General features: G+C 48.9%; 7 protein-coding genes, 2 long non-coding RNA genes and 1 other non-coding gene across 14 annotated transcripts; 8 read left to right on the forward strand and 2 right to left on the reverse strand.

Annotated features, from left to right (window-relative positions):
• Positions 1-1,200: 1,200 nt before the first annotated feature.
• Positions 1,201-30,508, forward strand: MAPRE1 (microtubule associated protein RP/EB family member 1). Of its 5 annotated transcripts, none has more exons than XM_069546909.1 (8): positions 1,266-1,367; positions 1,790-1,872; positions 5,684-5,807; positions 17,064-17,209; positions 18,890-19,097; positions 21,635-21,756; positions 26,579-26,731; positions 28,793-30,508. In XM_069546909.1, the coding sequence occupies exons 3-8, from the start codon at positions 5,687-5,689 to the stop codon at positions 28,847-28,849; spliced, it is 807 nt and encodes a 268-aa protein (XP_069403010.1). In that variant the 5' UTR covers positions 1,266-1,367; positions 1,790-1,872; positions 5,684-5,686; the 3' UTR covers positions 28,850-30,508. The 5 variants fall into 5 exon arrangements, with proteins under 5 accessions (XP_069403007.1, XP_069403008.1, XP_069403010.1 ...); XM_069546908.1 differs by having other exon boundaries at positions 1,286-1,401; XM_069546910.1 differs by lacking the exon at positions 1,266-1,367 and adding an exon at positions 1,616-1,699.
• A 10,540-nt stretch (positions 30,509-41,048) lies between these two features.
• On the forward strand, positions 41,049-88,070 carry EFCAB8 (EF-hand calcium binding domain 8). Its single transcript, XM_069546358.1, has 26 exons — positions 41,049-41,117; positions 43,886-44,054; positions 49,150-49,268; positions 50,806-50,909; positions 51,381-51,516; positions 54,683-54,788; positions 55,021-55,105; positions 55,654-55,778; positions 57,688-57,761; positions 59,867-59,997; positions 64,509-64,576; positions 64,891-65,042; positions 66,942-67,079; positions 68,430-68,543; positions 69,669-69,896; positions 71,382-71,452; positions 72,466-72,670; positions 73,497-73,709; positions 74,671-74,805; positions 76,813-77,034; positions 77,634-77,771; positions 80,187-80,355; positions 83,967-84,099; positions 85,809-86,018; positions 86,103-86,196; positions 87,416-88,070. The coding sequence occupies exons 1-26, from the start codon at positions 41,049-41,051 to the stop codon at positions 87,710-87,712; spliced, it is 3,705 nt and encodes a 1,234-aa protein (XP_069402459.1). The 3' UTR covers positions 87,713-88,070.
• An 8,316-nt stretch (positions 88,071-96,386) lies between these two features.
• On the reverse strand, positions 96,387-120,459 carry SUN5 (Sad1 and UNC84 domain containing 5). The gene is made up of 13 exons (XM_069546360.1): positions 120,413-120,459; positions 118,875-118,933; positions 118,614-118,682; positions 117,585-117,651; positions 115,409-115,470; positions 110,526-110,575; positions 109,240-109,274; positions 108,324-108,432; positions 100,106-100,184; positions 99,064-99,179; positions 98,392-98,559; positions 97,607-97,693; positions 96,387-96,542 (listed from the first exon to the last, which is right to left on the reverse strand). Exons 1-13 carry the CDS (start codon positions 120,457-120,459, stop codon positions 96,387-96,389), a joined length of 1,104 nt encoding a protein of 367 aa, XP_069402461.1.
• A 4,994-nt stretch (positions 120,460-125,453) lies between these two features.
• Positions 125,454-144,369, forward strand: BPIFB2 (BPI fold containing family B member 2). The gene is made up of 16 exons (XM_069548908.1): positions 125,454-125,551; positions 126,331-126,477; positions 129,540-129,633; positions 131,836-131,940; positions 133,060-133,206; positions 134,627-134,687; positions 136,375-136,435; positions 138,991-139,082; positions 139,354-139,539; positions 139,795-139,848; positions 140,381-140,551; positions 141,052-141,119; positions 141,289-141,334; positions 141,637-141,700; positions 142,074-142,150; positions 144,076-144,369. Exons 2-16 carry the CDS (start codon positions 126,366-126,368, stop codon positions 144,115-144,117), a joined length of 1,380 nt encoding a protein of 459 aa, XP_069405009.1. The 5' UTR covers positions 125,454-125,551; positions 126,331-126,365; the 3' UTR covers positions 144,118-144,369.
• Positions 144,370-151,599: 7,230 nt separating this feature from the next.
• BPIFB6 (BPI fold containing family B member 6) lies at positions 151,600-166,590 on the forward strand. Its single transcript, XM_069548909.1, has 15 exons — positions 151,600-151,937; positions 154,246-154,345; positions 155,431-155,535; positions 156,005-156,154; positions 156,303-156,366; positions 156,775-156,835; positions 157,637-157,728; positions 158,643-158,819; positions 159,937-159,990; positions 160,348-160,521; positions 161,270-161,337; positions 164,219-164,264; positions 164,852-164,915; positions 165,311-165,387; positions 166,384-166,590. Exons 1-15 carry the CDS (start codon positions 151,838-151,840, stop codon positions 166,414-166,416), a joined length of 1,365 nt encoding a protein of 454 aa, XP_069405010.1. The 5' UTR covers positions 151,600-151,837; the 3' UTR covers positions 166,417-166,590.
• A 9,086-nt stretch (positions 166,591-175,676) lies between these two features.
• On the forward strand, positions 175,677-190,770 carry BPIFB3 (BPI fold containing family B member 3). Its single transcript, XM_069548910.1, has 15 exons — positions 175,677-175,788; positions 176,508-176,664; positions 177,107-177,211; positions 177,648-177,788; positions 179,221-179,284; positions 181,306-181,366; positions 182,008-182,099; positions 182,235-182,414; positions 183,779-183,832; positions 185,642-185,812; positions 186,664-186,731; positions 188,135-188,177; positions 188,953-189,016; positions 189,621-189,697; positions 190,502-190,770. Exons 1-15 carry the CDS (start codon positions 175,677-175,679, stop codon positions 190,529-190,531), a joined length of 1,419 nt encoding a protein of 472 aa, XP_069405011.1. The 3' UTR covers positions 190,532-190,770.
• A 5,061-nt stretch (positions 190,771-195,831) lies between these two features.
• On the reverse strand, positions 195,832-195,904 carry TRNAG-CCC (transfer RNA glycine (anticodon CCC)). Its single transcript has one exon. It is a non-coding gene; the product is annotated as a tRNA-Gly (tRNA).
• A 3,096-nt stretch (positions 195,905-199,000) lies between these two features.
• Positions 199,001-224,849, forward strand: BPIFB4 (BPI fold containing family B member 4). Its single transcript, XM_069548911.1, has 16 exons — positions 199,001-199,106; positions 200,115-200,177; positions 200,610-201,129; positions 202,081-202,185; positions 202,933-203,076; positions 204,244-204,307; positions 204,772-204,832; positions 205,841-205,932; positions 207,802-208,005; positions 209,303-209,356; positions 211,943-212,113; positions 214,262-214,329; positions 216,328-216,370; positions 218,586-218,649; positions 221,103-221,179; positions 224,826-224,849. Exons 1-16 carry the CDS (start codon positions 199,001-199,003, stop codon positions 224,847-224,849), a joined length of 1,860 nt encoding a protein of 619 aa, XP_069405012.1.
• Positions 224,850-242,274: 17,425 nt separating this feature from the next.
• Positions 242,275-248,175, forward strand: LOC138417907 (uncharacterized). Its single transcript, XR_011248334.1, has 2 exons — positions 242,275-242,306; positions 247,464-248,175. It is a non-coding gene; the product is annotated as an uncharacterized lncRNA (long non-coding RNA).
• A 7,732-nt stretch (positions 248,176-255,907) lies between these two features.
• Positions 255,908-260,645, forward strand: LOC138417908 (uncharacterized). Its single transcript, XR_011248335.1, has 2 exons — positions 255,908-255,999; positions 259,393-260,645. It is a non-coding gene; the product is annotated as an uncharacterized lncRNA (long non-coding RNA).
• Positions 260,646-282,458: the final 21,813 nt, after the last annotated feature.

Below are 282,458 nucleotides of genomic sequence, written 5' to 3' on the forward strand. Positions count from 1 at the left end.
GTGAGACCCAGCCCAGAAGAGGCCTCTAGGCCCCTACTTGCAATGCAGGTGCTATCTCTCCTGCCACAGCCCCTTCCTGTCTAACTAAGCCTGGTTTGTAATTAAACATGATTATTGTGCTTAGTGGTGTCTGATTCTTTGCGACCCTTTGGACCGTAGCCTGCCAGGCTCCTCTGTCCATGGCATTTTCCAGGCAAGAATACAGGGGTAGATTGCCATTTCCTCCTCCAGGGGATCTTCCCAACCTAGGGATCCAACCAGTGTCTCTTATGTCTCCTACATTGCAGGCTGGTTCTTTACCGCTGAGCCAGTAGGGAAGCCCTTGTAATTAAACAGTGATGTATAATCAGTTATGTGCTTTGCCTTCCCTGACAGATTGGAAACTTTAAGAGCTCAGAGGCTATGTCTGTTTTTTGGTCACTGCCAAATCCCTCAGTTCAGTTCAGTTCAGTCTCTCAGTCGTGTCCGACTCTTTGCGACCCCATGAATCGCAGCACGCCAGGCCTCCCTGTCCATCACCATCTCTCGGAGTTCACTCAGACTCATGTCCATGAGTCAGTGATGCCATCCAGCCATCTCATCCTCGGTCAATCAGGGAAAAAAAAATATTTGCTGAACACATAAATCAGTGATATTTTGACAAGAAAACCAGCTCAAAACTTGGATCAATCTTTGTGATACAGGGCAACTGATCTCTCTGACCCTCAGTTTTCTCTTCTGTAAAGTGGGTCTAACTCATTCTTTGAACAAGTCTCTAAGATTCTAAATATCAGGCTCTTGGACACCGTGGGAACAGGATTGATAGGATTCTTGTTTCCGTGGAATTTATGGAAAAGCAGACAATAAAGGCATAAACAATTAAACAAGATGACTATCCTGAGAAAAAAACGGATGATGAGATTACAGGGTCATTCTAGAAAGAAAAGTCGCAGAATATGTCTCTAATGTGACTTTTAAGTCCTTCCTCAAAGCGCCTATCGATTTATTTTTTTATCTAATAATCCATTTTTTGTAGAAATTCATTGTAAAACCAATTTTTTGGCTACTGGGGTGGAGAATTTGTAACTACATCCCGCCTTCTAGGCGGGGTCATATCTGCCTGAGGTGGGATCTCATTGGTTGCGGCAGACCTCGCGCAGTTGCATTGCCCCGGCAGCCCGCGCCCCGCCCCTAGGGTACTCCAGCCGTCCATCAAGCTTCGGGCTCCGCCCCCAGCGCGCGGCTTCGTCCTTCTCTATAAAAGGAGCCGGCGGGCGATGACGAGCCTTTACGTCGGCGCGTAAAGGGGGGTTGCGTGTGAGGTCATCGCGCGGGCGGGCGGGCGGGGTCAGGCGGTTTGAACGAGACGAAGACGGAACCGGAGCCGGGTACGGGCAGCGGACGCGGTCGGACCGAGAGCCGGTGAGCCGGCTAGCGGGCACGGGGCGGTGGCTGGGGGGCGGCTGGGCGGGCCTCGAGCCGAGCCGAGCTCCAGCTGGCCTCGCGGGCAGTGCTCGGGCCGCTCCCCACGGCGGTGCGGCTCGGGCCGGGTGGGGGAAGGGCGGGGCCGTGACCCGGCGCGCGCGGGCTGGGGGGCGCGCGCTCTTCGCTCCGCCGGGGACGGGGGCGGGGCGTCGGGCCGGAAGTGGGGGCTGCCCCTTGGCGGCGTGGGGGCTTATGGGCCGCGGCCTAGGCGTGGAACCAGGACAGGAGGCAGGAGGTTCCGGGGTGGTTGGGCCGGGTAGGGGGCGTGTGTGGGGTTGGAGTGGGCCTGCTGGAAGTTCTGAGGATCATCCCCCCTCCACTGTAGGAGACGGCGCCGCCTGATGATTCAAGAGTCCAGGTTTTGGAGTGCAACCTGTATTGAATTCCCTGCTGTGCGACCTTGGGCAGGTGCTTTAACCTCTCTGGGCCTCAGTTTCCTCTTCTGTAAAACGCGGGAGAAAGATAATACTACACGTAGAAAGGTCTTGTCCCCGAGTATGGGGAAAAGCAAGCCAACTCCCTGGACTTCTTCCTCTTCTTCAGTTGAGCGTCCACTGAGCGCTAGGCACTATACACCCTGGAGCAGGACGGCAAAGGCCTGCTTTCTAGTAGTCTACATTGTGGTGGGGAGACCGAAAATGAAAAAATACATGGAAATGAGGAAATTAATACCTGGAAAAGAATTTCATATGATCACTGGCGAGACAGTGTAATAGGGTTATATGAACAGTGCTTTTTCAGTCCCTGGCTTCACAGCTGACCTGGGGTGCTGCAGGGCAGAGCTGGGCCTCTACTCCATTTTGGGATTGAAACTCCTGAAGTCCATTGAAGGAAGATGCACCAGGCCTACCATCCGCCTCTCTGATGGGGTATCTGTAAGAGTAGTGATAATAGCAGCTCTTTGCTAATTGGGTACTTGCTGTGTGCCAGGTGTTGTGTGGTTTTATGTCATATTGCACTTGTCTCTTAACAGATTTTATCTTCATTTTACAAATTAGGGGACTGAGACTGAGAGGTTATTTGCTTTATGGTGTCCAGCAAGTGGCTGAACGCAAGTCTGTGACTCTTTGAGTCCAGGCCCTTAATCTCTGTATTATGCTGCTTCCCTGAAGTCCAGATCTAGACAGTGTGTTTCCAGTGTGCCCTTTATGATGGTGTATATATGTATACAGTTTCTGTGGTTAAGAAATGTATAGTGATTTCTGACACATAGGGAAGCTTAGGACATGCTGTGTTTTTCACTTAGAGTCAGTTAATCCTCACTGCCTCCTCTGGATGAGCAGATGAGCTGTTTGTGATCCGGAAAGGTGAGGTATTTACCTAGGGCCACATTGCCTTTTTTTGGGGGGGTTCCCCCTCGCCCATTCCATAGTATGGTGCCTTGAAAGTGATAAGTGCTCATCAGCCAGCCTTAAATTGGAGTGGGTTTGGGAGCCTTTAGGAGAGGCTATATATGGAGAGGTAAGGGGAGGCTTTTTCAAGGAAGTTTAAATGTGGATCAAGGAGGGGTGAGGTTTGTGTGGTGATCATGGGGTCTTTCTTCCATTGAGGTCAAGCAGAGGAATCCTTATGGAGGAAGAGAGTGAGCTGTCGCTAGCTGTAGCTGAGGCTCTGAGGGCTGGTCTCTTTTGACTGCTTGGAAGAGCAAATTAAATAGTTGAGTCAGTGGATGTTTATTGCACATCCACAGGGTGCCTAGCCCCATGTATTTAGGGGCTGCAGAGTTTGCGGAGCACATGGAGCCAGGTATTAATGTGCTGCTAATGAAAGAGTTTTAAATTTATGATGAGGAAAGGCCATTAAGGTTTTCTGAGCTGAGGTGTGGTCAGGAGACACACGTGGCTTTACCAGCTGCTTACATTTTACGGCAGCATGATACACACAGTACCTGATGGATGGATGTATGAATGTTGCCAAAATAGATTACGGGTGCGCACCTGGGGACTGGGGTGGTTTTTGTTTGCATGTGTTTCTCTTTGATACCACACAGTCTGCATTTCATTTCTTCCTTTAGGGATTTTAAACACAGGAGTCACTTGGTCTGATTTTTTATTCAGAAAATTCTCCTTGGCTGTTGTATAAAAACAGTTTGAGACAGAGACTAGTTTGATGTCTGTTGCAGTGGATGGAGGTGAGAGATGGTAGTGACAGGTCTCAGGTGCTGTTTTTGGCACTGGAGATAGGATAAATGAGACAAGGTCTCTCTCTTGGACTTGTTTGTTTAATGCCAAACCATTTTTTGTGCCTTAGCTCATTTAAACCTCACCTCGAATAGGGGGCATTCACTCATAAGATAAATGAGGTGTATTGAAGTTAAGCAACTTGTCCAAGTTCATACAACTGAGTGAGAGCCTCATGTTCAAACCCAGGCTTCAGATACTCAGTTCTTTGCATAGAGCAAATTTCCTACTGGTTCAGATCCCATCTGGGAATGATTCAGAAATGAAGAGATAATGACAGTTGTAGAGGTTTGAATGAAGTGCTGTGGGAACATAGGGATTAATTTCCCAGTGGAGTCAGGAACTAAATTGTGTTGACTTCTTGTATAATATGGTTTTGTCATCTGAGTTTAGGTAAGAGAGTTGATAATTTGCTTTCTGAGACACATTTTTCTCTGCTTGACACTGTCCTGCCAGCATGAAAACAAGTAGCCTTTCCTGAGCCCACTGTGTAATGTGCTGTGCCAAGTCCTCGGGGGATGGGAATGTGGGGTGTGAGGGCACAAGCCTGAGACGTCAGATAAAGAGGAGGTTGTGTGGTAGATCTCCATCATTTCCGGCCCTCACATTCTGTAACTGTTTGACTTGTGAGGTGTGCTGGAGATGCAAGGGAAGACTAGCTAGTCCCTTGGTGGAGGAATGAAGTGCTCAGAGTCCCATGGTGGTTCCACATTGTTCTGAGTTTTTCTTCCCGCATTGATCATATTGATGTCACATGAAATGAGGAAAATTACAAGTGGTGGTCATGGTGAAATTTACTATTTTCTAGCAGGCGTCCCCAACCTCCAGGATTTAATGCCTGATGATCTGAGGTGGAGCTGATATAATAATACTAGAAATAAAGTGCGCAATAATGTAATGCACTTTGAATCATTCGAAAACCATCCTGCCTGCCCTCTCCCCCCTTTCCCCAGTTCTGTCTGTCCGTGGAAAGACTGTCTTCACAAAACCAGTCCCTGGTGTCAAAAAGGTTAGGGACTGCTGTTGTGTAGTCATGAGTCTTCATGGTAATTGCCCAGGAATCTCATTTAGGTCTGGATCCACCTGCCCTTATCTCATAGTGAATCTTTTCTTCCCATTATCTGTTCACCAGCAGTTGGTGACCTTTTTCAAACTTAAGTAAGAATGTGATTCTCCCTCATTTAAATCCCGGGAAGGGATTCTTGAACGATTGAGGGATAACATCTGAACTCCTCATCATGCCTCCAGAGTCCTAACAGGATCTGGGTGCTTCACTTTTCCCACTTCTGTTCCTCCTCACCCTCCTGCTCACGGGGCTGTAGCCACTCTGCTTAAGCTTCTCACTTAGCTTAGCCAAGTGTCTGCTAAGCTCCTGGTGCTTAGTAGGCCTGCAGATGGCCTCCTGTCCTCAGTAGGTTCAGCAGAGAATTTTACTAAGGACTCATCTCTGTGAGGTCATTTGCCACCACCTCTGTAGTACTTAGGTTATAGAAAAGGTTACTTTTTTGATTGTAAAAGTGGATATAGTCTTTAAGAAAATTTGGAGAACTTTGTAGTGGAAACTATAAAGAGAAATTAATAAAAAGCCCACCATCTGAAGAAAACTGGTATAAACATTTTGATACATTAATGGATAAATGAATTGACGTTTTCGCGAGTCTGAGTGAGCTCCGGGGGTTGGTGATGGACAGGGAGGCCTGGCGTGCTGTGATTCATGAGGTCGCAAAGAGTCGGACACGACTGAGCGACTGAGCTGAACTGAACTGAACTGAGGCACATTTTTATACCAATCCACATTAAAATGGGGCCTGAATTTTAGGCTGGCTGGTGTTGAGCCATTCATTTCAGGTTATGTTTACTCCTGGAAATCTAGGCTCATGGCTGGAATCCTAGGTCTTTGATTTGGCATCTTGGGGAAGAATGGGGGTGAGGCTTCCAAGTTGAGTGTCCCCATACCTCTGCTCTGGTGACTCCAGGAAATGCTTGCGCTTTCTTACTGCCCAATAATGCGATCCCTTCTCTTTTCTCACATGCTGTAGAAGATGGCAGTGAACGTGTATTCAACGTCAGTCACCAGTGATAACCTCAGTCGACATGACATGCTGGCCTGGATCAATGAGTCTCTGCAGTTGAACCTGACAAAGATCGAACAGTTGTGCTCAGGTAAGAGAAGTTCAGTAGACCCCTTTCCCCAGGAAAGCCTGCGGGTCCTTCAGGGATGCACAGGTTGGCCATGTCTGATTGCAAAAGCCACAGGTTCGAGTTCTGTATTAGGGCTCTTCTGTTTGTTTCAGCCTTGCCTTGGTTCCACTTGTGAGTGGGACTGTGCTTGAAAGGAGCCTGCTCTCTTTTGGCCTGTATGTCCACTGTCTCCTGCTGTAGCAGCTCCATTCTGAGGCCTGCAGCTTACTTAGCCTCAGCTGCTCCATTGGCAGTCTTTGCATCCAGATTTGAAGTGACTTATTTGAGGACAATAATTGTAATTGTTCTAGTTCTGTATTAGTTTATCAGTGGCGTTTCTTACTCCCACAAAACTCAAGACCAAAGTCAGGCCGGTTTGCCATTTCAGCCACAACTTTATTGAACTACTTGTTTATTAAGAATATGACAGACAAATGCTGATTTAAAAAAAGAACATACATTATGTGTTAGGGTTATCAAAATTGGATTTACCCCAGATAGGAGGTGGGGTCAAGATTATGACAGTAGAAGGATGAGCTGTATATCCTGTTGCTACTTGAATTCTTCTCTTGATCTTGGGGTAGAGAATTAGAACCTTCAGCTTCTCCAAGTAATCATAACAACAGTTATTTAATTGAACACTTGTGTGCCAGGGTTATGTAAGTGCTTTCAAATATCTTTTTATCACTGTAACTCTGTGAGGTGGCCTCTTGATGAAAGTGAAAGAGGAGAGTGAAAAAGTTGGCTTAAAGCTCAACATTCAGAAAACGAAGATCATGGCATCCGGTCCCATCACTTCATGGGAAATAGATGGGGAAACAGTGACAGACTTTATTTTTTGGGGCTCCAAAATCACTGCAGATGGTGATTGCAGCCATGAAATTAAAAGACGCTTACTCCTTGGAAGGAAAGTTATAACCAACCTAGACAGCATATTAAAAAGCAGAGACATTACTTTGCCAACAAAGGTCCGTCTGGTCAAGGCTGTGGTTTTTCCAGCAGTCATGTATGGATGTGAGAGTTGATCTGTAAAGAAAGCTGAGCACTGAAGAATTGATGCTTTTGAACTGTGGTGTTGAAGAAGACTCTTGAGAGTCCCTTGGACTGCAAGGAGATCCAACCAGTCCATTCTAAAGGAAATCGGTCGTGAATATTCATTGGAAGGAGTGATTTTGAAGCTGAAACTCCAATACTTTGGCCACCTGATGCGAAGAGCTGACTCATTTGAAAAGACGCTGATGCTAGGAAAGATTGAAGGCAGAAGGAGAAGGGGGCGACAAGAGGATGAGATGGTTGGATGGCATCACCGCCTCAATGGATGTGAGTTTGAGTAAACTCCGGAAGTTGGTGATAGACAGGGAGGCCTGGTGTGCTGAAGTCCATGGGTTGCAGAGTTGGACACAACTGAGCAACTGAACTGAACTATGAGGTGGGGATGTTTATTAACCTTTTTTTTTTTTACAGATGAGAAAATGGGCTTAGAGAAATTGTATAATAAGTATAGGGTTAAACAACCAAGAATAGAATTGAGGCTTGAACCATATTTGAAATCAGGAGCCCGTGTCCTTCAGCCTCTGTACCATACTTGTTCTTCAGACTTTTCTTTTACCAACTAGTGCCATTCAGATCTCCTTAAAATTATTGCTTTCATTTATATGAAAATTTTCTAAGTGAATTCAGCTTCCGTACTTCCTCATTTTGTTGCTGAGTCTGTCTTAGTTTCACTTGCTGGTCTTGTTCCTTCCCCTGTGAGATTTAATCCAGTTTTATAGATGGTCAGAGAGGCTCGTTGTGAAGTTGTACAGTGAGACGGGGGTGCCCGAGAGTCACGCCTACTAAACGTCAGTTGCACTGTTAGTCGTAGGTGCTGTTAGATCTGTGCTGCTTTTCTGCTGGTTTCATTTCACCACCACATCCCCTTTTGTTGGAGGCTTTTAAAGCACTTGTTTGCCCCGTGATTAATGACTAATGGGGATGAGGTCATCTTAATTTTGATTGGAGCCAGCTTTTTCACCAGCAATTTCTCCCTGAAATTTGTCTCTTTCCATAAATACACTTCAAGATGTATTTCACTTAATTAAAAGATGCGATCTCTTTTCATGTGTAGGTAAGCTGTGCTTGTGCTGATCTGGCTCCAGGTTTCTCTCCTTCAGTCAGAGAGCTGTCGTCAGTAGTCAGGACTGGGCACGAAGAGACCGCAGTCTGCTCTGAGCTGTGTGACTTTGGATGGGACCCTGATGTTCTGGTTCTTCATCTGTAAACTGGGATAAGTGAAGCGAAGCAAAGTCGCTCAGTCGTGTCCGACTCTTTGCGACCCCGTGGACTGTAGCCTACCAGGCTCCTCAATCCACGGAATTCTCCAGGCAGGAATACTGGAGTGGGTTGCCATTTCCTTCTCCAGAGGATCTTCCCAACCCAGGGATTGAACCTGGGTCTCCTGCATTGCAGGCAGATGCTTTACTGTCTGAGCCGCCAGGGAAGCCCTTAGGATCTGGTTCACCTGTTGGGCTGTTGTGAGGCTCACCTGTAAAAATAGCTCTCAGATACTGATTCTGTGTCAGCCCCTGGATGTGAGTTTAGGTCTCTCAAGGGATAGGACACATTGTTGTTTTACAGAGGAGCCTGCATGGGGCACACCTTATGCATTATGGAGCCTGATTTGCGTCCACATCTTTCTGGCCGCGTAGCCTGTACTCTTTCTGCTGTGTACATGCTGTATCTTTTTATCTTATTTCTTTGACTGCACTGGGTCTTCATTGCTGCCGGTGGGCTTTCTCTAGTTGCAGTGAGTGGGGGCTACTCTGGTTGGGGTGCACAGGCTTCTCATTGCCATGGCTTCTCTTGTTGCAGATCATGGTCTCTCTTGTTGCAGATCATGGCCTCAGTAGTTGTGGCACATGGGCTTTGTTGCCCTTGGCGTGTGGGATCTTCCCGGAGCAGGGATTGAACCCGTGTCTCCTGTGTTGGCAGGTAGATTCTTAACCACCGGACCACCAGGGAAGTTCATCCACGCTCTTGTCTTTTGAAAAGAAGCATTTGGAAGAGAGTTGAACAAATTAAAATATATTATCAATTATAGCGATATTGTTTCATTAAGAATCTGTGAAGAGTTTGAATTTTGCCTGCTGCCTATCATTTTTCTCATTATGAAGTGCTTTTTCCCAGTGGAACATTCAGAATACTTTCTGTGATTTGTAAACAAACTTCTGTTCACAGCTTGTTCCCCCCTTGAAAGTGGTGTGGGGCTTTTCTGAGTTTGTAGAGGTTGCATTGTGTTTCATGTTGGTGTTTAGGAAATGGGGTCTCAGCTTCTAAACAGGATGAACTGTAGACACTTTGTCCCTGAATAAGGTTTGCTTCCAGGGGATTGGAATCAGAGAGAAAAGCGAGGCTCCTAAGATCCTTGTGTTTACTGAGGCCTGAGGAGAATCCCAGGGCCCTTTATCACTGGTGCCTGGTCCCTCTTGATCTTACCTTCCTTAAGCAGAGAGGCATGCACACCAGAATTCTCTGACCATGCACAAGCTTTGAGAGGTAGGAATAGGTTTTCCGCTCGAGAGGGCAAAGCCCTCAGGTTCTACACTGTTCATGTGCTGGCTGCCTGTGAAGTGGCTGAGTTTTATCAGCATTGTGTGCTCCCTGCGTCCAATGGTGAAAGGAACCTCTGCTTGGCTCTTGTAGTGAGATAAGGTGTGGAGGACTTCAGTGATAGGGTTGGCTGGTTGTTTCAAGGTCCATTATGTTCTGTCATAATCTCTCTGTTTTGGAGAATTAGTCATCAAGTATTTTGGAAAGATAGTTATCAAGAAAAAAGACCCTGGTCACAGAGAGTGATTGCAGTGAGGGATCGCTTGTGTCAAAAGGGGGATGCAGGAAAGGAAAGAAAAAAAAAGATTTCTCTGGTAGACGAGTGGTTAGGATTTGGGGCTTTCACTGCTGTGGCCTGGGTTTAGTCCCTGGTTGGGGAACTAAGATCTCACAAGCCTGGTGGCAAGGCCAAAAAAAAGCTAGAGTGGGGAGAGGAGGTGAAGAATGCTGATTGCTTTCCATTCCGTTCCTCTCCCCCTTCGGTTCCAGTCCCTGATCAGGTCCCTCTGCACTTTTCCAAGGGCCCAGCGTGGTGCTCTGAGTGTGAATGTCCTCAGAGCTCCCTTCCTTGCCTTCTCCTGTCCAGGCCAGCCAGCTTCACAGTTCCTGTGCTCCGCCGAATGGGAGAGGTGTTCAGATGCTCCCAGGCAGATGCTCGACTTCCTGTTTTCTTAGCTTATTGTGGGGCCCTGGTGGCCCTTTAGTTTATATAAAACAGCTTGTCAGTCTTATTCTGGAGCCATTCTGAGAGGGAGACCATGCCCCTGACCAGGCCTCTCCCACTTTGTTTTCTCCTCAAGTTGACTCCCTTTTCCAATTTGGGCCTTAATTGCACCATTCTTCAGTGTCTCAGGCCTGAGAAGCATCTTTTGAGGCTAACTCACAGAGTCCTCTGGGTCTTCTGCAGGGTCTTTTGGCTGTAGCCTTTTCTCAGTTTGCAGGCTGCTGCCACAGTGGCCTCCACACTGGGCCCTACACGCCTCTCTGCTTGTCCCATGGTTGTCTACGGCCTTTTGAAGAGACCATTTTTATTGAGTCACTCCTCTGCCCATGGAAGTGTCTCTTTAAATTTTTTTTGCTTAATTAATTCTTCAAATACCTCTTTGTGTTAATTGAAGCAGAAGACAAACTTATTTTCTTCTGAGTATAACTAATTAGGTCTTCTTTATAGAAATGTATTAAAAAAGAAAGCTAGCTTAAAGCACAACATTAAAATTTGCATCCTGTCCCATTACTTCATGGCAACTAGAAGGGGAGAAATTGGAAGCAGTGACAGATTTTATTTTCTTGGGCTCCAAAATCACTGAGGACAGTGACTGCAGCCACGAGAATAAAAGATGTTAGCTACTTGGAAGGAAAGCTACAGCAAACCTATATAGCATATTAAAGAGCAGAGATATCACTTTGCTGATAAAGGTTCATAGAGTCAAAGCTTTGGTTTTCCCAGTAGTTATGTACGGATGTGAGTGTTGGGCTGAAAGAACACTGAATGCCGAAGAATTGATGTTTTGGGAAATGTGCTGAAGAAGACTCTTAAGAATCTGTTGAAGTGCAAAGAGATCAAACCAGTCAATCCTAAAGGAAATCAACCTTGGATACTCTTTGGTAGGAGTGATGCTGAGGCTAAAGCTCCAATACTTTGGCCACGTGATATGAAGAGCTGACTAATTGGACAAGACCCTGATGCTGGGAAAGATTGAAGGCAAAAAAGAAGCAGCGGGTGGCAGAGGATGAGATGTTTAGATAGTGTCACTGACTCAAAGGACATGAATTTGAGCAAACTCTGGGTGACCGTGAAGGGCAGGGAAGCCTGGTGTGCTGCAGTCCATGGGGTTGCATAGAGTCAGACACGACTTAGCACTGAACAGCAACATAGAAACATTAAGAATAAAACTGTAATCTGTTGTACTGTGACAAGTGACAATCACTGTTATCTTTTAATTGTATTTTTCCCTTTAATTAAGGTTTTATTTATTGAGCTCTTACCATAGGTCAGGCACTTTCCAAAGTACTTCACCTGTATAACCTGGAAGGTAAGGTCTATCATCCCCATGTTAGAGAAACTGAGAGAAGTTAACTGACTTGTCCAAGGTTACTCATTTTAGTTGTATTTTCAGTATTTTCAATAATTTTAAAACATAATTGACATACGTTTTGAATAACTAAGTCTCAAAATGGTTTAGAATTCAAAAGAAACAAAAAGATAAACAGTGAAAAGCCTTCCTGTGAAAAGTAAGAGCAGAAGTAACCAGTGTTGTCGGCTGGGTGGCCTCCAGAGAGAGAGTAGGAGCAGAAACATCCATCTGTCCGTAGTCTGTGTGTATGTTCTTCTCTTCCCCTATTTTACACAAGCGGTGGCGTGTTTGAGCGCGTTGGACATTCTGGGGAGCGTTCCATTACCCGTGCAGCGGGTGTCACTTTCCTTTCTTATGGCTCTCTAGCACCGTAATTTTTTTGAATCAGTCCCCTATTAATGGACATTTCATTTATTTCCAGTCTGTTGCTGTTACAGACTGTTGTTCGGTTCAGTCGCTCAGTTGTGTCCAACTCTTTGCGACCCCATGAGTTGCAGCACGCCAGGCCTCCCTGTCCATCACCAACTCCCAGCGTTCACTCAAACTCGCATCCATCGAGTCGGTGGTGCCATCCAGACATCTCATCCTCTGTCGTCCCCTTCTCCTCCTGCCCCCAATCCCTCCCAGCATCAGAGTCTTTTCCAATAAGTCAGCTCTTCACATGAGGTGACCAAAGTACTGGAGTTTCAGCTTTGGCATCATTCGTTCCAAAGAACACCCAGGACTGATCTCCTTTAGGATGGACTGGTTGGATCTCCTTGCAGTCCAAGGGACTCTCAAGAGTCTTCTCCAACACCGCAGTTCAAAAGCATCAATTCTTCAGCGGTCAGCTTTCTTCACAGTCCAACTCTCACATCCCTACATGACTACTGGAAAAACCATAGCCTTGACTAGGTGGACCTTTGTTGGCAAAGTAATGTCTCTGCTTTTTAGAGACAACCTAGATATGCTGTGTAGGTTGGTCATAACTTTTCTTCCAAGGAGTAAGCATCTTTTAATTTCATGGCTGCAGTCACCATCTGCAGTGATTTTGGAGTCAGCCACTGTTTCCACTGTTTCCCCATCTATTTCCCATGAAGTGATGGGACTGGATGCCATGATCTTCATTTTCAGAATGTTGAGCTTTAAGCCAACTTTTTCACTCTCCTCTTTCACTTTCATCAAGAGGCTTTTTAGTTCCTCTTCACTTTCTGCTATAAGGGTGGTGTCATCTGCATATCTGAGGTTATTGATATTTCTCCTGGCAATCTTGATTCCAGCTTGTGCTTCATCCAGCCCAGCGTTTCTCATGATGTACTCTGCATATACATTAAATAAGCAGGGTGACAATATACAGCCTTGACGTACTCCTTTTCCTATTTGGAACCAATCTGTTGTTCCATGTCCAGTTCTAACTGTTGCTTCCTGACCTGCATACAGATTTCTCAAGAGGCAGGTCAGGTGGTCTGGTATTCCCATCTCTCAGAATTTTCCACAGTTTATTGTGATCCACACAGTCAAAGGCTTTGGCATAGTCAATAAAGCAGAAATAGGTGTTTTTCTGGAACTCTCTTGCTTTTTTGATGATCCAGCGGATGTTGGCAATTTGATCTCTTGTTCCTCTGCCTTTTCTAAAACCAGCTTGAACGCAGAGTGTTGTAGCAAACAATGTTGTACAGTTTTCTTTCTTTTAAAATTAAAATAGGGTAGTTTTTCTCATGTTAAGATGTCTTCAGACTGACTTTTAATGTCTGCATTAATGATGCCTCACAGCCTTCTATTTCCAAATTGTTTCGGTTATTTATTTATTTTTGATGCCTGGACAGGGACTATTTCCAAATTGTATTCATCCTTTAAAATGACTTAAGCCTCACCTACTCTCAAAGCCTGAACACTTTTGCATTTAATGGAGTGTGTTTCCTATGTGTAAAACTTTGAGAGTTCTTAATGGGGAGTTTTCTGATAGGAGGGCATCTGTCGTACGTAGAATTCATTTTTTTTTTTTAATCTGTTTTTCCCCTCATTCTTAGTTTTGGTGATGCTCTTGGTCATACTCTCAGACCTAAACTCATTTTTAAAAAAAATTAATTTATTTTAATTGGAGGATAATTACAGTATTATGATGGTTTTTGCCATACATCAACATGAATCATTTTTTAAAAAATTAATAAATTTTGACTGTGCTGGGTCTTCACTGCTGCTCGTCAGCTTTGTCTGGTGGAAGCGAGAGGGGGACTCTCTCTAGTTGCCATGCACAGGCTTGTCATTGCGGTGGCTTCTCTTGTTGCAGAGCATGGGCTCTAGGGCGCACAGGCTTCAGTAGTTGTGGCACCTCTCTGCATGTGGAATCTTCCTGGACCAGGGATCAAACCCTGGTCCCCTACATTGGCAGATGGACTTGCCAACCACTGGACCACCAGGGAAGTCCTGGCCTGTGTAGGTTGTTGACTTCAGCTTCCATCTAATTCTCCAAGGGGCCTTGGCCTGAAATGCTTGAGAGCCTGTGCACTTGAGAGAGTGCAGGCTTGGGCGCAGGGGCTGCATGGTGCCCTGTGGGTTCTCTGCTTGTAGCACAGATCTCCATGGGACGGGGCTGTGGTAGCCAGCGGAGACCTGGTGGTTGATGTCAGGACACACCTGGTCCCACCTGTGGCTGTCTGCATCTTCCAGCCACAGGTTGGTTACGTGAACCTGCTCTCTTGCCCCAAAGCCCTGGGACAGCGGTCATCTAAGAGAGGTCCTCTTGTGCAACTTGTGTTGCCAGACTTTGTTCCTAAGGCCGAGACTGGAAGGAAAGCCCCTTTGAACCTCTTCTGTACCCAGTTGAGACATCTACAGGCCAGGAGTTTGGAGCCCTTTTGTAAAAAACCACCTGACAGACTTCTTCCTTTTCAGCATTTATCTTCTTTATTTGTGTGCTTATTATAAAAGTAATTATCATTGTATATAATAGTATTTTTAAAAATAACATATTCTGTACCACCTCCAGAGATGGCCACTGTTCAGTCATACTTGATCTCCAAAACAGTAACCTTGTGTGGTTTAATACATTGTGCTTTCTCCCAGCTTTTTTCTGTACATGTTTTTACATATATGAAGACATGTTATAGATACTTTTTGCATCTTACATTTTCTTAACCATTAAATCTTGAGCTCTTCCCCCAGCCCCCACCAAAACTGCGCTTTGATTGCTTGCGTAATATTCTCTTAGTCAGTGTTGTGTGGATTTATGGAGCTGATTGCTCCTGCTGTTGGACACACAGGTTGCTTCCATTTTTTCCTCTCCTGAATGAAGTTATACAGTTTTCATGTGTAAATCTTTGCTAGATGCATTTTTAATGTGTGTTACTTATTAAGTTCACTTTTTCCCCTGTTTCTTGGCTATACCGAGTCCTAGCTACTGGACTGCCAGGGAATTCCCCTTGCTGTATTAAAAGAAAAAAAAAGAAATTATTCCCTGAGATGCCTTAGGTTGGATCCCCGTGTGTTTATTAGGTGTTTACATTTTTGTATGTGTGAATTGTCCAATTGATTTGTCTATTTTTTTGGAGTCCTCGTGTTTTTCTTCATATATTATTTCTCTTTCAGCCAACTAGAGTGTAGCAGCATGGTAGATACCTCTTTCTTTCCCTGAGCCAGGAAATGCTTTAGTCTGGGGTAGGGTATTCTAAGAAAGTGTATAATGACATAGGAAGGAGCAGTGGACAGGGAGTCAGAATGCCTGGGGTCTGGCTCTGAGCTTGGTCTCTGGCCTCTGTGGTCTTGAGCCACAGTTTTTGGTCCTCAGTTTTAAATTTATAACGGCTCTAAGGATTCTTCTAGCTCTAAAATAAAAACTGAAAGTTCTTCAGGCAGGTCTTTTTTTAGAGGAGCAGATGACTGATGCTTTTAAGGGGTTTTGAATGGAAAGTCTCATGAATGGCTTGAGAAAACTGTGTATTTAGTAAATGTACTTTATTTTCCTGGTTCAGAAAAAATATCTTTCCTATGTGAAGCAGCGCTGTAGGTATAGATGCTTCATAGATTATCTCCTGTGTATATGTGTGCTTTAAGTTGATGTGTATGTATCAGGATCTAAACTAGATCTATATATTGCAGTTGGTAAATTATTGCAGTCGACAGAAAGTTGACTTTTAAATCTCCCTTAAAATACAGCAATCATCACTCTTTGTGCTATTAACTTGTTAAAGAGACTGGGTTGTTGTCTTAGGAAATTTAGGAAGCTATTACTGCCTCTGTTTTAAAGAGCATAAATATTGCTAATTCACTGCCTGGTACATAGAATTCCCATAGTATATTTTTGTTGGATGAGTAAATAAATCAAGCCACCTCACGAATCAGGCTTTCACTTTCTAGTGCTCCTTTCTACTAAGAATGTCACTCTGATCACTGAAGTGCTTCTGCTCTCTTTGCTGCTGCTACTGCTGCTGCTCAGTCACTTCAGTCGTGTCCGACTCTGTGCGTCCCCCATAGATGAAAGCCCACCAGGCTCCCCCGTCCCTGGGATTCTCTAGGCAAGAGCGCTGGAGTGGGTTGCCATTTTCTTCTTCAGTGCATGAAAGTGACAAGTCAAAGTGAAGTCGCTCAGTCGTGTCCGACTCTTAGCGACCCCATGGACAGCAGCGTACCAGGCTCCTCTGTCCATGGGATTTTCCAGGCAAGAGTACTGGAGTGGGGTGCCAGTGCCTTCTCCAGCTCTCTTTGCATCTTTCCAAAAATAATGATAATGGCACTCTTTATGCCAGATCTGCCAGGAAGCCAGTTTGGCCTGATGTAAAATAAGTTGAATATGCTTATAAGGCTGCCTCATTCTGCAGAATACCTATTGCATAGTCGCTGGATTTCTAGTCTCCTTTTCCTGAAAAGACAGTAAGTGTACATGAAGCCTGCCCTATATTAGGAGAGTGCATTTTAGTAGGCATTAGAGAAATTGCATTCCTAAATTTTAAGTGCTAAGAAAACACTTTTGGGGGCAGTGATAGATAAAAATGAACAAGTGGAGGAAGGAATGAAATTGGGGAGCAAATGGGATGAAATATATGCAGTAATTTCTTATAGTGGCCTTAAAATGGAAAAAATTTAAATGGAAAAACTCAAAGATTCCTTCTATTCAACTTTGTTTATAAACTGATAGGTTAATTAAGTTTATTTAGAGATGTAAAAAGCCCAGGGAGGCAGACATCTTAGAAAAAACATGTTTTTAACCTAAGTCAGAGGATGTGTCTTTGATCAGAGGATGATCTTTGCCATATTGGGGAGCTCCTCCTCCTGCTGGCATTCATTTTTCTTTCAGTTGTCATTTTATTGTCATTCCTGTTTCTTACAAAGAATAGTCTTAAAATTTCATAGGACCTTTCCTGTGCTCTTCATCACGGGATTTAGGTTGCAAGTATGTTGTGGAACTTAAGTAGAACCACAGTTCTGTTCCTGATTTCAAAGTCAAGTGGAAATGACGCTTTGGGATTTTGTAGGTACACTTTCACAGCTTTTCAAATTGTACGTGGGTTAAGCAAGTTGCTAACTTTTTACCCTGCTCTTTTATAGCTAGTGCATTTAATGTTCCGGTGTGTATTTTCTTCTTCTTTTACTCATTCAGGGGCTGCCTATTGTCAGTTTATGGACATGTTGTTCCCTGGCTCCATTGCCTTGAAGAAAGTGAAATTCCAAGCTAAGCTAGAACATGAATACATCCAGAACTTCAAAATACTACAAGCAGGTTTTAAGAGAATGGGTGTTGACAAAGTAAGTAAGCTTTATTCTTTCATTTAGGGTATTTCTTAACTCGTCATAATTACCAAGGCTGCCCGTAATTACCAAGGCTGGCCCATGACTTTGGATGTTTTGTTTCTCTTTTCCCAGTTTGTATAGTTATCTTTTCTCGAGTTAACGGTTTATCGGGAGCAATGTGTCCCTCTGTTGTCCTATCCCTCGTTCCCATGTGATCATCTTTCTTCATCGTGAAGTTGGAAAATCAGTCTGTAAATCTGTACCCATTTTTTTAAACTGTTTAATATATTAATCTGAGATCTAATTCTTTAAATCTCTGAATTTGCTTCTGTAAAGGATAGCATATGGCAGAATAAGTAGTTCTAATAGAGAAGATTCTAGATCTGCTTGACTTTTTCAGTGAAGTATAAAACCAGAGTATAAACTACAATATTTTTATAGCTAGTAGGTGCTGGAAAGTTCCCTCTTGGCCTCAAGGTTACATGAAGCTATAAGAAACAGTCCACCAGGCTTCTTTGGAAAAAATATCTCTGTTTTAGCAGATAATACGTTATTGCACAATTAAGCAGTTTTCCCCCCCATCAAAAGGGCTTATCCTTTAAACCATTCTGGCGGGCGGGGGGGGACATTTTTCAGTAAAGCTTGTAATCACCCCCTAGTTATCTTGCTTCTGTATCTGATTTTTTATTTACTTTGAAATCAGTCTTAATTTCATTTTGTCTCTGCAATATATAAACTGTGCGTTTGTATTGTAAGGATATCATTTAGTTGTCAGGCATGGTTTAAACTAGGTTTATCTTATTATACACAGTAGTTTTTCTTTTTATGTAATTAATTTTTTTGAATAAGGCAGATTCCTAGAGTATATAAAAGTAGAATAGTGCAGGGATCCCCCTTGTACCTCAGTGATTATCAACTCAGGGATGGTCTTATTTCATATATATCTCTACTCTACCCCCTGTAGTCCTGGATTATTTGAAGTCAGTTCCAGATTTAACTTTATTTGTTGATGTTTCATACCAAGAAATTTTTAAAAGTTTGCTTGCTCAGAGGGGTGGATAGTTCAGATTGTAACTGGAATCCTTGAGGAGTTAAAAGATAGTTAAGCTCTGACCATTTAAAGTAATAGCTGATAGCATAGTTTTCTTACACAATAAAAATCTTAGCGGGTCCTGTAAAGTATGTTTTAATAGAATTGTAATTACTTGAAAAACATGCCATTTTGTAGAAGTCTATCCCAGGATTGATTCTGTACCTTGACCTATTTTTAAGATAATTTTTGTTTTTAACACAGTTCATTGTGAATGCTTGTTGTTTTGTGCTCTGGACTTGGTACCTTGTGTCAGGCTCTGTGGCCATGCAAGTTCCGTGGGAGGTTTACTTTTTACAGTGAAGTGACATATCTTAAAATGTGTTTGGAGGTGTGTGTGTGACTTCTATATGAAACTTGTTTCTTTTGCATATCTGATTTCTTTCGATGGACTTGAACTGTGGGGATTGGCTGCTGTTTTCTCTGTGGAAGGTAAATTGAATGAAACGTGCTCTACAACCTTCCAGGGACTTACTGAACATTTAGTTCTTGCCTCTTTGTCTCCTTTTAGCAGAGCTTTATACTGATTTTGATGAATGTGAACACCTTTGATGCTTTCCAGAAACCTCTTGCTTTGAACTAAAGAATCGTATATTTTTCTGCAGATAATTCCTGTGGACAAATTAGTAAAAGGAAAGTTTCAGGACAATTTTGAATTCGTTCAGTGGTTCAAGAAGTTTTTTGATGCAAACTATGATGGAAAAGAGTATGACCCTGTAGCTGCCAGACAAGGTCAAGAAACTGCAGTGGCCCCCTCCCTTGTTGCTCCCGCTCTGAACAAACCGAAGAAACCTCTCAGCTCTAGCAGTGCAGGTAAAAAACAAACCAACTCCCTCTCCCCCACAACACACACACACAAATAATGCCATTTCCAAATAATGGTAGTCTAGGTATTCATTCATTCATTCAGCAGTCACCCAGCAGTGTTTGGGTAGGCTTAAGGATCTGAAGTAGCATAATCCTGGCCTCATGGCAGGAGTGACCTCAGGGCCCTGCGTTTGTTCTTAGGTCTCTGGAGCCTCTATGAGTGCTTCACCTCTGCCCTGTTTCCTCCTCTGTGAGAGGGGAATTGCAGTACTGGCCCCAGAGGGCTGTTCCTGAAGCCTGAAAGAGTTACTGTTTGCAGTTTTGCCAACACTGGTTGGTTGTATGGAATAGAAATCCTTCAGGTTAGCTCACGTAAAGGAGAGTTAGTTGGAACACAAGTACAGTTCATCTTAGAGCCCTGGAACTGGAATTTGCAACCGGAGCTGGACTCTCAGAAACTGAAAGAGCTTTCCAGGTCCCTTGGGGGCTGTTCTTGGTTCTGCATTATCCTTCTGTCTGCAGACCAGCTACCTGTGCTTATTCACGGCTTCCCTGGCCTCCCTAGAACCTCAGCTGCTAAGTTCTGTGATGCCAGCAGAATCTAGGAGGCAGGGGGAGGCTGTTTATAAGAGACTATATCTTGAAGTCCTGGCCTAGTGGGTTTTCCCAAATGTGTTTGTAGTGATACACTCACAGAACATGTGTACCTTGTGGAGCGGTGGGTGTTCTACAGATGCTAACTCCTCCTTCCCAGAAGGTGGCAAGAACATTAATTAAGGTTGTATAGTACCTTGAGAGAGGGGCTGATCTATCTGGTAGGTAGAGAGGGATGTTGAGTGCTTTGTAATTTTTATAGCTTTTTTGAGCTCTTGATTGACTTAGCATACAGTTCATGCATTTAAGGTATTCAAGTGTACAGTTGAATGGTTTTTAGTACATACATAGGTAATGTTATCCTGTTACCATAGTCAGTTTTAGAACATTATCATTACCCCCCAAAAGAAACCTCATGTGCTCCTGGTAGCAGTCACTTCCCATTTCTCCCCAAAACTCCTCCCTCCTTGATATTCCTGGGCAACTGCTGATCCTCTGTGGATTTACCTATTCTGAATATTTCTGAATGAAATTACAGAATATGTGGCCTTTTATGTCTGACTTCTTTCATTTAGCATAATGTTTTCAAGGTTCATCCATGTTGTATCATGTATCAGGACTCCTTTTTATGGTTAAATAATATTCAGTTATGTGGCTGTAGCACATTTTATTTATTCGTCAGTTGATGGTGATTTGAGTTCTTTCCATTTTAAAGCTATTATGAACAGGGCTGCTATGACCATTCATAGCAAGTTTCTGTGTGGGCATATGTTTTCATTTCTCTTGGGTGTGTATCCAAGAGTACATACTCTTGGAGCAGAATTTTTGGGTCATGTGATAACTCTGTGTTTAACTTTTGACGGAACTACCTGACTGTTTTCCAAAGTGGCTGAACCATTTATTTTCCCAAGCAGAGTATATGAGGGTCCAGATTTCTTCAGATATTGACTACTTTGATTCTTCAGCTTCTTAGAATGGGGAATTGCATAGATAACCCTGTGCATTTCATATTTCAGGTGCTGCTAACAGGCATATGGAGGCTTGGATTAAGTATTTAGTCTTCAGTTTAAATGTATGCTAGAGATCCTCCAGCGGAAATGCCTGTTACTCTGGGTGGCCTTAAGGTCATATGGTTGTTGAATAGTTTGGAGTGTTAGGAAGATGAGGTATTTCTAAGCCTGGCATAATATATAAACTTGGCAAAATACTTGCCGAATGAAAACTAAAGTCATGAATGATAAATTTGCCTTGAGGTAGCCCATTCCTGATTATTCTTTATCATTTTAACTTATCAATAGATTGGCCCCTCTGCTGTTTTTCCCCTTGTCTTTCCTTTGGTCATTCTTACTGAGAGAAGTCTGCCCATCCTAGTCAGCGTGCTGCTCTTCTCTCCTGACCCTCTGAACACCTTCTTAAAAGCAAACAGGAAGGGGTTTTGAAGCCGTTAGTGGTCAGAGCAGTCTCTACCCGCTCGCTTATCTTCCTAATCCAAGGAGTGTGAGTTGGGAGACACCTTGCTTTCCAGATGGGGTGTCATGGGTGCCCCAGAGCTGGGGCTGTGAGCTCTTTCCCTTTGCTCCATGAAGCTGCCTGTCTGTGCATTTAGTTGGAGCTGGGTTCAGGTAGTTCATCTGTTTGTACCAGGTTGACTTTGCCTCTTTCAGATGATAGTCCCGTCCACCCCAGCGGAAAAAAGACCACACCAAAAGACTTATTGCCAGCCCGAAAGATCATGGCTAAAATTGGTACTTCTGTGCTGCCAGAATGCAGAACCACTTTGGGTGATCATGGGGTGTAATCTTGCATGCTGGGCTCTCTGCGGTGGGTCTCTTCACTGCATAGCTGTGGAGAGCAGTTGGTCACAACCTTCTCTTGTTGTCTGGTGGGTTCTTTTTGTCTTGAAATTTCTTCTCTTAAAAAAAAAAAAGCCAACTTTGTTCCTCTCTCAGCTCCACAGAGGCCCATTGCAACACACAGAACTACTGCAACCCCTAAGGCTGGCCCGGGTGTGGTGCGGAAGAATCCTGGTGTAGGGAATGGAGATGACGAGGCAGCTGAATTGATGCAGCAGGTAGGCATCTCCTGTGTCCACAACAGGAGCCCTTTGGGGGAAGGGGCGCTTGCTGCCCTGACTGGGTCGCTTTGTCTGTGTTCTTGTGGGAAGACCTGCCTTGTCTGCGTATCACAGCGGTCCTCGTATCACAGCAGTCCTCGTGACGTGTCAGGGCTTTGGGACCTGTGTGGGGACTGTGAGCGTGGACATGAAGATGGAAGAGGCAGGTGGGCAGCTGTTTCTAAGCTCGATTGTTTCTATTAGAAACCAGTATCTGTTTGGAAATGCACACATAAGGTAGAACCCTGTTGAAAGTCCCTGAAACACTGTCAGGGTTCCTGGGATTCAGAGATTGTCTCTTGAATTTTGGCTCTAACAGGAGATAATGGAGAGCTCCTTTCTAAATAATAATTTTAAAAAAGTATTCTGCAGTGTCCCAGCTGACATCCTGGGTCACTGGAGAATCAGGTGGAGAGTGCCGCTGATGTGCAAAGCCTATGGCTTTTCTCTTCTTAATAGGTAGATGATTTGAAACGTCTTCTTTTGAACCAGTTAAGTATCTGAAGATATTGGTAGAGGTCTCTATAGATCAGAACAAATTTTAGATTTTTAGCCATTTTCTCACTAATTCTTATAGTTGTTTTGTTTGCTTTTGGATGTTCCTCGTAATTAATTCCAGATTTAAAAATCAAGGATGCTCTGTAATTCCTGTGAATTTAGGAATGAACCTTTTCATTTTCCTGAAAGCCAAGTCCTAAAGCTTGGGGAAAATAGCCTCACTTTAATCCAGAACGTTTTGTGACCCAGACCATACTCTGAGGAAATCAGGACATAAAAGCCTGCCCCCAAGATCACATTTATTGTTTTTTTTTCATTCTTGATTTGTGTGTGCCCCATGGTGTAGGCACCTCGGGAGGGTGGAGGTGACTGGGTCAGCATCCCCATTGTTGTGGTGGCCGCAAGCACCCTGTGGGCACTGTGGCTGTGAGTGTAGAAGTCCTGGAGGATGAGGAGGTGTCCCTGGAACTCCTGGTTTCCAGGCACAGGTGTACTCAGAAAGTGGTCTCAGAAATAGAGTAAAGAGGTGTCAGTACTGAGACTTGGCGGCCAGCGTAGGGTGGGCCTCACGGTCTCCAGAAGATGCAATGGATTCCGTGGGACTGCTGCCCAGCTGGTGTTCTGGATGAGGGAGCACCAGATTTGGGGGGTGGTGTAGATTTGCGGCAGGTCCTGGCTTTGCCACTTCTAACTTGGGGCGGGTCAGTTAACCTCTGAACTCACTGCCTCATATGCAGCGGGGCCAATACTTTACTTTCGGTGGTTGGATGGATTTCACAAGCTGATGTTTTGCCAAGTGTCTGGAAGGATTTGGGATAAATGGGGTGCGTGGGGGTGGATGAAAGACAGTTGTGATTATTATGGTTTTTGTCTGTGGTCTTGATAGAGTGAAAAAGGTTTTGAAATATGTTTTCAAAGTTCACAGGAGTCAGATTCTTTTTGGTGAAATACAAAACTGTTAACAGCAAAAACAAAACCAGAATTTTTAGAGTGCAGGTGCCAGTGCTGTGCTAAGCATTCTGCTTTCACTTTTGCAGCAGCTCTGAGGGGTTCCAGAGAAGGACAGCAGTGCAGCTCACACCCAGCCTGTCCAGCCCTGCCTCAGAAATAACGTGTGTGGCCAGCACAGGGCTTTGATTTTTATCATTACTATTTTCAACGTGAAGGATGTTCGGTTCTTTGCAGGTTGTCAAAGTCCTGTGCACACCTGTTACTCCCATGGCTCATGTACGTGATCTCTCTGACCCTGAGAGTATTTAAAGCGGTGCACTTGGTGAAGGGATGGAGGTCTGGGGACATGACCATATCGGTCATGAAAAGTGGAGCCTCATGGGCTTGGTGGGCAGTGTGTTCTACACAAATTACCTTTTGGTGTTCATAGCCTTGGGAGAGCTTCAGGGATTCCATATTTGTTTTCTTAAACGTAATCATTTTTATTTTTGACCGCACTGGATCTTCACTGTTGTGCGTGGGTTTTCCTTAGTTGCGGAGAGCTGGGGCTGTTCTCTAGTTGAGGTGCACAGGCTTCTTGTTGCAGGTGGCTTCTCTTTTTGTGGAGTGCAGACTCTAGGACATAGGCTTTAGTGGTTGTGGCACATGGGCGTAGTTGCTCCAAGCTGTGTGGGATCTTCCCGGACCAGGGATTGAACTGGTGTCCCCTGCACTGCAAGGGGACTGTTAGTGGACCCCTAACCACTGGACCAGCAGGGAAGCCCGATTCCACCTTCTTACGTCATTCGGGAGAAGTGTACTATTATTTGATTCTAGTCCAAAGCAACACTATTCATAGAAATAGACTGTAAACCGGAAATGTGAGACATACCTATATAGAGCTGAAAGTTTTCTGGTAGTCACACTGAAAAAAGTAATAAGAAACAGGTTAATTCTAATAACACATTACTCAACATACTTAAAGTATTAGCATTCTGACATAATCATTACAAATAATTATCAGTGAGCTGTTTTACATTTGAACACTGTACCGGGTCTTTGAAACACAGTGTGTATTTGATAGTTATAGCCTGTCTCAATTGCACTGGCTACATTTCAAGTGCGCAGAACACCGCCTGTGGCTCATAGCTACCATATTGGCCAGTGGCAGGTCTAAAACGTTCTCCTTGGGCTTCTTAGTTTCCAGCTATTTCTTAGCTGTAAGAGAATTGTATGCTTGTTGAGCTTGTGAATTCATGGTTATTGAGGGATGTCAGGGAGGGCTGCTGCCTTGGCCTTGTGGCTGGGGCCTGTCGGGCTGGCTTCTGGTGCCCTGGATGATTTATAGGTGGGAGAAGGTTTCAGGGGGCTTATGAGGGAGGCACTGGTGTAACGTGTGTGTACAAGCAGGCTCCAGGCTGCCGTGCCGTGGTAAGTGCTTCCCTGTCCTCCTCATGTGATTACGGGCCTCTTCTCTTGCTCGTGGACCTTGGGCCGGAGATCCAAGCAGCTTTCACTGCTGCGGATAGTCCCCTCTGATCCTTTAGTCCCCTTCTCCCTCTCTGCTTTGGGAGTAACTGATGGTTTAAGGAAAGGCTGCAAACAGCGTTTAAAGCAGGGGTGGGGAGAGTGGAGGCAGATGGATTACTTCGTTTTGCAGGTGACCAGGTGGTGTTAGTACTTTACTGAAACTTTCAGTCACTTTTGTTTATTTTTAAATTATTTGTTTGTTTCTGGCTTTGCTGGGTCTGTGCTGCTTCGTGGCCTTCTCGCTGGTTTCAGGGAGTGAGGGCTGCTCTTGTTGGGCATGTGGGCTTCTCAGTGCAGCGGCTTCTCCTGCTGCAGAGCACAGGCTTAGTTGCTCTGCGGGATGTAGGCTCTTCCTGGATCAGGGATCGAACCTGTGTCTCTTGCATTGGCAGGTGATTCTTTACTGCTGAGCCAGCAGGGAGGCCCCTCAGTTATTTTTAAAAGTCATTCCAGTGGTTGCTAAAGGAATAGTGAGTGTCTAGAACCTTGTTTCTAGAGCCTTGATTCTGGATCAGTCTGTTGAGGGCTTTGATGGCAAACATTGAAATTAAGTCTTTAACAAAATGGTCCTGGTGGTTCCAGTCACCTGCTCCTCATCTCTGATGCCTCTCAACTGTAGGTTGTGAGGGGGCAGGACTTGATCCCTCTGGTTGAGCCTGGCTCCTTCATCAGGCTGTGGGAAAGCTGGATGAGCTGTTTTAGTAACTAGACGTTCAGAAGGTGGACTAGATTCCTGTAGTGCTTCTGGCTCTCAGAATTCCACTACCCACGTTGTTCTCAGCAGCTGCACCTTTGATTCCCTGGCTGGGCTTTCCATGGGCCCCTAGCCTGTAAGGCCTGTGAACATACTATATTGTACCATTTGCCATGTAATTTGCATTCAGTGAGAGTCACAGTTGATATTCTGGAATGAAGACTCACTGGACTGTGAGAGTTGTTATGGTATTGTTATTGTTATTATGTTATGATAACATAATAAAAGTTACGACTTTTATTACTCTTGGCTGAACAGAATCCTGACCCATTCACTGAGATTTTTTTTGTGGAAATTAGAGTCCCTCAGTGGGACTCCTGGAAGATCCTGTGGCCTGAGTGGTGAGCTGGCGCTGTGCTCAGGGATCTAGGGGTGGAATATGGTGGGGTGTGCCCCGTTCCTCTGCTTTTGTCTCTCCCTTCTGAGACTGTCTTGGGGGAGAGAGTGACGCAGGGACCCTCTCATCAGAGGATGCTTTTCTTTTGAGTCGTGGATCACACCCTGGCCCAACATATTTGGGGGAGAAATAACCGTTGAGTCTCTGTGCCCAGGCCCGCCTCAGTGCTAGCCATCTTTGGCCAGCATAGTTGTCTCTAACTAGGCTTGCCCTCCTGCTCATCATTTCTGCCCTGCTCCCTTGGACCAGACCCTGGCTTACCGTTGACTTTAGCTTGCAGAAGGACCTGGACTTCACTGACCAGGGTCCTGGTATGGACTGAGTGTATAATTGGCAGCCACTCTGCTGGGCCGGGTTGTGGATTCTGTTTCTGTATTTGTCTCAGCAGCCATGCCTTTTTCTCTTTGATCTTGTCTTAGTCTCTGAGAAGTACCTGCACGTTTCCTCATGTAGCCTGTCCTTTTGCGGGAATCGTTATAGTCAGAGTGCCATGAATAAGCCCATGCTATTGATCTGGGGCTGAAGAAAATTGACATCAAATTAAAATGGGAGTTTTGTCCTTGTTAGAGAATTTGATGAGAGACCAATCTCCTTTCGGGTTGGAGGTTTAATCTGATATGTTGTTGGTGTATGAATTCTAGATGTCTCACCCTTTCTAATATTTTGTGCAGGTCAATGTATTGAAGCTTACTGTGGAAGACTTGGAGAAGGAGAGAGACTTCTATTTTGGAAAGCTGAGGAACATCGAGTTGATTTGCCAGGAGAACGAGGGGGAGAACAACCCTGTGCTGCAGAGGATCGTGGACATTCTCTACGCCACAGACGTACGTGCTGACTTGGGGATGTTTTCTTGCCATTTTGCCACCTAAGAGAAAGTACATTGTATCGGGTGGTTCTTGGCAAGCTCAGTACTGATGCTTGGTGTGTTTCAGTGTAGCATTCATTTAAAGACTTCATCGTTGACCCTCAGAGTCAGCCAGAGGGGGCCACTTCAGCCTCTGCCTTGAGGTCTGAAGCCTTTGAGGCTGGCACGGGACAGTGAGGTGGCTGGCTGCCCTGCTTCTGTAGCTTCTGGCCACTGGTAGGTCACGAGTGCTACCAGGTGCTCTTAATCCTGCCATCCCCACTCTACCGCGCTCAGCTTGGACCCCTCGGTCTGAGTGCTGCTGCTTTTTCATATGGCCCCAGGTGTGCCCTGGAGAGTCAGGCGCATGGCCCTGTTTGATGTCTGCTGCCCACAGCTATGAGAGGTGCCTTTTTCCTCCTACACTGGAGTGTGCCCGGTTCCCATTTCTCCACACTGTCTTGTGGTCACGTCTCTTGGGAGTCTTGTGTATTCTGCAGCCAAATAGGGAAAACTCATTTTCCCTGGATTTAGGATTTGACATTTTGCTCTGTCCACTGTTTCATGGCTATAATTACTAATAATTCTTCTGCCAGGCCCAGCAGTGTCTTGAGGATCAAGCTATAGTATGTGTCTTGTCTTAAGTGTTTCGCAGTGTGTGCTGCTATTGCTGCAAAGTTGCTTCAGTCGTGTCTGACTCTGCGACCCCATAGACGGCAGCCCACTAGGCTCCTCTGTCCCTGGGATTCTCCAGGCAAGAACACTGGAGTGGGTTTCCATTTCCTTCTCCAGTGCATGAAAGTGAAAAGTGAAAGTGAAGTCGCTCAGTTGTGTCTGACTCTTAGTGACCCCATGGACTGCAGCCTACCAGGCTCCTCCGTCCATGGGATTTTCCAGGCAAGAGTACCGGAGTGGGGTGCCATTGCCTTTTCCTCACAGTGTGTAGCCATATACAAATATAAGGCAACGTTGATGTTATTAGCATTGTCCTCTAAAGTGAATTTGGGGGTGTTAAAACTGATGACTGAAAAGTTGATAATTTGTTCAATAAATCTGTGTTTCAGGCTTGCTGTATGCCAGATAATGCAAACAAAGTTAATGAAAAAAAAAAAAACCAAACCAAAGTTAATGAAGATACAGGTGTCTTTGGGTTTAGTCCGAGTATTGTTTTAGTGGAGTCATATGTTAAGTAAATTTAGCCATAGAGGTTTAGTTTAAAAAAAAAGATGGTGGGTGAAGGGGGAGTCTTAAGTTTTTATGGTAGTGTAGCCATTAGCTCATGCCAGATGCCTGGGGTGAGTGTGAGGTGGGAGCCACACATCTGAGGTCTCCCATGCTGCTCGTGTTTGGTCAGCCTTGGTAGCTGTGGGTAAGCAGACCACCCACAGCACCTGCAGCGGTATGCGGGTTCCTTCTTGTTGCTCAGTCACTCAGTCATGTCCGACTCTTTGCGATGCTATGGACTGCAGCACACCGGGCTTCCTTCCTTTTCATCATCTCCTGGAGCTTGCTCAGATTCATGTCCATTGAGTTAGTGATGCCATCCAACCATCTCATCCTCTGTCGTCCCCTTCTCCTGAAGGGGATGCAGGTTCCTAAGTGCAGTCAAAAGAAGGCGTGAAGGAAAAGCTGGCCGTATGGACACGTTACTGGAGGAGATGATCTGGTACTATTGTGGTGACTTCAGGGATTTTTGAGGGTTTGTTTTCTTAACCAGCTTCTTTGAGGTTCAGTTGGTTTAATGACAGCTTGATGTTTGACATCATTGCCATCACCAGCACAGTGGACACATCCATCACCCTGAACAGTGTGAGGGTGAGTTGGTGCCCAGTTTTGTCCTGTGCGATGTGGCTCCACTGCCCAACTAATAGGAAAGCAGTCACTGGGTCTTGTGCCCTTCAGTGCCCCAAGTGTGTGGTAGAGACAGGAGGAACCATTGACTTTGAGAGGCTTTAAATATAAGGAAAGGGAACCCACAGTAGAAACTGATCTTTCATTCAGTGTTGACTAATGGCTTTCCCCTCCCATCTTCCCATTTCAGGAAGGCTTCGTGATACCTGATGAAGGGGGCCCACAGGAGGAACAGGAAGAGTATTAATAGCCTGGACCAGCCGAGCAACATCTGAATTCTTCACTCCAAATCATGTGCTTAACTGTAAAATACTCCCTTTTATTATTCTTAGAGGACTCACTGGTTTCTTTTCATAAGCAAAAGTACCTCTTCTAAAAGTGCACTTTGCAGAAGTTTCACTCCTTTTCCAATAAGTTTGAGTTAGGAGCGTTTACCTTGTAGCAGAGCAGTATTAACATCTAGTTGGTTCACCCAGGGAACAAAGAGGCTGACCATGGGGCTCACTTTGTGGATGCTGGTAGCACTGATAGCTGGAGAAGGTGGAGACCTCAGTAGAGAAATGTAAAGACTGATTTGAATTTTAAGTTAATGTGAAATCTTGGCAGAGAACGTTTTAATAAATAAATGCCTTAAGAGTATTTAAAAGATGCTTCCATATTTCAAAATATAAGATGTGTGTTTGACATTGTGTCTGGGAAGGAAGGGCTGGAACCTGGAGCCTTTGGGACCTGCTGTTCCCAGCCTTCGCAGGACTGCTTGATCCTCATAAGCCCAGATGTTGGCCCAAAAGCAAAATTTGAAAAGTTATTTTGTAAGCCATTTTGATGTCCTTGACCAGTAGCATGCCTGCTAAGAAGCAAGAGGCATTGTTGCCTGGATGAATAGAGGGTGTGTTTCAGGCCTGAGACGTCTGAGTCAAAGAGCTTGATTTTCATTGAGCATTTCTCTGGTGATTTTTCCAGTTATCCCTGATAATTCTGTGTACTGTGCGTGTTTGTTTTTTTTTTTTTTTTTTGAAATGAGGTGTGTCCAGTTTTTAAACCTAACAACTACTTTTGGGGACTTGCCCACATCTCTGGGATTTGAATGGGGGCTGTGTCCCGTTTTACTGTCTTTTAAGTTTACATTTGACATGTTCCTCTTCTCTGCTCCCCTTGCCCACTGGGGACTCCTCTTTGGCTCCTTAAAATTTGCTGCTTAGAGTGGAAGTTCAGCAGGCAAGTGATCATACTGCAAGTTCTTTCTGGACCTCTGGCAAAGGGAGTGATCCGTGAAGGCCACCACTCCCTTGGGATCTGCAAGGCTGGGCGTTTTCGGTACCGCTGTCCACAGCCCTCCACTGTTATCGGAATGCTTTGCCAGTGCACTAATCTCTTTGGAGATGAAAATGTTAGCGTGTGACTAAATGTTAATTTTCTTTTGCAGAAAATAGAGTACCATGTCTGAATTAATTATTAATATTTAAAATATTTCATTCCTTAACCCCCTCATTTGCTTTGCTCACAGCCGACTCAGTTCCTTTGTTTGGCAGAATTCTGCGACGTGTGTGTCCCCCACTGCTGAGACTGTTCAGCCCCTGATGTATGTGTATTGATTTGTTTCTGGTGGTAGCTTGTCCTGAAATGTGTGTAGCAAGCAGGTATTTGATGATAAAATTGTTGTGTAGTGCATGCTCTGTGTGGAATTCAGAGGAAAACCCAGATTCAGTGATTAACAATGCCAAAAAATGCAAGTAACTAGCCATTGTTCAAATAACAGTGGTGCTATTTCTCTTTTGTGGCCTTTTAGACTTTTGTTGCCCTAAAATTCCATTTTGTTGGGAACCCATTTTCCACCTGGTCTTTCTTGACAGGGTTTTTTTTTTTCTATTTTTAAACAGTTTCTAAATAAAATTCTGTATTTCAAGAGTGTCATGTCTTCTGAAATTTGTCTTGCCCTGGGTATATTCTTTTAGGTTCAAATGATATGGTAGCCATGCTTCTTCCTTAAATTAGGGCTGATCTTTTGGAATCCTTCACTGTTTTTTTCAGATGTGGTTATTTTAAGGCTGTTTCTCTTTTCTCCATTCAAACAGTAGACTTCTAAGCCTCCTGCTGTTTTCACACTTTCGTGTTGCTGTGAGAGGGCTTTCAGAAGTGCAGAGCTTGGCCTCAATGCCATGAAGCTTCCTCAGGCTGTTTCCTTCAGAGAAAATCTACAGGACAGAGCTTGGTGGATACCATGGGGCAGTACTGTTTTATTTTTTCCCCTGAAAGTGTGTTTCAAAGTCAGTAAACACAGCCAATCTATAACAATCCGAAATCATCTGTAAAAATTCTATACTCTAAGAAATGAGTTCAGAAGGTGATGTGCTGCTATTTTCAGTATGAAATAAAGTTAAATGGGCAGAAGGTAGTTTTCAGTATGATCTTTAGGGTACTGACCACAGTTAGGGATGATTTGTAAACCAAACTTCATGACTTTCGCTAGGATTACTTCCATACTTCCTCTAGAAGTTAGCAGTATGATGCCTTCACTGAAATGTTACACCTTCAGAAGGAATTGGATACCATGTGTGTTGATAATCTATAAGAAGATACATCCAGGAGTGCATGGAGTTTGTGAATAAAATGTTGAGTATTGTCAGCTGAGAAGTTACCTTGGAAAGAGTGAAGCTGATACTGTATGTACTTCTGACCTAGTAAGTCCAGTGGCCTGGCTATTTAGGCTGAGGCACGTAGTATTTAAGTGGGTCTCATTTAGGTTAGGTCATGGGTGCTGTGATCTTGAATAAGCTGCTTGGTTTGCTTGGCAAGGCCTGTGTTGCATGCAGGATAGGTAAACAGATGGCTGGATTTGGATTTAGGATTCACTCATGCTGGTGGTCCTCAGATGATGGGTTTCAGAATCACCTGTGGAACTTGATTGACATAAAGTTTCTGAAGTCCAATTGGCAGAAATTCTGAGTTAGGTGATTAGAAATCTGCATTTTACTATGTGCTTCAGATGACCTGGTTTAATGTAGTCTTCAGAGCTAATTTTGGTCATAGCATTTATCTCTGCCAGCTCAAATGTAACTGGCAGGGGGGTATCAGGTTAGAGTCCTTGTAGATTGCTCCTAGCTTTGTGACTTTTAGTTATTAATAATTGATTGCTTGTTCTGACTTGCAAAACAAGGAGGACAGTGGTGACTGCAGTGCCTCCCTCACCTGGTGCTTGTTGACATCAGAATAAGCTGAGAACCAGAAAAGGTAACCACAGTGTTAGAAAGCACTGCTTGGTTCTTCAGACCCAGTTTGAAGTGTATGAATCAGAAAAGCTTAGGCCAGGGGTTTTGAATCCTGAGAATTCAGGCAGGCAATTCCTCAGATAGGCTTTGAGTATTTTGTAAAATTGTAAGTAACAAGTTCTAATTTTTTTTTTTCCCAGCTTGGACGATTGAGGAGTGCAGCTCCTTTCTTTTGAGACTATCATTTTCATCCCTTTTTTTCCCCCAAGTGAAATCATGATCTAAACACACCTTTTACCTTTTTCTTTTGAATGAAGATTTGGTGATTCAGTAATTCAGATTCATTGATTTAAAGATAAGTATTTTCTTCAGGATATAATAAGGTGTTGGAAAGGAAGCAGTTTCCTTTTGGTATAACCAACATAAGTCTAGGGAAATTTTTCTTTAAGGATTGTTTATGAGATTTGGTATGAAGAACTCTTCTTCTGATGGTTACCATTGTTCAGCAGAGTCTACAAACAAAACCTCAGCGTTAGGCCTGATCAGCTTGATCAGATTAGCTTGCTAGTATGTGGGTGACCCAGATCTGACTGCTGTCAGCAGAGTGGAAGTGATTGCTTTGAGCCAAGCTGAACCTGAGCCTGTCTGTGGTCAGTGTTCCTGAATCACCAGTCATTTTGCTGGTCTGGCACTGTTGCCATTGATTTAAAATCAGGCTTGTACTGTAGTTTTGAATTCATACGTTCCAGGTACAAAGTTTTAAAACCTGATGAGTTCGTGTTTATTTCTGACACTTGCTACTTTTTTCTCAGTTTTCACGTGTGAGGCTTGAGTATGCAGAGTCCTTTTCTGAAGAAAAGCCTGAAGAAGAATTCTATGCTTTTACACTGAACTTGACCATTACCACACATGCCTTCAGCCAGATTGTTAAGCAGCTATAACTTGTGAAGGTCTGTTTCCTTTTTAGCTTAATCTGAGTTGGAAAGCAGTGTTACCTTAGCCTAGCGCACAGCTTTCTGTTGAGGTTGTGGTCAGGTTGCTTCACTAATTTCATTATCTAGATAAGCAGGTCTAACCTTAGAGTTGGAATTCTGGGCCCCTTATTCCAGGACTCTGTATATATACATATAGAAATTTAAAAAATTAAAATAACCTATATTTCTTTCGAATTGGAGGCTCCGAGGTTCTGAAATGTAAAATGAACGTAGCCTTCACGAACATGTTTCTGGGGGTAGGATGAGAAAAAACAGAGGCAGGTCTTTATCCTGTGATCATAGGAAGAGCAAAGCAAGTTAGCCATCAAAGCCTAGCACTTCATAAATGGTGCTGAGAGACTTAGAATTACAGAGTGATCTGTTAGCAGTTTGAAATTCTGTAAGATGTCTTAACTTAAAAATTCAAAAAAAATTTTTCCCTTCTTCCTGGATGACAATATTTTTCACAGTCTGTAGGAATTGGTGAGGATAGGCTGGATGCAGGTATGAAGAAGAGGAGAAAGAACAATTTACTGTATTTGCTGATGTCTTTAATTTTCACTTCTCATGGGAGAATGAGATTTGGGAAGCCAGTAGTGAGGGTCAGTCCACCAGGGTAGGTCTTAACAAAGCTGTCTTTATGGCTGTTACTAGTTTCCAGCAGGGACAAAGATGGGTTTCTAAGACAACCTTCATGGATGATCCACAAACTGCAGTGTAGACTTTTATAAAATTAAGCCAGGCTCAAGCATGCAAGTGGGTGGACTGAATATATAAAGGGAATATGTGACTGGAGCCCTTTTCTGACCATTATCAAGAGGAACGAAGAAGTGCTGTGATCAGGAGGCCAAGGGCCAGGAGTTGAGACCAGTGTCCTCCTCCAGGCCCTGCATCCCTGGTCTGCAGAGCTTTTCTTTGCCTCAGTTAGGAGATGAGTGAGGATGGTTTCCCTGGGATCCCTTCTGAGCCAGGAAAAATTACTTAGATCTGTAAAAGCCAGCAGGATACCGGAGCCAGAAAGAGTGGGAGAGTGCCCAGTTCCAGCAACTGTTGCCTCTGGAGGCCAGGTTTCATCAGTTAAAACAATTTTGGTTCAAAAAAAAGCACAGTGTTTTTCAGCATCAATGACATTTTGTGTGTGAAAATTTGAAAAAACTCGCACTGACAGTGAAATGGTTTGTAAAGTGTACATCCTTTTGTGTTTCAATAAAAGTTTTTGACCCTGAAAGAAGAGATGTTGACAGGTGAAATAAAAAGTGGCTCAACACGTGAGTTTGGCTCTCTCCTGCCCCTACCCTCCCCCCATAGGCTGGAAGCTGCAGGGAGAGCTTTGCTAATGTAGCCGTTCCTGGCCTGCCATTTAGTGCAGGAATCGAAATGTATTGCTCCCACCAGATCCGTCATGGTTTGTCCTTGTCTAATCTTGAGTGACCTTCAGATTTCTTTCCTCTCTTGCTTGCTTCACAGTTACTTTGTCACATTCTTATTTTATATTTCTCCTGATCAGGCTCATTTATATATTTTGGAGTAGTTCTAATGATTTTAAGATCCAGTGTACCTCAAGGTCATCTGGGTTTTTTGCATTCTAAAGGTTTCTCACTAGATATTGCCTTTTTTTTTTTTTTGTATTTTATGTGTTTTTCTACAAAATAATGTGAGTTAAATATGTGTAATTATATATGACTGCTGTTTTTACTTTGAAATTTAAACGCTACCGAGAAGAATGGAATAAACTTTTTTTTACAGGTAGCTGTAGGCGAATCCCGGCTTGCCCCTGTGTGTGCCCCTCCCTCCCTACTAATTTTAAAAGCGGAGAGAAGAAACAATTATGTTGAATGAAATAAAGTTATTTTAAAAAAAATTCCCCGAGCATCTGTAGCTCTCTTGACTTAATTTCTGTTTTCCATTCTTTTTTTGGAGGAAGTGGGTAAGTAGGTACTAAACCACCCCAAGAAGCTACTGTTTTCTTGAATCATGCGTGGTATTTTGAAATCTTTGGTATCTGAACTGGGAATTCTCTCTGGCGGTGGGTTGTGGTGGGAAGAGCATTGTTTTAAGTGCCATGTGAGCTGAGGAGTTGGTCTCAACTGAAGGTGTAATCTTAACATTCATTAATCCTCTGGGTCCCCTGCAGTTCCCAGTGGTCACTGGCTTCTGTCTTGTTTATTTGATTTTGGAAAGGAAAAAGCCTCTCCTTAGCATCAAGTTGCACCTTAAAATTTTTGATATATTTTATAAAGCTGAGGATACAAGTTTTCACTTTTGTTAGCTTTATTAAGGAATTTTTTTAGAAAGTATGTTAGGATACAACTATTTAAAGTTAAAAAATTCTGGGGGCCACACTGTGAATCATGAGGGATCGTAGTTCCCTGACCGGGGGTTGAACCTGAGCTCTCTGCATTGGAAATGTGGAGTCTCAACCACTGGACCCCCAGGCAGGTCCCAGAATACAATTTTTGACATTTTAAAAACCCGCAGTGGTAAAGCTGAAGAGAGCAGAGTTGGTACCGCTTCTGAGCAGAGTGGGGCCGCCTTCCCTGGATGAGTCAGCCATGTCCTTGAGTACCCTTGAAGCCTTCCGGCAGCACCCATCCCATCTCCACTGTTAGGGAGCAGAGTAGGGTCTCCTTGGCATTGGCGAGTGATGCCTCAACTTGTAGGCGTTGAGTAGGACTTTGAGCTTTCTCCAGGATTGTGTTGTACTGAGGTTTTGTCTAGATTTTTTTCTTTCCTTCAACACCTTCCCTTCTGCTTCTGTTTTTAAATGAGTTACTGGTTATCATGATTTTTTTATTCTTAGGCAGGGGTTTTCTGAAGTTTTTCTTACCTAAAAAGTGGAATGCATCTTAACTAATTTCCCTGTTCTGATGTTTCTTGTTTGGGAAGGAAAATGATATTTATTGTGAATGAATCTAGCATGTTTTAGACCCATGTAAAAAATGTGGATAAACATGGACACCTGTAAGTAGAAATGATAACATTGGATTGGAAAATGAAAGCTTAAAGTCAAAAAAACAGTGGGGAACAGTCAAATGTAGCACCATCAGCTTTGTTTCTGTTTTTTCTTCTTTTTTAAAATTTAAATAAACCCTTCTAGTTTATTAATACCCAGTTTAATAAAACTGCTTTAAAAGACCTGCATCTTTTATGACATTTCATTGAACCACTCCACTCATGTTTTACAGTATGATGAAATCTTTTGTCTTCACTGTTGATGAAACGGGAGCAGGAATTTCTGTCTGTGGGTGGTCTCTATGTGATGAAGATCTGGGGAGGGGCGTCTTGGCTTGGTGGTCAGTTAACATTTTGGTAACATCTGGGTAATCATGAAATGTGACTCAGCGTGTAATCCATATCCCTGGTTGAATTCTCCCACAAGAGATTTACCTTTGACCAACTGATGCTGCTGAATTGGGCCAGGGGCAAGACTGAACAGTGCTGCCTCGAGTCCAGGCCTGCCTTGAAGTCTGGGTTTATAAGACCCTCGTGCCACACACAATTCTCTTGTCACCTCCTGTTTTGGAGCTCGGGATTTCCCTGGTGGTCCAGTGGTTAAGAATCCTCCATGCAATGCAGGGCACACAGGTTCAGTCCCTAGTTGGGGAACTAAGATCCCACCTACCACGGAACAACTCGGCCTACGTGCTGCAGCTCCTCGACCCCTTGAGCGACAATAACGAGCCCTCGAGCCACGATTGGAGAGTTGGTATGCTGCAACAAAAGGTCCCACCAGTGGCAGTGAAGATCCTGCATGCTGCAACTAAGACCCAATGCAGCCAAATCAAGATTTGGAGCTTGTGCAGCTCATGTTAAGAAGGCTGCTGTGCCTTCCACTGTCCCCCCAACTGGGGGGCCAGTTGGCCTTCTGGATTTATCATCAGACTTGCTGGCATTTTCCATGGTTTCCATGGCAGGTGGGTTCTCGGTGCTGCCCTTGTCCTGTGGATCGTCCTCCACTCACATGTGTCCTGGCTCCAAGTACTGGCGCTGCTCCTGTCGACTTGTCTGCTCTCAGTCCAACTTCATCACAAGAGTGTCTCAGATTGGGTGAAAAATGGCCGCGTGGTAACGGTTTGTGGGATGGATTCTGATGTTCCATTTTGTGTTCTGCGTGTGGAATTCTGTCTCATTTTCCTGGTTCTAAGTGTGGCCAACTGGCCCTGCAGTCTGTGGAGGCCCTCGGAGCTCCATAGCGACCACAGAGGAGCCGCTCCGGACCTGGGGCTGGCTGCCAAGATGTCTCAGCCGAGGAGGAAGTTGAACACCAATAAGCCTCCGTTAAATACAGCGAGCAGTCTTAACTGGGGAGAGCAGATCGGGTCAGGGTGAGTGAGAGTCTGGGGTTAGTCTCTCACACGCCCCCGGGGCCCTGAGAGCCAGTGGTCAGGCGTTCAGTTGTGCCCAGCTCTGTCACCCCGTCGGCTGCAGCACACCAGGCTTTCCTGTCCTTCACCATCTCCCAGAGCTTGCCCAAACTCCTGTCCATCCAGTTGGTGATGCCATCCAACCATCTCGTCCTCTGTTGTCCCCTTCTCCCGCCCTCAATCTTTGCCAGCATCAGGGTCTTTTCTGATGAGTCAGTTCTTTGCATACCTGAGACTCAAGGCCAAACAGGAGAGCTGAGCCTCTCTCAGCTCGATTTCCAGGGCAGCTTTACTGCACTTGGAGTCACCTGCTGCTACAGATTCTTAAAAACAGCAAACCAGTTATTCTCCCATTGCCTGCCTGCTCCCCTAGTGGCTGTTCTAAGCTCTCACTCTTGTTTCCAGGTTTGTACCAAACCCCCCACCCCAACCCCAGCTGCCTTCCCCTCAGAGCAGGCTTCCTCTCATCTGCTCTCATCCTACATGGATATTTAACTCTCCAGCTAAATCTTTCCCTGCCAGTACTTCTCTGCTTCTTGTGCTTTGCTCTTGGGTATCATTAATTGTCCTCCACCAGTATTTTTTCCCTTTTGTGGCCTCAGTCCTTGAACACAAACAGCTCCACTCTTCTGGTTAAACTCACGTTTCTCTCATAAAACTTATAGTTTTGAAATAATAAAATTTTAAGTAGTTTTAAGAATAGTATAAAGAACTCCCCTTTGCCCAGATCTTCTAATAAGCAGGAAACAACATCAATATCACCTAAAAATGTAAAGGCATGTTTAAATTTCACTGATGGTCCTAATGCCCTTGAGACCTTTTGCTTCCCGAGTCTAGGATCCAGTTCAGATCACACATTGCCTTTAGTCGTTACCTCTCTTCAGTCACCTTCAATGTGCTTTAATCTTTGTCCTTCATGACACTAAGATTTTTAAGAGTGAAGCCTACTTATTTAGTAGAATGTCCTTCAGTTTGGGACTGTCAGGTTATGGGTTTGTAGGGGATACCGCAAAAGCAGTGGTCCAGAGTCCAGCACACCATGAGGCATGGCCTTTGGCTCCCTCATGAGTGATGTTGACTTTAGTTAACTTGTTAACCCAGACTTTAAAGCAAAAGAAAATACAGTCATTTTCTGTATACCTACCCATGCTTGCCTTCTTAATATAAACAGGATGATATATGTGCCTTCTGTTAGTGCAGACTTTTTGTATTCCTTTATTCCTGGCCCACCTTTTTCGCCACACTGGACCCCTACTCTCCATAATCCATATCAACACCCTAGTGTCTATGTTGATAGTTCTGTGTGTACACAGTACAGGAGCCCCTTAGACCAGGCCAGAAAGGCCCCTGCCCTGAGCCAGGCAACCTACTCTGTCCCCTATCTGACCATGTCCCTTTCTACTAGATGAGGGAGGTAGAGGATGGCTGGTCAGCCCTGCTGGTGCACTGCCCCTCTTCCTCCACTGCTCTCAATACTGGAATTACCTGCCCAAATCCATTTGAGCCTGATTCCAGAGTCTGGGGGCCTATTCCTTAGTGCATCATTAAAACCTTTCTTAAAAATTCTTTTTATATTTTGGCTGTTCCTTGCAGCATATGAGATCTTAGTTGTCCAACCAGGGATGGAACCTGTGCCCCCTGCAGTTGGATGTGCGGAGGCCTAACCGTTGGACCGCCAGGGAAGTCGCTCAGTGCACGGCTTGAGGGCAGCCCTGCCTAGGCTTGCGGTGGTCATGGAGCCGTGGAGGCACGGGATGTATGGGTGTACTGGTGACGGTGGCCGTCCACATGCCACCGTTTACAAGCTCCCCCCCGCCAACCCCCAAGCAGGAATGAGAGGGCAGCAGGACAGAGGGCTTGGAGGCCTTCCAGGTTGTTATGAAAAGTATTTGTAAAGGCACATGAAGAGAATGTATTTTATTTGACAGTATATTAATCTATGAACATTTTAAGTAACGACTTGCTGTGTGGACCAGTGTTTGTTCTTTTGCCCTTGGCCCCGTAACTATTAAGGGTAGACCTGTTTACAGATGTGGGTACATGTACACGTACATTCTATGTATCAGCACGCACCCATTCATCATCCTTTTGTAAATATTGGCCTCATTCTGTGCACTCTTTTCTTTTGAGTATCTCCTGGAAATTGCCCCTGGTCGTCTGCTGAAGGTCTGATTCATCTTTTTGGCTCCTTGGGTGGCGTCCCGAGTGCAGGTGCTCTGACTTATTCAGCCATTCAGGCGTCCGCCGTGCTTCTCGATGCTGGGAAAGACGCTGCCGCCAGCGCTCCTGTCCAGTGAGCTTTCACAGATGACTAAACTGTACCCACCATTCACTCTTTAAATAAATCTTCAAGATTACCATGAATCTTTTCTGAATTAAAAAATAAAGAGAAACGCATGGTTTTATACTATAGACATTCTCTCTGATCTCATGTGCCAGAAATAGCTGCCATTACCTTTGGAGTATATTTTTCCAGGCTCTCTCTCTAGGCATGTGCCAACACCTCCATGGAATATTCTTACCGGAAATGGACCCGTGAGTACAGCTCTGCAGCTTTCTCACCGGTGACCTTGCATCGCCATCTTCCACGTCCTTCCTTATCACCATGGCTCACTGTGGAGCGTTTCAGACTTCCAGTTGACCCACCCTGCCTTTTGTGTGTTTTTCCTGCTCTCTCTATCCCCTCAGTGTAGCCATTTTTCAGTCCCCATATTTCTAGGAACTTGTCTTTTATCTCTGATTGTATAGCCCAGCATCATGTGCATTAAACCACTTTCCCCCATTGTTTCCTTTCCTGGAAATGTTTCTGGCATTTCCCTCAGTTACTTGGTTCCTGGCCTCCAAGTCTCCTTTCCTTTGGCTCTTCTCTCCCCTTCGGTCCTTATATCTGGGCTGTCACCGAGACACGGTTTAGGTTGGGACACCGCTGGACAGTCCTCTGGTCTTTCTCCTCCTCACTCCCCACATCTTAGGCTGGTGAGTTTTCATAACTGCCCTGCGTGCTGTTCAGACTTCCTGGCGAAGGTATTTAAGACCCTGCTTCCATTTTTCTTCTCCTTCCTCTTGCACCGTTCCTCCCCTCCCACCCAGGAGCACCTTGTCAAGCCAAACTGGCTCATTTGCTCTGTCCCCCGAGCCTGTCTGGGACTCATCTCTTCCCTGCCATTCCCCTACCGTCCTGGAGCGCCCCCTTGATTCCTGCTGGTGGCACTTGCTCATGGGGTGGATGGATGCTCCTAATAACCCTAACACACCACTGTCTTCCACCCTCTGTGGAGGTCCGTTGACCTAGGGCAGTGTGCCCTTTGTATTCTCAGAGCAGAGCTCCATGGAACAGACCTTTCCCACGCACTTGCACCTGCCCCCATGCTGCATGAGGGGAGTCCTGTCAGCTCCCTAAAGAAGTCCTGTCTCCAAGGACATCGAGGGCTGGGGGTGGGTGCCCGTTGTGAAGAGTCAGGGGCTCTTCTTGCCCTACCTTTGATGAATGGAAACCTTTGACCCTCTGGAAACATGCTTTCCCCCGACCTTATTTCCCTAATCTGTGGATTACAGTTGGACCCCCGCATGACCTAAGCCTTTTCTACTTCTGTAAAATGGGTGACTGCCTTTAGGAAGCTGCTGGCATGAAGCCAGGAGTATAGTAACCTGAGGACTCTCAGGTCATCAGGAAGACAGCTCCCCATCAGCGGAAAGAAGGCTTGCAGCTATAAGCTCTGGAAAAGCTCTGTGTTGGAGGAGCCCCAGTGGGATGTGGGGTGCTTGTCATATGCGAGTTGGGGGTCCACAGGCCTGGGGCAGCCACCTTCTCCCTTGACCTTGACTTCTTTTCCATCCTCCTGTGATTCAGCTAGGTCAGCCTCCACATGGTCCTTACAAAGATCAGAGTTAAAGCCACTATGATTCCCTATTCTAGATCAAGACCTGTGTCTTCTGAGGACTTAAGAGACAAGCCTCTGCCTCGAAAGGTAAGAAAATCATCAGAGTTGATAATGGAAGGGGTATTCCAGAGCTGCCAGACAGCATCCACGTCTGTTGATTATCAGGTTATCAGCCTCCGCACTGGGAGTTGCAAGCTTAGATATTTACAAAATGTTGACAACTTAAGTCCAAGTTGCAGTAGGCTTGTTTTGCCTTTTGAAGCACTTCATGGGCTGAATGCAATAAACCTAAGTTCACCGATTTATAGTATCTACTTGAAAGTGAAAGTCACTTAGTCGTGCCTGACTCTTTGCAACCCCACAGACTGTAGAGTCCATGGGATTCTCCAGGCCAGAACACTGGAGTGGGTAGCCTATTCCTTCTCCAGGGGGTCTTCCCGACCCAGGAATCGAACCGGTGTCTTCTGCATTGCAGGCGGATTCTTTACCAACTGAGCTATCAGGGAAGTCTTGGACTCTACTTAATTTTGTCCAGCCACGTTGTGATAACGGTAGGATGGGCTGTACAGAGTATTATCAAGTCAGATGAGTAGTCAGTGTCCATTGTGTGCTTGGGGCTGGGAAACAGGGAGACAACTAGTGTAGATTAAATGAAGATAAATTTAAAATGCCCCGGCCTTCGAAGAGTGCACTTTGGTACTTCCTGGGGGTGTAGTGGTTAAGAATCCGCCTTTCAATGCAGGGGATGTGGGTTGGTTGGATCCCTGGTCGGGGAACTAAGATCCCATGTGTCATGGGGTAACCAAACCTACGTGTCATGACTCCTGAGCCCATGCACCCTAGAGCTGGTGCTCCGCAGCTAGAGAGGCCCCTGTGCACCAAAACAAAGAGGCCGTGTGCAGCAGGGAAGACCCAGTGCAGCCAAAAATAAATGAATAAAGAACCCACTGTGAGATGGAGAGAAATAACAGTTCTCATGGATTGTGTAATACCATGTGGTGGGGCTTCACGTGTGTTCAGGTGTCATTTTGTCTCACTACAACCCTGCAAGGTGGGTATTAGGGAGAGAGATTCTGCAGACAAGGCAACTTGTGGCTCAGAGAAGTGAGGTAACAAGCCCACACTAAATGAGCCTGGGAGCAGGGAGCCAGGAGGAATCCCAGTCCAGAGATCTGGGGCTCTCCCGTCATGTTTCCCACCATGCCTTGCTGCTACATGTATGGACAGGCACGCACAGGAGTCATGTATGCATGGCAGATAGGAACAAAGAATTTGGGAGCACAGCGGTGGCGGTGATAACTCCACCTGAAAGTCACTGAGGAGCTCCTCGGAGGAGGTGCATTTGAGCCAGACTTTGAAGAATGGGTGGGACTTCACCTCTCGAGGTGACGGTCTGTGTCACAGAGAGGGAAGGACGAGAGCAGATGTGGAATGTTGGCTGTGATTGTGGGGCGGTGGAGAGCAGTTGGTGTGCCTGGACCGCGGTGTGTGCAATGAAACTAGAAACCGGTCAGAGCTGCGTGGCAAAGGGTTTTGAGTGCCACGCTCAGGAGTTGATGGGGATGACAGGAGTAATCTGGAAAGCGTCAGCTGGGGTCAAGTCATGATCAGACTTGCCTTCCAGAAAGAAGATTGGCTCCAGTGTTGGGCGGTGGATTGGAAGGGAAGAACAAACTCTGGTCCCAGTTCGGGAAGGGCACTGCACTTGTCCCAGCAGAAGGCTAGGGCTTAAGGTGGGGCAGGAGTAGGGGAGAGGAGGGTTTAGATCTAGGAACTGGATTACAGTAAGAAGCAATATGAAGGTCAGTAAGAATGAAAGGAGGCAGAGGGAGGAGCCAAAGTTGGTGCTGGGATGTCTAATCTGGGGGCTGCATGGCTGGTGAGAGAATTGACCAGCTCATCTGCTGGGCTCCATGAAGGCAGGTCTCCACTCTGTTCACTGGTGTCTTCACAGTGTCTGGGACTCAACAAATGTGCACAGACCCTGAGTGAATGAGGGCAAGTTCACAGTTGGATTTGTAGGTGGATGAGCTCTGTGGTTGGTATACTTGGCATAGGGAGGGTGAGCAATCCAACCTCCGCTTGTCTTTTGACTTTCTGGACCGATGTCTCCTTGACTACCCAGCACCCAAGGCAGTGTATATCAGTGGGCAACACACAACAGTTATCACATAGTCCACACCTGGAGTCTTCTGGGAGAGGCAGCCTTTGATGACCTGAGCCTCCAGTAACCAGAAACACTGTGCTAAGTGTCAAAATGAGTCTCGTGTAGGGGCTGCAGAGCGGAAGAATCGTGGAGGGCTGGGGAAGGTTAGGTAGGGGATGTGGGAAGGTGAGCAGGAGGAGGAATAAGCTGAGAGTCCCTGATGGCGGGGACTGCGTGAGCTGGTGGGCTCTGTGCGCAGGTGATCTGATCTGACCTGGGGTGTCTGGTCTGGTCAAGACAAGATCATGGTAGCTGGGGAAGATGGAGCCGGACTCCTTGGGGGTCTTGAATTCCAACCACTGAAGATGTGGAACTCTATAGTTACCAAACTGAAGCACCTTATAAATTAGAGTCCTGCGATGTGTGAGGTGGGATCTTGGCTGTGGCCACTAACCTCTAAGCCTCAATCACAGCACATCTGTAAAAGAGGAGCCACAGTTAACTCCCCAGAGTCAGGGGATGCAGTCAGACCTTCCTTGGACTTCTTAGGGCTAAAAGTGGCTCAGACCTACTTGTTTGCATCAGTAGGTAACACACCATAACACTATGTACCCCACAGCTGTTCTCTTTCAATAGATGTGCTTAAAACTGTTCAGCTCCGGAAGTCACCCCTCTCAGGGCCTGGTTCTTGCCATCATCTGTGTTCCAGGTGTCCTTTGCAGGTGGACCCGGGAAGAACAAAGAGGTTCTCAGCTCCCCAACGCCATCCATCTCTGTTAGCCAGACGTCTGACTTCCAATATGAATCTCAGCTGTTCACTGAGGCAAACCTAGCTGAGATGGAGAAGACATTTCAGAGCGAGGTCAACTCGACTGGAGGTGAGGCTGAGTCATGGGCGCCGCCTCTGGCCTCTGCACAGGGTGGGACCCAGGACCCGGCCTGGGTGGATGGTGCGGGCTGCATAAGCATTTTTGCATCCCGTATGTCCTTTAAAACTTTTCATCATATGCTCTGTAAGTATTGTAAGCCCACTAGAGGCTATTTGGGACCGAGGGAAAAAATACCCCTAATCCAGACACTTAGACAACCACTGTCAGCATTTCAGCGTGTTTGCAACTGAACAATTTCATATGCATGGCTTGCTGTCTATTGCTGTGTAACGGTATTTCTACAAAATTCACGGCTTAAATCAACACACGTTCACTATCTCACCATTTCAGTGGGTCAGGAGTCTGGGCAGAGTTTAGCTAGCTCCTCTGCTCAGGGTCTCACCAGGCTGTGACCAAGTAGTCAGCTGGGGCTGCAGTATCAACTAGGCTTGACTAGAAGGATTCACTTCTTTTTTTTTAAAAAAAATGTATTTATTTATTAGGCTGTACTGGGTCTTAGTTGCAGCATTTGGGATCTTTAGCTGTGGCATGTGAACGCTCAATTGCAGCACGTGAGAGCTTTAGTTGGGACATGTGCGATCCAGTTCTCTGACCAGGGATCGAACCCAGGCCCCCTGCCTTGGGAGGTGTGGAGTCTTAGCCACTGAACCACCAGGGTAGTCCTTGTGAGAGATCCACTCCTAAGTTGATGCAGAATTCAGTTTCTTGAAGCTACAGGACTAAGGGCTCTCAGTTTGTCCTGGCCATTGGAGGGCGACTGTCTTCAGCTCTTAGAGCTGCCTGGTTGGTGGCCCTCTGGGACTCACCAGCAAGGCTGGCTTCAACACTCAAGCCAGGCAGGGAGGTAGGAAAGCCAGGCAGGGAGGTGGGAAAGCCAGCCTGAGGCGTGCTGCCATCACATAGTCCTGCGCATACAGTCCCGCACATCCTGTCTCCTTTGCCGTCTTCTGTGGGTCAGAAGCAGGCCGTAGGTTCCACCACACTCAGCGGGGCACGCACGCTGGGAGGTCTGCCGTCACCTTCCGTCTCTTCGCCCCAGATGACTGCATGTGTTTTCACATGTCTGTAACCATACTTTAATTTCACACCCTCCTTTTTCTCTTACTGTTAATTTCTTAAGGTTTTTTTTTTTTTTTTTCATATGTTATGTGATCTGCTGAACCATCATTAGCAGTGAATGCAAGGGCTCCACCGGTCGACTAAGCCATTTCCCTAAATGAAACATTTAGTTTTTTAAAAACATTTGTGTGTTTGTTGTGGCTCTTGGTGTCTCTGTTGCATCATACGGGATCTTTCCTGGCGGTGCACGGACCCTCTAGTGCTGTGCAGATCCTGGAGCACACAGTCTCAGTAGTCTCAGTGCATGAGCTTACGACATGCGGGATATTAGTTCCCTGACCAGGGACTGAACCCATGTCCCCTGCATTGCAAGAAGGATTCTTCACTACTGGACCACCAGGGAAGTCTCCAACTTTTAGCTTTTTACCAAGTTTAAATAACATTGTGAAGAACATCTTTGTACATAAGTTTTTTTTTCTCTTCAGAGCTTAAATTTTCCCCTTGGGAAAATACACATAAAGTTTACTTATTATTGCTACTGGAGTTCTTTAAGGCATCTTTATTTCTATCCAGTAGACTCGGAGCACCAATGCTGGGGCCATGGCTCCCTGCCCCATCAGTTTGAGTTTGACAGTCACACTGTGATGTGGGCAGGAAGGGTAACAAATGGCCTGTTTATAAAGAGCAGAGTGAAGCTGGGGAGGGACCGCTGGAGTCTGACCTGAAGCTGAGATGCTTCCTCATCTGAGCTCTTTGGGTGCTGGTGTTTGGCGGCCAGGAGGCACCACGCATGTCTTGGAGGACCCAACATTCACAGTTTTGGCCACAGTTTTTATTGTATTTTGTTTTGAACAGGTAATATATTCACACAGATCAAAATTTTAAAAGTGCCATCACCTCTCCCTCTTTTTGAAGTAGACCACTATTTTTTTTTTAAACAATAACAGTAAAAATAACAGTATTTTTACAATGCTGATCCTAGGGAATGTATTAAGGGTAGTCAGGCTTCCCTGGTGGCTCAGATGGTAAAGAATCTGCCTGCAATGCAGGAGACTAGTGCTCGATCCCTGGGTCAGGAAGATCCCTTGGAGAAGGAAATGGCAACCCACTCCAGTATTCTTGTCTGGACAGAAGAGCTCGGCAGGCTACATACAATCCATAGGGTCGCAAAGAGTTGGACACGATTGAGTGACTCTCACTCCCTCCCTCCTTCCCTCCCCAGGGACATGATATTTTCACTTTTGTGCTTCAAGAGCTATTTTTAAAAATTATTTACTTGGCTGTGTCAGGCCTTAGTTGCGTCAAGCGGGATCTTTCCTGGCGGCACACAGACTCTTTCAGGTCGTGTCACGTGGGCTTCAGGGCATGCGGCCCTCAGCAGTCATAGCACGTGGGCCTTCTTGCTCCTCGGCCGGTGGAATCTTAGTTCCCCAACCAAGGATTGAACCCATGTCCCCTGTGTTGCAAGGTGGATTCTTGACCACTGGACCACAAGAGCTCTTAATGAACCATTTGTTCACTATACGTGTGAGACTGGGTGAGTGTTTCTTTTTAGCAGCAATGTGCAGGGGCCTGACTGGTCCCCACAGTGTACCCATCCTTTCCAGGACACCTTTGTGTCTAGTCTCTTCTTATACTCAACAGTTTTTTTCAGTTCAGTTCAGTCGCTCAGTCTTGTCCCACTCTTTGCAACCCCATGACCGCCAGGCCTCCCTGTCCATCACCAACTCCCAGAGTCCACCCAAACCCATGTCCATTGAGTCGGTGATGCCATCCAACCATCTTATCCTCTGTCGTCCCCTTCTCCTCGTGTCCTCAATCTTTCCCAGCATCAGGGTCTTTTCAAATGAGTCAGCTCTTTGCATCAGGTGGCCAAAGTATTGGAGTTTCAGCTTCAACATCAGTCCTTCCAGTGAACACCCAGGACTGATCTCCTTTAGGATGGACTGGTTGGATCTCCTTGCAGTCCAAGGGACTCTCAAGAGTCTTCTCCAACACCACAGTTCAAAAGCATCAGTTCTTCAGTGCTCAGCTTTCTTTATAGTCCAACTCTCACATCCATACATGACCAATGGAAAAACCATAGCCTTGACCAGACAGACCTTGGTTGGCAAAGTAATGTCTCTGCTTTTTAATATGCTGTCTAGGTTGGTTATAACCTTCCTTCCAAGGAGTAAGTGTCTTTTAATTTCATGGCTGCAATCACCATCTGCAGTGATTTTGGAGCCCAGAAAAATAAAGTCAGCCACTGTTTCCCCATCTATTTGCCATGAAGTGATGGGACTGGATGCCATGATCTTAGTTTTCTGAATGTTAGCTGTTTTTAAGAAGAATATGAAAATAATACGGTAGTGAACAATATATATAGGTTCTTAAACAGCAATGAAAGGACTCTCCCTGTAGTGCTGTCAAGAGGCGTTTGTTCATTAATTCTGCACAAAGTCACTTAGACTGCCAGCTCTTCCCCGAGGGGACGGCTCCAAGCTCATGGGCTGCCGTCCGTCTGATACACAGAGGGACCGTTACGTGTCACTCAAACTTGTAAGGCTCTTGGCTATCACTTCAGATGAGCAGGCTGGGTCTTTCTTTAAGCAGGGCCCCTTTCGTTCAGCCTTTCATTTGTTCCTCAGTCTAGCCGTAAGCGATGACGGTTGTCACTGTAGCACAGAGCTGATTGTTTCATGAGGAGCACGGAGCACGGTGAGAGCGTGACCCCAGATTGCTGGGAGTGGCTCGGTGCCACCACTCACCAGCTATGTGACCTTGGGCTCATAGCCCACCTCTTTATGTCACAGTTTTCTCATGCCCCACCCCCCCGCCCCCCCACCACCATCAGCCAGTCAGTGTGAATAAACTCAGATGATACTGGTACCCAGTCATCATCATCACATCCCCCAGTGCTGAAGGACACACTCAGGGAACAAACATCTGCTTCACGTAAGGACTTGGTCATGGAGGGGACAGGCTTAGCCCTGTACTCCCTGAGCTCACAGCCAGGGTGGTAATGAGGAAGGTCAGGGGGGCAGCAGAACAAGGCAGGGTGCTGTGCCGCCTCCTTAGAGAGTCTCTGGGAAAAGGCTTCCCTGTGGAGGAACCAGGCAGTGCAAAGGCCTTGAGGTGACAGGTGTGGGGACATGGTGGCTGCAGCAGAGAATGAAGGGGACAGTGGTGGGAGGTGAGGTCCTAGAGAAGAGCCTTCAGGCCAAGGTGAGAGTTCCACATATTTGCAGCAGGTTTTAGAAGCACTTAGAAAAGTGTTTCTATTTATTTTTTTGGCTGCAGTGGGTCTTAGTTGTGGCACTGGGTATCTTTACTTGCGGCAAGTGGGATCTAGTTCCCTGACCAGGGATCAAACCGAGGCCCCCTGCAGTGGGGGCATGGACCACCAGAGAAGTCCCCATAAAAGTGCACTTTTTAAAGACTGTGATTATTTTTTAAACACCTAGACAGGAGTAATTGACCCCTCTGTAGACAGATTTCCTTGTAGCCACAAAACCCAGCAGGGGAAAAATTTTTGGTTCTTGTCCTTCTGTTCCTTGTTCCTCTCCCCTTTTCGTCTTTCTCTCCAGCCCAAGTTTGCATTTTAATTGCCTCTAAAAGACGCACATCTCTTCTCCCTCTATAGCTTTGGATTTATTTATGTCTCTTTGTTGCCATTGTTGAAGTTTTTCTCCTTTCCTATTTATTTATTTGTGAGTTTTCATCAGTTTTCTTTGTCTCAATGCCTGGTCGGTCTTATTTGCTGAGAAATGGGATCTGATCTCGAATCTGATCTTTTTTAGTACCCGTTCCCCCTCATTGCTCTGGGGCCACCACAATGCTGTCATGCAGCAGGTGTGGAGCCAGGATTTGTGGGTGATCGAATGTTGAACAGATAAGATGGAAAAGATAACCCAGCAGCGTGACCCTCTGTATGCCCAACCCCGCCTCCCCTAACACCCAGACTTCCAGGAACACTGTGGCTGGTGATGGGCCAGGGCACTTGCGATGAAGAGGATGGTGTTCTCCCTTCTCTCTCTTGAAGCCCTGGACATGAAAACTTTCATTAAGGCTGTGAGGAAGATTCTGAGCAATACGTCAGAAGAGATGCTGGAGGCGCTGTTTTTGAAGGTGGACTTGAACTGTAATGGCTTCATCACCTGGGTGAGGAAGGCGCCCCTGCTGCCTCAGAGAGGGAGGGAGGCTGGGGGGAGGCTGGGAGGCATGGGCCATGGCTGGTCAGAGGGGCACAAGGAGGGCTGAGGATCCAGGGGGCAGATTCTGGGGGACTCTCTGGGTAGAAGGAACACTTGGCGTCTTCAAGGGGGCCCTCTTGAGACTCCTGAGAGCTGGACTTGCTGCAGCTTGTTCCCTCTGGGGGACAGAATAGTGTGTGACAAAGGCTGGTGACCCCTGCATGAGGCCAGCTGTGCCCCTGGCGGTGAGCAGCAGAGGCCTCCAGCTGCCATGTAACAGTCCTGCACACCGGCCTACCATTTGGCTAAGGGGGTTCCAGCCAATGCCACAATATCCTGGCCCTTGATGCTCACTCAGTGTCTGTTAAATCACAAAGTGTCAGAGTTTTAGAGCATATTAATAATAACACTACCCCCTGCCCACATTTTAAATGTTCTGCAATGAGCATATACAACATTTAAGAATACTACAAAACATAGTAAAGTACAGAAATCAGTCTGATGTGTTGATGTAGCAATGCTGACAATGACAACTAGCATTTAGAGCAGGTATTGACCTAGGCACTCTAAATATCATCACACTCAAACCTCGCAGGAACCCTATGGGGTAGGTGCTGGTAATGTACCTCTATTTGACAGACTGGGAAACTGAGGCAAGAGAAGAATAAACTGGCCCGAACTTACGGAGTTACTTTAGCTGAGTCAGTCTTCAGACCTAGGGATTTTCCTTCAACAGTCCACGTGTAGTCAGCTCTTCACACCTCCCCCCAGGCATAGATGTACTTTCTGTTTTTATACGTAGTTTTTGCTTTCATTTCTTTTTTAAAATTTACTTTTAATTGGAAGGTAATTAATTGCTTTACAACATCGTGTTGGTTTCTGCCACACAACAATGTGAATCAGTCGTAAGTATACATGTGTCCCTTTCTTCTTGAACCTCCACTGCCCATTTCTCTTAATATTCTATAATAAACATGTTTCTAGAACTCTGTCATCTACACCGTGATCTTTCTTCATAGCTGCCTGAATCTTGCTATGGCTTCACCTCGTGGTCCGCTCTGGCCTTGGCCGTATTTTCATGAGGCTGGTCAATAGAGCCTAGAGGTGCCCCTGTGGCTTATGGGTGCTTCTCTGCTATTGACTTGATATATGAGCTGGGGCAACTCATCTATACTTATGTGGGCCTCAGTCTTATTATCTGTACAGTGGGGGAATAAAGGGACTCTGAGGAGATGCCAGCTGTGGAGCGAGGTGAGGATCATGTAGAATTACAGGCATGAGGTAAGGTGGGAGGTACTGTTGTGCCATTTTCACTTACGTGTGCAAATAGCCCTCTGCACGATGCAGATCCAAGAACAGCACCGGTGCTTGGCGGCCTCCCTCTGCCAGAGCCTCCGGGGGCTCCCAGAGACCCTTGGAAGGGGCTGGGGGAGAAGGGGAAGGCACTGGAAGCCGGTGCTTGGTTTGGCCAACACCCATCCCTCTGGCGCTTCTTCCCGAGGCAGCAGGAGTACGTGGACTATGTGATGCGCGAGTTCCAGGGGAAGGAGAAAATGATGAGGGGCCAGTACCACCTATGCTTCCACCTTCCCATGAGGATCATCCGACTGTAAGGAGCCTCTCCCTGGGCTGAAGGGTGTGTCTGGACAAGGCTGGGGCCGGCCTGCACCTGCGCCCCTTCCTGAGTCCCCTCTCCATCTCTAAGCATTAGAGTTGTGGCTGGATACACTTTTATTTTGCAGTTTTCATCACAAGCCCACTCTACTTGCCTTCTGTGGGCCGTTTTTCCTTTAAAAGAACGTCTATTCCTGATCTTGTCTGGCCATCTCCCACCATGAGGAAGCTGACTGGCTATTTCATGGGTTAAACTTATGATTCTGGGATCCCCGTGTCACCCCAGCATCATTTGTGGGTCTCTTCTCTTTCTGGCCACCAGTGTTAGTGGTGACAGTCCCCCAGGGGAGAGGCAGGGCCCGCGTCTCAAGGAGCGAGTTTCTCGGGGTGCAGATGTGGGAAGCTTGTCTATCCTCTGGGCATTTTTCCACTTTGGCCTGGGCCCCCCTCTCATCACCTTCCACAGGAATCATGGGTGTGAGATCGTGAAAGTGGAGTTCTTAGTCCAGCGGCTCAAGAAGATTGGCCATTTCCTGACTGTCACCAAGGACGGCATCCTGCAGTTCTGGTCAGAGTCCTTCATGCTGACCAGCTCCTTCAGGGTGAGCGGGGCCCACACGGGTGGTCAAGGAGCCTCTGCCTTCAAGCCCAGCAGGCTTCTCCTCTGGGCTTCTGGGCTAGGCATCCGTGCTTGCTCTTGGGGGCAGGTCTGGCTTCCCGGTGGGGCCATGAGCCTCACACTTCTCTTCTGAGACTAGGATTCCACCTAGATGTCCACTGCACTTGTATGCTCAACAGACACCCTAAACCCACTTGGTCCAGACTGACTGTCGTTGTAGCCTGCCTTGTCCACCAGACTTCCTTGTCCTGTACCCCCCAAGGCAGTGAATGGCATCACCATCCACCAAGGTGCTTGTGATCAACCTCCTGTCCCTGTCCCACCTGCTCCACCATCAAGTCCTGCTGGTTCAAATCTTCTGCTTGGACCAGGGAGGAAGTCACAGTGACTATGAACATGGGCCTCGGAGCCCAACTGCCAGGCATAGATGCTGCCTGACTGCAGCGTCTCTCAGCTGTGTGACCACGGAAGCGACTATAGCGCTCTCCGTGTAGCAGTTTCCCCATCTGTCAAGTGGGCTTAGTAACAGTACCCCCTACACACAGGGCTGCCAGGAGAATTTCATGACCTAATCCATGCCTGGTGCTCGGAGCAGGGCAAGGCACGCAGTAAGCACCTGACCAACATAAGCCGACACTGTCATCATCACTGTCGTCTGAGCCGTCGGCTCCTGGCCCAGTGCGGTGAATGATAAAATGCTCAGGAATAGCCGCTGTGGACTTGGCATTGCCAGGCCAGCAGATGAGGAAGCCTACTCTTCAGAGGAGGCTGAGTGAGCACGCTCTGTGCCTGCAGAGCGTTTCCTGGTTGCGTCGGGGGTCACGTCATCCTGTGGGCTTGGAGCATTCTGGGTCACCCCCCACCCCCGGTGGCTGATGGAGGGAACTGAGGTCTGGAGTTCCAGGAACTCACTCAGGTGCTCCTGGAAATTCATCCCTGTGTTCCCGAGGCTGGGGTTTCTGGCACATTCCACCCTCTTTTTGTCTTGTGTGCTTATTGGGGGAACACATTACAGCCTGAGATTCTGCTTGTGACTCCTATGTGGTCACCTCGGTGCTCCCGAGGGCCATAGCCTGGGATGGCCAAAGAGGACAGAGGGAGGCTCCTGTAGAGGGCCGCAGACGTGGGCCTCCTTCCCTGAGGGGCTGCTTGGGCAAGTGGATGTTGGCAAGAGGGAGCTACCAAGCACCAGCCTCGCACACTCACTGTAGGTCCACGGTTGTCCAAACTGAAAGCCCCAGAGTCTGGGCTTCACTTACCAGCTGTGCAAGCTTGGGCAAGTCTCTGAGACTTCCCAGGGGTCCATTTCTAGTCTGAACACCAGCATGTGTGTGTGTATGGGGGGGTGGGTGGTAGAGAGAGATGGGCGTTACCATCACCTCCATTGTGTGTGGGTGCGACCCTAGCCTGGTGCCAGAGAGGGGCTTCTGGGGCCCTGGTCCATTGTCCTGACCCCTCCCCGCCCCCCCCCCCGCCCCGCCATCAGTGCAGGCTCTTGCTCTTGGTGCTCTGGGTTCTGATGGGACAGTTCAGAGCCTGCGTGGCATTATTCAGGGAGTAAATGGTAAGTTCCTCCTCTTCCCTGGACAGTGCAGCTCGTTTCCGCTGACCCATCTTTGCACGGGGTGTCCCCCGCCGGGAATGCCAGCTCAGGTTGTCTGTGTAAGCGTTGTGCGAGGCTGGCACCAGGGCGGGAGGCACCCCTGCCTGGCCCAGCTCCCCCTGATGCCAGGCAGCACTCAGATGCTTCATCTGTCGTGGTTCCTTTCATTCCTCGCAACCTGGCAGGACAGTTTCTCGTTAATAAGCCAGATGACACTGGCAGATGGTAAACAAGACTCAGGCAAAACAAACAGAATGAATACCGATGTCAGGCGTCAATTATATCAGAGAAGAAAGATTCAGGCACAGAGGGGCGGGTGTGGAAGAGTCTGTCTCTCTCCAACTTGAATTCTGTTCTTACTGGAGGCAACTGCTGCGACCGGTTTGGGGGTGCTCCTCCGTGCCTGTACACACATCCCACCTTTCTTTTTAAATACACAAATGGTAGCACATTAGAATGCTGCTTTTCACCTCACGTTTTCACGTAATAATAGATCTTGGTAACTATTCTGCCTTGTATGTACACAGCTCCCTCGCTCCTAATGTCTGCGCAGTGGTTGGTGTGTGGGTTTATGCAGGGCACCCTTTCCAGGCAACGTCTGGCCTGCTGCTGTCACAGCTGGGCAGCAGTGCCCGCTCCTGCTTATGCTTCTTTGAATACCTGCAAACACATCAGTAGATGTCTCTTGGAAATGGATCCCAGGATCGCAAACTGCACATTTAAAACTCGGATGAGCTTGTCAAACTGCTCTAAAAGCGGCTGTGAGGCTAAGTGAGGCTAAGCGGCTGTAAGCCCAATTTGGTTTTTTGTTGTTCAGTTGCTCAGTCATGTCCGACTCTTTGTGACCCTATGGACTGCAGCACGCCAGGCTTCTCTGTCCTTCACTATCTCCCTAAGTTTGCACAGACTCATGTTCACCGAGTCGGTGGTGCCATCCAACCATCTCGTCCTCTGTCATTCCCTTCTCCTCCTGCCTTCAGTCTCTCCCAGCATCAGGGTCTTTTCCAACAAGTTGGCTCTTTACATCAGGTGGCCAGAGTATTGGAGCTTTAGCTTCAGCATCAGTCCTACCAATAAATATTCAGGGTTAATTTCTTTTAGGATTGACTGATTTGATCTCCTTGCTGTCCAAAGTACTCTCAGGAGTCTTCTCCAACACCACAGTTCAAAAGCATCAGTTCTTCAGCACTCAACCTTCTTTATGGTCCAACTCTCACATCCATACATGACTACTGGAAAAACCATAGCTTTGACTAGACGGGCCTTTGTTGGCTCAGTGATGTCTCTGCTCTTTAATACACTGCCTAGGTTCGTCATAGCTTTTCTTCCAAGGAGCAAGCATTTTACAGACATGGACATTGGTTTTTAAATTGGAAGCTCATCCAAGGCCCACCACTGTAGTTGGTGGTAAGGCTGGGCTCCTCACCGGGTCTGTGCCTGGCTTTGGGGCCTCGGGGGCCAGGAGAGGGTTTGTGGGGACCCTGTGCTCCTGTGCTCTCCTGAGCGAGCCGCCCCAGACCAGGTCTCCTCTGTCCCCTTCTGGCAGCTTTACCGGATCCATCCGTCCCACAGCCAGCAGATGTGGGTCATTGACATGGTGTGTCTGCACAACATGAACCTCATTGCCATTGCGTCCACGGACCAGAAGATAGGTGAGTCCCCGCTGCTCCCCGGGCCGCGCCCGGCCGCCGGGAGCCGTGCACCTGCGCTGAGAGAGATCTGTCGCTCAGTCAACCATGAGCTGGGCTGGAGTCCCCTGGGAGGACTGCTGGGTGGTGACTAGTGAGGCTGCTCACCGTCCCCAGAGATGACCACCCCCCAACCTCCGGCCTAGGGCACGGGTTCGGGTTCCCATATGGGCCTCCTCCTCTGTCTCTTCCCCAGAGTTCTTTGATATCAGTAGCCACAAATGTGCCCGGGTCTTCACCTTCACTGATCTGGACAGCTGTGTCCTGACCATGAACTACTGGTGAGTCTCCTAGGAGAGTGCTGCCGGGTCTTGGCAGCAGCTGCATCACTCAGTGGGGCTGGGGTCTCCAGAAAACCTCTCTGGAAGCAGCTCTGGGGTGACCACACCCCCTGCGCCTGGGTCCTCTTTCCTCCAAGCCGCTCCTGTTTCAGGCCCCTCTTTGAGGCCACTCAGACTCGGCTCCTCTTCCTTGCCCTCTCATCCCGGGTCAGCTGTCAAACTGGCCTGTCCAGCTGTGGCCTGAGGGCTCTGAGCACGTCATGGTCCATCGGTAGGATGACCTGGCAAAGAGCAGCCGAAGGACCACAGAGCCATTTATTTATTTATTTATTTAAATGTGCTGATTTCTCTTAAACCTGGTTCCCTGATGGTCTGGATCCGGGTGGCTGGGCCCATGTTTGGCGGCTGTTGGGGTCCAGGCTGGAAAGCTTTGTGGGCTCTGCCCTCACTCCTGAGGTGGAGGAGGGCCTTGGGAGCCAGGGAGGGGTGGGCGGCGCTGCCGGACGTGCCCAGCCGCTCCGTGGTCTCCTCTGTCTCCCCGTTTCCAGGTCGGACTACCACAGGGCTGTGTTCTGTTACGGGGACACCAAAGGCAATGTCATCATCTTCACCTCTGACGATGTGACCACCGGGCTTTTCAACCCCCGAGTCCTCCCCAGGACCTCCAAATGGGGTAGGGAGACGTGGGGAGTCGGAGGAGACAGTCCTGTCCTGGGAGCTCCTGGGGAGGTGGTACACCAGTGTGCTCAGCTCAGAACCACTATAGGGGGTAGGGGATTGGTGACCGTGGGGAGGGACAGGGCTGAGGAGACCGGCAGTCTCTCTGAAGGTGGGAAATTGTGCCTGTGAGGGCTGGTTCGGGGGCTGAAGCAGGGAGTCTTCAGAACCCTCCTCATCCTAGGGAGGAAAAAACCTATGGCAGCTGAGTGGCCCCTCTGGGCTTTGGGACAAGGGCATGCTTCCTCCATCGTGTGAGCAGAGTTCTGCTCTCCATGGCTGGGAGCTGCCTGTAGGTGGGGAGTGGGGTGGAGCTGAGAGGCTGCCCTGAAGGTGGGCTCTGCGGAGCCTGGAGGAAAGCCCAGCTCCACAGCATGAATCAGCAGGTGACCTTCGCCGAGCCCTTGGGAGCTGAGCATGTCACCTCCTGCAGTTCACCTGCTCCAGGAGGGGCTGATGTTGTCACAGTCTGTTAAGGGAGGAGCAGGGGAGGGTAAAGGGGATGAAGGCTTGCACAGTCCCCACAGGGATGACTGAGATCCCAGGCAGGCAGTCTGCCCCAGAGCTGGCACCTGAACCTCTTGCTGGGCTGTATCTCAAGCTGACTAAATGCTGGAGGGTGCTGTTTGGGGCTGCTCTGCCAAGCGGCAAGGGATCCCATGGCCTTGGAGCCTGGGGCTGTCTGGGGCTTGTCTAAACTGGACCCTGCCCAGGATCGAGGCTTCGACCCACAGTGTCAGTCCTGCAGGCCGCTCCACATCCATCTGGAGGAGGCGGAGGCCACTAGGGGCCCCAGCCCCCAGGAACACTGACTCCCCTCCATCCAGGATTCCAGAGTTGCTTGGGCTTCCAGTCAGAGTTTCTGAACAGCACTCTCTCCAGGGGCTCCCAGGCCTTGGTGACACCCCCTGCCTAGCTTGTTGGGCAGCGTCCACCACCAGCCAGGCAGAAGACGGGTCCTGCCCTGGACGCAGAAGGGGTCTGGCACCCCATGTGCCTGCCTCATCAGCCTCTAGCCCTGGTGCCCAACCTGCCCTGAGGCAGCCCACCCTGGTCACTATGCCACCCTGCAGATTAGCTCAGGAGGTTGTGGTGGTCTTTGAGCTGAGTGGTGGACAGGAAATTGGAAGGGAGGCAGATGAGGCTGAAGTGTTGGATGGGAATCCTTCCACACCACATGCTGACTGAAGGCTGGGGACAAACAAGAAGGGGCATCCAGCAGTGTGTCGACTTGGGAGGGGCTGGACAGACCAGATCTGTGTGACCTGGACTCCGTTGCTGAATCCTGTGCTTCGGTTCCCTTATTCAAATGGGGATGAGCACATTCAGTTCACGGATTTGCTAGAAGGTGGAAGGAGAGAAAGTGGAGGGCAGGGCTGTGCTTACCATGCATGCTCCAGACACGCTTGCTTTACGACACATGCATGCAACTTCTGGGAGCTCGTATTTGCCAGATAAGATGGGGCATGTAGTTTGAAGCAGAATGACAAACTCCCAAATGACTGTTTTCAGAATGAATAAGAGCCCAGGATCTCAGCTCATTCTCCGCTCCTGCAGAGTCCGAGCTCTCTAATGGAGAGGGGAGAGTTGAGTCTCTAAATTCTGGCTCCAGCTCTGCCAGGAGCTGATAGGGGGACTCTGGGCTTCAGTGTTTATTGGCTTGGGTCTGTTTTCTGGGTGCTGAGTTCAGTGTCTGCACTGAACTTGCCAGGACACAGGGAGGTTTGAGCGAGCATTTGTATGGGAAAGCCTTTTGAGGTGCATAGGAGTTGCAAACCAGCTCAAGGGGTCTTGCTTTTGAGGTCTTGTTTGTCCTGCAAATGGGAAGACCTGGTGACCTGGGCCTTGATTTTCTCCCCTATCAGATAACTGGACCAATGTTTCTACCCAGAGGCTTCTAAGTGAGAAGTCCCCTATGTATAGAAGTTACAGGCTGAAGGTAAGGGGGCTCTTTCCTTGGCTGTTTCCGTGGTAACTAGCTGTACACATGTACCACTCAGAAATAAATACAGCAGGTGGCTCTGCCCTTGGGTCTGTGGCGTTGGGCACTGGAAGGGGGCGGAGGCACCTGCTGGATCTCCTCGGCTCTTTCTGCAGAATCCCCAGGCCAGGCTGGTCTCTCTCACCACCTTCCTTGCTCAGACACGCCCCCTCCTGGGTGGCTTCTCACCATTGCCCAATTCCTTTTTCTACATGGTGCTTTCTGCATTCAGCAACTTCAAGAATCATGAGCTAGAAATACCGTCAGGTCGCTCCTTTGCTCAAAATCCCAGTAGCTGTCCTGTTTGAACAAAGTCTCAAGTGCACCCCACGACCATCAGGACGGGAAGGGCTCTGGCCCCTGGCTTGTTTCTGGTCCTGCTTTCTGCCTTGCTTCTCCTCGCTCTGCCACAGAAATGCCAGCGAACTGCTGCTCTCTGAGTGTGAAGCCCTTGGCACTGCAGGGCCTTGACACGTGCCATTCCTTTAGGCTGCTGTGCTCTCACCCTACTTGCCGTACGCACCCCTCGACTTCCTCTGGGTCCCAACCAGCCAGCCTAGCACAGCCTTGCTTGCCATCCACCTCTGCCTTCATCCCTTCACTGCAGCGCTTATAGCAGAGGTCCCCACCCTGGCATGAGGGGATGATTCGAGGAAGACAGTTTTTCCATTGACTGGGGTAGGGGATGGTTTCAGGGTGATTCAAGCGCATTACATTCATTGTGCACCTTGTTTCTATTGTTATTACATCAGCTCCACCTCAGCTCATCAGGCATTAGATCCTGGAGGTTGGGTACCCCCTGGCATATAGGATTGCGGTGCCTGTCACAATGATTGTTTTTCTCCCATACCTCTGAGCTGTTCTCTGACATGAGCTGGCTTTTCTATAATTCAGCTCAATCCTAACACTGTCTACCCAAAGATAGCATCAGACCCTGCGGGTTAAGGGTCCCACGAGACTGCCCTCCACTTCCAATGCCAAGTGCAAGTTCAGGTTGTCACCCGTGCTTCTGACCCACTGGCATAAATGAGGTTTCCATGATCCCCCCTCCTTGGGTTTGATTAATTTGCCAGAGTAGCTCACAGAACTTGGAGAAACGTTTTACTTCACTAGATTACCTTTTTCTTTTTTTTTAATAAAAAGATGTAATTTAGGAACAGCCAGGTGGCAGAGATGCAGAAGGCACGGCAGAAGGGGGCGTGGAGCTGCCATCCCTGTCTGGGTCCCCACTCTCCCTGCACATGTTCTCCAGCCCAGAAGTTTTCTGAATCCCGTCCTTTTGGGTTTCTACAATAGCTTCATTACATAGGCGTGGCTGATCGCTTCGTCAGCCTTTGGTAATCAAACCATTCTCCAGCCCTCACCGTGACAGGCACTTGGTGAAACAGCGCACATGAAACCCAGCTCAGTGCCTGATGACCCCTCCAGTCACCTTGTCCATTCTTGTCCTGGAGAGGAAAGTCTCCCGACTGGAAGGCCAAGCATGGGGCCAGACCTCAGAGTGCATCCAGCCAGGCCATGCCCTAGGCCTGTGGGTTGCAGCCTTTTTTCCACCCAAGTTGCACCAGATAACATACTCGTGTTCTGCATACCTCGTCCTGACAAACACGAGGAGGGTGGGGGGGAGCCGGGAAGCGCTGGCTCCCTGTCAACTAGGAATGAGGGTGGATGGCAGGGACTGTGGACTAGGCAGACCTGGATCCATCCTGCCTCCCACCTTGGGATGGGGCCACAGAGAATGGTGTTAGTATGCACTGGACCTAGCCTGTCCTCTGATCTATAAACAAGAGTTCACGTGACAGGAGATTTCAGTGCTTCTCACCTGTTCCATTGACAACTGGTGGCCATACTGTCCTGGTCACATTACCTGGGCTAGGACTGTGCTCCACATTAGCTGGAGCACTTTGCCAGGGCCTTCATCACTAGCACTAGATGTGGGATCTCCTGGCCCTGCCAGCCTCTGGTACCTGCCGCTTTCTGGGAGCTGGGCCTGGACAAGGCGGGGCTGGGCCTGGACGACTGTGCTTGGGTTGGGTCTTCCACCACCATCGCTCTCTTTCCAGGCTCTCCACCTCAACTGGTGCCAACAGGTCAAGTTCATCCCCCAGCTGAACCTGGTGGCCTCCTGTTCAGCCATTGACAAGTCCTCTCTGGTGCTGACAGTGTTGCCATCCAAAGTCCCAGACAGCCTCAAGTAAGGGGCACCCATCTGCAGGTGGAGGTGGTGGGTCTGGGAGAGGGTGGATGGTGACACAGACTCTGGGATGCCAGCTTCGCTTCAGCCACATGTGGCCGTCCCTGCTGAGAGGTGGCCTGCCTCCAGGACAGTGGCATCTCCTGTGGGCAGTACCGAGGCCTGTGGATCAGGCTGGGTACAAAGAATCACTGTGTATCCTGAGAGCCGACAGTGGGCTGTGGTGGTTGGAATATGGGCTCTGGAGTCTGGTTTTCATTTTTTAAAATTGAGATTGTCAGTTTTGAAAATTGACATAAAATATTATATTAAGTTTCAGGTGTTCGATAGAATGACTTGATACTCATATATAATTTGTGAGGGCTCCCCTGGGGATTCAGTCAGCAAAGAATCCACCTGCAATGTGGGAGACCTGGGTTCGACTCCTGGGTTGGGAAGATCCCCTGGAGGAGGGCATGGCAACCCACTCCAGTATTCTTGCCTGGAGAATCCCACGGACAGAGGAGCCTGGCGGGCTGCAGTCCATGGGGTCCCAAAGAGTCACACGTGACTGAGCGACTAAGACACATGTGTTGTGAAAGGATCACAGTAAGTCTAGTTAACATCTATCACTGCACACAGTTACACGTTTCTTTTTCCCTTTCCTGTGATGAGAACTTTTACGGAGTCTGGTTTTAATCATTCTGGCATTGCCACCAGCAGCAAAAATATAAGGTCTCTTTTATCCACCAGTCTATACACAAAGTTCAGCACAAAGGCTGGCGCATAGTATGAGACAGTCGGAAAAATGTTTTCTGAGTGAAGGGATGAACGTGAGTTGCTTTACTTCTGTGAACCTCAGTTTCCTCCTGTTCTCAAAGGGACGATAACAGCCCTTCACTTACCTCAAGGCTTACGTGAGTGAGTGCCCTGCATGGCCTGTAGTTGGCCACACTAATTCTTTGGAGATGGTTCTAATATATTTCCTTCTTGTTTGATTCCTTTACCCCAGAGGGAGTATTTTCTTCTGTTGTCTTTTTTAATTTTTTGAAAATCAACTGTTAGGAATTCCCTGGTGGTTCAGTGGTTAGGGTTCCACGATTTCACTACTGAGGGCCCAGGTTTCATCCATGATTGGACAGCTAAGATCCTACAAGCTGCATGTGCAGCCAAGAAAATAAAATCAACTGTTAGTCATACAGGTATATGTATATATGTTAAGAAGATTCAAACATAAATGAATCTGGAAACTTGTGGGGCCCCCTCCCCCTCCCCGTTCCCTCATCCAATCCTCAAGTCCTGGAACTAACTGTAGGCTGGAGGAGGGGAGCATATGCCTGAGGCAGTGGGGAGGCTTCCGTCTTGCTTTTTGTGCTTTGAGTGGAGTGGTGTGGTGGCATTTTGCTTGGAGCTGGCTTGTCGGTTTGGTTCCTCTGATTTGGTGGGAGTATTACCTCATGTTGGTGACATGTCTCTCATTCAGCTTGTTTTATTGGCTCTCAGTGGGAGGAGGCTGTCACGGGGATTACTGCGTTGTGGCCACGAGGGCCTCGGTGGCTGGCCCTGCTGCATTCCCTCTCCAGCCACACTGGCGCCCTCGTTGTTCAAGCATGTTCCTGACCCCGGCCTTTGCATTGTTCCTCTCTGCCTGTTTTTTTTTTTTTTTTGAAACATTTTTCCTTTTATGAAAGATTTTATAGAAATAGAGAAATAGTATAATGCTTTCTAAGTTTGATCCCTAGGTTGAGAAGATTCTCCTTAAGAAGGGAATGGCTACCCACTCCAGTATTCTTGCCTGGGAAATCTCATAGACAGAGGAGCCTGGTGGGCTACAGTCGATGGGGTTGCAAAGAGTTGGACACAACTGAGCAACTAACACTTTAATATTCCTAGTGCTATCTAAGTTAATCTTTACCCAAGTGTCTCAAAAACATCTTGTTGTTACTATTTGGAATTAGATATGGGCAGGGTCCTAGGACGGTTCTGAGCAGAGGAATGGTGTGGTCTGACACGCGGAGCATCTTTCTGGCCGCTCTGTTGCAGAGTGGTGGTCGTGGAGGTATTAGTCGCTAAGTCGTGTCCAACTCTTATGAACCCGTAGACTGCAGCCTGCCAGGCTCCTCTGTTCATGGGATTCTCTAGGCAAGAATGCTGGAGTGGGTTGCTGTTTCCTTCTCCAGGGGATCTTCCTGACCCAGGAATTGAACCCGAGTCTCCTTCATTGCAGGCAGATTCTTTACCGACTGAGCTAAGAGGGAAGCCGTGTATGCGCAGGAGGGGAAATAAGGACACCAGTAAGGACGCCATTGTATTAACTCAGGGCGCACACGATAGTGGCCTGGAGTCCGCCAGGAGTGGACATCAGGATTTATTTTAGGGGTGGGTTGCAGAATATATAGCTATACACCTGTGCACATACCCCGTTTCTTCATGTATGAGTGCAGTATATGCCCTGGCCAGCAGGGGGCACCACTGACTGCTCTTGTTCAGTCTCTCAGTTATGTCTAAGGCTGCGAGCCCCCACCAGGGAAGCACGCCAGGCTTCCCTGCCCATCACCCACTCCCGGAACTTGCTCAGACTCATGTCCATTGAGTCCGTGATGCCTTCCAGCCATCTCATCCTCTGTCATCCTCTTCTCCTCCTGCCTTTGATCTTTCCCAGCATCAGGGTCTTTTCCAGTGAGTTAGGTGATGTCCTCTTGGGGCACGGCCTCTGCAGGTGGGGCCGGCACTGTCAACCCAAATTCTGCCTCTGGAGTGGCCTTGTGGCCTTCTTCCCTGAGTCGCACCCTGACCTTCCAATCTCTTCTCCACACAGAAGTCTCCTGCCGACCTGGTCTCCTTCAGCGGTCTGTTTATTTCCCTGCAGGACTTGCCATGATGAGTACATGCCCATTTCCTTGTCTCTCTATTATTTGCTTGCTGAGGTGGTTTTCCTCTAGATGGGAAACTCCAGTGAAGGCAGGAGCATCCTGCCTGCTCATCCTGGAAGGGCACAGGAACTGGGAAACCTTCGTTGAATAGATGGGTGAATCAGCCTGAAATAGTTTCTGGTGACATTTTGTGACAGTTCTTCCAGGATATTTCTTTGCACACATTCAGCGTGGAGGGAGACATATCTGGTTTGACAACATAGATATTTCATATGCTTTTCTTGAACTTTTGAGTTTTAGAGGAAGCCTTCTGGCTGTGGGGTGGGGAGCACAGAGAAGTGGGAAAAAGGCAGGAGGTTAAGAGCCCCCCACCCCAGGAGGCTGATACAGAAGTGAAGGGGGCCTAGGCCCTGGTGGGATGTGGGCAAAGGGAATTTGGGGCTCGGCTGAATAGTGGGAATTCAGGAGAGAGAGCCTCCACGGTGATAACCAGGCTTAGCCCCCCGGGTAGCGGCAGAGGAGCAGTTCAGGGCCGAGTCTGGTTGAGAACATGCTGGAGTTGAGTTTATTTACTCATGGCTGTGCTGGGTCTTCGTTGCGACGTGCGGGCTTTCTCTAGTTGCTGTGAGTGGGGGCTACTCTTCGCTGCAGTGCGGGAGCACCTCGTTGCAGGGGCCTCTCTTACTGCAGAGTACAAGCTGTAGGTACCCGGGCTTCAGCAGTTGCAGCACATGGGTCAGTAGTTGTGGCTTAGTCGCTCCACAGCACGTGGAATCTTCCTGGACTGGGGATCGACCCGTATCCCCTGGGTTGTCAGGATGATTCTTACCCACTGAGGCACCAGTGAAGGCCTGGAGTTGAGTTTTGAAGGGAGAGTTTGAGTAGAAAGAGTTGGTGGGGCAGGATGTGTGGACATGAGGGAACAGCACGCACGAAGGCATAGAGCTTCTAGGGCTCTGGGGCCTGTGAGGCCACTGGGCTTGACTTTCTCCCTGACCTTCCTGGAACCCCTCCCTGGGCCGACATGCCCTCCTGAGCACCCCTCTGAACCCCCCTACCCTCCAGTCCTACCGCACCTCTTCCTTTCCTGGGGCTCTCGTTCTGAGCCTCCTGCCTCTTCCTGTCACGCTCATGCTGGGTTTTAATTCTGAAACCCCGTCCCCTCCAGCCCCTGCCCTTGGCCAAGCTCCCTCATCGTGGCTGCTGACAGTCTTCAGGGTTGTGTGAGGGTCCCGGTGACTCACAAGACAGCACCCTGCACAGGGACCGGCAGGCAGCAGGAACTTTATTTTCTACCCGCAGCCTTTGGGGGCCCTTCCCTCCCCTGCCCTTTGCTTTGCATCCTGGGTGGGAGGACCCTCATCCCAGGAGAGTGAAGGTGCCGATGGAGTTCAGTCTCCTGCTCTGGGGGCTGCTCTCACCTTCACAGGCAGGTGAGGGTGGGCGTCTCTTCTAGGCGCTGCTGGTGCCCGATGAGCTGGGGGCTGCAGGGCTAGCCCAGGGCAGGGTCCCAGGGACTGCTCCTCTCCTTGGATGGAGAGGTAATGACTCGTCCCTGTACCCCCCACCCCCCGCGGCCCTGCCTCCAGCTCCTCCCATCCCAGGCTCAGAAGCTCTCCCGAGGCCACTGGTCCCAGCCTGCCTCCTTTGCCATTGTAGGGTGTCAGTGCTGAATTTGAGAAAAGGGATTCTTTGCTTCGATTACTGTCCAGACAAGAACGTCCTGGGTAAGTGACGTTTGTATCACGTGGAAGGTGCTGGTCTGGCAGAACTAGGGTGAGGGCTGCTGAGGGTGTGGGACCTATCAGAGTTGAGTGAGAGGCCTCGTGGCATCTGGCCTCTGGCCACTCCGGTGCCCACTCATGGGCACCTGGGGTGGAGTGGTGACACGGGCTTGCTTGGCTTCGTGGTGGAGGGGATGGGGTAGGGAGGGCAGGGATGGGTCGTAACAGCAGCTGTCGTCTGGCTGGAGTCCGAGGCCTGTCCAGGACAAGGTCCCAGCACAAGCCCCTAGTGGCTGATACCCGGTTTTCAACTCCAGTGACTGGTGGCTATGACCCCCTCATCCGCCTGTGGAACCCCTTCTTCTCAAGAAAGCCCGTGTGGCTGATGAAGGGGCATCAGACTTCAGTGACACACGTCGTTGTGAACAGCAAGGGCAGCAGCATCCTCTTCAGCGTCTCCAAGGACAAGGTGTCAGCCTGGGGGAGCCCAGCTCTGACGCCCCCTGACCCATAAGTTCCCATTTCCCAAAGATGCTGGCCCATAGATAATGAGCTAGCTCAGCCAGCCGGGGGCTGCCAGTTGGCAGGAGCCTGAGGCTCAAGGAGTGGTGGGACCTCCCTGCCCATGGTCCCACCCATGCCCAAAGGCCTAGAGAGGGGCACCCCAGGTGGCACCATGGGTCTCTGACCACCTCACCCCCCACCACAGTAGAAGCCTGAGCCCAGCTCTGAGCAGCCCACTAGAGCTGCTTTCCATGTAGCCCAGCCTGGCTACTTAGTTTGTGGTCCTGGGCAGGGCCCTTCGCTTAACTAGGTCTCAGTCTCCTCATCCAGAGAATGGCTGTTGAGTGATTTAGAGGAGGGCAGGTGGTAAAGGAGCAGCGGCCCGACTGACACATAGTAGGTGTACAACACAGGTGAGCCTTTCCCCTCCCCCAGACCCAGACTTGCTGCTCTCAGCTCTCCCAGTGACCTCTCTTGGCTTCCCTGGCAGTCAGGGCTGGAACGGACCTTCCTCAAATGCCCGAGCTCCTCTGCTCAGGCCCATTACTCTGCCCCTCTGAGCTATGGGTTCAGGATCTCTCCCCACCTATGGGGGATTGCACATCAACAGTCCCAGGGGTCTTCCTGCAGGGGAAAAGGTTGTGTCTTCTGGGACTCGGTAGGTCAGAAGTGGGCAGGGCCCTTGGGTCACCAGGACATGCTCCCCGGCACACCCCACACTTGTTATTGTCTGGAATGCTTTTGGCAGCGCCGGGAGCTGGGCATTGTCCCCTCTGATGAAGACTCTGAGACTGGAGGGGTGGGGAGACAGAAACAGATGCTCACGGTCAGCGATGAGCAGAGCCAGGATGTGGATGGGGTCTGTGGATTCAAGCCCCTGCCCTGTCCAGTTTGGTGCCGATGCCCCTGGGTGAGGAGGGTCCCGCAGGGACTTCCACGGGCCCCTCTGGGGACACTTCCTCAACCTGGGAGGAACCTGGGGGACAGGCTGGCCTTTTGGGCAACTAAGTTGGCAGTTCTGTCTGTGCCCCGCCTGGCTTTACTGGAGGGAGGCTGGGGCGGGAGCTGAGTGTCTGGGGAGGCACGGCCTGCCTGGTGAGGTCTCCATCCTCGGCTAATGAGCAGCAGGTCCTCAGGCAGGGTAGATGCCTTGGGAAGAGGAGATTGGGAGTAGTGTGTATGGCTCGGTTGCCTCATATGACCATAGGTAAGGACTGATGCTGAGGCTGAAACTCCAATACTTTGGCCACCTGATGCAAAGAACTGACTCATTTGAAGAGACCCTGATGCTGGGAATGATTGAAGGCAGGAGCAGAAGGGGACGACAGAGGATGAGATGGTTGGATGGCATCATTGACTCAAGGGACATGAGTTTGAATAAACTTCGGGAGTTGGTGGTAGACAGGGAAGCCTGGCGTGCTGCAGTCCATGGGGTTGCAAAGAGTCAGACACGACTGAACAACTGAATTGAGCGACTGAACTGAACCTGAACTGAATGATGTCTCTGGGCTTCCCAGGTGGAGCTAGTGGTAAAGAACCTGCCTGCCAATGCAGGAGACGTAAGGGATGGGGGTTCGATCCCTACATAGGGAAGAGCCCATAGAGGAAGGCATGGCAATCCACGCCAGTATTCTTACCTGGGACATCCAATGGACAGGGGCACCTGGCAGGCTACAGTCCACGGGGTCGCAAAGAGTCAGTCGTGACTGAGCAGCTAAGCCCACATGCGCGGTGTCTCCGTCATAGGCTTTGGTCTGTGGCAGTGACTTAGCGCAGTGGCTGTGCTCCCAGGAGCGCCCGCAGGCCTCGGGCCAGCTGCACCCCTGAGAGCCCACTCTTGACCTCTCCGCTGATTCCCCCCCAGAATATTCGCGTGTGGGACATGCAAGACTACCAGTGTCTTCAGTCCTTTTGCGGGAAGCATTTTGCCCTGGGACACTGCCCCATCACCAGCATCTACTTCCACAAAGAGGACAACTCGCTCATCTGCAGCACCTATTCGGTGAGTGCTCTGCAGGAGGGAGGCGGGCCACGGCTGCACGAGGAAGGGAGGGGCCGTGGTCTGCTGACCTGAGGGGCGCCGAGGGGCGGCCACACCCTGTCCTGACTGAGACTGCTGTATGCCGTGAGGACAAAGCTGCTGGGCTCTGCGGCCTGGCCCTCAAAGCGCTGTTGCCTGCGATTTCCTGGAGGACTGTTTCTAGGCCCCCAGTGGTCTCCCTCTATGTTGCTCTTGCTGCTCTCTTGACCTTTGCCCCCTCCAGTCCCTCCTTCTGGAAGCCCACCTTGACCCCCAGGCTAGGTTGGAAGCCTTTGCTCCAAGCTCCCTTGCCTGCCCTGGATCACAGCCCTTACGACTGTGTCCTGTTACGGTAACGTGACTGTCTTTCCTGCCAAATCATGAGCCCCAAGAGGGCAGGGCCCACACCCACACCCGAGCAGTCCCTCTGAAGGAGAGAACCTGGGGGAACCTGCCATGAAGCCTGCCTGTGAGCCGTGACTTAGCTGGTGCCCATGGGAGGTCTGCCCTGAACCCCTCAGGATGGGACAGCCTGGGAGAAGCACAAGGGGCTGACTGTCCAGGGTGCCAGTGGTTGAGGGTGGCACTGCGACAAGATGGAGGTTAGGGGGCTCCAGGGATGCTTGGCAGCCAGTAGAAGAGGTTCGATCCAGAAAGGGAGACGAGGGTGTCATCTGTGGTTGAGAGGAAGTGGTGGCTCTACATGGCTCTTCTTCCCTCTGTTGGCCAGGTCACACCCTCAGTGTCCTTGTGCCCTTGGCTGACTCTCCCAGATGGCAGGTGTCCTGAGAAGGGAGTTGGTGGGTTCCTTCCCCTCTGCTGAGTGTCAGGACAGCTGTCAGCACTTGTTGAATTCAACAGACCTTTGAAATCCATTTCAAAGCAGAGAGTATATTAATTAGGCACTGGCCCACCCCTCAAGGAACTCATGGGGGAGTAGCATAACAGATAATTTTAGTAGGAAATGCTGTACGTTGTGATGTAGATACGTGCTGGGTGCCTCACGGAGCACAGAGAAAGGATCCTGAGCCTGGCTGGAGGCTAAGGCAGTCAGGGACGGCTTCCTGGATGAGGGGACACCAGATCGAGGCCTTATGCTTTTCAGAAGTTATAAAAGGGACTTGGACTTGTGTTTTGGGGTTGTAGGAGCTCTAGGGGTTGGAAGCTCTGATCTCAGGAAGTAGGGGCATGGAGTTGGGGTGAGGTGTCAGCAAGCCTGCACATGGTTGAGGATGTCTTGGTGTCTTGGTTTACTGGAAGTTTCTCCCTGGGGCCAGTCACTGACAGTGTGCCCTTCTGACTGCCCAACTCTCTGCCGCTCCTCCCCTACAGATTGGAATCCTGAAAGGGTACCTGGAGACACAGGGGCCTGGGAGAGCAGAGGAGAAGACCACGACTCACAGCACGCCCCTGTGCGCCGTCCTCTACAGCAAGGTTTTCAAGCAGGTCAGTGGGCAGCAGCTTATCTCTAGGGCTGGCAGCAGGCACAGGGGGCGGGATGGGGCAGGACTCTCAGAGCTTGGGTGGTGGTACGGGGCAGCGGGAGGTCGGCGAGCAGCTGTCTTGCACAGGAGTTGCCCTGGGGGAGACCGGAGCTCCACCAAGTGGCCACTGAGTCACCAAACTCCTCTGAGCCTGTGTGCCCCTGGCTACCACCCCAGGTCAGTTCTGGGCAGCCTTCTTTCCACTGTGTGTGACGGGGTGTGGGCTGCTCTTTGAAGATCCTGGGGTGGGTGTTGCTCCTGGAGGTCATTTCCAGGGAAACTGTGGTTCAACTTTGTAATGGAATGGGAGGGAGGCCCAGGCTGTGGTCCTGAGCAGAGATCTCTGCATTGGGCAGAGCAACTAGGCAGGCAGATTCTGAAGTGTGGGGACAGCAGGGGCTCCTGGGCCCTCTGCCCCCTCCCACTGGTGCCCATTTCCTGGCTGGGGCTCTGGGTAGGGCGGCTCTGTCTGCTGCAATGTGGCCTTAGCAGTGGGAGGTCAGCACTTACCTCTTTGGGTTTCCCTCTCGTTCTGGCTCTTGGCACCACCACTCCTCATACCTTAGGGCTCCTCAGCGCCCTTAACCAGTTAAAAAAAAATCTCCCTTATCCAGCTTTTCTGGATGTTCTCAATGGGAAGGTTAGTCTGAAGGAACATCCTCTGTTGCTGTTTCATCGTCACAGTCGTGATGTTGCTTCAGGTGGGGTGACCTATCTTTACCCAACATTTCCCTGCTTAGAGGGCTGTTGTTTTTTTTTTCCTATCCTCCATGTTAATGCTTTTTCAGTAAGTGTCTTTTCTGGATTCGATATGATTTTCTCTGGAAAGATTCTGATAAATTCCATTTCAGAGTTAAAGGGGATTTTACCAAAGTGGTTCCTTCTAAAACAACTGTGCCAGTTTGCAGAGGGCAGAGGAAGGCCTGTTTTCGAGAGTGGGTTGTCCTGCAGCAGGAGGGCCCAGAGCGCCTGTCTTCTCGGTACTCTGAGTGGTGGCTGGGCTACCAGCAGTCATGCCAGCTGGCTGCTGCCCTTGGGAGTGGGGCCTTCCCCTCCCCAGGAGCCCTGGCTGTGTGCTCCCCCACAGGTGGTGAGCGGCTGTCTGAGCGGCATGGTGAGTGTGTGGGAGGCCGTGACGGGCAGGAAGCTGATGGAGTTCTCAGTGACGGGTGACCAGCAAGTGGAGCTGACTGCCATGTCCCTGGATGAGTCAGAGGGGTGTCTGCTCACGGGCCTGCGTGATGGCACCATAAAGATGTGGAACTACAGCGTTGGCGAATGCCTGCTGACCTTCCCCAGCGCGGACAAGTTAGAGGTCAGTCTGGCCCATAGGGGTCCCTGGGGGCCCCTCACAGCTCCTGTGACCCCCAGCACGTGCTATTTCTCATATCTCCCTGAAAGGCTGTGCACACAGACTCCCTGGCTTTGTGCCTCCCTGAGCCTTTGTGCATAAAATGAAGATAGTTGAGACTTCCCTGAAGGGCCAGTGGTTAAGACTTCACCTTCCATTGCAGGGGGTGGGGGTTTGATCCTTGGTTGGGGAGGCAAGATCCCACATGCCTTGAGGCCAAAAAAACCCAACACACAAAGCAGAAGCAATGTGGTAACAAATTCAATAAAGACAAAAAATGGTCCACATTAAACCAATCTTAAAATAAATCAAATCAATAGATAATAGGGCCTGTCCTCCACAGATGTTCTTCAGACGTCAGCTACTCTTGCTCTTTTAGTGTGTTAGTACTTCTCTTCTTATATCTTGGGAGGATTTTCCCAGGTGGCTCCGGTGGTAAGACATTCACCTGCCAATGCAGGAGACTCAGTGGCACCCCACTCCAGTACTCTTGCCTGGAAAATCCCATGGACTGCAGCCTACCAGGACGGAGGAGCCTGGTAGGCTGCAGTCCATGGGGTCGCGGAGAGTCGGACACGACTGAGCGACTTCACTTTCACTTTTCACTTTCATGCATTGGAGAAGGAAATGGCAACCCACTCCAGTATTCTTGCCTGGAGAATCCCAGGGATGGGGGAGCCTGGCGGGCTGCCGTCTGTGGGGTTGCACAGAGTCGGACACAACTGAAGCGACTTAGCAGTAGCGGTAGCAGCAGGAGGTCCTGAGTCAGTGGGTTCGATCCCTGGGTCAGGAAGATCCCCTGAAATAGAAAATGGCCAACTGCTCCAGTATTTTATTGCTTGGGGAATTTCATGGGCAGAGGAGCCTGGTGAGCTGCAGTCCATGGCGTCGCAGAGACATGACTGAGCAGCTGAGCACACAGGCAGCCTACGTCTTAGGGCTTCAGGTGGCATTGTTGGTAGTGGGGTCATGTGATTCAGAGCCACCCATACCCCTGTTTGGGAAATGCCCGCCAGGGTTATGAGGAAGATCTGTGGGCAAAGTGCAAAGCCAGCAGTTCCTCTTTGGGACTTGAGCCTATTACAAACTTGTGACACAGTTCTTTAAGAAACTCAGAAGGAGCACTTGGCCAAGAAGCCAGGGATTAGGGACTGGTCCAGATCCTATGACTCAGTTGTGTGACCTTAGCGAGGCTTGACCTTGGCTTTCCTCTTGTCCCCTATAAGATGGACATGGACACTTACCCAATCTGCCACCTCCAAGTCCATCACATGGATAATGGGCTGTGAGAGCACTCTGAAAAAAAATATGGTGGTTTCACCACTAGGGAAAGTCTCATCATCATGCAGAGTTTGGATTTCCTGCTTGGTATGGTTAGGAAGACATTTGGGGCCTGGGGCCATTTTCTCTGAGGTACCTTAGAGTTCGGTTTCCTTTCCTCTTCAATAGATTAGTGGGATTGTCCACATGAACAAAGTGTTCTACACGACTGGATGGAGTAAGAGAATCACTTATTACACGTGAGTAACCAGGGCGCAGGGCTTCCCTGATTTGGCTGACAGTAAAGAATCTGCCTGCAACGTAGGAGACCCGAGTTCGATCCCTTGGATGGGAAGATCCTCTGGAGAAGGAAATGGCAACCCACTCCAGTATTCTCGCCTGGAGAATTCCGTGGACAGAGGAGCCTGGCGGGCTACAGTCCACAGGGTTGCTAAGAGTCGGACATGCCTGAGTGAGGAAATCACCGCCACCAGCCAGGGCGCACATGGGAGGTGTGGGCAGCTGGCCCCTCTCTCTAAAGATGGGCTCCTCCATCCCTAACTTTGCTGGCGGCTGGAACACCAAGCAGGAAGTTAGTGCAGCGTGAGGTTTACTGCTTCGTCCCCTCATCTGTCCACTTATTCATCACTCCATGAGGCCAATAGACTTTGTACTAGGTGCTGGGAATGGATATAAGCAAGAACATGAAGTCTCCATCCTCCTGAGACTCAGACACTAATCAAATAACTTAATTTGTAATGATAGTCTGTTCAGTGCTATGAAAAAAATATACAGGTTTCTATGGGGAGGGGATGGAATCTGATCTGGAGTCAGGGGCCATCAGAAAAGAGTCATCTGAGGCATCATGGGTGGAGTGGGCAGGAGAGGTCTTAGTGAAGCAGTGAGGGGCTGGGGACAGGAGCGATATTATAGGCAGAGGAATGGCAAGTGTAGGGTTCCGTCCTCTTCAGAGAGCCTGTCTAGCGTCATGGTTTTCCCTTCTTTCAGCCTGAGGTCTTACTCAGGTGTCTGAATGGGGCAAATCTGTAAGACTAGCGTATGTGAAGCCCCTAGGACCAGGCCTTTACAGCAGGCACATAGCAGACGCTCAGTTAATGCAGTCAGCAGGGCAGAACTCCAGCTCTGCTCTACGCCTCCTCTGGAGGGGTCCTCCTCTGGGTCAGTGCTTGGAATCCTAGAGGCTTGGATGCTCTTCTCCCAGGATACCAATAAGGCTGAGTGCTCCCCCCCCTGCCTCCGGGCACGTGTGCAGGTTCCACAAGATCAAGCCAGTGCTCTTATGCCACCACTGGCAGACCTTCCACACGGAGGATGTCCTGAGCATGGCCAAGTACCAGAACCAGTTCATCGCCACCTCCTCCTACAACGGGGACATCCTGTTCTGGAACATCAGCACCTTCAGGCCCATCCTCAGTTTCAACGCCTCTCAGAGCCCCTTGCCCTTGCTACCCAAGAGGGTATGGTCAGCAGAAACATGCTGTCCTCTTCGCGCTCTCTCAGCTGTGGGCCAGAACCATGTAGGGCTGGGGGTGGGTCAGGGAGGTGGAAGGGAGTGATGGCGACTTGTTCTGAAGGAGTCTGGGAGCTAGGGAGGTAGGTGGTAGTTCTTATAATTATTCTCATTTGACAGATAAGGAAACAGTCACAGAGAGGTTAAGTATCTCTCCTGAGGTCACACAGCCATCAAGTAATAAATCCAAATCCAGGCTGTCTGACTCTGGAGCCTTGTGGCTCTAGTCCTATTCTCCCGAGGAGATTACTGTCTCCTTGAAGGTGGCTCACATTGACCCATTGCTACTACAGATTACTGCTCTGGGCTCACTGGGCTCTTGATAGGACTTGGAAAGCCCCCACAGTCTCCGAATGACTGTATCTTTGCAGATTAAAGCTGGAAGGGGCCTTCGGGGTCACCCTGTCCAGTAGTTTTCCAAACTTGTGGAGAGAGGCTTGGAGGCTATTACAGCAGCTTGTCCAGAACGCTTCAGCTTTTTGTCTATTTTACACTTTGGAGTTTCCCTTCAGACTAAAAACTACCTCACAAATGCTTGGGAAGCACTGTCCACTTACAGATGGGGAGACTGGGTCCTTCCTGGGCACTGTCCCCTGCCCGTGGGTGCCCCAGGGACAGGCTTCTAAGCTCTGGTTCGATGCCATTAAGGGTATAGGGTTTCTGGGAAGCAAGCTCAATGTACCCGGAGGGCCCGTGGTGTTGGCGTTGGGCGGGGTGGCCTCCCTTCCGTCTGGGATGCGACAGTTTCTCACGGGGCTCCCTCCCATGCACAGGTGAAGGATGTGGACGACTGTGTGTTCGACAGCCACAGGCCCAGCAAGCCCTGTGTTGAGCAGGAGAAGTGGGCTTGCAAACTGCACCCACAGCCCCCCGGCCTCAGCGCGAGGGCCACGGTCGATGCCAACCTGCGGCGGAACCTGATGTCGGCGCCTCCAGTGATGAGACAGCACAGAGACAAGGAGCCGGCGAAGCCGGTGCCCCTGAAGGTGGCCACCCTGTGTCCCCACCACCCGAGAAGGCGCCTTGGTCAGGCCTGGGTGGGGTCCCTTCCGATTAGGCCCATGGCTACCTTGGGCCTGGGCCCAGTCTCTTCCAGGAGCACGGCCCGTACAGACCTAGTGTCTGCAGGCTTGAGGGTCAAGGGTACAGCTGAAGTTCAAGCCTTTCTCTGTCCTTGGGCTCCCATCACCCAGGCAGAGATGAGCCACCATGCCTCCTGCCCCAGAGAACGAGCTGTGGGGGTCTGAAGCCCAGAGGCAGCCACCACTTCCCTCCTCCTCTGAGTCCAGGCCTCTGCCCTAGGTTAACCTCCCCAGGCTTGTCTGACAGCCCTGTTCTGGAGTGGGGGAGTTGGAAGGAAGAGCAGGGGGTAGCTACCCTCTCCTGCTGACCCAACGTGCATTGGCTTCTGACCCTTAGCCACGAAAATTGTGATCTCAGTGAGGGTCTTGAGGGACCAGTCAGATTGTCTCAGCACCTGCAGTCTGATTCCCATTCCGGGGAGCTGGGCTTGAATGAGAAACCCTATCTTCCCTAGACACAGAGGGCTTGTGAGGCGCAGGGCAGTCTGCACCTCGACCCACACGACCTGCTGGATACATGCCTGTCACTCTGAGGCTCTCGGACCATCCTTGAAGAGTCAGGGTTGCATAACTACATACACACCCCTTGATCCTCACCTCTAGCCAGAGTGTCTTTCCCAGGATGAAGGAGGGGGCTTCCTCAAAAGCCAGCTGTGCTCTCTGCCCTGAACCAGAAGCTGCGGGTAACTTAAACCAGAGATTCTCCAGCGTCGGAGTATCTTTATGCCCAGGATCCTTTGGACACCCAGCTGTATCTTTTGGGGGAGATGTCCACTCTTTCAGCATTTGCCTCTGTCTCTGCTCCCCAGAGGTTGTCTCAAGCTGAACTGGGAGGCCCCCCCCCCCTTTTTTTTTCTTTTTCCAGAAACCTCTCAGTGCTAGCAGCCTCAGTCAGTCAAGATTATCCCTTGGCAGACACTCAACTTTCAAAGAGGCTGAAAGGAAAAGAGCAGACTTCCAGAAGACGCTGTTGCTGCAGTCCAACGCATCGGTGGAGAAGGTTGGCCATGCTCGGGCAGGGGCTGGGTTGTGAGCCAGGGGCTGGACAGTTGGGATGCAGACTGGAGATGTGGCACCTGGGGGTCTGGGGGCCCAGCCTCGCTCTCCCAGGACCTGGAGAAGCCTGTTGGACATGATGGCAGTGCTCAGGATCTTGGCTACAGGGCTGCCATTTGGGGGGTGTCCCCAGTGTGGGGGGCTGTCTAGGGAGGGGAGCAGTGTTCCTTCCTGGTTGGGGGGACGGACTGGGAGGTAGGAGATGTGGCATTTTCAGAACCCACTGGAGAAATGCCCTCCGGCATTTTGCGTGGCGCGTGAGTGGGGACTGGGTCATCTCTGTTCTTCCTCCTCCCGTGCCCTCCCCCTTTCTGAGCTTGGAGACATCCCCCTTTGCTGTCGCCCCTGGGTAAGGTGACCTCTAAGGCCCCTTCCAGGTTTAATCTGAAATAATAGGGTAATTCTATATGGGTCTCCTAGGTTCCTACCATGAGCCCAATGAGAATATAATGAACAGCTGTAGGTTGCAGCAGGGCTGCCCCCTGGCCCAGTTTCTGGGACTCAAGAACAGGGGAGCAGTGTCCTGTGGGACTGGGTCCTGTGGAACGGAGCAGAGCTACCACTGGCTGGACCTTCTCTCCTTCAGGTTCTGAATGTGCTTTCCTCTGTTTTAAAAAAAAGGCTTAAAAAAAACCCTCCAAAACTTAAAAAGGTAGAATTGGTTAAAAAAATATATATATATGTGTAAAGCAAAAAATACAAGGTCCGTGTTTCTCACTGTGTACTCCATCTCATCCCCCAACAGCAGTAGTCACAATCACTACGAACAGGTTGGTTTAGCTTTGTCTTTTTTTTTTAGGGGAGTGATGTTAAATTATATAGCTATGTGCATTTGCTTTTAAAATTTAACTATACTATATTATGGATATGTTTTCTCATTAGTGATTTGGATTCAGCTTATTCCTTTGTTAGGTTAAAAAATTGTTTTTTTAAATTTACGTTTCTTGAATAGTACATGAGTCTGCCTCTGTCCTCACACTAAGCCAGTTCTAGACATCAGCCTTATCTTCATTTCTGCCAGTCTGGTAGGTGGAAAATATTGTCTTTTGATATTTCTTTGGTTTTTTGTGATGTTGAGCTTTTCGTATCTTTGTTAGACATTTGCATTTCTTCAGTGGAATAAATGTATATTCATATCCTTTTCCATTCTTTTTTGTGTTAATTTCTTGGAGCTGTCTATATGTTCTGGAAATGAATCCTTTACCTGTTGTGTCTTGGAAATATTTTCACCTCATCAGCCTTCATGGTGTCACATCGAGGTTTTAACCTTTTTTAAAATTAGTTAGTTTTATTTTTGGTTGCTCTGGGTCTTCATTGCTGTGCCCGGGCCTTTCTCTAGATGCAATAAGCAGAGGCTACTCCTTGTTGAGGTGCACAGGCTTCTCATTGCGTTGACTTCTCTTGTTGCAAAGCATGGGCTCTAGGGCATGCAGCTTCAGTAGTTCCGACTCATGGGGACTAGAGCACAGGCTGAGTGGTTGTGGCGCATGGGCTGAGTTGCTCTGTGGCGTGTAGAATCTTCCCAGACTACAGATCGAACCCTGACATTTCACTGTACAAATATATCAAGGGGAATGAGTTTGTTTTCTACATCATTCTGAGTTGAGTACAGGTCTTTAGAAAAATCTTGTTTGAGCCTTAGGACAAGGCTTGTATGTCTTCATTCGGTAACTGTTCATTGATCTATTATGATGTGTCAGGCAGTGTCATTTGGGATAAAGTAGTGAACAAAAAAGATGCAAATCCCAGTCCTTGGGGAGCTCATAGTCTGGCCAAACGTTCCTGGTCACCAACTGGGTAGGTAAGGTGGTATTCCATCACCGTTCTCACTGGCCGTCTAGGAAACTGGGGGGCCAGGTGGGTGTGGCTCCTTGCCCAGGCGTCTCAGCACTGTGCCACAGGGGAGCTCCAGCTCCCAGCACTCCTGAGCGGGTTCGCCTCTCTTGCACAGATAATCTTCTTACAGACCAGGCCTCGCCTGCCACACTCGGCTGCCCTGCTGAGCAGCTGCATGGACGGCTACATCTACGCCTGGTCCATCCACGGGAACGGAGGCCTGCTGGGCAAGTTCCCTGTGGACTCTGTAGACAAGGGGGACGTGGTTGTGGGTGCCATGGCCACGGATCAGAAGGACTGGATTCTTGTCACAGGGGATTGCAAAGGAAGAATCAAGGTAAGTAGGAACTGGCACTGGGATCGGGGGCAGTTACATTTCTTTAATAGTGCATGTGTCTGCCTCTGTCATAAGCCTCTCTCAGAGCTGGCGTGAGCCAAGCTCTGGCCTCCTCTTTGCCATCGGTGGTCCTCGCCCAGTCCCTATGCCCTCTGGGCACTTGTTTCACTTGCAACACAGTGGGTGGTGGGGTGGGTTACCTCAGAGTCCTCTCCTGCCCTCGTGGGCCCGGGGAAGTGAGGGAGGGCTTGGTCAGGAGGTCCCCCATCCAGAAGCCTTCCTGTGGGTCCGGTGCTTTAGAATTCTCTTCCTGCTACTCCCTCACCCCCAGCTGTGCATCTGACCTGTGATCAGCTGTCTCAGGAGCTGATTCTGTGCTTTGTGGTGATGTGAGGTGTGAATGCCCCATCCTTGGGTCTGTCACACTCTCCCTGTATGCTAGCTAAAGGTCTGGCCTAGAAGATGCCATGGTCCCCTCGGGGGTGTGAGTAAGAACCAGCCCCCTGAGGTGAAGAGAAATGGTCTGGGAGGGACCCTCAGTGTGAATCGGTATTGGGGGTCAAGGAGTGCTGGGCTACTAATCCATGCTTTATGCCTAGATCTGGGACATCAAGAATTACTGTACACATTCTGACAAGCAGACAAACCAACCTAGTGAGATCAACAGGTTTCGGTTCTTAATTTCTGAACAGATTCAGGTCAGCCTCCCAAACTACAGTCCCCCGGAGGAGAAAAAGGTAGGATGATTACTGGACAATTGTTGAGAAAAGTGCCTCTGAGCCCCACCAATGAGTTGGGACCATGGTTCTCACACTGAGGTTCGGAATCTTTCATGTTTTCTATCCAGGGCTGTCTGATTGATGTGGAAAAGGTTTTCTACTCACCAGAAGTCACTATTAACCAGTGAAACATGAATATGCACACACCAAATACACTCATGTGCCTACACGCGTATACATGTACACACATATGCACACCTTCCATGGGCTTTGATCTTTGCAATGAAGACCTGAGGTCATAAACTCCTTTAAAAAATAGTGAAAATATATATGTATTTTCTTGAGTAGGTAATGCATTTGTGTGTGTGCTAAGTCGCTTCAGTCATGCCCCAAGTCTTTGTGACGCTATGGATGTAGCCTGCTAGGCTTCTCTGTCCATGGGATTCTTTGGGCAAGAATACTGGAGTGGGTTGCCATGCCCTCCTGCAGGAGATCTTCTCAACCCAGGGATCGAACCCGCGTGTCTTATGTCTCCTGGCAGGTTCTTTACCAATAAGGCCACATTGGGAAGCCCAGATAATGCATCTATACAGTTCAGAAATCACTGGGTATTTCCCCGATGACTAGTGAATTTGAGCACCTTTTCCTTAGTTGTCAGGAAAATGCAAATTAAAACCAAAAGGGGATAGCACTGCTTCTCTACCAGAATGACTAAAACTGAAAGGACAGACAATGCCAAATATTGGCAAGAATATAGGTCAACTGGTGATAAACCATCTAAAATTGCTTATGTTGATGGTTGCAACTCTGAATATATGAAAAGCCGCTGAAGCCAGCACTTTAAGTAGGTACATTGTATGTGAATTGTATCTCAATAAAACTGTGTTTAAAAGCTATGCAAATGATAGAGCAAATATTCTTTTCTTCTTCTTCTTCTTCCTTTTTTTTTTTTTTTTTTTACAAATCTTTGTTTGTAGTTGTTTATCTACACGTCTGGTAATTTATCCCATGTAAAAGAACCTAAATCTAAGGCCTCTAATGTGTACTGCCATACTGCATTCCAGAAAGTTTATATAGGTTTTCACTTTATTAGTTTGTTTTGCTTTATCCTTGACAGCATAAAGATTTTATCATTAACAGTATTTATCTGAGTGAGCGCCCCCTGATAGATATACAAGGCATTCAATAAATAAATATTTAAAGTGAAAAAAAAAACGTTTAGCTGATTTTTAGATATAAATAGTTTCTTTTGATTTTATGAAAATATCTGCTTATATTGACATCTGTCCTTATTTTATTGGCTATATATATTTTGTGAATTACCTCTTCATGTCCTTGGTCCATTTTTCTTTTGTGGTGACCATCTTTTATAAATGATGTACAGTCATCTTAAAATATATTAAAAGGTATTAACTCATTGCCTGTCATATGTATTACAAACATCTCCTCCCCCCAGTTTGTCATTTGCCTTTTAATTTATGATGAGTTTTAAATTACAACATGTTTTTTGGTGGTCAATTTTTCTTCCCATTGTGATATTTCCTGTTGCTTATCACTTCCTTATCAGAGATAATAGTCATTCTTTCTCTTCAATATATTATGGTTTCATTAAAAAGGATTCTTCAACCCTTCTAGTGTTTACTTATAAGATGTAAGACAATGATTTAAGTTTCACTGCTTAGTTTATCAGGAATTCCAACACTGTTGATTGAATCCTGTTCTCTATCACCACCAATTTCCTACCATTCTTGTCATTTATCAACGTTTTAAATATATATTTGGGTTGGCTTCTGAGATATTGTCTTCCATTGTCTAGTTTTTATTACTGTGATGTAACATACTCGAGTATGATAAAACATGTCCTCCTTCATTAATTTTGTTTTATTTGAAAATGGTCTTGGATATTTACACTCATTTTCCAATTAAGTAGGATTTTATTCTTTCATAGTGCAATGTGACATATCACTCCATTTCTCACCCTATTCCATGCCTGATGCCCAACTAAATATCTTGAAAAAAAAGACCTGGGTTCTTGTCTAGCCCCATCACTTTCTAGCTGTGTGGTTCTGGACTGGTTACTGAATGTTTCTGACTCTCACTTCTCTCCTCTCTGCAGTGGTGAGACTCATACACATCCCATAAGGTTATTCTGATGTGCAAATGAAATAAACTGTATACAGGAAGCTGGCAAGCAATACAACAATATGCAATTTTTTAAAAAAATGATTTTACTGAAGGGACCAGTGAGGGCCAGAGAAGTGCTTGGATTTACCTAAGGTCACCAGGAAGTTCATGTAGGGGTATATCTAGAGCTAGAACCCTGGCCCCTGTCCCAGCTCCTTCCAGAAGCCTATGCTACCTCCAGCCCTGGGTGCCCTCTGACAAGCCAATGTCTTGGGAGTTTAATTAATTCTCTTGCACTGTCCCTTGTAGGTTGAGGCCGGCCAGACCATTTCCCTGATTCCACCCCAGCTTCTGACTACCTGGAAGGCCCATTTGGATAGTGTGGCAGACATCCTATATGCGGACAGCCTCCAGCTGGTTATCAGTGCTGGCCAGGACCGGGACGTCAAGGCTTGGAAACTCTCTGGTGACGCCATTGGTACGGACGGTCCTGCTGAAGCTCAGTCATGCCCCATGGCCTTTCCTGACCCTGACCCTGTTAGAACACAAGCTGGCATAAACCTCATATCCCATGAGGTGGGAGTTTTTAGACCACAGCAACTGTCTTTCCTCAGATAGTATCACAAGGTGTGAGTCTGTCCAATTGTCCATTCAGCAGTCTGTCCATCCGCTCATTCACTCACCTGCTCAACACTATTTGCCTTTGCATATCAGATCATATATCTGATAAGGTACAGCCCATTCTCTTTTTAAAAATGAACTTAATTCTTGAAGTATAACATATGTAATGAAAAGCACACAAACCAAAAGTATCCTCAGCTTAGTGAATTTTCAGGAAGTAAACATATAGCCATATAACCACCATCGTATCAAGAAACAGAACATCACCAGCACTCAGGGCTTCCCTCACCTCCTGACCCACTGTCTTTGCCTACGCCTTTCCAAAAGTAACCACTGTTCTGATTCCTAAATCCAAAGCTTATGTTAGTCTGGCTTTGAACTTTGTCTAAATGGAATCATTTGGTAGTTTCTCCTTTGTGTCTGGCTTCTTTCTGTCAAACACCATATGTTTGTGCCATTCAGCCATTCATTGACTGTAGCAGCTCATTCAGTCTTACTGCTGAGTGGTATTCTGTTGTTGATACCATACTGTATCTATCCGTGCTATTGTTGGTGGGCATTAGGGCTATTTTAGGCTATTAAAGACAAACACTGCTATGAACACCCTCATATAGGTTTTTTTTTGAACAAGTGTATGAATTTCTGTTAGATATGTATTTATAATGGAATTGCTGAACCACAGAGTATTCACACTCAGTAGATACTGCTAAACTATCTTTCAAAGTGCTTTCCAGTTTTCACTCTTTCACCAGCTGCATACAGCGACTCTTACTGTGTCCTTTGTAACCACTTGATATAATCATTGCATTAAATTTTAGCCATTTTGGTGAATATGTAGTGGCATTTTATTGTGGTTTTAATTTGAATCCTTGATGAGTAGAGAGGTTGAATATCTATTTATTTCTTGATCATACATTTATTGATCAGTTATATATTTTATAGTTGTCCCATGACTCTCATTCTCGCTTCCGTTCTTTACATTTAATTTTTTTTCCTATCTCTGCATTCCATTTTGGATATTTTCTACTGACCTGCCTTCCAGTTCATTAATCTTATGCAGCCTGCTATTAAATCCGTCCAGATACTGTATTTTTTAGTTCTAGAACACTCATTTGATTTTTTTCTACAAATTTTGATTAATGGTTGAAATTCTGCTTCTTTTCCTCCATTCTGTTCATATTTTCCATTATTTTATTTAACACTTTTACAACAGTTGTTTTGAAGTACTTACCTATAAACTCCAATGCCTGAATTATCTGTGAGTCTGATTCTAATGCCTATTTCTTCTTTTGATTATTGGTTATATTTTCTTGCCTTTTCACATGTCATGTATAGAAAAACTCCAATGAAACCAAACCAAACAAAAACCCAACCCAAATCTAGCTGAACTTTCCTGAGCTTTGTAGAAAAGAAACTGTAAAGACTGAAGCTGATATGATTTTCCTCCAGTGCGTTGCTCTTTCCTCTGCACAGCGCTTCTCGTCTCAATGCAGTTAGGAAGCGAGCTGGGTTGGGGCTGGGTTGCAGCTCCAGGAGCCCTAGTTTCCTTCTGTGTTCAGTTGATTCCAGGGTAATGCCTGTTGTGTTGTTGACTTCTTCTTCCAGTGAGAGTCTTGACTCCTAGTGAGCTCGTTCTCTTTCTAGCCCAACCTCCAGAAATTAAACAATTGCAGGCCCCAATCTTCTTTCCACGTGGCAACCGCTCATTTGTCCTTCACTTCAGTTTGGTTCAGTTCGGTCGCTTAGTCGTGTCTGACTCTTTGCGACCCCATGTGTATCTCTAAGTCTGTTTTTGTTTGTTTCATTTGTCTGTTTTGTTTTCTAGATTATATAAATGAGATCATGAGGCATTTGTCTTTCTTTAACTTGTTTGACTTAACACAGTACTTTCTAGAGCCACCCATGTTGTCACAAATGGCAAGAGTTCTCTTTTTTTTATGACTGAGTCATTTTCTCTAAGCTCTCCTGTAGGGAAAACAGCCATGCCCTTGGGACTCCACTAGACTTAATCTGTCATGCCAGCCAGATTGGCTCTTGGAAACTCTGCTGGTTTCCCTATCTTTGGGGATCTTTCTTCTGCTAAACGGAGCCTGATTCTCACTTACCATGTGCCCATACTCAGAAAAATGCTCCCAGAGAAGAAAGCAGTTCCCAATTTTAGTTCTTCTGGGAAGGACTCTTTCCTTTCTGTGATTTTGGTTTGTCTAGTCTTCTTTGCTTCTATCGCTCTCCAGTGACTTTTTTAAAATACAGTTTTTAAAAGTTACTTTCCATTTACAGTTATTACAAAATATTGGCTGAATTCCCTGTGTTGGGCAGCATACATCCTTGAGCCTGTCTTACACCCTATAGTTTGTACCTCCCCACTGGTAATCACTAGTTTGTTCTCTGCATCTGTGAGTCTGCTTATTTTTATTATATTCATCAATTTGTTATATTTTTTAGATTCCACTTATAAGTGATATAATTTGACTGACTTATTTCACTTAGCATATAGCCTTCAAGGTTCATTCTTGTTGCCACAAATGGTGAAATTTTGTTTTTTTTCTTTATGACTGAGTAGCCTTCCATTATATGTATTGATATACATACCACATCTTAGGTTGCTTCCGTATCTTGGCAATTATAAATAAAGCTGCTATGAGCATTGGGCTGTGTGTATCTTTTTGATTTTTTTTTTTTTTTTGCATATCTATCCAGGAGTGGAGTTGTTAGATTGTATGGTAGTCCTACTTTTAGTTATGGAGAACCCCTTATGCTGCTTTTCACAGTAGCTGCATTCGTTCACATTCCCACAAATAGTGTACCTGGGTTCCTTTTGCTCCAGATCCTCACCAACATTCATTATCTGTGTTCATTTTGATGATGGCTGTTCTGATTGGTGTGAGATGATATCTTATTCTTCTCCAGTGATTTGTAAAAATATGACTTTGTAACACATCTGCTTTGTTTTTCTTAATTAAAAAGAATTCTGCAGCGTAAAAATGGCCTACAACTCACCATGCCCTGCCCAGAAGTAGGACTCATATTTCTCTATTCTTACTACCTACTTCTACCCCCGCTCTGATCCTCCACAGACCCATTCCTAACCTCACATCTGATAGGTGACTGATAGATGCCTGCAGTCTTGTACCATTGCCATTTTATGTGTGAGCCACTTAAGCCACTTAAAGCCTGTCTGAGGGCTATTCAGTCATTGCCATAGCACCTTCTCCATCTTAGCCTATATGTGCGGCAGGATGCTTTAAGCCTGAACTCCAAGTACATCCTAGGGTTAGGGTCTGACTCCTCCAGATATTTGCCAAGTAGCTAGCATAATGCCTGGGATATGTTGGGCATAGTCAGGTGTAGGCCAGGAATAAGGGATTGCTGGCTGCCGCTTGAGGGTGGATGGTGAGGGACAGAGTATTTAGAGGAGGGAGTGGCTGGCCAGTCCTTGCTACTGAACTGGCCCTGGTTAAATCACAGGGACGTTTGGCCTGAGTGTTTGGAAAAGGCTGCTGGATACCCCAATGATGACTGAGGGTGCACTAAATAAAAGATTAAAGAAGGAGGGTGACTTCTTCGACTCCAGTGAGAAGACCTTCCATCTAGAGCTGCAGTGAGTCATCACAATGGTCATTGGTAAACTGGTTAACTCTGGTCTGGATCCCAGGAGGCCTCCCTTGTAGGGTAGTGCTGGGCATATTCAGGTAGGGCCTTCAGAATGTCACAGGCCTGGGAATTGCAGGTAACTCGACCCCACAGGTGGTGGCTGTGGCCTCAGAGCCTGAGGCTCTGTTCTAGCCCAGATCTGCTGTATGATCAAGCAGTGAAAACCAGAAAACATAAAGCCCCAAGTCCTTGGATGGGGACCTTGCTCCAGAATCAGGCTCTGGAGGCCCCTGGTGGCTATGGCCTCAGAGCCTGAGGCTCCGTTCTAGCCCAGATCAGCTGTAAGACTGAGCAGTGAAAACCAGAAAACATAAAACCCCAAGTCCTTAGATGGGGACCCCGCTCCAGAATCAGGCTCTGGAGGCCCCTGCTGGGAGAGCCCAGGGTTCTGGTCTTGACATGTGTGTTATTTTTCTGAGTCGGGGGAGGCAGGTTGCTTGCTACCTGTTCTTTCCTCTACAGGTTCCTCCTCCACCTGTGCTCTATCCCTATTCCTGACCAAGTCTCAGATAAATTTTTTGTTGTTTGGTTGCTAGGTTATGTCCAACTCTTTGCGACCCCATGGACTGCAGCACACCAGGCTTCCCAGTCCTTCACTATCTTCCAGAGTTTGCTCAAACTCATGTCCATTGAGTCAGTGATGCCATCCAACCATCTCATCCTCTGTTGTCCCCTCTCCTCCTGCCTTCCATCTTTCCCAGCATCAGAGTCTTTTCCAGTGAGTCAGCTCTTTGCATCAAGTGGCCAAAATATTGGAGCTTGAGCTTCAGTAGTAGTCCTTCAGTGAATATTCAGGACAGATTTCCTTTAGGGTTGACTGGTTTGATCTCCTTGTGTCCAAGGGACTCTCAAGAGTCTTCTCCAGCACCATAGTTCAAAAGCATCAATTCTTTGGCACTCAGTCTTCTGAGAGATGGTCCAACTCTCACATCTGTGCATGACTACTGGAAAAACCATAGCTTTGGGTCATTCAAAAAGTAGTTATTGAGGTCCTGCTGACTGCCAGGTTGTGCTAGGTTCTGGACATCCAAAACTATCCAGACATAGGTCCTGCCTCAGAGAATGCCCAGTCCACTGAGGGAGATGAATTTGTAACCCATGGCTACAGTTCTATGTGGTAAACAATAGGACTATTAAGACAGGCTTGGCTCAGAGGATAATCACCTGACTGGGTGGAGCAAGTAAGGAAGGCTTCATGGAACAGAGATTTTGGAGTTGGGTTTTGACATGTGAGTAGGAGTTTGCCAGGCCCCATAGAGTCCTTGTGGTTCCTATGTCCCTATCAAGGCTTGGGCTTTTACAGTCCTGTCAGGGTATATCAATAAGACAGAGGCAAGGTTCCCCTTGCAGGGAGAGGACGTTTAGGTTTTCTGCAAGGGCAGGCCCAGGGGAAGTCTGGATGGGGTGTCAGGCCTCCACAGAAGAGGATGTTGGGTGGTGGGAGGTATCACAGGACTTGTTGGAGGCCAGGATAAGCAGGGCTTTGTTAGTGTTAACTGAACACTTGCCCACTGATGGGCCCTGGGCTGTACAACCTCAGGGGAGGGATGAGAAGGTTGGAGAGGATCCAGCCCAGAAAGGAGGAACCTGCCTGGGGAGGGATGTCCCACCACGTGGTACAGAGGGCATCTTGTGAAGGAAAGCCCCTCACATCAGGGAGGAGCGAGATCTTGCTGAGGCCCTGATGTACCAGCGGCGGGAACAGGTAGTCCTCTTGGATCTGCTGAATGGGAAGGCAGACACGGAGGCTAAAGCCTGGGCCAGGCTGCAAAAGATAACCCCGACGTCCCCATGGACTGGAAAGCGCTTCCCGGAAGACATTGAGGATACCTGGTGCAAGTGGGAATCCAAGGGCAAACAGGTGAGGCTGGGTGGGGCACTGAGTGGGTAGGGGAGCCCTCAACCCTCAGCCCCGAGCCTTCGCCCTTGCCTGGGACCCCTGCAGGAGAGCAAAGTCCTGGGTGCAGCGTACAAGCCCAAGGAGCGGTCGCGGAGTCCTGCACTCCTGTTCACCAATGTGCAGTATGGCTGGATGAAGCACCAGGTGAGTCAGGGTGGGGTTAGCTCCCTGAGATGCTGGGCCTAGAGGCTGGGGGTCCCACCTCTATCATCCCACATGGCCCTCCAGTGGGAGTGAGGGGCTCACCTTTCCTTAACAGGATTCTGGGCCATAGGCAGCTCTGGGATGAAGCTGGTCTGGCTGGTTTGTTTGCCAAGGCCCTGCTTGAGGCCATGGACACAGTTTTTATCCTTGAGGACAAACCTCATCGAGCCTATGGGAGGAGGTTGTTTGTAGACCTGAAACCTGTTGATCGCCTTCAAAGCATTTCCCAGAGTCTGCTTGTTTGTTGGGCTTCCCTCGTAGCTTAGTAGCTTAATCGATAAAGATTCTGCCTGCAGTGCAGGAGACCCCCAGTTCGGTCCCTGGGTTGGGAAGATCCCCTGGAGAAGGAAATGGCAACCCCCTCCAGCATTCTCGCCTGGAAAATCCCATGGACAGAGGAGCCTGGTGGGCTGCCGTCCATGAGGTTGCAATGGGTGTCATTCTGGAGCAGACACAGGGCCTCACGGTACTAGGCACACAGTCAGCAAGAGACAGGGAGTGGAACGGGCCTGTCCTTGGGGAGAGAAAGGGGCCAGGGGTTTGGGAAAGACCAGCCTGGAGTCCCATCCTGCCTCTTGCTTGGGCAGATCCCAGCCTCTCTCAACCTCTCTCTCCTTCTCAGGGGAGCTCCCATCCTCTGGGGTGTGGCAACCCCTGGCCCCAGGCAGGGGAAGGGTCAGTGCCAAAAAGAAACTTGGCTTCCTTGCCCTTTCCTGGAGATGGGCCTCCCAGCACAGCGTGGCGAGTGCTGCTGGGAGAGGTGGGGGCATGTCTGGAGAGTTCCTTGCTTTCGAGCCCCACTCAGGGTTCAGCTTGAGGCCTCACTGTAAGACAGGGATGGTCCAGCACTGACCTCACAGGACTGTTGGCAGCACCAAGAGGAGGGCCGGGGGCTGGGCCTGGTGCCCAGAGGGCTCACTGCTCGGCCGAGTGTGGTCATCACTAGAGTTGCCATTCAGTTGCTAAGTCATGTCCTTTATTTTGTGTGGCCCCACGGACTGCAGTATTCTAGGCCTCCCTGTCCCTCCCAGGTCATCAGTGACAGGCGTGCAACTCTGGGGACGGCTTCTCTCTCACAGGAAGCCCTGAGTCTGTCCTCCCTGGGAACCTGCTCTTGGTCCCTGCTGTTCCCCATGCTCCCCTGCTCTGTTCCCTGCAGATCTCACCTCAGATCTACCAGAGCCTGCACTTCAATGAGCTGGCATCCACCCAGAACCCTGCCTTCAAGACGCAAAAAGTCCTGGACCAGCAGAGCTGGCTCACCCTCTTGGTGACCCAGCGCATCCGGAAGGACCTGGGTCCCTACAGGGAGACCGTGCCTGAGCATCCGGCCAGCTTGCCCACCACCACGGCCTCCTCGCCCTCCTCACCCTCGCTGTCAGCCTCGGGCTCTGGGCTCCTGGCATCTGGCCTGGCCCCATCCTCATGGTCCCAGCCCTTCCGATCCTTTTTGTAGCCCCCATCCGCTCCTGCATCCTGTCCTCCCCCGTGGACCTGTCCCAGGTATCCGGGCACGTCCTGCAGAGGCCGGTGACTTCCCTGCCCCACGGCCCCTCCCTCAGGCTGCTCTCCAGGCCTCTGAAGGCCCACCTTCTGTCCTCCCACATCAGGCACTGAGGTGGCCCATCCTCTCTCTCCAGTCCGCCAGCAGGGCCACCAGGCTCATGAGGTCCTGTCTGTCCCTGGCTTACCCTCTGCCAGGCCCAGAGGGTACAGACCTCGCCTTGGCTCTCCCCACTCTGCCATCTGGTGAAGCCAACCTTCTTCACCAGAGTCCTGGAGAGGAAAATAAATGTTCTCAGATGTTGAAGCTCCACCGGCCTTGGGATTGGGCTGTGTGTCCCTCGCCCCTTAGGCTCTGGGCTGTGTCTCTGATTCAGGTCATGCTCCCCTAGGCAAGGGGACGTGGGGAGGAGAGTCCCTCCTCTCAGGACACCTGGTGTGGCTGTCTGGCAAGCGACAGGCCAAAGCCTGGGGCAGGGGCTTCACAAGCCCTGGGGGTGCAGTGGTGGGTGGTGTGAGTGAGCGGGGAGGGGGAGGCAGCGAAGGAGAGGAGGTCAGCCAGGCAGGTGGGACCTTGAAGACCAGGAATCGTACCTGGAGTGACTCTGAGTGAGACAGGAGCTACTGCAGGAGCTGCAGCCAGAGCGCCCTGTGGTGGGATTGAAGCGGAGCTGGAGCTGAGGGGAGGCTGCTCTGAGCAGTGACGGTGAAGCTGATCAGAGGGCGAGGGGGACGGTCAAGGGGTGAAGGTGGGGGGTGCCGATGTGCAGAGCAGACTGTGGGGGAGAGACTGTCTCGCCCAACTCAACTGGTTTTTGTCCTGAGGCCCTGTACACGGCAAGTCCTACTGAACTCCCAGGGAGGTAGTCATCTTCTCCCCATTTTACAGAAGGGAAAAGAGGCTCAAAGAGGGGAAGTAACTTGCCCAGGGTCATCCAGCATGGAAGCCAGAGTGGGATCCGTACCCAGGCCAGGCTGACGCTTGAGCCCGGCTTCCCTCTCCTGGGTGCCTTTGTGTTCTCGCCCCACACAGGCTGGGTGACCATCTGCCAGGACTAAATCTCTCCCAGTCCCGTCTGGAAAGCTAGGCAGACCCTCCTGGTGATTTAAAAGATTAAAATAAAAGACAGTGTTCTCAGTGGGTGATACTCTAGGGCTGAAGACCTCTCAGAGTGGAGGAGGAAGGAGACACCTCTAAACCCTGGTGAGAGAATCCAAAGAATCCAGGTCTCTCAATCCTGTCTCCCAACTCCATCCCACCTGGCTTGCATACCTCCTGGGACGGGGGCTCAGTCCTTGCAGAGTCGGGACTGTTAGAACATCCTTTCTTGGGTGGCATCCACGTTTACTTCCTGCTCTGGCCCAGTTCTGTCCAGGAAGGTGATGAGGGGGGAGGCAGTGGGGATGCCAGATCGTGTTCCCCCAGCTTCTCACAGGGGCCACAGGAGAGACCTAGTGTGCACTAAGGACCCCTATCACCAGCCTGTCCTTTCCTGGACACCCCGTCAGCAGTGACTGCAGAGCTAGATAGCCAGGCTGGACTTCCTGCCCTGCAACTCTTCAGCTGCATGACCACATGCAGGCCACATCCCTCTGGTTTCCCAAAGTTGTACCTCTTTCGAGGGGCTGCTGGGAGAAGAGGACAGGGGGTGGTGCAGCGAGTTCCCATCTGCAGGTCCAGCAGGGCAAGCCCTCCATGAAGGGTGCTTATTAGGGTCATTTTTATTTCTCCCCTCCCTTGCAAAGCCCAGGTCTCAGGTATCCTAGGATGTGGCCTGATGTATCTGTGCTCTTTTGAAAGGTCACCTGAGACCTTCCTTCCTGTCACAGAGGGACTTTCCGGAGGGGATGTCCTCACTTGGCCACGTGGTGGGTTGGTAGCATTGATGGCAGACAAACTGGCAGGTGAAGAAGGGAGAGGTCGCCGGGAGGTCTGCTGTTCTGAGCACTGGGGGGTGAACGAGGCCTCCCTCTCCTCCTCTTTCTGACTCCAGACCCACTGCCGAAGCTGAGGGACTCAAAGGACTTGGGGCTGAGTGTTGGGGACAGACCCCTCCTGAAGCCAAGCCCCAGGGAACTGCCCCAGGGCCAGTGTCTGAGAACCAAACAGAGCAGGAGGCTCTTTACCAGAGAGAGAGGCGAGACCAGGTGGTGTCCACACACCCAGGATGGAGGGGGTTCTAGGACCCTGGAGTCTGGGCCAGCCTTCCAGGCTACCTAGAGCTTCCCATAAGCCTGTAGGCCCCACAATGGGGAAGAGGGGTAGATAGGGGCACTCCAGTTTATGCTCCCTGACCTTGACCATGATACATGGTGACCAGCGTCTCAATCCTTCCTCTGTAGGGATGAGTCAACCCCAGAGCCCTGGGAGGGTGAAAGTGGCCTGAGAAACCACTGTGACCACTGAAGGGCTTACCACTGGCTGAGCTGTGTGCTTCCTCAGAGCTGGCTCTGGTTTGGAGAAGTAAAGGCCGTAATATTTCCCCCACTTTGTGTGAAGGGCACATAGCCATCATCATAATCGACAAGGGCCTTCCATGCCAGGATCTGGGGGTCTCAGTTCACTCTGGCCTCTGGGAGGAGGTGAGGACTAGTATCTCCTGGGCGCATATGCTGAAATTGAGGCCAAGAGTGAGACTTTGTCCAGGTCACAGGGTGAGGGAGCTCAGGGCAGGGACAGGGCCTAGGATTTTGCCTCATCACTGGTTCAGGGAGCTCTGAGTCTTGCAGGAGGGAGGCCCTGCCCATCAGCCCCAGCCCTACCTGGCCTGACATTCAGGGATTAGTAGGATTAATGAAAATCCTGGGGCTTGAGCTAGGCTTACCGGAGGCGCCACTCCAGGGACCGTGGGGGGTGATTTGGTGCTCTGCACCTCCGGTTCTGTCTTGGTCACTGCAGAGAGTTAACTCCCACCCTGGCTGGCCGCCTGCTCCTCTGCTCCCGTCTAGCGGGTGGGCCGGGTGGTGGGAGGGCGGCCAGCCTTGTGCACTGTGGGCCTGGAATGGGTGTGGGGAATGGGGGTGGGTCACGCGGCCCCTTTGTTCTCCTGCAGGATGCTGCCCCAGAGCCAAGCCCCTTCTGACCAGAGCAGGCCTATGTTGTGGCTCTGGGTCTCTCTAGGGGTCCATCATGACAAATAGATGGGGAAAAAATGGAAACAGTGACAGACTTTATTTTCTTGGGCTCCAAAATCACTGTGGATGGTGACTGCAGCCATGAAATTAAAAGATGCTTGCTCCTTGGAAGAAAAGCTATGACAAACTTAGCATATTAAAAAGCAGAGACATCACTTTGCTGACAAAGCTCTGTCTAGTCAAAGCTATGGTTTTTCCAGTAGTCACGTATGGATGTGAGAGTTGGACCATAAGGAAGGCTGAGTGTGGAAGAAGTGATGCTTTCAAATTGCGGTGTTGGAGAAGACTTTTGAGAGCCCCTTGGACTGCAAGGAGATCCAACCAGTCAATCCTAAAGGAAATCAACCCTGAATATTCATTGGCAGGACTGACACTGAATCTGAAGCTCCAATTTGGCCACCTAATGTGAAGAGCTGACTCATTGGAAAAGCCCCTGATGTTGGGAAAGATTGAGGGCAGGAGAAGGGGACAACAGAGGATGAGATGGTTGGATGGCGTCATCGATTCAATGGACATGAGTTTGAGCAAACTCTGGGAGATTGTGAGGGACAGAGGAGCCTGGCATGCTGCAGCCCAAGTGGTTGCAAAGTGTCAGATACGACTTGGTGACTGAGCAACAAGGGGCCCATCTCCTTGTCTGTGCAGTGGGGTTGTTCAAAGGCACTGGGGACTGCAATGCCCAACCCAGGGTCTAGTGATTTTGAAGGGCGGGTGCTGTGGGACATGGAAAGGACACTTCTGGGACAGGTGAAGGGAGGACAGTGGTAAGTAAGGAGGGCCTGAATATAGCAAAGGGCTGAGCTGCCTGCAGTGGGGGAGTCCTGGTGAAGAGCAGCCCCACCCCCACCCTGTGAATGAGCGCCCCCTGGCTGTGCCCTTCCCTGCAGTCTGTGCGCCGACTCAGCAGCCTGGGTTGGGTGGGATGGGCAGGCTGCTTTCTGGGGCACAGAGGGGACAGACCCAGGAATCCTGCCCTCCCTTCCGCTTCCATAATCAGTCCACCTGAACCGACTGGAATTTGAAATGATGTGAGAGGGCTTGGGTGGGTGAGCAAGCACTTTGGGCCTGGAAGGTCTGGGTTGGTGTTGCAGCTCCGCCACAGCCCCTTCCGTAACCTTAGGAAACGACTCCATCTCTCGGTGCCTCAGTCGCCTTGTCTGTAGGGAGACTTCGTCCCTGTGGTGAGGAGGAGGTAGGGAGACGAGTGTGAGCACACCTGTGCATTATGGAATGTTTGTGGATGATACGCTTGTCCATCTGGAGAACTCAAGAGGGACAGGACCATGGAGGAGTGAGGTTGCGTGATTTTCTTCCACAGCAGCTCTGACCATAGAGAATGTCCCTGAGGGTAAAGATCCCATTTACAATCAGCCTAAAACTGATTAAAATATCTGGAACTAAAATCTGACCAGAAAGACAGAGAATTCATATGATGAAAGCAATGGCATTTCACTAAAGGTGTTGAAGTAGGATCCCATGTTCCGGAAGGAGAAGAGCTGACATGCTGCCAAGACACTTAGTTTTCATCCAGGAATTCATAAAACCAGTGCAAATTTAGCTGTTAAAAAAAATGTAACTTGACAACCTGATTCTAAAGTTTGCCTTGACAGACTTCTCTGGTGGTCCAGTGGTTAGGACCATTTTCCAATGGAGGGGATGTGGGTTAGATCCCTGGTCAGAGAACTAATATGTCACATGCTGAGAGGCAACTAAGCCTGCATCCCATAACTACTGAGTCCATGTGCCTCAACTAGAGAGAAGTCTGCAGGCTGCAAATAAGACCAATTGCTGCCAAAAAAAAAAGAAAAAAAGGTTTGTCTTGAAAGAGAAGTGTATGAAAAGCAGAAATAAAGAGGATGGTACTCAATATAGCTCCTGGAGGAGGAAATGGCAACCCACTCCAATATTCTTGCCAGGATAATCCCATGGACAGAGGAGCCTGGAGGGCTATAGTCCATGGGGTTGCAGAGTCAGACAGAACTGAGTCACTGAGCATGCGCGCACACAGTCTGTATAGCACATACCAACACACATTCCAAAGCTGGAGTAACTTGAAGAGTGCGGTTTCATACAGGACAATGAAGTGATGAAGCCCAGAGGCTCTGCACTGACTCTTTCCAAGCTGCAGATGGAAGATGGATCATTGAATAAAGTATTGTGGTTTCTAGGAAGCAATTTAGTTTTAAAATTAAACTAGATCCCTACCTCACAGCAGGCACAAAAATAAATTTCAGATGCATTATAAAGCTTTTACACATTTAAATCTTTTGTGTGTGCACCAAAGAGCTCATATCTATATCTACAGTGTGTAGGTATGTATATACATCATATATAAATTATAAAATTACTAGAAGGAAGTATAGGAATATATTGTCATAATCTTGGAACTAGGCAGGACCTTCCTTACAACACATACAACTTAGAAGCTACAAAGGAAAAGACTAATTTGACTTTGCACATAAAATTTTCGAAAAAAAATAAAATACTTTGAATAATGTTAAAAGACAAATTTTTGGAAGAAAAGTTGTAGGATGACTGGAAGAGTGAGATTGGGAGAGGCATTTAGGGGAGAAAGTGGGGTGTCTCTGGGTTCACTTTTCATCAAACCTCAGTGTGGTGCTTTAATAACATTCTTACTAATAAGAATAATTTTCATAAAAACTGTGGGATAATACCAGGTTGGATATGTGTGGCTCCCAGGTCCACTGAGTGCTGGGAGGGACAGAGTGTGTCAAGAGGATGCTGTGACCCCTTGAAGCCCCCTCTGACCATGGAGACCATCAAAGGACAGGCCCTGGGGCTGTGCGCTGGAGGATCCCCAGGGGCTGGTGAGTCCCGAGGGGCTAGTGAGGAGCCTGGTTGGTGGCCAGAGGGGCGTCTTCTGCAGCAGGACAGAGGCTTGTCCAGGGTGATCTCCCGGGAGACAAGTATGTTTCCGATTTACGTACCTTTCTAACGCCCAGTTGAGCCCTTGCCAGCCTCTCCACTTGCCTGCCTCTGGCTTTATGAAGTCCCTCCCTTGAAGACTTCCTGTGCCCTTTCCAACTGGACCAGGCTGCCCCCATCTAGGACAGCATCACCTTGCCCCCAAGGACTGGGCCTCCTATCACCTGCCTGGGGCCAGAGGTTGACAGTGGTTGTTTACCCATCATTCACCCAGCACCTACTGTGTGCTATACTCTGTGTTGAGAGCTCCGTGGGAGGACCATGGTGTTTTTCCATGGATACTCACAGTAGATACTGGCTTTAGCACTTCTGTCAGCTCTTAAGTAAATACCAGAACAGGTGGGACCCAGCTATGGCAAAGATTACACACAGAAACTATGAGTGACTGGTTTAGGGAACAGAAACAAAAAAAATTTACATCTGCCTTTCTAATAGTATACTGAGATGACATGCTATCAGAATTTATAGAATTTTCTTACAATGTTTTCAAAGTATCCCAGAGTCTCTCCTTAATGGGATTTAAGATATTTTATAACTTTTTTCAATGTTCAAAATCATAGTAATATATATAATATATATATTATATTGTATAATATATAATATATAATATATTATATATTGTATATATATATTATATGTATATATATTATATGTATATTATATATTATATATATTACACATATATATGTATATATATGTATATTATATATTGTATGTATATATTACATATACATATGTAATACATATACATATAATATATAACAATATATACATTATATATATATAATGTAAAGTTTATCATCTTAACCTTTTCAAAGTATATAGTTCACTGGTATTAAATATATTTATACTATTGTTGCAACCATCACCAACATCCATCTTCATAGCTCTTTCCATGTAAAACTGAAGCTGTGTACCTGTTTAACACTCCCTCCCCATTATTCTCCCATACCTCAACTGCTGGCAACCCGTCTACTTTCTGCCTCCATGAATTTGACAGAATAAGTATCTCATATAAGTAGAATCATAGCATATTTGTCTTTTTGTGACTGGCTTATTTCATTTAGCATCATGTCCTGCAGGTTCATCCATGTTGTGGCATGTTGCAGAACTCTTTTCCTTTTAAAGACTGAATGGTATTCCATTGTATGTATAGAACACATCTGGTTTATTATTCATCTGTTGATGAAAACTTGTGTTGCTTCCTGCTGTTACGAATAATGCTGCTATGAATATGGGTGTACAAATACCTCTTTGAGACGCTGCTTTTAATTCTTTTTGGTAAATATCTGGAGTGGGATTGTTCAGTCAAATGGTGTTTCTATTTTAAATCTTTTTTTTCTGTAAAATGCCTTACTGTTTTCCACAGTGGCTCTACATAAATTCCTACTAGTAGTACAGGCAAGTTCCAATTTCTCTATATCCTCATCCGCACTTTTATTTTTTATAATAGCCTAATGGGTGTGAAGTAGTATATCTCATTATAGATTTTTTAAAAGTCTTTTAAAAAAAGTGTTTATTTTGGCTGCATTGGGTCTTAGCTATGGCACACGGGATCCTCCCTTGTGGCGCTCAGGCTTCTCTCTAGTTGTGGCACGCAGGTTCCAGAGTGCGTGGGCTCTGTATGTTGAGGAATGTGGGCTTAGTTGCCCTACGGTATGTGGGACCTTAGTTCCCTGACCAAGGGTTGAACCCATGTCCCCTGCATTGACAGGTGGATCGTTAACCACTGGACCACAGAGGAAATCCCTCATTATAGTTTTGATTTGCATTTCCCTAATGATGAGTGATGTTGAATGAGTTGTATATCTTATTGACCATTCATATATCTTTTTCAGAGAAATATCTGTTCAAACGCTTTCACCATTTTTGAATTGAGTTTTTTTTGTGTGTGTGTGGTTGAATTTTAGGAGTTCTCCATATATTCTGAATATTAATCTCTTATCAGGTATATGATTTGCAAATACTTTCTCCCATCCTGTGGGTTGCCTTTTTTACTTTGTTGATATTGTCTTTCAATGCACATGATAGACTAGAAATGTTCACATCTGGAAAAACAGAGGTCCAGAGAGGATGTGTGTTTTGTCTTACGTCACACTGAATCATCTGTGTGATGCTGAAACACTCTGTGATGGTCACAGGAAGGATTTATCATCTCCCACCTCATCTGATACAACAGCCATAATCCTGTCTCTATTGTACAGATGGGGAAACTGAAAGGTCTGGGTCTTGCCCAGGGTCATACTCGGGTCAGTGGCAGAGCTTGACTTGAAACCAGAAGATGAGTCACATATGGGTGTCAGACAGCTTGGGGTTGAATCCTGGTGCTGCCATTTGCTAACTGTGACTTCTGGCAAGTCAGTTTTTTTGCCTGGAGACTTCATTGTCCCCATCTGTGAAATGGGCCTCATGAGGCTGTTGTGAGGGTGCCTGGGTACCCAGGATGGGACTGATAATTGCTACACTGAATTTCAGACATCAAGTCCTAGGCCACTCTCACTTCTGGGGGCCAAAAGACACTTGGAATTGGGCGTGAAGAATAAACTTTAATCTCTCTTGGGGTGGGGGCTCTGGTTAGGCTGCTCTCTGGGTAGAGTCACAGAGCCATGCACACGTACTCGGTACAGGCAGGTGAAGCGCGGGTTCCCCCAGTTGCTGGATATCTTCACCTTGACGGCCCCAAACGTCCTGGGAGGCTGGTTCTGAAGGAGAGCCACAGATAGGGGCCATCTCACTTATAGCCCCTGATCTGGCCTGTCCAGAGGAATGTTTGGGAGTGGAAGGAAACCCTCCAATTCCTTAGGTGGGGAAACTGAGGCTCAGAGAGGGGAATATCCCAAAACCACATGGCAAGTCACTCAGGGGCTGGGATGCAAGGGGCTGAGGCTGGAAGATAGCTCGACAGTGATGGGGAATGCATCCCAGCCTTGGGGCCCTGGCACATGGGTTCTCTGGCACCCTGGGCAAACCACACCCTCTCTGGGCTTCAGTTACCGGTCTATAAGAGAAAGAGGGGTAATGTCTGTTTCCCAGGGTTGCTGTGAGCACTGAAGTGAGATCTTGGGGCCAGATGGCTTACCAGCCCTGGGCATACAGTAGGTGCTATGTAAATGCGGCCCCCTCCCCTTCCTCCCCATAGCCCAGCGGGGATGGAGCCCAGTGGCCTGTGAGATCTCACTGGATGGTCTCAACCTCCCAGGAAATTACACCAGGGGACACCGAGGCCCAGAGAGGAAGAGAATGGTCTGTGATCACATAGAACTCGTGGTTGGGTCAGGATGTGGGCCAGGGTCGGTCTGATTTCCAAGCCTGGGCATTTTCTTGAGTCTCAGGGCCATTCCAGCAGCCAGCTTCTGGCCATGCTTCTGTCTCCAACTCCCTCCCCTCCAGGCCCCAGCTTCCCCACCTGTAGCTGGACCAGGTGTTGATCACGGGGTCTCCCAGTATGGAGACATTAAGTTCAAAGCCAGTGACCCTGGCCTGACGGGCCCTCCAGCTCAACATCTGCTGTCCCTGGAGGAACCACAGTGGGCGGGCTTCTCGGTGGGTCAGGGAAATGGAGGTAGATGAGTCTCCTCAGGGTTCCACCCTAGGCCCTAGGCAGTGGCTCCATCACTCTGGGCCTCGGTTTCCTCATCTGTCAAGTCAGTTAGTGACAACTGTGCACCACCTCGGGCTGCTGGGGCATGAAGTGGGGTCCCCTGCAAAGCCCTGCACACAGTCTGTGTTCAGTAGGTGCCCAGCATGGGCAGGGATTCTCAGGTACCTGGAGCTGGAACGTCTGAATGATATTTTCTGGCTGAAACTGAAACGCCCCCAGGAACACCTCCTCCTTGGGAGAACCTTCCATGCCCTGGAGAATCAGAACCAAGAATAAAGCATCAGGTACAGGCAGGGACTCCAGAAGGTGCTGCCTTCGCCAGTCGAGACTTGCACACCTCCCAGCATGGGGAGCTGTCTGCCTCTTTGGACACTGTTCCATCGCAGTACATGTAAAGGAGAGGAGAGAATTGGACTGGAAGCCAGAAGGTTAAGGGTCCACGTCTAACACTGCCGTTGTCTCTAGGGTTTGATGTATCCCTGCCCTTTCTCTGAAACTGTTTCGTTTTCAGTAAAATGGGGGTCAATTATCTTTGAAGACTCAATTGGCTCTGAAAAACTTGGGTTGTAATAGAGTACTGCTGCTGCTGCTGCTGCTAAGTTGCTTCAGTCGTGTCCAACTCTGTGCGACCCCATAGACAGCAGCCCACCAGGCTCCCCCATCCCTGGGATTCTCTAGGCAAGAATACTGGAGTGGGTTGCCATTTCCTTCTCCAATGCATGAAAGTGAAAAGTGAAAGTGAAGTCGCTCAGTCACGACCCCATGGACTGCAGCCCAATTTACCCCTAATCCCAGAAGGCTGTGATCTGACCCTGACCCTGACTATCCCCAGCCTTAACATCCAGTCCCTCTAGGCTTCTTAGATTGTATGGTTTATCATAGTGCCGCGAAAGCTGCCATCACGAGCTGTCCCCTCAGCTAAGCATTGCTGCCAGCTGGGGCATGCTCACGTAGATGACGAAGTCCTTGGGGGCGGTGTCCAGGCTGCCCGACAGTGAGATGGTCTTCGGGATGTGCTGCAGGGTCAGGTTGGACAGGTAGACCTTCTGGGCCAGTCGGATGGTCACCTGGCCGCGGTCACCTGAGAAGGCCCAGCAGTTGCCAGGTGTCACGTTGGGCTGGAAGCAGCAGATGCAGTGAAGGTGGATGGTTAAAGAGCAGATTCCTTATCCCAGCCTGGCTTCCCTAGACCTTCTCGGCCTTCCTGGACAAGCCCAGTCCTTCCTGTCTACAAAGCTCGGCTCGAATACCACTAACTCCAGGAAGCCTCCCTGACAGCAGGCAGCAAGGATGACCCCTCCCCTCAGCCCAGCGCAGTGAGGGTTCCCTGACCTGCAAGACTTGAGGGTTGGGGGAGGGGCCTCTTCCAGTGCCAAAGCAGGCTGTCCCTGCCCCTGGGCCTGTCCCAACTCCTGCCCAGCACCCCAACTTCTCCCCAGACTACCATCCCCCACCCCATCAGTTGTGCCTTTTTCTGCCTCGGCTCTTCCCTCTCTCTTGTTCCGACTCTGCCCCAGGCCCCCGCCCTCTGCACTCTCACCCCAACCTCTGCCTCCAGCTCCTGCCCCCAGGCCCCTGGCCACACCCCTGCCACTCTCCCCCTGTCCTGCCATTCCTCCTGCCTCGAGGATCACGTCCGGGGGCTGTGCATAGTTCCACAGCCGGATCCAGTTCCAGTAGGAGCAGGCCTTGTCGTGGTTGTATGTGGCTGACGTCTGCTCAAAGTCGATGGAGGCCCCTGTGTGGGAGGCGATGGCAGCGGAGGGGTCCGTGGGGGGCAATAGGGGGAGGGGGGAGGGTCTCAGCTGAGCAGCCCTGGCATCTGCCTGGTGGAGGGAGTCTCACTAGGTGCCAGGGGAACACCAGAAGAGTCACTGGTCCTCTCTGGACCTCAGCGTTGTCCTCTGGGATATGGGAGTAACAAAAGTAATAATAATAGTAGTAATGAGAGCATCCATTTCATGGGGTTGTTGTGAGGTTGAAAGGAGTTAATACGGTAAACTTTTTCCAGCAGTGCCTGGTGCAATGCAGGTGCTCGCTCACTTATATCAGCTTAGTTATTATAACCCAGTTAGTATCACTGTGGCCCTTTTTATAGCCATTTTTCAGAGGAAGAGACTCCAGGTCTGAGACCTTAGACCAAAGCCCTCTGACACTGCATCTCCTTGGGCCTAGGGGTGCCGGCGGGGAGCTGGTGCTGTCTACACCAGGCAGCCCGCCCTGCCCGCCCACCTCGCCCCCTCCCATGCAGCCCCTCACAGGGCACCTTTCATATCAGTTCCTGTGGTTTGATATGAAAAACACTTTACTCTTCTTACCAGACCTCAACCCAGCGCACTCCTCCCTACCCCTCTATTGCAGGCACTGCTTAATTTTTCAAAGGTGTGATTCCTAACTGTAATTACGCCTGTGGCCAGTCTCCCCTGCACAGACAGGGACAACTCTGTGGACCCCTACATTTGGAGGGGGATGGGTGGATGATGGCCTCCCCTTCTCACCTCAGTCTCTGTGGGAGAAAATGGAAAACTGTGCAAGAACACCAGCCAGGCGGCTGAGGATAGCAGGATATGCCCCCGGTCAGAGATGAAATCCACTCTCTGAAGAGTTTCTCAGGAAACATGGGCTGGGCTGGTTGGTGAGGCAAGGTGGTGGGGAGTCACTCACCTATCGACTTCAGGGCAAAGTCTGGCTTCTCAATGTAATCTCCTTGGATCATCTTTATTATTTTCTGGGTCATTTTTTGCTGCGAAGGCAGAAAACCCAAGCTGTGCACTGGTGTGTTCTTACAGATCACGGTCCACAGCTGTGTTCACACCAGGTGACAAGTGGCCTCAGGACACTTTTTGTCCCTGCCTGCTGGCCCCTGCCTAGTCCACACACGAGGCTGTCACATGCTGTGCTGTGAGGAGGTCCAGAGCGGCCCCTGTCCCATCCATGGGGTTTCCTCGGTGCTTTCACACCCTCTGGGATGCACTGTCATACATGCAGGACCAGGAGTCCCAGTCAAGTCCAGGGCAGGGGGCCTGGAGTCAGACAGACCTTTCCTGCTAACGGTCCCTAGGCTAGTTACTGCCCCCGTGCACCCCCCTGCCCCGAGTCTTGATTTTCTTGTCTATGAAGTGAACGTGTTAGTCGCTCAGTCCTGTCTGACTCTGTGCTGCCATATAGCCCAGCCAGGCCCCTCTGTCCTTGGGATTTCCCAGGCAAGAATAGTGGAGTGAGTTGCCATTCCCTCTTCCAGGGGATCTTCCTGACCCAGGGATTGAACCCCAGTCTCCTGCACTGTAGGCAGATTCTTTACTGTGTGAACCACCAGAACAATAATCACATCCACCTCCTACTCTTGTGAGGATTAGAGCTAAGACTCATAAAGCTGCGACTATATGTCAGGACTGTCTTCAGTATGTTCATATTTATCCCCTCTCAGCAACCCTAGGAGGTATGTAATATTATTGCCTCCATTTTAAAGAGGAGAATATTGAGGCACAAAAAGGTAACTTGTCCAAGGTCACATAGCTAGTGAGAGGCAAACCCGGAAACTCTGGTTCCAGAGTTCAGGTTCTTAAACTCTACATTGCCAGATAAAGATCGCAAAGCATTGAGCACAGTTGGTGCTCAATAAATCACTGGCCATTATTTGATTAGACTTTTCACAAGAGTGTTGCTCAGTCAATAAGTTGTATCTGACTCTTTGTTAACTACATGAACCGCTGCATGCCAGGCTCCTCTGTCCTTCGCTATCTCCTGGGGTTTGCTCAGATTCTTGTCCATTGAGTTGGTGATGCTACCTAACCATCTCCTCCTCTGCTACCCCCATTCTCCTTTTGCCTTCAATCTTTCCCAGCATCAGGGTCTTTTCCATGAGTTGGCTCTTTGCATCAGGTGGCCAAAAATATTGGAGTTTCAGCTTTAGCATCAATCCTTCCAATGAATATTCAGGTTTGATTTCCTTTAGGATTGACTGGTTGGATCTCTTTGCAGTCTAAGGGACTCTCAAGAGTTCTCCAATATCACAATTTGAAAGCATCAGTTCTTCAGAGCTTATCTTTCTTTATGGTCCAACTCTCATATCCGTACATGACTGCTGGAAAAACCATAGCTTTGACTAGATGGACCTCTGTCAGCAAAGTGATGACTCTGCTTTTTAATATGTTGTCTTGGTTTGTCATGGCCTTTCCTGGTGGCTCAGACGGTAAAGGATCTGCCTGCAATGCGGGAGATGGGTTTGATCCCTGGGTTGGAAACATTCCCTGGAGAAGGGCTTGGCAACCCACTCCAGTATTCTTGCCTGGAAAATCCCCATGGACAGAGGAACCTGGTGGGCTATTGTCCATGGGGTCACAAAGAACAGGACACGACTGAGCAACTAATACTTACGCTTTCGTTTTCAGGCTTGTCATGGCTTTCCTGCCAAGGAGCAAGTTGCAGTCACTGCTTGCAGTGATTCGGGAGCCCAAGAAAACAAAAGCTGTCCCTGCTTCCACTTTTTCCCCTTCTATTTTCCATAAGGTTATAGGACCAGATGCTGTGATCTTAGTTTTTTGAATGCTGAGTTTCAAGCCAGTTTTTTCACTCTTCTCTTTCACTGTCTTCAAATTCTCTTTAGTTTGTCTTCACTTTCTGCCATTACAGTGGTATCATCTGCATTTCTGAGGCTGCTGATATTTCTGCCGGCAATCTTGATCCAGCCTGGGATTCATCTAGCCTGGCATTGCACATGATATACTCTGCATATAAGTTAAATAAGCAGGGTGACAATATACAGCCTTGTTATACTCCTTTCCCAATTTTTAACCAGTCAGTTGTTTCATGTCCAGTTCTAACTGTTGCTTCTTGATCTCTGTAGAGGTTTCTCGGGAAACAAGTAAGGTGGTCTTGTATTCTCATCTCTTTAGTAATTTTCCACAGTTTGTGATCCACATAGTCAAAGGCTTTAGCATAGTCAATTAAGCAGAAATAGATATTTTTCTGGAATTCCCTTGTTTTCTCTATGACCTAATGAACGTTGGTAATTTGATCTCGGTTCCTGTGCCTTCACGGAGTTCAGTTCAGTTCAGTCACTCAGTCGTGTCCAAATCTTTGTGACCCCATGGATTGCAGCACGCCAGCCTTCCTTGTACATCACCAACTCCCGGACCTTACTCAAACTCATGTCCATCGAGTCAGTCAGTGATGCCATCCAACCATCTGATCCTCTGCCGTCCCCTTCTCCTCCCGCCTTCAATCTTTCCCAGCATCAGGGTCTTTGCCAACGAGTCAGTTCTTTGCATCAGGTGGCCAAAGTATTGGAGTTTCAGCTTCAGCATCAGTCCTCCCAATGAATATTCAGGACTAATTTCCTTTAGGATTGACTGGTTGGTTTTCCTTGTAGTCCAGGGGACTCTCAAGAGTCTTCTCCAGCATCACAATTTGAAAATATTGATTCTTTGGTGCTAAGCCTTCCTTATGGTCCAACTCTCACATTTATACATGAATACTGGAAAAACCATAGCTTTGACTAGATGGACCTTTGTTGGCAAAGTAATGTCTCTGCTTTTTAATATGCTGTCTAGGTTGGTCATAACATTTCTTCCAAGGAGCAAACGTCTTTTAATTTCATGACTGTAGTCACCATTTCCAGTGATTTTGGAGCCCAAGAAAATAGTTTCAGAGAGTAGCAGATTGTATTTTCTTAAATGACTGCAGACAGGTCTCCCATTCCTTGCTCTTCCTGCAGTGTGACTTTGACACCCTTCTCATGGACACTTGGGACTTCAGTTCCCTCCCTATCCATCTGGGTGAGCCTGTGATTGATGGGAGTGATGCTGTATGACCCGTGGGCTCAGTCCTAAAAGGTGAGCCATCTGCTTTTGGGGGGATGTTCACTTTCTGAAGCTAGCTGCCGTGTTGTAAGGAAGGCCATGCCATACAAAGGGACCATCTATGGGCACTTTAGTCAACAGCCCTCAGTTCCCAGCTGACAGCCAGCATCAACCTCCACACACGTGAATAAAGATTCCACTAGATGATTCCAGATCCAGATAGGCTGGGTCACCTCCAGCCTTCATGTCTTCCCAGCTGAGGCCCTTGACATCGTGAAGCAGTGAGAAACCATCTCCACTGCATCCTGTCTGAATTCTTGATTCACAGAATCTCTGGACATAATAAAATGGTTGTTCTGCACTACTAAGTTTCAGGATGGTAGCTGGGTAACTAGCATAGTAGATAGAGTGCTACAGGGCAGTAACTATACTCTATTTGTTGATGTGGAAACTGAGACTCAGAGAGGTAAGAACTGAGCTCCTAAAGCTAAGAAAAGACATTGCTCATAAAAAGATAAAGATATTGTATTCACAATATAAGAACAGAATTATTGGAAAAGGAGTACCTAGAGAACAAAGAAAATTGTTAAGAATTCAGAGTGTGTTAGCAGAAATGAAAAATTCAGTATAAGTTTTGGTAGATAAAAGGTGAGAGTGTTTTTTCAACTGTAGAACAAAGAGATAAAGAGAAAAGTGGGAAGAAAAGAAAAAAAGAAAAATGCAGATGATTAGGAGTTTGACATCCACATAATAGGAGTTTCAAAAATGAGAATAGAGCAACCAGGGCCAGGGATAAATAATCAATTTAATCACAATTAAAGAACATTACTTTCTCTCTCTCTTTTTTAACAATTGAAGTATAGTTGATTTATATTGTTAGTTTCTGATATACAACAAAATGACTCAGGATACAAACGTATATATGTATATTGCAAATTATTTTCCATTATAGGTTATTGTAAGATATTGAATATAGTTCCCTATGCTATACAGTAGGATCTTATTGTTTATCTATTTATATATAATGTCTTCTGTGTGCTCAGTTGTGTCTGACTCTTTGCGACCCCTGGACTGTAGCCCGCCAGGCTCCTCTGTCCATGAGATTTTCCAGGACACTGGAAGATTTTCAAGAACACTGGAGTGGGTTGCCATTTCCTCCTCCAGGGCATCTTCCCAAGGCAGGGGTCGAACGCACATCCCTTGAGTCTCCTGCATGGGCAGTCACACTCTCAACCACTGCGCTACCTGGGAAGTTCCCTATCTGCATATAGTGGTGAGCAATGTTAGTCCCAAACTCCTGATCTGTCCCTCTCTCCTTTTCCTCTTTGGTGCCCGTAAGTTTATTCTCTATGCCTGTGAGTCTGTTTCTGTTTTGCAAATGTTGATAAGTCCGTTTGTATCATATTTTAAATTCTACGTAGAAGCGGTATCATATGACATTTGTCTTTCTTAACGAACATTTCTTGAATGTGTTCTTAAAGAACACGTTCCCACATTGAAAGGGTTTCCACACTGAAAGCCAAGTGTGGCTGCCTCGTAGGTACATTATTATGACATTTTAGATGTAAGGTAAGATGGTGTAGGGCTTCTAGGTTAGATGTAGTAAGTTACAGAGAACCAATGGTCCCACTAAAAACTAGAAAAAGCCAGATGATTTGCTAAACCATGTTTTAATACCATCATTGAGCTATGAAAGAAACAGAACCAGACGGACAAAAATTCTAGACGGGGGACAGCCACTCTGAAATATGCTGACATTCTTAATCTCTGGGGCATTTGATGATCCTGTGCATGGGTTGAGGATCTGGGGGCAGGGGCTGCTCCTGACAAAAGAGAAAGCAGCAGAGTTGTTAGCATTTACATAGAGCAGGTAGGACAGAATCGGACACTTAAGGAGCCTTGACCACGGCTTACTTCCCTCATTAGATGTTAACTGAAAGCCAAGACTATGTAAGAAACTAAAGGGCTGCTCTGAAAACTTCTGAAAAGCAGAATAAAATTTCCCAGTCTCAGAGCGCTTAATAAACAAAGTCCCTCTGAGGAAGGAGACGCCAAAACAAAGCAAGCAAGAGATTAAAGACTTAGCACAGTGATTCTCCTTATTATATGTCAGAATCACTGAAGGACTTGTTGAAACACAGAAAAGTTGGTTCCCATCCTTAGAGTATGTGATTCAGTCGGTCTGGGTGGGGCCCATTAATTTGAATTTCTAACATTTTTCCAGGTAATGCTGATGGTGCTGAAATGGGGGCCACACTTTGAGAACTGCTGTACTAGAGGAAATGCTGAGTCAGTACTGAGTAGCTACATCTGCTCTTCACTTGAGGGCACTAAACCAATTACAATTACAATGAGAATCCAAGCTTGCCCTGGCAGAGAAGGCTGCCAATGGGGTCAGAGATTTTGTATCCAAAATTGGAAATTCAAAGTCCAGAAATAAATCCAGATGCCCACAGTCAATTAATCTTTGACAAAGGAAGCGGGGATATACAATAGAGAAAAGAGGTCTCTTCAGCAAGTGATTTTGGAAAAGCTGGAAGCCTCATTAAATCAGTGAAATTAGAACACACTTTCACACCACACAAAAATAAAGTCAAGATGGTTTAGATTTAAATATAAGACATGACACCATAAAACTCTTAGGGGAGAACATAGGCAAAACATTCTTTAACATAAATCATACCAATCATTTTCTTAGATCAGTCTCCCAAGGCAATAGAAATAAAAGCGAAAAAAAAAAAACCCCACAAAATCCAAAAGAAAATCCCCTCAAAGCAAACAGAACCTAATCAAATTTATGAGCTTCTGTACATCAAAAGAAACCACATACAAAATGAAAAAACAACCTACAGGTTGGGAGAAAATATTTGTAAATAATATGACCAACAAGGGCTTACTTTCCAAAATATACAAACAGCACATACAACTCAACAACAAAAAACAACCCAATTGGAAAATGAGTAGAAGGCTTAAAGAGACATTTCTCCAAAGAAGACAGACCCACAGATGACCAACAGACACATGAAATTATGCTCAGCATCACTAATTATTAGAGAAATGCAAATCAAAACTACAATGAGGTACCACCTGACACCAGTCAGAATGACCATCATTAAAAAGTCTATAAACAAATGCTGGAGAAGGTGTAAAGAAAAGGGGATCTTCTTACACATTCGTGGGAATGTAAACTGGTGCAACCTTTACGGAAAAAAAGTTCCTCAAAAAACTAAAAATAGAGTTGCCATAGGATCCTACAATCCCAATCCTGGGCATATATCCGGCAAAACTATAATTCAAAAAGAAACATGCACTCCAACATTCATTGAAACACTATTTATAATAGCCAAGACATGGAATCAACCTAAATGTCCATTGGCAGATAAATGGATAAATAAATGTGGTAAGTATATACAATGGAATACTACTCAGCCATAAAAAGGATGAAACTATGCCATTTGCAGCAACATGGACGGACCTAGAGATTATCATACTAAGTGAAGTCAGAAAGACAAATACTATATAATATCATTTATATGTTGAATCTAAAGTTTGACACAAATGAAGTTATCTACAAAACAGAAGCAGACTCACAGACATAAAGAACAGACTTGTGGTTGCTAAGCAGGTGGGGGAGTTGGGGAGGGAGTTTGGGATTAGTGAATGCAAACCATTATATATAAAATGGATAAACAATAAGTTCCTACTGTATAGCTCAGGAAACTATATTCAATATTTTCTGACAAACATATCGGGAAAGTTTGAAAAAAGTGTATATACGTGTAACTGAATCACTTTCCTGTAGAGTAGAAATTAACACAACATTGTACATCAACTATACCTCAATAAAAAATTGAAAACTCAAGAGGCCTCAAACATATGTTCAGTCTTTCCCATCAAGACATTTATCGATTTTTGAAACTGCATGGGCAGGAGGCTAGAGGGCTAAGCCAAAAACCTTTGAATAAATCCTATAAAAATTACAACCTAGGTCTGAACCAGTTCAATGCATGTTTGCATAGAAGTGATCAGTATACTTCACCTTCCTTACAAAGAAAAGGGAGAACTCTACCTAGTTGAAATTGTAATTATCTGGAACATCTAGTTTTTTTGTAAAAAAATTGCCCAGAAAACACTAAAAAATTACCAGATATGAAAAGACAAAACCATAAGATTGATACACCAAGAAAAAATAGGCAATAGGAGATTATAGATGATCCAGGTATTAGATTTAGAAGACAAGGATTTAAAAATAACTGTGACCAATATGTTAAATAAAATAAAGGAAAAGATGGACAATATAGATGAAATGTTGGAGAATTCCACCATAGAATTAAAATCTATGAAAAATAATCAAATGTATATTCTAGAACTAGACAATGCAATATATGAAATTAAGAACTTAATGGAAATGTTTAGCAGTAGATTGGATAGAGCAGACTACAGGATTATTAGTGAACCTGAAGAAATATGAAGAGAAAGCATCAAAAGAATGAAAAAACAAGCAAATAAGGAAAAAATACAAGAATAATATGGAAAACACTCTAGAGATTAGGGTAGTTATAATTGGTGTCTCAGGAGAGGTGATAGATAATGGGTTAAAAACAATGTTTTAAGGAATAATAGCTAATAATTTTCTGAAACTACTGAAAAAGATCAACTCATAGAGTCAGTAAGTTCAAGAATCCCCAAGCAGGTTAAATATAGAACACTGGAGATAAAAAGAATATCCTACAAACTTAGGGATGGGAACAGACCACACTCAAAGGACAAATAATAACAGTGATATTAGACTTCTCTAAAGCAACAGTATAAACTAGAACACAATAGTGGAATTCTTTCAAAATCCTCAGGGGAAATTTTTCCTATCTATAATTCTATACCCAACCGAACTATCGACAAGTGCAAGGGTAGAATAAAGATGTTTTCAAACATACAAGTTCTAAAAAAAAATTAATATATACCTCTTATTTTACTCTTTCCCAGGAAGTTATTTGGGCATATGTTCCACTAAAACTTGGGATATGAGGAGCTGGACATCAAACAGAGAAGTCAGTTTTGGGGCAGAATGGCTAGCCACTCACCTCATCAGACATGGCTTCCATCTCTTGGAGCTTGGTGATGAGCTGGTTCAAGTGACCTCGGAGGTCCTGGATTTCCCCAGTATGATGCCGCACCTTCTCTTGGTACATCCTTATGGGGAAGGAATGAGAACAGAGAGCGACTGATTTGTGACGCTCCTACTATTACCCTCAGCTTCTACCTCTGCCAGTCAGCACAAAAAGGACTAGCTTCACATCTCCCCACTCTCATGGGCCCATCCCTGGACCTACCCCCCCAAATTCTTATCTCTAAGAATTTAGAGCAATGAGCATTACTCATGCCCTTACTTCTGCTTGGACTTTCTGACTATCCTTAAACCCAACTCATTCCTTCTGAATATTTGAGTATTTTTTTTTTCATTTAACGATGCTGCCATGGGTGTATCTTGGTTAAAATTTCATCTCAGCTACCATTTGCTGGGGCTTTCCCAAGTGGCTCAGTGGTAAAGAATCCAGTTGCCAAGCAGGAGACACGAGTTCTTTCCTTGGATTGGGAAGATCCCCTGGAGAAGGAAATGGCAACTCACTCCAGTGTTCTTGCCTGGGAAATCCAATGGACAGAGGAGCCTGGCAGGTTATAGTCCATGAGGTTGCAAAGAGCCAGACTGGATTTATGACTAAACAATAATAACAACCAAAACCATCTGCTGAACACTAACTATGGGTCAGGAACTATTCACAACATCTTCTTTAATATCCATAATTACCAACTTGGGTGTTATGTTTTATTTCATAAAGGAGAAGTGAAGTGTCTTGCATAAGTTTAGCCAGGTAGGAGGTATGGGAGCTGGGATTTAAGCCCAAGTTGTTCTGGCAGACCCCATATTCTTAGCCAGTAGATCTTGGCTATAGCTTTGGTTTTTAGGTAACAATAGGACTATTAACAGATTCTTCTTACCTCAGGCTCTGCAGTGGACTATCTATGCTGTCTTCCTGGTGGGATATTGAGGAAAGCAAGGGATTTCCTTCAGATGGCCTAATCTGGGCCCAGTAGAATTTCATCAATCCATCCTCCCACAATCATACATCCATCCATTCATCCACTTTCCTGTTTTTTCCACCTGCCATCCATTCAAAATCCAATTTATCCTCCTTTTTGTTCATTCATCTGCATACACTTCCATCAAACGTCCCACCCATCTACCATCCTATTCATCCCACTTTCCCATCCATCTGCTCCTTCATTTATCCAGTCTTTCTTATCCATCCACCTTACCTTATCCATTGACCCTTTCATCAGTCTATGCATGCATGCATCCATCTACCCTCCTATCTATCCACTGTCCCACTCAGCTATCCATTCATCTATCTATCCATCCATCTAGTTACTCACCCTTATCCCATCTTCCCTCCCATCCATCCAGTCTCTTATCTGTACCTTCTTCCATTCATTTATCCATCTATCCCACTATCCATTTCCCGCATCCTTACATCCATCCCTTCCATCCCGCCTCCAGTCACAACCCCATCTGGCCATCTAAATGTCCAGAATTGATCACGTTTGCCTTGTACCAGGCGTTGAGGTGGACATTGCTGGAGCGAATCAGATCTGACTCTGTCTTCAAGGACTCTCAATACAGTTGGGGAAGCAGTTATGATTACAGAAGATTGTGGAAGAAGAGAGGGGAACGTGACCACCTCTGCTTAGGTATTTCTGGAGGAGAGGGAAGCATATGATGGAGTTCATAAGGGGAGAAGAAGAGAGGGAAGGACAGGTTCATCAGATGGCTTCTCTCTAGGCCTTCTGAGACTCTGCTGTCCTCAGACAGGGAGCTCTGGCCACTGATTTCTCTTCCTTCTTCTCCAGGAACCACAAAGTAAAGGTCTCATCTCATTTGAACAAAAGAACAAACTGCCTTGAATATAGAGAGAAATGTGGTCTTTGGCCACACCATCCCATTTCAGGTGGGGGCCTTGATAACGGAAAGATGGGTCACCTCTGGGAATCAGTGACAGGAGAGGATCCTGAGGAGGAACTATGCATCTGGTCCTTGAAAATCACATTTTGACAGGATAGATGGTTCCAGGTGGGGAACAAGACAAAGGCAGAGATTTGTATCTGGAATGAGTCAGCAACTGAGTAGGGTCCAGAGGTGGTAAGAGGGAGAGGAACTTATGAAGGTGACATTGACTGGTTGGGGTGACGCCAGTCAGGGGTGGGGCCTGAAGAGAGAATGCACTCACCTGCCAGATGTCCATTTTGGACGGTAAGTGCACAGAAAACATCCAAAATCCTGTAGGGGTTGGGGAATGAGAATGAGCATTTAAGATGAAAGCTTAAGAGCTTACATCTTAGGCTTTGGAGTTAAGACTTCTAGATTCAAATCCAAGCCTTGCCACTTCCTAGCATTGTGCAGTTTTGGGAGAAGTTACTTAATCCCTCTATACATCAGTTTACTCCTCTGTAAAATGGGAATAACAGTAAAATCCACTCCATGATCCAATGATATCATATATGCAAATCCGCTCACATAAACCAAGTAATCTGTTTCCTCTTCCTCTCCAGTCTTAATCCTACTGGGGATAATTGGCAAAAAGAAGGAAAGGGGGTGGTCTCCTTTGCATTTTATGATTTCTATGCTGTCTGAAATCTCATTATTCAAGTCATTATTAAATACCTTTAAAATCTATTTGTTGTTTTAAAATAGAATAGAACGGAACTTCAAAGAAAAGAATGGAACTGCCTCAATCTGATAGAAGTTGTTTATGAGCCACAGCTAACATCATGCTTAATGGTGAAATACTGGAGGTTTTCTTCCTAAGGTCAGGAGTAAGACAAGGTGTCTGTTCTTAAAATTTCTTTTTTTTTTTTTTGATCCTGTGAAGCTTGCAGGATCTTAGTTCCCTGACCAGGGATTGAACCCAGGCCTTGGCAGCAAAAGCACCGAGTCCTAACCACTGGACCACCAAATAATTCCCTGCTCTTGCTATTTCTATTTAACATTATTCTGGGGATTTGAGCCAGGTCAATTAGTTAAGAAAAAGAAATAAAAGGCAGAGGACATGATGTTGCATATAGAAATCTTAAAGTATCCAAGACTGGGTGTCTTGCCCAGTGTTAGCAGTAACACATGAGTTCAGCAAGGTTGCAGGATACAAGATCAGTACACAAAAATCAGTTGTGCAACTGATCTTTGACAACAAGTGCTTGAACTGTGGAGTCCACTTATATGCAGATATTTTTCAGTAGATAAACAGTTGGCTCTCCATGTTGGAGGGTTTCACATTCACAGATTCAACCAACTGCTCATTGAAATCTCTACCCTCAGTTGGTCAAATCTGCAGATGCAAAACCTGCATGTAAGAGAGTTGATTGTGTTCATTGTACTACATGATTTTATATAAGGGATTTGAACATCTTCAGACCTTGGTATATATAAGGGCTCCTGGAGCCAGTCCCTCGAGGATATGGTATTTCTAAACACCACTGCTGCTAAGTCGCTTCAGTCGTGTTCGACTCTGTGCAACCCCATAGACAGCAGCCCACCAGGCTCCTCCGTCCCTGGGATTCTCCAGGCAAGAACACTGGAGTGGGTTGCCATTTCCTTCTTCAATGCATAAAAGTGAAAAGTGAAGGTGAAGTTGCTCAGTCGTGTCTGACTCTTTGCGACCCCATGGACTGGAGCCTACCAGGCTCCTCCATCCATGGGATTTTCCAGGCAAGAGTACTGGAGTGGGATGCCATCACCTTCTCCGATTTCTAAACACTGGCAATGAATAATATGAATAAACTGTAATTAAGAATATCCCATTTATAACAGAATCTCAAAGAATAAAATAGTTAGGAATAAGTTTAACAAAAGAGTTGCCAAACTTATAAAGAGGTATGGAGAAGGCAATGGCAACCCATTCCAGTACTCTTGCCTGGAAAATCCCGTGGACAGAGAAGCCTGGTAGGCTACAGTCCATGCGGTCACAAAGAGTTGGACACGCCTGAGCAACTTTGTTAGAGGTACAGAGTTACCCATCAGTAATGGAAAGACAACCCAGTGCTCAGGGACTGGGAGCTTAACACTGGCCAGGTGACAGCACTCCCCAGATGCATATGCGGATCAATGCAGTCTACATCGAAATCCCAACACTTGCTTCAGAAGAAATGAAAAAGTTGACCCTAAAATCCATATTGTAATGTAAGGGATCCATAATAGCCAAAACAATCTTAAAAAAAAAAAAAAACCAACAAAGTCGGAGGACTTGCACTTCTAGATTCCAAAACGTACTATAAAGCAACCAATCCAGGGATAGTAGCAAACATAAAGACATATAGGTCAATGGAGTAGAACTGAAAGTACAGAAATACATCCGCATATTTATGGTCAGTTGATTTTCATTAAAGGTGCCAGACAATGCAATGGAGGAAAGAATAGTCTTTTCAGTAAATGGTGCTGGAACAACTATATACCTACATTCAAAAAATAAAGTTGGTCCCTTACCTCACACTATATACAAAAATTAACCAAAAAAACGAACCATAGACCTAAATGTAAGGGCTGATATTATAAAATTTTAGAATAAAATGTGGGAGTAAATCCTCATCACTTTGGGTGAGGCAATAGTTTCTTAGCTATGACACCAAAAGCACATATCACAAAAGAAACGAGATAAATCAGACTTAATCAAAACACACAATTGGCCTTAATCAAAGACTCCATCAAGAAGGATAACCCACAGAATAAGAGAAAACATTTGCAAATCATGTATCTGATAAGGGACTTTTGTATTCTAACTATATAAGGGATTTTTAGAACTCAGTAATAAAAAGTCCATTCTGAAGGAGATCAGTCCTGGGATTTCTTTGCAAGGAATGATGCTAAAGCTGAAACACCAGTACTTTGGCCACCTCATGCGAAGAGTTGACTCATTGGAAAAGACTCTGATGCTGGGAGCAATTGGGGGCAAGAGGAGAAGGGGACGACAGAGGATGAGATGGCTGGATGGCATCATTGACTCGATGGATGTGAGTCTGAGTGAACTCCAGGATTTGGTGATGGACTGGGAGGCCTGGCTTGCTGCGACTCATGGGGTAGCAAAGAATCGGACACGACTGAGCGACTGAACTGAACTGAACTGAACTGAATAAAAAGTCAAATAATCCAATTTAAAAATGGGCAAAAATCTGAATAGACCTTTCTCCAAAGATGGTATCCAAATGGCCAATAAGCACAAAAAAAGATACTTAATATCATTAGTCATTCAGTTCAGTTCAGTTCAGTCGCTCAGTCGTGTCCGACTCTTTGCAACCCCATGAATAGTCATTAGGGAAATGAAATAAAAATTGCCATGAGATGTCACTTTGCATGCCCTGCTGCTGCTGCTAAGTCACTTCAGTCGTGTCCAACTCTGTGTGACCCCATAGACGACAGCTCACCAGGCTCCTCCGTCCCTAGGATTCTCCAGGCAAGAATACTGGAGTGGGTTGCCATTTCCTTCTCCAATGCAGGAAAGTGAAAAGTGAAAGTGAAGTTGCTCAGTCGTGTCTGACTCTTCGCGACCCCATGGACTGCAGCCCACCAGGCTCCTCCGTCCATGGGATTTTCCAGGCAAGAGTCCTGGAGTGGGGTGCCATTGCCTTCTCCTTGCACGCCCTAGGATGCCTAATAGAAAAGACAGACAGCAATGATTGGAAACCCCATGCGTTGCCAGTGGGAATGTAAAATGGTGCAGCCATTTGGAAGATAAGTTTGGCAATTCCTCAGATAGTTATTCATAGAGTAATCAAATGACCCATCAATTCTATGCCTAGGTACAATATATACCCAATAAAACTGAAAACACATGTCCACACAAAAATACTACAGGAATGCTCACAGCAGCATTTTCAGTAATAGCCCCAAAGTAGAAATAACCCTGATGCTGCTACTGCTGCTAAGTCGCTTCAGTCATGTCCGAGACCGTGCGACCCCATAGATGGCAGCCCACGAGGCTCCCTCGTCCCTGGGATTCTCCAGGCAAGAATACTGGAGTGGCTTGCCATTTCCTTCTCCAATGCAGGAAAGTGAAAAGTGAAAGTGAATTTTCTCAGTCATGTCCGACTCTTCACGACCCCATGGACTGCAGCCTACCAGGCTCCTCTGTCCATGGGATTTTCCAGGCAAGGGTACTGGAGTGGGTTGCCACTGCCTTCTCCTAGAAATAATCCTAATATCCATCAGCTGATGGAGGATAAACAAAATATGGCTTATCTACACAATGGATTTTCAGCCAAAAAAGGTAATGAAATGCTTGTGTACACTACAATATGGATGAACTTTGAAAACACTGTGAGTGAAAGGAAACAAAAGGCAACATATTGCATGATTCTGTTTATATGAAATGTCCACATCAGGCAAACTCATAAAGTCAGAAAATAGATTAATTGTTGCCTAGGTATAAGGGAACGGGATATGGAGAATGACTACCAGGGACTGGGAAGTTTCTTTCTCTGGCAGTGAAAATACTGGAATTTGATAGCAGTGATGGATGTACTACTTCATGAATGCATTAAAAATTGCTGAATTATACACTTAAAATGGCATGATTTATGGTGTGTGAAGTACACCTTAATAAAGCTATTATTTTAAAAAGTCTTATCTGTTGGATTATGTTGTCCAGGAATTTCTAATTTCCTAGGAAATTCTCTTCCTTCCCTCTCCCTCAACCCCCACCTGTTGGTGTATTTAAGTAGAAGGAGGAGATTTCTTTGCTTGAGAAAGCAAAGCTGTAATGTGAGAGGTGGTGGTGTTGGCTGGAAGGAAGCCACAAAAACTGAGAGAGAAAGAGAGAGGGAGAAGGAGGGAGGGAGGGAGAGGGAAAAGAAGAAGAGGAAGAATAAGAATATTATATAATACAGTTTGGGGAGAACCTTACAGTTTTCAAAGTTTTTCTTAGCTTTCAAACATTTTCCCTGGACATCATTTTATCCTCACAGCAACACTCATTAGACAGATGAGGATACTGGTGTTCCCAGAGGGACAGTGTCGGGCACAGTGTCACATAGTTGGGGCCACAGCTCTTTCCCTCCCCAGGATGGGCATGAGCCCAGGGTTAGGTACCTCCACCTGGAATGGGACAGGGCCCTGGACACGTACCAAAAGCACAGAGGATCAGAACTCCTGCTTTTTCTATCAGCTTGTGGATGAACAGCTTGTATCTGTAAGGCAGAGAAGTGATGGTCAAGCTGAGGTAGGGCTTTGCACAGGCTGGACAGTCTCAGCCTGGCCCTTGCCCTGAAAGTACCCAGACAAGCACATTTCTTATCTGGGCCATGACGCTCTCTCCAAGATGCTGGCCATGTCCTGCGGCTCCACAGCATCTCCGAGGAAAGAAAGTCCTTAGCCCAGTATCTCTGGCCATCAGAGATCAACTCATAGTGTTCACCCACATCCTCCTCACTCTCTTCCTCCATTTACATACTGTTTGCCCTTTTCCAGCTTCTCCCCCAGTAAATGCATCCTTCAGGGCTTAGTTTAAGGGTGCCCTCTGCCTACAAACTCCAGACTCATCACCCCCAGCTTTGTTGCTGTTGTTACAGTCGCTAAGTTGTGTCTAACTCTTTGCGACCCCATGAACTGCAGCATGCCAGGCTTCTCTGTCCTTCACTACCTCCCTGAGTTTGCTCAACTCATGTTCATTGAGTCAGGGATGCCGTCCAACTATCTCATCCTCTGTCACTCCCTTCTCTTTTTGCCTTCAATCTTTCCCAGCATCAGGGTCTTTTCCAATGAGTCAGCACTTTGCATCAGGTGGCCAAAGTATTGGAGTTTCAGCTTCAGCATCAGTCCTTCCAATGACTGAAAGCATCAATTCTTTGATGTGCAGCCTTTTTCACGGTCCAACTCTCACATCCATTCGTGACTTTGACTGGATGGACCTTTGTTGGCAAAGTGACATCTCTGCTTTTTAATATACTGTCTAGGTTTGCCATAGCTATTCTTCCAAGGAGCAAGGGTCTTGTAACTTCGTGGCTGCAGTCACCATTGGCACTGATTTTGGAGACCAAGAAAATGAATTCTCTCACTGTTTCCACTGTTTCCCCATCTATTTGCCATGAAGTGATAGGACCAGATGCCATGATCTTTGGTTTTTGAATGTTGAGTTTGAAAGCCAGCTTTTTCACTCCCATTTTTCACCTTCATTAAGAGGCTCTTTAGTTCCTCTTCACTTTCTGCCATTAAAGTGGTATCATCTGCACATCTGAGATTGTTGATATTTCTCCTAGCAATCTTGATCTCAGCTTGTGATTCATCCAGCCCGGCATTTCACATGGTGTACACTGCATAGAAGTTAAATAAGCAGGGTGACAATATACAGCCTTGATGTATTCCTTTCCCAATTTTGAACCTGTCTGTTGTTCCATGTCCAGTTCTAACTGTTGCTTTTTGTCCTGCATACAGGTTTCTCAGGAGGCAGGGAATGTGGTCTGGTATTCCCATCTCATTAAGAATATTCCACAGTTTGGTGTCTGTCTTCTCCACACATGGGAGCTCATGTGTGGTGGAGCCAAGACTGGGCCCAGAGAAGGCATTATAAAGATGTTTCAGTCTTCCCTGGTGGTCCAGTGGCTAAGAATCCACCTCCCAATGCGAGGGACACCGGTTTGACCCCTGGTCCAGGAAAATTCCACACGCCACGGGGCAACTAAGCCCTTGCACCACAACTACTGAAAGCTGTGAGCCCTAAAACCCAAGCTCTGCAACAAAAGAAGCCAGTGCAACGAGAAGCTCATGAATCCCAACTAGAGAGTAGCCCGCCCTCGCCACAGTTACAGGAAGCCCGCACCCAGAGCAAAGACACAGAGCAGCCCGAAATAAATAAGAAATGCTTAGAATGTAAACTTTAAATGCATGAATGGGGTGGAAGCTCTGCAGGAATTCAGAGGCATTTTGCATGGGCAGGAAATGAAAAGGGAAAGAATGGAGCAGACATTTCAGGCAGGAAGAACAGCCTGTGCAAACCTATGCAGGTGGGAAGAGGTATAGTGGGTCCAGGGAGTGAGAATCCTAGCCATGCTGGCCCAGTGGCTCTATTGCAGAAAGCAGAAAAAGGGGAGCTGGGAAAGGAAGGGTGAGGCAAGATTTCAGGGGGCTACAGCCTGGGGGTGCTGGAGTGATAGGGAGCCACAGTGGATTCTGGGGTGGGGCGTCTGATAGAAACCAGATATGACATAGCTTATCTGAGGAGAGGTCCAAGCCAGTGATGGAGCTGCCGTGATCACCAGCACAGAGTTCCAGTCCCCATAACCCTCCCGCTCATGCCCCAGCTCACCTGCAAGTGTTGAACAGAACCTGGTGAGCCCGAGTCCTCAGGAAGCAGGCCAGGCAGGTGATCCAGGCTGTAGAGGAGACAGCAGAGCAGTGAGCACCTACATCCTCCTTCTTATCCTATGACAACTCACAGGGCGAGACCCTGTTGCTGGGAGACCCTCTCAATTTGCTAGTTGAGCTACTTATAGGTAAGCATCAGCTTGGACTGGGTACTAGAACTACAAACCCACCAGTGACTGGCAGGTACTAAATACTTAAAAGTGACTCAGGAGCAAGAAAAGTTTGAGATGTCCCTGCCAAAGTCTATTCCCAGACACTGAAAGCTTCTCAGTAGAAGAGCGCTTGTCTGGTTCATTCCTGAGTGCCCACTATGGCGGTACATGAAGCTAGGCAAAAAGTATGGGCTCAGAATGGGTGCGTAGATGGGAGGAGGCATGGATACATGGAAGAATGGTTAAGAGAATGGCTTGGAAAAGAGGTGATTAGCAAGATGGATGAGAGGATGGGAGAATGAGAGGTGGAATGGAAGGGTGGATGGGTTGATGACTGGATGGATGTGAATGGTAACAAAAGTGTGAGTGTATTGGTGGATGACTCAGTGAAGGGCTTGGATGGATGGATGAACTAATGGGGCGTATGGATATTCCAACAGATGGATAACAGACAGATGGTTGGATAAATGACTGAGTGGATGAATAGCGGAGGTGTGGCCGGAGGAACACAGAAGACTGATCTTTAGGGTGTGGTCAGAACCATGTCCTCAAAGTGAGGGTGGGTTGCATGGAACCATTCGCATGAGTTCAGGGGCCAGGCTAGTGGCAGAATGGGGGAGGGCTGGCAGTTAGCTGCCCCTCTGAACAGCAGATCTCCCTCCCAGTCCCTCTTTTCAACCGTCATTCCTCGCTGGAATAACACCCCTGACGCCTCTGAAGGGAAGACCTCCAGAGCTCCACCTGCAGCCCAGCTTGAGGCTGGGCCCTCTTCCCAGGCCCATGCTGATGGCCAAGGCAGCTCTTCAGTGTATACGTACATATGCATTCCAGCATGCACTGGGTCAGGCCCGGGGCATTGATGCGGACAGGCAACAGGAAGGCGTCACCTGCAGAGAGCACAGGGCTGTCATGTCGCTGCCAGCCTCTGGGACAAGGTGCCTGCAGACACCGCAGGAGCATCCCTACCCCCTGCCCTGCCCCTTGCTGGGGGACCCTGGGTTGCCCACTTGACATCTCTGAGCTTCAGCCCCTCACTGCCCACAAAGACCCCAGGGCTCCCCTCTGCCCTCCCTTCTCACTTGCGTTTGCCAAAGGCGCCTCTGTCATCCTGCAGATGTTCCGGCCTCGTTGGATGATCCTGGCAATGACAAGATTCACAATTGTATTTTACAATTCACAGGGAGCATGGTGTCCCCATGTTCTAGATGGAGAAACTGAATTGCTGCAAAGTTTGCTCAAGACCACAAGGCTGAGGATCAGGGATAGACCGAGGTGTGGCTGACCCTCAGTGCAGGCTCTTCAGAGGAAAGGACACAGTTTGCTGTGGCAGTCACGGGTGGTTGTCAGCCAAAAGCCACTCCTTCCTCTTACTGGCAGAAGACTGATTTTGGTTCCTTGTCTCCTTCTCCCCTGAATGATTTAGGTGGATCTAATTGGTTTCTGATTGTTGCTGTCTCAGTCCCCTTGCTGTTGGCTCAAGGATGGGAAAGTCTGCAGGGGTGAGCTGTAGGGTAGATAAAGGGGCCTGGGACTTGGGGAGAAGGTTTTCTCATCGCTAAACTGAGACCCACAAGAGGCAACACCCTCCTCTCTGTTCGGATATGGCCATGTTTCTGTGCAACCCCCGGGATGGTGGTAGCCACCTTGTGACCACGAGAGGAGGCCGAAAGGGAGAGCAAAAAAGATGGCAGGAACCGGAGGCGCGGCTGGCACTGCAGAACCTCAGAGTTAACATTCTCTGGAGCCATCCATACCTTGGGATCTTTTGGCATGTGAGATAAATTTTCTTTAATTAAAAAATTTTTTTAAATTGAAGTATAGTTGTATAATATTTTATGTTACAGGTATATGATATAGTGATTAATAACTTTAAATGTATATTCCATTTATAGTTATTATAAAATATTAGCTATATTCCCTGCCATGTACGTTTTTCTTTAATTCTAAGGTAACAGTCTCTAATAGCTCACTTGGTAAAGAATCCGCCTGCAATGCAGGAGACACTGGTTTGATCCCTGGGTCGGGAAGATCCGCTAGAGAAGGGATAGGCTCCCCACTTCAATATTCTTGGGCTTCCCTTGTGGCTCAGCTGGTAAAGAATCCACCTGCAATGTGGGAGACCTGGGCTCGACCCCTGGGTTGGGAAGATCACCTGGAGAAGGGGAAGGCTGCCCACTCCAGTATTCTGGCCTGGAGAATCCCATGGGGTTGCAGAGAGTCAGACACGACTGAGCGACTTTCACATCATGTCCACATCAATGGTCTCTAAACTTTTATACTCCCAACATTTTATACATATGTATTATATATATATTTCTCCAAGTGGGCTGATGTATTATTTACCCTTTCAAATGTATAGGCTTTATTTACACCTTCCTGAGGAATATAAATTAAAAAGAGGGTGAGCTAAAGAAAATACATACGGAAGTTCTAATAGCCTTCTCCTTACCCCAGTATGATTGTTCTGCATACCCTGCTCTAGGGATAGACAGCTGTTCTGGGGCCCAGAGGTAGGCACTGTTTTGAGCTGGAACTTCTACCACCTGCAAGCAGAGGCCTCCTACAGATAAAGATTGCAGACAGGCGTGCGTTCTTGTTTACTATCTGTCTCTCTCACAGGAGCTCTACGGGGGCAGGGAGCACGGCCATCTGGGGCAACACCATCGTCCCAGCACTCTGCCCAGTGCCTGGCACACAGCAGGTGCTCAGTGAACACGTGCTGAATGGACGACTGCTCCTCCACTCCCTGGCCCAAAGCCACTGTCCAGCCTCTCTGACTTCAGGTGCTGCGTCTGTAGGCGCAGCTGCTAATGCCGGCTGGCTTCCAAGAAAGGGCCGAGGGGCAGTGTTTTATAAGGGCTGTGCAGAGGGGGAGGCTGCTCTTCTCACCTCCTGGGCCTGGCCTCCCTGGGGACGTGGGCCACATTTTCGGGTTGGTCACACGAGTCCCCGGGGTTCCTTGAGGACCGGGGCATCGATGTCCTTCTCTGGGATGGGGGATTGGCGGTGGGGATCTCTGGGAGTCGGTGAGGAGGAAGTGGCTGCTGCTGCTGCTCCCACCTAGTGTGCCCTGAAGGGTGCCGTGTGGAACCTCTCCTGGGTCAGGTGGAACTGCTGGCACTGTGACCTCACAGAGCAGGTGTGGGTGGTCTTTCCAGTCTCGTTTGGCTCTGGAACTTCCCCCTCAGGGGAACCCATTCTGTCCAACTTTCCCCTTTTAAGATGGCCTTGAAGGGCCATGCCAGGCACTCAGGGGCTGGACAGGGGCAAGACGTGGGGCTCCAAGATCCAGGCCATGCTTTTTCTTGCTCTCAGACCCTTTCTGCCCCAGGCTTCCTTACCTTCTTAGGCTGTACACAGATTTATTCTGTAATGCCAAGCTTCTCACTGGTGGATGTTTGACATAATACAAAACAATGTTTGGGTGTTGTTGTCTTAGTAAAGTTCTACATTTTCCTGGTGAAAAATAAAAGCATGCAGAGTGGGAATGTCTGGTTATGGTTTTTCTACTTGGATTGTGGAACTAAAATGAATTCAGTTTTGCCCCCTGGTGGCAGTTGGCTTCCCTGGTGGGCTAGACGGTAAAGCGTCTGCCTGCAATGCAGGAGACCTGGGTTCGATCCCTGGGTTGGGAAGATCCCCTGGAGAAGGGAATGGCAACCCACTCCATTACTCTTGCCTGTAAAATCCCATGGACAGAGGAGCCTGGTAGGTTATAGTCTATAGGGTCGCAAAGAGCTGGACACGACTGAGACTTCACATGGACATGGCAGTTACTCAAATTGCAGGCTCAGTACTTGTGGTAAACAGAGCAACTGTCCTCTAAAGAGGCTCATGCGCTAAAGCCTGAACATGTTAGGTAATGTAACAGTTCAGTTCTGTCGCTCAGCTGCGTCCAGCGCTTTGTGATCCCTATGGACTGTAGCACGCCAGGCTTCCCTGTCCATCACCAACTACCGGAGCCTGCTCAAACTCATTTCCATCGAGTCGGTGATGCCATCCAACCATCTCATCCTCTGTCGTCGCTTTCTCCTCCTGCCTTCAATCTTTCCCAGTATCAGGCTGTTTTCCAATGAGTCAGTTCTTCACATCAGATAGCGTAACAAAGGGGGGACTAACACTTGCAAATGAGATTGAGGTTGCTAATCAGCTAACCTCGGAGAAGGCGATGGCACCCCACTCCAGTACTCTTGCCTGGAAAATCTCATGGACGGAGGAGCCTGGAAGGCTGCAGTCCATGGGGTCGCTGAGGGTTGGACAGAACTGAGCGACTTCACTTTCACTTTTCACTTTCATGCATTGGAGAAGGAAATGGCAACCCACTCCAGTGTTCTTGCCTGGAGAATCCCAGGGGCGGGGGAGCCTGGTGGGCTGCCGTCTATGGGGTCATACAGAGTCGGACATGACTGAAGTGACTTAACAATCAGCTAACCTTGAAATCAGAGGATATGCTAGATTATCCAGGTGGGCCCAGGCGGGGCCTTAATGATAGAGGTCCTTCAAAGTGTAAGAAGGAGGCAGACGAGGAGAGAGATGGGAACATAATGATCCTAACTTACTGGTTCTGAAGATGGAAGAAGGGACCATGAGGCCAAGGAACGAAGGCCAGGAAGTGGATTCTCTTCTATAGTTTCTAGAAGGGAACAAAGTCCTGCCAGTACCTTGATTTTAGCCCGGGGAGACCCATCTTGGACTTCCGAGATCCAAAATGGTTAAGATAATAAATTAGTGTTTGCCAGTCACTAAGCTGGTGGTGATTTATAGCAGTGGTAGGGAGCTATGACAGTGCCCAGAGGAAGATTCAGTGAAGGAGGGGCTCTGGAATGCTGCCACAGTCATTACTACAGGGGCCATTCAATGGTACATTCTTTACCCACTGAACAAGCTTTTATGAAATACCCGGGATTTATTAAGCACAGCTGTGAGCAGAACCAGCTTTTATCCCTGGGGTGGAGGGTGATGTGGCTGCAGACCAGCCTCCATGGAGCGGGTGCTCACAGAATGGCGCTGCAGGGAGGAGGGGCTGGTGAGAACCCCTCTCCTTTGTGTCTACTGGCCGGCACCCAATGCCCCCTGGTGCTTGAAATGTGGAGGAAGAGGAAGTGCTCATGCGGAGAGCAAACACTGAGAGTGGCTTTGGTCAATATTTGCGCCACTGTCCGCTGAATCTGATCTTTGCCTCAGCTCCTGTGAGGACCAGCAGGGCTGGTCTTATGCATTAGTGGGTAAGTGGGGGCCAGGAGAAGGATGTTAAGGAGCATGCCGCCAGCTCCTCTCATTCCTTTGTGCCTCAAGAATGAGGCGGGGGAGCATGGGCTCAAAGGCAGGACTGGTCCAGGGGAACTCTGGCCTCTCAGGGAAAGGCCTGATGGTTTCTACACTTCCTGTCTGCTCTGTGAGCCCTAGGGGAGGACCCAGCACAGGGGCTGGTGTGGAGTCAATGGGAGCCATGGAGAATTCTGGAGTTGGGGAAAGCCCTGGGCTCTTTGTGCCGATACCCCAGGAGAGCCATGCAGAGGAACGGAGGGGACTTCCCTGTAACTCTGCTATCACCTCCTGTGCACACATGCATGGACACACACAAACACATATGCACACCCCTAATGTCAGGAAACAGACTGCTAGACCCAGCTGCACGGACATGTCCAGCCTCACAGACACACTCAGTATACTGAGTCCACTTAAACATATTGGACACAGAACTCCCCACACCTGCACTCAGGTAGGTTCATATAAACAGGCAAGTGACACCACAAACCAAGATGGCAACACACACACAATCACACACTTCATGTGCACACCCACACACAATCACGCACTTTCCTCTGACATCAGTAATTATGACCTAGTGCACTTTCACTTTTCACTTTCATGCATTGGAGAAGGAAATGGCAACCCACTCCAGTGCTCTTGCCTGGAGAATCCTAGGGACGGGGGAGCCTGGTGGGCTGCCGTCTCTGGGGTGGCACAGAGTCAGACATGACTGAAGCGACTTAGCAGCAGCAGCAGCAGCAGCAGTGTGTATGCATGACTACACGCATAAACACATACACATATAAGCACACATATACCCCTGAGACACGCTCGTATAGACAACCCCCTTCAGGAGCACTCAGTTCTTCGGGGCCCGTACAGCCAAGGTGGAGGCTGTAGTTTGTAACGTGGACACTGCTGACAGGCTCAGTCCTCCATGAGTGGGATGCGCCTTTGGAGAGAAGCTTAGTGTTACGCAGCGGGACTGGGTCCTCCACACCCTCTCCTCTGTTGCCCTTTGAGTTTTGGCTCCATGTATGATGAGGGGGAAGTGTGTGACCAGAAATGGGGCTCAGCTGATGATGGGGATGGGACTCAGGTCTCCTCCTGCTGCTGCTAGAAGAGCCGTGTTTCCCCGTGGAGGTACAGGCGGGAGGTCAGCCATCCCCCTGACCTATTTCTTTGCTTCTGTTTGTGTCTTTTTATTGAAATGTAGTTGGCTTACAATGCTGTGACAGTTTTTGCCACCCAGCAGTTACTCAGTTATACACGTATGTGTGTGTGCTCCTGTGTGTGTGTATTAGTTGCTCAATTGTGTCTAACTCTTTGTGATCCCATGGTCTGTAGCCTGCCAGGCTCCTCTGTCCAGGGGGTTTCCCAGGCAAGAATACTGGAGTGGGTTTTCATTTCCTCCTCCAGGGGATCGTCTTGACCCAGGGATCAAACCTGGGTCTCCTGCACTGCAGGCAGATTCTTCACCGTCTGAGCCGTCGGGAAGCCTCAATATAAACATATAAACATTATTTTTTTATTGGAGTATCATTGCCTTGTGATGTGATGTTAGTTTCCACTGTACAATGAAGTGAATCAGCTCTGTGTATGCATGTATCCTTTCCCTCTTGGATCTGCCTCCCACACCACCACCTCAGCCCCCCCCCCCCACCCCCAGATCATCACAGAGCTTTACAGCAGCTTCCCACTCAATCTGTCATACAGAGTGAAATAAGTCAGAAAAAGAAAAACAAATATCATATATTAACGCATATATGTGGAATCTAGAAAAATGGTACAGATGAATCCGTTTCCAAGGCAGGAATAGAGACACAGATGTATAGAACGAACAAGTGGACGTAACAGGGAGGGGAGGATGGGAGACTGGGGTTGACATATATATGTATATATACATTCTTTGTAAATATTCTTTCCCATTATGGTTTATCACAGGATGGGGAAGGTGGTTCCCAGTGCTGTTCATTAGCACCTTGTTGTTTGTCCATTCTAAACAGAACAGTTTGCATCTACCAAGCCCAAACTCCCAGTCCCTCCCTCCCTCCCTACTGCCTTGGCAACCACAAGTGTGTTCCCTCTGTGAGTCTGTATCTGTTTCATAGATAAGTTTATTTATTTTAGATTCCACCTATAAGTGATTATCTCCTTGATTCTGGGCACCTCCTTCGTCCTGGGGCTGCCTCCTGGGGCAGCCATCCTTCTCCAAGTCTGCTGGTCTTTGAGGTTCCAGAGCTGCCCAGCCCCAGGGTCTTAGAGCGGCTGGCAGCAAGCTTGCTACGTGGCAATGCCACTGCACACATAGGGTGAGATGCTTTGGCAAAGGTCATGTTTGCAGGGAAAACACTTGCAACCACAAGCAAACCTGCCCCTCCCTGGATCCCTCCCTGGTGGACCCTGTGCACCGGGGAGCCTCATAAGGCAGTTCCACACCTGCTTGGGACTGCGGAGGGCTTGGCTGGGGCTGAGAGTCTACCTGCCCTGGGAACCGCCTGAGGTAGGAAGAGAGATGGGGCTGGAGCCCTTCCAGGGAGGAGCCTCGATTTTTCCATCTGTTCAATGGGGATGCTACTTCCAAAAGCCTTCTGCAGAAGGGCCCATCCCTTATCTTGCTGTGGGACCCTGGACAAGTGCCGCCTCGTTGGGCCTTAGTTATCTATCTGAGCAGCAGCCCCCAACCCTGGTCCCGCCTGACTCCTTCTCCCTAAGTCCGCTGAGCTGGGCTGAGTGGGGAGGGGCTGGGGACCATGTGAGAGGCCTACACTTAGGACATTTCCTCACCTAGCACAGGATAAGATGAGGGTGGGAAGCACCCCGGATCCTTCCCTGGAGGGTTCGGACAGCTGGGCACAATACCAGGCTGGATTCCTGGCATCAGGCGACACAGCGCTGGCCTTGGGGCACTGGGTCTAGGCTCCCTCCTTGGGATGGGACACTGCCCTCAGTCTCCCCATCTGGGAGTCCCCCCATCCTCCCCTGGCATGACTTGGGTCCTGCACCTGCTCCTAATTTGCTGCGTGGTCCTAGGCAAGGCCATGTCTTCTCTGGGCCTTGGGACCATGTCCAGACCAGATGCCAGCGTGGTTGCTGAAGAAGCAGGCTGGGATGGGGATTCTTCCCAGAGCAGAGATGCAAAAACTGATGTGTAGGGGTGAGGGGTCTGGGCAGGGCTGGGATCGCCGCTCATGGTTTGCGACCTCTGGGTTGGGATGGGGTTTAAGCCACCCCGGGTGGGGCCATTCTGGACTAGTTCACTGATGCTTGTCCCCACTCCAGCCCACAGATCCTGGGGGGAAGGGGCCAGGGCCACCATGCCTGGGGCGTGTGGGCTGGGCCTGCTGCTGGCGCTGCTGCTGCCGCCCGTGGTCAGCGCCTCCAGGCCGGGTACTGTGTTCAGACTCAACAAGGAAGTGCTGAGCTACGGTAAGAGATGTGCCATCAGGCTGTCGGCCATGTATGTGTGTGAGAGGGTGAGCTCGGGTGTCCATGCCTGTAGGTGTGTGTACAATCCTAAATGTACATGTGTATCTATGAACTCAAACCCCATGGGGACCTGGATTTCTCTTCTGCCATTGTGTCCCTGGCCCCCAGAAAGCGCTGCTCAACAAATGTTTATTCAGTGGGTGCATGAGTGGAGGCACAGGCCGTGCCCGTGTGCACGTGGCTGCCATGCCCAAGCGACGTGAGGATGGGTCAGTGTGAGTGGCTCCTTTTGCTTATACGCGTCTGGTATGAGTTTGAAAATCCATGGAGATATGATGTGCCCACCTGCGTGCTTGAGGGTTGGGAGGGCGCCTAACCACTGGCACGTGCGCAAGGCCACGGCACACGCCTCGGGGTGTGTCATGCTGTGGCCCTGCATCCTGGGATGTGTGTGTGTGGGGGCTGTGTGCACGCGTGTGCTGGGGCAGGCACACCTAGCACTGCACTCGGGAGCGTCCAGGAGCTGGGCCCTCCCTGCTGGGCTCCCAGGGAGAAGCAGCAGCCCCCTCTGGGCCCTTCTTGGCAAGGCGTCCAGCCCGCGTCTCTATTCCCTCCTTCCAAGTCTCGTCTGACCCCGGAGAGGATCAGACATCCAGATGTCCAAAATGAGGACATCCAGGCCCGGGTGAGACAAAAACTGCCCTGTAACTGCCCCTGGGAAGGCTTTGGGATCCCACCAAGGTTGGTGAGAGGTCAGAGGTGAGAGATCAGAAGCTCTTTATGCCAGGGCCAGACCACACTCAGATAACAACATGAGGAACTCAGGTCAGACAGAGGAGGGGACTTTCAAGGGTTCTGGAACACAAATGGTGTGGAGGCAGGCGGCTCAGGGAAGCAGCAAGGTCCCCCCTGGGGCGCACGCCGTTTTCCGGAAGGTTGTATCCGGACAGACGGGCGGACAGTGAAAGCAGGCAGTGATCCGTGTCAGAGTGGCACGAGGGTGACTACCGGCCCGCTGCCCTCCCCGCGCTGTGCGAGCCGCCTTTGTCCCCAGACAGCGCTCCCAGCTGCAGCTGCATGCTTGTTTCAGTGGAAACACACTGCCAAGAGTGCACTGCTACACACCTCCTCCGTGGCAAGGCTGGAGGCTTTTTTATAACACTGCATCCTCCTCCTCATCCCCTCCTGCAAGCCCCAGGGTTCAAGCCCATGTCAGGGGAGCACTGTGGAGGGAGTCCAGAAGCCCGGGTGTGAGTCCAGTTCAGCCACAGTTTAATTAGCACCTCCGTCAGCCCAGCAGCCCAGGTGTGGGAGAAAGTCCAGGGCCTTGAGGGCTGGGTGTCTTGGCCCAGATCCAGCCTCTTCTTGCCTGGGTCCTCAACCTATTGGTAAACTGGGTATAATATTGCACTGACATAGAATTTTGAGGAAAGCTAAAGCACTCAGAACAATGCCTGGCACAAAGGGAGCATGATAGGAGTGCAAGCCATTATAACTACAAACAGCCACGCGAGCTAATATTTATTGTGACCTGAGTGGGTCTTTCCAAGGACCCCATGTGACAGGCACCATTTTTTTTTTTTTGAGTGCGTGATTTGAACAAGCAAAGTTTAATCTATATTGAGAGAGAACTGGAGTAACAGGGAGTTGGCTGGTAAGAGGTAAGAAGAATTCTAAAGAACACAAGTTGTTGTTCAGTCACTCAGTCATGTCAGACTCTTGGCAACCCCATGGACTGCAGCACGCCAGACTTCCCTGACCTTCACCATCTCCCAGAACTTGCTCAAACTCATGTCCCTTAAGTCAGTGAACAAAAATGCAGGAGTGGTAGATATAAGGGAAAACCAGTACCCCTAAGGCTGCGATGAAGGTCCAAGAAGGACCATCCCATCACGAGGGCAGAGATTCAGAGATCTTAATGGAGATGGCAGGGTATTGGCTCCCTGTTGTTGCAAGGGTCACAGGGATGTTTCATTGGAGACACACTCTTTAGAAAAGACCCTGATGCTGGGAAAGATTGAAGGCAAAAAGAGAAGGGGGCAGCAGAAGATGAAACGGTTGGATGGCCTCACCAACGCAATGGACATGAATCTGAGCAAACTCCGGGAGATAGTGAAGGACAGGGAAGCCTGGCTTGCTGCAGTCCATGGAGTCGCAAAGAGTCAGACACGACTGAGTGATTGAACCACAACAGCAGTCCTTCAGGGACTTGGAAGTAGCATTTCATAGTGTGATGTCAAACCCTGGAACTTGCTAGGTGCCAAGGAAAACTGCTGGCTGCCAATGGAGTTAAGAAACTGTCCTCTGCAGGCGTCTAGTGCACTTTCCCGTGTGTCTTGGGCCAATATAGCTCTTGATGGTGCCCGAGATAAAAGCTGAGCAGCTGGCTCCCTAGATACTCAGTGTTATGGGCTCCCAGTAGGTACCTGGTAGGGTTAAAGAAAATATGGGGAGTGGTGACCTAGGCTGGCAACAGGTCCATGATGTCTGTGGCTCCGGCATACACCACAGTTGCCCAAGTCAAGCTCTGGGGAAAGTGCAGGGGGCAGGGAGGTGCGAGATCCTGAGAAAGCTGACAGCTACCGTTCTAAGCATCTTATTGATTTGCAGGGAAACTGAGGCACAGGGCAGCCGCACAGGTAGTGAGTAGCAGAGGTGGATCTGCACCTAGATTTTGAGAGGCTCCTGAGCCCTCAGCCTGTAGGAGAGACTGCTTTCACCCTCTCCCCACAGGGCTGGGAACTGCTCCTTCTGCTTGGGGCCTTGTAGAAGCTCCCAAGGAGGTGGAGACTGATCAAGGCCTTGCAAAAGGGCAAAGGGTGTTACTGTTTTTGAGGAGAGAGTAGCTACGTGGGATTTGGAAGGGCAAAGAGGAAAGACATGTCTGGAAGGGCCTGGTGGGGTAGTGCCCCCCAGGTGGCCTTCTGTGCGCCTGTGGACAAGCCCGCCCCTTCCAACCTCTGAGTTCTCCTCACCCACAGTGTGGGGCAGATGGTGGGTGGTGCGGTCTCTCTTGGCGGCTCCTGAGGATGGCCTGACCTCACTCTGCTCTGGCCCCTCAGCGGTTGAAGCCGGGAAAGCCCCGCTCCAGAGGGCCCTGCAGGTCACAGTTCCGCTTTTCCTGGACAGGAGTGGAGGGGTCTTCCAGCCCACCAGGTGAGTAGCTCACCTCCAGGTGAGTGCTTCCCCCCCACCAGCTAGACGAGTGTTTCCCTCACCAGATTAGATACTCCTACCTGCCGGGTGAGTGGGCACAAGAGGCTGCAGGAGCTGGGACCAGCCAAGGGGGTCTGATGCCTCCCAATTAGTAGATTTCTATGCACAGAGTCTAAAACTCTGGCTCCTAGGTCCCCAGGGCTGACAGGACCTTGGCTACTTCTTCCAAAAGCCTAACATTGAATCTAGACACAAATGTGAGTCTAATATATCCCTCTCCATAAAGCAGAGACTCAAAGGCAGAGGCAGGTGGGAGCACCTCAGACTCAGACACTTTTAGGAACTGGGCTAATTGTCCCCATCCAGTGGGAAACAGACTCACTACAGCCAAGACTCTGGATTTCCAAGAAAATCCATATGTATATGCATGTATATATACTATACATGTATAGGAACTCATATATGTATGTATATACATATATTCTTATAAAAAGCCATGTACATTTTTTGACTGTTGCTAGCAGCAGTTTAATTTCTTCATCACCATCATCATCATCATCAACAACAAACAGGTACTTTCTTCCTTCTGTGTACGTTGCATTGTAAAAATGGGTGCTACGCTGTCTATGGTACAAAGTTTATAAATGTGGTATGTTGATACAAAGTTGAAGCCATTAAAAAGAGCTTAATAACACCTTCTTGGAGATAATTAAACCTGATCTGGAGTGTTGAGAGAATTGATGAAGAGATTTATTTATTTAGTTTTGCTTTTTTTCTTCTGATTTTATTTTTACACTTGTTATTATTTTTAATTAATTTTTAAAAATTGGAGTATTGTGGCGTCACAATGTTGTGCCAGTTTCTGCTGAACAACAAAGTGGATGAGCTCTGTGTATACATATGTCCCCTCCCTCTTGAACCTCCCTCTCCATCCCCCCATCCTCCCCAATGAAGAGATTTAGAAACAACACACAAACTCAAATATTTAGTAAAGGATTTGCTTGGGAAGGAATGAAAGCTAAGCGTCTCATGTCATGGGCTGCTGAAGGGCTCTCTCAGGCGCTCCTAGTGGACTTTCCTCCTGCTCTGATCTTTAAATGGTGCCAAGTGTGGCAGGCTCCACCACTCTGCATTGTCACAGGAGAGCCCAGAACCATATCTGTGTATATAAAAATCTACCAAGTTTTGAATGACGGCAACTCGTTTCAAAAACGTTTAAAACTTGTAAACGCTGTGCGGATGAAAATGCAGCTGGTGTGGAAGCCCCCAGTTTGAGACCCTGGGGTAGGGTTGGGCTGATGATGTCGGGCCCAGGAGCATCAGTGTCCCAAGGTCAAGGATCCCTAAATGATTTGCAGTCTGGCCACACAGAGGCTCAATCATACGATTGTTGGAAAATAGCGCCCGAAGTCCTTGTTTGTAGATGTGGGATCACATCCAGAATGGTTGTCAAGTGAAAAGAAGCAGGCTCTAGGTCAGTTTGTGTCCCAAGGAGAGCCATGGAAAGATGTCACCCAAGTGCTAACAGAGAGTACTTTGATGTGACTTTTAACATTTGCCTGGAGACGTCCATGGACAGAGGAGCCTGGTGGGCTACAGTCCATGGGTTGCAAAGAGTCAGACATGACTGAGAGACTAACACGTTCACTTTAACATTTACACCACTCTGTAGTGCCCCATCTCCCACAACTAACTACTGTGCCGGAGAGAGAGAGAAAAAAGACTTTTATTCAGGAAAAAAAGAAATCATAGGTTAGCTGGAGAGTGCTGAGCAATTGGAACAAGCAGCTTTGAAAGGAGTTGAGTTTTCCATTGCTAAAGTGCTACAAGCCAAGGCTGCTGACTAGAGGGGGATTTCTGCCTTCTGTGGATCCCAAAGTTTTTTCTTTCCCTACCTTCCCAGCTTTCCAGATCTCCATCAGAAACTAAAATCCCTCCAAGACCTGGGTAATCATCATCTCACTTAATTCATGCCTAATGCTGGGATGCCCTTTGCATCTTTTCCCTACTGGCAGGTTGGTTACCCTTTGCTTGCATGCCCCCTATGATGGTGAACTCACTACCTCTTCCTCACCCCATAGTTTTAGTTGTCAGAGGTCCTTTATAAATACCAACAGTGTGTACAGGCTCCGAGCACACGCCCCAGAGTTGATGCCATGGTTTGATGGGGACTGCCCTGTCGCTTTGACTCCCACCCTGCAGGATTCAGATTCTGAACGTCGATGTGTCCCACCTCCACCTGACATTTGTTGCCGATTTCGGAATACGCTTGTTGGCAGCCACCAATTTTACTTTCAAGATCTTCCGGTGAGTCAGTCTCCTTGTTGGGAGTGGGAGGATTTTCAAGGACTCTCTGAAGGTAAAACGGAGGAAAGGGATTTAGCAAATCCCAAGATCCCAACTCAGACCTTCTAACTCTGTTCAGCACTCTCTCTCTCCAGTGCCTTCTCACTCCCCCACTCTCCATGGGGGAGTGAGACAGTGAGAGCATTTCTGAGAATCCAGACCCTGCTCAACAGTTATGCAAATGGAGAGAGTCATTGCACTTCTCTGACCCTGTTTCGTCCTTTGCGAAAAACCAAAGCAAAAGAAAACAAACCTTTGCAACATGCCTATGGAGGTTGAGGGCTTCCCAGGTGGCGCTAGTGGCAAAGAACCCTCGTGCCAGTGCAGGTGATGTAAGAGACACAGGTTCGATCCCTGGGTTGGGAAGATCCCCTGGAGGAGGAAATGGCAACCCACTCCAGTATCCCTGCCTGGAGAATCCCATGGACAGAGGAGCCTGGTGTGTTAGGGTCACAAAGAGTCAGACATGACAGAAGCGACTTAGCAAGCAATGGAGGTTTGAGTGGATGGATTCACTGCTATGATTAAAATTATATTACCCCTTTCATGTGCAAGGCACCTGGTGCTCAATAAAATACTAGATTTGTTTCTGTGCATCAGTCACTATATATGCATTTAATTTTCAAACCAGGGGCTGAGTGTTCTTATTTTAACTCCTCTGTCCTGATACTACCATTTATGAGTGCTAGTGGGCCAGCCTTCAAGTAGGATGTTTTCACATGATTGTTTTCTAGAAAATTCAGCATAGCAGCCTTGTGAGATAGGAACCACCAATCTGATGTCCATTTCTACAGAAGAAGAATCTAAGGCTCAGTATGGGGAGTGACTGGCCCAGGGTCTCACACAAGAGGGTCCGGGGAGCCAGAGCTCACAGTCATCTGATTCAGTGTCTGTGACCCTGAGTGGAGTTTGGGGGTGTGTCCAGCCTGCCCCGGGGGGACCATCTCATGCTGAGTAGGGTCCCTGCCTGTGTTAAGGGGTCAGCAGGTGGAGACCCCTGGCTGGGGGAGGGGGTCTTGCATCTGTCACTGTGGGCTTGCTAGGCAGTGCCACTTGGACTCAGGACTGGTGTCCCCACAGTGACCCGGAGCCCCTGCACCTGCTGCTCCCCATAGCACTGCTGGCTGACACCTCCGTGGAACAGGGCTCCATCGGGACCCCCCTGGTCAGCATCTCCAGCTGCTTTTCCATCTTCGACAAAGCCATCGTGTTTGATGGCCGCAACAGGTGGGTACTGGAGGCTGGGCCGCTGGAACCCAGACATCGCGGCTATGGTGCTGTTTCTTGAACTTCCTACTTCATCCAATCCCGATGATGGATCTGAGAGCTGGCCCTGCCCCTGCCCCGCCCCATCGCCACCAGCATCATACCTATTTTATGGCTGACAACACTGAAGTTCAGAGAAGGGAAGGGACATGCCCAAGGTCACACAGCGAGTGTGTGGCCAGAGCCCGTGGTTCCACCGCTGCTCTGCACCATGTGACAGCACACACTGGCCATTAACGTCCTGTTTGGAGAGGGACTCGGCTGGCAGCCTCAGTCGGGAACCTCGGAGGGCTGCTCCGCCCTGCGGAGATGAGGAGTCTGAGGCCCAGGGAGGGGCTGGGACCCGCCAAGCTCTCCCCGTGAGTCAGGTGGCTGCTCCTGTTTTGGCATCTAAGGCTGACAGCCACTCCACCTCCAGAGCACCACTGTGTGCTGGGCACGTTCTGGGCCCTTCCTGTGAGTCATCTCACAGTAGTCCTACCAGGTCGGTGGAGGCATTTCCCTCATTTTACAAGAGAGCAAGTGGAGGCACAGAGTGGTTAAGTGACTTGCCTAGGGCCACACAGCTAGCACACGGGTTCAAACTCGGCAGCCTGATCGACTCCACTGCTACGAATTCCTCTGCTCACCTAGAGGTGGTTGAATATTTTAGCATCTTAAAAGGGAGCAACATTTACCCAAAGACTGGACTTTTTCCTAAGACAAGGTTTGGGTATAAATCTATTCCCATTTGGGCCCCCTGCTCAGCCTGTGTAACTCATGATCCCCCACGGTCCCTCACAGTCCTTGTGGGCAGGGGCTGCTCATGGTTTATTGATGGAAAAACAGGAGCCCAGAGTTTGATGCCGCTGAGAACATTGGCGCCTTCCTCCTGCCTCCCCAAGAGGCCACTCAGCAAGTCTGGGCCATGCCTCATGTCAGCGTGTTAGGGAACCAAGGAACCGTGACTTCTCGTGGATCCCCATTCTGAAACACTGACTCAGCCCCACGGCTCAGGGAGGAAGGCACTGCAGTACGTTTGCCACAGGGAAATGGGGCCCATGCAGGGAGCAGGCCTGGGCCCCGCCAGCCACGGCCCCGCCTCACTGGGCTCAGTGGCCCTGAAGCCAGCTGGATGTGGTCAAGTCCAGCCTTCACAACACCCTCTGTCTCCCCACTCCACTTGGCTTCATTCTTGGCCACTTCCAAATCTTGAGACCAATGGCCCCTTCTTGGTGGCTTGGTGTCTTCCACTGTGGAGTCAGTTGTGCTGGTTCCACGCCTGGCATGTGGCAGGGTGTGGCCTGGGCACAGGCTTTTCTTTGGCACCCTGGCTTTGGGGAGAAACAGGCCCCTATGGTGCTGACCTGGGCTCAGGGGCCCTTTCTGGTCTCCTCCTCAGCACAGCCCCCGCGATGCTGGCCCCGCTGCAGAGTCACATCAAAGCTGTGCTGAAGAGCAAGGTAAAGCACCTGCCAGAGCCTGCAGGATGGGGGGCGGCAGCGAGTGAAGAGGGGGGTCGCAGGCAGGGATTGTTAGTGCTCCTCCTGAGGGTCCTCCACTTTCCCCAGAAGGGCAGGGAGGAGGCGGGGCTGACGGTCTAATGCAATGACCTGGCGGTTGTGGGGCTGCAGGGGAGGGAGGCTCCTCCACTCAGACCACCCTGGTGCCCTGTGCAGTGGAGTGCTTTCTGGGCCACGTAGCTTCTGAAAAGAGAACACAATGGGAGTGGATGAGGGCCTGGGCACCAGGGGTGGATGTGATCCTGGTCCCCTCCTTCCCAGCGGGGACCCTGGACAAGTCACCTGGCCCCCCTCTGCCCCTCCTTCCACATCTGTAAGGAGAGAGAACCACTGTCCCTAGCCAGCCCCTGGTGGGCAGGCTGTGGGGCTGAGTGCATCACAACATGTGCAGTTTACAGCGGTTTGGGGAGAGTGAGTGTTGCTGTGAAGGCCACCATGTTAGCTCCTGTCATTTTCTGCGGGGGGCCGACTTGGTGAGCAAAGGTGTCTCAGGGGCCAGGGCCCTACTCTCCCTCCCTGCCCCTTCCCACCCACCCTACCTCCAGTAGTGGCAGTAATGGAGACCAAGGCAACCCACTGTGTGCCATTTCACACGCTCAAGAGGTAGGCCTCAGGATCCCCATGCTACAGATGAGAACACTGAGGCTGGAAGGCAGAAGCCAGTATAGTCCTCTCCTCTGCTCCAGTAATCAAGCATGGATGTGAGGGCTGGGCCATATAAAAGGCTGAGCACTGAAAAATTAATGCTTTTCAACTGTGGTGTTGGAGAAGACTCTTGAGAGTCCCTTGGACTACAAGGACATCAAACCAGTCAATCCTGAAGGAAATCAGTCCTGAATATTCTTTGGAAGGATTGATGCTGAAGCTGAAGCTTCAATACTTTGGCCACCTGGTGCGAAGAACTGACTCATTGGAAAAGACCCTGATGCTGGAAAAGATTGAGAGCAGGAGGAGAAGGGAATGACAGAGGATGAAATGGTTGGATGGTATCACCGACTTGATGGATATGAGTTTGAGCAAGCTCCAGGAGTTGTTGATGGACAAGGAAGCCTGGCGTGTTGCAGTCCATAGGGTTGCAAAAGTCGGACACAACTGAGCGACTGAACTGAACTGAGCTGACCTGCCTCTTGGCCTCGCCTCACCAAGTCCTCCCTGGATCAGCTATGACCACCCCCGGCCTTGCAGTCTCTTCTCTGCCCCACCTTCTGTCACACTGACCCCAGCTTAATCCACTTCTGGTGGCCTGCTGGGCTGGGAGGACTCCAGTCTCCCTGGCCTGGCTTGCTGACTGCAGCCTGCATCCTCTGCAGGGAGCATCGTCCATCAGCTGGGCCTCTGGGCCGGTATGCAGCAGGCTGCCTGCCTCAGTTTCCTGGGCCTGGCTGTGGCCACTCCCACTGGGCCCCACTGCCCTGTTCTTTCCTTAGTGCTCACAGGCCCCAGTGTCCCCTCTGAGTCCCCAGGGCCCAGAGGAGGTGCTGGAAGAGGCCCACTGGCTGGTGGTGGAAGGAAGGGCTCCCAGGCCTTGGTGTCCAAGTTGGGAGAGTCTTCCTCCCAGGGCCTCTAGACCCTCCCAGCCTCACCCCCTCCAGCCCTGAGAGCTGCTGGAGCCTCTGTCTTTCTGCAGCTGTGCCTGAGAATCTCCAACCTGGTGCAAGGCCTCAATGTCCACCTGGGCACTTTAATTGGTAAGACCTGGGAGCCTGGGGAGGGGGCTGGGGCCTCTGAAATCCTCTGGGATCCCCATGACCCTTCAAAGACCCCTTCTTTGCATCAGAGTTGACCTCTGGGAGATCAGTCATAGGATGTCTGAACAATTATTGGTGGAATTTGGAAGTCTCCAAATTGTAGAACCAAGTCTTTGAATGTTTTGTGTGTGTGTGTGTGTATGCGTGTGTATGTGCACGCACACATGGGCACGTGTCCTAAGTCACTTCCATGGTGTTCGACTCTTTACAACCCATGGACTGTAGCCCACCAGGCTCCTCTGTCCATGGAATTATCCAGGCAAGAATACTTGTGTGAGTTGCCATTTCATTCTCCAGAAACAAGCCCCTGACAGGTCTTCAATTTACAATATGGAACTAAAAGCAACAGAAGTAGGTCAGCTTCATCTTTTTAGTGGTATTTATCAGTATTTATCAGTATTGAGGAACTATTGGTAATTACTCACCCATTCCCAGACTGATCAAAGAATGCATCCTCTGGTGACTCAGGAGGAAATCTGTGCTCAGCGAGCCCCAGGTAAATTCAGGGCATCCTCTCTCTTTTCACAAGCCCATTTTTAAAGCTGCTTCTGTTTGAAGTGTACCTTCTCGTACCTGAGGACTTTCTTTGCCTGGGACTCTGGAGTTTCTCCTGTGTTGCCATCACTGACTTTGCGAAATCCAGAGCTGTCTGTCATTGGCAGCTGCCCTAGGACATTGGTTGGTTTGCCTTTGAGTTGGGGGTTGTATCTAACCCCTTACCGAGCCTGGGACAGGCGTGCAGGGCGACGTACTGGCGTTAAGCCAGGAAGGATGCCGGGCAGCGTCTACGTTTACCTGCAGTGACTTCTTCAGTGAGTGTTTTTATATCAGGGTAGCTCTTTGGCTTTCTTGGGCAAATTTTACCAATCTTACAAGGTTGCGTTGTTATCGCCAACTTGTAGATGGAAAATCAGAAGCTCTGAGTTTAAAGTCTCAGCATGGTACCAGCACCCTGCGTGAATCAGCTCACCTAGAGTTTCTCCTCCTCACACGTCCACCTATCATCCTGTCCACACTTCACAGCCCAGCTAGAAGTCTGGGGAACATTTCTTGAGCTCCCCCACCCTCCTTACGACCAACCCCAATATTACCTTAACAGGAGGTACTGAGAAGCTAAGGAAAATGGATGGAATCAAAGGATATGAGTATGAATTCTGGCTCATTTGCTGTGTGACCTTAGGGAAGTCACTCCATCTCTCTGGGCTTAATAATTCCATCTAAAAATAAGGATCAAAATTTCTACTTTTCCAATGTGTTGCTATTGTACAAGACAGCCCGGGTTAGGTGCCTGGTATGCAATAAACTCAATAAGCCTTAGTCTCTTCCCTCTCCCTTCAGAGGGACTGTCTTCATCAAGATGCCTTGGACCCGGGTTCATACCAAAGATCAGCTCTTGCCCTTGTCTTTGCTTCCATCTTGCCTTGGTCAGGGGATGTTTGTGCCTGGAATGACCCTTCTCCTTTCTGATTTAGGGCCTTTAGTCTTCTGCTGATTGGGAAAGTAGGAACCCAAACTGTTAGAATGGTGTCTAAGAATCAGCAGGTTGTGAGCAGCTGACTCTTGGGTGTGCATTTTGCAACTTAAATTTGCTTACTCATGGGGCCTTTTCACGCCTCTTGGTCTGGGTCTGGCTAAATGAGGTATGCGGGCATGTGTATGCTCAGTCACTTCAGTCATGTCTGACTCTTCGTGACCCCATGGACCATAGCCTGCCAGGTTCCTCTGTCCACGGGATTCTTCAGGTGAGAGTACTGGAGAGCTCCTCTCTCCATTCATCTCCCCTTCTCCCTCTTCTCCCCGACCTTGCCCGTAAGTCTGTTCTCTATGTCTGTGTCTCCTCAGCTGCTCTGCAAACAGGTTGATCAGTAACATCCTTCTAGATCCCACACACGTGTGTTAGTATACGATATTCACTTTTCTTTCTGACTTGCTTCACTCTGTATAATAGGCTCTAGGTTCATCCACCTCATTAGAACTGACTCAAATGCATTCCTTTTTATGGCTGAGTAGTGTTCCATTGTATGTATGTACCGCAACTTCTTAATCCATTCATCTGTTGATGGATATACACTAACATATGTAAACAGCCAATGAGAATTTGCTGTATGACTCAGAGAACCCAAGCTGGGGCTCTGTACTAACCTAGAGGAGTGGGAATGGGTGGGACTTGAGAGGAAGATTCAAGAGGGAGGGAGCCTACGTATACCTATGGTTAATTCATGTTGATGTATGATAGAAATCAAACCAATATTGCAAAGCAATCATCATCCAATTAAAAATAAATAAAAATTAAAAAAGAGCATACTAAAGTGGGTAGCCATTCCCTTCTCCAGGGCATCTTCCCAATCCAGGGATCAAAGCTATATCTCTTACGTCTCCTGTGTTTGCAGGCGGGTTCTTTACCAATAGTGCCACCTGGGATGCCCGGCTAAATGAGGCATTGGTGGATAATGCTGAATATGCCATCTTTTGTTCTGCACCCTGGTTTCCTTCAGGCCTCAGCCCTGTGGGTCCAGAGTCCCAGGTCCGCTACACCATGATTGACACACCTACCATCACCAATGACTACATTTCCTTGGATATCAACGTAAGTGGCTCCTGCTCCACTCAGAGCTGGGGCCTTGTTACCTCCAGAGTCCTTGGTGTTTTGCAAGATTCCTAAAGCGGCAGGAGAGATGAGGGGAGAGGAGCTGGGATGGCATTCCAGGAGGGAGCGTGGCACGTAGGTGAAGGGCTGAGGCTGACAGCATGCATGGCATCTCGGGGGTGGGTGGCATCTCACAGCCCAGGGTCTGCCATGGAGCCGCTTGCCTACTGAGGCCCCGCCTCTGTTCTCCTCCTCACCCCCAACTCAACAGGCTGTTCTCTTCCTGCTGGGCAGACCCATCGTCCTGCCTGTGGATTCCACCCCCTTCGTGCTGCCACAGCACATGGGCACCAAGGGTGCCATGGCCACCGTGGGCCTCTCCCAGGACCTGTTTGACTCTGTCATCATGCTGATGCAGAAGGCTGGTGCGCTCAACCTGGACATCACAGCGCAGCTGGTGAGAGCTGGTCCTGCCACCCTAGGCACGCGGGGCAGGAGTGCCCTGTCACCCAGCCTGGGGAGACCCTGCTGAGGCCAAATCCTGGGTGGGTGGGGCAGTTGAAGCTTTGGGGCCACAGGGTGGCTATTGGAAGGGTTAGACAGAGGGGTAGGGTGGGGATTAGACAGAGGGGTTGGGGTGGGGAGACAAGAGGTGGTCTGGCTTGGGGAGTGACTGTTCTAAAACCTGTCCTGTGTTGGGAGTTGATTTCAGAATTCGAGTAACAACCCGTTGAACACCTCTGTGCTGGGCCAGCTCATCCCCGAGGTGGGTGATGTTTCTGGTCATTCCAGGGGCTGAGATCTGGCACTGGGGTAGGAGGCTCTCTGGGCTCTGGGGTCTCTGCTGGCTCAGCATCTGCCCTTCCATCTGCACGTCCTCTGTCTCGGGGTGGCCCCTCCTCCGGCCAGGCATCGCACCATTTCCTCCTTTCCGTGCAGCGGGCAAGAAGTGCCTACACTATCTCCTCTGCTTCCTTCCCCTGACCCATCCAAGTCCAAGCTCAAGGGTTGCCCCCCACGGGAGGACGAGACCCCTTGTCTGGTCCCGGAGCCTCCTGTGCTCCCACATCCCTGAGCTACCCTCCCTCCTGGCACAGATCACAGGCTGTGACTGTCTTCATGTGGCCACCCATCAACTGGGTGTCCCCAAGGGTGGGAGTCAGGGGTGGACCCACCTCTGTGGTCTGGGCACTTATGGCACAGCCGTGGCTTGATCAGCATCTAAGGAATGATGAGTGAAGAGTCCACCCAGTCTTTGCCCCCATGTGCCCTCCTCCCTTTGGCCCTCTGCTCTCCAGGTGGCCCGTCAGTTCCCCGAGCCCATGCCCCTGGTGCTCAAGGTGAGGCTGGGTGCTACGCCCACAGTCACGTTCCACACCAACAACGCCACGCTGCGCCTGCAGCCCTTCGTGGAAGTCCTGGCCCCGTCCTCCAACTCGGCTTTCCAGTACCTCTTCTCCCTCAATGTGGTGAGTGAGGCGGGCTGGATGGGGCTGGCCGGGAGGTGGGCGACTCTCAGGGAGGCCTCACTTCCTCCCAGGTGCTTCTCACTTTTCATCCACACTGGTCTCCTTGCTGTTCCGTCAATGTGCCAAGACTTTCCTGCCTCAGGACCTTTGCACATGCTGTGCACGCCCTGTGCCCTGTGCCTAGGACACACTTCCCCTTACTCTTGGCAAGTCTAGCTTCTCCTCATCATTCAGGTCTCAGCTTAAATGCTGCAGTCTTCCTCCAGGCAGGCTTCTAGATGGTCCCCACCCCTCCACATACCACTGTTCCTTTTGACACCCAGCACTCTCTGAAAGGGTCTTATCTGATTTCTTTGGCTGTTGTTCACCTCCCCAGTGGCCTGTGTTCCACAAGCACCTGAATGGATGGGGTGTGGGTGGGAGACTGGGATATCTGGTGGCCAGCTGAGAGCTCCCACATGGTTCTGTGCCCTTTGACCCTGCTCTCCCCATGTGCCCAGGTAGTGAACCTGAGCCTCCAGCTTTCCGTGTCCAAGGTGAGGCTTCGGGGGACCACATCTGTGCTGGGGTAAGTGAGGCCTCCTGGACCCAGCAGCCTCAGTATGCTCCTCTGTGCAATGGGCCTGCAATTGCCTGTCACAGTGCCAGTCAGAGGAGCTTAGGATGCAGCTGGTGTGGTAAGCAGGTGAGAAGCACTAAGCCCCATTCCCACCCCTCCCCTCTGGCTTCCCTTTCAGGAATGTCCAGCTCACCGTGGCCTCCTCCAATCTGGGCTTCATTGATGTGAGTATGGGACTGGGGTCTCCAGAGACCCCCTCACTGGGTGGGGCAGGCCCTGAGCCCAGGGAAGGGGAACGTGTGCCCGTGTCTCTCAGCTGACTCTCAGGCCAGCAGTTCCTGGGGGCTGGATGCTGACACGACCCTGGGAGCAGCTGGGCTCTGCTTGAAGCCCAGACAGGGGTGACTTGCCCTCGTCCCTCCTGCTGCACCTCTGTCGGTTGATCTGTCTCTGTGTTCACGTGTCTCTCCTGGCCCCTTGCCGGAATGGGCCCGTGGTCCCCATCTCCCTGGCTCCATGGCTGCAGACTGACCAAGTCCAGACACTCATGGGTGAAGTGTTTGAGAAGCCCTTGCTGGACCACCTCAATGGTGAGCTCTGCCCTCTGCCCTCTTCCCTGTATGGCCCCTCTGGCCCCTTCCACCCGCATGCCTGCTCCAGGCTCTATCTTGGCCCCTTCCTACATCCCAGGCTCAGAGGCTAACAGGGTGGCTTTAAGAGTCCTGCTGCCTGTGCGTACATCTTAGCTCAGCTGTTTAGCAGCTGTGTGATCTTAGCTAAGTTCTGTTTCCTCCCCTAACCTCAGTTTTCCCTTCTATAAAGTGGGTATGGTAATAGCAGTTCCCACTTCCTGAGTATCTGTGGACCTCGGTGTCATGATGCATGTGAAGACCTCAGCGCAGGGCCAGCTTCAGGTGGCACTTCGTTACCGGCTGACCTTGATTTCTCTTTTCTTTCCTGCAGCTCTCTTGGGCATGGGGATTGCCCTCCCCCACGTGGTCAATCTCCAGTATGTCACTCCTGAGGTTTTTATCCAGGAGGTGAGACCCTTTCAGTGTGACCAGAGGGGCCTCCTTCATCTTTGGAGGGAGGCTGGACTTGGGGAGGTTGGGGGTCACTTCTCTCCCTCCCTTCCTACTAGAGCACACAGTGGGGTTCAGGGTCAGCCAGGCCTAGGAATGCCCCCCTGCCCAGACCATGCATGAATCAGCTGCGATGAGATGGAAAATTCTAAATGTAAGGTGACATTGGAGCAAAGGTTTCACTCACCCTCATCAAATATCACACCAGGTCACACTCAGTGGATTCAGACCAACTGTGATGTGACTCTGTGCCCTGGGATAGGCACAACCCCTCTGGAGTCTGGGGGAGGATGAGAGAGGGAGTCTTTCCAGGGTTGTACACAAACCTCCACAGGCCAGATGGTAGGAGGGGATCCTGACACTTCTAAAATGATCTAATGTTGGGATCAGATATTGGGGGCCCAGGATGACATCCTACCACTTCTTTCTGTTTCACCTGAGCTACAAAAGGACAATATTCTTCCTAATTCATTCAATAAGATGTGCATGGGACAGAAAACTTAACCAAGGTCCTTCAAGCCCAACATCTGTGTCATTCACACTCCCTAAGAGGGACTGGCTAAGGGCTTTCAGGGAGGATGGCCTCCTTGCTTGAGAACTATGGTCCCAAGGCAATTGGCAGTTAATAACTTGCCCCCCCAAAAGTAACCATCTGCACACGTGGGAGCAGGGCTTTTAGTGGGAATTTCCCCAAGACTTCCTTTGTCGGGCAAGGTCAGTGGCTGACTCACCTTGGCACCCCCTAATCCAGCCACTTGGGACTGAAGTCAAAGGTCCCTAGACCAGCACTGCTCAATAGAACTTCCTGCAAGGACAGAGGTCTGCACTGTCCAAGGCAGTGGCCCCTGTCAGCCACTGGGCACAGGTGACTTTTGGGCCCTCAACATATGACCAGTGTAGCTGAAAAGATGAATTCTAAATCTTACTTTATTCTACTTAATGTAAATGTACAGTAGTCTCACCTATCTAGGGGGAGACACATTCCAAGATGCCCATTGGATGCCTGAAACTGCGGATAGATAGTACTAATGGGTGGGAATCACATGCAGTGTAGATCCACCGGACAAAGGGATGACTCACATCCAGGACGGGATGAGTAGGATGGCATGGGATTTCATTATGTGACTCAGAATGGCATGCAATCTAAAGCTTATAAATTATTTATTTCTAGAATATTCCATTTGATATGTTTGGACCATAGTTATACTTAGGTAAATGAAACCATGGATAAGAGGGGGTAACTGTAATTAGCCAGGTGTTAATGGTTACCCTATTGGACCATGTACAAGTTACACAAAGACAAGGACTGGTTCTGGTTATTTTTCTGCTGGGTTCCCAACACCTGGCATAGGGCTTGGATCGTAGTAGAGGCTCAATGAAGACTGAAGAAAGAAAGAGAAAGAGGAAGGAAGTAAAAAGAAGGGAGGGAGGGAGGAAGGAAGGAAGGAATGAAGGAAAAAATCAGCAGGCCCGCAGAAGTTTCTGCAGTGCAGTGTAGACAGTAGGGGACATTTTGGGGGGGAGGTATGCCTGGTTTTGCTAGAGAGGCTTGTACTTGGAGAAGATATTCAGTGGTCTGAACTCTAGGTCATAAAACAGAGGTGGTCCTGACCATGTATGAAGCCCGAATCAAGCTCAGCTCCACACTGAGCGCTCTGCCTGTGTGATCTGGCTGCATCCATCTATCAGTAGCAGCCTTGCAAAGTGGATGCTTTGCCGTCCATGAGAATCAGCAGTACACTGAGGCTGGAGAGGCAATGGCTGCGCTCAGGACACACAGCAAGAGCGGCAGAGCCTGAGCTAGGGCCAGGCTGCTGGGCGACGGGGGTCCTACGGACCCCGTGCGGCTTCTCACCTGGCCCATGGTTGTCTCTGTCTTTCAGGGCTACGTCGTGGTATCCAGTGGACTCTTGTACCAGCGCTGACATGGGACCACTGGGAGAGCTGCTCTGGGGACCCTTTGGCCTCAAGCCACTTGGGAAACTGAGTGAAAGCCACACTTTCATCACCACACTTAGTCATTACCAGGAAGTTGGTTGGCCCAGCTGGTCTGCTTCATCCCATGCTGGCCCCTTCCCTCCCAACCCCCTTCCTTCCTTCATCCCCTCCTTATGGGGAGCAGATATCTCCTCCAGGCTGTACAGATCTTGCATTAAACACCTTTTCTTGAGCTGCAACTTCCAGCCAGGCTCGGCAAACTCTTTGCATACTGGAGGCCAGTTTCCTATATGCCAGGCCTGGTCCTGTCTGTCCCTGGAGCCCCCAGAGCTGGCCTGGGAAAGAAAGAGGATGTGGCCATGCCCCTGCTGACCAAATCTGTTGACAGCATCACCTCCTAGCCCGGGGGAGCAACGTGGATGAGCTGAAGTTACGAACGCCACAATGGCACTTCAGGCGTGTGCCCTCACCTGGTGGCATTTCTCCTCTCAGAGTCACATCCCATCCTTCTCCTAGAACCTCAGGAGCCCTGAGAGTTCTGCGAGCAGAGCATGCAGTCCCATCTCACAAAGGCAGAGATTAAGGCCCAGCAAGGATGGGAGTGTGCCCAGAGTCTCCGAGCTGGGGGATGGCAGATGGCAACCCCAGGACTGCCACCTTCCTAGGATTCAGACCTAAGATGCTCAGTCCTCTCTTCCATCACCAGCATTCCCACCTGGGGCTGGACCTTAGGTCATGAGCCTCAGGTGACAGACACTCACTGTCTTCTCTAGCAGCTTTTCCATCTCGGTTTATGCGGCTCACAGGCGAGTTTTTGTTTAAAGGAGACAGGATCTGCTTCCTGGGCCTGTGTCAGACACTGTCCATGTCTTATTCCTTTTCGCTGTGAAACCTCTTCAAAGCCACCAGGTCACAGGTGACAAGATGACCTAGGGGAAGCTGAGGGGTGCAAATGCTGGCAGAATGAAGCCATGTGATTTTTCTCTTTCTGATAAGGTAATCTTTTAGCCAGAGATCATATTCCTTTCTTCCCAGATACACTGGATTCGGGTTACGTTTATGTTTCTCTGGGGAGTAAAGGTGTCCAAATTTCCACCATCAGTAAGCAAAGCTCTCGGGACAGCGGAACACTAACCTTCCCCCTGTAATGGTTATAAGTTCAACCCTAAAGGCTCCGAGTGACAGGCTGAGGGGCCTGGAACAAGCCCGGAGTGTTAGTGGGACGAGGTGGGGGTGGTCCTGAAAGCTGGAAAGGGCCAGGCTATAAAGTCCCACCTCATGATTTCGCCCAGGACAGCATGGCTTTTATTTCATTTGGTTGTTTGGTGAATTAATTCATGAATCCTACTTTAGCAGGTCTTTACACAGGCTCAGCCCAAGGCTAGGTGGTATGGAATATGGGAGAGACAAAAATTTTGAGACACAGACTCAGCCCATAAATTTAATACCTAGAAAAAGATCAATATGTGAGATCTATTCATTAAGCCATCAGTCCAGTGGTCCAGCTGTTATTCCTTTCTTCCTCCTGTTCTTCCTTCCTTCCACCGATCCATCTGTCCCTCCATCCATCCATCCTGTCATCCACACATCTACGCATTTATCCAGTGATGTGGTCTAGATCTTATTTGTACCCATGATGCTCCTGGTTCAATAATATACATTCTTTTAAGATGAGGGGGATGAAACAGCTGAGTCAAGCTCTCTGCCCAGAAGGAAGCTGGGGTCTGTCTGAAGAGAACCGGCCTAGTCCCTGAGGGACCCCATTCAGCCTTTCAGTAAGGAGCCCGCTGGGCCCTGGCTACTGGGGGACACAGATGAGCATGGCAACCTGGGTCCAATCAGAAGGTAGAAACCACATAATATCTAAAACAGGGCACTCTCACTCTGAAGGATAATTAACTATGGTAAAAGAGTAACTGCAAGCTGAAGGAAACGCTATACAGTTCGCTAGGGCTGAGGGAGAGTACCTGGAAGGAAAGACTTGGAAGGGCTCAGACCTTGATGGGGAGGGTGCTGTTCAGCTTACTGGGTAGCAGGGGGGTTCACTACCAGGTCGGAGCTGGCCTGGGGTTGCTGGGCAAACAATGGCAACCAAGACCTAGAGGAATTCCCTGGTGGATCTGTGATTAGGACTCCATGCTCTCACCACCAAGGACCTGGGTTCAATCCCTTGTCGGGGAACTTAAGATCCCACAAGCTGTGGCGTGGTCACAAGGAAGACCTCCAGAGCCCCCGCTACCGGGCAAGCCGCACGGGGGAGGGGAGGGTGTGAGAGGAGCGGGGGCGGTTGTGAGTTGCAGAAGTGGCAGCCACGCACAGAGCAGCTGCCCGAGGGGCTGCGGGCACTGTCACGGGCCAGCGGCCTTCAGAGCGAGTGGACAGCGGGAGGGTGCGGGTCTGGGGAGGGCCCTGGCTTATTTGGAAAGGGCTGCAGAAAGGCTGCCCCCAGGCTGAGCCAGAGGGGTCGAGTCTGGGCGGGTGGCTGAGACGAGCTCTGCTGGATGGTCTCCTCCCCACACGGCTCACCTCGACCCCACCGGAAATCACAGGAAGCCCCTTCCTCTCTCATGCCTCCCCGCCATGCGCCCTCTGGTTAGCTTCATGCTAAAGGAGATGTGCTGAAAAGAATTCAGAATTGAGTCCTGTATACAGACCTGTACTGAAGGGTGCATTCTCTGGTCTGGCTCCTTCACGAACCTTCTCGAGGCCCACCTTTCAGCTTGACCTTGCACCTTGCACACTTTCCCTCTAGGCCTCGGGCTCTATGCCCTGCCTGGGCCACCTTAACCTGAACTGGTTTACCCTGCCCATCAGCTCACAGGTGGTCTCCCTGGCCATGCGCAAATCCCTCTGCCCTGGTGATGCTGCCCTCCAGTTTCTGACGACCGTGGCTAGTGTCTGCGGCTTCTCTCCCCACCACCCCTCTCTGACCCTTCCAGAGCCCTGCATACGGCAAGTGTGTGATAAGCATGTGGTGAGCTGCTTGTACTGTGTATATGCCGGAGCTCTGGCCCAGGCTTACCCAGCCCTGAGCTTGGGAAGCCGCATGGAGTCCAGTCCCTGTAGGCTGGGTGGCTGAACTGGGTGTCACCCTTGCTGATCTTCAGGACTGGTCTGATCTTCAGTATCTGAGGGGTGTGTGTGGTGGGAGGCGGCCAAGGAAGTTTCCCTGGAGGAAGAAGCCGTAGCTGGTCCTGGAAGCATGGCAGGATTTGGAGCTTTGGTAGGGACCGGGCAGGACGATGCTGGGGCATGGGGCAGGGAAGGGAGGTCGGCAGGTAGGCAGTGCCCCCTTGGGTATGCCTTAGCATGTCTGGCCTGGCTCTGGAGCTCCTGGCTCTGCCATCACTTGCTGTAACTTGGGCAAGTGGCTTGATCTCTCTGAGCCTCTGTTTCTCTGTCTGTAAAATGGGAAAAATTGCCAGAGTGCCCACCTCATAGGGTAGTCCTCAGGATTAAGTGGACTGGTGCATATCAAACACTCAGCACACTGTCTGGCACAGGTCAGGTGCACAGTAAAGGAGCCCTCTTGTTACTATTACTATCACCATCATAAGAGCCGAGTCGGAGGTGCTTCCAGAGGCTCTAGCCACAGGTTGGCTGAACCAGGCTTCCCAGGGGACACTGAAGCCATGTGATGACCCAGGGCCCCTGAAAAGATTCAGTGTGTCCCTAAAGGAATTTGTTTTTAGGGAGCTTGCCTCCTCTCTGGCCACTTTGACCTTAGAGAAAGAGGGGATGGCATGACTGTCCTTTTCCCTCTGAGCAATGCTATCATTATTTGCGCCCTTACATTATAAAGAGGATAAAAAATGTGGCCTAGGGAGGCTGAGGGTGCTACCCAAGGACACACAACTTGTGAGTGCAGAGGCTGGGACTGAGGCCCAGATCCCCAAACCCATGCAAAGGGGTTTCTTCAGCTTCCCCCAACCCAACCATCCCATGTCTTTCCTGCCTCCGCCTTCCTCCCAATACCCAGGACTGCCCTGGGGGAGGCAGGGAGGGCTGGGTGATCGGAGGCACACCCGTGGATTTCCATGCAAGGAGGAGGCGGAGCCTGCTGGTGCCTCTGTCTGTAGGGGGTGGATCTGCAGGGATAAAGTGATACTATCTGTAGTTTGGCTCCTCCAGTGCAGGGCCCACATCAGGATGGAGACTGGCTATGCTGATCTGGGTCCTTCTCTCCCTCACTCCAGTCTGGCTTGGCCCAGCGGACTTCAGGCAGGGCTTCACCCCTCTCTGGCCTCAGGAGTCCCCTGTGCACAATGGGCACAGAAGCGTCCTTGATCTTCCACACCTGTGAGCTCCCTTTAGGTGGAGGACGAAAACCCCATTTCTCCAGCAGCCCCCTGGGACTCATCACCTTCAAGGCACCCCCAGCCATGCCCCTCAAGGGTCTCGCCAGGAGCAGAGCAGAGGCTGGGCACCCTGAGGCCCCAGGTCTAACTCCAGCTCTGTGGCCAGCTGATCTTGTGGCCCTGGGGTCAACCTGCCTTCATTGCCCTCCAGATCTGGAGAAAGCCCTCATGCCAGCATTTACCACCTCCTGGCATCTCCTCCAGGAGGGTCTCCCTTGAGGATGCACCACTGGGCCATAGCTCTTTGCCCTCTGTGAATGTCAGGGGGCCCAGTCGTGATGGTCTAGCCCACATGTCCCAGGCCCTTGCACCCGCCGACTCCTTGCCTGAAACACCTTCCCCTGCCTTGCAGCGCTGGCTGTGCTTGCCCCTCAGGCATCAGCTCCAACACCCTCTGCTCCAGGGCTCTTCTGTTCTGGAATAACCCCCTCTTCTCTCCCTGTCCCATCTCCCAGTTCACTGGCTTCCACCACCCTCGGCTCCCCAGGACTGACCCGGCTCTGTGCTTTCCACTTGCAGATGGCCTGTCCCCCCAGGCTCCAGGAGCGCCCTTAGGATAGGAAACGCAGCTCCTTTGCTTGGTGTGGCATCTCTCGCCCCCGCACAGGCCTGGCACACAGTGGGTCCTAGGTAAACATGAAAGGAATGAGTGCCAACAGTGTGCCCAGCCCTGTGGGAGGCACTGAGTCTCGGGGAGGGGAAGTGTGAGCCCCGGTGGCTGCTCTGGTGACCGCATCTCCACCCCAGTGCCCGCCCTGAGGCAGCCATCCGTGTCCTCTGTGCTATTTATGTTGGAACAGGCTGAATCGTCACGTGAGCTTTGGGGCTCCTGTTCTCTGGGCCTCTAGATAATTATCTGGGCCTTATTAAACCCTTAATTATCCAAGCAGCTAATCAGGCTCCCAAATATAAGGGCTTCCTCATCCCAGGGTGGGGAGGCAGGGGCCAGTCATCAGCAGGACATCCCCAGGCTCGGCAAGGTAAGGACAGGCTCCACCTGTGGGCCTCTCCCCAGACAGTGTCTTTTTCAGCCCTGTCATTTTACAGTTGAAAACATTGAGGCTCAGAGAGGGTGAGAGACTTGCCTGAGGTCACACAGTAACTGGGTGGCAGGACCAGGGCTTGGATCTATGTCCTGACTCCCACCCAGTGCTCTGAACCTGACAGGAAGCCACCAGACATTCACAAACCTCAGATGCTGTAGGATCTGGGCAAGATCAAGGAGACAGCAGATCTGGGGTGCCTCCTTGGGTTTCATCTGAGGCCAATGGGAGACAAGGGAGGCTCTGCTTTGCAGGAGCTCAGAGCTGAGCAGAGGCAGCAGCGGGTGGGGGGACAGTGATGGTAGGAGCATTTGGCAAGTAGAAAGCGAAGGACTCCAGATGGAGGAAATAGTGTGAGTAGAAGATGGGGCTGGGCAGCAGGAAACACTCATCTTGGGGGGATGGATCAGATACATGCTCAGGTTCCGACTACGGTCTTCAAGCTGGAGAGAGTTGGAGGTTGAGGGGAGGCTTCATGGTGGAGGAGGCAGGGGCTGAAATTAGGACTTGAGGGATAAGCAAGGAGGAGGCAGGTGTTTGAGGGAGGGACGGCTTAGGCAAAAGCACAAACACAACCAGAAACAAAACCCTGGCACTGACCCTTTGTCCCGGAAACACCCGTATGACTGTGTTCCTCAGTGAGTGACGTTGCTCAGTTGTGTCCAACTCTAGCCCACCAGGCTCCTCTGTCGTGGAATTCTCCAGGCAAGAATACTGGCGGGGGTGTTCCTCAAGCCACTTATTATTCCAAGAGGGCAAAAATCCCTGCTCTGAGTGGCCTTGACACCTGACATCAGTTCTGGTCTGGGAATGGGGGGACTGGGGTGGCGCTCAGTCTTGGGGCTCGGTCTCCCCACCTTAGGGGTAGGGCAGGGCTAGAGAAGACATTTACCCAGCCCCTTCAAGCTCTGCTGCCGCGTGCTGAACTCCATAGTCACCCACAGGATGACCTTCAGGGATCTGGCACTAGGTTTGTTCACAGGGATAGAAGAAACACTGTGATTGATTATTTTCAAGCTCAGATAGATATCTAAAAATTGAATGGGATGAGAGACAAATAGAACACAGTTTCACTTAGCAAATATTGATTGTAGCCTCGATGGTCTCCTTGTTTTTTTTTTTTTTTTTTTTTTATATACTGGCTGCTTTTCATCCTTTAGGCCTCAGCCTAAACATCTCCTCCTTAGAGAGTCCTTCCCTGATGCCCACCCCCACTCCCTAATCCCTCATACACATTGTATCCCATTCGATTTCATCTCTCTAAGATTCAGGACAAGCAGGACTGTCTCTGCTGTGTGTACCTTGTAGCCCGGCCTGCTTGACACATAGTGGGGACTCAGTAAATGTGAGTTGAATGAACAAATACACACAGGCAGGCATGGGCTCGACTAGAAAGAGGGCCCCCAGTAGGTGCCCGTTTCTGTTTATGGGTCAGTGGCTGAGCCGGCTGTCAGCAAGCTGGAGTCCATCGGGAACTCTTCCTCTTCAGTGACACAGGCCTGCCTCAGTGGCCGCCCCACCTTGATTCTTTTCAGCCACAGCTCAAACCTGAAATAAACACTCTGCCTCTGGTTGGAAGAATTTCAGGTCTTGGTAAGTAGTCCAAAGGAAGAAAGGTTGTCTGGGAGCCCAGGGATGGGAAGGGGGTTTCCTGGGAGTTTTGAAGGATCTGAGGTCAGAGGTCACCATTTGATTCTATACTCACTGACTGGGAGACCTTGGCGCTGGTTCAAACTATGCCTTGATTTCCCTATTGGTGAGGCATTGTCTTCAGGGGCCTTAAGGGGCTGTGAACTGAGATTCCTGGAAGGAAGGCTGAGCCGGGGGAGGTGGGGGATGCCCTGGGCTGTTGTGGGAGGGCTGGGGGAGCGGAGATTCCCCCATTCCCACACTGCACTGCATGGGGAATTCTTGGATCAGGACCAGGAGGGAATTCCCTCTGTGGCCCGGGCACTGCTCTTTGAGCCACAACTTGAACACATGAAAAATTGCAGCTAAACCTCCCACCAACCCTATCAGGCAGGCTGATCAGAATGCATCAGGCCCACAGATGAGGAAGCTGAGGCTTAGAGAGGGAAGTGACCTGCTCGTGGTGACTCCAAAAGACCTGGTGTTTCATCCGGACACCCTTGGGCCCTTTGGGAGGAGGCAGGCATGAGGTTCTCTGAACTGGCTGGAGTCCAAAGTCTCCTAGACTTCTGAGATCATCCAGGGGGCACCGTCTGCTCTGGAGCACGAGAGGTTCCCGGGAGAACGAGGGCCTGCTGAGCTTCACCCAATTCAGGCCCTATGGCACAGGCGGAGCCATGCTGTGGATCCTGCGTCTGGTGCTCTGCAGCCTGCTGACTCCCACGCGAGCGGACCCTGGGGCACTGCTGCGGCTGGGCATGGACGTTCTGAATCGCGGTGAGCTGGCTCAGGGTGTTGGCAGGGAGTGTGGGAGAGGTGTGTGACTGGGGTTAGGTAGTGACTGCCCGTATTTACATAGACTTGAGGGCTCTGTGATCCTCAGAGTAAACTTATAAGCAATGTGTTATTCTTCCATTTTACAGTGAGGAGAGGAAACTGAGACCCAGAGAAAATAGGGTGACCTTCCCAAGGTCCCCCAACAAGCTGAAGGCAGAGCTGGAAATTCTCCCTCCTGTAGCCTCTCCTTGGCCCTGATGGCAGGGGTTGGTGTCCACAAGTGGGTCATCGGGGTGACAGACATGAGCCAAATCCCAGCTCTGTGACCTCAAACAAGCCAATTACCCTCTCTGTGTTGCCAGTGTGCTCATCAGTGGATGTAAAATGTAAAGAAATGTGAAATAGTGGGACTTCCCTGGTGGTCCAGAGGCTGCTCCAAACTCCAGTGCTGGCAGCCTGGGTTCAATGCCTGGTCTGGGAACTAGATCCCACAGGCTACAACTAAGAGTTTGCCTGCTGTCACTAAATGTCCTGCACACTGTGACTAAGTCAGTGCAGCCAAGTAAATAAAAATATATATTAAAAAATGTAAAATGGTAAACTCCTTTTGGGGCAGGATCAAATGAAATTGTGATACAAACTCTCCATGGCTCAGATGGTAAAGAATCTGCCTACAGTCCATGGGGTCGCAGAGAGTTGGATACGACTGAGAAACTAACACACTTCAGATGAAATTGAGATGGAAAGGCTCTGAGGGTTCTTTACTAAGAGGTATTTTCCACCCCCAGCTCTGTGACCCTCAGGGAAGTCACATCCAGGCGCAAAGAGCTAAGGATTTTGTCAGCTCAGGATTTGTCCTCTCTCTGGGAACTAGGCTGTGACTATTACAGGGTGTTTCTGGCACAGTATCATTTGGGGTGGGGGCCCCCAGGCCTGGGGAATCAGAATGTCTTGGCTTCAGGCACAGGATCTCTACTTTAACAAGCTCCCGGTTGAATTCCCTAACCACCCCGGTTTGAGAGTGTCTGGGCTACAGCGTAAAGCCCAAAAAGCCCTCTAACTTGAGGTTCAAGGCCTCCAGGATGTGCCCTGGAAACTGCTCCAGAGTCCAGTCCTGTCCTCTCCACTCCAGCCACCCTGTGTTCCTCTCTCCTCTCTCGCCACGCCACCTCCTTCCCCTCTTCCCGCCTCTGCCCTTGGTGCGTCCTTTGCCCTGAGCCACCTCCTTTACCCCTTTGCTTCCTGGTGAAAACCCTATTCTTCCTTTAAGGACCAACTGACAGGTCACCTCCTCCTGGAAACCTGCCCCAGCTCTTCCTTTCCTGGACCAATCCTGTCATGTGGTTCCTCTAGCTGCTTGAACTTCTTATGGCTCTTATCACTTTTATTTACAATATATTTCTTTCTTGCTTTTTTTAAAAAAAATTTTGACTGCACTCCACGGCACGTGGGACTTCAGTTCCCTGACCAAGGATTGAATCTGCACTCTCTGCAATGAGACGTGGAGTCTTAACCACAGCACTGTCTTAACCACAGTACCGGCAGTCCTGGCTCTCATCACTTTTTCTTCTTTTAATGATGAATTTTTATGTGGTACTCAAAAATACAGCTATTTTACAATGTCTAATTCCAAAATACGCATTTTATTGAACACGAGCACATTTCTGTTGGGTATGTAATTAGTAGCAGAATTTCACGGTTATAGAATATATTCTATTCAGCTTTCATAGATTCTGCCAAAATATTTTCCAGTAGAATTCACTGTATTGTTTATTGTATTTTTAATTGGAGTATACAATGTTATGCTAGTTTCTACTGCACAACAACGTGAGTCAGCTCTGAGTATACCTATATGCCCCCCTACCCTTGCACCTCTCTCGCACGCTCTCTCCCCACGCCACCCCTCTAAGTCATCTCAGAGCCCGGAGCTGAGCTCCCTGTGTTATGCAGCAGCTTCCCCCTGAAAAAAGTGAAAGTTAGTCCTACAGACATGTCCAGCTCTTTGCGACCCCATGGACTGTGGCCTGCCAGGCTCCTCTGTCCACGGGATCCTCCTGGGGAGAGTTCCCACTAGCTATCTCTTTAACCACAGTAGCATCTGTATGTCAATGCTGCACTCTCAATTCGTCCACCCTCTCCCTCCTCTCGTCACTCCCTACTGTTTTTGTTGGTGACTCTGTCTCCCCCGTGAGGCTGGAAGAGGGCAGGGTCTGCACACAACTTGTTTCTGGGATGCCTGAGAGACTGGCCAGGGAAGGAAGCAGTGAGGAGCCCAGGCGAGGGTCTATCTGACTCTTCTCCTTTCCAGAGGTCCAGAATGCCATGGATGAGAGTCATATCCTGGAGAAGATGGCAGCTGAGGCGGGCCAAAAACGCCCAGGAATGAAGCCTATCAAGGGCATCACTGAGTGAGCAGAGGAGGAGCTTCATGAGCTGGGGGAAGGGGGTGGTGGTTAGGGCAGAGGGTGGTGGGTAACGCTATGCCCAGGACCTGAGTGAAAGAGCTGATACAGGACATGGGGCCTCTTTCTGGCTTTGCTGCTGGCTTGCTGTGTGACCTTGGGCAGGTCACTGCTCTTGCCTGGACCTCAGTCCCCTCAGTCACCCACTGGGGACAATTCTAGTCCTGTTGTGAGCAGGGCCATTGGGAGGAGGACGTGAAGTTGGAAAGTCAGACTCCAACCCCCTGCACGAAGCAGGAGCTTGCTGAATGAACGTGAAATTGAATGAAAAATCCTCCAGTGGCTGAATGGAAACAATCATCTAAGGACAGGGGCAAACTAGTTTCCTTGCTTGCATCATACGGGATTGATTAGTAGGGGCTGTCTGGAATGATGTACTGGGGAGGCTTCTGAGACACTTTCTGGACTTAGCAGGAAATAGCAGTGTGATCGGTTACAGTGTCTGCCAAGAGCTCTAGGTGGGCAGGTGAAGTAAATGTGCCCCAACTTTGTTATCCCGGATCTTGACTGGTGGTTCTCAGCCAGGAGTGATTTTGCCTCCAGGCGACATCTGGCAATGTCTGGAGACATTTTTGATTGTCCCAACTTGTAGAGTGGGGGAGGGGGAGTGCATCCAGTCCCTGTGGTGAGCGGAAGCCACGGTTTCTATGAAACATCCTACAATGCACAGGACAGCCCACAACACAGGGTGGTCTTGCCCCAAATGTCAATAGCATCATTGATGAGAAACTCGGATCTAAGCAAACCTCTTCTTTTTGTCAGTGGGGAAACCGAGGTCTACATCAGGGAAGGGAGCAGCCCAGGGTCACAAATTAAGCCACATGTCATCTAACCCACAAGGAGAGCTTTCTGTGTACAGACTGGTTCATGTTCAGCCTTTCGTTTGCGCTTCACGACAGCCCCAGAGATAGGTTTATCCCTATGACATGGGATGGGGGATTTACCCAAGGCCTCCCAGCAAAGCGGTGGAGGAGTGCGTTGAGGGGTCTCACATGTCCAGTTCTCACTGCTCAAATGTCTGCCCCTCCCAGTCTGAAAGTGAAGGATGTGCTGCTGCCTGTCATCACAATGAACTTCATGCCTGGGGTGGGCGTCTTCCAGTGTGTGTCCACGGGCATGACCATCACTGGCAAGAGGTGAGTATGGCAGGGAGGACAGAAGGAAAGGACAATGGCCTCTTTGTCTCACTCTTATATGCCCGTTGATTGAGTACCTACTGTGTACCATGCTGTGGTCTGAGATAATGCAAAGTTGGTTCCTACCTTTGATGGAAACCAGACCTAAGCACAGATAATCACAGACTGATAGATTGGCCTGGGACAGAAGAAATATTGACAGGGTGTAGGGGCTGGGGATTAGAAAAGGCTTTGGGGAGATGATGACAGCTGAGCAAAGCAGGGTTTTGAAGGATGTGTAGGAGTTCACCAAAGCAAGAGAGGAGAGGAAAGGCTGGTTGTGTGAACTTGGGCAGGTCCCATCCCTCTTTCTGTCCCATGGCATGGTCTCCCACCCTTTACCCCTCTCAGAGAGGCTGAGATTGTGGCCACAGTGGCAGTGGTGCCCTGATGTCTGCCTGCCTCACCCCCCCCCCCCCACCACCTCCAGCTTCATGGGTGGAAACATGGAGATCATCGTGGTCCTGAACATCACAGCCACCAACCGGCTTCTGCAGGATGAGGAGACGGGCCTCCCCATGTTCAAGAGTGAGGGCTGTGAGGTCATCCTGGTCAGTGTGAAGACAAACCTGCCTAGCAAGTGAGGTTCTCTGTGGTTGGGGAGGAAGGCTTGCCAGCCCGACCCAGCATCCCACTTCCTGAGCCACTGAACTCCTTAGCCATGTCCCTGCATGTCCTGTGCCTAACTTCCTGCCATCTATGCCTCTGTCCCCATTCTCTGTGTCCAGCATGCTGCCCAAGGTGGTCAACAAGTTCCTGGACAGCACCCTACATAAAGTTCTTCCTGGTCTGGTGAGTGCCCAGAGTGAGCCTCTGCCCCTCATCCCTGGCACTGCTTAGACCAGGGCTGGCAAGTGCGTTTCATCTAGGCTGCTGGTCTCGATCGACTGTTGGTGGCTGAGGAGGCTCCTGAGGCTGTGGCTGGCACAGTGGGAGGAAGTACCATCATCAGCTAGTGATGTCTGCCATAAGCAGAGGAGGAGGAAACGGCAGCTGGTACCGCATGGCTTGCCAACCCTGCTGAGTGCACCAGTCCCTGGGACTCTGCCATTGACTTTCTGTATGACTTGAGGCTTTGGTTCCCCCTCCAGTCCCTATCCCACCAGGGCTCTTGAGACTCCCCATGGAGAAACATTCAGCTGTGAGAATGGGGCCCTCCACTCAGGGCCCCCTCTAGCCCAGCGCTTTCTCTTCTTCCAGATGTGTCCTGCCATTGATGCAGTCCTGGTGTATGTGAACAAGAAGTGGGCCAGCCTGAACGGTATGTAGCCCTAGCCATGCCTTGCTCCCACATGGGGTCAGCAGGATGGCTAGAAGTTTTGGATGTCCCACTCCCCATTCAAGTGCCTGCTCCTGGCCCGGCCTTGGGACTAGAGGAGGTCTGAGGTCATGGAGTCCACTCCTCCCCGCAATGTCCAGAGGGGGAACCTTAGGCCCTGAGGGGCTGTCCTTACCTCTCAGCCCTCCACCCAGCGTTCTATCTATCACCCTCCCAGACTCCAAGGACAGCAGCCTTTGTTTACAACAGCTCATCCACAAACCTTGTACCACGAACAGTAATTCCAGTAGTAACCCCACCCTTTTCTTTGTCGAGGGAAAACAGCCACCTCTATCACTGTGGGGTCCACAGGGCTCCCCAAGACCAGGAGGAGAAACCCCAGTGGCTGAGACTGAGGAAAACTGGTTCATGTGCCCAGCAGAGTGGCCTGGGACATTATTTCACACCTCCAGTTCTCAGTCTGTGCATCTGTAAACTGGAACCAATAATCCTGACGCCACCAATCTGCTGTGAGAACTGAGCTGGACAACCCTTGGTAAACGCTCAGGCTCTGTATTTGCAGGGTGATGTGAGGTGGCATGATTTTCTAGATCAGGCACCATTGCCTCCATTCTACAGATGAAACTAGTGAGGCCCAGAGATGTTAAGCAGTTTGCCTTGTGTCACAGAGAGGGCCAGGGTCCTGGCATCCAGGCCAGGTTCAGGTGGCAGCTGGCTGGAACTGGCTTCTCCAGACTGTCCCTGGGCTGGTGTCTCTCTGAGTGAACCTTCATCTTTGTGCAGCCCCCATGCCTGTGGGCCAGATGGGCACTGTCCAATATGTCCTGACATCCGTACCGACCACTACACCCAGCTACATTCAAGTGGACTTCAGTGTAAGCACCAAAAGGCATCAGCCGGCAGGGGTCTCACTGGCTTGAGTGGTGGGGGCTGCTTCTGCCAGGGCCGGTGGCTGGGCTGGGGTTGCAGAGGGTGGGAAGGGCCTCTTTCTCTTTCTGCTCTCAATACGAACCCCAAATCCTGAGCTAATTTCTGGGATGGCCAAGTCCACACCCACACCCCTGAGGCTGCCTGCTTCTCCCAGTGAGTGGCTTGCCCACTGTCGTTGTATAGAAGAGAGCACCCAGCTTAGCAGGGAGGCAGGATTTGGTTAGGGCCTCACCCAGGACTCCAGAACCCTGGTGACCAGGTGACTGCATCTCCCAGGAATGGAAAGAAGAATCCCAAGTGGTCATCTGCCTGTGAAGTCTTCCTCCAGTAGGGGTCTTACAGGCTGCACACTGTCTTCCATTTACCTCTTTCTCTTGAGGTTAAAATAGTAAACGAGGGCTCTAATCATATAGAATCAGATTAACTGAGGTTACTTACACAATCCTATGTGGAGCTGCCAGTGGTTTAGTGATTGACTCCATTATCCTTGGCCTCAGTCTACCCATCTGTACGCTGGGAGAGTTGAGCCACTCCACACTGCTCTGGCTCAACCATTTTATGACTTGCTTGCTGACTTGGGCACCACAGACTTTCCTGGTGGCTCAGATGGTAAAGAGTCTGTCTGCAGTGCAGGAGACCTGGGTTCGATCCCTGGGTCAGGAAGATCCCCTGGAGAAGGAAACCCACTCCAGTATTCTTGCCTGGAAACTCCCATGCATAGAGGAGCTCGGTGGGCTACAGTCCATGGGGTCACAAAGAGTCAAATACTAACACTAGGCTGGTTTGAGCACCATTCGTTTGGAGGACTGAGGCTTGCCCATGATCAAGGCTGAGTGTCTCTCCCCTGGCTGTCCCGCAGCCTGTGGTGCAGCAGCAAAAGGGCAACACCGTCCAGCTTGCGGATGATGCTGGAGGGGCTGAGTTCCCTGAGGACTATGCTGAAGGCTCCTCACAGCTGCTGCTCTCGGCCGCCTTCCTCACGGCAGAGCTTGCTCTTCTGCAGAAGTCCTTTGATGTAAAAGTCAAGGATACGATGGTGAGCTGCCCAGTGACCCCACCCCCCATATCTGCATCTGCCCCCTGTAATGACAGTCCCTGCCCAGGCTGAGAATTATCCTGGGGTTGTGAGTAATGCTAGGACCGGGAGGGGCCAGGACAGATTTCTATCATCATTTCACCCCATCATCCACCATCTCTCTGTCCATGTAGCCACTGTGTATTCATCTGTCCATTTGACTGTCCATACACCAGGCATTTATCCACCAACCTACAGCTCCTCTGCATTGTCCATCCATCCACCTTCTTTTTTTCCAGTCTGCCTTGTTACTATGTAGTCATGTCCTAGACTCTATCCTTTTAGCTAGAATCCACCCAACCCTCCATACCATCCATACCTAGAACAGGGGCTGATACTATTGAATGAATGAATCTATGTATCTGCCATATACCACCTAAACACCCAGATACCCACCCATCTACTCATCCATTCTCCATTATCCATCCCCCTACTCATTTACTGATCCAGCCAGCCAGCCGTCAATCCATCCATCCATTCATTCATCCCCACTGATCCCCATCCTCGCATCCATGCACCCACCATCCATTTGTGGATCTTTCTATTCATCCCTCCACCCATCAATCCATTCAACATCCATTCTCCCATCCATTTATCAGATTATTCCACCATTTTCCCACCCACTCATCCTCCCTTCTCCATTATTCCTTTCATGCCTCCATTCAGCCATCCACCTGCTATCTATTATTCATTCTCCTACACAAACACCCATCCATCAATCCACCCATCCATTCACCCACTTATCTGTTTATACTTTTTCTCCATCCACCTATCCATCTGTGAATCCCTTCACCCACGTCCTCTTATCCATTGCATTTACCCATTCTCCCATCTCTCTGTCTACTTTTTCATCAAACAAAATTTTCTTAGTGCATGATCTTGTACTCAGAGGTATGGGCATTGGAATGTGTGAGCCACAGTCTGGGCTATCCAGGAGCTCATTATCTACTTAATCAAAGAGTGATAACTATTTTGATGAAGGACCTCAGAGGGCATGTCTTTTTAAGTCAGAGGAGAGGTTTGTTAGGATGACTCAGGGAAGCCTTCAGCAATCCTAACTTTGACTATTATTTTGTAGATCGGTGAGCTGCCCCCCCAAACCACTGTGACACTGGCTGGCTTCATCCCTAAAGTAAGTGCCCCAGCTCTCCATAATCACCATAATCACCTGCCCTGTTCTCCATCCAGGCAAATGGATTTTCAATACCGTGTCTCCCTTGTCCAGTGTGGAATCATCCCAATTTCTCCGTAAAGTAGTCTTTGGGTGCCCCCACAGGAACGCCCAGGTTTTGTGTGTTGTACTTTCTATGTCCAATATAGAAATAGCCGGATTTTCTGTTTTGTTTCCTTTATTTCCTGATCGACATATCCCAGCCTTTGCATATAGTACTTCCAAGGTAGAAATCACCTATTTCATGTCAGACTCCTGGTTTCAACGGAAACCACCAATCTGAGGATTGGCCCTGAGGGAGTTTCCTGGTTTCCGTAGGTGGCTGAAGCCTACCCAAAGCCGAAACCCCTGGTGACCCAGATCAGGATAAACAAGCCCCCCAAGGTCACCATGAAGACCGGCAAGAGCCTGCTGCACCTCCACGGCACCCTGGAGATGTTTGCTGCTCGGCGGCGGGGCAAGCCGCCTGTATCCCTCTTTGTCCTGGAAACTGTGAGTGGATTTTTTTCCCAGCTAAGCCCAACTTATGGACATTTGAAGCTGGAGGGTAGGCTTTTAGCTCATAGTCAAGTAATGGATTGAAGGGTTCTTAGTTAATCTTGATTATTTGGTCATAACCTTCTGGGCACTGTCACCTACTGTCTGATTTTGGGCTCTGCAATTGAACCTCCAAGTGACTAGAAAGATCATTTCTTTCTCTTCCCTCCTTCCCTCCCTCTCTTTCCTGTTCATCTTCCCACCCTCTGACATTCATTAGCATCTATAATGGCAGTGAAAATCTCACTCAGGGAACTATAGGAACCTAGAGAGATTGCAAATCTATTTTGAGGAAATCACAGAGGACTTCCTAGAGGAGGTGATGCCTGAGCTGTTTTGAAAGTTGAGCAGGATCTGGCCAGGGAAAGGGTTGAGGCTGGGGAGGTTGGTGATGGAGGGTACTCCAGACAGAGTAACAGGATGTGGCCTGGAGCAATAACATGGTATGTTCAGGGACCCACAAACATGCCAGGATTTCTGATAATGCTGTCGAGGGCTGGGTATAGGGAGGATGAGGATCCTGGGCTAGGGGAATAGGGAGACTGCTGGGTTCAGTTCCTGAAGGTGAGGTGGGCAGAAAGGAAGACTCTTGCTCTGTCTTGGCAGTGGTGGCAGTTCTAGGAAGGTCGTAGAGCCCCTGGTTTTACCAACCCTGATGGGGGACCCACTGCCTTCTTCCTGCTTTCCCCCCACTCTGTGTCAGCACTTCAACCTGAAAATCCAGTACTCAGTTCATGAGGACCGGCTGCAGATGACCACCTCTCTGGACAGGTAGGAGTCTGCTGCCCAGGTTGGCATCCCTGTACCCCGGCCTAGGCACCACCAAGACCACTTGGTTTCCTGCTCCAGGGCCTTCCTCTGACCCAGCCAGCACAGCCCGCACTGCCAGGCCTCTCTGGTCTCTATGCCTGCTCTAGAACCCTCATTGGCTCCCCATTGTATGCACGATCTTTTGTCGAATCTTAGCCTGGCACTCAAGGCCCTTCTCAAATTCTCCCACCACTGCTCCCACTAATCCACTAGACTCTTGCACAGTGAGTCTGATCGTGTGATCATGTTCCCTTTTTCACAAACAGGCTTTTACCCATGCCATCCAAATGCCACCTGCTAGTCAGTGCCCACCTCAAATATTACCTTCTCTAGGAACACTTTCTTTATACTGATAACAGTCAACAATTATAGAGCTCTATCTATGTGTTAAGCCTAGTTTTGTATTCAGTTGCTGAATCCTTTCTGTATTTGTCATAATTTCTTGTCTGATGTGTTGGGTGCCAAGGTTCTATTGGTTGTAAGAGACAATTCTGACTTTAACTAGCTTAAACCCAAAAGGGACTCTTGAGTCATATAATTAAAATCTCTAGCAGTAGTTCTCCCCTTTCAGGCATGGCTGGATCTAGGTGCACAAAAATCCTCAGAGTTTATCCCTCTCTTCCCTCGGTTTTCGCTGTCTACTTTGTTGGACATTCTCAGGCAGCTGCTCCCCAGTTGGTGGCAAAGTGACCCCAATAAGAAGAGAGACCTTTTATTTAACCGTTCTAACAAAATCTCAAAGGCTGTTTTCATTGGTCTAGTGTGGATCACATGACCAACTCTAAGCTAATCACTATGACTCTTTATTGCAAAATTCAGACTGAAATTGAAGAAAGTAGGGAAAACCACTAGACCATTCAGGTATGACCTGAATCAAATCTATTATGATTATACAGTGGAAGTGACAAATAGATTCAAGGGACTAGATCTGATAGACAAAGTGCCTGAAAAACTATGGATGGAGGTTCATGACATTGTACAGGAGACAGTGATCAAGACTATCCCCAAGAAAAGGGAATGCAAAAAGGCAAAATGGTTGTCTGAGGAGGCCTTACAAATAGCTGAGAAAAGAAGAGAAATGAAAGGCAAAGGAGAAAAGGAAAGATATACCCACCTGAATGCAGAGTTCCAAAGAATAGCAAGGAGAGTTAAGAAAGCCTTCCTCAGTGATCAATGAAAAGAAATAGAGGAAAACAATAGAATGGGAAAGACTAGAGATGTCTTCAAGAAAATTAGAGATACCAAGGGAACATTTCATGCAAAGATGGGCACAATAAAGGAACAGAAATGGTATGGACCTAACAGAAACAGAAGATATTAAGAAGAGGTGGCAAGAATACACAGAAGAACTGTACAAAAAACATCTTTATGACCCAGATAACCATGATGGTGTGATCACTCACCTAGAGCCAGACATCATGGAATGTGAAGTCAAGTGGGCCTCAGGAAGCATCACTATGAACAAAGCTAGTGGAGGTGATGGAATTCCAGTTGAGCTATTTCAAATCCTAAAAGATGATGCTGTGAAAGTGCTGCACTTAATATGCCAGCAAATTTGGCAAACTCAGGAGTGGCCACAGGACTGGAAAAGGTCAGTTTTCATTCCAATCCCAAAGAAAGACAATGCCAAAGAATGTTCAAACTACCGCACCATTGCACTCATCTCACATGCTAGCAAAATAATGGTCAAAATTCTCCAAGCCAGGCTTCAACAGTACATGAACTGTGAACTTCCAGATGTTCAAACTGGATTTAGAAAAGGCACAGGAACCAGAGATCAAATTGCCAACATCCACTGGATCATTGAAAAGGCAAGAGAGTTCCAGAAAAACATCTACTTCTGCTTTATTGACTAAGCCTTTGACTGTGTAATCACAACAAACTATGGAAAATTCTGAAAGAGATAGGAATACCAGACCACCTGACCTGCCTCCTGAGAAATCTGCATGCAGGCCAAGAAGCAACAGTTAGAACTGGACATGGAACAACAAACTGCTTCCAAAGTGGGGGAGGAGTACATCAAGGCTGTATATTGTCACCCTGCTTATTTAACTTATATGCAGAATACATCATGTGAAATGCTAGGCTGGATGAAGCACAGGCTGGAATCAAGATTTCCAGGAGAAACATCAATAACCTCCTGGCAGATGACACCATCCTTATGGCAGAAAGTGAAGAACTAAAGAGCCTCTTGATGAAAGTGAAAGAGAGCAGAGGGAAAAAGTTGGCTTAAAACTCAACATTCAGAAAACTAAGCTCATTACTGAACTGAACTGAACTGATGACTCTAGAGATCGAATGCTCTGATTGGCCAGGTCTGGGTGATGTGCTCATCCCACTGTAATGCCTTGGATAGAGAGGATCAGGAAACGGAGAGTCTGTTATTGGAATAAAGAATAGATGTTGTGAAGATAGAACCAGTAGATGACCATCATATGGCCTGTTCTGGTGCCAAGGTGCATTAGTGCCACCAGAGGCTGTGCAGAGGGGGGGTCCTGTGAAGGACCCCAGCTCTGTGTGCTGCAGAAGTCTGGAACTGGCTAACTGAGCTGCAAACCTCTGCATATCTGGCCTTGGGCAGGTGCAATAGACAGAGCTTGGGTCCCAAAGAGAGGAGTCAGGACCAATGAGAGACGTCAGTGGTTTGAGCTGTGGGAAACAACATGGGCTGTAAGGAAGAGCGTAAGTGCCCCATCACAGGTAGCATGTAAACAGACTTAGGAGCACCTAGTGTGAAGGCTAAGGGGACTTCCCCATCAGAGAGGAGCTGGGGGTATTTGAGATGCCTTTTCTCCAGTGCTCTGACTGCCCTTCCTCCTCCCTGGTTCCCTCTCTTCTGCAGATTACTGAGCATGTCCCGGAGGTCCTCATCGATTGGCCCCTTCAAGGTAAGTATCCCAAGTACTTCTGCCTGGTCTGGCTTAAAAGCAAAAAAACTGCACCTATTCACCTTGGGATTTCAGGGTAGAGCTCTGAAATGGAGGCAGAGTGAATAGAGTAGGTCGTTGTGGGGTTTGGGGCTCCTGACTGTGTGACCTTGGGAAAATTGCTTTGCTTCTCTGAGTCTCTGTTCTCTTTTCTGGATAGAATCTGGACATCTCCCTAGATTGATTTTAAAAGCATTGTTGTGCATAGCTGCACCCTGAGCTTGTTTGCCCAGCCCAGGTGCTATTTTTATTATTTTCTGTAGCCTCAGGGCCCAACCCAGAACCTGATGTATTTAGGAGTAGTGTGTGCTCAGTTGCTCAGTCGTTATCTGACTCTTTGTGACCCCGTGGACTGAACAGGAGCTAAGCAGAAATGAAGGTCATCCGTCTACAAAGTAACAGTCAGATGCAGTTTTAATGTGATTTGATGTCTCTAATATTCATTTCTGTGGTCCTTGGACTCAGCTGGACTAACAGCTGAAAAAAAATCTGTTGAATTAATGGAATGATGGGATGTGGGTACTTTCTCTTTCTCTCTTTCTTGCCAGGAGAAGAAATTGATTGGCTTCATCACTGATTTTCTCCAAGAAGCCTACATCCCAGTCATCAATGGTGAGGGTTTTGCTGGTGCCAAGAAGCACTCTTTGCAGGAAGGGATGTCACAAGGGTGGTCTCAAAGGCCCTCCACTGGCCCCAAATGAGGAAACCTAAAAGGGAATGGATAGTCAATAGTGAGTCTTCGAGGCTAATGTCATGTTAATGTCACTTGCTTGGGGTCAAGGGCCCCTTCAACAACTTGGACTCTGACCTTTGACCCCATACCAGAAGTCAGATCTTGACCCCGCCCTGGGATGCAAGTCAGTGGTGATCCCGCTGAAGGTGTCTACGCCTGTGCAGCTGGCAGACATTATGAATCAATCACTGCACTATTTCCCACTATGTTGCTCCAGGCAGCCACTTAGTTGCAGAGCAGGTTAGGCTGAAATAACTCTTTCTATACTTCTCAGATGTACTCCAAGTCGGGTTCCCACTTCCTGACCTTCTGGACATGAACTACAACCTGGCAGAGCTGGACATAACTGAGGTGAGGAAAGGAGGTGGGAAAGGCCAGTTCAGCCAATATTTTTGGCCAATGAGCAAGAGCCTGCCATTCTCAACTTGGAGGGCTTTGGACTAAGGAGGGCAGCGGCTATCAGTACAGTCTTGCCAATCCCCTGAGCAAGACCCTGCCCCTCAGAATCTGGAGGCTGCCCTTAGCCAGGGATCCCCCGAAGGAAACATGAATTCTGCTACTGTCCTCCTCTGCTGCCTTGGACGAATTGCTTTCTCTTTCTCAGTGCTTCTATTTTTCTGTCGTCTCAAATAGAGAGAATAATATACTCTGGAGAGCTGTTGTGATGATTTATGGAGATAATTCACTTAAAGGCATACAGTAAGTGCTCCATAAATGTTAGCTTTGCCTTGCACACCAAGCACTGCACTTGGAGCATTGAGTGGACATTTTTCTCGTTTGATCTCTCTGCTCTGGGAGCTAGGGGTGCTTCTCCTCACTTGATTGTTGAGAAACTCAAGGTTCAGCGAGGTGCAGGGTCATAAGGCCAGTCTTCCTTTTTTAAACATTTCCTTCTTTATTTTTGGCTGTGCTGGGTTTTCACTGCTGCACAGGCTTTTCCCTAATTGCGGCGTGCAGAGGCGGCGTGCAGAGGCTACCCTCTCGTTGCAGTGCACAGGCTTCTCACTGAAGTGTCTTCTCTGGCTGCAGAGCACAGGCTCTGGAGTGGACAAGCTTCACCAGCTACGGCCCCCGGGCTCTGGAGCATAGGCTCAGGAGTTGTGGCACGCGGGCTTAGCTGCCCCGTGGCATGTGGGATCTTCCTGGACCAGAGACTGAACCTGTGTTTCCTGTATTGACAGGCAGATTATTTTTTTTTAAAGCACTGAGCCACCAGGGAAGCCCCATCCTTCTTCTTAAACACTGAGCTGATTTCATTCCTGACCATACCCCTGTCCACCCCAGTCTGTGTCTGGGTGGCCCCTCATTGTTCCCCACACCTGCTCCTGGCCCTTTTTCTCCTGCCAGAATGCCCTGGTGCTGAACCTGAAGCTAGACTGACTGGGACAGGATTTGCCTGCCAGCTGCCTGCACACCGTCAACTAGTTACCCACAGCAGAGGAGCCTGATTGGAACTGGGTGGGCATGCCCTCCTACCACTGGGGCTGATGAGGAGTGAGCAGGGCAGGACGGGGCTGGGGACTTAGCAATAAACAGGAGACAGGCCCTAACAAACATTTGATGTTTTGATCTCTTTATTTGTAGAAAATTGATGTGTGTTTTTACTTCCTCTTCAATGGGTTTTGGGATCTAAGAGCAGCTTGGGTCTGAGGGGCAGGCTTGAGCATATATTGAGTACCTGCTGAATGCCATGCTCAGAGCTTTACTTGTACATCTTATTTAATCTATGCAGTAACCCTATAAGTGGAGAGTGACCATCCCCACTGTGTGTGTGTGTGTATGTGTGTGTGTGTGTATGTGTGTGTGTATGTGTGTGTGTGTGTGTGCTCTGTCACTCAGTCATGTCTGGCTCTTTGTGATCCCATGGACTATAGCCCACCAAGCTCCTCTATTCATGGGATTTCCCAGACAAGAACACTGGAGTGGGTCACCATTCCCTTCTCCAGGGGATCTTCCCGACCAGGGATTGAATTGCAGGCAAATTCTTTACCATCTGGGCCACCTACTGACGCTGTTCTTCAAACTGACCCTTCTTTAAAGTGAATGTATTTTTATATATAACAAAGTTAAAAACACAATCTAAAATAAATGTATTCTAAGTGGATTCTCAAAATCAGTATCATCATCTGCTGCTGCTGCTGCTGCTGCTGCTAAGTCGCTTCAGTCATGTCCGACTCTGTGTGACCCCATAGACGGCAGCCTACCAGGCTTCCCCGTCCCTGGGATTCTCCAGGCAAGAACACTAGAGTGGGTTGCCATTTCCTTCTCCAAGGCATGAAAGTGAAAAGTGAAAGTGAAGTCGCTCAGTTGGGTCCGACTCTTCACGGCCCCATGGACTGCAGCCCACCAGTCTCCTCTGTCCATGGGGTTTTCCAGGCAAGAGTACTGGAGTGGGGTACCACCACCTTCTCCGGTATCATTTGCTAGAATGTTGGAAAAAAAAAAAAAACCCAAACCTGTAACTTTGAAAAAAAAAAGGTACTTCAGAGCCCCTCTGACTGGCTGTTGCTCCAGCCCTGGGAAGTATTGAGATGGTGGTCCCACGTATGTGTCCATGGTCCATGTGTTGCTGTTTGCGTCTGTCGGAGGGTCTCTGACTCCATGGGTGGGTCTGGGTACCAGCCTGGCCCAGAGCCATGTCACAGAGGAAGGAGGGCCCCTCCCTTGCCTTGGCCTGGGTGCCTGGGCTGTCCTCTTTTCCCTCAGAGTCGACCTTAATCTCATCACCCATCATCTCCCGGCTCTGGGACAATGGTGGCCTTGAGACTGGCTGGCACATACAGACGCCTGGGTAATCTGCGGGCGGCTGATGCCTGATCCTAGGCGTGCCTGGGCTCCTCCACTCCCCTAATCCTGTCCTTAGATGTTCACACAGTACACTCAATGCTCCCCTCCCCAGCCCAGTGCACAGATGGAGAAACCAAGGCAGAAAGGCTGAGTCAGGAGGACCAGGTTCTTGCCTTGGCACAACCAGGGGCACACTATGTCGCCTTGGACAAACCATAGCTCCTCTCCGGACCTCAGTTTTCCCATCTGGGAAATAGGAAAGGGGTTGAGTACTTTGACCTCTAATCTCATTGCAACATTCTTTGAATGATCAGTTACCCTGGATTTACTATGGGCAGAAAATGAGGGCTGGGCTGGCAAGGGGAGCCCTGTGCTGTGACCCCAGCTTCTAGAGAGGCAATGATGGGGGTTTTCTGCCCATGGGCACTGCTCAACTTCCAAGACTCCCAACCTTGGATGAGGAAGTGGAGGCTCAGAGAGATGAAGCCAGTGCCCAAGGACACACTTGCAAGTGGGGATGGGCTTGAACCCTGTCTGCCTGAGTCCAAGCCTCGTTGCTTCTTCACACCACATTCAGCAGCAAGATGTATCACCATTCTTTAAAGAACTGGGGCCCAGAGAGGGTGTGTGGTCAGCTCAAGGTCACAGAGCAAGGAGGGAGGAGAACCAGGTCTTTGATCCTGGACTCATGACTATTGACCCCCAAAGCCTACCACGCAGCCCCCTGGGGGAACTGAAGACCACCCACCAGTGCCCCAGATTTTTGTCCACACCAGTCACCACCCAGCCTGCCTTCTCCCTTCCCAGCCCACTCTCAGCTGCAGTAACTTCAAGAAGTCCTCCCAGGGATCTTGCCATCATCTGAATTTCTCAGGCACCTTTGGCAGCCTTTCCTTAATGCTCTAAGGCCTATTTCCTGGATACCTGTACCCACAGCCAGACCAGTCAGGTGAGAGTGGACAATTTTAATTAACATCAGCCTTTTTGCAGGTTGGGGAAACTATGGCTCTGAGATGGTAATGATCAGAGTTAGGAATTGGACCCAGGAATTCTGGCTACAGGGGCTTCCCTCTAGGTCCTAATGCCTAGGGGTACTCTTTGCCATTCAGTCCCTCCCCTTCTCTAATGCATTCCATGGCTCCACATCACCCATGGTTCTCAAAAGGGCTACACATCAGATTGAAGTTAAACATGCCAGTTCCTGAGCCTTCCACCCAAGACCTATTGAGTCAGGGCTGCAGGGTAGGGCCTGGAGATATGCATTTTCATTAATCTTTACCATCGACAGGCCCAATCCCTGACTGGGTCTTGGTGCTTGAGGTGGCTTGCAGGAGCCTAGGGAGCTGGACGGGGGTGGGGGGAGGTTGTAGGGGTTTCCACTGGAGTGGGATCTGGAAGGAATTGGGGAAGATAAGGTTAAGAGGATGAGTGTCACTAACACAACATTGTAAATCTACTGTGTTAAAATTAAAGGGGAGGGGGATGGTGAGTGTCAGAGTCAGACAGGTCAGCTGGACTCTTGTGTGACCTTGGGCCAGTGGCTTCTCCTTGGAGAGAGAGCCTTGGCTCTTTGAGGGTAAGACAGGAGCTATATGATATGCTGACCTTCCTGATCATCATGATGACTGGAATGATTTGTACACATCAGTGCCTTGCAGACAATAACTGCTCTATGAAAGCTAGGCGCTAGCTTTCCCTCCTCCTCCCTCTAAGAGTCTTAAGAATACTGGCAGTACCCAGTGTGCAAGAACATGCGCAGGAGCACTGGGAGAGCCCTGTGAGAAACCTAAGAAAATTCACTGTGGACACGTGCCTCTTCATTTTGTTGCTGCTTAGTCACCGAGTCGGGTCCGACTCTTTAGCGACCCCATGGACTGGAGCCCCACAGGCTCCACTGTCCATGGGATTTCCCAGGCAAGAACGCTGAAGTGGGTTGCCACTTCCTTCCCCAGGGAATCTTGCCAATCCAGGATCAAATCTGCATCTCCTGCATTGGCAGATGGATTCTTTACCATTGAGCCACCAGGGAAGCCCCACAGGCACTACTAGGACCCAGCAATCCCTCTCCTAGTTGGCCATGCAGGAAACATGAACAACGAATGCACGTCCACAAAAAGACTTAACAAGAATGCTCAGAGCAGCTTTCAACCTGAAGGCCTGGGTGCCTCTAGACAGGAGTATGGATAAGCAATCTGGGTGTGTTCACATAATGAAATAGCATAGGGCAGAGAAGAACAGATCATTGCCTCTCACAACATGACTGGAGTGCACAGACACAAGGTGTGAAGGAGCTAGTCACAAAAGAGTACACTTGTACAATCCCATTTATAGTACCCTCAAGAGCAGACTGAGCTCATCGCTGTGTTAGAGGTCAGGACTGGGGGGCAAAACAGGGCTTCTGAAATAAAAGAATTTTGTAAAAGTTCATCAAGCTGTACACTTAGGGTTTGGACTTTATATTTCAAGAAAATATTCATTTATTTATTTAAAAGTGGTGTGGTTGGGTAACCTGGCTCAGTGTCTAAAGTCATAGGATGAATATTGTATGGTTAGGGGTTCAGGGGTTATGAGGTGAATCAGCTAAATACCACCCCTTCTCCCATCTCGCCAGATTGGGTCTCAGGGCCCCATGCAAGAGACAGACCCACTAGTACCCAGAAACATGGTTACAACCCTGCATGTCACAGATTCTGACAGAGGGGATCCCAGGAGGCTGTGGGGTCACAGCCAGCTTGAGAGACAGGAGGGCTTTCTAGAGGAGGGAATGCCTGAGCCTGGACCTGCTGAAGAATTGCAAACAAAAGCCGAAGTCTGTAAGTCTGTACAGTAACCTGCAGGGCTGCGTCACCTCCTTGACCCTGTGGCCCCCACACCCCTCCAACTGCACAGCCCTCTTTGTGTTCCTAGAACATACCACCTCAGGCCTTTGAACTTGCCCTTCCCTCCATCCATGGGGTTCTTCCCTCTGTCCAAGAGGAGAGTTTAAAAACTGGCTTAAAACTCAACATTCAGAAAACTAAGATCACGGCGTCCAGTCCCATCACCTCATGGCAAACAGATGGGGAAACAATGGAAACAGTGTGAGACTTTATTTTTTGGGATTCCAAAATCACTGTAGACGGTGACTACAGCCATGAAATTAAAAGACACTTGCTCCTTGGAAGAAAAGCTATGACCAACCTAGACAGCACGTTAAAAAGCAGAGACATTACTTTGCCAACCAAGGTCCATCTGGTCAAAACTATGGTTTTTCCAGCAGTCATGTATGGATGTGAGAGTTGGACTATACAGAAAGCTGAGTGCCAAAGAATTGATGCTTTTGACCTGTGTTGTTGGAGATGACTCTTGAGAGTCCCTTGGACTGCAAGGAGATCCAACCAGTCCATCCTAAAGGAAATCAGTCCTGAATATTCATTGGAAGAACTGAGGCTGAAGCTGAAACTTCAATACTTTGACCACCTGATATGAAGAACTGACTCATTGGAAAAGACCCTGATGCTGGGAAAGATTGAAGGCAGGAGGAGAAGGGATGAGTTGGTTGGATGGCATCACCGACTCTATGGACATGAATTTGAGCAAGCTCCAGGAGTTGGGTGATGTACAGGGAAACCTGGCGTTCTGCAGTCCCCGGGGGTCACAAAGAGCTGGACACAACTGAATGTCTGAACTGAACTTCCCTCCGTCTGGTGGGCTCTTCCCCAGGTAATCACCTGGCCCACTCCTTCTCCTCCTGCAGGTCAAAAGTCACACTTGTTCAAATATGAAAAGTGAAAGTGAAGTCACTCAGTCATGTCTGACTCTGCGACCCTATGGACTGTACCTTCCAGGCACTTCCATCCATGGGATTTTCCAGGCAAGATTACAGGAGTGGGTTGCTATTTCCTTCTCTAGGGGGTCTTCCCAACCCAGGGATCGAACCCGGGTTTCCTGCATTGCAGGCAGACTCTACCATCTGAGCCACAAGGGAAGCTCTTGGGGATCTTCCCAATCCAGGGATCAAACCCAGGTCTCCTGCACTGTAGGTGGAATCTTTACCAGCTGAGTCACACGAGGCCTCCCCTGACCGCCATACTGAAACTGGATCCCCTTCCCTTTTCATTTTTGTCATTTTGCCTCTGACCTACTTCATCATGTGCTTATCTGTTCTCCCCAGAGGTATGCTGACCAGTACCATGGCCAACAGCCAACAGCCAGACAAGGAGATTGATTGAACACTTGAAAGGTGGGAAATCCAAATTTGGTGTGCAGACTTGGTATGAGAAAACAAGTGTAGGGTGTCTATTGAGAATTTTATATTGATTGAATGTTAAATGATAATATTTTGGACACATTAGGTTAAAAAAGCTATACATTTTTTTAAGTTGTTTTTTTCCATTTTGGGTTTTGAAAGTTTTCAAATCTACAGAGGAAGGACTTCCCTGTTGGCTCAGATGGTAAATCGTCTGCCTACAAGGCGGGAGACCCAGGTTCAATCCCTGGGTCAGAAAGATCTCCTGGAGAAGGAAATGGCAACCCACTCCAGTATTCTTGCCTGGGAAATCCCATGGACGGAGGAGACTGGTAGGCTACAGTCCATGGAGTCACAAAGAGTCAGACATGACTGAGTGACTTCACTCATTCACTCACAGAGGAGCTGAAAGTATAGCAATAGTAAATAGCCATATATGCTTCATGGACAATTTAAACTATACTATTAACTTTCACTTAAAAAAAATGTGGCTATTGGAAGCTAGAACATGCAAGCAACCTGGATGTCCATCGACAGATGAATGGATAAAGAAGTTGTGGTACATATACCCAATGGAATATTACTCAGCCATAAAAAGGAATGCATTTGAGTTAGTTCTAATGAGGTGGATGAACCTAGAACCTATTATACAGAGTGAAGCAAGTCAGAAAGAGAAAGAAAAATTTCGTATTCTAACGCATACATACTGAACCTAGAAAAATGGTACTGAAGAATTTATTTACAGGGCAGCAAAAGGAGAAACAGACATAGAGAATAGACGTATGGATATGGGGAGAGGGGAGGAGAGGGTGAGTTATATGGAAAGAATAACATGGAAACTTACATTACCATATGTAAAATAGATAGCCAATGGGAATTTGTTGTATGGCTCAGGAAACTCAAACAGGGGCTCTGTATCAACTTAGAGGGGTGGGATGGGGAGGGAGATGGGAGAGAGGTTCAAAAAGGAGGGGATATATGTATGCCTATGGCTGATTCATGTTGAGGTTTGACAGAAAACAACAGAATTCTATAAAGCAATTATCCTTCAATAAAAAATAAAAAAATGTGGCTACTGGAAAAAATTTTCATTGCACCATATTTCTATTGGTCATCAGGGTAGGTGGTTTGTTCCTTCTGTTTCCAGGTCTTATCCCCAGCACCTAGCAGACAGTAGGTGCTGCACAAGTGCCTGCAAAAGAAATAATGCATGGATGGACGGATGGATTTCTCTCTACCGTCACCTGCACCAGACTCAGGAGGGGAACACTGCTCTGGAACCCCAGGGGACACTGGGTCTTGGCAGATGGGGTGGAGTTAGTGGCCCTCCCCAGAGGGCCCACTGTCCGTCCAGAGTTCCTCTCTCCAGGGCCCATGGCTGTCTCCACGCCAGACCTGGGGTGGGGGTGGGCAGAGGGACAGAAGACCCTGCAGCTTTAAGCTCCTTCCTTCTCTCCCTGGGTCTCAGGTGGGGTAGGTGGGGAGGCAGGGTGGATTCTGTGCCATCAGGGTGCATGTAGCCATTAGGGAACCCTGAAGGGAGACCCCATAGGTGGGCTGAATGCCCTACTCCACCCCCCAGGTCTAGGAGGAGGCGGCTGCCTTTGTAGTCCCCAGGCTTTCATTCCCCCCACCCTGGGCACTGACCCCAGTCCTCCCTTTTCACTCTACCCCCAGAAGGAAGGCTTAGCCCAGGCCCTCAGGGAAAACCACAATTTGCTTCTGACATGACACATTGACGGGTTTCTGGCGGCTGTGCCCCCTTTGTGTCCCTAGAGGCACTGTGGGCATATAAGGGCGGCCCCTGGGCCTGAGCGGGTGGAGGAGCTGACAGGAGGCCAGGAGCCCCCATCTACTCCTCGTGAAGCTGCAAGAGAAGGTAAGATAGCCTGGGGAGCCCCAACTTTATCCAGATCCCCAGTTTTTGACCCTGTAACCATCCTGCTGTCCCATCTGAATAATGGGCCCAGAAAGAATTCTCCCTAAGAGAACACTGTGGGTTCATGAAAGGTGATGGCAGAAAAAGTCCATTTTGCAGATGGGAAAAGAGGGACTCAGTGAGGGGGCAAGGGCAGGGATTCATGGGCTGAGGGCAAAATTTTCTTAGGCTCAAGAGGTGCCCATTTTTCTCTGAACCACTGATCCTGACCGGTTTCCTGTTGTGGGAATATTTCCTTCTATGAGAGAGTCAAGGTCACAAGGAGCCACTCTGGGACCAGTCAGCTGGACCAGTCCTGCTGATAGCGGGGTCCCTACAGAGCCCGTATGCACCTCTGTGCGAGAGGAAAAGATGTCCTCTCGGGGAGGCAGAACCTGCACCAGAGCAAAGATTTGGTGAACACAGTGGGGTTGGATTTCCATCTACTCTTGGCCCCTCAGCCAGCACCTGCTCCAACACACAACCATGCACGGAGACCCTAGAAACAGTCTCTGCCCCCAGGGAACTCACAGAAATGGCACATGAGACCACAAACACAACGCGTGGTTGCAAACTGCCTTCAAGTATATATTCTGGGTGGTGTTTGGTGACAGTCTTTAGACAAAGTGAAGGAGGGTGGCTTCTGCAAGTAGGTGACATTCATTCAGAACCTGAAAGGTGAGGAGTCAGTCCAGAGGAAGAACCTCCCTAACAGAAAGAATAGCATGTGCAAAGGCCCTGAGGTGGAAGGAGCTTGTCACGGTTAAGACAGAGAAGGTAAAGAGGCAGGGAGGGTCCTTGTGAGTAACAGTAAGGAGCCTGGGTTTTATACCCAGGGCAGTGGGCGACCACTGAAGAGTTTAAGCAGGGGTGATGATGGGTATGTAATTGGGCTGGCAGATATGGAACTTCATACAGAAAAATCCCAACCTATGAAACTAATGTGAGCTCTGCTGTCACTTCCTATCTTGTTCCTTTCAACATCGGTCCCGGATGGACGCAGGGTTCACGGTTACTGTTCAGTTGCTAAATCGTGTCCGACTCTTTGTGACCCCAAGGACTGCAGGCTCCTCTGTCCTTGCTATCTCCTGGAGTTTACTCAAACTCATGTTCATTGAGTCAGTGTTGCCATCAACCATGTGTCTCCTCCTTCTCCTCCTGCCCTCATTCTTTCCCTTCATCGGAGTCTTTTCCAGTGAGTCAGCTTTTCGCATCAGGTGGCCAAAATATTGGAGCTTCAGTAACAGTCCTTCCAATGAATATTCAGGGTTGATTTCCTTTAGGATTGATTGGTTTGATTTCCTTGCAGTCCAAGAGGCAAGGGAGGCAGGAGAGAAACGGGACTTGTTAAATCTATCTGCTGAATGTCTCCAATGAGCCACACCTTCTGAAACGGCCCCCTGTGCCAATGGGAAAGTGGTTCAGGAAAGAGAGATCCTGTCCTGCTGTTATGGAAAGGAAGGCCCTCTACGGCTCTCTTTCAGAGCCAGGTCCAGGCTCCCTGGGACCACAGACGACTAAATTCAGATGTGTTAGCTGCTGCTCAAATTGGAGGGAGAGGGCTCTCCTGGGAGTGAAGCTGGACTCAAGCTGTGCCAGGTGGGTGGGAGGGCCCCAGGCTGGTGAAGGGGCACAGGGAAGAGAAGTCCTGGGCACAAGGACGGCCCCAGGTTCCTGCTTCCATTCTTGGTAGGTGTGACGCCGACAATGTTGGGCATGTGGTCCCCGCTTCTCCTCTGGGGTCTGGTGACTCCGTGCCAGGGGCTGCTTGAGACGGTGGGCACCCTCGCTAGGATCGACCAGGATGAACTCGGCAAAGGTGAGCCCAAGGTGGGCAGGGTGTGAGGATCCAGCTGCAGTATAAACTGTCTCATAGGTAGACTTACATGCTTATGTTTTGAGGGGTAGACGAGAACAGGGTTTGATTCCCAACTGTGTAGAGTTCAGGGGCTTAAAGGTTGGTGTGCAGGCTCCAATGGGTGGTTCACTCTCTTCTGAGAGGGGAACTGGACTGGATGAGCAAGCAGGGTTTGAGTCTCCCTCAGAGATGGGGGTGGGCAGGGTTGACGAGGTCCAGGGGAGGTTGCTGGCGGGGCCAGCCTCTCTGCCCCCCATTTCTGCGGTGGGGGAACTCTATCAGGCATTTGGGGCCCCAGGGGCTCAACGGCCCAGAGAGAGTATGGTTGTGAACAGCAAATGCTTCCCGGAAGCTCCCCTGGCTGTCCCAACCTCCACGAGGCGGTCCCTTCCGTCTTGCCCTTCTCACAATCCATGTAGAGTCATGCCAGTCGTGCCCAGGAGGGGTTGCCTCCTCCCTTTTGCTCGAGCTCTGGTGGCTGGGTGCTCCCTCCTTTACTTTTGCTCCCCCCTTTCAATGCTTCCAGGTGGTCCAGTGTCCAGGAGCCCTAGTCATACTGTTGGCCCCAAACCCGACTTGTTGTGTGACTTTGTGCCTCTCTGGGCCCCCGTTTCCTCATCTGTAATATGACCCTTCCTCCCCTCCCCCACCCCCAACACCCCCGCCTGCCCTCTTTGCAGCCATCCAGAACTCGCTGGTCGGTGGGCCCATTCTGCAGAATGTGCTGGGGACAGTTACTTCTGTGAACCAGGGCCTCCTGGGCTCTGGGGGCCTGCTCGGAGGAGGTGGCTTGCTGGGCTACGGAGGGGTTTTTGGCGTTGTTGAGAAGCTTTCTGGGTGAGTCCTCACAATGTGGCTGCGTGACTGCCTATCTCCTGCGTGCTGTTCAGGTAGCCTGGTCTTTTCTTTGTTTCAGGGAATAGAGACGAGGTTGACTTTTTTAATTTATTGGAAGGCAGTGGGAATATCATGGGGAGCCTTAGACAGGGAGTCCTAGAAACCGAGTCAGGAAATAAGGGGTCTACTGAATGTCAGGCAGCACGTCCCTGTGTTTGAGGGTTCCAGCTGTGGGATCAGTTTCAATAACTGTGTGAGTGTGTTATCTGGGGCAAGTTTCTCAGTCTCTCTACAGCAATCCAAGTATCTTCACGGCTCTCTCCTTCCTCCTCTTCAAGTGTCTGCTCCAAAGACCTCTGTCCTGACCTGGCTGGTCTGGGTGGGTCCAGGCAGTAAGGGACCGGTGCTGGGGGGGATGTCAGTGGCCCTGTCCTCCTCGCAGGTTGAAGGTGGACGAAGTCACACTGCCAAAGGTGTCTGTGAAGCTGCTGCCAGGGTTTGGGGTGCAGCTGAACCTGCACACCAAGGTGGGCCTGCACGGCTCCGGGTGAGTGTGCCCCTGGGCCTCTACACTGCTGCTCCCCACCCCACCCCACTGGGGACCCCCCTACCCTATTGTCTCCGCAGGCTCAGCCCCTCAACCCCTATTTCCTCCCACCCTACTTCCTTCCCAAGGGACTCCTGCTTTCCTATTCCCTCCCTGGATCCCACCTCTCTACCCCTCTCCAGGGATCTCCACCCCACGGACGTCCAGGGACTCCCATCTCTCTCCCTGAGAGAGGTTACTGGTCGGGGTGAGGGAAGGGACGTAGGGGCGGGGAGGCAGCAGGGTGAGGAGGGGGTGGGACTAGACCCCTCGCAAGGCTACCCCATCCGCCGCCCATCAGAGCCCTGGTCTGCTGCCCGGGGATGGGCGCGGCTGAGGCGGCCCTGGTGGGTGGGTCCTTGGCTGCCTGGTCACGCCCCCAGTTCCTGTCTCTCAGTCCCCTGGGAGGCCTCCTGCAGCTGGCCGCCGAGGTGAACGTGTCGTCGCGGGTGGCGCTGGGCGTGAGCGCGCGGGGTACGCCCATCCTTATCCTCAAGCGCTGCAGCACACTCCTGGGACACATCAGCCTACTCACGGGGTGAGTCCGCGGACTGAAGCCCTAGTTGGGCGGCTCCCGGCTTCCACACCTGATGGGGCTCATCGCGCTTGCGCGCACCCGGGGTCTCCTGGGCCAGCTGGGCGGGGCTTGAGTTCACCTTGACTCTGCCCCTCTCACCGCATCAGCCCATTGCACAGATTTGTAGACTGAGGCCCACCACGGACAAGGACTCTGGTTCAGCCCCCAGCTTGCAACTCCCGCTCCTGAGCGTCTCTCTTCTCCACCCCCGGAAAGCCTGCCTCCCTTCTTCCAGATAGAGCAAGGGCCAATGGGGGTCCCTCCATCTGCGGGGAATTGAGTCTCTGCTTGTAGCATGTCAAAGACCCAGCTCAGCCTCTGACTTGCTGTGTGACCCCAGGGGATCCCCGTCCCTTGTCTGGGCTTCCGTGTCCCTATCTGTATAATGAGCACCTGAATTCAATGATCCCAAAGTCTCTGGCACCGTTATATCCATCTCTTACTCCAGGTGTTCAGGACACAGTGACTCTTCCACCACGGGGCAACTGAAGCCCAAAGAGGGCTAGGGATTTGCCCAAGGTCACACACCCACATTGCAGCAAGTGTGGAGATAAACTGGCCTCTGGACTCAGGTCTTGCAGCACCCTGCACCTGCCCCTACTGTCATCTGCTGTCCGCCCCCACCCCTTCCAACGCTGAGTCAGCCCCTGTTAGTCTCTCCATTCCAGACCAAATCCCACACCCACACCCCACCTTTGCTGGGTGGCCCCTGCACAGTGATGGGTGATCAGATAGCTCTGTGTTAGTTTCCAAGAATAGGGTGAACCAGGGTTGGTTCTGTCTGCAGAAGAGCCTTAATAAGGGGCTTCCAGGCAGGGTCTTGGGCTCCGTAAATCCCAGTGGCTCCATCCTGCTCCTCTGGGCTAGAGGTGGCGTGGAGGGGGTGGAGCTCAGGAGGGTGCTGGCTGTGGTTCTGTGGTTGTCACGCTCCCTCTGTACACCCATCATCTCCAAACAGACCTAAGTCCATCTCCATGCACATCCTCAGGCCACCGCCTCAGACATTCATTATTCATTCAACAAATACTTACTGAACCCTCAGCCTGAGCCAGGTGCTGTTGTTGGCCCAAATGTCGCTTGTCTATAACTATTGGGGAAGATGAAGGGAACAGACTTTTACTGCGCACTAGACATGTGTACGCTCTCATCTGATCTCAGAGGCAGCAGCTCTCTCTAAAGCAGGCGCTGTATGGATGGGGAAACTGAACTCCCTCTTTGGGCCCCGTGGTGAGGCAGAGCCAAGATTTAAACCCAGATCCCTAAGTCCCAGTCAAGCCCACCAGGAGAGGAGATGGGTGATGTCCTGAGTCCCAAGTGCCCACGCTGCCCCGTCATCCGAGTTGGCGCTGTCCCTGTGTGGTGGCCACACCTTCACGCATCTCGTTCTGCCCAGGTTGCTACCTGCACCACTCTTTGGGGTCGTGGAACAGACACTCTTCAAGGTGCTGCCAGAATTGGTGAGTGTGGGGCCACAGACCAGGCACACCCTCTCCCCTGGGCTGTGCCCCTCCTCCCCGGCTTTGAGTTAATCTGGGCGCCAGGCAGGATTAGGCTGGTCTTTCCTCCCACGCCCATCAGGTAATCCCATCCTGGCCTGCCCATGGGCCTCCCAGGTGTCGCCTGCCAGTCTGTAGGTGGGCTGGCACAGTCTGTCCCCAGACCGCTGAACCCTGAATCTACAGCTTCCAGTGACCTGCTTTCCAATCCAAGTCTCTTTCTCTATGCCACCTGTATTGTTATTGACTCTATATTTTCCTGTAACTAGATCTGAATTAGAATTGGGTCTCTCAATGATTTTTAAAAAAGCCCTGTGCTTAGCAAACACGTCTAAGAAGATCACATATATGTATATTAAGACGTGTGTGTGTGTGTGTGTGTGTGTGTGTGTGTTCAGTTGTTCAGTCAGGTCCGACTCTTTGTGATTCCATGGACTATAGCCTGCCAGGATCCTATGTCCATGGGATTTTCCAGGCAAGAATACTGGAGTGGGTTGCCATGTCCTCCTCCAGGGGATCTTCCCGCCCTGGGGATTGAACCCACATCTCCTGCCTTGCAGGCAGATTCTTTACTGCTGAGCCACCAGGAAAGCCCATATGTTAAGACAATGTGCGACGTTAAACACAATATGATGAAACTGCTCCAGGACGCTCCTGCCTGCCCCTGCCATCCCTTGAACCACACTTAAGCTGGTCTGGCCAAAGCTCCATTTTGTTAAGGATGGAGAGGGGAGCGGCTTGCTGACAGCCAGCAAAGAGTAGTCAGGCTTTCTGGTCGCCAGTCCTGGCTGGACCTCTCTTGTGAGGCCTTGTTAAGAACACCCGTGGAGGTGGCAAGGGTATGGGAGACTGACATTGACAAAACTGCCCTGGGCTTCAAGAATCCAATCGGAAAAGCAGCTCAGGAGGAGAAGAGAAGCTCCCAGCAGCCCAGGCCCATCTCAAGTCGATTTCAACAAGGGGTGTAGCTATATTTAAGTCACAGCCAGTAACTGGGGTCTCTGGACAATTGGCTGCAAGACAGGATTTATGTGACTCAAAGAGGTTTTAAAAATAAGAGTTAACTGCTGGCACGTAGAGACTGGAGGCTTCTCTCAGCAATCTGATTTCTGGCTTCTCTTGTGCCGGCAGCCATCCTGGCTGCCTGCACCTCCTTCCTGCAGGCGGCACACAGCTAGCTGGTCTCCAAGGGGCTGCTCACCCCCTCCCATCGCAGCCCCTCTGGTCTCCTCTCCTTTCTGTGATGTGCCTGACCCCAGAAGCCCTGGAGTTAGGGATTCCACGTTTGAATGAAAAGACAGCCTTCTCTTGTTTTTCTGAGAACAGCTGTGACCTTGGACAGGTCGCCTCTCTCCTCTGGCCCCAGCTGTAGAATGAAGGGGTTGAGTGAGAGAAGGGACTGGGCTGGGCCACCTTTGGGGTTCTTGCTGCGGTGGACTCAGATTCCGTGATAGGATTCTGGAATCCAAACTGCTTGCTCCCTGTTGTCAAAGCCCAGGGGTTTTTCAGGAAACCCAGGATGGTGTTATAGTGGACGCCCCGGGCCAGGCCTGACTCTGGGTGGAGGGTAGGAGGTGCTGTTATGTGGGATCCGGATTGTAGGTCTCTGAGCATCCACCTGGATGGCAGGAGGGGCCTGAGACCTTGGAGAAAACAGCCATTTGTTTCCTCTGGGGGAGGCTTTGTCCCCACTCCCCAGTGAGCCTCTGGAATGTGTCCCCATGTCCCCCCAGCATCCTCCAAGGTGTTCTGAGGGGGCCCATGTAACTGGCCCTCTACACCACCCTCTCTGCCCTCTGACACTTCAAGCTCCAACCCATCCATGCCTCCCACCTGTGTGCCCCCCTATCCATCTCTATCGTCTGCCCTGTTTGGGGTCCTCGGGACCCCAAAGCAAATAATTCAAAGAAGATGCAGTCATTCCCTGCACCAGGCTGGGGCCCGCTCTTATGCTCCTGTTAACCCGTCTCCTCTGGACACAGTTGTGCCCCGTGGTGGACAGTGTGCTGGGCGTGGTGAATGAGCTCCTGGGGGCCGTGCTGGGTAAGTTGGGGTCCACCCTACTCCTCCTCTGCACCTGCTGTTACCTCTCCTGGAGTTCTGGGCTGAGGCGATGCGGAGCCATCCAGGTCTCCATCTATCGGGGCTTCAGGCCACTTGCTGATCACCAGTGGGGTGTCTGGCACTGTCAGAAGTGTGAGGCAGATATTATTATTATCTGGACAGACAAGAGGACTGAGGTCCAGAGCTTACATAAGGAACCCAGGGCCCCTCAGCCACAGTGGCCCCCAGCCTCTCTGAGCCTTATGGAGACTTGGATGCCTTTTGTATTCACAAATGGGCCTTGAAAAAAGTACAAAAATGCTTAACTAGAATTAGGATGGAAAACCTGGGGGCAGATGTGTCTCTGTGTGTGGTGTTATATGAGAGAGGCAGGGCAATGACGTGGTTAGTGGCACCAGTGCTGGAAAACAGGAATCTTGGCTTTGCTACCCTGTGGCTTGTGTGGCTTGGGGCTAGTGACTTCCTCTGTTAAAGCCTCAGTTTCCATATCTGTAAAATGGGGATGACAGTAGCGCCCAGGTGAATACTCGGTAGAGTGCTAGGCATTCAGCAGGCGCTCAATAAATAGAAGTAGGGCCTGGGCTCATGGGGCCTTTCTTCTTCCTCCCCTCTTCATCCAGGCCTGGTGCCCCTCGGGGCTGTTGGGTCAGTGGAATTCACTCTGGCCACACTGCCTCTCATCTCCAACCAGTACATAGAGCTGGACGTCAACGTAAGTGTCCACCAAGGCCTTGCCCACCACTGGGGGTGGGTAAGGTCTCAGTGGAGGCCAGGAAGGGGATGCTGGCTCAGAGCCAGGTGAGTGAGCTGCCCTGAGATCCTGCCTCACTGACTTTCACCTCTGCAGCCCATCGTGAAGAGCGTAGCTGGTGACATCATTGACTTCCCCAAGCCCCGCAAACCCGTCAAGGTGCCGCCCAAGGAGGACCACACATCCCAGGTGACTGTGCCTCTGTTCCTCTTTAACACCATGTTTGGGCTCCTTCAGACCAGCGGTGCCCTTGACCTGGACATCACCTCTGAGCTGGTAAGTGTGGCAACCTGCCCTGCTGGGTCTTAGTGATGCCAGTTGTGACCTAGCTGAACCTCATCACTGTTCAGCCCTGATGAGCCTTCTTCTTATAATCAGAGAGACTTGGACAGTTTTATAGCAGGTGCATGTCCATGCTTGTCCTTGTCGATAAGTATGACATTACTTGTCTACAAGACTTTACTAATTGATAATGGCCTCTACTTGGCTAAACCTGAATGGGACTTCTGAACATGACACTTAGGAAGTTACTTTGAATTGGTCAAAATTGGCGTGTGAAATGTAGCCAGTGTTCTATCCCTGCACCAGATGAGCTCTTGTAGAGTCAATGTTCAGTTTTTACTAAAGTGTGAATGGCTTAACATTCCTGCTACTTTCTCAAGAGCATATTTGAGTTGAAGAGAAGGAAACTCAGGTTGGACTATACCAAAGGTATATAGAGCCCGAACAATGTTAAAGAGGTACAGAGGAGCAGTCACCTGGGATGTGTGGTCCTCCTTGGGCGGCACCTTGATGGGGTTTCGGGGCTTGGGGAAGTCAATGATGTCACCGACTGTGCTCTTCACGACATTTTGACATTGGACATTTATTCTGAAGTTCCAGAGATGTCTGTTTCCCTTCTGGCCCCTCACACCCTCACAGATGTCTGGAAGCCCCAGCCCAGAAGCCTTACCCAGTGACATTTTCTTGGTCTCAGCCCTGTCTAAAAGCAGTTAACTCCAAGCCACCTGGACCCCTCACCTGCGGCTCAGCCCAAGGAGCAGGAGTTGATCATTCACTTCCTATATGTGGGGTCCAAAGAGCACTCTGAAGGCCTGTGGGGTGGTTGGAATAGGGCCTTGAGCTGGGAGCCAGATGTGACCAAATTTTCCAAGTTTTTTAAGTTAGAAACTGCAAATTTATATGAAATATCCTAATTTGTAAATGATAGAAACAAATGTATAGTATTTGGGAATATTTTGGGGTGAAAAGCAAACATATGTGGGGTCAGATTCCTGGGCCTTCAAATTGGGAGGAAAGTTTAAAAGTTCTAGAATTAGCCTGCCCAGGTCAAAGCCCGGTGCCACCATTTACCAGCTTATGAGCCTGGACAGGAACCTCAGGTTTTTCCATCTGTAAAATGGGAGTAATCATAGCACCTACTTCCTGGAGCAGTTATAAAGGTGGAATGAGTGAAGGCTCAGAAAGCCCTTAGCATGAGTCTGGCATGTAGTAAGCACTCATCATTGGTTACTAGAAGGAACATGAGTGTCTGTGGAGATGCATGTGTGTAGTCGGGTGGGAGGAAGCTACTGTTTGTGCTGAGGGATCCCTATCTTGGCTCTGTGTTTATCCCCCTTCCCATTTGGTCTCCGGTCCAGGTTCCCAGCAATGTCCCACTGACAACTACAGACCTGGCAGCTTTGGTCCCTGAGGTGAGTGACCCTCTCATGGACTTTATTCACGGTAGGTCTTTCCTGATGACCCTGAATGGACTCCAGAATCTTTCTCAATACAGCTCTACAGTCACAATTGAATGTTGCGTTCAAATTCATACTGAAGTGTGATTGACTAACACCATATCCTTTCCTGATAGTAGATTTTGCTTAGAGAGGAAAGGACCAGGGTTTAACTGCGCCAGAAGTCAACTGGGCATTTGTCCTCGGTCTGTTGCTCCTCTGTCAAGCAGAGGACAGGAGTTTCTTTCCAAATGACTTTAGCCCCCTTCCTCCAACTGCCTTCAGTTCAGTTCAGTTCAGTCGCTCAGTCGTGTCCAACTCTTTGCGACCTCATGAACCGCAGCACGCCAGGCCTCCCTGTCCATCACCAACTTCCGGAGTCCACCAAAACCTATGGCCATTGTGTCAGTGATGCCATCCAACCATCTCATCCTCTGTCATCCCCTTCTTCTCCTGCCCTCAATCTTTCCCAGCATCAGGGTCTTTTCAAATGAGTCAGCTCTTTGCATCAGGTGACCAAAGTATTGGAGTTTCAGCTTCAGCATCAGTCCCTCCAATGAACACCCAGGACTCATCTCCTTTAGGATGGACTGATTGGATCTCCTTGTAGTCCAGGGGACTCTCAAGAGTCTTCTCCAACACCACAGTTCAAAAGCATCAATTCTTAGGCCACTGCCTTACTTCATCTTAGTCTCAGTGTTCTTGTCCCCAGAGAGAAGAGTCAGGGCAGTGACCTTGGAAAAATAAGAGAAAGGAGAAGATTCAGGGAGATTTGACTAGTGGGCATCAGTCAGTATGTGGCTACAGGGCCTGGCCCTCAGCTTTACCATTCCTCCAACTGGGGCTGAACAGCTTCTTTCCAGATGTGGGAATCTGAATTATATGGCAGCCCTGGGCTAGGTGCTGGGCATGTGCAAGGGGCAGACAGTGAAAAGTAGATAGAAGTCTCTGTGTTCCAGGAGCTGCCATTGTGATGGGAGGGACAGACACTGAACAAATAAATAAGCAGAAAATATACAATGTCAGAAGGTGGAGGAGGGTACCTTGCAAAGGCCTCACTGGGGAGGTGATATGTGAGCTGAAGGCTGAAAGAGGGGAGGGAGGGAATGGTGAAGGTGTCTGGAGAAGACATTTCTGGCAGAGGGAACAGCAAGTGCAAAGGCCCTGAGGTAGGAGTGTGCCTGGCTGCTTGGAGGAACAGCAAAGTGGTCAGTGAGTCTAAGAGAGAAGAGAATAAGGGCCAGTGGTGGGAGGCTAGATAGGAGGGCAGAGGATGGATCATGGGCATAGGAAGGTTTTTTGTTTTCTTTTTTTACGTTGTGTAATAAAGTGTGTACTAGGGGTGATTTTGAGCTTCCCTTGTAGCTCAGTTGGTAAAGAATCTGCCTGTAGTGCAGGAGACCTGGGTTCGACCCCTGGGTTGGGAAGATCCCCTGGAGAAGGAAATGGTGACCCACTCCAGTATCCTTGCCTGGAAAATCTCATGGACAGAGGAGCCTGGTGGGCTGTAGTCCATGGGGTCTCTAAGATTCGGGCACAAATGAGTGACTAACAGTTAAACTTATTTAGGGGCGATTTTGACTCCGATTGGGCTGTTCCATAATGTCAGCCTCAAGGGGGCTGAGACCAGACCTATCTGGTTCAGGCTGTTAACACAGCTCCCAGCTCAGTACCGGTACCCACTAGGTGCTCAGTGAGTGTTTGTTGACCGATTGACTGGCTGATTCTATTAGTGGAGCATCTAAGATGCCCCCATGCCCCCGGCTCTGCCTTGCTTCTCTCCAGGCCCTGCGGAAGCTGCCCCCAGGCCAGCAGCTCCTGCTCTCCTTGCGGGTGAAGGAAGCACCCACAGTCACGCTTCAGAACCACAAGGCCACGGTCTCCATCCCAACTACCATCCATGTGCTCTCCTACTTTCCTCAAGGGGCCCATGAGGCCTTATTCCAGCTGAATGGGGTGAGTGGCTGAGGGGTGGGAGGCGGCACTGGGGTTCTGAGCAGGGTTGACCCGCTCCAGGCTGTGGATCTTGGGGTAGGGGATCCCATGGGGCACCGTGCAGGAAGCCCGCCCCCACTGTCAACCTGACTGTTTGGACTCCCGCCTGCTCCCTCATCACACATGTGTCCCGGGTGCTTCCTCAGGATCTCAGGAATTGTCCCCGCCCCCTAGCCTCCCTGTGCTCAGATATCTCTTGGATGACCCTCCAGTTCCCCCCAGCCCCTCACCTCCAGTCTGCTCCCCTCCACCCCACCTCTGCTAGTTTCCCCAACCATACATCTGGGCAGAGGCAGTCCCTACCCTGCTCGCTCTCTGCCTGGGCCCCACATGGCCAGATACCATTCCTTGCCACCTTCCCCACCCCTGGCCTCACTCTCCTGCTTTTCCCAGCCTTGTGTCCTAAGCCAGTTACTCAGGGCTGCCAGGTTCCCTCACCTTGCCCTTGATTGTGTAGAGACCACCACGTTTCTCCCCTTCCTTTGGCTAACTCCTGTCTTCCAGGATTCGGCACAGGGGTCACCTCATGGGCGATGCCTTCCCTCACCCACTGCAGGCAGGATTGAGGGTCTGTCCAAGCTCCTGCTGCCCCTCGCTTCCAACACTGACAGCCCTTAGTACCCTGGTTTCTGAGCACCAGAACCTTCACATGACTTCCTTGTAGCCCAGCATGGACACTAACACACAGTAGGGCCTCAGCAAGGGGTAGTGGAGGAAATGAATGGTGGAAAGTCACCTGTTGGCCAAGGCAGACCTGTCTTCAAGCTCCTTTTGCTGAACTGGTATAATCTCTGCCTGCTCTTCTCATGTAGGTGATGACTTTAAATGCCCAGCTGGCTCCCTCGGCTACCAAACTGCACATCTCGCTATCCCTGGAACGGTAACGTGGGATCCTGGGTGTTGTCTTTATGAACAAGAATTAGGGGGACTTCACTAGCGGTCCAGTGGTTAAGACTTCACCTTCCAGTGAAGGGGATGTGGGTTGGATCCCTGTTTGGGTCACTAAGATCCCACATGCCTCATGGCCCAAAACCCAGAACGTAAAACAGAAGCAGTGTTGTAACGGATTCAATAAAGACTTACAAAAAAAGAATTAGGGACTAGCAGAAACCCCATTATTAATTGAGAGGCAACTGAATTGCAGGTGTTTGTTTTGCCAGCGTCTTCCTTGCCTCTGGAACCTGCTGGGAAGGGGGTGGTCTTGGCCCATTTTACAGATGAGGCAACTAGATCTCAGCGAATTGCCTCCAGAGTGGGCATCTTCCACTGCACCTGCTCAGAACCTGGCCCTGGAGACAAACCTGCTGCAGTGGAGTCCAGACTTCTGAGTTATCAGCCCTAGAAGCAGGCCATGGAGATACCTGTCCTTGAATGTGGTCAGATGCTTTGTTATTCATGTGGACTAGCTATTTCTCTAGTTTCTCCCCATCTCTGGTAACTAGGCCTCATGATAATCATACTAACCGAGATAGTGAGGTTGATGACAATCCTTCCTTACGCATGCACAGCACTTTACAGTTTGCAAAGCCCAGGCTCCAAAAGTGCATTGTCCCTGGAAGCAAGTCCTCTGTCTAGGCCTCCGTCCTGCAGGCCCAGCGCTCTCGCCTTGGTCCGGGGCCTGGGGCCTCTCTGACCCTCCCCTGGATGCAGGATGCAGGAGTATTCCCAGTGGACTCAGATCTGCCTGCCCTGGGCCATAGGCACCCGGCGCTCACCTGACCCCTGCCAGCCCCTCAGGCTGCAGCTGCCTCCCCTCCCTCCTGCCTCCTCCCCGCAAGGCTCCACCGCCACTCCATTTCTATACTTGACAAAGACCTCACCCACTGCCAGGGTTCATCTCCCCTTTCTGGTGGCTGTTGAAGCCTCAGCTCTTCAGGAGAAGAGATATGTGTCCGGGCTCTGGCCCTGGACCTTCTTGTGGGCCAGCTGTGATCCACTGGTGGTTTATTACCGTTAGTGAGCAGCTGTGGGGTGCAGAGCACCCTGTGTCCAGGGCTCAGTCTATGGGAGGGCTACTCCTCAGAAAGTGTCAGTCAAACAAGTGGGAGTCAGATCAGGGTTCCAGGGCCGTGGAGTTGAAGGTGGCAGTCATGACATTTCAGAAGGAGGTCACCTCCCTCCAAGCCCATTTTACAGGTAGGTAAACTGAGACCCCAAGTCAAGGCTGAATGGAGGCAGAGTTGGGCCTGTAACCTTGTTTCCTGATCCTAGAGAGCTAGCCATGGGGCAGGCTGGGGTATGGTGGGTGTTGGGGCCCCTCAACATCTCTCTTCTCTCTGCCAGGCTCAGCGTCCAGCTGGCGCCCTCCTCTGCCCACACCTTTGATGTAAGTTCCTGGGAGGCTGGACAGTTTGGCGGTGGTGAGGGACTACCGGTGGGGTGGAAAGGAGGCGGGATGAGTCAGGCCATGTGACTGAGCTGGCCGCAGTCTGGGCCCTGCCCCCAAAAGACGGAGTGGACAAACATGCAGGCCGGCGTGTGTCTCTGTGTGCGCGCACGTGTGCACTCACTTGTCAAGCAGTCATTGTCTTAGGAAAGTGAATCTCCCGACCTTCCAGCCTTGGAACCTTACAAAGCTGTAAATGTGTAGAACCTCACAAGCTCGAAATTCTGGAACTTCACACAAATAATAAGGTCCCTGGACTCAGAAGATTCTAACATTTCAGAGACTCACGGAGCCCTTAGTTTCCTGTTTCTTACAAAGTCCTGAGGTTCTAGAATTTCATGATGGTTTCAGATTCTAGATCTAAGTGTTTCTCAACTCCTAGGAATCTAAGGTCAGAGCACACAGAGTTACTGGAGCTGGGCTCATTTCCTCCCTCTTTCTCAGACACAGGCCCCCACCAGGCACCCCAGATTCTTCCTCCAGGAGCGCAGCCCTTCCAAGCTCACGGGGCCCAGAGTGAAGCCTGCCTAAATCAGAGTCCCCTTTGGGTCACTCTTGGACTGCGCACCCCAGCAGTTCCTGTGCCCACTAGGAGCTATGTCGTCAGGCTTGTGGGGAGGCTGGGGCAGCTGGACCTCTGGAGTTTTCTTCCTGGGAAAGGTGGTACTGCTCCCTGCAAAGCCACCCGTCCCAGCCTCTGCATGCTCTGTTGCAGGCGTCCCGTTTAGAAGAATGGCTCAGCAATGTGGTTCGGCTAGCTTATGTGCCAAAGCTCAATGGTAAGCGCAGCCTTAAGTGTCTTCTTGGACACAGAGTGTCTGAACTGAGGATTGCCAAATCCATTGCCTCTATCCATTGTTCTTTTGTTAAAAAATTGAAGTATAGTTAATTTATAATGTTGTGTTAGTTTCAAATGTACAGCAAAGTGATTTGATCATTCTCCATTGTTCTTAATAGACACTGAGGTTGGAGAGGGCTTGATCCCCCTTTCTGAGATGCAGAAACCAGGATTGTTTCCAATCAAACAATATGGATAGCTCCTGCATCATGCCCAACTCTGGGCATCAAGAGCTATCTGATGTGGATCGTGTCTTCAGGCTCACAATCCAGATGGAAATAGTTGTATAAACAAATGAATAGAATATAAATGACCCAGATTGTGCAAGAGACTGAGAGAACCTCAAGGAGGCTCTGCTGAGGGAACCCCTTAAGATAATAGAGAAAAGGGGCATTTTTGTTTGGGTTTAGTAGGATGAGTAGGAGTCTCATGGGAACCTGCGTCTCCAAGAAGAGAATTGGCTAGCTCAAAGTTGTGGAATATGGTCAGCAGGCCCCACTTTGGCCCCTCCCATATCTTTGCTTTCAACCACGTCCTCTTCACAGTGAGCCTAGATGTTGGGATCCCCCTGCCTAAGGTTCTCAATGTCAATTTTGCCAATGCAGCCCTGGCAATCATAGAGGTGAGTTTCCCATGGAGGGCGGAGGGTAAGCCTTGATGGGCCTAAAGCTTGTCTCTGGAGAGGGGATTGCTCTGCCTCTGACAAGGTCTGTAGCTGCACCACTTTCTAGGTTGCTCAGGGATTATAAACTACCCAACTTGGACATGGCAAATATATGACATACTTTCTAGCACCCCTTCCTGACTTGCTCAAGGCGGATATTGTCAAGCAGTCACAGAGCTCTTTCTTGTTGAATTCAGACATGGGACTGGCCTGTGGGATGGGATCTCAGGTTTCCTCACAGAATCACAGTTCCCCTGGTCCAGGGGTAGCAAGTACACTTTCTGTTTCTCCCCTGTGCTGTGCCTGTGGCAGCCTTCCCTAATAGACCAGGACATTTTTTCCTGCTGAGTTATGGACATGGTCTCACAGTCCTCTTCAGCCCAGTGTGCCTTTGAGTCTTGGAGCAGCTCTGGGAGGTGGGCAGCTCAGGGAATGCTGGGCCTACTTCTCAGATAAGGACCAGGGCTGTAGGAGGCCCAGCTTCTGGTCCAAGGTCACACAATAAATTCACAGGAAAAATGACACTTGAACTAAAGTCTCTAAAGTCAGTGGCCTCTCCCACACTGAAGGTCATTTATTCATCGTCATTCGTTTGCCCACTCATTCACTTAGTGCAAGCTGTGTTCCCAGTACAGCGCTCACCCCAGGGCATGGGGTTGGTGTTGGGGGTGGGGGACACAGTGGCTGCAGGGGTGGGGGGTGTAGCGGGGTGTGGGGCACAAGGGCTCAGAGGACCTAACCTAGAGCCATTGCTCCTTGCAGAATGCCGTGGTGCTGACTGTGCCATCCTGAGGCTGACAGAGGGCTGCCATCCCTCTGTGTTGACCGCCAGATTCCTGCCCATCTGCCCATCTGCCTCAGTTTCCCTCCCAGGCTCTAGCCTGTGTCTGTGACAGTATAAGTGTCCCTTATCCACCCAAGGTCCCCCAGGTGCTCTGGCCCTGCAGCTCTGCCCCCAGTCTGGAATGGGGACTGCAGGGCTAGCCACAAGACTCCGCTTTGGAGAAAGACCTAGGGCCTTCTTGGCAAGTCCTGAGCTTTCAATAAATGAGTCGTCTCAGCACCTCCTGGCTGGTTTGTTCTTCAGTCACACCGAGCCTGCCTTGGCCTCTGCCTCCAGCGCCCTCCCCAGCTCCAGGCAGGGCTCCTGGGAGGTGAGGGGACCTGGGGCCTAGTCATTGTAGCTTCGTGTCCCAAACATAACTGGTTGACGTTGGCAACCTCTGTGTCTTGTCCTGCCTTCCTCCGCCTCTGTGTGGTGCTCTCTGTGTCCCTCCTCCCCATTTCCTTCCCCTCTCTCTATTTCTTTTCTTTTCTTCTTATTTTTTTATTGGCCATGCCACTCGTGGCATGTGGGATCTTAGTTCCCTGATCAGGAATCGAGCTCATGCCCCTTCCCTGTATTGGGAGCATGGAGTCTTATCCATCGGACCACCAAGGAAGTCCCTTCCTCTCTGCACTTTTCTAAACGCCTCCATCTTTCACCCTGTCTCTCTGAGTCTGAGTCTGTGTCTATCTCGGTCTCTCCGATTTTGGGACGCTTCTCAGAAGCGGTGTCTGAGTTGAATTTTGAAGGCTGAGTGAGAGTTTTCCAGGGAGTAAAGGAGTCAGTACTCCAGGAAGCAGAGATGAATGAGACTCCTGGCAGGTGTTGCCCTGGAGGGGTCACTTAATAGCTGCAGCACACGTGCCATCGACACAACTCAGGACAAAGCTACGCTGAATGCTCATAGTGTGGGTGGGGAAACTGACGCCAGAGAGGAGCCTGGCTGGCCGAGGCTGCACAGGAGCAGAGCTGGGATGGGAAACTGGGGATCCTGATTCTCTTGCCGAGACTCCTCTCTGCTGCTCAAGATGGGCCTCCTTGGTTCCGGAGAATGGCCCCAAGTTGGTACAAATGGGTGGACCTGAGTGAAAAGGTGCCAATTAAGTTTTGGGAACTGGATTAGAGGATCTGGGGGTGCAGTGGGGAACAGAGGAGAGTTGGAACCCATCTAGAGGTTTACGCACCAATGGGGATGACCATCCTCTGATCCATCTACCCATCCATCCATCTATTCATCCACCTACCCACTCACCCTTCCATCTATCCATTTATCCACCCACCCACCCATCCACCCACCCACCACCCACCCATTTACCCACCCATCCATTCACATACCTATTCATCCTCCAGTCTGTCCATCCATCCACTGTTCTACCCTTTCTTCCTCCTGGTTCCCTTCTTTTCTCTTTATCTCCCCTCCACCCACCTGCAGTTACTGGTTTGTACTACATGCCGGGCCCAGTGCTGAGTGACATGCAGGATTTATGCTTGTCTCCTTTCTCACCTCCAGTGTCTCCTGACTCCCATCCAGGACAATACAGTGATTATATGAGTAGCTTGAATTTTAGCTGCCTGTGTTCAAATCCCAGGGCTTCCCAGGTGGTGCTAGTGGTAAAGAACCCATCTGCCAATGCAGGAGAGACCTGGGTTCCATTCTGGATCGAGTGGATCCCCTGGAGGAGGGCATGTCAACCCACCCCAGTATTCTTGCCTGGAGAATCCCGTGGAATGAGGAGCCTGGTGGGCTACAGTCCACAGAGTCGCAAAGAGTCGGACACGACTGAGGTGACTTAGCACACACGCACACAGGTTCAGATCCCATCCCAGCTGCCATGTGGCCTCAGGCAAGTCGCTGAATCTCTCTGACTCAATTTCTTCCTCAGTAACTTGGGGATGATGGTTGATATGGTTTTGAGGGTTAACCAGCACTCAGGATGTTGACTCACCCATCAGTCCCTGTTAGCTCATGTTACTGCTGCATTATTCTACTTTCTCATCCTGCCTTCATCTGCTCCTGCCTCTCTACCCAGACCCCAGCACACCCTCCTCCTCGCTCACGAGGACTGCGCCTGCCTGTCCTGTTCTTCACACTCTCCTCTCTTCCATCCTGTCCTCCTTCAGCCCTTCCTTGACCTCGTCTGACCATCTCTCACCTCCGCTGACAGATTTTCCATGGCTGGGTTCTCACGGCCAGCAGAAAACCATCCAGGCTCCCAGGTGTGGCATCAAGGCTGCCTGTGGCTTCAGCCGATCCTCCTGGAGCATGAAGAGGAGGCAGAGCTGGTTCTGTGCCTCGGGCTCCTCGTCTGTGAAATGGGAATCGTGTCTGTAGGACTCAGTCATAGGTCATTTGAGGATGAAATGAGGTAGTCCTCCCAGAATACAGAGAAGAGTGCCTCCAGCCTCACAGACCCTAGACTGGCTCTGTTATCGTATTCGCCGCCCTGGATTGGCCCTGCCTCACCTTGTTCTCCCACTTGACCAAGAGCTCCCCAAGGTCAAGGTGAGGGAGGGTCTTTGTTCACCCCAGTGAGTCCCGTGGTTGCACAGAGTAGCAATGAAAACAGCTAACCTCTACTGAGCGCTTTCTGTATACCAGCCTTTGTGTTAGATTCTGATGACCCTTTGCTCAGTAAGGTTTTATAGTGACCATAATCAATGGGTATTATCACCCCATTTTAAAGATGAGCACACAGGCTCAGAGATATGGAACTGGACAGCTCCTAAGTGGCAAAGCCAGGGTTTGAACCAGATCCTTCTTCCTCTTAATCCAAAGCCTGGGCTTTTCATGACTGTGCTATAAAAATAATACTTGCTGTGTTTATTGTATGCTTCCTAACTGCCAGACACCATCCTAAGGACTTTTGATACTTTTGTCATCATCTCTTTGAATCAACCCTTCTTTCTCAGAACTGTTTTTATGTTCACTCTAGAGTTGAGGAAACTGAGGCCCAGAGAAGTTAAGAGACTTGCCCAAGACCACACAGCTAGGAAGTGATGAGGGTCAGCACTTGAGCCCAGGCCCTGACTCCAGAGCCCAGGTTCTGAACTGCTGCATTTAGGGTGGGCAATGAAACCAGCCAGATGTGCAGGAAGTCACTTGGTCAGCGGCAAACCGACAGTTCATAAGGGGGACAGGGGTTGAGTTGCAGGGATTGGTAGTGAGGCTGGGTCTGTTTCCTGGTCCCAACTCCCCACTTCATGAAGCCCCCACAAGGCCCCCTGCAGGCTGAATCATCTTCAGGATGAATCACCTCCCAGGGCCTGGTCCCACCAGCTCCAGACAAAGGTGCCCTTTGGCTACTAAGCCCAGGTGATCTCCTCGGCGCCAGAGCTACAGTAATCCTCTCAGGGCCCCAGGGGGCAGGCTGGCCTCATGACCACCAGGACCTGGCTGGTCTCGGGGCTGAAGACAGCACTGACCTTCATGTGTGCATTGCCCTCTACAGTTCATAGTAGGCGTTGATTGCTCTCTGATGGGAGGGAAGGGCAGGTGGAGAAAGGCACAGTTGCCCTCTTTGCCCCACAAAGCTCCAAGCATGTTCCAGACATTTCCTGCGCGATCCTGGAAACCCTGCTGAAGAAGTGTGATATTCTGCCCATTTCTCAGATGGCCAAACTGAGGACCCAGAGAAGAAGGGATTGTCCGGAGCTGAGAGGACAAGTGGGATGTGGGAACACAGGTGTGTGTGGTTCCTGGGGTCCCTTTCCTGGAACCCTCCTAGCCCTCACAGGAGATCAGCTGGTCTAGGGCCTGGGTTCACACACCCGCTCACACCCCTTGTGGGTTTTACCAACTTTCTGCCTTGTGGCTCCAACAGGGACCCAGGATGATGAGAATAAAAATACCACCTACTGAGCACCTACTGGGTGCTGGGCCTTGTTCTCACCGCTTTGCATGATTAGATCACTTGACCTTTATGACATCCTTTTGAGGCCAAGTCATTCTGGTCACCATCTTGACACCAAAGAAACAGGCTTGGAGAAAACTGACAGCAGAATTCAAACGGAGCCTCTGGCTCCAAAGTCTGTTTTCCACTAAAGCACCCGCCGCAGATGAGGAAACTGAGTCCCAGAGAGGCGCTGGCTCAGGGTCCAGTAGTGGCGCTGGCGAGGCTGGCAGGACTTGACATCACCCATGCCTGCCTTCAGAGGCCCCACAGCCCTCAGACAGCAGGGAGGAAGCATCTCCCTGCAGAGTTCAGGGGAGCGCCTGTTTATGCTCAGCCTGGCTTGAGAGCAGGCCTCGGTGGGGGAGAGAAATGCCCCCTCACCCAAGAGAGCTTCTCAGGTGGGCTTCGTGGGGAAGGAGGAGATGTCGTCAATTAAGCATGGGGGTAGGGGGTTTTCCCTGGTGGTCCAGTGGTTAAGATTCCACACTTTGAATGCAGGGGGCATGGGTTTGACCCCTGGTCAGACAACTAAGACCCCATGTGCCGTGGGGTATGGCCAATAAGTGAAAAAAAAAAAAAAAAATGAAGATAGGACGTAGGCCTGGGTTGGGGGTGGGAAGCAAGGAGGACTCAGATTGCTCCCCAGGTTGTATGCAGCGATCAAGAGCATTCATTCATTCATTTGCTACACTGGCATCTGTGCCTGTGCTGGGCTGGGAGTGGGGCACAGGCCTGGTTTGCCCAGAGCAAGGCCATCTCAGTGGGGTGGCAGAGGGCCTTGGGTGTCCAGAGGGAGCATCCAAGTTGGGGGCTGCCACAGCGTTCTAGAGCAGCTGGCATTTCTGCACTAGTGTGACTAACAGAATCTGGGGAAGGGCACGTGCAAGGGGCCAGGAGACAGTGAGGCTGGGGGTGGTGGTGGTGGTGAGAGGAATGGGCAGCACTCGGTGTGGAAGGCAAATCCACCCTCAGTGCCAAGGAAGAGGGCTGGTCTGTGTTCTAGCAGGTCTTGGAGGGGGCAGTGGCTGTCTCTGAGGGGTGGGAGCAGGCGCTGACTGAGAAGGAACAGGAGGGAAAATTCTGGGGTGATGAAAATATGTTAAGATAAGGGTGCAAGCTACATACTGTATAACACTGTCACTATTTAAATAAACACTTAAATTAATATTTATGAATTTCACTGTATGTAAATTCTACATCTAAAGAAGAGGATCATTATGGCATGTATGTTAAAGAGTTTAGAGGGAAATATATTGTTAACTGCAACTCTCTTTGAAATACATTTTAAAAATGTTTATTTATTTTTACTTATTTGGCTGCACCGGGTCTTAGTTGTGGCATGCAACCTCTTAGCTGTGGCATGTGGGGTCTAGTTCCCTGACCGGGGATTGAACCCAGGGCCCCTGCATTGGGAGTGCAGAGTCTTGGCCGCTGGACCACCAGAGAAATCCCTGAAATACATTTTTTTTAAAAAGATGGATTAATGGATGAATAGATACATAGTAAAGTAAGTATATGGAGAAGGCAATGGCACCCCACTCCAGTACTCTTGCCTGGAAAATCCCTTGGGCAGAGGAGCCTGGTGGGCTGCAGTCCACGGGGTCGCTAAGAGTTGGATAGGACTGAGTGTCTTCACTTTCACTTTTCACTTTCATGCATTGGAGAAGGAAATGGCAACCCACTCCAGTGTTCTTGCCTGGAGAATCCCAGGGACGGGGGAGCCTCGTGGGCTGCCGTCTATGGGGTCGCACAGAGTCGGACACGACTGAAGCGACTTAGCAGCAGCAGCAGCAGCAGCAGCAGCAGCAGCAGCAGCAGCAAAGTTAGTATAAGAAAATCTTAATGGTCGATGTAGCTGGTGGGCGGAATGCGACAAGTATATGGGTGCTCACTGTACAGTTTTTTCAACTTCACTGGATGTGTGGACGTTTCATAATGAAATATTGGGAGAAAAACTTCTGCAGGTCAACAGAAGCCAGTCTGCTTGTTCTCTTCACAGTTGCCCCAAGTTTGAAGAGTCAGGTCCAAGTTCAACTCCCCACATCCTCAAATCAGTCCTGTGAGGCAGGTATTCTACCTACTTAACAGATGGAAATATGTGATGGGAGGCAGAGAACAGGGGAGTGGCTGACCTAAGGTCACACAGTGAGTTCTGGGTTGAGTGAAGCTGAACCAGGGTCGGCTTGATGCTGAGTCTGGACATGGTTGTCTGCCCTGGCCAGCTGGAGTGGGCAGTGCCTGCTTTCGAGCTGAAAACTAGATGCTTCTGAGGGTGCCTCCACTTCCCCCATCTGGGGTCCTAGCTAGGGTCTCTGGGAATGTGCCCAGACCAGGGGCTGATAAACCCCAGCTCATGTGACACCATCCGGGGTTGAACAAGTTTTCAGAATTAGCCACAAACCGCAAACCCTTGTGGTTTTGAATCTCAGTGCCCAGTGTGAGGAGCAAAGCTAGATTCCGGTCTCTCATAATTACATGGTGTTTCCCTCCCTGGGTCAGGGATCAGACTCCAACTGCTATATAAGGCCAGCCTGCAACCAGATTCAGCCAAAGCATAGGGCCCCGGTGAACGGGACCTCTCAAGACCGAGCTGCAGGGACCTCCTAGGGGGTAAGGAGGTGCCACCTTCCCTCTTCAGAGTCTGGGCAGGGGAAGCCTGAGGTCTGGGGAGGCAATGAGGTATGTCCCAGACTGGATACCTGTCTGGGTGACCCTTTTCTGCACCTCAGTGACCTTGTCTGCAACATGGGCATAGTCAGGAGACCTCTCAGGGATCAACTGAAGGGCCTGAGTCCCTTGAATGACATGGGTGAGCAGAGCTGCACTCATCTTCCCCAGGAATGTTGGGGTTGGGTACCTGGGACCTTTACTACCTCCCTGATACTCGTTAGGTGTTTGCTGATGCCAGAAATCCCTCCTTTGATGCCCATCTTTTTAACTGAACGTGGTGATCCCTCTTTGAACAGAGAATTCTCTGGGCAGTGGGGTTAGGATGAGGTGAGGAAGCCAGGGGGAAAAATTCTTGAATATATGAGACCGTAATATTCTAGTATGAATGAGTTCCCTGAAATTCTTCCTAGGGGAGCAGGGAAAGAATGGAGGGGCTGTGTGAGCTTCAGGGGATGTAGGAGGCAGGAGAAAGGAAAGAGGGTGCATATGTGGAGGGGGTTGAGGCCAACAATATCTTAGTTTGGCCTGGAAGGAACCATGTCCTGCTCTGATTCTCTGAGTCTGGCGAATGGGTAGACTGGTTTGGTGGAGTAAGAGAAGTTTATTAGACATAAAGGCAGCAAAACAAAATTTCCTAGGGGTTGACCTGCTCATCCCCAAACGCATGCTTCACCCCTCCAGTCTCATAATACTTCACATCCACTTCTTAGGGGTGTGAAATAATAGCCCCCCACCAAATAGCTTCTGTTTATTGACTGTCTGCTATGTACCAGATGTGATGTGCTGGTGACTGCATGTATGTGCGTGCTAAGTCACTTCAGTTGTCTCTTTGCAACCCTATGGACTGTAGCCCACAGGCTCCTCTGTCCATGGGATTCTCCAGGCAAGAAGACTGGAGTGGGTTGCCATATCCTCCTCCAGGGGATCTTCCCAACCCATGGGTCGAACCCACATCTCTTATATATGCTGCATTGGCAGTGGATTCTTTGCCCCTGGTGCCACCTGGGAAGCCATGGGATGGTGACTAGGAAGCTGTCAATTCAAAAGGTCAAATCTCTTTTATAAGGATTAGAATCCAGAGAGGTTTGATCCAGAGCCCTTCATCTTAATGACATGATGAGGGAACAGTCTCCTCCAAAGAGATGGGAAGGGGTATTTGCTAGCTGGCTGGATGCATGCAAGTGTGGCTAGGTGAATGTGTTGACAGGGGGGTGGACTGATGGAAGGATGTATGGGTGATGGATGTATGAAAGGAAGGAAGGAAGAAAGGAGAGGTGGATGGATATAAGATCAGCTTGCTGGTTGGTTGGGTCATGAAGAAATGATGGATAGATGGGAAGAAGGATGGATAGATGGATGGATGGACGAATGAGAGGGGAACGGATGGTTGATGAGTGGGTGAATGGATGGGCGGATGGGTGACTAGAAGGATGAATGGGTGGGTGGTTGGGTGAACAGATGAGTAGGTTTCTCTAGAAATCTCTGGAGAAATTTCCCTAGAGTCTGCCTTCTACTAATTTGCTGTTTTGATTGGAATCCCCAATAGAGTATTTTTTCTCTATTCCTGAAGCTCCATTTGTAAAGTTTCATCTGGGGAGATATTAATGAAACATCCATGTTACGGAACGGTTCGGTTAATGATGTCTCCAAACTGACTGCAATTTGCAAAGCTCTGAAGGTGGCATCAGGATCTCTGGGCCTGCCTTCTTACGTGCCCTTGGGTGGCTTCCCCTGTTTCTGGGCCTCAGGGTCTTGGTGTGGCTCTTGATGGGCTGGGAAGGGGTGGTGCTAACCCCAGCTGCTGGGCAGGGTGGTGGCACCCAACCACAGCCCTGTGACCTGCTGTCTCCTTAGCAGAGAAGCAGTGCCAGCATGTGGGAGACATGGTGTGTGGCTGCTCTGTTGGTGGCGGCTGTGTGTGGCGTCCGCCAAGATACAAACGCCATCCTCAGGGTGACCAAAGACGTGCTGAGCAACGGTGAGTCCAGTCCTGCAGAGAGTGAATGGTGGCAGGCGGCGGGTAGGGAGGTCCAGCCGACTCTGAAATTCCCAAGCACTCTCTTGCTCACTGGCAGATTCTACATCAGAAGGATGGGTGGCTTCTCTCTGGGCCTTAGTTTCATCTTTTCCGTGGGATGCCACTTCTTGAGCCTTTGCTAGGGGCCAGGCACCATGCTGGGGAGTTGACGCTTGAGGCAGTAGAAAGCAGCGATTAAGAGCTTGAGTTTTGGAGTCAGCCTTCCTAGAGTTCAGATATTGGCTATATGAAATATATATGAAATAGCCAATGATTTGAGTTCTCTGAGCCTTTAGAGACTTGAGTTCTCTGAACCTCAGTTTTCCTATCTGTGAAGAGGGTGTCATTATGGTCCCCATCCTGGAGGACTGATACAAGAATCTAATGAAATGAATGACCTTTTGAAAACTTGGCACAGTTCCTGGTTCATAGAAAACACTCAAAAGCGGGAGCTGTCATTGATCCTGCCTTCAGTTCTTGGGGGTCTCGCTTTTGTCCTCTGGCAAACGAGGATACGTCCCCTACCCTGATTCTTGTCCAAGGCTGTCATAGAATGAAAAAAAAGGGGACATTTCCTCAGTGTCACAGGCCTCAGTTTCTTTACCCATCAAATGGGGACAATAATGCTGGCCTTGACTATTTTCCAGGAATAAATTTGAATAATGCACTAAGAAGTAGGGGTTTTTGTTGTTGTTGTTGTTTTTTACACTGTAAAGTGTGGAGTGCTTGGAAGGAAGGATCATGAAGAAAATCTACCCAGGTTTGGCTGAACAGTGTTGAAATCTGGTTAAAGTGTGCGAGGTCAAAGCCAGCAGCTAACGAGTTCATGGGGATGTCAGGGCTGGTCAGCAGGAGCCTTACCATTTGACCTCAGGAGCTTACCAGTGGGAGAAGGGGGACTAGGGAACGAGCAGTGCTGGGGGCTAGAGGTGGAACGAGCTTCTGAATGAGACCTTTGCTTTTCCGCAGCCATCTCGGGCACCTTGCAGCAAAGCGATGCTCTTCGCTCAGCCCTGAGAGAGGTGCCCATGGGTAAAGCTGGTGGTGATGGCGGTGGGCCTCTCCTGGGGGGTCTGCTTGGTGGAAGTGGAGGTGGTGGGGGAGGTGGTCTTCTGGGGGGCCTGCTTGGTGGCGGGGGTGGAGGGGGTGGCGACCTGTTGGGCGGAGTTGGAGGAGGCTTATTGGGTGGCGGTAGCAGCAGTGGTGGAGGGCTCCTGGGTGGCAGTGATGGGGGGCTTTTTGGTGGTGGGAGCAGCAGTGGTGATGGTGGGCTGCTGGGTGGTGGAGGCCACAGTGGTGGGGGGCTGCTGGGTGGCAGTGGTGGGGGGCTGCTGGGTGGTGGAGGCCACAGTGGTGGAGGGCTCTTGGGCGGCAGTGGTGGTGGTCTCTTGGGCGGCAGTGGTGGTCTTTTGGGTGGTGGCCGACACCGTTACGATGACTACAGACGTGCTGAATTCCCCCGAGGTGTCGGTGGTGTTCCCTACAATGACTTCCACGTCCGAGAACTGCCCCCAAAGTATACCAATGGCCACCAGCTGGGCGGTAATTACAAGTATGGTCACGTCGAGGCCAATGACAACACTGCTCAGCTGGGGGGCAAATACCGATATGGTGAGATCCTTGAGTCTGATGGAAGCGTCAGGGACCTCCGAACCAGCAACTACCGCAATGCTGAGAATGCGCACGGCAGCCACAGGGACCATGGGCGGTACAGGTCTGCTGAAGGCGCGGCGCCCGTGAGCAGACTTCACCGGCGAGAGTTGAGGCCTGGAGAGATCCCGCCTGGTGTAGCCACTGGGGCACTGGGCCCAGGTGGTTTGCTGGGCACTGGGGGCATGCTGGCAGCTGATGGCATCCTAGCAGGCCAAGGTGGCCTGCTCGGCGGAGGTGGTCTCCTTGGAGACGGAGGACTTCTTGGAGGAGGGGGCGTCCTGGGCGTACTTGGCGAGGGCGGCATCATCAGCACCGTGCAGGGCATCACTGGGTAAGGAGGGGCTGGGGTCTCCCTGTCAAGCCCTCTAATGAACTCCGAACAGGAATAATCATCCCCAAGGGCCTGGAGTTGGAATAAGGATGGTGTTCAGTGTCTCATACACTTTAGGACCTGGCCTCAGGACTGGATGTCTTGAGTCTTGTGTGATTTGGGATCTTGCTGTTAAAAGTCCTGAGTTGAGTCCCAGCTCAGCCTTTTAGATTAGCCTGTGATTTGGGCCATTCGTTTCCTCTCCCTGGGTGTCACTTTCCTCCTCTGTAGAATGGTCATAGTGTTATAGTCGAGGTGGAAAAGACCCAAGATTGTGCATACATATTGTAATTTCAACTATGCTCAGCCTCCTCCTCATATTCACTATTTAATTTGACCAATATTTGGAGTGCCAACTACGTGCAGGGCGCTCTATTGTCCCTAGGGACACAACGTCATGGTGAGCCAAGACAAGACACATCTCTTGTCCTGATGGAGCTTGCAGGCAGCTGGGTTATATGGCATCAATAAAGAAGCCTGGAAACAATTACACACTTACAGTGCTAAGAAGTTCATGGAGAAGTGAGGAGGCGTACAGTGGAGAGATCAGGGGAGGCTCCCCAGAGGAAGAAAACCTAGAGCTGAAATCTAAAGATTCTCTGGGAAGAAACCAGGCAAAGCTGGGCAGGGACAGGCAGAATGAGTAGCATTTTTACATGAAAAAAAAAAAAAAAGATCAAAGCGAATACATGGAAATATAAACAATAGACCTCCAGGCAGTGGGTCATGGCATATTTTTTGCTTTTAATTTTTCTGTGTTTTCCAAACTCTATCCACGAATCATAGGTCTTTCTAGGGCTGAGAAGAATGAATGGGGCACAGAGGAGAGGGGTACAGGGAGGATGGTCCCTGGGGAGTGGGGTGCCGGGCAGGGGAGATGGCAGCCGTCTCACTGCTCTTGGTCCCCCGCAGGTTACGCATCGTGGAGTTGACTCTCCCCCGGGTGTCTGTGCGGCTCCTGCCTGGCGTGGGCGTCTATCTGAGCTTGTACACCCGTGTGGCCATCAATGGGAAGAGGTGTGTGCCCTTGATTCCAGAGGGGTCCCTGCCACCCTGCATCCTGGCTGGGAGATCTGGGGCAGGTCATTTCTCCTTTTTGTCCATAATGTGGGGACTAAAAACCTGAGGTGTCATCGGCACACACGTGGCTTATACCTTTGGGCTCAGGTCATCTGAGCAGCAAGCAGTGAAGGCGGCCTGCTCAGAGGTTAAGATCCTGGGAGGTTGGAGTTCGGGGGCCCTTTGGGTTCAAATCCTGGCTCTCTTTTAGCCCGTGTGAAGTCAGGCCAGTTCTCCTAATGTCGCTGAGCCATAATGTCTCCACCTGCAATGGGCACACTATGCATCCTTTCCCAGGGGGCTGCAGCCGCTGTGGCAGAAGGTCTCCCTGAATAGTGTCTGCCGAGTAGCTGGTGCTTGTTAGAGGACCGCAGGCGGTGGACCTTTGCATTGATTTATCCCCATGGGATGAAGTCATGCCTACAAAGCAACATGATTGGGTGGTCACCTTGGAAACCAGAATTTAGACATGAGGTTCATTTATTGGCCTCTGTTCCCAGCCTTTGAAGCTCTCATAAGTTAAGTGGGGATGGGTTTGTTCGCAGATGACTTGAGGGTCCAGGGAAGCCTCCTGGTTTGGGACCCTCAGACGTGAACCAGCAGCATATTAGATGGCAGGAACTGCCAGGGCAAAAGCCGAGGTGCAATATGGTGGCTGGGGGTTGACACACTGTCTCCCTGGCACCATGGTCTCCTCTCCTCTAGTCTTATTGGGTTCCTGGACATCGCAGTGGAGGTGAACATCACGGCCAAAGTCCGGCTGACCATGGACCGCACGGGTTACCCAAGGCTGGTCATTGAGCGATGTGACACCCTCCTGGGAGGTATCAAAGTCAGGCTGCTGCGAGGGTGAGTACCAGCGGGCCGTGGAGTGCCTTGGCAGATGGTAGAGTGATCTGTCTTTGGCAAATCGTAGTTTAGAACAGAGGCTCTGGAAGCAGCGTGGGGTTCAAACTTCTTCAGCTTCCCTATTGCTTGCTGTGTGACCTTGGACAGTTCTGTTACCTTCTCTGAGCTCCACTTTCTTTATCTGTGAAATGGGGGTAATTTTTCCCCTTTGGAATTCAGATGGTGAGAACCCGGCACATTTTAAGAGTTTATGTCACTTGACTAACATGGGTATTGTGTCCAATGGTGCCCCCACTCACAGGGAAACTTCCCAGTTGATGCTGTTCAATGTGATCTTAATCAGATGTTGAGGTTTTTCTATTACACTCTACCCACAAAGTGGCCGAGTCCACACCTTGTGTCCAGAGGGGTTTTCAAGTGTCTGGATGTTGGCCGGTACACTGCCCCCAGAAAATGGTCTCAGATGAGGGCACATCAGGGCTCCTCAGAACTGAGTCCCTTTCTTTTCACTCCCTGGCACTCATCTTGGGAGATCCTTGTCCTTGGTCTCTCTGAAGCCCCCTAATCCTTCCTCTCCTGTCTCATCAGTTTCTCTCTTCTCCAGCCCTCATGTTACTTAGACTGTGGGATCAGAGAAAGTCACTGCGTAACTTGAGCCCCAGATTTCCTATTCATGTGGGCTTCTCTGAGTCTTTCTGCTCCAGGGTGGGTGGAGGCAGAAAAAAATCAGCCCCTGGTGTTCTGGTGAGATGAGGAGGGGGAAGGAAACCCAGAAACTTCATAGATTTTTAATTCACATTTTCACAAGGAAAAATATCTGGTGGTACATTGTTCAAAATATAACATGATAAAAAGGCATGGCCCTCTCTCTCTCCATCTCCCAGCTTCCCCCTTCCCAGAGAGCTCTCCTTGGTTATTTGTTTCTTGATGCTCCATCCAATCTTTTTAAACAAATGAAGCAAGCACGAATGTGAATTTCATTCCCTTCTGTCATTTTAACACAAGTGGGCACATACTGGAAACACTGTTTTGTACTTTTCTCTCATCACTGGTCTCTTGGGAGAATTTTCTGTACCAAACATGAAGAGTTTCCTTTTGCTTACCTTTACATGGGTGTGTAATATTCCACTGTTTGGTTGAACTGTCACTGATCTGCTCTCTCTTCAGGCTTCTCCCCAATCTTGTGGACAACTTAGTAAATCGAGTCCTGGCCAACGTCCTCCCTGACTTGGTAAGAGCCCATCCCGGGACCAGAAGCAGGAGGTACAAACTTTCCCCAGAGCTAGGGGCCACGGTGCAGCCCCCATTCCTGCAGGCACACAGGTGACCCAGAAGGAGAGAGGGAGCCAGGGCTCTGGGACGTGTCCTTGGGGGTCTGGAAAGGGCCCTAAGGAATGCGGAGGGACAGATTGGTGAGGGGATAAAGAGGTGAGGCTTGAGATATACACAGTTCTTGGTTGGAAACCCAGCTCCAGCACTTCCAAGCTGGGTGGCAGCCACATCACCTCTCTGAGCCTCAGTTTTCCCATCTGTAAAATGGGAATCACGAGAAAGACTTCCCCACAGGGCTGCAGGGAGGATAGGGCCACGCACAGAAAGGCAGTCAGTTCAGTCGCTATTACCATTGTTCTCGCTGTGCACCGCCCCCCACGCCCTGCGCGGTCACCAGGATTCCACGCCCTCTCTCCCCTGCAGCTCTGCCCCATCGTGGATGTGGTGCTGGGCCTTGTCAACGACCAGCTGGGTCTCGTGGACTGTAAGTCCTTCCTTCTTTGCTTCCTTCAGCCAGAATCTTCTCGCACCTGATCTGCGCCCCGCCCTCAGAAGGGGCCGGGGACACAGCAATGTCTGGAGGAGGGCCCTGTGTGGTGCACACAGTGCTGTGCGTCTGACGCCAGGGGAGAGGGGCTGCCTGGCCCTTCCTCTTGTCCCTGGACACCCCCACCAAGCCCCAGAGGGAGGAGCTTCCCACTTGGACCCCCGGGCCCTGCGGCTCGGGATGGTGTTGGGACACTGGGTTTCCAGCCCCCAGGCAGCATGTGGACCTGGAGAGGCTCTTCCCAGTTCCCTCATCTCTAGAATGAGGGAGCTGGCCTCAACCCCTAGAGAGACTGGAGTGACTAGCACTAGATTAGAGAGTGACAGGCACCGTGGAGACCGTCCAGGTCTTCAGATTCAGGCTCTGACACTCACCCTTGGTCCAGGATTTCAGAGTAAATATTCCTGAAGGCAAGTCTGCCCCGTGTGGTTGTCCAGGTTGTGCACTCCATGATTTCAGGGTCCTCCATCCAGATAGATCACAGCATAATGGTAGCACCTGTTGGGCAGTGCACAGTCTCTACAGCCAGACGGGGCTGGAAGAGCCCAGAAGGTAGGGCTGTTTATCACAAGCAGTCAGAGAAATGCCAAACTCAATTAAGCACCACGTTGTGGAGCCCCATAATTTCTTCCCAGTATGGCACTTCACAGCTTACAAAGCTTATCAATATGCAGAATCTTATTGCCCACCCCCAACCACCAATATTGTCTGAGGGGTTCTAGTAAGCCTATTTTACAGGGGGAGGAAATGGAGATTCAGAGAGGTGCAGGGTCTTGACCAAGATCACACAGCAAGGAAGAGGCAGAGCTGGGGTTTGAACCCAGAATGCTTGCTCTTTCCATGGTGTCTGGAGCCAGAACCTTGCTGCCTCACTCCCCTCAGGTCACAAAGAAGGTGTCTGGGTGGGTGGGGGGAGCTTCCTGTGACCCCCATCTTTGCCTGCAGCTCTGATTCCTCTGGGGATACTGGGAAGTGTCCAGTACACCTTCTCCAGCCTCCCGCTCGTGACTGGGGAATTCCTGGAGCTGGACCTCAACGTGAGTGCCTGGGCTCAGGTTGGGGAGGTGGCCTTTTCCCTACAGGCCGAGGTGTGAGCGAGGACCCCACCTCCCCTGACCCCTCACCTCCCAGGGCCCCCCTCCCCCCAACCCCCACCCTCAGGTCTGCTGCTGAATGCCTGGGAGGCAACATTTGAACAAAACCTTTTCCTATTTGGATGAGGACCTTCAAGAAGCTGTGCTGGGAAATTCAGTTACAGCCGACACTCACCTAGCGCTTGCTGTGTGCCAGGCACATCCCTAGAACTTTATGTAGATTAACCCCGAAGTAGGCACTCTTATTGAGGAAAGTAAGACACAGAGAGGTTATGTATGCGGTACAGGTGCATCAATTTGCTGCGTTCTTAGTGGAGGGCTCTCATTCTTCTATTTCAAATACATGGCACTGAACCATGGCTCAATTATAACTGGTCATACATAGACTTGCCAAAGGTCACACAGCTAATAAATGTGAACCCCGGCTTTGAAGCAGGCAGTCTGGCTTCTAGCTGTGGGAGCTGCTGCTATGGGCTTGGGTTTGTTGGGGGAGTGAATCTGGCTATTTGTGTGCTGGTAAACATTAACACCAGATTCTTCATGGTTGTTTTAAAAAGTCCTAATATGTAATGGTTGCTGATTTCCTGGGTATAAGTACCCCTACCCTGACCAATTTCAGGCAACTAACATGACTCACTAAACACAGGGTTGGAAAGATGCCTGGAATTGGCTCTTGTGAACTGATGCGAACTAGCTCAAGCACACCACTGAATCAGGCCCGTAACTGGGCACGCGCGTGCACACGCACATACACACGTACCCTGGGCTGCACACACAAGTGCCTTCTACTTCCTGCCTCAGACACAGAGCATGCACACCCATGCCCTCAAAGACACAGCACACCTGTGCACACGTATATGTGCACAGCGGGTAAACCCACAAGCACAGAGGATTCAGGAGATGTTCACCCGTTAGCTGCTGTGGCTAGACTCTGGACTGGGACTGGTAAGATCCCTGACTTGAGGGAGGTGACCATCTACCAGAGCGGATGGGCCATCTAAGAGTCACTCAAACGGTTAGAGATCTTGAGCTCTGTGGAAGGGATTCCTGGGCTATCAGAGCCTAAAGCAGGGGATATGATTTACCCAGGGAGGTCACAGAGGGCTTCCTGGAGGAGGTGATACTTGAGCTGAGACCAGCCAAAGGAGTGGGACAGAGCGAAAGAAGAGAGTGTGGGAGGAAACGGCAGGCAGGAAGCATCTATGGATGGTAGGGGTGCTGAGCTGGAGGTACAGATAGACAAGACCCTGGTGGCTGCATCGAGGAAGAGGGGTGAGAGAGGCAGAGAGGCTCCAGATGAGGCAGGCCGCACAGCACCGTTTATGCTATGGGGAGTAGTCTGGCCTTTAAAGAGTAGATACTCCGGTGTATGCGGTACAGGTGCATCAATTTGCTGCGTTCTTAGTGGAGGGCTGTCATTCTTCTATTTCAAATACATGGCACTGAACCATGGCTCAATTATAACTGGTCATAGAGCAGGAACTGCAAGAGATGCTTGTCATTCAGTCGATAAGTCGTGTCCGACTCTGCGACCCCATGGACTGCAGCACATGAGGTTCCTCTGTCCTCCACTATCTCCTGAAGTTTGCTCAAATTCATGTCCATCCAGCTGGTGATGCTCACTAGCCATCTCATCAAGAGACGCTATTCCATCACAAATTGCATTTATGGGACCATACACGAAAGTGGGTTTAACCAAGGAAGGCTGCCTGTCGGCAAATGCAGGGATTCATTCCAGCCTTCAGCCCCTCTCCTCCACTCTTCTCTCTGCACCTCTCTCCCCTGTGACCTCTTTCTTCTCTACTTCCCCAGACTTTGGTTGGAGAAGCTGGAGGAGACCTCATCGACTACCCACTGGGGCGGCCAGCCTTCTCTCCCAAGCAGAAGATGCCAGAATTGCCCCCCATGGGCGACAACACCAACTCCCAACTGGCCATTTCTGCCAACTTTCTGGGCTCGGTTCTGACTCTCCTGCAGAAGCAAGGGGCCCTAGATATTGACATCACTGATGGCATGGTGAGTCACGGCCCCCAGGATGGGGTGGCTGGGCAGCGCACAGCCCACTGTTGATTCTCTCTGGTCCCCAGTGTCCTGGGAAATGGCTTGAAAGCAAAGACTATGGACAGTCCAGCCCTTAACTCATGACACTAAACAACATCGAAACGTTGCTCCCTAACCAATTCTACATAATTTTATTCCAAACCTTTAAAAAAGCATAATATAAACCCATATGTCTATATCTCAGGACAAGTGTTTTGAATCCTTTTGCTTGGTAAACACTGATAATGCATAATTAAGAGACATAAGAATAAAATATCCCCTTTAGGTATGTTCCAGGGTCACTTTCTCTCCAAATCTTTTCTTTTAAAACATTTCAAGCCTTCATCAAAGCTGCAAAATAATACAATTAATGTCATAATATCCTTCACCTAGATTCACCAGTTAATATTTCGCCACATTTGCTTCATATCCATCCATCCATCCATCCACCTATCTTATCTGTCTGTCTATCTACCTGTCTGTCTATCCACGTATCCCTCTATCTGCTGTTGAACAGCTTGAGTGTTTGGAGTCATCACATTCTGTTCCATAAAATTCAGTGTGTATCTCATAAGAACAAGAGTTCCTCAAAATAACCCCATCATGTGCCTTATGTCAACCTTGAGTCTACCAAGAGGCAAGTCTCCATTTGGTGCCAGTATGATGTAACCCTCTCTTAAACTTTGAGGTGTCCTCTTTTAACTCAGGGAGTACAGAACCGCCCCCCACCCCACCCCCACTACAGACAATGGCATCCACGCACAGGGTGAGGGCATTGTTTTGTTTTCCTTGCATTTAGTTTTACAGATGCCGTCACCTTCTGTCAAGTGGTACTGGCTTTCCATTTCTTAGTATTTGATAATCTTTAAAAGTTAGTCATTTAAGGAAGACTGTAGCTAAATAATAGCACAGGTAGTCCGGGGATGTGGCGGCATCATGCGCTTAATGGACACTGGGTTTCACACATGGACCCGCTTGTTTTCATGAAGACTCACATTTTTAGAGGAGAAAGATTCAGATCTCGCCTCCTGCCCTGAGAAGTCCTGTCTGTGGAAGCTTCAGCGGCTGCCCCATCCACTTAACCCCCAAATGGCTACTACGCTCCACATGGTGGGCCCTGTTGGACCTGCGGGGCCTCCCCAGCGGCCTTTAAGGGAGAGGACATGCCCCCACTGGTTGTCTGAGAGGGGTAGAGGTTTAATCACTGTGGTAGCAATTCCTGTCTGTCTCCATAGCCCCGGGGACCCACACAACCCTTCTTCTTTCCCTGCAGTTTGAAGAGCTTCCTCCACTCACCACATCCACCCTGGGAGCCCTGATTCCCAAGGTATGTATGGGTGGTGCCTCCCCTTGCCTTCAGCCCCATGTTCCCTTTCACTGTCCCAGGAGCTGGGTAGGAAGGGAAGACACTCAGCACTAGGGTGGGTGTTCCAACCTTCTCCCTGCGCCTTGAAAGTACAGTGAGAAAGGCTTGGAGACCAGACCCCCGGGGGTGTATGGGTGCAGAGGCTGAGGTGGAAAGCACCTGAGCTCTAGCCATGGACTGACCCGCCCAGGTCCAATCCCAGCCTGGTCACTTTCTTGCTGTGTGTCTTTGGGCAAGAGTCTTAATGTCTCCGAGCCTTAGTTTCCTCTTCAGTCAAAGGATGCTAATAGCTATTGCACAGTTTCATCCAGGAGGGTAAAGGAGATGATGCACACAGAGATACTGATACAGAGCTTGGGGGTGGGGTTGGAGAGCATGGAGGCCTACGGGGAAAGAGCCACATCTTTGGAGCGGACAAACATGAATTTGATTCCAGCTCAGCACATCCCAGCCATACTCCCTTAGGCAAATGACTTCTCTCTGAGCCTCCGTTTTTTCACCTGGAAAAACGGGCAAAAATGCCGACCCCACAAGCTGACTGCAGCTCTGGGAGTTGAATCTAGGCCCAGAGTAGGCATTTGATAAACGTTAACTATGATCGTTCTGGTTAACTTATTTATTTATTTTTTAAAAGAGCAAAATGCAGCCTTGGATCAGCTGCCATACACGGTTGGAACAAAGGCTTTTCTGATCCCAGTTCTCCTCCTAGCTCTGGTTCCAGGCATGCTACCCTGCACCTGGCAGCAAAGAGCCTCTTACACGGTGTTACACAGTTGCCAGGGATTTCTGTAATTGACAGCCTTTTAGACATTTTTCATCTCCTGTCTACCTGTCCCATCTCGTTCTGGGTGGAATTCAAAGGAAAGGAAACTGCACTCAACAAGTGGTCACTATCGCCCTCGTGTGGTTGAAAGCTGAATCGCAGGGCACCATTAATGGCACAAACAGTGGCATCGCCAGGAGGCAGGCGGGCCCCTCAAACAACTGCACCTTCATTTATTGGACCACTTCTTACGTGCACTGCACTTTATGGTTCATGAAAGTTGTTAAGACTCCACAGTTTCATGTGGTTTTAATCCTCCTCCCATCCATGGGGCCAGAATCCCGGTTTACAGGTGGGGAAACCAGCTCAGAGCGGCCACACCATGTGGCGGCAGCCCCGCTGAGCTCAGTGAAGCAAAGACTCAGGCCGTCATATGGGGCGGGGCCTGTAGCAGGGAGGGACTGAGGCCAGACACGGAGGAATGTCTCCCGGAGTTACCAGGAGGCGCTTGACCAGAGCCAGGATAGATAGCCTGAGTTTTCTGCGGCTGTGGAGAGAGTTCAGGGTAACCTCTCAGGGTTTCTGTGAATGGAGAGTTGTGAATTCTTGGAGATTCTGCATGTTGGGGTGGAGGTGGTTGGGACACCAGGCCCCTCTGTGGAAACATCCTGAAAACCCTTTTGTGAAAAGCCAATGCGCCAAATTATCAATTTGTTGAGAGTCAATTTGCACAAAGGTGAGTCCGCTGAGTGGTCAGTTGGCTCTGTTTGTTAGATTAGCTGTTAGATCAAGAGTTCTCCAGGAGAGTTTCACCTTGAGTGTGGTCAGGAAAATGAATGCCTTCTTAGGATCAGGACATACCCTGCTGCACTGGATATAGAAAGCTCATGTTTAAATTGGTTTCTTTTTAAAGTAGCTTTGGGATTTTTTCTATATATTTATGTTCACTTAACATATTTAAGAAAAATGTTCCTTAAACTTTTTTGGTAAAAGTTTTGTTCCTTTACTTTTTTAGTAAATATAAGGGCTGGTCGTTTGATGACTGGTCCCTTTAGCCAATTTGGAGGAATCAGTGAGCAGCAAACAGGCTCTGATCCCTCCCACCATGTGTCTTCAGAGACCCCAGCAAATCCAGGTGGGTGGGGCAGGCTGTGCCTTGCTCTGGGAATTTCACTGAAAGGCACCTGGAATTGTAGATTTTCTCATTCCAGGTGGGACATCCGGAGTCAGTAGGAAGGGAGAGAGGCCGTGGGCTCCTGAGTCACATGGACCTGGCCTAGAATCTCAGCTCTCCTGTTGGTGTTGGACAGTTTGCTTGATGTTCCCCCTCTGAGCCTCAGTTTTCTCATCTGTAATATGGAGAAGAAAAGCAATGTATGGAGTTGTGATGAGTCAATGAAATCATGAATGTCCAGCACCAAGCTCAGTGTCCCTCTCCCAACCCCAGCTCCCCAGCCCTCCAGGACCCCACCTCCCTAAGGACCAGGTTTTGAGCATTTCCACAGTATCTGTGTCAGGTATTGAGTCTGAAGCTTTGCTGGCATGATTACATTGAATTCTCACGATATCTCTTTGTGAGAGGCTTGGAGAAGACAGCCCCTGGCCAAACCCCACAGTGGATGGAGGCTTTGCATCTGGTTTGTAGGACTCAAGCGATACTGCAGATTCTGAAGGGATCCAGTGTGGGACCCTCTGCTGTGTGTGCTTAGAGGTTGGCTGATGACCCCCTGAGTCCCCCTCCACCATGGATGGCCCTGCTCACCCCACCTGGTGTCTGCCCACAGGTGTTCCAGCAGTACCCTGAGTCCCGCCCCCTCACCATCAGGATCCAGGTGCCAAACCCACCTTCGGTGATGCTGCAGAAGGACCAGGCGGTGGTGAAGGTGTTCGCCACCTCTGAGGTCATGGTCTCCCAGCCCAATGATGTCGAGACCACCATCTGCCTCATTGATGTGGTAAGTGGGGGTGGGCGGTCTCCGGGAGTCTGCAGACACCTCCCCACTGTTCCCACCACGGTGACTATGAGTTGGATTTGGGGGCCAGATGACCTGATTCAAATCCAAGCTTTAAGGGCACTTATAGCTGTGTGACCTTTGGACTTGATTTTTTTCCCCCGTAGCAGTGGCAGCAGGGCATTAATGAGATGCTCAGAGAAGTACCAGAAACACCAGAAAGAAGCCAAAAGTGCTGGCTGGTTATTATTCCCACAGGTTGTGTACCACACCCTATGGCAAAGCAGTCCTCAGTCATTCATTCAGCAATATTTATTGAGCACCTACTATGTGTTGTGTTTTCTACTAGAGGCTGAAGAAAGGGGAACAAGATTTGTCCCTGGTACCCAGGAGGGAAAAGATACAAATACAACAATTTCCAAAATTATTTCATAGAGGAGAATCCTCTTAAAATGATGTTACTCCTTTGATCAAAAGTTAAACATAGCCCATTCTCTAACTATCGTCCATGAAGTCCTTCCTGAGCATCCTCTGGTCCCCTCTTAGCCCCTCGGTGTTCCTCCAACATGCCAGGCACAGTCCCACCTGGAGACTTTGCACGTGCTGTTGCCTCTGTCTCGAATGCTCTTCTCCCAGACGTCCGTGTGGTTCACAGCCTGACTTTCATCAGGTCTCTGATCTAATGTCACCTCCTCCGAGAGGTCTTCCCAGACCACCTGTCTCAAATACTCCCACCCCTCCCATCTCTCTCTCTGTCTCCCTTGCTTTACATTGCTCATAGCCTTAATGTGATTTTATTAAATGAATTCATTGGTTAGTTTATTACTGGGCAGAGACACAGACCATTTTATTCACTGTAGGATCCCCAGGGCCAGGCGCAGAAGCTGGTGCACAGTAGGTGTTTGGTAAATATTTGTGGAAGGAATGGGCTCAGTTGTGTTTAGTGCCATTTCCCCCTCCTTGGTGAAAGTTTCGGGCTCAGACACTTAGGGTTCTGTTCCTGTATCTGTCTGCTGTATCTTCCCAGTCTCTCCTCCCAGGGCTGGAGACGTGGTGAGCTACTTCTAGTCAGCTGGAGCGCACACAGAGTCCATGCTAGGCATTGTCAGATGAGAAATTAAAAGGGCTGATTCTCACCCAGGAGTGGAGATGGCTGCCCCTCATCCAGTCCTCTGTTGATTTGTCCCTTCCGTGTGGGAATTTTTTTCCATCAATAGCCCACACATTTGATCCAGCTCAGAACCCTGCCGTGACCCCACTGCCCCCTGGATCAGACCTGACTCCTCTCCAGCCCATGTGCCCTGCCTGGTCTGGCCCCACCCCCACTCCAGCCTCCAGGAGTCCCCTCCCTCCTCACACTCTGGTTTTCTCTCTGTCCCTCTGCCAACCCCTTTCCTGCCCTAGCTCTAATGTACACGCCCTTCCCACTGCCTGGACCATTCTCACACCCTCTTTTCCATCTGGCGAATTAGTACGTACCCTTCAGGCCTCAGCTCAAGTGCCATTTCCCTAGGAGGATTTCCCACACTTGGATAGGTCTCTGTTATATACATCCAGTGCTCCTGCTTCTTTTCCATCATCTTAATTATTGTTTTTACTAATAGCATCACCTGAAATTGCTGGGACCTTCCCTTTCCTCACAAGACAAAATTGTTTTATTTTATTTTGGGGGGAGGGGAGGGCCGAGAAGCAAAGAGGGATCTTCTGACAACAGGCTTCTGCTTAGAGAAGGGGATGAATCTGGACCGTTTATGCCCTCTCTTGAGGGGGTGGGTGGGGCAGTTATGACTGACAGTGATGATATCCAATCGCATCTACAACAACTGTTCTGAAGCAGGTCCCCTAGGCTGCAGGCCATGCCCGCCTCCTCTGAGACAGCTCAGAGCAACTCAGTAAACATTCCTGACTCCTGCGCCAATCATTAGCTTCCTGTGACTGTTGTCTTTCCGAAGAATGTTCCTCCAGCCTTTGCTATAACTTACTTGTGAACAACAGTTAATGCAGGCAATTTATGATTTCCAACTCCTTCCCTCCAGAGGTGGGGAAAATCCATTACATTGTGTGTTATTGGGGGTCTCACAGGGAGACCCCAGCGAGCAATGACTGCTGTACCATGGCAGTGACATTCCATTCACCTTCCCTTTCCTCCAGGACGCAGAACTCTTGGCCATGTTTTCCGTGGAGAATGATAAGCTTATGATTGACGCCAAGCTGGACAAGTAAGAGGGTTTGCTGCTGAGGGTTCTCGCTTTTCATAAAGACGTTTTTGGCATTCTTATGTCTGGTGCCAACTCACAGGGAGGGCTTAGAGGTCTTTGGACTTGGCTGCTGGGTAAATCCAAGGGACTGCACAGGGGAAAATGGGCCATAACTGCCTAAACCACTGGCATGAGCAGGACAAGAAGGGTGGAGCCGTGAGCCTCACAGAAGGACCTGCCGCCAGCAACGGCACAGGCAGTAATGATACCACCGCTGCTGCTGGTGATCAGCCGGGCTCTGGCTACTGCTGAGTCTAGTGTCATTCAGCCTTGCAGAAGCAGGGCGATTATTCTCCCATTTTAAAGAGGAGAAAACTAAGACTCAGAGAGGTGGATTTATTTACTCAAGGAAGGCCACAATATGAGAACGGGGGTGGGGGGGGTGGTGTGCTGTGAGCCAACCCATGTCTGTCTGATTTGGAGCTGTGTCGAATGGTTACAAGCACCAGCTGTGGAGCCAGCGGTATGGGTTCAGATCCTTCCATGACCCCTGACTGGCTGTGTGATGTAAGCCAAGTGACCTTGCCTCTCTGAAACTCAATTTTCTCATCTGAAAATGGGCATCGTTGTCTCCACCTTATAGGACTCATGATAATAGCTGTTATTTATTGGATGCTTTCTATGTGCCAGACACTGAGCTAAGCCTTCACGGTGTCTTCATTCATTTAATTCTTGACAGCCTGTGGCTGAAAGGGTTATTATTATTGCTGTTATTGTCTTGAAGGTTCCCACTTCAAGACAGCATGTGCCTAGTTCATTGTAAGGTTTTTGTCTTACAACAAATATTTATCAAGCTCAACAGTGAGAGCTGCTCCTATTGTGATGCTAACTGGAGCCATTCAGCATTATCTAAGGAGGTCTGAGACTGAGGCCTGGAAGGGGAGCAGGGGGCAGCCGTGGGGAGAGCTGGGGGTTCCAGTCAGTGAGAACAGAGCCAGCAAACTTCCAGGGCAGGAAAGAGCTTGGGTGTCCTGGATGGAGCGGTCGTGGAAGGAGGAGGGACAGGAGGAGAAGCTGGAAAGGACTCCTATATTCTGAAGCAGAGTCTTCCCCCCTGAGAAGCCTCTATTGTTCCTCACTGGTTTCTCTTCCCCCTGGAGGCCAGTGACTCCAATGTCCCTTTGCCCATTAGCAGGTCTGGTCCAGCCTCTCTCAGGTGGGACTGCTGGTTTGCATGTGAGATTCAGGCGCAGTGAGACCGAAGCCCTCAAAGTGCAGAGAAAGACCTTGAACCCAGGCTCAGGCCTCCCTGCTCAGAACAGCACAGCAGCCGTGAGTGCAGCTCAGGGAATGAGTCCAGCTCAGAGCATGAGTCCGGGGCTCCCTCTCCCAGCTCTGTGGCCTTGGCCGGTTTCCTGGGAGCCTCTGGTTCCTCCTTCGTGGAACTCCTGAAGGATCTTGCCAGGTAGTGATGATGCTCATGCGGGCATAGCACTCACCGGGTACCAGGGGTGATTCTATGGGATTTACTTGAATTACCCTATTTAGTGCTTATAGACACCCACTCTGCAGAGGAGGAAACTGAAGCACAGGGAGCTTAAGTACTTTGCCAAGGACACATAGCTGCGACGCGAGCCTGATGCACCTGTCATCGTGTCTGGTACATAGTTAATGCTCCGTAATGGAGACCAGCCCTACTCATATTAACTCCCCCAGACCCAGAGGGGTCTCCCTGAGAATGTTGGTGGACGGTCTTCTTACACTGAAATGTAAGCCTCTTTTGGTTCTCGGCAGTCGCTACTTCTTTCTTTCTTTATCTGGCTGCACTGGGTCTTTGTTGCGGTCTACTGCAAACTCTTGGTTGCAGCATGCAGACCCCTAGCTGAGGCATGTGGGATCTAGTTCCCTGACCAGGGGCTGAAGCTGGGCCCCCTGCATCTGGAGCTCCGAGTCTTAGCCACTGAGTCACCAGGGAAGTCCCAGTAGCTCCTTCTGATGAGCTGTTTTCTTCATCTGCAGGACCAGCCTCAACCTCAGAACCTCAAACGTGGGCAATTTTGATGTAAGTACCAAGCTCAGGCCCCAGAGTCAAGTCTGGGAATGGCACCGCCGTGAGGCTGGCTGGGGACTGGGATGGCGGTGAATTCCAGAGCGTTGATTGGCATCAGCGCTGTCAGGGCTCGTTTCACAGATGGGAAAACTGAGGCCCACAAAGCAAGTGAGGGGCAGAGTCCTGATTCCCAGCTCATTCCACCATGCCTGTGGTGTCCCATTCTAACTGCCCCCACGGGGATCACTTGGCCCAAATCCTCCATCTCAGGATAGGTAGCAGTGGGGGCAGCCAAGACCTCTGGCACCTCTTCCTTCCTGGACTGGGGGACTCAGCTTTGCCACTGACTCTTGTGTGACCTTGGCTATACCTACCCACTCTGAGACTATTTCCTCATCTGTAAGGCAAACAGGTTTGAATTTCTTTTGAAACCTCCACGTTCTAGAATTCTGCCTTTCTAAGGATCCATGAATCTGAGACACTTATATTCTAGAATTTGGTCCTGTTTCATCAGTTTTTTCATTCTTGTGTCCCCCACTCCACCTAAGACTTTGAAAATGCCCATTTGGCGTCGCAGAGAGTTTGACACGACTAAGTGACTGAACCAAACTGACTGATTTTATAAATTGACAATGAAATTGATGCTTGCTTTCTGGGGCAAGTTTGGGTGAGATTTCCACTTATGCAGAGACAGTCATGGTGCTTTTCTTATCCAAACAACTCATAGGATTGGTATCATCAACTTCATTTTATAGATGGAGAAATTTTATAGATTTTATAGATGGTACCCGGATAGTGGCAGTGACGTGCTTTATAGCTGGTTGGGGCAGAGCTCAGACTAGAATGGAAATCTCTGGACTCCAAATGGAAAAAGACACCAATACTTAATTGGATATTTAATGAATATTTCTGGAGCAATAGAAATTGGCATCAGGCACTACATTAACCTTTTATTTATTTATTTTAAAATCAAGCCTTTCTCCATTGAATCTCAAATCAAACTTATGATGTGAGTGCAATTATTGGCCCACTTTCCAAATAAGAGAGTCAAACACAGAGAAGTTAAGTGACCCACCCAAGGTCACAGAGCTGGTAAGAGGCAGGGTGTTAGTCATTCAGTCATGTCTGACTCTTTATGACCCCACGGACTGTAGCCCACCAGGCTCATCTGTCCACGGGGATTCTACAGGCAAGAATACTGGAGCGGGTAGCCATGCGCTTCTCCAGGGGATCTTCCTGACCCAGGGATTGAACCTGGGTCTCCTGAACTACAGGCAGACTCTTTACCAACAGAGCCACCAGGTAAGAGGAGTGCTGGGACTTGAATCCCATGCTCTGTCACCATAGTATCGCGTGGCACCATGCCATGGCAGACATTCTGCACAGAAGAGCTTATGTTTGGTTTGGACAAGTACTCCCTGAGGTAATGATTGTCCACTCACGTTTTCAGATGTAGAAAGCAAGGTTTAGAGAAGTGAAGAGCGGTTCTATACGAAAAGGGCTTCCCTGATGACTCAGAGGGGAAGTATCTGCCTGCAGAGCAGGAAACATGGGTTCGATCCCTGGGTCAGGGAGATTCCCTGGAGGAGTGCATGGCAACTCACTCCAGTATTCATGCCTGGAGAATGCTATGGACGGAGGAGCCTGGCGAGCTACAGCCATGGGCTTGCAAAGAGTTGGACACAGCTAGAGCATGCGCACATACTGTATAAAAAGGCTCAGGGCCAAGCGTTTGACATGACCTGCTCCTAATCCTCACTGCTTCCTTGCAAGCTGGACTTGCTGGCCCATTTTACAGCTGAGGAAACTGGGGGTCAGACAGGTGAGGGAAGCTGCCTGGAGGTCCATGGAAGCTGAGCTGGGGTGGGGACCTGAAGTGCTGGTCACAAAGCGCAAGGGCCTTCCAAGCCACTAAAGACCCTGTGCTCTTTGCCCCTTGGGAAGACCTGATCTCCCTCAGTCTCTGCCTCACCATGAGCCTTGGACCAGCACTTGCTGGGCACTGGACCTCAGCCTGCCCATCTGTACAAGGAGCAGGTGGACCAGATGTGTCTCAGGCTTGGTGGTTCTGGAATCAAGGGGCTCTGGCTGCAGCTCCCAGATTCTTCTGGAGATGCTCTTTGGCTTCCTCTCCAGCCACAGGGTGGTGGTGGTGGTGGTGGTGGGGGTCCCTCAAGGATCCCTTCGGACCTGAGCATATCTCTGCCTTTTCGTTCTTCCTCTGCAGGTTGGCCTCTTGGAGGTGCTGGTTGGGAAGATTTTTGACCTGGCATTCATGCCTGCAATGAATGGTGAGAGACGGTGCCGCAGGGGTGCATGGCCTGGGGATCAGGGGGTTACTGGTTTGTTGGACATATTTGATGCACAGCTGTTCCACCTCAGTAGCATTCCTGAGACCTTCACTCTAAGCTTACTTATCTCAGCCTCTGAATGCAAATATTGCCCCAAGATTCCATCAACTTCTTTATTTGCTGCTTTTGCTGGATTATTTCCCTGCCCCACCTTATTTGACTGATTTCTCTGATTATCTATGTAAACTTCTGATTATAAGTGAAAATTATATGTGTGTACATTTTAGAGTCCAGAAAAGTTAGAAAAGAAAATCTCACTTCCCAGAGGCAATTAATCCCGATATCTGGGTATACTTCCTTCTAAATTTAAAAAAAAATACAGTCCAAAATGTTTCTGGATTAATTTTTTATATTTATTTTCATTGGGTTTCTTTTCAGTTGTGGTAAGATATATATATGTACACACACACACACACACACACACACATATAAAACATAAAATTTGCCTTCCTAACCATTTTTAACTTAATTTACATGGCTGTGTTCCTGACTTATTTTTTCTGACTTATCTTTAATTGTGTATTTATTTTTACTTGCACAGGGACCACATGTGTATTTTATTAATGTAAAAAGTTCGATCAGTACAGATAGAACTACACTTGCTGTTATCAATATTCCCAGCCTCCTAACCCCCTAGACAGTTACATGGTCAGTTAGAGGGTTTTCTTGCCCAAATTTATAAATAGATCAAACAGCGTGGTGCCCCATCTCTGTGGCTCCTTGTTGAGCCCTGGGGCCAGTAGGAGGAGGTTGGGTCAGCTGCTCCATCAAGAACCACAGCCCTCAATCTGTTACCAACCAGGGTTCTTGGCCCCCTTAATCAATAGAAATTGATCAGAGGCCAGACAAGAAATGCAAGCAAGGCTTTATTGGGGTCCCTGCTGCAGCAAGCGGGGAGCAAGAACAAATGATAGGTTCCCTTGCTTACTGTCTCCCTGAGTGGGGCAAGCTTGCTTCTTATATGTAGTGAGGGTAAGGGTGGTCCAGTGGTCAGGCTGGAGGGGTGACCTAAGTGGTTTGTCCACCCCTAGGTGGTATTGTGTGTACAGGGCATGCGCAGTACCCTGCTTGTGTTCCCGACCTCCTCTTCTTTGGTCCAGGCTCTTCAAAAGTGGCAGTTAGGTTTTCGGTTTATTTGTATCTTTTGTCCAGAATTTGCCCCAACTCTTATTTTTAGTCCCATACCGTTTCTTTCTATTTTCTTGCTTGAGGAGAGGTGTGTCCAGGTGCAAACATTGCAGCAAATGGTCCCAAGTCCCAGCTGGTCTCATTGCTACTGGACCCCAACCTCTCTCTCCCTACTTTTGCATCCTGGAAGAGGGGATGAAGCAGGGTGGCATCAACTGTACCAGCTCAGTTTGTTTGGAGAACTCTTGATGTCAATCAGACCTTTTTTCAGGGGACTGAATCAGAACCACAGAAAAGCGCTGGTCACCAGGCCCACGTTTGCTCCCTGGTAGGAGAGGATGATGTCAGGAGATGGATGGGGCTGGGCTGACCTGGGAGCCGATACTTGGAGATGCCCACCTGGGCTTCCCCTCTAGGAGGTGCTGGGAACTTGGCAGCAAGTCCCTCAATCTCACTGTACTGCGATTTACCATTCTCAAAAGTGAAAGGGTGGGTTAGATCCATGATTCCCAAAAAGGGTTCCATAGAAAATCAGTCCCAGAAGATGCTCTGAGAAAAGGGTTCCACGACCAAGCAAGTTTGGGAAATACTGCATAGGTTCCTCGGGGGTAGATTCACAATGTCCTTAGTCCTCTGAAAAATCCTGCTGGAGTCAGGTAGTGTGTTCAACCTCACTCAGTCCCGTGTTCCCCACCTGCCTCCCCCCACTTTCCTGGCTCCCTTCCTCATTCGCTCTCTTCCTTCTTTCTTTCTAGAATGTTAATCAGCAGGTCTGCTTAGGCTCTGATCTAAACCATCTGATGATCTAGACCATCCACGGAGGTCACTCGTTGGGGTCCCATGTGTTTCCTTCCATGTCTTTATTCAGCAAACCTCCGTCTCTTCCTCTGTGCTCCACCTAGGTCTGGGTGATGCTGGGGACACAGTCCTTGCCTAAAGAAACTCACAATCTGGAGGTGGTGACAGATGCAAAGACAGGACATTAGTATGTTGTGGTTTCCGAAATGCAGTTGTTCGGGAAGAGTGGCAGGAGCCCAGGGTTGCTCAGCCTGGTGGGTAGGAGAGCTCACAGAGGTGACATTTAAACAGAATTTCAGGGAAGGCTCAGAACTCAGCCGGCAGGCAAGGCTGAGGCTGTGTGCTCCCGGCATAAGACGGGCAAGGACAAAGTCCTGGAGGCATGAAAGACACAATACTGGAGGCTCCGGGAAGGTTGATGCCTCTTGGCCATGCTGACTGTACCTGATCACTTTTTTTCCCCACAGCTGTGCTGGGCTCTGGTGTCCCTCTTCCCAAAATCCTCAACATCGACTTCAGCAATGCAGACATTGACATCTTGGAGGTAAGGAGAGATAGAGCTCTGTTCTGCCTTTCTCTGCAAACCCAGGAATTGGGAGGAAGAAGAGAAGGGAAGGGAAGGGCAGCATAATAGCAGCCTCTACCTTCAAAGGATGGGGCTGAGGGAACAAGAAACAAAGCTGCTAGGAGCCTTAAATGAAGCTTTCATCACTGCCCCCATCTCACAGATGGGAATACTGAGGCTCAGAGCAGTAAAGGACTTGCCCAAAGTGAAAGTGTGACATAGTTCATCAGAAAGTTTTTTTACTGAGCACCTAATATGTGCCAGACAATGACCAAGGAGCTGAGGAAACAGTAGTGAACAAAAACCCTGGCCCTTGCAAAGCTTCAACCAGTTGGTAGATGGGCCTTTGGGAAAATATTCCTGAATAATTGCTAATTGGAATCATGGCCGGTGCTATGGGGGGATCTTGTTACCACTTCCAAAATACACATATGTTCAATATCTGAAATTCAAAAAATACAAAAAAGATGAAACAAACACATGTTTATCTTCCTAGATATATTTGCAACCCAGAAATTATCCCTTAGAACATTTTGTTATTTTTCATTCCAATCTGTCTGGAATTTTATTTTTAAACACTGCTTGATCAGGGGGTTGGTCAGTAGAGCATTGGAGTTAAAGAATAAGGGTCCTGGCGTCCACTGGCCTCGGGTTAAATCCTGACTTTGTCAGTTTCCAGCTGGGTGACCCTGGGCCTCAGTTATCTCCTTTATACAAAGGGGGTAATCATAGTGTGTATCTACAGGGCTGCATTTAGGATAAAAGAGGTTCTGCACATAAAGTGCCTTGTACAGCCCCTGGCACAGAGTCAGCATTCTAGAAGTGTCTGTCATTATCAGCATCACTGTAATAAAGAAGGTGCAGTGTGCATCCTGGTGCACAAACTGTTCTGACTCCAGGATGTAGCTCTTTAGAACATGATCCCGGAACATGATCCCAGATTGACGAAGTCCTTTTCAAAAGGTGGCACCTATTTGCATAGCCACCAGCGGTGTGCCGAGAGCCCAGCTCCTCACACTCATGCCAGGCTTGGGCCTCAGCCCAGGGGACAGCCCACCCCCCCCACGTTTGGGGAAGAGTCGAGACAGGTGGCAGTGACCTTGGATGGGCAGTGTGGGTCAGATGCCGGCCCTGGGCCGTCCTTAGGGGCGCCAGTCATGGTCCCTTCTCTTGAGCGCCTGCAGGACCTCAGCACTACTCTGAGCCTCAGTTTCCTCATCTGAAAATGGGGAACACCACCACCCACCTCACGGAGTTGACAGTGAGAGATTAAATGAGATACAGCATTTCAGTGTTAACAGTCATCATTCACTTGTTAAAAATGGGTTAGGAAATGTGAACAGGATTGGCAGAAATTTATTATCCCCATCATTACCGCTGTCATCATTTCTACCATTTACTGAGCAAGTGTGGTGCGCCCTGCACTGTTTTATACGCATTTGGGCCTTTCCGGGGCTCTGGTCAATGTTGGCCTCACATCGTAGGTGAAGGACCTGCGTATCAGAGAGGGTAGGCCACTTGCCCAAGGTCACTCAGCTAGTGAGAGGCAGGATTTGCACTGAAATAACAGAGACAGCTCAGACCAGGGGTTTTCAAGTGAGATTGTATTGCAACCCACCTCCCCAACCTGAAGGGATTTTAAAATGAGTAGGGATGAATTTTCTTTTCTGAATAATCACACTTGAGCATTTTATATCAAAATATTGGGTTGGCCAAAAAGTTCGTTTGGGTTTTTCAGTAACATCGTATGGAATAACCTAAACTAATGTTTTGGCTGACTTAATACATATTATTTTGTTATAAATTACTTATCTTTTATTTCTTCTGTATATTCCAGTAAAAGAATTATACTGGCTTTTAAAATATATGTATCAGTAGATTATGTAATCTATGAGATTTGTTTCAGAATAAAGGAAGTAATATGAAGACCTATAATCAAATGAAAAATGGATGTTGGGTCTGAAAGGTGAAAAATCACTGGTTTAAAGAAAGATTCAGAAAAAAAGAGAAAGACTCAGAGGCTCTTGTAGGCTCTCTGTTGCTCAGTGGCTCAGTTGTGTCCGACTCTTCAACCCCATGGACTGCAGCACACCAGGCTTCCCTGTCCTTCACCATCTCCCAAAGCTTGCTCAAACTCATGTCCATTGAGTTGGTGATGCCATCCAACCATCTCATTCTCTGTCGTCCCCTTCTCCTCCTGCCTTAACTCTTTCCCAGCATCAGGGTCTTTTCTCATGAGTCAGCTCTTTGTATCAGGTGTCCAAAATATTGGAGTTTCAGCTTCAGCATCAGTGCTTCCAGTGAATATTCAGGACTGATTTCCTTTAGGATGGACTGGTTGGATCTCCTTGCAGTCCAAGGGACTCGCAAGACTCTTATAGGCCCTCTGTAATTGGTAGCTATTCTTCTTCTTCTTACTACTACTATATGGGTCTAGCCATTTATTTTAACTTTTTATTTTAAAATAATTTTAGACTTATAGAAAAGTTGCAAAAATAGTACAGAGAGAGTTCCAGAACACTCTTCACCTATCTTCCTCCAGTGTCAGCATCTGCTGTAATCCAAGTACAATGATCACAGTCAGGAAATTAACGTTAGTACAAATCCACAGGCCTCACCTCCCAGCTTTCCCACTAATGTCCTTTGTCTGGTTCAGGATCCAGGCTTCCACTTCACAGCTGGTGGTCACACCTCCTTAGCGCCCTCCAATCTGGGGCAGTTCCTCAATTTTCCTTGTGTTTTGCGACCTTGACATTTCTGATGAGTTGGGCTGGATGTGTGGGATGTCCCTCAATTTGGATTTGACTGATAATTTCTCATAATTAGATGAGGTTATGTAGTTTTGGCAAGAATGCTGCCAAACAATGCTGTGCCCTTGTCAGGGTGCCATGCCAGGGCACGTGACGTCAGCATCTCCTTCCCGGAAATGTTCAGCTTTGCTCTTGTGGTTAAGGTGGATCCTGCCAGGTCTCTCCACCAAGTTACTATGTTCTCCCTTTATAACTAATCAGTATCGCATGGGGCCTAAACTTCAACACTATGCAAATATTCTGTCTCTCACCACACGTTTCCCATTAATTTTGTCGTTCATTAATGATTTTTGCCTTCAACAGTTATTACTGTGCTGTTTGCTTGAATGGTGATTTTTTTAAATCTCTGCAATTCCTTTCACACTTACTAATTGGAGTTCTGCTGTAAAGAAGAGTTACCCCTTCTCCCTCATTTATTTATTTACTCGATTACTTATACCAGTATGGACTCATGGGTATTCATTTGTGCTATGAATTAAGTCTGTTGCTTTTATTATTGTTGTAGATCTTTTTAATTATGAAAACTGGAGTTTGGAGGAGTTTGGAGAGGGGCTCAGGCCTGCTTCTTTTTATTTGGAAAAGAAGGAAATGAGGGGTACGGTGGGAAGTGTCTTGCCCAGGATCCCCTGCTCACAGCAAGCTAATGACACTGCCAGGGTGATTCTCAGGCCCCTTTGACCCCAGCTGTCTCCACTGTTTAGAGTTACTGCTGCCGAGAAATGCGACTGGCCTGACCCCAAGGCAGGCGGCTGTCCCCTGAGCTGCAGCCAGAAACTGCCCCACTCACTAACCAGCTCTGTGTTCTGCCCTCCAAGGACCTTCTGGTGCTGAGCACCTGAATGACAGAGGCAGAGATGCTGCCACAGCCCGGGGAGAAGCCGGAACCAGTCCTGGAAAGGCTTGGCCTGACGCGGTCCCCAGCTCCAAGTCTCTTCAGCTCCTCAACAGGTCCCTCTCCACCCCTCCACCCCTCTTCTCGCCTGCTGCTGCCCTGAGAAAGGGTCCAGCCACTGCCCCCATTGACGAACAATCCCATCCATCGTCAGCCCCCGGCAGGGGCATAGAATTCTCCTAGAAGACCGAGGCCTCTCAGATGCCACGCCAGACCCCAAGCTGAGAACTTTGTGCCTTCAATAAAAGATTCCTCTTTCCCTGCAGTTGGGACGAGTCTCCCCAAAGGACCCTCCCTCAGGGTCTGGGTGTTTCTTTCCTTGTTCAAGACTTCGCGGGGGGCATCTGGCAGATGTAGCTACAGCCTATGAGAGATGGTTCAGTCCGTGACTGAAAAATGCCAGACACCTCTGAGGACCTGTGGATGGGCAAGGGGGGACCTTAATTCAGTTCTCACTGCCTTCTTCAGCTCTCGGCTTGGCTGATCTCTCATTCCTCAGGTCCCCCACCCCCAATTCCACAGTGCACGAGGAGGGTCAACACTCAGAAGTAGCAAGTTCAAAGGCATTAAACTGACTGCACACTGCTGGAGGGCGGCCCTCTGGCCTAACTCCCATTCCCAAGATGACAAAGGTCTCCAGTCCTTTCTCAGCTTTCACCTGCCCTCTCCCCTTCTCATCTGCTCTGTATTCCCAGCATGTGACTTACCTCGGTCCGGAAGGGTGGTGGATGGGTGCATCTCAGGTCCCAGGGGAGAGATGAAAGAGGCAAAAATAAGGTATCCTCCTGCCCATCCTCCTGAGAGATGTTTATGGAGTGCTTGCTGCCTGCTGAGCCTGGCACTAAGACTTTGGGATTGATCTCATTTAACCTCATGACAGCACCATGAGGTAGGTATCAGGATAGTCTCTATTTTGCAGGTGGGGAAACTGAGGCATCAAGAATTGCAGTGACTTGCCCAAGGTTGCACAGCTGCAAAATGACAGAGCTGGGGTTTAAACCTGATGATTTAGCTGCAGAGCTCAGGCCCTCTCCACTTACCACACTGTCTCTGTTCATAAGCTGCAGAGGGAAGCCCTGGGCTGAATTTGTCGCCAAATCTGCACAGTCCCCAGAGCAAAGAAAGCATAAGGAGGGAGTCAAGCACCAGCACTTCCAGGCTTCCACCAGGAAGCATCGCTTTCACTCACATTTCATTGGCCAAAGCAGGTCACATGATCTAGCTTGACTTCAGAGGGTAGGGAAGTGTGATCAGGAGGAAGGGGAAACCAGGTATATGCGTGAGCATGGTAAGGGCTTCTTTGTCTAACCACAGGTCTTATCTGTGGTTAGAGCTGAGGGGCAGTGAGGCTCCTGTTGCCATAGAGATTCTGCAGAAATACTAGGCATCTCATATCTTCAGGTCCAAGTTGAGGAGGCGTGGACGCAGCAGCAGCTCACAAAATGAGCAAGGAAGCTCTCAGGTTGGTTCTTTACAAACAAGCTCTTTTTCTAAAAATAAAGCCCAATGACTGTATGTCTGCTGAAACTTAGACTCTGGCCATGTATTGTTTGCTCAGAGCAACTGCTCCCCAAGCCCCACCCCAAGGCTCCTTCTCTGCCAGACAGTGAGGAAAATGGCCAATCTCTTCATGTTGAGAACCATCAGATAGCATTCTACATAGAGGTTTCCCTGCCACAGGACAGCTTTATACATCCCCAGCCTCAACCCTGGCATCAGGAGGTCATTAAAGAGCAAGACTTTTGGAGTCAGAAGAATGGGGTTCACATTCCATCACTGTCACTGTTGACTTAGTGAGGCAGGCCCTTTAGCCTTCTAATCTTGAGTTTTCTTATCGGTGGGCTTCGCTGGTGGCTCAGATGATAAATAATCTGCCTGTAATGAGGGAGACCCAGGTTCGATCCCTGGGTTGGGAAGATCCCCCGGAGAAGGGAATGGCAACCCACTCCAGTATTCTTGCCTGAAGAATTCCATGGATGGAGGGGCCTGGCAGGCTACTGTCCATGGAGTTGCAAAGAGTCGGACGTGACTGAGTGACTGGCACTTTCTTATATGTAAAATGGATAATAATAATAATAATACCTTAAAATGAGTGTGAGGCTATTTAAATGAGATCATTTTTTGTTTTCTGAGGTGCTTATTAGCACCAACGCTGGCACACAGTAAGTGCTTAATTTCTGCTTGCTGTGGTTAGAATTTCTAGAGTGTGAGCCTTTGGGACCCTCTTACCTCTGTTGACCTAGAACTAAAAGACTGCCAGTTATTTCTTCAGCAAAGATGAGCTTATGCAGGACCAGCAGAAAGGTGTAACTTGGGGTCTGCAACGTGGTGAGCTGTGTGCATGTCCCCCCATGGCAAGAGAAGGAGAACACTTTTGTAGAGGGGGAAAGGAAGTTGGGAGGGCTGTAGTAAACAAAGGGTCCATGGCTTTTCATTGGCTGAGTCCTTGCCAAGAGAGAAGAGGAGGCTTTCTTCTTCCTGTCAGGGCTCGGCTATTGTCATTGGATGTGAGAGTTCCCCATTCTGATCTCCCAACTCTATTGAAGTTTCTGTTGATTAATTTGTGCACCTCTAATCAGCTAAACTGAGAACAAGGAAGGGTACTTGACATTGCTAGCAAGAGATGCCCAATGGGTCCTTCCTAGAGGAAGGCAGGAGTTTTTCCTCCAAACAGCTCCGTTAAAGCCAAAGAGAACATTTAGAGCAGTTTTCGCAGAATTATTTGATGCCAGCTTATCGCCTTGAGGGGCAAAGAAGTATTGAAGTCCTTTTTAAGTCCTTTTGTATCTTCCAGTGATTTTAAAAAAGAACTTCCCCTCCATGTCTTGTTTTCTTTTTCACTTAAATGTCAGAGAGTTAAATTATTTAGTTTGTATTTTATTATTTAGTCTATTGTAACCCAATGTATTAGGTTTATTCCTGACTGCATCATTCATTCATTCGCTAAGTGGCTACCAATTCTGCCCTCCTGGAGCTTCAGTCTTACTCCACAAGACAGATCTTTAACAATAAATTCTAAGAAAACAAGAATAAGTAAATTAGCAAACAAAAAGGCTATTTTAAGATGGTCTTGAGGGTTAAAAAGATAAACATGGATACATATCAAGGAGGGAAGAGAGAGGGTGAGGCACCTTTGGGTGGTCAGAGAAGGCCTCTTTGAGGAGGAAGCATCATCAGAGACCCCTCTAGGGACCTTCACAATCTATTACCCTTCCCCAGGATCCAGGGTCTCTTTCTCTCCTGGTCTCTTGGTAACACCCAAACCTTGGCTCCTGGGAGGTGGGCTCAGAAAGAAGTAGGGTGGAACTTCCTGTCCAGCCTGCCTTGAGAAGGGTTAGAGGGGAGGAAGTCCCACCTTAAAGGGCGGTGTCTCGAGGGTGACCAGAGCTTGATTCCCAGGCCAGTGGCTAAGGCTGCTCTGTTCCTACCTCCAGTGTTAGAACCACCGCCTATAAATCCTTATGAGTTGGTCCATTGTGTCTGTGTCCACCTCCACCTTGGTTCCCCTCCCATCATCCTTCCTATGAACCCCTGCTCCAGCCTCCTCACTGGTCTCCCTCCTTCCAGTCTTGCCCCATTCTCCACTCAGCCGCCAGAGGGTTGGGTTTTTTAAATTGCATGACCAATCACCTACCTCTGCTTCAAGCTCATCTATGGACTTTTTGTGGTACCCAGAGCGAAATCCAGACCCCTCACCACTGCTCACAAGGCCCTGCAGGGTCTGCCCCAAACCCCCTTCTCCAGCCCCACAGCTGGTCCTGTGCAGGTGAAGGGGCAGTGAAGCCCTCCATACATCCCTCACATCTTTCTCAGACATTAGAACACCCACATCCTTCAACAAGTTTACATTTTTCTGCTATTTAATTTTTGAAAGAATTGAACTGTTTGTCGGGGGTACATTTGGGGGTCATAAGCAACTCATTTCATTTCCCATTGGCTGTGACTTCTCAGAAGTCAAAGGATATGCTCAGGCATTCTTTCAAAGTGAGAAGATGGAAAGGTCTGGAAGATAGGGAAGGAAAAGGAGATGAGGTTGGATCAGATGAGAGTTTGGGCAGAGAAGCTTGGGGTGGATGGTCCAGATGCTAATGGGTGGCCTAGAACACTGGGACTTCTGGGTCAGTGGCAGGTGTACAACAGAGGAGTGAGGCTTGGTGGGCTTAGCCCTGCTGACTCAAGAAAGATCCTCAACACCTGGCCTGACTGTTCAGGCCTCAGGTCACATTGCCCTTCCTTCTGCTCGTGGTAGATGAGCAAACCATCACTGCATCTTGAGTTGACAATGACAAAAGCCGAATAAACTGTTATTTTAAATTTAAAAGTGCAAAGAGGTTTTATTAAGCATCTCCACCAGTTTTGGATGATTCTGAGGGTTCCCTGATAAAACCGAGGATGCTCCTCAAAACTGCAGGGATTCCAGCTTTATGCATGTAAGTGAGAGGGCTCCCTGAAGCACTGGGGAGCAGGCAGCAGCTTTCATGGCAGGACATGCAATGAGACTTCTCAGGTAACTCCATGAGGTCCTATTTCAGTTATAGGGGACAAACAACAAATGCTAGATGTTCCCCTCAAAGAGCTTGCTTAATAGATGTTTCTGCTACTAATCTTGAGTAACAAACCACATCAAAACTTTGTGTCATAAAGCACAGTTTTAGCTGCTGTTGTTCAGTTGCTCAGTCGTGTCCAACTCTTTGCGACCCCATGAACTGCAGCACCAGGCTTCCCTGTCCTCCACCAGCTCCCTGTTGTCTGCTCATACTCATGACCATTTAGCTAGTGATGCCGTCCAACCATCTCATTCTCTGTCACCCGCTTCTCTTCTAGCCCTCAGTCTTTCCCAGCACCAGGGTCTTTCCCAGTGAGTTGGCTCTTCAAATCAGGTGGCCAAAGTATTGGAGCTTCAGCTTTAGCATCAGTCCTTCCAATGAATATTCAGGGTTGATTGCCTTTAGGATGGACTGATTTGATTTCCTTGCTGTCCAAGGGACTCTCAAGAGTCTTCTCCAGCACCATGGTTTGAAAGCTTCAATTCTCCAGTACTCAGCCTTCTTCATGGTCCAGCTCTCACATCCATATATGACTGCTGGAAAAACCATAGCTTTGACTACACAGTCAGCAAAGTGATATTACGGTTTTAGTTACCACATAGCCTCTGCTCCAAGGTGTCAGCCCTCAGCTGGGCATAATGGCTAGGTGATGATATCTGGGGGATGGAATCACCTGGAGGGTTCTTCATCCATCTGTCTGGCAGTTGACGGTGGCCGTTGGCCAGAACACCTGCACGTGGACAGCCTGTCCCCGTTCTGGACTCAAAGGCACAGAATAGAAACTGAATAATGTTTTTATGATCCAGTTTTAGAAGTCACATGGTGTCATTTCTGTTTGACTCATTTAGTCAAATCACTCACAAGGGCCCTTCCAGTTTCATCAAAATGTCACAACGTCACAGAGCCTTGAAAGTGGCCCTACCACCTCTGAAATTCACTGGCTCTCTTCCATTGCACCGCAGTGAGTAGAGGCACAGAAGTAAGGAAGCCCAGAGGGTTTGGAGAAGAGGAAAAGGTCTGATAGAAGCAGGTGAGCAGCAGGAGATGGGGGCCTGGAAGCTTGGCCAAAGAGCTTGGCAGTGGGGAGCTGTGGAAGGTTCTTGAGGAAGGGGAGGAACCTGGTACTGGTGTTGGACATGCCGAAGTGGACAAGGCAGCCCACAGTAGGAAAGGCTGGAGCCTCAGTCAGGGGCTTGGAGAAAGAGAGGAGGCCACTCAGAGAGGCCTGGTCACCTGGATATTGGCATTTCTTTTTCCCAGGACTTCCCTCTGTGAAGAGGATGTGCACCCAATCTGATCTGAGGTTTCCCAATACTGAGCCCCGAGGTCTAAGCTTAGGCACAGCAGGCCATCCCGTGCTCTCCGTTACCACCTCCTTCCTGCCAGGCCCCGAGGCTCCCTTACTGGATGTAGGCACTCCACCAGTGTTGTCCAGTCTCCCTCTCAAATAATTAAACTTCCCATTTTGAAGATGATTTCTGGAGTAGAGTCAGTAGTTAACCTAAAAACCCAGGTGTGGGTGCAGGTGCTCAAGAAATGCAACCCCACCCCTCTGGCAGATTTTAAGCACAGCCTTTGCTACGTTGGAGCTGGGGAAACTGAGGCCCAGAGAGGCAAAGGGACCAGCCCAGGGCCACACCCTGGGAGTAGCGTGGCAGGGTTGGGACCACGTCTTCTAAATCCGTGTCAAATCTCCTTCTCTATCATCACTGCAGCTCAAATCCCAGTGAGCACAGAACACCCTGGCAGTGTGTACAGATGCAGGCTCCCAGGCCTCCCGCTCCCCAGAGCTTCTAACTCAGTAGCTTCAGGATAGGGGGCTGAAGTCTGAATATAACACGCTTCACAGAGAGGCTGGCAGAAAGACTTTGAGGAATATTGCTTTAGTTTAGGGTTAGGGTTAGGGTTCAGAGAAGGCAATGGCACCACACTCCAGTACTCTTCCCTGGAAAATCCCATGGATGGAGGAGCCTGGAAAGCTGCAGTCCACGAGGTTGCTGAGGGTCGGACACGACTGAGTGACTTCACTTTCACTTTTCATTTTCATGCATTGGAGAAGGAAATGGCAACCCACTCCAGTATTCTTGCCTGGAGAATCCCAGGGATGGGGGAGCCTGGTGAGCTGCCGTCTATGGGGCTGCACAGGGTCGGACACGACTGAAGCGACTTAGCAGCAGCAGCAGCAGCAGCAGCAGCAGCAGCAGCAGCAGCAGCAGCAGCAGCAGCAGCAGAGTTAGGGTTAGGGTTAGGTTAGGGTTAGGGTTAGGGTTAGGGTTAGGTTAGGGTTAGGGTTAGTGTCAGGGACACTGAGGCGGGAAACAGCAAACAGGTGCCAGGGTTAGGCTTGGTATTCAATGCTCAGCCCTGGACTCGGTTGGGCTTGACCTCTTTGTAGGGCGTTCCAAGAGATCCCCCCACCCAAGGCATTAAGTCTGTCCCTCTCTCCTGCATCAAGGAATAAACCAAATGTGACAGAGTTGGCCAGCCTTCAACTCCTGGCCCCAGTCACTTTCCAGGCAAGAGGTGACTCTGAAAAGAGCAAATGCAGGAGCTGGCATGGCCCGGGCTTGATAAGAACAAACCAGGCAGGTCCTTTAGGGGATCTGCGGGGTCAGTGATAAAGAGCCCTTGTTCTGAGCCCTGAGCTGACCTCATGCCCCACCCCACCCCCACCCTGAATGCTGCCATCTCTCTGTTGGCTGACCGTCTCTCTTCCTCTGGGGAATTCTGCATCTTTCTCCTAGTTGCTCAGGCTGCACCATTTTCAGGGCTCTCTCTCCTTCTTTACTTGCCTTCTTCCTCTGTCTCAGACTTGCTCCACCCACCCCCTCCGAGTTGCTGGGGTCATTCTAACTGTTCTGTTGTCCCTGTCCAAGTTCAGTGTTTGTTCCCTAGTTTCTGGACCAAAAAAGTCTCCCAGCTCCTGTCACTACTAAAACAGGAGGGAAAGGGGCAGGACACAACTTTTGAAAGACATAGCCCAAGAGCGCAATATAAACTGATTAGAAGCAAATGGGACTGAGACGGCAGACAAGATTAGACCTTGATCCTGAATCAGCAAGTGAAATGACACACTCAGAGGTTTCGGCTGGGTTCGAGTGCCAGCACATGGGTTCAAGTCCGATGACAGTTACAAGGCACTGTTAAAAGACCAAGGAGTGGGCTGTGGCCCAAATCCTGGAAATCCCCGCCCCTTCCCCAAAATAGTTGGAATAGTCCTCCCACTCATTAGCATATGAAGTTATCCAGCCTATAAAAAAACTAACAATGCCACATTTCGCAGCTGCTGCACTCGCCCTCTGTGGTGGCTCACACTCTGTCTGTGGAGTGTGCTTCTCTCGGTATCTGAACAAATCCACTTCTTATCTACCACTTTGTCTCTCACTGAATTCTTTCGGGGATGAGACATTAAAAACCTGAGCTTCATTAGGTTCTGAAACCAGGTACTGTGGGTTTTGGCTGGGTTTGAGTCCCAGCATGTGGATTCAAGTCCCAATCTGTGGTAGATGGTTTCACGACCCTATCTTGAGCCACACATCTGATCCTTTATATAACAACCATTTTCTAAGCAGTTGCTATATTCCAGGGTGCATGAGTAGGACAGCCTCTCCATCCCTTGAATTTAGGCAGCTCTACTGCTTGGGGAGCCAAGTTGGAGCCTGGAAATCCTTGCCCAGGCTGAGTCCTGGGAACTTGGCCCAGACACAGCCCGTGGCCTCTGGGCCCTGTCATTTGTCCAGGATGGGAGATGTGGGCCCCAGGTCCCCTTCCCAGACTTGGGCAGCCTCTCTCCCACTGGAGGGTTATGTGTGGTAGCTGTGATCTCATTTGACCTTTATCTGGAAACTGTGAGAAGTAGGGTTTGGGATTTCCATTTCACAGGGGGAGCACTGAGGCACGGAATGGGTATGACTTGCCAGGGCTACCTGGTGAGGAAAAGGCAGTGCTCGATGGCAGCTGAGGCCCCCAGTCATGCCTGTGGGGCTCTTTGTGCAAATCTTTACAACAGTGGGTCCAGTTTACTTTGTGCCTAGCATCGTGATGGTGCCTGGCACTGAGATGAGGTCTTGGGATGCAGTTCATTCAGGCATCACAACAGCGCTTCACAGCAGGTGCAGCCACTGACTCCACTTTACAGACGAGGAGCCTGAGACTCAGAGAGAGGACTGGAGGCCACCCAGTGCTGGAAGAGCAGAGCTGAGATTCAAATGCAGGTTGTCCTGACTTTGGTGCTCATGCTTCCAGCCTAACCCACAGAGATGATGGGGTGACATTTAAGCCCACCCTAACATAGGGTCCTGCAAAGTGACCAGAGGAGGTGGGGGTAAGGCCGATAATTGTTGCACCAAAGGGTTTTCATACTGAATTGTCTCATCAGTTAGTTTACCGATGAGAATACCTACTAGGATTGAGGTAATCAACCTCAATGAGATCACATCACACTATAGTCTAATATAGTATAATCAGTATGCGCTGTGTTGATGAGAAAGTCAATTTCTAGGTAGGTTGATAAGAAGTCCGGGATCCCCAAGGAGGAGAGAGGGGTCTGGCGTTCTCAAGAAGGAGAAAAGGACAGACTTGCTTTTTTTTTTTTTTAAGCCCAGAGTTGATGATTATACAACAAAACAACTCAGCATAAACTGAGTTGAGCATAATCCTTGTACTAAGGATTGTGAGTTGAGGTGTATGCATGCTCAGTCGTGTCACACTGGCGAGTGGGGCACTCTCCATTCCCCCTTCAGATGTCTATGTCAGGAACATTCTCTGTCCCTTTTCACAGTTAACTCTGCTACACAAAAGCTCTTGAGTGATCAAGCCTGGTCCCTGGTCCTGAAGTTAAATCTCCTTCTTTGGAGATCATGAATCTGACATCATTCACCGTAAGCTATCATTGTGCTTAGTTGCTCAGTCGTGTCCAGCTCTTTGCAACCCCATGGACCGTAGCCTGTCAGGCTCCTCTGTCCATAGGATTTTCCAGGCACGAATGCTGGAGTGAATAGCCATTTCTTTCTCCAGGGGATCTTCCTGACCCAGGGAGGGAATCTGGGTCTCCTGCATTGCAGGTGATTCTTTACTGCAGAGCCACCAGGGAATAATAAAAGGCTTTAAACCTAGTTGTGTCCAACTCTTTGCAACCCTGTAACTGTAGCCCACCAGGCTTCTCTGTCCCTGGGGATTCATTCTCCAGGCAAGAATACTAGAGTGCGTTGCTATACTCTCCTCCAGGGGATCTTCCCAACCCAGGAATTGAACCCAGGTCTTCTGCATTGCAGGTGGATTCTTTACTGTCTGAGCCATCAGGGATAATCAAGTATAGTATAATCAAGATGAAAAAATGAGTAAGGGTTTCTGGACAACCCAAATAGAAAAATAGATGAGAGTGGAGCTGCTTGGGTTGAGGAGGGTGGGATTCAGAAGTCCTGCCTCTTGGGCTCCCTCACTCCCAAGATAGTCTAATTAATGAGAATAAAAATGGTAAAATGGTGATAAAACACCACCAAAGAGAGAAGTAAAGTCTTATCACAATAGCAGCTAAGATCCTCTGAGCACTTGCCTTGTGATGGGTGCCACATGGCCAAACCCTTTATTTTCGTATTCTTTAATGTCTTTATTCTTGCTCCCATTCTACAGATGAGGAAACAGACGTAAGTTGGTTATGCAGTCTGAAAACACACTGATAATAAAAGGAAGACTCAGGATTTAAACCCAGAATCCACAGATGCATCTTCCAAGCATCACCATGTTGTGAGTCCTGTGGGTTGCAGCAGAGTTATAAGAAAACTCTCTGTGGCTTCATTTATAGGATTTTTATGGGGATCCATTTACTGATTCCCAACTTTCCTATGTTCTCATTCCCAGAACCCTCTTTTCAAGAGTGGCTTCTTCCACAAACCTTACCACCTTTCCTTCTTCTAATGTTTCTTTGGAACTTCATTATAAAACATTTTTCTCTCTGCCCTGGTTCCTACTCAAGAGCTTTGCCTTGGAATATCACCTCCAGGGCTTGGAATAAATGGGCTGTGAGTGATCCTGGAATGTCCAGGTAACAAGCCAAGTGGTTTTCAATTTGCTTTCAACAAAAGAGGAGTGTTATTATTGCTCCTAGTCTTAACCTACTTGGAGTTATTGAGAAACATATTTGATAATACATCCCCTCGTGATTTTTGTCATATACATCGAAAGCAGTTCAAAGGATTGAGCAACACAGTTTTAATAAAACTCCTTTCATGCCTCTCTGTTTATTTGCTGAAAAAGTATACAGAATTGTTCATGGCACTTAGCTCTCTGAAGACGCAATTAGGTCTTTGATGGGTGCTGAACCTTGCTTTCTAGTAATGAGTAAATTAACTCACAGGTAAAACAGCTAATTGGGAAAAAGCCATCCATTTCCTTAAAACATCCATTTCTCAATCAATATTACTTTGTGTTAAATTGTCATTTAAAAATGTAATACATTATAGTATTTTAGTTGCTCAGTCATGTCCAATTCTGCAACCTTATGAACTGTAACCTGCCAGGCTCCTCTGTCCATGGGATTCTCCAGGCAAGAATACTGGAGTGGGTTGCCATTTCCTCTTATAGGGGATCTTCCCAACCCAGGGATCGAACCCAGGTCTCCTGCACTGCAGGCATATTCTTTACCACCTAGCCACCAGGGAAGCTCAAAGGGGAGCAGAATATGTGACCCTCAAATACCCCACTTTGGCGTGTAGATTATTTTGAGCTGAAGGCAATCAAGCCCACCAGACAGACTCAAGAAAAACTTTCACCTCTCCCTTAATTATTTAAAAAATTGAATAGGGGGCCTGGCTCAAGGAGAGAGCTATTACCAGAGATAACTTAAAAAATAGTACCTACTGTTATTTTTTAAAATTAGTTAATTTATTTGTTTGGCTATGCCAAGTCTTAGGTGCTGCACGCAAGATCTTTGATTTTCATTGCAGCAAACGGGATCTGTTTTTTCCTTAGTTGCAGCATGCAAACTTTTAGTTGTGGCACGTGGCATTCAGTTCCCCGATTAGGGATCGAACCCAGGCCCACTGCGTTGGGAGCACGAGGTCCTAGCCACTAGACCACCAGGGAAGTCCCACCAGAGATAACGTCTATCTGAATAACCTAACTCTATGGCAGGGTATACATCTAACTAGCAAACATCTCCTCTCCTTATTGTCCTGTGAATTACTCTCCTCCCCTTTGGGCCCCAGGCCAGTATGCAGTTCCTTAGTTCAGGATGGCGTAGAGGTGTCAGCTGCTGCATTTAGCTTTGATTCTCATACTTTTGGGCTTCCCTGGTAGCTTAGCTGATAAAGAATCTGCCTGCAATGCAGGAGACCTCGGTTCAATTCCTGAGTCGGGAAGATCCGCTGAAGAAGGGATAGATTACCCACTCCAGTATTTTTGGACTTTCCTGGTGGCTCAGCTGGTCAAGAATCTACCTGTAATGTGGGAGACCTGGGTTGGGAAGATTCCCTGGAGAAGGGAACAGCTACCCACTCCAGAATCCTGGCCTGGAGTTTTCCATGGACTGTATGGGGTTGCAAAGAGTCAGACACGACTGAGCGACTTTCACTTTTTCTTTCTCATACTTTTATAGAACTCCCATACATACGTAATTAAATGCATTTTTCTTCTGTTAATCTACCTTATTTCAGTTTAATTAATAGGCCAATCAAAAGAATCTGGAAGTGTAGAGAAAAATGTTTTCCTCTTCTACAATAATAATCTAAAAGTTTATTTTACTTTTTGACGTAGACCATTTTAAAGTCTTTATTAAATTTGTTACAACATTGCTATATTGCTTCTGTTATATATTTTGATTTTTTGGCTGCCAGGCATGTGGGGTCTTGGCTCCCTGACCAGGGATTGAACCAGCACCCCCTGCACTGGACCTTCAGGGAAGTTCCTAAAAGATTATTTTAAATATTTAGTGCCTTAAAGTCAAGGGAGATTTGAAAATTTATTTCTCATTGTGGATTATATTGTGGATGCAAAGAAGTACCTCTCTCCTTGACTATCAGACCTCATCCTCTGTTCTTTTCCTACTTGTCAGCTTCAAGACAGCCTTACTGGCCTCCCAGCTATCCCTCCAACACACCAGCATCTTTCCCACCCCAGGACCTTTGCAACTGCTGTCCCTCTGCCCAGATTGCCCGTCCCTCTAGCTATAACTATAGCTGCTTCTCTTATCCTGTGCTATCTTGTCTAAGTCAGTTTCTCAGTGAGGCCTTCTCTGACTTCTGTGTCTAAAATTTCTCTCCCTTCCTGTCAACCCTTCATATTCCCTGCCTTGACTTTCTCTTAGCACCAACCTCTTCTTCTTACAAGGACACCAGTCTTTTTTTTCTCCTTAATTTTTCTTGGAGCATAGTTGATTTACAGTGTTGTATTACTTTTTGCTGTACAGCAAAGTGAACCAGTTGGACGTATACATATCCACTCTAGTTTTAGATTCTTTTCCCATAGAGGTCATTGCAGAGTATTGAATGGAGCAGCCTGGCTACACAAGGATGCCCTTCCTATTGGATTAGGGCTGATCCTCATGACTTCATTGAACTTAATCATCTCTTTAAAGACCCTGCTTGCAAATGCAGTCATTTTCTGAGTACAGGAGCAAAGACATCACCATATCAGTTGTGGAGTGGTGTGGTCACAATTCAGCACACAACACATGGGAAGGTTCACTTTACACCATCTCCCACAGCTCTTTGCTTCTCTGTGTGCACTTAACGTCTGTATGCTCTGCTTCAAGGGTGTGAGAAGTACACGGTATTTTTTAAAAATTCTATGACTCAGTGCAAACAAAAAGAATTGTGGAATTTACTCTTGGTCTGATTAAAAAGCACAGTGTGTCTTCCAAGACTGTAGAGCGATGGCCCACAGAAGTCCCCCAGAAAGGGAAAGGGAGCCCCCCTCCCCAGGTGGTGCATCTATACTCCGGGCATGAACAGACTGCAGGTGGGGGTGGCAGCTGGCCAGGCTGCTTTGCCCCGCTGTCAGCGGATAACCCTCCCAGACGGCCGTCTCCAGCCCCTGATGCGTCTCTTTCACAGACGGTGCAAACTGAGGCTTCCAGGGTGGAAGGGACTTAGCCAGGGGGCCACCTGGCTCTTTGACTCTGTGTGCACTCACCCCTGACTCATCCTGGTCACGCTGTCTCATCCCTCAGGCCTGGCATCACTCCACCCTGGTGAGGCTGTTTGTCTTCCTTCTGCTGCATGAGGTGTGAAATGGGCCAAGAGCCTGCAGGCAGCTCACAGATCAGCCAGCCCTCCCCTGGCAGCCCACCTAGCCCATGTGTCCTTGTGACCGACTCCAGGCTCCCACAGCAGCGGCACCTGAGAGCACTGGGGACAGCCTGGATGCCTGGGAGGGATAAGGAAATGGGCTGAGAAGAGGCCCATGGGGGTCAGGGGCCTCTGACTTGCCTTGCCTCTGATTCCTTTCCACTGGGCATGGGCCCCGGGAGACCCCCAGTGAAGTTGAGTGAATAGTAACAGAGACATCCATCCTCGTGGTCACAACAGCCCCTTCAGTGGGTACCACCCTTTGCAGTTCGCAAGTTACCCACCCTGTCCATCAGGGAGGCACCACTAAAGCCAGTACCTAGTGGGAACCTGAGACCCAGAAATGAGAAGGGATACACTCAAGGTCCTGCTCCTAGCCCAGGGGACCCTCAGATCCTGGTGTAGACTCCAGGGGCAGCCTGTGGGCCTCCCAGATTCCCTCAGTGCCCCCTTGGGAAGGGGAAGAGTGCTGGCATGACTGCTATGTCCAGGGAAATTGTAATTCTTCTCTCAGCTAGAATCAGAATTTCCCAGGTACATCTAGATTCCTTAGGAACATTGACGAGCTCCCTGGAATTCCCACAGGATTTGTGTGGCTTCCTCAGAGACATTGACATTCTTTTTCTTTCTTTTCCCCCATACATCTTTTCCTGAACTGAAGTATAGTTGATTTACAATGTTGTGTTAGTTTCTGGTGAACAGCAAAGTAATTCAGTTTTATGCATAAAATATATATTCATTTTCACATTCTTTTCCATTAAGGTTTATTCCAGGATATTGAATATAGTTCCCTGTGCTGTGTTATCCAGTAGGTCCATGTTGTTTATTTCATACACAGTCCTGTGTATCTGTTAGTCCCCAGCTCCTACTTTATCCCTCCCCGACTGGTAAACATAAACTTGTTTGCTACATCCGTGAGTCTCTTTCTGTTTTGTACACAAGTTCATTTGCATCATATTTCACATTCCATATAAAAGTGATATCATGTGGCATTCATCTCCCTATTTCTGACTGGTTCACTAAGTATGGTAATCTCTAGGTCCATCAATGTTGCTGCAAATGGAATTATTTCATTCTTCTTTATGGCTGAGTAACATTCCATTGTGGGGCTTCCCAGGTAGCACTACCTGGAAAGAACCTACCTGCTAATCAGGAGATGAAAGAGATGCTGGTTTCATTTCCTGGTTCAGGAATATCCCCCTGGAGGAGGGCATGGCAACCCGCTCGAAAATACTTGCCTGGAGAATCCCATGGACAGAGGAGCCTGGCGGGCTACAGTCAGTGGTGTTGCGAAGAAGTGGCACACATCTTTATCCATTCATCTGTCAACGGACATTTAGGATGCTCCCATATCCTGGCTATTGTAAATAGTGCTACTGTGAACATTAGAGTGTGTGTATCTTTTGTCCACATGTATGCCCAGGAGTGGGATTGCTGGATCATATGGCAACTCTATTTTTAGTTTTTTGAGGAACCTGCACACTGTTCTCCATAGTAGCTGCACCAATTTACACTCCCACAAACAGCGTAGGAGGATTTGCTTTCCTCCACATCCTCTCTAGCATTTATTTCTGACATGCTTATGAAACAATGATATTTCTGAGGAAACACCCAGTTGTCAGGAAACACCGAGAATTCTGCTTAGAAGGAAATAAAAGACCTCTATTTTATAGAAATAGATTTCATACGGAGAGGTTAGCATCCCTCGGGAATCTGGAGTGTCCCCTCAGTTCCCGTTAGGAATTCTGAGATTTCTCTGAGGAACCATGGGACAGTCACAGAAGGGCTGATACTATTCCCCAAGTCAGCGATTCATTCTCTGCAAGAAAACTGAGACTTCGTGAGAGTGGCCTTGGGGTAGGGAGCAAATTTCCAGGCGGTGAAGGTTGCCTTGGGAATCAGGTGAAAGCTGTGGCTTCTTCCCAGAACTTCGTGGAAGTGCCCTTGGAGGCATGAGGACACCAGAGAGCCCTGCCCCCCCCCCCACACACACACAGGTGCACACACGTATTCACATACTCAGACACAGTGCACACACTGACAAGTCTGTAGACACACACACACAGTGCACACACACAGGTGTGCAGGCACGTACACATAAGGATTCGTGGTGTTTTCAGGAAGTCACAACTCCCACCCAGGTTGCTGGTGCGGACGGTCCTCCTTAAGCCTCCAGGGTAGAGCCGTGGCTCTGCACCATCCTCCTCCCTATTCTGGTATTAACCAGCAGTGGCCAGTCCTCCCCAGAGCCCTGCTCGGGTTCCTCAGGCCGTCTGCCCAGCCCCTCCATCCCTGGCCCACCCCTTGGCCCTCCTACTTCTTAAGCTCATCTCCACTCCTGGCTCTCACTTTGTGGTCAAGCAGAGGAGGCCCATAGGTCCTGGGTGACTGGAGCCACATTCCAGGTAAGGGTGCTGCAGTCCCCACACTCAGAAGCCTGGAGAGCAGCCAGGTGGAGGTAAGGAAGGAGCTGGAACCCAGCTTCAGGTCTTGGTTACATCACTGACCTGCTAGGTGACCCTAAGGCCTCAGTTTCTAGGTCTGCAAAATGGGAACCCTCAACAAAAATTGAAGTATAGTTGATTTATAATATTAGTTTCAGGTGTACAACATAGTGACTCAGTACTTCATAGGCTGCATTCCATTTAAAGTTATTATGAAATAATGGCTACATTTCTCTTCTCTATTTTATCTATTTTATACATAGTGGTTTGTATCTCTTAATCCTTAATCTCATATGGTTACCTTACCCCTCTCTTGCCCCTTCCCACTGGTGACCACTAGTTTGTTCTTTGTGTCTGTGAATCCATTTCCCTTTTGTTATATACATGCCTTTGTTTTATTTTTTAGATTCCATATACAAGGGATAACAGAGCATCTGTCTTTCTCTGTCTATTTCATTAAGGAAGTGAAATAGAAAGTCTTTCTAAGTCCATCCATGTAGTTGCAAATGGCATTATTCCATTCTCTTTTAAGGCTGAGTAATATTCATATATACATATATGTGTGTGTGTGAGACATCCTCTATCCATTCACTTATTTATGGACACTTAGGTTGCCTTCATATCTTGCAGAGGGAGACCTCTCTTTGACATAAATCACAGCAGTAACTTTTTGGATCTATCCCCTTAAGCAAAAGAGATAAAAGCAAAAATAAGCAAATGAGGCCAAACAAAACTAAAAGCTTTTGCACAGCAAAGGGAACCATTAAGAAAACAAAAAGACGATCTACTGAATGGGAGAAAATATTTGTGAATCATACGACTGATAAGGGGTTAATATCCAAAACATACAACAGTTCACACAATTTATTACCAAAAAAGAAGTAATCCAATTAAAAACCGAGAAGACCTGAATAGACATTTTTCCTTAGATGTTTTCCCTCAACCTTGAGTATATCATGCCTGTGAAACAGCCAGCGTCATACCTGAGGGAACTCAAAGCCCACTTGTCCGGAGACCAAAGGTCTGTCAGCTCATGGACATTCTGGGTTTGTTTTGCTCAGGTCTGGTAAATATTAAGGACACAGAACACTCGCTGCCTGGGAGGAGGGGACACTGGAAATGACCTGGGGTGAGTGCTGAGCAGGGCCCGGCTCTCAGGAGGTGCCCAGTACATGGCCCAGCTGTTCCACGGACCCCCCTGTTTGCCCCAAAGAAAACAGGGCTCCCAGGGCTGCTTGGGCTGCTTCATACCTGTCCCAGGTGAGGAGGAGGGCTGAGCTCCCGCCAGCTGGATGCCGAGGGGAGAGGCTGGGCGAGGATTGTTACACTGAGTGTCTGCAAGCAGCAACAGTGGTCCTAGCTCTCTTATTCCATTTGTTCCACTTATGAGGAATAATTCCTGCCTCCTTCACCTGCTGCCTGCTAGTGCAGGTGCATGGGCTGTACGAGACAACCCCCTCCTAGTGCTACCAAGAAAGAAAACACAATGTCAGATGTGTCCTGACTTCAGAGAGAGTCAGAGGGACAGACGAATGCCCCAGAGCCCAGGAAGCATGGCAGCAAACCCTCAGGGGGCAAAGATCACCCCTCCTGCCTACCCACCACCTTTCTTTCTTTACTTCACATATTAAAATTTTTTAAAAAATTTATTTTATTATTTTTTGGCCCCACTGCATGGCATGTGGGATCTTAGTTCCCTGACCAGGGATTGAACCCTGCGTTAGAAGTGCAGAGTCCCAACCACTAAACTGCCAGGAAAGTTCTAATTTCATATGTTTTTAATTGAGGTTTAAGTTACATGTAGTAAAGAATGCAGCTTGATGATTCTTTATGTGTGTGTATCTACCTGTAACCACACCCAGCCCAGAGACAAGATATTTCCACCCAGAAGTTTCCCTTATGCCCTACCCTGCTCAGTACTGCCCTCCAGAGGTGACCAGTCTTCTGACCTGTCACCTTAGGTAAGTCTCATCTGCTTTTGAACTTCATGTAAGCAGAATCAGACTGCCTTCTTTTACTGAAAGTAAAGTATTTGTGAGATCCACGTTATATTTATCAGCTTTCTCTAAATCAAATTAAATCCCCCAGGAATCCAAGCTTCTCCTCTCACCTGCCTCCCCTCCCCCCGGAGTGCACTCAGCCCCCAAACAAATCCCCTTGCCTGGGCAATGGCTGTGCATGCCGCCCTGTGGCGTGGCTCTAGGGGCACCTACTTGTGCCTCCACCCTGATCAGCCCAAGGCCTGGAGAAGCGCGGCAGCCCATTCTTTCTGGAATCCCTCACTGATGTTCCAGATGTCATGAGCAACCATCACGGGAGAGCTCAGGCCCACCATCCCATATCTGTTTCCCCCCTCCCCTGGGGTGAATGAGGTCCGCCCTCGCCCACTGCCCTCTGATACCGACCCTGTGTCCCTTTCCCCTCCATCCAGCTCAGTTTAGTCACAGGTCTGGCCTTGACTTCTTAACCGGCAGTCCTGAGGATGGATCCACAGTGTGTATGTATGTGTGTCTATTTTGAAAAATATCTAAATGCCTTCAGGAGCCAGGCAGGCACCTCCAGTGAGGGAGTTGCTGCCATCAGCTGGAGCTCCTATACATGGAGTCTGTGTTTGGCCTGGGCTTCCTCACAATACAGGGACTGAGGTTCGAGGGCGAGTGCCTGCAGAGAGTGAGTGGAAGTTCTGCCTCTTTAATGACTTAGCTTCAGAAGTCACAGGGGCTTCCCTTGTGGCTCAGCTGGCAAAGAATCCGCCTGCAATGAGGGAGACCTGGGTTTGATCCCTGGGTTTGGAAGATCTGCTGGAGAAGGGAAAGACTACCCACTCCAGTATTCTGGCCTGGAGAATTCCATGGACTGTACAGTCCATGTAGTCGCAAAGATTCAGACACGACTTACCGACTTTTGCTTACTCAGAAGTCACAGGGCATCACTTCGGTAGTGCTGCATTCGTTTTGGCAATCACCAGCATCTCCCTATCCCAGCTCCAACCCCCCATCCAAGGAGAGGGAAGTCCACCTCTCAGTGGGGAGAGTATCAGTAATATTGTAATAGCGTGTGTATAGTGTGTATACTGTTGCTCAGTCATGTCCGAATCTTTTCGACCCCATGGACTGTAGCCCACCAGGCTCCTCTGTCCATGGGCTTCTCCAGGCAAGAATACTGCAGTGGGTTGTCTATTTCTTTCTCCAGGGGATCTTCCCCACCCAGAGATCGGGCCCTCATCTCTGACACCTCCTGATTGTCAGGTAGATTCTTTACCACTGGCGCCACCTGGAAGCCCAGGTGTAATAATACGTTGCTGTTCAGTTGCTAAGCTGCGTCCAGCTCTTTGTGACCCCCGTGGACCGCGGCACCCCAGGCTTCCTGGTCTGTCACTATCTCCCGCAGTTTGCTCAAACTCATGTCCATTGAGTCGGTGATGCCATCCAACTATCTCATCCTCTGCCGTCCCCTTCTCCTTCTGCCTTCAATCTTTCCCGGCATCAGGGTTTTTTCCAGTGAGTCAGCTCTTCACATCAGTTGGCCAGAGTATTGTAATAACACGTAAGACAAGATAAATATATAGTTGTGGCTATCTTTGGAAAATGCAGTCTTCCTCATCCACTAGCCCAAGTATTAGAGAGTGGATTCAAGCAATAACCATCTCTCACAATTCTCGCTGTCATTACCCACCAAGCGATCTTGAGCAAATCTTTTCCCTTCCATTTCTTCATCTGCAAATTGGAGTTAATACTGTGTGCCTCTCAGTATTGTTCTGAGGATCTGATTATGTGAAATGGTGAATGGAAAGCACCGGGCATGGGGACCAGCACATGTAAATGTAAATGTAAATGGTGACTGCTGCCTCAACCACGTTGACCAGCTGAAGCATCACGCCATAAGTGTGGGCTCCAGGCCAGCCTGCCAGGCTCTGAATTCTGACTGCCATCTCCCAGCTGTGTGCCCCGTGTCTGCATGTATGCACTTGCCCTCTGTAGGCAGGCTGATGGCCATTATCCAACAGCTGCTCCCAGCATCTGTTCAGGTTGTTCCCTCAGAAAGACAGGAGCTCTAGCTGCAACAAGGAGGGCAGAGCCCCATCGGCCAACCTGGCTTGGGCAGAGCTCTCATGGCAGTCTCCAGAATCAAGATAAATCATTTCATCTTGAGCAAGTCATTTAACTTCTCTGCACCTCATTTACCCCACCCTGCATTAAACAGGCAAATATGAGACATTATGTGTGCATGTCTGTTCAGTGGAAGAACTAGCTATTAATCAAGTAAATAAAATAGAACTGTCAACCATAAGAAAAGGGCATAATAATAGAACTTATAAGGTTCTCATGAAGATGAAATATGGTGATGGAGACAAAGTCCTTAGCACAATATCTTGCACATAACAAGCTTGGTAAATGCCAACTGTTATTAGATTCAAGTGTGCCCAAGAATTTACTGCACATTCAAAAGTGCTTCTGTAAGGTCATGTTTCCCTCTCAAGAGGCAGGGCGAGTAAAAGTTCCAGCTTTACAAATAAAGAAATGGAGGCTCAGAGAAACTGAGTGGCTTGATTAAGCCCCAAATGAAAGTGATGGTGAAGACTGGATGAGATGGCTAGGCTCCTGGATCCCAGATCAGTGTTGCCCTATTGACCAACCATTGTTTCCACACGAGCCTAGAGCGATCATGGGAATGTTTCTGTGGGCTCTCCTTTTCCCTTGCTGCCTGCTTAGTACCAGTCTTGCTCAGTTTGGAGGCTCCAGTTCCCAAACAGGTAAGTCATCCCATCCTTCCTTGGAGCTCCTTCCAAGGAGATTCTAGAAGAGACAAACTCACCTCTGTTGGACAAGCTAGCACCTGCCACCAAGTCACTTCCTTAGAGGTTCTTAGATTTGCAAAGTGATACAGGAGGCATTTGGAAGCCCACTGCCTTCCCCAGAGGTGCCTAATCCCTTTCAGATCACCTTTGGGGGTCTAGATCATATATTTAATACAAACCACACATCACCTCTCTGCTGTCTCACACAGTCTTCTTTTGTTTTTAAAATTATTGTACAATGTTTCAGGTGTACTGCAAAGTGATTCAGTTATGTATATATATATTTTCAGATTCTTTTTCATTGTATGTTATCATAAGGTATTGATTACAGTTCCCTGTCCTATACAGAAGGTCCTTGTTGTTTATTTTATTTACAGTGTATCTGTTAATCCCAAACTCCTAATTTACCCTTTCTACCATAATCTCCTATTCTTACACTTAGTTCCCAAGTAAATCTTTCTAACTTTAATCTCTGATGATCGAAGTCCCAGGAGATTGCAAGTGAAAGTTTAACAGTTGCTTTGGAACCACACCTCATGGGCTTGCAGTTCCCAGTCTTTAACGAAGGGCTCTTTGGAAACCCCTCTTGTGCCTCAAGACCATAGCCTGGTCCACGTTTTCTCTGAAGTCTGCTTATCTGGAACCTCACTTCTTATGCCAATTTTTGTCTTTAGGGATTGTTTGGTGGGCTTCCTGGGTGGCTTGGTGGGTAAAGAATCCACCTGCAATGCAAGAGTGCAGGAGACGTGGGTTCAATCCCTGGATCGGGAAGATGCCCTGAAGGAGGGCACGGCAACCCACTCCAGTATTCTTGCCTGAGAATCCCATGGGCAGAGGAGCCTGGCAGGCTACAATCCATAGGGTTGCAAAGAGTTGGACATGACTGAAGTGACTGAGTATAGCGCAGCATATTGTTTGGCTGCAAGAAACAGCAACCTCCCCTACAAAGCAGTTAGCAGAAAGAAAATCAATTTATAAAAAGGGAAGAGATGTCATCCACTGATTTCAGAGTTTAGAAGTCCCTTGGATCTCCCAGGATCCTAAAACTAAGATCTGGGTGGCTGTCAACCACTAAATAGCTATACCCTATGAGGCCACAGTGCTTATTCCTCAGTATCATCATTTTCTCGCTTCCATCATAGGTGGCCCAAATGTGGTCACCTTGTATCTCAATTGTCATTGCCTCCTGGGTCAAGTGCTCAAAAATACCTTGTGAGGGAATTCCCTGGTGGTCCAGATGGTAGGACTCCATGCTTCACTGCCAAGGGCATTGGTTCGATTGCTGATGATCCCCAAGCAGCGTCGTTCAGGAAAAAAAAAAAAAAAGAAACTAGTGAGAGGTTGAATCTCTGTTCCGAATTTGTGAGGGTGATCCCTATCCTGGTTCCTGGTTGTGGCCACAGAACGGTTCTGAGCTGAGCGCCATAGTCCTACATCTCTGTGGGGGAAGGGGAGGTCTTGGACTCACCCATGTGTCTGTCCCAGCAGGCAGTAGAAGTGGAGGTCTCCTTCTCAAGCCTGGCCAGGTACTTGGCAGCGATGGTGTGGTTAGCCCCGGCTTTCTCAGTGGGAGCAACCGGCAGGCTGAAGCCATCAGGAGTCCTAGAAGTAGCAGAGGATCCATCCACTCCAAGACCGAAGCTTCCCTGAGTATGACCAGAAGCTCGTGTATCTGAAGGACACTGACACTGAAGACGTCGCGGAATACAGTGCCCAGTCTAAGAAATTCAGTAGGCAGCCAGACTGGCCCCAGAACCCCAGCCTGCTGACCACACCCCCAGTGAGAATGGCTGTGCCTACTCCAGTTCCACCCGTGAGGATGCTCGAGACAAATCAGGCCACCACACATAACCCTGCTCAAGGTGAAACGAGTGGCCGAGACCCTGCTGACAGAAGTCCTGTGATCAGCCAAGGGTCCTCGGGCCACGAAGAAGGGAATCCCTCCAGACTGATCGAGATGGTAGGATGAGCCACGGCTACTCTGACCACGCGTTGCTCACCCACCCTGGCAGTAAGAACATGGGTTGTACGGGCGTCTCAGGCAGAGACCGTCATGCAGCTGTTCCTCGAGGAAGCGGTCTCGCGTCTGGGGCAGCCATGCCTGGCAACTATGGTCAGTCTACGGCTGGGTCATCTAGTGGTTTTGGTTTTAGACAATCTGAGGAAGGGTCAATAAATGGTGAACTTGGGTCAAGGAAAACTGGTAGTTTTGGTCAGTCAGAGTCAGGGTTAATAAGTGTTCAAACTTGGACTGGGTCACATAGTGTCCGTGATCAAGTTGGGAGAGGGTCATCTCGAGTGTATGGTCAGTCCAGGACAGAGTCAGTGAGTGGTCAGTCTGAGTCTGAATTATTGAGGGTTTGGGTTCGGTTGGGGACAGGTTTCGTGAGGGGTCAGACTAGTGGTAGGTCATCTAATGATTATGGTCAGTCTGGGGCTAAATCATCTGGTGGTTTGGGTCAATCTATGGCAGGGTTAATGAATGATCCAGCTGGGGATGGCTTGCTAGGGGTTGTGGTCTGCCTGGGGCAGGGTCAGTAGATGGACAGTCTGGGGCTTGGTTATCTAGTGGCTACAGTCAGCCTGTCACAGAGCCAGTGCATGAGCATCCTGAGTCAGGGAGATCTGGTGGTTTGGATCAGCTGGGGACAGGGTTAACGACTAGGAACAGGTCATCTACTGGGCATAGTCAAACTGGGACAGGGTCATCTGGAGGGAATGGGCAGTCTGGGGCAAGGCCAACAAATGGTCAGCCTGGGCCTGAGAAATCTGCTGGTGACAATCAGTTTGAGGCAAGATCATCTGGAAGCAATGGCCAGTCTGATTATGGGTCATCTCATCATCTTAGTCAGTCTGAAACTAGACCAGTGAATGGACGGGATCAGCCTAGAGCTGGGTCATCCGGTGCATCAGGTCAGTCTAGGGCTGGTTCGATGAGTGGTCAGCTTGAGGCTGGACCATCTGATGGCTCTGTTCAATCTGGGGCTGAATCAGTAGGAGGAAACAGTCAGCTTGGAGGAAAGGTGTCTAATCATATTCATTCAGGGACCTCATGATCCATAGATTCTGGTTATTTAGGGGCAGGAATAACTGTTGGCCACAGTCACTTTGGAAGTGGGAGACATAATCATCATAGCAGGTCTGAGGCTGAGACATCCTTAGGTCATGGGCAGTCAGGACATGGCAACTCTGACTACTCTGGCTCCACTGGAGAAGTAAAATGGGGAAACACTGGCCACATGGGAACCCCAGTGGATGGCAAGACTCCCCATCATGGGAGACCAGTCAACAGCAATGCGTTGCTTCTGCTGGCTCATGACAGTCTAGGAGGAGGCACTGGAATGGGATCTGGAAACCCTCCCAGCCAAACAAATGCTCTCAACAAAGACATCTTGGCTCAGGAAGGGCTGCTGGGAGCCATCCTTCTCAACAACCAGCATCTGATTAGGGAGCGTGAAAGTCTACTTAAGATCCTCCTGGGCAGCAAGGCCTTACCTGCTGGCAAAGATCACCTCCTGGAGGCAGCTGGGTCCTTGGCTCTGGAAGGCTTGCTCTGCAAGGGTTCTCTAGGGGGCGTCTGTGGCCATGGGAGTCTTGAGGACATCAATGATGTTCTAAAGAGCACGGTTCATTTTGGGAAACTCAACAGCTGGTGAGTTTGAGTCCTTAAGCTATAAAGTAGTTCCCCCAAAGCATTGGTTAGTAGAGGTTCCAGGTATTTGAAAGATATCACTCTCTGCTGTGAGTTTCAGATCTCACTTACCTGTGTAGACAGTTGACTATGAGAAGGCAACATTAGATATCTCTTTCTTCTCCAAACTGTCAACCTGGCACCCAGTATCCCCCTGTTACAATGTCATACTTTGGATTTATGTAGTCTTGTCTGAGCCCCTACTGAATTACAAATAGTCCTGGAAAGGGGTACAACAGAAGCCCTTCCTACTGAAACCTTAGTTCTTATTTAATACCCCAGTGATCAAAACAGCATCGTTATTATAAGCTAATACCATAGTTACCAACTGATGTTTTGGATTTGATGTCCTAAGCCTCCTTTAGTACCCCAGTTAACTGAAACCATTTGTTATTGGCTTATGCTTTCCTTATCTAGAGCTAGTAGGAATGGGACTTAGAATGGAAATCTAGATTAAGGATGGGAGGGCTCAGGATGGAAGAAAGGTCACACTGCAGTTTGAATGTTGAGCTGAGAGGCCTGGGAACATCTTTTTCACTTTCTGTCACCCTTCTCATTCTGTAGGCTCAATATCATCAACTTTGATATCATCCAGGTATCATGGAAGGTCTATCCTTTAAACCGCTTCCAACTGCAATTTCAGACAAAACTGACAATCAGTTTCCCAAACTAAGTAATGTTCATAGCTAGAGAAGTGGGGCATGGAAGCGAATTCCTGGAGGTAGTAGACAGTTTTTCAACATCAGCACAATGTCCCTTGGCTACATTTAGCCTTGGCAGGAAATCTTCACAGTATCTGCCTAAACACATCAGCTCCTTCGGGATGACTGTTAACAGTGAGACAGCTGTGAGAGTTTATCTATTATTTTTCTGCCACTTTTGCATTCTTTATTATAACAAACTTGGGGGAAGGGAAAGTTAAAGCATAAACCTAAATTTACAACCCAGAGACAATGGCTGTTCTTCCCAGAATTCTTTCTGTATCATTTTGAATGTCAGTAACTCTTCCATCACATCATTGTACAATGATACATTTTAACCATCTTTCTATTGTCAGATGCTTGAGCTGTTCCCAATTTCACTCTTATGAAGAACTCTGTGATTAATATCTTGACTAACAAATCTTTGTTCATAGCCTCAATTATTTACTTAGAAATTCTCAGAAGTATAATTTATAGATTTTGGCAAGTATTGCCAAATTGCCTGCCAGAGAGATGATGAGATGACGGCAGCATAACTATTATTGAGTACCTAATGTTGACATTGGGTTTCCTTGATAGCTCAGTTGGTAAAGAACCCACCTGCAATGCAGGAGACTCTGGTTCGATTCCTGGGTTGGGAAGATCTCTTGGAGAAGAGAAAGGCTACCCACTCCAGTATTTTGGCCTGGAGAATTCCTTGGACTGTATAGTCCATGGGGTTGCAAAGAGTCAGACACGACTGAGCAAATTTTACTTTCAATATTGATATATTCCAGGGCAATATATTCCAATGCTAAGGGCATTCATGAATTATCTCATATATTCTTCACCATAATCTCAGAAGGGGTGTATTGCTATCATGAGCATTTTACAGAACAGAGATTAAGTGAAATTGCATGTGTGGGAGTGTAGATGTGTATGGTGGGAGGCGCTGTACACTTTTTCTGCATTTTGACTCTTGAGCCATAAAAATGTATTACCTATGCAAAAGTAAAGTGAAAGCATTTAACTTACTTTTAAGTATATATTCAAAAACAAAATTAAGTAAAATATACAAGGAACAGCTGTGCCGAGTGCTGTGTTCAGTTGCCCAGTCATGCCTGGCTCTGTGCGACCCCATGGACTATAGCCAGCCAAGCTCCTCTGTCCATGGGATTTTTCAGGCAAGAATACTGGAGTGGGTTGCCATTTCCTACTCCCGGGGATCTTCCCGACTCAGGGACCAAACCTGAGTCTCTTGCATCTCCTGCGTTGGCAGGTGGATTCTTTATCACTGTGCCACCCAGGAAGCCCACATATGGAACAGCAGGCATCACTAAAAAATATGCATTTGGACCACGTCTCTCACCCACAAATGCCAGTGCTTGTTTCCAAGCTTCAGGGAAACCTTGAGAGCAGCCCTAAACATTTGTTCTGGGAAGGGAGGGTTGCCTGAGCTGCAGAGGTAGAGAAGGCGAGCCGTGATTGGCCCCCAGACCTGACGCAAAGAACTGGCTCATTTGAAAAGACCCTGATGCTGGGAAAGATTGAAGGCAGGAGGAGAAGGGAACGACAGAGGTTAAGATGGTGGGATGGCATCACCGACTGAATGGACACGAGTTTGGGTAAACTCCGGGAGCTGGTGATGGACAGGGAGGCCTGGCGTGCTGCAGTCCATGGGGTCACAAAGAGTCAGACACGACTGAGCGACTGGACTGAACTGAACTGGCCTGGGACCCAGGGTATGCTCTGGCCGTGACTTCTTATGCCTTTTACTTGGTCTTCCCTCTGGAGGCTCCCTGGGATCTCAGTTCACACAGCCCTCTCACTCCCGTTCACTGTGTATGTGTTGTCCAGGATACTCGGCTTCCTCGGTGGCTCCAAGGTGGGCGTGATCACTGAGGTGCCCTTAGAGATGCCCCAGATCTGGTCGAACCAAGTCCCACTCACTCCACAGCACTCCAAGCTCAGCTTCACCAGGACGCTCATGCAAGCAGGCTAAGTGCCGTGCCAGGAGGGCTGGGCACTGAGCAGGGTGCAGCTGGGGATTGTACCAGGCTCAGTGGTGCTTACCAGGCTTTCTCTGGGGCCATGGTCTGGATCCCAGCAAGCCACTAGAGCATCTGCTCTCATCTCAGCTTCTGCTCAGAGCTCTCCCCCACAGAATTTAGGCTTCTAAACAGAAGAGAGTAGCTTCTTACTAGAAGCACATGTCTTTGCTAAAAGTGGTCCTGCCTGTAGAGAACCTTGCGTGGTCCCTTGTCTGTGCTCACATGAGAGATCCTGGGCGGGATCTCCGGTATATCACTTCTCACACTACGCTGTAATTAAGAGTGTGTGAGCTGTGTGGGAACAGAAGCTGCTTTGTAACTATCATTCATTTGTTCCTTTGTTCATTCAACAAACATTGAGCCAGCCACTACAGAGTTGTACCTGGAGATACATTGGAGAACAGGACTGAAAAGGAGGCATAGATGGTTGGATGGATAGATGAATGGGAGGAAGAGTGGGAGGATGGGTAGCTGGAAGGATGGATACACAGATGAACGGATGGATGGATGGGTGGTGAGTGGATGGATGGATGGATATAATTGTGACTGATTCGTGTTGATGTATGGCAGAGATCACCACAATATTGTAAAGCAATTAACCTCCAATTAAAAAAAATGAGCAAACATAAAAAAAAAAAAGATCAGTGTAAAAGACACCACCCGTTTATGAGGTGCCAGGAGCCCTGCTGGTGAGGTGGTCAAATGTCCTCTAGCCCACCTCTTTCTTTCACTTATTGCACAGCGACTCCATTTTACGTATTATACATGAGAGGCACAGAGATGTTATGTAAATTAGACAAGGTCACACAGCCAGGAAGTAGTGGTATAGGGAGCCAAGTGATCTTGTGTTTTTAATGTTGTGATTTGAGTTAGAATCACTGTAGATGGTGACTGCAGCCATGAAATTAAAAGGCACTTGCTCCTTGGAAGGAAAGCTATGACAAACCTAGACAGTATTTCACAAAGCAGGGATATCACGTTGCTGACAAAGGTCCATATAGTCAAAGCTCTGGTTTTGCCAGTAGTCATGTATGGATGTGAGAATTGGACCACAGAGAAAGCTGAGAGCCAAAGAACTGATGCTTTTGAACTGTGGTGTTGGAGAAGACTCTGGAGAGCCCCTTGGGCTGCAAGATCAAACCAGTCAATCCTAAAAGAAATCAACCCTGAATATTCATCGGAAGGACTGATGCTGAAGCTGAAGCTCCAATACTTTGGCTATCTGATGTGAATAGCTGATTTGTTAGAAAAGACCCTGATGCTGGGAAAGATTGAAGGCAAAAGGAGAAGGGGGATGACAAAGGTTGAGATTGTTAGATGGCATCACTGACTCAATGGACATGAGTTTAAGCAAACTCTGAGAGATAGTGGAGGATGGTGGAACCTGGTGTGCTGCAGTCCCTGGGATCGAAAGAGTTGGACACGACTGAGTGACTGAACAACAACAAAACTGAGTTAATATATGCCAAGTACTCATATTACTTATATGTTAAGTACTCATATTACAAGTACTCCAAGTCCCTGGAGTGGAGGAAACATTTGTAACCAGCAAGCTATAACTGCTGTTATTTCAAATGCCCTATTCCCCTCCCCAGCCAGCTCTCTGCAGTCATAGAAGTCATGCTCAGACAGATCCTGCCCAGCTGTCTACCCAATATGGTGAGTTTGCCCAAGTGGGCCCTGGGCAGACCCTAGAGATTCCCTGGAGAGGCTTTGCAGCTGGAAGCACAGAGAGGCAGCCAGGGCAGGCAGTTTTATCCTCAGACTCCCCAGCCTCTCCAGGCTTTGTTGTCCTGCACTTTGTCCAGGCCCCTGTGGTGGGGGAAGGGACATTTACTCTAGGATTGACGTGTGCTAAGCAGTTTACACCTGCAGAAGAGGAAGATTAATTTTGTGTTTATAAAAACTCTGATAGAACCACTCACTTCTACACAACCAGTCAGAGGCTGGGCTGTGCTGGGCTGGAAGGAGGCCCAAGTGTCCTGTCACACAGGCCTCTGCTCATGTGTATTTCAGCTGTGCCCAGTGGTCCGATTCTGGATGCACATCATCAATCAACAGTTGAGCTTCCTAAAACGTAAGTTGTGTTATGGACCTGAGACCTGCTCTCTGGCTTGGACTATTGCAGTAGCCAGCTACCCACTCCTGTTTTCTCCCTTTCGTGGCTTCCAGAGAGGTTTTTCTGAATCACATCTCTCTGCTCAGTCTTCCCTAGGAGGATCAAGTTCAAACCCCTCAGGCTGGGAGTCAGGTCTTTCCTTATTCTCCTATGTGCCCCTCAGGCTGCTTCAGCCTATAGATCTCAGCCATCCCATACACTCCATGCCCTTTTGAGATGTTACAGCTTTGCTCCCGATGTCTTCCCACGCCCTTCTTCTACACCTGGAAAATTCCTGCAGCCCTTCAAGGTGTGACTCTGATGCTTTGTTCTCCAGGTAGAATGACTCCCTCCTCAGGACTCCCATGCTCACCTACCCATCACTTGTGCCAGACTGTTTAGTAATTGTCTGCTTCTTTGCTTCCACTAGAACAGTAGATCCCTGAGATCAGGGACCTCTGCATTATATTCTTTCTGGTGTTGTTTCATAGTTCCTAGTTAGGCACAGAGGAGGCACTCTATATTTATTGACACTTTGTTGGAATATGAACTGGAAATGAAAGGGAAGAACATTGATGAATGGAACAAAGGACAAAAGCAGAAACATGTATGGAAGAATAAGTGGAGCGATGGATGGATTGGTGGACAGATACATATAAGGAAATGTGGACAGAATATGATGGAGGGAAAATGGAAAAAGGGGAATATAAGTGGATAGATGAATAGATGGAAAGGAAATAGAAGGAAAGAGAGAGAAAATAATTGATGGATATAAGAGAAACTGGAAAGATGAAAGATGATGGAGGGATGGAGGGATAGATGGATGAATGGATGGAAAGAAAATGGATAAAATAATGAAAGAAGGAAGAGAGGATGGTTGGATAGAAGGATGAATGGGTGAAAGGGTTCGTGTGTGGACAGGAGGGTGAGTGGATGAATGGAAGGAAAGAAGGGTCTCTTACTATTGTGTGGGAAGATGAATGGTGGAGAGGTGTGTATAGATGATATATAGATAACAGAATGGGAGAAGGAAAGAAAAAGAAAACTATAAATATGGATGGAGGATGAATGGATACAAGGAAGGGAGAGGGGAACATTAGGTGGATGGATAGGTGGGTAGATGGAAAGATGAGGAGAAAGATAACAGTAAGGGAGATAAGGACATATGAATGGACGGATGGATGGGTGGATTACCACCTGCCAAGGTGAGAATGCTGTACCCTCTTGTGCTAGAAGATGGTAGGACATTGGGGTTACAATGTATCTTCCAGCAGTTGTTTTGAATACTCTTCTTCCAGATAAGTCTATGTATGACAGGGACAAATGAATGAGTTTTATAAGTCTGTGTTTCAGTCAACTTAACCTCTTGTCCTGCCTTCTCATTGCCACCACTCTCCTTCTCTCTTGATCAGATGTCCAGTCCTTTGGCTTGTTTAGGAACCTCCACTCTCCTTTCTCCAGGCTGCCCACATCATCTGAGCCGTATTACTGCCTGGACTTTCAGGTATGAGCATCGAATGGTGGCCCCACAAGTCCCCCTTCCTCTCCACGTTTGTTCTCTCATCTGTCAGATCAGGGTGATTATCATACCCATATAAAGTTATCCTAGGGGCTCCCCAGGGGCGCTAGTGGTAAGGAACCACCTGCCAACGCAGGAGATGTAAGAGACTGCGGTTCAGTTCCTGGGTCGGGAAGATCCCCTAGAGGAGGGCATGGCAACCCACTCAGTATTCTTGCCTGGACAATCCGTGGACAGGGAGCCTGACGGGCTGCAGTCCGTAGGTTTGCCAAGAGTTAGACACGACTGATGTGACTTAGCATGTACAACATAAAGTTATCACAGATATCACTTCCAAGACACACATTTTCCCCACATTGTAACATTTCTAAACTTGGCGTGTGTCCCATATTCAATGGTATGCCACAGTCAATTAAAAAATTTTCTTGCTGGCACATTGAATAATCATCAATGATATTCTGGCGTGCACGAAATATAGTACAATGACTAGATGAGAAGATATCTGTGATTCGTCCAGTGCAGAGGAGGAACTAAAACACTAGTGGTTTACTCCTCTTTGCCCTTGACCTAACTATTTAAAACCATCAGGTTAGTTACTTGGCATGACAATATGTGGGGACCCGAGGATGGAGAAGCGGCCCATGGGGGCCTCAAATGCATTCTTCCCCTCTGAGCTTCTTTTAAGCATTAACATGATACTGCCAACTCCCCTTCCCCGACTAATGGGAAGTCCTGAATTATGGGAAATGTGCTTTGTTTCACAAGTAGAAATTTCAGGGGTCTTGGGATCAATAGCCCCTGTGCCTGCCAACACTCAGCTGTTCAGGAGAAGAGTCAAAAGTCCAGATTTTAGGAAGAGTTCTGCCACCCTGTCTAACCTGGGCAAATCCATTCACACCACTGAGCCTTCTCTTCTCTATCTGTGGTCCTTATATTGCAAGGTTGTTGTGAGAATTAAATGAGAGATGCAGCTCTTTGGCACAATAGGTGCTCGGTTAATGTGGGCTTTCTGGTTTTTCCCAGGACAAACACTTCCCGGCCTCTTACATTAGCTGGCTCATTGAACCTAACTTTTTTTCTTCTCATATCTAGCCCTACTACTATCTCCCAATCCCCCCACCCCTCCTCCATCTTTACGTTGAACTGTTCTTTCTCAAGAATTCTGAAAGCAAGTGTAAAATATTGGGACCATGGACAGCCCACTGGGCATAGATTCTGTGCTTTGATCAACACTGAGCACTAAGCTGGCTTCCTGGGTGGCAAATCCCCAGGGACCAGTGTCACGGTAGGGATCCTGAGACCGCCCACTGCAGTGATGGTGGTGGTGGGAGTCCAGGCTGCCATGTGCCACAGTGACTCTTGCTAGAGACAGGTGTGTGGAGCGGCCCATGCTATAGTGGTGAGTGTGAGTGGGTCCCGGGGGCAGCCCACATCAGAGTCACCAGTGTCAGCCCGGGGCTCCTTAACTCCATGGTGAAGAGGTTTGTCCTGAGATTCCCGGAGTCACCTGCTCCATAATGATAAATCTTTTAGTGAAATTGCTGATTATTTATTTTTTTTTTTTTACTCCATGATGATCAGTATTATAGGATTCCTAGGCTATGTCACCAAATAGGGAAGACTACTATGATGGATTCCTAAAATGTTTCGCTCCGGTGGTCAGTTCATTGAACTATCTCATTCCATTAGTTTTCTAGGCCAGACCCTTTCCTTGGAGGCTGTTCTTTGTATTGTGGTCCAGTCCCCACCCTATCCCACTTAATGGTAAAGGACACTGAGGTGAGAATCTTAGGATATTTCACTCATGTATTGTGAGAAGCTTTCCAGTAGAGCCAACTGGTTTCTGAGTCTTAAAGGAATTTGTTGGACTTCTCTCGTGGTCCAGAGGTTAAGAATCCGCCTTCCAAAGCGGGGGACATGGGTTCGCTCCCTGGTGGGAGAACTAAGAGCTCACAGGTCCCAGGACAACTAAGCCCATGTGTCCAAACTAGAGGGCCCCGGCACCACAACTACGAGCCGACGTGCTATAGAGCCCGTGCTCTACAACAGTTCCCAGATCACGCCACAAGGGGGAGCCATGATGCTGCAAATTCATGTTTCTTACACTGACGGTCATTTGCATAAAGCAGCATATTCTTTTATGCCGGGCTCTATTCTGGGCAGAGGAGCCTGGCCGGCTCATGGGGTCCATTGGGGTTCATAGCGGTTCATGGGGTCGCTAAGAGTTGGACAGCACTGAGACTAAACAGCACAGCCCTGTTCTGGGCACTTGGTCTTCTTGATCTTGTTTCATTTTCAAAGCTTGACTTCAAGTTCAATATCCTTAGCTCCATCTTAAAGATGGGAAACACAGTCTCAGAGAAGTGATGTAATTAAACGTGTGGCTGGGAGTCAGAAATCTTGGGCTCAGACCCCAATTCTTCAGCCTAGGGGACACAACCTCAGTCTCCTCCTTTGAAAGACAAGGATAATAATAGCAACATTATGATAGTTAATTGACCTTGTGTGCATGCTAAGTCTCTCAGACGTGTCCCACCCTTTGCGACCCTATGGACCATAGCCCACAAGGCTCCTCTGTCTGTAGGATTCTCCAGGCAAGCATCCTGGAGTGGATTGCCATCCCCTCTCCAGGTGATCTTCCTGACCCAGGGATCGAACCTGTATCTCTTATGTTTCCTACATTGGCAGATGGGTTCTTTACTGATAGACCTTGGCTGTTTATTTTATGCCCAGTCCTGTGCTGTGCTCCTTACACGGACCATTCCATGTATTCCTCACAACCATCCTAGGAAGTGGCTGTTAGGATCCCTGTTTTGCAGATGAGGAAACGGAGTCTTAGAGAGACTGCCTGGCCCACTCCCACACAGCTAGAAGGAGGCAGAGTAAGTTCGAACCCAGGTCTTCCAGTGAGAGCAAGAGGAGCTGGAGGACAGATGTGTTAGGGCCTCAGGGAGGAGAGGTGCCCTGAAGGTTCTCCTTCCTGCCACGTCCATGCTGAGTCCCCCATGTTGCTCTGGCCTTTTCCCCACTGGTGCTGCAGGGAATTGGGATTCATGAAGCTGGGCCCCTTCACCACCCCCTGGTTCTACAACTCCCCCTGGGAGGAGGGACTCATAGGGTGGCAGCCAGCAGACCACGTCCTGGAGGTGTCAGGCTGGGGCATTGAGACCCGCAGTGACCGGAGGGTCCCAAGCCCCCAAGGGTCTCCCCACACCCAGCACACCGTGCATAAAGTGACCTCAGAGCCCAGGCCTCTCTCTTCTCCTTCGTGCCCCTGGGGCGCCTGCCTGAAGACACTCTGACTGTGATGGCTCTCAGGGCCCTGCTGGCCCAGGGATACACGTGACAGCCTTTGTTTTGTCAATCTCCTTTTGCCAGCACATCTCTGTGAACAACCCGAGAATCCCCGTGGGCGCGGAGGAGAGTCACGTGGAGCTAGATGGGGTTACAAAGAAGGAAGAGCAAAGGGGTCAGAGCGGCCTTCGGTTCTTGCGGAAGTATCTGCGGGGCCCTCAACACCCGACGCCCCTGGCCCAGAATCAGTGATCCCGGGAGGCCTCCAGATGCCAAAGGACCCACAGTGGGAGGCTCTCAGGAGAGAACCCCACCACGACTTTCCTTCCTTCAGGCAGCGAATAGATTCAGCTCACATCTACGTGAATCTGATTTATGCAAATCTGAAACAGTGTCCTGCAAAATACGAATGAAGTTTCACGTTGTGAACAGAAAGTTAATTTTTCTCATTGTTAAGAATGCACAATGGAACACGCTCCAGGCCCTCCTTTATGGAAAAATCAAGGTCCCTCCCTCAAGTCCACAATCCCTCCAGTTTTCTCCTCCCCTCCCTCTACAGCTTCACAGCCAGTTTCCCCAGAGCGGGGGTTTCTCAGCCTGGAACAGCCTTCTCAGCCCCCGACTCTTGTAAAAATGCAGCGTCTGGTCAGTTGGTCCGGGCCGCCGCCTAAGATTCAACGTTTCCTCAAAACTTCCTGGAGAAGCTGATACTGCTAGTCCACAGGTTACCCCTCAAGCAACACATTTGTTTGGGACACGTTCACACCTCCAGCCACCCATTTTCACTGGTCACCCTACCAACTCAGCGCTCATCAGGCACTCAGCAATCTCCACGTGGAGGAAACCACGTGTCAGCCTCATCTTACTTGATCGCACTACAGACATCACTTCCTCCTCCTTGAAATCAGCCCTTCCCTTGGCCATGCTCCCTTGCCTGTTATCCCACCCTGCTAAGCATTCTACCTCTGCCCCTTTGCAGGCATAATGTTTTCATATTGGCCAATCAGTGTATTTCTTCACCCCCACCACTGTGATTGGCTCAGAGCTCGGCATGTGATCCCAGCTGGACCAATGGGGATCAGACCTAGACTTTTGAAGGGATAATAGGAAAGAGATAGTGCTCTTTCTGCCAGGGTTGTTAAGAGAGAAAGTGAGCCTGATGGCCTCTCTACTACCCTTTGGGGAGGGTCAGTTTGAGAATGAAGCCACTGAAGAAGAAAGGAGATCCAAGTCACAGAGAGAAACCGTCCAGAAACTTTCCTTTGAGCATTTGGATTCAGCCATGTCTGAAACCCTTTGACCTTTGAGTTAACATGAGTCAATGACTCCCTTTCACACTTAAGTCCGGGTTGTGTTTTCCGTTACAAATAACCCAATAATCCTGACAGATGCCATTGGCGAGCAAATTTCAGCTCATTCTGTGTAAGCCATCCTGGGAAACAAGAGATGAATCTCAGACTTTGGCCTCCCAGAATCGAAAGTTGTGTGCGTGTGTGTGTGTGTGTGTGTGTGTGTGTAGAAAAGGAAGAGACCTATTGAAAAGCTATAAGGTAGAAAATTAAGAAGGGCCATCTGGGTGGATCAATGAGGATTTCATACGGGACGTGTCGTGAAGGATCGGGGAGATTTGCAGGGTGTGACATCCTTAGACCTGGGACTGGGAATGGGGAGCAGTTGATGGAAAGCAGGGCCGGGAAGGCAGAGAGGAGGCCCCGGCGGGGCAGGGGCGGGGGGCGGGGGTGGTCCAGAGAGATGAGAGGCCTGAGAGCGACAATGAGAGAGACCCCCGCAGACCGAGAGTTCTATTTTCTCTGCATTTTCCTCCCTTTTAGTTCAGAAGGGGCCACCACATAAGGCTCCAGGACGATGTATTCTCTTTTTAATTCAATGCATTTCCAGTGCCTCCCAACCAGGATCAGCATCTGATGTTAGAGAGGAGGTTCAGAGAGCCGACTTGCCTAAAATCACCACCTCTAAGAAGCAGGGTCAGGAAAGAGACCCTGTCCTGGTTCTCAGTCTCAACCCTCCCCCCTCAGCAGAGTTAGCTTTTCTGAGCACTCACCATGTACCAGGCACAGGATTCACGGCTTTCAGACTTAAGTCTTACCTAATCCTCACACCAGTTTTAGCAAATGCACTATCATGAGCTCTCACTTTGCAAATGAGGAATGGATGCTCAGAAAGTCCATGTAACTTGTGCAAGGTCACGCAGCTAGTCAGCAGCAGGGCTAGGATTCCAGCTGAGGTCTGGCTAATTGTCAAAAGCCCCTGGGAGACAAATATACTCACAGATGCCCCAAGTTTGGGGATTCTGCCAACATCGGTCTTTTGTATTATCTGTACTATCTCCAACTACATCATAGTGTTGTATGGTTTCTTCTTTCAAGTCCCAAAATGCTCAGTTAAACTCAATTCAGTGTTTCTGAAAGGCTGTCCTCAGGACCAGGCTCTGCCAGGGACAGCAGCTAAGGCAGCAAGAGGGAAAATTCTGACCATTTGCATCAGGTTTTCAATGTACAGAACATGTTCAAGAACGTTACCTGCTTTGGGGAAAATAGTTGTCATGTTTGCCTGCACCTGGTGAAAGAGGAAAGTGAAAAAGTTGGCTTAAAACTCAACATTCAGAAAACTAAGATCATGGCATCTGGTCCCATCACTTCATGGAAAATAGACGGGGAAACAATGGAAACAGTGACAGACTTTATTTTCTTGGGCTCCAAAACCACTGCAGATGGTGACTGCAGCCATGAAAGTAAAAGATGCTTGCTCCTTGGAAGAAAAACCATGACCAACCTTGATAGCATATTGAAAAGCGGAGACATCATTTTGCTGACTAAGGTCCATGTAGTCAAAGCTATGATTTTTTCAGTAGTCATGTATGAATGTGAGAGTTGGACTATAAAGAAAGCTGAGCGCCGAAGAATTGATGCTTTTGAACTGTGGTGTTGAAGAAGACTCTTGAGAGTCCTTTGGACAGCAAGGAGATCAAACCAGTCAATCCTAAAGGAAATCCATTTCCTTCTCCAGGGAATCTTCCCAACCCAGGGATTGAACCCAGGTCTCCTGCATTGTAGACAGACACTTTACCATCTGAGCCACCAGGGAAATCCTAAAAGGAAATCAGTCCTGAATATTCATTGGAAGGACTGATGCTGAAGCTGAAACTCCAATACTTTGGCCACCTGGTGTGAAGAACTGACTCATTTGAAAAGACCCTGATGCTGGGAAAGATTTCAGGCAGGAGGAGAAGGGGATGACAGAGGATGAGATGGTCGGATGGTGTCACCGACTGGATGGACATGAGTTTGAACAAGCTCTGGGAGTTGGTGAAGGACAGAGAAACCTGGCATGCTGCAGTCCATGGGGTCACAAAGAGTCAGATGCGACTGAGTGACTGAAAGGACTGACTGCTGATGGGTGCTGAGGGCTGGGACACAGATGAGTGCTCTTTGGGATCCCAGAGCCTGGCTTGGGGCAGGGCCAGAACAGAAGTTCCAAAAATATATGATGAATGGATGGATGATAGGATGAGTGGATGGATGGAAGGGTGGGAGGAAGGATGGATAGATGGAATTCTGGATCTTTCCTCTACATTCTCTAGTCAGCCAATTGGTCTGTTGATTAGCTTACTCTTTTCATTTTAATTCAATGTGGTGTTCATTGGGACCTGGACTGAAGACAATAAGAGAAGAAGGGGCAGAGGATGAGATGTTTAGATAGCATTGCCGATTTAATGGACATGAATTTGAACCAACTCTGGGAGATAGTGGAGGACACAGGAGCCTGGCAGGCTACAGTCCATAGGGTTGCATACAGCTGGACACGACTCAGTGACTGAACAAAAACCACCACAAACTAGGCCCTAGGTGGCTGCCGGGGACACAAAGATGGCAGAACTAGGGTCCCTGACCTGAAGGAGCCCCAGCCTAGCAGGGGGGAAAGGGCTAATACACATTCTTTCAACCGACAAACTCTTATGGAGTGCCTCCCCTGAACAAAACTTGGGCTGAGTGATGCCAAGGAAACAAAAAAATGAATGAATCAGAGTGCTTCCTATCCTTTGAGGGCTCAGACAGTCCAAGACAGATGCCAATCATTAAGGTGACAATGACAGTCACCTTACAAACAATGTGTTGTAAATGTCTCAGAGCATGGACTCTGGGACCAGGCTACCTAGGTTCAAATCCCAGCCACTTACTGGGTGGGTGGCCTTGAGCAATTTACTTTACCTTTCTGTGCCTCAGTTTCCTTGTCTATAAAATGGGGACAAACTATTACCTGCCTCTGGTGGTTTGGAGGAGTAAACAATGAGATCACACTTTCCTATCAGTTATGAGCTGACCTCAATGACTCCTCTGTTGCCCTGGAGGCTGGCCCATCTCTGGGACGAGGACCAAGATTCATTCATCTTTGATGAATGGGCTTGACGCAGGAGGTGCTCAATAAACAGTTATTGAGTGGATGAGTGGTCCCAGCACAAAACTATTAACATTTGTTAAGTGAATGAGTGACTAGATAGATGGACGTGGGATCCAGTTCTCTTTAGTAGGAGGCATCTGGAAGATGATGCAGGGAGAAGACAGACAAGAGGTCCAATTCTGGGAGGTCAGTGGGCTGTTGCCCTCATTCTCTCGTCCATTCATTCATTCACACATTGAGACCGTCAGTGCTGGTTAGCCAAGCCAGGTCCTCTGCGGTCTCTGCCCTCAGTGATCTGGTCAGACGGGGCATGGCTGATGCCCTTTTCCCACACCCTCTCTCTTTCCTTTGCTCTTTCTTCCTTTCCTTCCTCTCACTGTTTCCATCCTTTCTTTCTTCTTTCCTCCCCCAAACATCATTTGGTTCCTACTCTGAGTCAGATCCTATGCCAGATCTGAGGGACCCAAGGGTGGAAGAGAAAAGGTGTTTGGGCTTCACGGGACTTGGGAAGGAGCCAGACCCATTGAACTTTCCTTTCAACTGTGTAGTGACTCTTCTCTGGGAGGTTTGGGCAAAGTGCTCAAGGGGCTTTTCACAGAGCAGGGGGAAGAAGAGCCTGGGGGTGGGGGATGAGACCTCCTTGTCCATCCATCAGTCCATGAGAAGCAGTTGTGCATTTTCTAGGGCCCGACACCTGGGAGAGCTGTTTAACCCAATAGGTGTTCCAGACACAGAGCCCAGGGTTTAGGAAAATGTTTGCAAGCTGAAAAAACAAAATGTGTTACCTTCAAAACCAGAAAAATGTCAAAACAGCTCAAAGTTTAAATTAAAGGTCTTCAGACTGTAACATTATGACAGCTTTATTAATTGTTATATTTAGCAGTCATGAAAATTACAATACATTTGAAAATAGTTGTTACTTTGATTTCTGTATTTGTCAAGAATTCCTGCGGAGGCAATTCAAGTGTGAGAAATGGGAGTCTTTTATAAATTGGATGAATTGTTCCTGTCTGGTTGATTTCAAAAGCAAAATGATAGTTCTTTCAGCTTTTTTTCATAGCAAAGTGAAGAAATTACATTTGGTGGATGGGAGGAGGGTACACTTCTGTAAGTCTACCTCAGTGTTAGTCAGGGTTTGGGGAGGGGGTCCCTGGGGGTGAAACCTGGGAGCTGAGTGGGAACCCTGAGCCTCAGCCAGCCCTGCCTCTGCCTCTGTGAAGCCTCAACCCCACGCTTGCCCTCTCTGGTCTCGGTAGCCTGGATGACCTTCTAGAATCTTTCTTGCCAGGAAGCTGAGCTGTGTTCAGAAAAAGATACCAGCTCAGAGCTTAAGGGCTGAGTCAGTGGGATGAGGAAGCTGCCCTGGCTGAGGATTAGCTGTCATGCCAGGGGTAGGATGTCCTAGTCCTAGGACAGCTAATCCTTCATGCTTCATTGGAAAATTTCAATGAGAAATTCATCTCACGACCCTCGTGGCTGGCGCTTTTGGCCCTGAAAAGCAAATATCTTCCGTGCAAGGAAATTCCTTGTTCCCGGAGAGGGATGAAGAGACAGGATGCACGGGAGGAGCTGTCATCACTTCTGTCTCCAGGATGGCCTGGATGAACCTGCCTGGACTTCAGATGGCCTCTGAGGGAACCAGCCTCCCTGCTCACCTGTGCCCTTTGCTCTCCAGGGTATGGAGAGTGGGCAGAAATGGGCACCGATGTACCCCCGCATTGTGCTGGCCCTGGACTGGTATCTTTTTGTTGCACAGACACAGCAGCCTGGAGAAATACTGAGCCTGGTGTTAGCTCCCAGAGCAGATGCAACAGGCTCAGAGGAGCCCATCAATGAGGAGAGAAGCCCCTGGCCAGCCAAGTCCATGTTCTTACCACTATACATACCAGTGGTCACTGGAACAGGGAGGGACCAGAGAGAAAGGAGGGGTGGGTTCTAATGCAGCAGAAGTGCCCAATGTCTGGGGAGAGGTAGATAGGCCCGGAAAGTACTTGAAAACAGAGCAACGTGCTCTCCCTCAGGGAAGTCACCCATGGGCAGGGTCAATGATCTCTGTGTTATAATAACAGCAACAACACATCAGGGAACATGTGTTCATCAGCCATGATCAAAAGGCATTGTGATCACAAGGGGACACATCAGGCAACAAAACAGACGAGATCCCTGCCTTGTGGGGCTCCCACTCCAGCGAGTGAAGAAGAAAGCACATCTTTAGGGACTCTGTGTCCAGGTTTAGACATGTTAACTGTGTATCTTTCAGACCAGTTCAATTATGTAGGTACACCCATTGTGCCCACTTTACAGGTAAGTAAGTTAAGTCCCTGAAAGAGAAAGATAAAAAGGCTAGTAAGTAGCAGAGCCAGGATCTGAGCCCAGGCCTATCATACTTTTAAGAACTGCACACACTGCCCCTTGTTGCCCTCACTGTTCTCTTGGGCTCCTGAATGCTGCATCAGGTCATCACTCACTACTGTTAATTGCAGTAATAGTAATGATGACGGGCTTCCCTGGTGGCTGAGTGGTAAAGAATCCCCCTGACAATGCAGCAGATGCGGATTCGATCCTGGGGTCGGGAGAAGGAAATGGCAACCCATTCCAGTATTCTTGTCTGGGAAATCCTATGGACAGAGGACCCTGGCAGGCTACAGTCCGTGGGGTTGCAAAAGAATTGGACATGACTTAGGAATTAAACAACAACAAAGTAATGGTGACGTTCACTATTATTCATGGAGTATCTTCTCTAGTCAGGACTGGGCTGGGTTCTCTACTGACCTGTCCTCACTTAGTTCCCCTGCAGCCCTACTAAGGTAGAGGATATTCCTATTCTTGTTTTACAGTTAAACAAACAAACAAACCCAGAGCTACCAACAGCTCATGCAACTCAATATCAAAGCAACAAACAATCCAATCAAAAAACGGGCAGGGCACCTAAATAGACATTTCTCCAAAGAAGACATATGGATGGCCACAAGGCATGTGAAAAGATATTTGATATCACTAATTATTAGAGAACTACAAACCAAGATTGCAATGAGGTAACACCTCACACTGGTTAGGATGAGCACCATCAAAAAATCTACAAACAATAATCGCTGGAGAGGGAGTGCAGAAAAGGATATTCTCCTACACTCTTGGTGGGATGTAAGTTGGTAGTTAGTACAGCCTCTATGGAGTACGGTATGGCGATTCCTTAAAAAACTAAGAATAGAGTTGCCATAAGACCTAGAAACCCCACTCTCGGGCACACACCTGGAGAAAACCATAATTCCAAAAGATACATACACCCCAGTGTTCCCTGCAGCACTATTTACAATAACCAGGACATGGAAACAACCTCAGTGTCAATCAACAGAGGAATGGACAAAGAATACGCAGTACATAAATACAATGGAATATTACTCAGGCCAAAAAGGAAGGAAACTGTGCCATTTGCAGAGACCTGGATGGACTTAGAGATTGTCATGCAGAGTGAAGTAAGTCAGAAAGAGAAAAACAAACATTGTGTATAGGTTCATGCATGTGGACGCTAGAAAAACGGTGCTGATGAACCTATTTGCAAAGCAGAGATAGAGACACAGATGCAGGGGACAAACTGTGGTTACCAAGAGTGGAAGAGGTGGGTGGGATGGACTCAGTCAGTTCAGTTCAGTCGCTCAGTCGTGTCCGACTCTTTGCAACCCCATGAATCGCAGCACGCCAGGCCTCGCTGTCCATCACCATCTCCCGGAGTTCACTCAAACTCACGTCCATCAAGTCGGTGATGCCATCCAGCCATCTCATCCTCTGTCATCCCCTTTTCCTCCTGCCCCCAGTCCCTCCCAGTATCAGAGTCTTTTCCAGTGAGTCAACTCTTCCCATGAGGTGGCCAAAGTACTGGAGCGATGGACTAGGAGATTGGAATTGACATATGTACAATTCGAGGTATATAAAACTAATGAGGGACTTCCCTGGTGGTCAGGTAGTTAAGACTCCATGCTTCCAATGCAGGGGGTGAGGGTTCAATATCTGATCCAGGAACTAAACTGCAGCAAAAATAAATAAATAAAATTAAATAGATAACTAATGTTATTGTATAGCACAGGGGATAAAAAGAAGAAGGTACAATCTACTTGTAAGACATATACTGCTAAGTCGCTTCAGTCGCTTCAGTTGTGTCCGACTCTGTGCGACCCCCAGCAGCCCACCAGGCTCTTCCGTCCATGGGATTTTCCAGGCAAGAGTACCGGAGTGGGGTGCCATTGCCTTCTCCGAGACATATACTAAGCTAATCTGAAAATGGCATTCCAATATATGTTAGGTGCAGACAAATACTATTTGATCCCACTTATACAAGGTACCTAGAATAGTCAAATTCATAGAGTTAGAAAATACATAGGTAGATGCCAGGAGTAAGACTGTGGGCAGGAGGAGAAAGGGGCAACAGAGGATGAGATGGTTGGATGGCATCACCAACTCAATGGACATGAATCTGAGCAAACTTGGGGGAGATAACAAAGAATAGGGAAGCCTGGTGTGCTGCAGTCTATGGGGTCACAAATAGTCAGATAAGACTGAACTGAATGGAGGGGCTGGGAGAAGGAATAGGGAGTTGGTGCTTAATGGGGACAGAGTGTCAGTTTAGGAAGGTGAAAAATTCAGGAGACAAATGATGATGAGAGTTGTACAATAATGTGAATGTAGTTAGTGCCACTGAACTGTACAGTTAAATGTGTTTAAAATAGTATGTTTTATATTCTAGTCAAAGCTATGGCTTTTCCAGTAGTCACGTATGGATGTGAGAGTTAGACTATGAAGAAAGCTGAGCACCAAAGAATTGATGCTTTTGAACTGTGGTGTTGGAGAAGACTCTTGAGAGTCTCTTGGACTGCAAGGAGATCCAATCAGTCCATCCTAAAGGAGATCAGTCCTGAATATTCATTGGAAGGACTGATGCTGAAGCTGAAACTCTGGTACTTTGGCCACCTGATGTGAAGAACTGACTCATTTGAAAAGACCCTGATGGTGGGAAAGATTTCAGGCAGGAGGAGAAGGGGATGACAGAGGATGAGATGGTTGGATGGCATCACCGACTTGATGAACATCACTTTGAGTGAACTCTGGGAGTTGGTGATGGACAGGGAAGCCTGGTGCAGCCCATGGGGTCACAAAGAGTCAGATACAACTGAGCGACTGAACTAAACTGAACTGATATTATGTGACTTTTCCTACAGTAAAAATTTTTAAAAAAAGAATTATAGTTTATATCTACCACCACCAGCAACAACAAAAACAGAGCTCAGAGACGTTAGGGCCCTTGTCTTCTGTCACACAACCAGCAAGGGAAGACTGGGAGGCACACCCAAGGATGACTCTAAAAGCAAGCTTATTGTGCTGTTATAAATGAAATGCATGCATTTCTAAATATGTACACCTTAATCAGCAATAAAGAAAAATGCTTCTGCAGGCTGTAATAGAATTGTTGAGCATCTGCGTGTCAGGTCCTGGGGGTGATGCCCTGTGGTCCTGGTCCTCATGGCCTCAGAGAGTGGGCAGTTATCACTGTGCCCAAGGAGCGGATGGGATTCCTGCAAAGCAAGAGTGCCAGGTGCGCCATCTGGTGGGAATGGGGCAAAGTAGCCCCAGATGTGCCTGGTCACCTCTCAGTGCCCTGAAGTGTCAGCTGTCTAGCAGAGCTGCTCATTTTGCAGTTAGAGGAAATGGAGATCATGGGAGAAAATGAATGTCTTGGTCAGAGTCACAAAGCAGGTTATTGACAGAACCAAGAGTGGAACTCAGACCAGGGTCTCCTTCTTCCTCCAGCACCAGGCAAGTCCCAGGGTCCCATCCTCCAGGAGCACGTGGTGACACCGGCTGCAGGCACCTTAAACATGACCTGGTCCTACACTGGCCAACATGCAGTGTCTCCACTCTCTCCTCCTGAATTTATGGAAGGCATTGCCAATCAGTCCTCCTCTCCAAGCCCAGGAGCTTCCTGGCAGGGCATCTTGGCAGAAAGCTCCATCCAGGCCCTACAGTCAATCAGGGTCCTACTTAAGACTCCCTAACTTGACCTCAGAAGGGAAATGGGCAGAGTGAGAAACCAACTGTGCCAAGGGCTATATATTAGCACCCAAGGGTGCCAGAATTTGCGGACATAGGTATACTGTAGATCTGAGCCCATTTAAGCTCACTTAGTCTTTAGTGAATGCAAAAATAGGAAAAGCAGTTGAGATAGATTAAGCATGATGGCTACTTAATCTATCCACTACAGCCTCTCCATAACCCTGTGCAGTGGGGTCATAAATAGACGAGAAACTGGAGGCAGAGGGGAGTGAGGTGACCAGACACCAGCAACAATTGTTATCATCACCATCACTGTAGCAACTGTGTTGCCAGGGGCCTACACACATTACCCCACCACTTCTCGCAGCATCCCTGGGAGGAGAGGCCCATAGTTAGTTCCATTTCACACTTAGGGGACCTGAGGCTCGGGGAGATGAAGCTCCTTGTCCCGGCCACACAGCTAGCAACAGGCAAAAAGAGGATTCCAACCCAGTCTGCCCAACCCCAGATTTGGGGTATTGTAATTCCCATTTTTCTTTTGAACTATGATGTTGGAGAAGATGCTTGAGAGTCCCTTGGACTGCAAGGAGATCATACTAGTCAATCCTAAAGGAAATCAACCCTGAATATTCATTGGAAAGGCCAATGCTAAGGCTGAAGCTCCAACACTTTGTCCATCTGATGCGAAGAATTGACTCATTGGAAAAGACCTTGATGCTGGGAAAGATTGAGGGCAGGAGGAGAGGGGGAATCAGAGGATGAAACAGTTGGATGGACATTAGTTTGAGCAAGCTCTGGGAGTTGGTGATGGACAGGAAACCTGGCGTGCTGCAGTCTATGGGGTCGCAAACAGTCAGACACAACTGAGTGACTGAACTGAACTGAATTTCCATTTTGCCACTCGGCATGGAGTTGTTTTGCCATTTTACAATGAGGCAGCTGAAGCCTGGGGCCGACATCAGGTCCGAGCTCACTACATCACACTTGGTCCCTTGGGCTGTGGTCCTGAGTCGGGAACTCTCTCTTCACAAGATTTCAGCACAGCCCCCAGCTCTGGGTCCACAACAAGCAAAAGAGGAACCCGGTGTTTGCAGAACTGAGCACAGACAACCTGCGAGTCTGCTGACCAGTCCAAGGCTTGGCTGGATGGGGTCCACTATGTCCCAGGTCCAGGCTTGGGCACCTGCCCTGTGCTCTGATGATGGGACCACAGTCAGTATGAGGAACACTAGCTCCCCAAGCCTCTGGCCCTATCCCTACTTTGTCCTGGCTGCAGTCATGTCAAGGACAGGGTTACAGGTCCCTGCTGAGGTGCAGGTGGGTAAACGGAGGACGCTGACTCTGGGTGACCCAAAGCTCTCTACTGGTGCCCCCAGCCTAATGCCACGTGGGCACCCATCTGTGCTCCCTGGACTGGGAGTTCTGGGTTGACATAGGCCCAGTGCACCAGGCATTACAACCAACTCAGAGTCAAGGAATAAACACGGTATTCAAGTACGACTTTCCTGCCCCACCAGCTGGCCTCGACGTGATCTGAGTGAAAGTCCTTCCCTGAGAATGCAAACACTAGGTTCCTGTTCTTGTGAAACCCGGGCCAGTCACCTTTCTTTCCTAAACCTCAGTTTCCTCAGCTGGAAAACGGGGCTTCCAAACCTCCGTAGGGGGTTGCCATGAGCGCCAGTTGTGAAAGTACACCAGCAATGCCTGCCCCTAGGGGGTTCTGGATTCTGGGGCCAAAGAGTGCGACTCGCTGCTGCCCCCAGAGGCTGAGAGTAGGAACAGCCAATCTCAGTGGTAGAGGATGCAGAACTGGGTGAACTCCCCAGCTCTGATCCTTCCTGTCGAGAAAGTCATCTTCCCCTATGAATCTCACGTTCCTCGGTCAAGAAATGAGTGCAGAAACACCCCTGCCTGGTTGCTGACGAGGTGAAACAAGATGAAGCAGGATAAGCACCTAGGGTTGTGTCATGTCTAGGCAGCGGTGGGGTTCCAGAGGATGGCGTGGGGGTCGCAGCTCTTAGAACTCAAGGTTAAAAGTACCTTTGAGCCACCCTAGTCCAGTTGCTTCCTTTTTTGGCCACCTGTACTTATACTTCCGTACTTGTGTTAGTCACTCAGTCATGTCCAACTCTTTTTGACGCCATGGGGTGTAGCCCAGAAGACTCCTCTGTCCATGGAATTCTCCAAGCAAGAATGCTGGAGTGGGTTGCCATTTCCTTCTCCAGGGAAACTTCCCAACCCAGGGATAGAATCTGGGTCTCCTGCATGGCAGGCGGATTCTTTATCATGAGAGCCACCTAGGAAGTCCTGGGAAGGGTGGTGAGGGTCATGTCTAGGCAGAGTGGGTTTCCAGAAGATGGCGTGGGGGTCACAACAGTTAGAACCAAAGGTCAAAAGTACCTTTGAGCCACCCTAGTTCAGTTGCTTCCTTTTCTGGCCAGCCATCCCAGAGCCCCTGACCCTGAATATCTAGAGAGGAGCTCAGGCATCTGTAGTTTAAACCAACTTTAGATAATTTTATTTAATCTTTGTTTTAAAATAATTGACCTCCAATTGAAATAAATAGATTTATATTAAAAAGAAAAAATAAAAATAAAAAGTTATTACCAAGCAGAAAATTTCAACAAGCCTAAAAGATATCCAATGGAAGAGGAGAATAAGTTTCGTTAATTCACATGGAGTTTTGGATGTGTCCTTCTCCTTCTCTGGACCATAAGCTCCCTAGTCTTCCCAGCTAGGAGGTTAAGTGGAACTCCAAGATCTCCTGTGGCTTTGATGTCTTTTATGTTTCTGATGTGGTTAGTTGACCCTGGGGTTGTCGTCTAAAGGGAGGAGGTGATGTAAGTCTTAACGTGTTGTGTCAGGACTTAAATGTTAAGTCAGGACTTACTGTGAGTTTGAATGGCAGGACCAAACTCACACTGGCTTCAAGAGCAGAGTTCTATAAAGAGGGAATGGTCTGTGCAGAGGGCAAAGCCAGCAATGATGTTGGTATTTTTCTGGAAAAGAAGGAAGACAGTAGGGCCATGGAGAGAGAGGTAGGTGAGTTTGGGGTGGCAGTGAGTAGATGACACAGGGGCCATGATGGGAACTTTGGTTTAAGGTGAGAGCTTTAACTTCTGGCAGCTGCACTGAGAGTAGGGGGGCTGGGGGCAAGTGTGCAGAGAGATACCGCATATATGAGGATATATATGGAGGCAGACCATATTCACTCTCAGGAGAAACTCTACTGACTAAATGGAGTGGGCAGATGGGGAGGGTGAAGCAACCTGTTATTGCAAACATTTGTCCCGAGACTGGTTTCACTGGGAGGGATATTATGGAGAGCACTCAGACATAAAAGGAGGTCTGGGAAGAATGACTTCACTCATCACTCATCCTGATGCTATGGACCACAAGCCTAGCCCCATCTCTGTCTCTGTCTTACGGGCTGGCTGCTTTCCCTCTCTAAGCTGAGTTTCCAAATGCTGATAAAATTAAGCTGGATGATCACTATGGATCCTTCTACCAGAATATTCTCCAATTCATCCATTCTCAGTTTTTACCCCAGCCCTCTACCCACATAGCCACCATCTCGGTAGCTGGAAGCTCCATGGGAACCTGCTCTTAGTCTTGGCAAAAAGTCCTCTCCATAGCAATCCAGTTCAAGTATCTTGGGTGACCTTTGCTTTGGAAGTCTCTCTGTTCACTCTAGATGGCTCTGGATCCACCCACAGCTTGATTCTGGGGGCAGCTTCTCACCCCATTGGCACCAATATAAGTTAAGGGCCCTCAGCACCCAGCAGAATTCCAGGAGGCCATGTAGAGAAGCAAGGATTTTAAAATATTTTTCTTCAAACCTGTGACTGGTGGGTTTCCCTGTTAATGTCACTCGACACAGAGGCCTACAGAAGGTTTTGGGGACGAGAGGCATAGGGATGAAAATGAAAGTGTTAGTCCCTCAATCATGCTCTACTCTTTGGGACCCCATGGCTAGTAGCCCACCAGTCTCATCTATCCATGGATTTCTCCAGGCAAGAATACTGCAGAGGTTTTCCATTTCCTTCTCCAGGGGATCTTCCTGACCCAGGGATCAAATCCAGGTCTCCTGCATGGCAGTCTGCCATCTGAGCCTCCAGGGAAGCCCTTTAGAAGGCCCTGGGGGCAGGAGGCAGAGGGGTGGGCCACTTGAATTAGCTAAATATTTTGAATAGAGCAAATTAAGAAATAGATTTAATTAGGAGAAATGTCAAATTGATGACGAATGCAGCATCATGATGAGGTGCCCATTTATCTGTTCATACTTTTATTCAGCTAACTTTATTTTGTTTACTGTATTAGGTACAGGTTTTCTACTAAGAGTTGGGAATTCAACCATGAAATAAGTCACAGTCCCTCCTCTAAAGAATTCACATCCTGGTGGGAAAGGGAGCAAAGCTGTCACTAATTGGTACCCAGGGCTGTGAACAGTGAATGAAGGAAGCAAGATGGTGGAGAGGGGCCCCCTAACTTAGACTCTGGGGAGAGGTCTAGAGGACATGATGTCTTACTGAAGCTGGAAAATCAGTAAGAAGGCACTCAGCTAAAAATGGAAAGAAGAGGAAAATGTTCCAGGCAGAGGAACCAGCATGTGCAAAGGACGTTTAGTAAAGAGAACTGACCTGGAGTCAAGTGTGACTTATCACATGGTAGCTCCTTCATCCACTGGTTGGTTGTCTCTGGGCAAGTAAGTTTCTCTGGCTTTCTGACCTGGGCTGCCCGTCTGTAAGAGAGGAGATAACCACGTCTATCTTCAAGGACTGCTGAGTGTAAGAGTGATAGGTGCTCATCCGAGATCCCATTTCCCTGTGGGTAATTCTTACTCCTGATCCTCCCATGACTGTCCAGGTATCAGGACGAGATGTTTCAGCTTTGGAAACTTGTTCTCTTGTGTGGCCTGCTTGCCGGGACCTCAGCATCTCTTCTTGACAGTCTTGGAAAGGATGTTCTGAGGAAGCTGAAATCTGGTGTTGAGAAAGGACTTGACAACCTTGACAGCGCAACAATGTGATGATCAACAATGGATGATCAGTGGCACCTAGGAGCTTGCTTCCTAAATACTATGCCTGTATTACCCAAGGCTGCCAGCAGGGGCTGTTACTTATGTTCAGTTCAGTTCAGGCGCTCAGTCGTGTCCGACTCTTTGCAACCCCATGAATTGCAGCACTCCAGGCCTCCCTGTCCACCACCAACTCCCGGAGTTCACTCAAACTCATCTCCATCAAGTCAGTGATGCCATCTAGCCATCTCATCCTCTGTCGTCCGCTTCTCCTCCTGCCCCCAATCCCTCCCAGCATCAGAGTCTTTTCCAATGAGTCAACTCTTCTCATGAGGTGGCCACAGTACTGGAGTTTCAGTTTTAGCATCATTCCTTGCAAAGAACATGCAGGATTGATCTTTAGAATGGACTGGTTGGATCTCCTTGCAGTCCAAGGGACTCTCAAGAGTCTTCTCCAACACCACAGTTCAAAAGCATCAATTCTTCAGTGCTCAGCTTTCTTCACAGTCCAACTCTCACATCCATACATGACCACTGGAAAGACCATAGCCTTGACTAGACGGACCTTTGTTGGCAAAGTGATGTCTCTGCTTTTCAATATGCTATCTAGGTTGGTCATAACTTTCCTTCCAAGGAGTAAGCGTCTTTTAATTTCATGGCTGCAATCACCATCTGCAGTGATTTTGGAGCCCAAAAAAGTAGTCTGCCACTGTTTCCACTGTTTCCCCATCTAAGAGAGGTGACTAACTGGTTCCTGGTTCATTTGTTCATTACTTTTCTGGAAACAGGTATTTCTTAACTGAATATAAATTTGCATCTTATATTGTGGTAAACTTTCCTAATATATTCATAGGATAAATTCCTAAAAGTGACATTTCAAAAGTTATGCATATTTTAAGTTACAGCACATATTGACAAATAATCCTGCATGTTAATAGTTTCTCCAATCATCTGTGAGAGTATCTTTTTTTCTACTTCCCTGGCAGCACTGGTTTGGTCAACTGAAATTTTTTCCAGTCTCACAGATGTAAGGTTATAATTCATCTCAGCATTTCTCTAACTATGAAAGAATTCACCCATGTTTTTCATATTTTCTTAGCCATTTATGCATTGTAACTTAAATATTTATTTAATTTGTATCACATTTTCTGCTGCATCATTCAATTTTCTTAGTAATTTGTATTAACTAATTGGAAAGGGATTCCCACCTAGCCTAGGTAGCTTTAAAATTACCTGCCTTTTTAGTTAATCGTATTTCCTTGTAATTCTGATTTTGTGAAAGAACTTGGTCTTCTTTTCACTTTTTGGAAACATTACTACACATTGCTAAGCATTCTTTATAGGAGAAACTCACTTCTGAAAATGACTCCCCTTCAAAACTTACCAGGGCTTTAGAGTGACTGAGTGAAAGTCGTTCAGTCATGTCCGGATCTATGCGATCCCATCGAGTGTAGCCTGCTGGGCTCCTCTGTCCATGGAATTTCCAGGCAAGAGTACTGGAGTGGGTTGCCATTTCCTTCTCCAGGGGATCTTCCCAACCCAGAGATTGAACACAGGTCTTCTGAATTGCAGGCAGATTCTTTACCATCTGAGCCACCAGGGAAGCCTGGCAACTTTAAAGACACAGGAGGGACCCACATTCCAATTTCATTGCTGATAAAACTGAGCTCAGAAGCAGAAATATCTGCATCAAAGCCACCTAATAAGTTAAGGGACCAGATGTAGTTTCCATCTCTGCATCATTTTAACTAAGTACTGTCCATTGCAGAGCCACATTACAGTACTTTGATTGCATACTTTTCTTGCAGCCTTTTATTATTCTTTGAGCTACTTGTTTCCTTGTTGTTTCTCACTCGAAGTATTTTCTACAGAGGTTTTCTTAATATTTTTCAAATGTGCCTTTCTACCTTGGCCAAGTCACTTCCTCTATCAAATCCCTCTTTTCTCTGTCCATTAGGACTCTCTGTCCTTGTTTGCTCTCCTCTATGAGTCATCTCTTTCGAGGCTTTATGCAAAGCTGTCATCCAGGGACCCCAATTTACCACTTTCATAATTTAGATCCATATATTTTCTTTGGTTCTTGATTTTCCATTTCTTGTTCTATTCTAAGTTTACTTAGTTTGTATGACCAGCTCATTAGTGCTTCATTACTAAAGCCAATGTGCAATCAATACCTATTGCCTGCTCAGTTGGTTGATTGCTTTGTTGATAAATACTGAGTATGTATTAGCGTGAAGGCAGCGTAAAGAGAACAAGGTCTCCTATCTGTGTGATTTTGATCCATTTCTTAAACTTTTGATCTTTTATTTCCTCATCTGAAAGTGCAGATAATAGTAATACCTATTCTGTGGAGTTATTACAAAGATTAAATGAAATGACATAGGCAAATAGTCTCATTTAGTACCTGGTGCCTAGGAGCTGCTTCATAATTTGTGTTCCACACTAAATGGAGACTGTTTTTGCAGCTATCTTTCAGCAATTGAAGACTGATTTCATGTTGCCCCAGGAATCCAATACTGCTGAGGAGGCCCAGGAGATGACTGAGGATACTAAGAACTTGTTGGAAGAATTCATTTCTGGAATTTTAAAAGTAGCGAACAGGCTTATAGGGTGAGTTGATTGTTCATTTGGAGATCTTTGTCCCAGAAAATAGAATTCATCTCTTTGGGGACATAATTTTAATGTCAAAGCCAGAAAGATGAATCAATCTTGTGTGTTCTTGCAGAGGGCTTCCCTGGTAGTCCAGCTGGTTGAGAATCCACCAGCAATGCAGGAGACCCCAGTTCGATTCTTTGGTAGAGATCTGCTGGAGAAGGGATAGGCTAAATATATACACACTGCTATATATACAATAGAGAACTAACAAGGACCTACTCTATAGCACAGGGAACTGTACTCAATATTTTGTAATAACCGATAAGGGAAAAGAATCTGAAATAAAAATACCTCTGTACCTATATCGATGTATCTGAGTCACTTTGCTGCACACCTGAACCTAATGAGAAGTGAAAGTGTTAGTCGCTCAGTCGTGTCTAAGTCTTTGTGACGCCACGGACTGTAGCCCACCAGGCTCCTCTGTCCATGAAATCTCTAGGAAAGAATACTGGAGTGGGCTGCTATTTCTTTATCCAGGGAATCTTCCTGACCCAGGGATCAAACCCAGGTCTCTGGCATTGCAAGCAGATTCTTTACTCTCTGAGCCAGCAAGGAAGCCCCACACCTGAACCTAACACAACTTTGTAAAGCACCTATGTATCAATTTTAAATAAACATGCTGGCTCTGGCACATATTCACCCTTGGAGTCTTGAGGGAAATCACAGCTGTCTGATCCTCAGTCTGCCATACCATCCAATGGAGAGAATCCAACCCCTGAGCAGGCTTCTCATGAGACAAAAGCAGGCAAGGTCCATGAGGCTCAAATGCTCAGCACAACACTGGCATAGAGAAGAGCCCAGCAATGTCTGTCAGGAGGAATGACAGGGTGAATGTGGTTTATGCACAGGGTGAATATCAGTAACCTTCATATCCTGGATATCACATTAGAAGTGACTTCTGAAAACACCACTGAAGTGAGCATCCCCATCATTGCTGAAGTCAATGTGAAACCGTGAGTATGCCTTAGAATCTGAGGTTTGGGATGGCCAATAGATCTCCAACCTGGAATCAGGCACTTTTCAGCCGCTGCCTTAGTCTCCAAATCCATAAAATAAGGAGGTCTTTGCACTCCTAAATCCAACCTTTAAAATGTTCTCAGAAACTTTGCCCATAACCAAATCTCTGTTTAAAAAAATCCTCCATGAAATATATTTCCAAAGTTATAACACTTATCTAATAAAGTTTGAGAATTGAGACGATGTGAACATGTAACTCTTTGGCAAATTTCCTCCAGCATCATTTTGTCTCTCAAGATTCTCTTTAAATAGCAGTGACTAGTATGGGCCATATAGCAGTGTACATTATGTAATGAAGATCATCTGAAAATTACATATAAAATATGATTTCTAAGTATTTTAATTACTTTGAAGATCCAAAGAGATAGGAAAATGAGGATGTGTAAAAGTACGCTATGACTTCATCATTCATTAGTGATGAGATCTTGAGATAGTTCCTAAACTTTTCTATACCACATGTTTCCTCATTCTGAAAACAGAGATAATGACAGTGCTTTTTCTCATGGTATTGCTGTCCAGATTAAATGGATTAACACAGGTAAAATGCTTTTTGTAAATATATAATGTAACATTTTGCTTAAGAAGTGTTAACTCTTATTTTTTTTTATTCATTGGTGTGATACTCTACAGAAATTTCACATGAGCCAAAACTTTATAACCTGGAGAAGAAACTCCTAGTGTAAGAATGTTGATTCCATAAAGAATACAGACAATATTGACATTGTCCATTTGTTGTTCAGTCACTAAGTCCTGTCAGACTCTTTGTGACCCTGTGGACAGGCTTCCCTGTCCTTGTCAATAGACATCCCATATAATGTCCATACAAGAGAGAGACTAAAGTGGGCAACATGAAGGGACTTCTCCATCTCTGTTCACTGTAAATCTTACTTCCTATAGGCATCTTTTGGGTGAGATTGTCCACTTGGGCCTCAACTTGGTCCTCCAGGTTACTGTAAGCATTAAAACTGATGATATTGGTGTCTCTACAGTGGTCATGGCAGAATGCAGAAATGACCAACGCATCATCTCGCTCACCGTGCTGGGCAGGTCAGGTCCACACATCTCAGCAGAGCGGGGAGCTCAGAGGAGTTGGGACCCTTAATTTCAGCCCTATTCCTTAGCTGGGAGGGAGCAGAGTATGGTAAAGAAGAGGTCAGACTCTGGAGTCAAACTAGCTTTGCCACTAACTTGTGGTTTTGGAATCAATTTAGCCTCTAGAAGCTTCAGTTTTCACATCTGTAAACTGAGGATGGTAATAATACCTAACTCATAGCCTCCTGCTTATTTAGCTTATATGCAGAGTACATGATGGGAAACGCTGGGCTAGATGAAGCACAAGCTGGAATCAAGATTGCCGGGAGAAATATCAGTAACTTCAGATATGTCACCCTTATGGCAGAAAGTGAAGGAGAACTAAAGAGCCTCTTGATGAAAGTGAAAGAGGAGAGTGAAGAAGTTGGTTTAAAGCTCAACATTCAGAAAACTAAGATCATGGCATCTGGTCCCATCACTTCATGGGAAATAGATGGGGAAACAGTGGCTGACTTTATTATTTTGGGCTCCAAAATCACTGCAGGTGGTGACTGCAGCCATGAAATTAAAAGACGCTTACTTTTAAGGAAGGAAAGTTATGACAACCTGGATAGCATATTATAAAGGAGAGACATTACTTTGCCAACAAAGGTCTGTCTAGTCAAGGCTATGGTTTTTCCAGTAGTCATGTATGGATGTGAGAGTTGGACCATAAGGAAAGCTGAGTGTCCAAGAATTGATGCTTTTGAACTGTGGTGTTGGAGAAGACTCTTGAGAGTCCCTTGGACTACAGGAAGATCCAACCAGTCCATTCTAAAGGAGATCAGTCCTGGGTGTTCATTGGAAGGACTGATGTTGAAGCTGAAACTCCAATACTTTTGCCACCTGATGTGAAGAACTGACTCATTTGAAAATGAGAAAGATTGCTGGGAAAGGTTGCAGACAGGAGGAGGGGACAACAGAGGATGAGATGGTTGGATGGCATCACCAACTCAATGGACATGAGTTTGGGTAAACTCCAGGAGCTGATGATGGACAGGGAGGCCTGGCATGCTGCAGTCCATGGGATTGCAGAGTCAGACACAACTGAGTGACTGAACTGAACTGAACTGAACATAGCCTCCTGTGTTGTCCAAGTGATAAAATGCGAGTGTTTAGCATGCAGCTGGACACATACTAAGCTCTCAGTAATAATAATATCCATGCTGTCTTTCTGTGTCTTTCTTCCCTTTACTGAGACAGGAGTGTTGACCTCTCTAACCATAACTGAGAATTGGTGTATTTCACCTTTCAACATTATCTGTTTTTGCTTCATGCTTTTTGAAGCTCTGTTGTTAGATGCCTGCACATTTAACATTGTTTTGTCTACTTGAAGAACTGACCCTTCTCGTAAATACATAATGTCCCTCAATAATCATAATGATAATAATAATAATTCACTGTGTTTAGCTTCTTGCCTCTAGTTAGGAAGGGAAAGAGAAGTAGTAAATGCCTACTATGGGCTCTAATTCAGATTGTCTCCAAATCATCCTCCACACACTGGGAAATTCCCAAAATGAGATCTTGAAAAGTGAATCATCTTCATTTAAATCACCGATCTCCGGTATCCTATCAAATCTACATCTTAAACTGTGCGCTTGATAGAGCATGTTTAGCCCAGGGAAGAGGGTGGAAAGAGAAAGGCTGATCCTGGTCTTGGCTGGGAGAGAAGAAATGGTCTGGAAACTGAAGGCTGGAATAGATTGTCCTTGGCAGAGAACAATGCTGAGCCATGAGCAGAGGTCAGTTCATCCTGCCTGAACAAGGGATCCGATCACTGGTTGCCTACAGACCCCCAGAACCACAGACAGTCTCTGTAGCCTACCATCATTTGGAAAGACTGAGATGTAAGTCCAAATGCCTGAGCCCTGTTGGACACTGCCTAGTCTATCATGGCAGGGAAACCATTCTGCCTTCCAGGTCTCAGTGTCCGTATCTGTGAAATGGCATTCCACTCTGCTGTTCCAAACCTTCTGGGGGATTTTCTCTACTTTGGGTGGAATCTCAGGTCCTCCCAGGATCATCTGGGTTCTGCCTGGTCTTCATCCACACCTTGCCCTCGCTGCTCTAGAGATGCTAGCTTTTGCTCTGTGGCTCAGACAAGACTCCTTCCACTCAAGACCTGTGCATGGCTGCGCAGACACCTAGGGCACCTTTCCTGCATCCCATTTCCATGTATGTCACACCGTTTAGGGTTTGAAACAAGGTTCCTCCTCTTCACTCGCTTAAGATTCTACTTGTCACAAGTTATTATATATTCAATTGCATATTTACTCCATTCTTTCCTCCAACCAAAAATGTGTGGAGCATCTGCTCCATGCCAGGCAGGCACCATACTGAGAGCTCTGGAGAATTTGCTGGTGATTGCCGGCGAGTTGCTTGTTTTCTTGGAACTTAGTCTCTGGAGGGAAACATAGACAGGCAAGCATTCAGTCCAGCAGTAAAGAGCCCACAAGGAAAATATTCGACTGCAATCATCCCTGGGCAGAATAGCACACCTAACAGGGTGCTATGACACAAAGCCATCCTTTAGACAGTCACGAGGGCTGCCCTTAGGAGGTGACAGTGATGCTGAGAGCCAAAAGTGGAAAGGAGCCAGCCTTAGGAAAACATGTTTAATATTGGGTTGGCCAAAAAGTCTTTTGGGTTTTCCATAAGCTGTTACAGAAAACTGCAAATGAACCTTTTAGCCAACGCAGTATTTAGGTACCAGGAGTTGCTTGTGTTTTGCTCATCACTGTGTCCCCAGTCAGGCTTGGTTCTGAGCACATATTTGAAAGTGAAAGTGAAGTCGCTCAGTCGTGTCCGACTCTTTGTGACCCCATGGACTGTAGCCTATCAGGCTCCTCCATCCAAGGGATTTTCCAGGCAAGAGTGCTGGAGTGGATTGCCATGAATGGATGACTGGATGGATGGAAGAATGGATGGA

This window comes from Ovis canadensis, chromosome 13 (genome assembly GCF_042477335.2).
Source record: "Ovis canadensis isolate MfBH-ARS-UI-01 breed Bighorn chromosome 13, ARS-UI_OviCan_v2, whole genome shotgun sequence".
NCBI lineage: Eukaryota > Metazoa > Chordata > Mammalia > Artiodactyla > Bovidae > Ovis > Ovis canadensis.

Coding starts and splice junctions, on each gene's coding strand:
- BPIFB4 (XM_069548911.1), top strand. CDS start 199,001: ATGTGGGAGACATGGTGTGTGGCTGCTCTGTTGGTGGCGGCTGTGTGT. Junction 200,178..200,609: donor CCTGAGAGAGGTGCCCATGG/GTAAAGCTGGTG, acceptor AATTCCCCCGAG/GTGTCGGTGGTGTTCCCTAC. Junction 205,933..207,801: donor TCCTGGAGCTGGACCTCAAC/GTGAGTGCCTGG, acceptor CTACTTCCCCAG/ACTTTGGTTGGAGAAGCTGG.
- BPIFB6 (XM_069548909.1), top strand. CDS start 151,838: ATGCTGTGGATCCTGCGTCTGGTGCTCTGCAGCCTGCTGACTCCCACG. Junction 156,155..156,302: donor AAGACAAACCTGCCTAGCAA/GTGAGGTTCTCT, acceptor CTCTGTGTCCAG/CATGCTGCCCAAGGTGGTCA. Junction 165,388..166,383: donor CAGAGCTGGACATAACTGAG/GTGAGGAAAGGA, acceptor TTCTCCTGCCAG/AATGCCCTGGTGCTGAACCT.
- EFCAB8 (XM_069546358.1), top strand. CDS start 41,049: ATGATTCCCTATTCTAGATCAAGACCTGTGTCTTCTGAGGACTTAAGA. Junction 71,453..72,465: donor AAGAGAATCACTTATTACAC/GTGAGTAACCAG, acceptor GCACGTGTGCAG/GTTCCACAAGATCAAGCCAG. Junction 72,671..73,496: donor TGCCCTTGCTACCCAAGAGG/GTATGGTCAGCA, acceptor TCCCATGCACAG/GTGAAGGATGTGGACGACTG.
- BPIFB3 (XM_069548910.1), top strand. CDS start 175,677: ATGTTGGGCATGTGGTCCCCGCTTCTCCTCTGGGGTCTGGTGACTCCG. Junction 182,415..183,778: donor TGGACATCACCTCTGAGCTG/GTAAGTGTGGCA, acceptor TCTCCGGTCCAG/GTTCCCAGCAATGTCCCACT. Junction 185,813..186,663: donor CCTTATTCCAGCTGAATGGG/GTGAGTGGCTGA, acceptor CTTCTCATGTAG/GTGATGACTTTAAATGCCCA.
- BPIFB2 (XM_069548908.1), top strand. CDS start 126,366: ATGCCTGGGGCGTGTGGGCTGGGCCTGCTGCTGGCGCTGCTGCTGCCG. Junction 131,941..133,059: donor TTTACTTTCAAGATCTTCCG/GTGAGTCAGTCT, acceptor GTGTCCCCACAG/TGACCCGGAGCCCCTGCACC. Junction 139,083..139,353: donor ACATTTCCTTGGATATCAAC/GTAAGTGGCTCC, acceptor CCAACTCAACAG/GCTGTTCTCTTCCTGCTGGG.
- SUN5 (XM_069546360.1), bottom strand. CDS start 120,459: ATGGTGTTGCCCCAGATGGCCGTGCTCCCTGCCCCCGTAGAGCTCCT. Junction 109,275..110,525: donor CCAAAATGGACATCTGGCAG/GTGAGTGCATTC, acceptor ATATCCCACCAG/GAAGACAGCATAGATAGTCC. Junction 96,543..97,606: donor TTCAGACGTTCCAGCTCCAG/GTACCTGAGAAT, acceptor GCTCTCCTTCAG/AACCAGCCTCCCAGGACGTT.
- MAPRE1 (XM_069546906.1), top strand. CDS start 5,687: ATGGCAGTGAACGTGTATTCAACGTCAGTCACCAGTGATAACCTCAGT. Junction 5,808..17,063: donor GATCGAACAGTTGTGCTCAG/GTAAGAGAAGTT, acceptor TTACTCATTCAG/GGGCTGCCTATTGTCAGTTT. Junction 17,210..18,889: donor AGAGAATGGGTGTTGACAAA/GTAAGTAAGCTT, acceptor ATTTTTCTGCAG/ATAATTCCTGTGGACAAATT.